At 43.1% G+C, this 288,358-nt stretch overlaps 6 protein-coding genes and 1 long non-coding RNA gene across 9 annotated transcripts; 3 read left to right on the forward strand and 4 right to left on the reverse strand.

Annotated features, from left to right (window-relative positions):
- Positions 1-48,422: 48,422 nt before the first annotated feature.
- Positions 48,423-212,519, forward strand: LOC132887192 (NACHT, LRR and PYD domains-containing protein 3-like). The gene is made up of 18 exons (XM_060922663.1): positions 48,423-48,783; positions 62,931-63,003; positions 74,085-74,201; positions 79,631-79,747; positions 80,552-80,606; positions 80,774-80,978; positions 81,600-83,370; positions 84,394-84,567; positions 109,364-109,537; positions 109,951-110,124; positions 110,235-110,411; positions 169,186-169,359; positions 170,028-170,201; positions 195,338-195,511; positions 196,305-196,478; positions 206,161-206,334; positions 208,423-208,599; positions 210,113-212,519. Exons 2-18 carry the CDS (start codon positions 62,957-62,959, stop codon positions 210,123-210,125), a joined length of 4,071 nt encoding a protein of 1,356 aa, XP_060778646.1. The 5' UTR covers positions 48,423-48,783; positions 62,931-62,956; the 3' UTR covers positions 210,126-212,519.
- On the reverse strand, positions 58,355-59,518 carry LOC132886180 (uncharacterized). Its single transcript, XR_009654674.1, has 3 exons — positions 59,482-59,518; positions 58,514-58,633; positions 58,355-58,410 (listed from the first exon to the last, which is right to left on the reverse strand). It is a non-coding gene; the product is annotated as an uncharacterized LOC132886180 (long non-coding RNA).
- LOC132885806 (axonemal dynein light intermediate polypeptide 1-like) lies at positions 126,498-127,280 on the forward strand. Its single transcript, XM_060920323.1, has one exon. It carries the CDS (start codon positions 126,498-126,500, stop codon positions 127,278-127,280), a length of 783 nt encoding a protein of 260 aa, XP_060776306.1.
- Positions 154,732-168,560, forward strand: LOC132887167 (NLR family CARD domain-containing protein 3-like). Of its 3 annotated transcripts, XR_009654779.1 has the most exons (8): positions 154,732-154,802; positions 155,035-155,113; positions 155,265-155,381; positions 155,538-155,592; positions 155,995-156,199; positions 156,403-158,173; positions 168,087-168,177; positions 168,354-168,409. XR_009654779.1 is itself a non-coding variant. In XM_060922634.1 (7 exons), the coding sequence occupies exons 2-7, from the start codon at positions 155,073-155,075 to the stop codon at positions 168,484-168,486; spliced, it is 2,322 nt and encodes a 773-aa protein (XP_060778617.1). In that variant the 5' UTR covers positions 154,732-154,802; positions 155,035-155,072; the 3' UTR covers positions 168,487-168,560. The 3 variants fall into 3 exon arrangements, 2 of the variants coding, with proteins under 2 accessions (XP_060778617.1, XP_060778618.1); XM_060922634.1 differs by lacking the exon at positions 168,087-168,177 and having other exon boundaries at positions 168,354-168,560; XM_060922635.1 differs by lacking the exon at positions 168,354-168,409 and having other exon boundaries at positions 168,087-168,345.
- A 16,638-nt stretch (positions 212,520-229,157) lies between the features above and the next one.
- On the reverse strand, positions 229,158-230,978 carry LOC132887183 (aquaporin-1-like). The gene is made up of 4 exons (XM_060922657.1): positions 230,613-230,978; positions 229,868-230,029; positions 229,689-229,769; positions 229,158-229,346 (listed from the first exon to the last, which is right to left on the reverse strand). The coding sequence occupies exons 1-4, from the start codon at positions 230,976-230,978 to the stop codon at positions 229,158-229,160; spliced, it is 798 nt and encodes a 265-aa protein (XP_060778640.1).
- Positions 230,979-245,918: 14,940 nt separating this feature from the next.
- LOC132887178 (aquaporin-1-like) lies at positions 245,919-247,722 on the reverse strand. The gene is made up of 4 exons (XM_060922652.1): positions 247,357-247,722; positions 246,622-246,783; positions 246,443-246,523; positions 245,919-246,107 (listed from the first exon to the last, which is right to left on the reverse strand). Exons 1-4 carry the CDS (start codon positions 247,720-247,722, stop codon positions 245,919-245,921), a joined length of 798 nt encoding a protein of 265 aa, XP_060778635.1.
- An 18,908-nt stretch (positions 247,723-266,630) lies between these two features.
- Positions 266,631-268,440, reverse strand: LOC132887180 (aquaporin-1-like). The gene is made up of 4 exons (XM_060922654.1): positions 268,075-268,440; positions 267,332-267,493; positions 267,155-267,235; positions 266,631-266,819 (listed from the first exon to the last, which is right to left on the reverse strand). The coding sequence occupies exons 1-4, from the start codon at positions 268,438-268,440 to the stop codon at positions 266,631-266,633; spliced, it is 798 nt and encodes a 265-aa protein (XP_060778637.1).
- Between the last annotated feature and the right edge of the window lie 19,918 nt (positions 268,441-288,358).

Consider the following 288,358-nt stretch of genomic DNA (forward strand, 5'->3'; position numbering starts at 1 on the left):
ACACAACTGAAGTAGTTCAAGCCTTTTATTGTTTTAATATTGATGATTTTGGCAAAAAAGTAAAGGAAAACCAAAAATCCCTATCTCAAAAAATTAGCATATTTCATCTGACCAATAAAAAAAGTGTTTTTAATACAAAAAAAGTCAACCTTCAAATAATTATGTTCAGTTATGCACTCAATACTTGGTCGGGAATCCTTTGGCAGAAATGACTGCTTCAATGCGACGTGGCATGGAGGCGATCAGCCTGTGGCACTGCTGAGGTGTTATGGAGGCCCAGGATGCTTCGATAGTGGCCTTAAGCTCATCCACAGTGTTGAGTCTGGTGTCTCTCAACTTCCTCTTCACAATACCCCACAGATTCTCTATGGGGTTGAGGTCAGGAGAGTTGGCAGGCCAATTGAGCACAGTAATACCATGGTCAGTAAACCATTTACCAGTGGTTTTGGCACTGTGAGCAGGTGCCAGGTCATGCTGAAAAATGAAATCTTCATCTCCATAAAGCTTTTCAGCAGAGGGAAGCATGAAGTGCTCCAAAATCTCCTGATAGCTAGCTGCATTGACCCTGCCTTTGATAAAACACAGTGGACTAACACCAGCAGATGACATGGCACCCCAAATCATCACAGACTCTGGAAACTTCACACTGGGCTTCAAACACCTTGGATTCTGTGGCTCTCCACTCTTCCTCCAGACTCTAGAACCGTGATTTCCAAAGTAAATGCAAAATGTACTTTCATCTGAAAAGAGGACTTTGGACCACTGAGCAACAGTCCATTTCTTTCTCTCCTTAGCCCAGATAAGACACTTCTGACATTGTCTCTGGCTCAGGAGTAGCTTGATATTAGGAATGCGAAAGTTGTATCCCCTTTCTTGAAGATGTCTGTTCGTGATGGGTCTTGATACACTGACACCAGCCTCAGTCCACTCCTTGTGAAGCTCTCCCAAGTTCTTGAATCAACTTTTCTTGACAATCCTCTCAAGACTGCGGCCATCCCTGTTGCTTGTGCTCCTTTTCCAGCCACCCTTTTCAGCAATGACCTTTTGTGGCTTACCCTCCTTCTGGAGGGCATCAGTGATCATCTTCTGGACAACAGTCAAGTCAGCAGTCGTCCCCATGATTGTGGTTGTGTGTACTGAACTAGACCGAGAGATACACTGTGTTCATACTGTTTTACTCAAACTCGAAATGAAATATTCTAATATTTTGAGATGTTTTTTTTTATGTTTTTGTACTGTATGCCATACTGATTAAAATTAAAATAGAAAAATGCTTGAAACATTTTAGTTTATGTGTAATGAGTCTATAATATATAACATTTTCACTTTCTTAAATAACTGATGGAAAATATTGAACTTTATCACAATATGCTAATTTTTTTAGAAGGACCTGTATGTATATATATATATATGATATTTATTAGTTTGGTCCTGCATTTCCTTTCCTTTGTAATACTGGGCCTTTTCTTCTCACTTTGTTACTGTAGTCAGTCTTCTGTGTTTCATGCGCACACTCGTGCACCATTTTTCTCTCAGGTTGCAAATTTGTATCCTAGAATGCATTGTGAACGGGGAAACCCCACCACGCCATGCATGATGTCGTATCTTGGTTTAGGTCATGGCAAGGCAAGAAAAAAATGGCAGATAGTTTAGGGCCATGGGGCTCTAAATTAATTAATTGTTCTTTTAGAAAAAAATAAAAAGTAATACAATCAGAAGTCTGTGATTCGGATTCAGTAGCTTTTGGTCCACTAAAAAAAATAATAATTGGGTGTCGGGGAAAATTATTTTTATGGCCTACATTTGAGAAATCTGAAAGGGAGTCTTCCTTTAAAGTATTACAGTTACAGGTGTTGTGAAAGTCTGAATCTCAAAAGTATCCAAAAATACACTTACATGAAAGAAGTTACCTTAAAGCACCTTTATTGCCTAAAACGGTGGTTCTCAAACTTTTTTCACCAAGTACCACCTCAGAAAATACTTGGCTCTCCAAGTACCACCATAATGACCAACATTAAAATACAGTAGCATAGTAGGCCTAAGTATTCATTAAAAACAAGGCGGAGGTTTTATTTAACAAGTATATTTATTTAAGCAGTTCCCCGATTGTGTGTGGCTTACCGGCTCTGGCGATCAGGAGGCTGGCACGATATGAAGCTTCCTGTGCTTTGGCTACGGGTGTACCATAGGACAGAATGGTGGACTTGGACTGCTTCAGTTCATCACGTTTTCGTAAAAAAAAATCCATTGGTTTGTCCTTTAGTACTGTGTTTGGTTGTAAGATGCCGTTTGAGATGCGATGGTTTCATGGACTCATTGCTCAGAACGTCCCCGCATACAACACACTGCGGCCTGGGCAGCTCCTCTGTCCCGCTCCAAATGAATCCCAGTTTTATGTATTTTTCGTCATACTTCCTCCTCACTGGTTTCTGCCGTTTGCTAGCAGTTCTGGGGCTGGTTTTGCCACTGTCGTTAGCATCTGCGCTCGGCTCACACACGTCCTCTTCAGTTCTCCCTCTCTCCTGATCCACGCTCCCATTCGCGGATTTAAGCCACAACAGTAATTTTGTCGTACTTGTCATAATTAGCAAAGCCACCTCCACCTTTTCTCATCACAGCCTAATCTACCAATGGCGGATAACCGTCTGTCAGCGGAATGGGTGGGAATGCGTACGTATGCTATGTATGGCTACCCAGAAGCACTTGCAAACTTTTTAAAATTATTAATTTAATTTGTATCTCCTTTCATTTTCTTGTCATCGGTTGATAAGATATTCATCCATTCGGATATTATGGATAGTATTTCACGTTTTATTTTATTTTTTTAAATTTATATTTAATTAAGTGATTCTTTGGCGTACTGTACCACTAGAATGGAGCCCGCGTACCACAGTTTGAGAATCACTGGCCTAAAACAATGCCAGTATTTGAGTGTTTCCCAAAAAGCACTAAAATTTCTCTTGAGACAAATCATTTTAAACAATTTCCAAGTACTAGGGACCTCCCTTGAATGGCCCAAAACAAAATGGCAGCTCCTATTAAAATCATTGTAAAAGGTTCTTTCTTTATGTGAACACAGTCTTCTGATTGGCTGCCCACAGGCTTCCCATTGGCTAAAGCACACACTTCAGTAAAGTTTGAAAATACCGAGCCACTCATAACTCCCACCAAATAACATCTCAAGCTTTTGGGAGATGTTATTTGGTGGGAAGTGTGTGTTTAGTGCCTTAAGTGCTTCTACAATGATTGCAATCATTGGTAAAGAAAACATAATTGTGGTGACACACACAAACCTCTGAATATTTGAACTTATAAATTGTTCCTAAGCTCAGCTCATGGCCTGGTGACAGAAAAAAACCCTTAAAGTAGAATTTCATTCAGGCTAAGTCATAATAAAATAAAATATCTCAGTGATCTTAGGAAAATATTTGTAGCAGGCTAATGCATGTTAGTGCCTCAGGCCTTTAAATTATTAATCTGAGAAAGGTCTAACTTTCTAAACTGGCAAAAAAAAAAAAATCCATTCCATCGTTTGATCTATTGATCCTGTAATACAGAGAGCCTGGATAAAAGATAACCGTAGCCACAGAAACAGGAATCTAAATACATTTTGAAGCTCTACAGCATACTTAACAAATGTCTAAAGGTATAAAATAATCCTTCACATCCTACCTCTCCTTTCTAAGATATGTGATCAATGATGTGATCTGATTGAGTCTACAGATCGATACAATGAGACCTGGAGCTGTTTTGATGCATTACGATAATGTGCTATTTGATATGGTGATTTGAGGTTGATGCTTTCACATCAGCTATAATACCATCAGCAGAAATCTCATTGAATTTGACTTATTATTTTCATTTTTTGTGTGTATCAGTGTGTTAGTGACCGCCATCTTATTCCAGTTGTGGTTAAACACAGCAGAATGTGGTGCTGATCTTTCGGCTCTGTGTTCAGGGAAAATGTTGGATCACAAAACTTGTAACACAAGCCCTGCCAGAGCCCTAATACTTTTATTACACCATGTCTCTCCTGCAATGGAGGCCATCTTACCTGTCCTCTGACCCGGATGATCACAGATGACGTATACCCACATATAAACACTCCCTGATACATTTGTACACTGCTGTAACATCTGGCTTTGCTTTGGACAGCCATCTTCTATTTTCCTCAAAGGAATTCTTCTTCAGTGATTTACAGGCTTCAGCTGAATTATATGAAATTGTAATGTAGTATGTTTGAATACTACAGATGTAGCAGATCATCCGGGCTCTGTTCAACTACTATTAAATACCTGCTAAGCGTCCGGACCCCCTCATACTACTTACTGTGAACTCAGGGGATGGAAGTTTGTGTATTTGGAAACAAAGTCTCTCTCTCTCTTTTTATTTATTTATTTATTTTTTAAGGAAGACATCATTTTAAGGTGCTCCTGGCAGGCATGGTGGTGTAGTGGTTAACACTGTCATCTCATAGCAAGAAGGTTCTTGGTTTGAACCCGACAGCTGACGGAGGCCTTTCTGTGTGGAGTTGAACACAAAGCTGTTAAAACATGTTCAGTCTGGGCATCATTCCCTCTGTAAATATTTTGTTTGTTGACCCCGAGCATGTTTGTATTTCTTATGTGTCCTGTTGTTTGTCTTATTTTTGTATTTACTCTTCTGATATGTTGCATTAAAAAAAAGATGAAAAAATACATGTTAAGTGACAAATAGCTGTATTGGTTAAAAACAATGAAGAGCACAAAAAAGTTTTATTGATTTTTTTTTTTTCCTTGAAAGTTGAAAGTGGGTCCATGGGTTTAATTCCATGGATTTAATAACGATGAGCTTCCAGCAGCTGATCATGTTATAGCAAGCTGCATTTGTTTAAAGTTAACACACACAACATGCCATCATCAGCTAATGTCTACATTCTGCAGCAAAGCCAGTGTGTGCATGCATGTCACAATCGATCCTGTTGTCTATAAATGAGACAGAAGGCAGTCCCACTGTCACAATTTCTCATCTGCGAACATGCCCAGTGCGACACTTTTACTTCATTTAATTCAAAGACTTCACTGAAAACAAAGAAAATTTGACCATGATTTTTTTCTACTGAGTCTTTGCTGAAGTATGACTGTCCCAAGCTTGTGAGGAAAAAATAAACACGAGACGAAATCACCGAAGGATCAGGCTTTGAAGGCAACTTGCACACAGCCTACCTCTGTTCCAGGTAGAAACTGTTCCTCTGTTGGGTAGAAACCTTCACCCAAACGCAGAAGCTTTTAGAATAGAATAGAATGCCTTTATTGTCAATATACACATGTACAATGAGATTAAAAGCAACTCCAATCACAGTGCAAACAGCATAAAATATGCAATAAAAAAGAGAAAAAAAAGGGTGCTATGTACAATGTTGTGTTCCACATTATGGAGTGGGGTATTGCATATTATAAGTATTGCACAGGGAGAGTCCGGGTATTGCACATTATAGTATTGCACAGGGAGAGTCCGGGTATGGGCGGCACGGTGGTGTAGTGGTTAGCGCTGTCGCCTCACAGCAAGAAGGTCCGGGTTCGAGCCCCGTGGCTGGCAAGGGCCTTTCTGTGCAGAGTTTGTATGTTCTCCCCGTGTCCGCGTGGGTTTCCTCCGGGTGCTCTGGTTTCCCCCAAAGACATGCAGGTTAGGTTAACTGGTGACTCTAAATTGACCGTAGGTGTGAATGTGAGTGTGAATGGTTGTCTGTGTCTATTAGGCTTGGCACGGTTGTGGGAAAAAAAACGAACCGTACGATACGCCTGTTGTGGTGCAATACGCGTATAAACCGCAGTACCCCTATTTAAGACGTTCGCCAAAAAAAAAAAGCCGAATGCCCGTATGAAACCACGTGGTTCTCTTTCGCGCGGGGTGATAGCGTTCCGGCGCCGCGCCGGATTTCCGGCGTACCGCGGCGCCGGGAAAAAAAAAAATCTAGTTCGCCCATTATCCTGTGTCATTCTGAGATGCGCAGATAGACAGTAAAGGGAATTGATTCTTTCGCGGCGAAAGAATTGAAGTGACAGCGGAGTGTGGATGGCAAGTGCAAAAATGGCAAGTGGGAGTGGAGAAGGCAGGTCGTCGTACATAGAGGATGCCCCCGCGGCATTCAAATCAGGTGTGTGGGAACATTTTGGTTTTCCCATTACATGCGATGACGCCGGCAAAAAATCAATTGACAAAAACGTCACAATATGCAAGCGTTGTAAAGTACGAATGCCGTACACTCGTGGGAATACTTCAAATATGTCTGCGCATCTAAAGAGACATCACATGAGTGTATCAGAGTAGGTGAGGAGAGAGCCTGCCAAAACGCAAACTCAGATCACTGCGGCATTCAAACAGACTCTGCCTTTGGACCCCACGAAGGCAAAATCCATAACGTATTCAAAGTATTTGTATAAATACTGTAGTAAATAAAAAAGCTGTTGAAATCATCCATGTCTTCCCTCTTGCTGTTTCAAAATATTACCTGGCTTTTCATCAGAGATTGTTCATAAAATGTGCTTATGTCAACTCAAACTCAGTTTGTGCATGATTATTTCATTGTAACTATAATTTTAACCTCTCTTAAATGCTGTATCCTAAACTATGTTTACTTAAGGTAAATAGTAGGCTATATTGCCCAAATACAGAGTACTTAAGATTTAAAAAAAAAAAAAAAACGCAATACGTACCGAACCACAGACCTCAAACTGCAATACGTACCTAACCGCGACTTTTGTGAACCGTGCCACCCCTAGTGTCTATATGTCAGCGCTGTGATGACCTGGCGACTTGTTCAGGGTGTACCCCACCTTTCGCCCGTAGTCAGCTGGGATAGGCTCCAGCTTGCCTGCGACCCTGTAGAACAGGATAAAGCGGCTAGAGATGATGAGATGAGTATTGCACAGGGAGAGTCCGGGTATTGCACATTATAAGTATTGCACAGTGAGAGTTAGACTATAAAGTCAGTGCATATTCGAGTTTAGGGTGGTTATGGCTTTTGGAAAGAAGCTGTTTTTGAACCTGTTTTTGTTTTGATGCACCTGTAGCGCCTCCCTGAGGGCAACAGGTCAAACAGATCAAAGCCAGGGTGGGAGCTGTCCTTGATAATGCTCCTAGCTCTGCTGAGGCAGCGTGAGGTGTAAATGTCCATCAGGGAGGGGAGAGGGCAGCCTATGATCTTCTGTGCTGCCTTTACTACTCTCTGGAGCCTCTCCCTGTCTGCAGCAGTGCAGCTGCCATGCCATACTGTGATACAGTACGTCAGCAGGCTCTCAATGGATGAGCGGTAGAAGGTCAGCAGCAGGTTGGAGTCTAGGTTGTACTTCCTGAGGACTCTCAGGAAGTGTAACTGCTGCTGAGCCTTCTTGATGACTGCCGTGATGTTCTCTGTCCAGGAGATTTTTATTTTTTATTATTTATTAAACCTTTATTTTACCAGGAAAGAAGACCCATTGAGATTAATAATCTCTTTTACAAGGGCGTCCTGGCCAAGAGGCAGCACAAGTTACAAAATTAAAATTACAATTTACAAAAGTCTAAAGAAAAAAGAAAAAATCATTTAAAACAGTTACAAATCAGAGACGCTGTCTCAAGTGCTCTCAGTCTGGAGTTAAAATCGCTCAATGGAATAAGTTCTTTTATTTTTAAGTCCTTTTGCAGCTTGTTCCAGGTGGTAGGGGCAGAGAAAACAAAAGCTCTTTTTCCCTGCTCTGTGCAGACGGATGGGACAGAGAGCAGCAAATGATCATTAGAGCGCAGGCCATAAGAGTCAAGGTTCCTCAATGTAATTAGGTTACTGATGTAGGGTGGCAGTAGTCCAAGTATTGCCTTGTATATAAAGGTATACCAGTGAGTCAGCCTCCTGGCAGACAATGATGGCCATCCGACTCGGGAATATAATTCGCAGTGATGGGTCAAAGCCCTACAATTAGTGATGAACCTCAGGGCAGCATGATACACAGAGTCAATCTTACTCAGGCATTGAGCTGAAGCATTCATGTACAACAAGTCTCCATAGTCTAAAATAGATAAACAAGTTGCAGCGACAAGGCGCTTCTTAACATCAAAAGAAAAACAAAATTTATTTCTAAATAAAAAACCCAGCTTCAGTTTAAGTTTCTTAACAAGAGTTTCAATGTGGGCTTTAAATGTCAGGGTGTCATCAAGCAGGATACCAAGATATTTATACGAGTGGACCACCTCTATTTCATTTCCCTCAAGAGTGAATACTGTGGGGATGTTTAACAGTCCCTTCCTTGGCTTTGAAAACAACATTTGTTTAGTCTTGTCCACGTTAAGTACTAATTTTAGCTGCAGAAATGCGTGCTGGATCACATCAAAAGCCTTCTGCAAGGATTCAACAGCATTAGTAGGGGATGACCCACAGCAGTAAATGATTGTGTCATCAGCATAGAAATGCATATTTGCATCAGACACATTTTGACCCACGTCATTTATATACATAATGAATAGGAGGGGACCTAATATAGAACCCTGTGGCACCCCCTTATGGACACCCACAAATTCTGAACACAAGTCATCATATTTGATACATTGGGTTCTATCACTTAAATAATTTGTGAACCAGGAAACTACATGATCTGAAAGACCAAAACTGGAGAGCCTTTTCTTTAGAACTATGTGGTCCACAGTGTCGAACGCCTTTGACAGGTCAATAAAAAGCGCAGCACAGTACTGTTTTTTATCAAGGGCAACAAATATGTCATTAATCACTTTTGTGGCAGCAGTGACAGTACTGTGCTTTTTCCTAAAACCTGATTGCAGCTTTGAAAGAAGGTCGTTTGAATATAAAAAATCTTTGAGTTGCTCACACACCAGAGATTCAAGGATTTTTGACAGGATACACAAATTAGATATTGGCCTGTAATTGGTTAATACGGCTGGATCACCTCCTTTTAAAAGAGGAATAACAAAGGCTGACTTCCAAACTGAAGGTAGTTCTTTGTTTTCAATTGATAAATTAAAAAGTGTTGTGATGGGCTGTGCAATAAAATCAGCAGCCATTTTCACAAAATAAGGCTCTATAAAATCTGGCCCGTGAGGTTTACTGTGGTTCAAAGTTTTAAGAGCCTTACGTACTTGTTGCATGGTAAAAGGTACAAATGTAAAAGGTTCTCCAAAGAATGCTTCAGAGCTTGTAGTACAATGATGTACTGTACAAGAGATGTCGGCAGAGATGAGAACGCCGAGAAACTGGAAGGTGTGGACCCTCTCCACACACTCACCTTTGATATAAAGAGGGGCTAGGTCAGTGCTGTGCTTCCTGAAGTCAACGATGATCTCTTTGGCTTTCTTGGTGTTCAGAGCAAGGTTATTCTCCGAACACCAGGCTGCCAACTTCAGGACCTCCTCTCTGTAGGCTGCCTCAACTCCCTTCGAGATGAGTCCGACCACAGTGGTGTCGTCAGCAAACTTGACGATGAGGTTGTTGTTGTGGGTTGAACTGCAGTCGTGGGTGTAGAGGCAGTACAGGAGGGGGCTCAGCACACAGCCCTGTGGAGAGCCGGTGCTCAACATGCAGGTGGAGGAGAAGTGGGGGCCAAGTCTCACAGTCTGGGGCTGGTTGGTGAGTGTGGCAGCAGGGGCGTGGTCAAGTGCCGGTCTGTGACAAGAGGGCGGAGTCAGGGAAGGTAAGTGGCAGAATCACTACACCTGACTGCAATTAACCTGTTTGTGTGTGTCTTCCCAGTGACCGCGCCCTATTTAGGGAGGGAGAGCAGAGAGCAGGGGAGCTCTTCCTGAACCAGACGCTGAGTGTGTGTGTGTCTGAAAAGTGCATACCTAATTGTTATGCTGAAAAGTGTGGCAATAAAACGTTCTGTCAAACCTGATCTCTGTCCTGCCGTCCTCTGTGCTCCACTCACGAACACTGAACCGTTACAGTGATGCCGAAACCCGGGACCTGGGGCACAGCAGCCTAACAGCCCCATGGAGTCCTCCCCGTTCGCTGAACTGGTCCACGCCCTCGCCGCGGCCCAGCAAAGCCAGCACCAGGCGCTACTCACCCTCCAAAAGGAGCAAGAACAGTGGTTCGAGGCCCTGGTGTTGGCCCAACAAGAAGATCGAGAGGTGTTCTGGCACCTCCTCGCGTCGGCGGGGTCCACCAGCGCTCCTACCGTGGGCCCGTCTCCCCTCACCGTCACCAAGATGGGCCCGCAGGACAACCCTGAGGCGTTCATCACGCTCTTCGAGCAAGTCGCCGAAGCCTCGGGGTGGCCGATGGAGCAGCGCGTGGCGCGCCTCCTCCCCCTGCTAACGGGAGAGGCACAGCTGGCCGCGCTACAGCTGACCGCCGGCTGGCCTACGCGGACCTCCGCCTGGCCGTCCTCCAGCGCGTGGGGTGCACCCCAGGACAGCAGCGCCAGCGCTTCCACGCGTTGCGCCTGGAGGAAGTTGGCCGGCCTTTCGCGTTTGGCCAGCAGCTCCGGGACGCCTGCTGGCAGTGGCTGAGGGCCGACAACCGCGACGCCGAGGGAATCATTGACCAGGTTGTGCTGGAACAGTTCATCGCTCGCTTGCCAGCAGGAACTGCGGAGTGGGTCCAGTGCCACCGCCCGGCGTCGCTGGATCAGGCAGTCGAGCTGGCAGAGGACCATTTGGCGGCTATCCCAGCAGCAGGACAGCAGATGGCATCTTCTCTCCTCTTCTCTCTCTCTCTCTCTCCCCCTCCTCCTGTGTCCCGTCCTCGCCCCATTCCCCCACCGCGGAGGCGGGGGCCGGCACCACCCCAGCCGGCCCGCCGTACCCGCGGTGCCCTCCCGTTTCTCCCTTCTGTGTCTGTCTCTCCCCCCCCTCAGGTGAGTGAGCCCCAGATCACCGGTGCAGAGGGAAAGCCCGGGCCGGTTTGCTGGCGCTGCGGGGACCCAGGCCACTTTCAACAGCAGTGCACGGCGATGGAGGTGGGTGCGGTGGTTCAGATCCCCGATGCGCCAGAGGCCGCCCTTGATCGGGCCGGAGCGTATCGCATACCGGTGAGTATCCAAGGGGATACATATCAGGCGTTGGTGGATTCTGGCTGTAATCAGACCTCAATTCACCAAAGCCTGGTGCAGAACAAGGCATTGGGGGGAGCACAGGGGGTGAAGGTGTTGTGTGTGCACGGGGATGTTCACAGCTACCCTTTGGTGTCAGTCCACATTTTTTTCCGAGGGGAAAAATTTATAGTGAAGGCGGCGGTTAATCCTCGCCTTACCCACTCTCTGATTTTGGGGACTGATTGGCCAGGATTTCGGGGTTTCTTGACGCGCTTAGTAGAGAGTGGGTCCTGCCATTTAGCAGGGGGAGGTCCTGGTGTCGCTTTGGCGGGAGCAGCTGTCATAGAGCCGTCTACGTCATCTCCGCGTCAGAGTGAAGAGCCCCAGGCTCCTCCTCACTCTCTCGAGGAATCCCTCTTGGATTTCCCGTTAGAACAATCGCAAGACGAGACTCTGCGACATGTGTTTGACCAAGTGAGAGTAATCGATGATCAAACGCCACCCTGTCCTTCCCCTATTTCTCTATTATGAGGGATAGATTATACTGAGTGATGCAGGACACTCAGACGAAAGAGCAAATCACGCAGCTTTTAATTCCAAAGAGCCGCCGGGAATTGGTATTCCAGGCGGCTCACTTTAATCCCATGGCTGGACACCTAGGGCAGGACAAGACACTAGCCCGAATAATGGCCCGATTCTATTGGCCGGGGATTCGCGGCGATGTTCGTAGGTGGTGTACGGCATGCCGCGAATGCCAGTTAGTAAATCCAGCGGCCATTCCAAAAGCACCTTTGCGCCCTCTTCCATTGATCGAGACCCCGTTTGAGAGAATTGGGATGGATCTCATCGGGCCATTAGATCGGTCAGCACGAGGGTACTGCTTTATATTAGTTCTGGTGGACTATGCAACGCGATACCCGGAAGCAGTGCCTCTGCGCAATATCTCAGCACGCAGTATTGCAGAGGCACTCTTCCGTGTCATCTCCCAAGTCGGAATCCCAAAAGAGGTTCTGACTGATCAAGGCACTACATTTATGTCATGGACACTGTGCGAACTGTATGGGTTATTGGGGATTAAGCCAATCCGCACCAGTGTGTATCACCCACAAATGGACGGTTTAGTGGAACGGTTCAATCGCACCCTCAAAAATATCATTAAAAAATTCGTAAGTGAGGACGCACGTAATTGGGATATGTGGCTCGAACCTTTGTTGTTCTCAGTGCGAGAGGTTCCCCAAACCTCCACGGGGTTCTCCCCATTCGAATTATTAAATGGGCGTAAGCCGCGCGGCATCCTAGACATGCTGCGGGAAAATTTGGAGGAGGGACCTTCACAAAGCAAGAACGAAATTCCATACGTTATGGACCTGCGCACAAAACTCCACACGCTCACCCACCTAACCCAGGAGAATTTGCGGCAGGCCCAGGAACGGCAAGCCCACCTGTACAACAAGGGTACATACCTTAGGGAGTTCACCCAGGGAGATAAAGTACTCGTACTGTTGCCCACTTCGAGCTCCAAATGGATCGCCAAGTGGCAAGGTCCCTTTGAGGTCACACGGCGAGTCGGGGACGTCGACTACGAGGTGAGGCGAACGGACAGGGGTGGGGCGCTACAAATTTACCACCTCAATCTCCTTAAACTCTGGAAGGAGGAGGTCCCCGTGGCGTTGGTGTCGGTGGTTCCGGAGAAGGCGGAGCTGGGGCCAGAGGTTCAAAAAGGGGCATTGACATCATGTACCCCTCCGGTCCCCTGTGGAGACCACCTCTCCCCGACCCAGCTCACGGAGGTCGCCCAGTTGCAGGCCGAGTTTTCGGATGTGTTCTCACCCCTGCCCGGTCGCACTAACCTCATAGAGCACCACATAGAGACGCCCCCGGGGGTAGTAGTGCGTAGCCGCCCTTACAGACTACCTGAACACAAAAGGTGGTTCGGGAAGAACTTGAGACCATGCTCGAAATGGGCATCGTCGAGGAGTCCCACAGTGACTGGAGCAGCCCGGTGGTCTTGGTACCCAAGGCCGACGGGTCGGTCCCGTTCTGTGTGGACTACAGAAAAGTCAACACGGTGTCTAAATTCAACGCGTACCCAATGCCTCGTATTGATGAGTTGCTCGATCGACTCGGCACTGCTCGCTTTTATTCGACGCTGGATTTGACGAAGGGATATTGGCAGATCCCCTTGACTCCACTATCCCAAGAAAAAATGGCCTTTTCCACACCGTTTGGTTTACACCAATTCGTCACCCTTCCGTTTGGGCTGTTTGGGGCGCCCGCTACATTTCAGCGGCTGATGGACAGAGTCCTCCGCCCTCATGCCACTTATGCGGCCGCTTATCTAGATGATATCATCATCTATAGTAATGACTGGCAGCGGCACCTCGAACATCTGAGGGCCGTCCTTAGGTCGCTGAGGCGAGCGGGGCTCACAGCCAACCCAAAGAAGTGTGCGATTGGGCGGGTGGAAGTACGGTATCTGGCCTTCCACTTGGGCAACGGGCAGGTGCGTCCCCAAATTAATAAGATGGCAGCAATTGCGGCCTGCCTGAGGCCCAAGACCTAAAAGGGGGTGAGACAGTTCCTGGGGCTGGCTGGCTATTACTGTAGGTTTATACCTAATTATTCGGACGTCACCAGCCCGCTGACTGATCTCACTAAAAAGGGGGCACCAGATCCGGTCCAGTGGACGGAGCAATGCCAGCGGGCTTTTTCAGAGGTAACGGCTGCACTGTGTCGGGGGCCACTTTTACACTCCCCTGACTTTTCTCTCCCCTTTGTGTTGCAGACCGATGCGTCGGACAGAGGGCTGGGGGCGGTTTTGTCCCAGGAGGTGGAGGGGGAGGACCGCCCCGTCCTGTACATCAGCAGGAAGCTGTCAGTGCCTGAGGGTCGCTACAGCACGATAGAGAGTGTCTGGCGATCAAGTGGGCAGTCCTCGCCCTCCGTTACTACCTGCTGGGGCGCCCTTTCACCCTCTGTTCGGACCACGCGCCCCTCCAGTGGCTCCACCGCATGAAAGATGCCAACGCGCGGATCACCCGTTGGTATCTGGCACTCCAACCCTTCAATTTTAAGGTGGTCCACAGGCCGGGGGCCCAGATGGTCATGGCGGACTTCCTCTCCCGTCAAATGGGGGGGGGGGGAGTCGGCTGCAGGCTGGACGGCCGCCCGGCCTGAGTCGGGCGGTGGGGGTATGTCGCAGCAGGGGCGTGGTCAAGTGCCGGTCTGTGACAGGAGGGCAGAGTCAGGGAAGGTAAGTGGCAGAATCACTACACCTGACTGCAATTAACCTGTTTGTGTGTGTCTTCCCAGTGACCGCGCCCTATTTAGGGAGGGAGAGCAGAGAGCAGGGGAGCTCTTCCTGAACCAGACGCTGAGTGTGTGTGTATCTGAAAAGTGCATACCTAATTGTTATGCTGAAAAGTGTGGCAATAAAACGTTCTGTCAAACCTGATCTCTGTCCTGCTGTCCTCTGTGCTCCACCCACGAACACTGAACCGTTACAGTGAGAAAGTCCTTTATCCGGGCACATGTGAGACGGGGGAGGCCGAGAGTGTCCAGTTTTCTGATGAGAATGTCTGTGTTTATTGTGTGAAAGGCTGAACTATAATCCACAAAGAGCATCCGGACATAGCTCTGGCACTGCTCCAGGTGGTTCAGCGCAGAGTGGAGTGCTACGGCAGTGGCGTCCTCTGTGGATCTGTTCGCATGATATGCAAACTGGTGGGGGTCGAAGTCTGGGGGGAGGTAGTCCTTGATGTGCTGAAGAACTAGTCTCTTGAAGCACTTCATGATTACCAGGGTGAGCGCCACAGGACGGTAATCATTCAGGCTGGTGATGGGAGACTTCTTTGGCACTGGGATTATTGTTGCTGATTTTAGGCAGGGTGGGATGACTGCCTGAGCCAGGGAGAGGTTGATGATCCTGGTGAAGGTGAGGGCAAGCTGATGGGTGCACGCTCTGAGCACCTTGCCAGGTACTCCATCTTGGCCGGTAGCTTTCTTGGGGTTCACTGCCAGGAGCATCCGTCTGACATTGTGCTCCTGTACAGTGAATGGAGTGGTGCAGGAACCGGGTGGGGGCAGGGCTGGAGCAGATGAGTGCTGCTGGGATGTTTCAAAGCGAGCAAAGAAGCAATTTAGCTCCTCTGCCAGCAGCACACTCAGGTCGCCTGTTGACGCATCACAGCCTCTAAAGTTTGTGATGTCTTGTATCCCCCACCACACCTCCCGTGTGTTGTTGCTGGACAGGTGGGACTCTATACTTATCCTATGGTCCTCCTTGGCTTTTTTAATTCCTCTTTTCAGGTCAGCTCGAGCAGCTCTGTACAGAGCTCTGTCACCTGACCTGAAGGCAGCGTCATGGGCCCTGAGGAGTGAGTGGACCTGGCTGGACATCCAGGGTTTCTGGTTTGGGAAAACCCGGATGTTTTTGTCCACTGTCACATTCCCGATGCAGAACTTGATATAGTCCAGTACCGTTCCTGTGAATATCTCCAGCTCCTGGTGTTCAAATAGGTCCCAGTCTGTCTGATTGACGCAGTCTTGTAGTTTGGAGAGTGCATTGTCAGGCCAGGTTGTAACATTCCTAATGGTGGGTCTGGCTCTGCGTCTGAGGGGGGTGTAGGCTGGGGAGAGCAGGAGGGAAAGATGGTCTGATTGGCCGAGGTGGGGGAGGGGTATGGCTCTGTACGCATGCCTGATGTTGGAGTAAACATGATCCAGAGTGTTCTCCCCTCTAGTAGAACACTTGACATGTTGATAGAACTTCGGCAGTACAGTCTTTAAGTTGGCCTTATTAAAATCTCCCGCAATTATGTGAACACCATCGGGGTGGGCTCACTGCTGTTTGTTTATGGTGTTCAGCAGGAGAGAAAGCGCTGTGTTTGCACTGGCGTTGGGTGGAATATACACAGCCGTTTTCATCTGATGCCATTAATCAGCAAGCAGAGAATGTTCTTAATGCCATTCTTAATCAACAACTACAGTCTTGGTTAACTTTACAGATCATATCCTTAGTAATATGGATGCTGGTAAAGTTACAGGTGCAATCTTCTTAGATCTGAAAAAGGTATTTGATACTGTTAACCATGAAGTACTTGTGAGAAAAGTAAAGGACTTGGGCATGTCTGGAAAAAGCTTGTCATGGTTTGACTCTTGTCTCAGTGGACAATCTCAATGAACTGTGTGTGGTAATAACATCTCACCTGAAGTTAAAGTGTGGCTAGTATTCTTGGCCCATTATTCTTCCTAATCTACATCAGTGGAATAGAGTTGACCCTCCAGTTTTCAAAGATGACAATGCTTGCCAATGACATGGCCTTTTACTGCTCTGAGATTTCACCTGTTGATTTACAATGCAAGCTTAAACAGGATCTTCAGTCTGTCTCTTGATGGTTACAGAATCATAAGCTTAGTTTGATTGTCAAAAAATCTAAATTCATGATCATCAGTAGCAGGACTAGGTTGAAAAACTTTCAAGATATGCAGCTACTGGTGGAACAAGATGAAGTTTAGAACGTTACAGAGTTCAAATATCTCTGTTTAGTCATTAACCAACATCTCACTTGGCACGATCATGTTGAAATGCTACACTCTAAGTTTACACAACGGCTTGGAATTTTAAAGCGGATAAAACATCTGTTGCCTTTGTTTGCAAGGAAACTGTGTCATAACATTAATAGTCACTTTATTTGACTATGCATCCATTGTCTGGGGTGATAAGGACAATAAAACTTTAATTAACTCACACCAAGTACTTCATAACAAAGTGGCCAAATTAATCCGCTCCAGTCCTCCGCTCTCTCCCTCCTTATATAGGGCGTGGTCACTGGGGAAGACACACAAACACAGGTTAATTGACATCAGGTGCAGTGATTCTGCCACTTACCTTCCCTGACTCCGCCCTCTGGTCACAGACCGATGCTTGACCACGCCCCCGCTGCCACATACCCCCACTGCCCGACTCAGGCCGGGCAGCCATCTGGCCTGCAGCCGACTCCCCCCCCCCCCCCCCCTTGGCGGGAGAGGAAGTCCGCCATGACCATCTGCACCCCCAGCCTGTGGATCACCTTGAGTTTAAAGGGCTGGAGTGCCAGATACCAACGGGTGATCCGCGCGTTGGCATCCTTCATGCGGTGGAGCCACTGGAGGGGCGCGTGGTCCGAATAGAGGGTGAAAGGGCGTCCCAGCACGTAGTAGCGGAGGGCGAGGACCGCCCAATTGATGGCTAGGCACTCCTTCTCTATTGTGCTGTAGCGCCCCTCATGCACTGACAGCTTCCTACTGATGTACAGCACGGGGTGATCCTCTCCCTCCACCTCCTGGGACAAAACAGCCCCCAGCCCTCTGTCCGACGCGTCCGTCTGCAACATAAAGGGGAGAGAAAAGTCAGGGGAGTGTAACAGTGGCCCCTCACACAGTGCAGCCTTCACCTCAGAGAAAGCCCGCTGGCATTGCTCTGTCCACTGGACCGGATCTGGTGCCCCCTTTTTAGTGAGATCAGTCAGCGGGCTGGTGACGTCCGAATAATTAGGTATAAGCCTATGATAGTAGCCAGCTAGCCCCAGAAACTGTCTCACCCCCTTTTTGGTCTTGGGCCTCGGGCAGGCCGCAATTGCTGCTGTCTTATTAATTTGGGGACGCACCTGCCCATTGCCCAAGTGGAAGCCCAGATACTGTACTTCCACCCACCCAATCGCACACTTCTTCGGGTTGGCCGTGAGACCCGCTCGCCTCAGCGACCCAAGGACGGCCCTCAGGTGTTGCAGATGCCGCGGCCAGTCATTACTATAGATTATTATGTCGTCTAAGTATGCGGCCGCGTAGGTGGCGTGGGGGCGGAGGACCCTGTCCATAAGCCGCTGAAATGTAGTGGGCTCCCCAAACAGCCCAAAAGGAAGTGTGACAAATTGGTCTAAGCCAAACGGCGTGGAAAAGGCCATTTTTTCTTGGGATAGTGGAGTCAAGGGGATCTGCTAATAACCCATTGTCAAATCCAGTGTCGAATAAAAGCGAGCCGTGCGTAGTCGATCCAGCAACTCGTCAATACGAGGCATTGGGTACGCATCGAATTTAGACACCACATTGACTTTTCTATAGTCCACAGAGAACTGGACCGACCCGTCGGCCTTGGGAACCAAGACCACCACGATGCTCCAGTCACTGTGGGACTCCTCGACGATGCCCATTTCGAACATGGCCTCGAGTTCTTCCCGAACCACCTTTTTCTTGTGTTCGGGTAGCCTGTAAGAGAGGCTGCGCACTACCACCCCTGGCGGCATCTCAATGTGGTGCTCTATGAGGCAGGTGCGGCCAGGCAGGGGCGAGAACACGTCCGAAAATTCGGTCTGCAACTGGGCAATCTCCGTGAGTTGGGTCGGGGAGAGGTGGTCTCCACAGGGGACTGGAGAGGTAAGCGATGTCAATGCTCCTCTTTGAACCTCTGGCCCCAGCTCCGCCTTCTCTGGAACCACTGACACCAACGCTATGGGGACCTCCTCATTCCAGAGTTTGAGCAGATTGAGGTGGTAAATCTGTAGCACCCCACCCCTATCCGTTCACCTCACCTCATAGTCAACATCCCCGACTCGCCGTGTGACCTCAAAGGGTCCTTGCCACTTGGCAATCAATTTGGAGCTTGACGTGGGCAACAGTACGAGTGCTTTATCTCCCGGTGTGAACTCCCTAAGGAGCGTACCCCTGTCGTACAGGTGGATTTGCTGTTCTTGGGCCTGCCGCAAATTCTCCTGGGTTAGGTGTGTGAGCGTGTGGAGTTGTGTGTGCAGGTCAATAACGTACTGGATTTCATTTTTGCTTGGTAAAGGTCCCTCCTCCCAATTTTCCCGCAGTACATCTAGGATGCCGCGTGGCTTGCGCCCATACAATAATTTGAACGGGGAGAACCCCGTGGAGGCTTGTGGGACCTCTCGCACTGCAAATAACAGGAGTTTGAGCCACTTATCCCAATTGCGTGCGTCCTCGCGTACAAACTTTTTAATTATGTTCTTGAGGGTGCGATTGAACCGTTCAACTAAACCATCCATTTGTGGGTGATAAACGCTGATGCACATCAGCTTAATTCCTAGTAACCCATACAGTTCGCGCAGTGTGTGTGACATAAACAAAGTGCCTTGATCAGTCAGAATCTCTTTGGGGATTCAGACTCGGGAGATGACGTGGAAGAGCACTTCCGCAAAACTGCGTGCTGAGATATTGCAAAGAGGCACTGCTTCTGGGTATCGGGTTGCATAGTTCACCAGAACTAAAATAAAGCAATACCCTCGTGTTGACCGATCTAATGGCCTGACGAGATCATCCCAATTCTTTCAAACGGGGTCTTGATTAATGGCAGAGGGCGCAAAGGCGCTTTTGGAATGGCCGCTGGATTTACTAACTGGCATTTGCGGCATGCCGTACACCACCTATGGACATCGCCGCGAATCCCTGGCCAATAGAACCAGGCCATTATTCGGACTAGTGTCTTATCCTGCCCCAAATGTCCAGCCATGGGATTAAAGTGAGCTGCCTGGAATACCAATTCCCGGCAGCTCTTTGGGAGCAAAAGCTGCATGATCTGCTCTTTAGTCTGAGTGTCCTGCGTCACTCGGTATAGTCTATCCTTCATAACAGAGAAATAGGGAAAGGACGGGGTGGCGTTTGGTTGGAGCGTTTGACCATCAATTACTCTCACTTACTCTCAATTACTCTCAAATGCATGCTGCAGAGTCTTGTCTCACAACTGTTCTAACAGGAAATCCGCAAGGGATTACCCGAGAGAGAGAGGAGGAGCATGCTGCTCCTCACTCTGACACGGAGATGACATAGACGGCTCTGTGACAGCTGCTCCCGCCAATGCCACACCGGGACCTCCCCCTGCTGAACTACGGCAGGACCCACTCTTCACTAAATTAGTCATTAATTCCCGAAATCCCGGCCAATCAGTCCCCAAAATTATCGAGTGGGTAAGCCGAGGATTAACCACCGCCTTTCCACTAAATTTCTCCCCTCGAAATAGAATGTGGACCTACACTAAAGGGTAGTTGTGAACATCCCCATGCACACACAACACCTTCACCAATTGTGTTCCCCTCAATGCCTTGTCTTGCACCAGGCTTTGGTGGATTGAGGTCTGATTACAGCCAGAGTCCACCAAAGCCTGATACGTATCCCCTTGGACACTCACCGGTATGCAATGCACTCCGGCCCAATCGAGGGTGGTTCCTGGTGCATCAGGGATTCGGACCACCGCACCCACCTCCATTGCTGAGCACTGATGCAGGAGGTGCCCCGGCTCCCCGCAGCGCCAGGAAACCGGCCTGGGCTTTCTCTCTGCACTGGCACTCTGGGGCTCACTCACCTGAGGGGGGGTAGAGACAGACACAGAAGTGGGGAAATGGGAGGGCACCATGGGTGCGGTGGGCCGGCTGGGGTGGAGCCGGCCCCCGCCTCCGCGGTGGGGGAACGGGGCAAGGATGAGACACAGAAGGGGAGGGGAGGAGAGAGGAGAAGAGGAGATCTGCGATCCTGCCGTGGGAACAGCCGCCAAATGATCCTCTGCCAACTCGATGGCCTGATCCAGCGACGGCGGGCGATGGCACTGAACCCACTCCGCGGTTCCTTTGGGAAATCGGACGATGAACTGCTCCAGTGCCACCAGATCGATGATTCCCTCTGTGTCGCGGTTGTCAACCCTCAGCCACCACCGGCAGGTGTCCCAGAGTTGCTGGCCAAACACGAATGGCCGGCCGACCTCCTCAAGGCGTAGAGCGCGGAAGCGCTGGCGTTGTTGTTTGGGGGTGCGCCCCACACGCTGGAGGATGGCCCAGCGCAGGTCTGCATAGACCAGCCGGCTGTCGGCAGGGAGCTGTAGTGCGGCCAGCTGCGCCTCGCCCATTAGCAGGAGGCGCACCGCGCGCTGTTTCACCGGCCAGCCCCAGGCCTCTGCTGCTTGTTCGTATAGCGCGAGGAAAGCCTCGGGGTCGTCATGTGGGCCCATCTGCGGTGGGCCCCACCGACGCGAGGAGGTGCCGGAACGCCTGACAATCTTCCTGTTGCACCAGCACCAGGGCCTCGAACCGTTGCTCTTGCTCCTTTTGGAGGGCGACCAGCGCCTGGTGCTGGCTCTGTTGGGCCATGGCGAGGGTGTGGATCAGGTCTGCGAAGGGGGAGGACTCCATGGGGCTGTTCTCCTCTGTGCTCCGGTCCCAGATTTCGGCACCACTGTGAAACTTAGAGCGGGTGGGTGGAGCACTGAAGTACGGCAGGCCAGAACTGAGTTTCCAAAAACTCTTTATTGTTACACTTTCAGTGTTATATATAAATTTTTCCCTTATTTTTCCAGCGCCCTACTGAATATCATATTGTATGACACAGTTTTTCTGAATAAAGATTTGTATTATTATTATTATTATTATTATTATAATCTGGTGGCACTGGAACAGTTCATCTCTCAACTTCTGGAAGGAACTGAGGGATGGGTCCATTGTCATCGCCCGGCGTCACTAGAAAGAGTCATCAAGTTGGCAGAGGACCATCTGGAGGCGGTTCCGATGGCAGGCAGACAAGGCGCCTCGCCACATGTTCTCTCTCTCCTTTTCCCCATTTCTCCCTCTCTCTCTCTCTTTTTCACCCTGTTCCCCCACCGTGGAGGCGGCGGCCGGCTCCTCCACAGCCGGCCCATCTCACCCATGGAGTCCTCCCATCTCCCTCTTCTGGGTCTTTGTCTTCTCCCCCTCTAGGCCGTAAGGTGAACCCCGAAAAGTCTTTCAGAAACAAGATTCCGCTCCGACGTCTCCGAACTACATAATATCCAATTCTTAAAAATGGACGTATTATGAAATGATGTCATCAAAAAGTTCTCACCTTGTAATGCTGTCAATTTTTCGCATGAAGGCTTGAAAAAGCGAACTAATGTCATCGGCGCGGAATGATATTTTGGCACCGCGGAATAAGATTTCGCTACAGAACAGGTTCCACGGTTGCTGACGTAGCCCCATTTCATCAACAAGAGACCAACATGGCAGCCACCACAGCCTCGTCTAGCAGCAGTGGAGGAGAGGAAAGTTTGGAAATAACGGCAAAAAGGATAAAACTTCTTGCACGTAAGCAGTGCTATATGCATATAGCTTCTGTGAAGCACGGAGTGACCCAGGAATTTACCTTCAAACGGTGGAATACATACCGGGACAGTATCCGACAGTGGCTGCAGTTGAGCGGTGAGAACAGGAGACTAGCCGAAAACTACAAACACTTTAGATTTAGAGTTTGACAAGATACCCGAGGATGCTGCCTTCCACCCTGCATGTTACCGCAGGTTTACGGACAAACTTGCTATTGAACGAGCAGGAAAGCGTATGGTGCGCGAGAAAGAAGGGGGAGATGAAACTCAAGACGCCGCAAAACCCCCCGAAGCTGGCCCCTCAACATCGGGCAGCACTAAGAATCTTAGATCCAGGTCAGCACTGCCTATGTCCAGCTCAGGTCCCGTCCTTCCTGCCCTGTGCATTATATGTAAAAAAAAAAAAAAAAAACTCAAATTCGTCTTAAAGGGAGGCAAACGACAGAGGGAAGCTCTTTCAAAAGCTGAGACCTTAACAGCAGGTAAGCAAACCCACCCACACACACTCACACAAAGGGTCACAATCACTGATCAACCCACCAACCCCCCTGCCCCCACACACACAAAGGGTCACAATCACTGATCAACCCACCAACCCCCCTGCCCCCCCCCCACACAAAGGGTCACAATCACTGATCAACCCACCAACCCCCCTGCCCCCACACACACAACGGGTCACAATCACTGATCAACCCACCAACCCCCCTGCCCCCACACACACAAAGGGTCACAATCACTGATCAACCCCCCTGCCCCCACACACACAAAGGGTCACAATCACTGATCAACCCCCCTGCCCCCACACACACAAAGGGTCACAATCACTGATCAACCCCCCTGCCCCCACACACACAAAGGGTCACAATCACTGATCAACCCCCCTGCCCCCACACACACAAAGGGTCACAATCACTGATCAACCCCCCTGCCCCCACACACACAAAGGGTCACAATCACTGATCAACCCCCCTGCCCCCACACACACAAAGGGTCACAATCACTGATCAACCCACCAACCCCCCTGCCCCCACACACACAAAGGGTCACAATCACTGATCAACCCACCAACCCCCCTGCCCCCACACACACAAAGGGTCACTATCACTGATGACTATCTACAGTGCTATCTCCCTCTGCAAGTGTGTTTGCATGCATGGATGTTATGTTTCAATGTTTGTATGCATGTAACATATGTGTGCCTTTATGTGAATATGCTATTGGCAAACTTAAATTCCTATGTGGTAATAAGCATGTCTTTCTGTCTGGCAAGGCAAGTTGCAGACTGCTGCTGAGACTAAAGATGACCACAGTATTCTGGTACACATTAAGGACAAAGACTGTGTGGCTCTGGAGGTGCAGTACCACAAGAGCTGCTACCAGCAGTACACCAGATTTCTGAATGAGCCTGCTAGACAAGAGAAGGACAAGTAAGCCATGTACTAACTTCTCATACATGACCATAGAATGCTACTTGCTACTGTTCAATGTGAAGACAATTAGTCACAGCACTGTGTGTGTATCTTCCCCCCCTTCTCTTTTTCTCTGTCACTGACACCTAGGTCATTGCCTGGATGCTGACCCCTGCCTTTTTGCACCGTGCCACAGGACTTTTATATATATATATATATATATATATATATATATATATATATATATATATATATTATATATAAAATAATATATATATATATATATATATATATATATATATATATATATATATATATATAATATATAAAATATTTTATATATATATAAAAAATAATATTTTATATATATATATATATAAAATATTATATATATATATATAAAATTATATTTTATATAAAATTTATTTTTTTGTGTATATATAAATTTGCATTTGTAATGTGTGTATATCACTGTTTTGTTGTTTACATTTTCTATTAAAGTTTGCAATTTGCCACATAGTTCTGTTGTGTGATGTATGATGACTCAGTCTTGCATCTTCTTTGTTGCCGCTGCTGCAGGTGCATAGTGCTGCCTAGTGCGTTTACCTACCTCTACTGTGCCGCTGCATAGGTAGTGAATACTTGAATCCCTGCCATTGTGCCTCTGAACTGAGCAATAGAACTGCAATACTATATATAGGTTGTATTATTATTGTGTATTATTATTCCTATGGACTCTTCTCCTTCCTGCACAATTTCTTAAATCTTGATCTGAAATCACACGCATTGCCTATATATTATATATGCCATTTTATGGCTAATCCATGGTGTGTATAGCCCACAATGACGAGTCAATACTCTATTCCATTACTGCCTGTGTAACATTGTAGGTCTGTTTTTCAAGCAAATTGTTTTATGGTTGATCAGTACTTTATAGTTAATAACCTAAGAGAATGAATACATGAATGGTCCTAGTCATAGACCATTACACCATATTTTGTCCTATAATAATGGTGATAAAATTTTTTATTCTAATAATATAAACACTTCAATATACCACATATATGCAATATTGTCTTAGTGATGTATTTAAAGCACTATTTAGGACTTAGAAGACATTTCACCCACTTTGGAGGGTGTTTTGGAGACTTTTTCTACTAATGTAACTGTAATTACGCAAGCTGTCAGCTGATCTGTGGTCAAAAATCGGCAACGCGATTGGTCCAGACCGGTCACATGATGTCCCGACACGTCATTTTTAGAGGAAAATAGTTCGCCACGCGATCGCTCGGTGCGAGGAATTGACAGGATTATAAGGTGAGAACTTTTTTCGCCACACTTTCTAGTACTCATTCTTAGTTTTAAAATAAATATTTCGTAGTTCGGAGACGTCGGAGCGAGATGAAACGAAAACGGGGTTCACCTTACGGCCTATAACGGGTTTATTTTTTTCCACTTGCCATTGTGTGTAGTGGTGGGGAAATTCTGCGCTGGCCCTTTAAGAGCGCAGGTAGTTATGGGAACGAGGCGCTGCCTCTTTCAGTTCGTTTTGGAAATAAAGCGCCAATGCCACAGGACGTTTGCAGCCCGTCCTCAGCAGTGTATTTGTGTCTCATTTCTTCATAATAAAAAGACTGGTGAACAACACAACGCAACGTCTGTTACATTAGCAACACTTTAATCTAGCAAACTGTATATGGCGCTCGCTCATTAAAAACTTCAATCCTAAAGCATGTATGGGTTGTATTGCTGCTTACCTCCTTCTCCAAAGGGGGGTTCAGTGGTTTGGTAGGGCGGAGGTCCCCCTGAGGCTGAATCTGTGCATATTTAGGGCACCCCATTAGTTATGAAACTGGTTATTAGCACTAGTTATTAGCACCAGCATAAAGTAATATTTCATCTTGTTTATCACACAAGTCAGTTCAGTTATTAAAATGGAAAAAATGTCACTGTACAAACTGTAAAAGTGTTCTCTTGATAGGCTAATCCAACCACGTTCATACTGTTCATTTACCATTCGCTAATATTTTGAACACACATGTGAGCGATAGCTACCTTTCTTTGGGAAAAACTGAGTGACCAGTTGCCTGCCTCTCCGGTCCCTCTCAGCTTTCAGCTGCCTTTCTTTACGTTTTTGACAGCCACTCTTCATATTTAGCGATCATAGACTGTACGCACTCCACTGCTGGCTGGCTGCTGCACCGCGACACAGCAGCAAGTAGCGTTGCACTGATCAGCACACAGATTTAACGCATCGCGCTTCTACCAGAACTGGACCATACCATTTCGCAAAAGGGGGAGGGTTAAATGACAATATGTTGAAGAACTCAAAAAATAGACAACCTTGTTCAATTAGCTCATTTTACCAGATGGAATATTGCATTGTTGTTATCTCAAAAGTCTTATTAAAATCATCAAAAGCATATTATCAGCCCCTTAAAGGGCCCCATGGCAGTGCTGGGCCCCTAGAATTGTTCTAACCTTTCCCCCCCTGGCGGCGCCCATGGCTGCCCAGTGTTTGTTTTCTCTTCCGTATCTGTGTTCGCGCATGTGTAGTGTGACAGGTTGAGGTAAATCGGCTCGTGACACTGCTTCGACAGTGCGATAGCCTCACGATGGGCGACCAGGATTTCAAACAGGTTTGATTTTCATCCGATCGATCGGGAGGAGGTCGTGAGGTGTTAATCGCTTGTCGTTACCCCATGTATACTACATGATCCGTGATGCACGATTGAGCCAAAACTCGGCCCGATCTCAAAAATAGTCGCACGAGCGAAAATCGTGTAAAAATCGGGCCAAAAATCGCACAGTGTATGCCCAGCTTTAGCCAGACTAGGTGGAGACACAAACACACCCACACAAAGAGAAAATCAGTCAGGTTAAGGCTGGGTTTACACTGCACAATTCCTGCTGTCTTTTAGGATTATGAATCGTCACACTGTGCAAGATGATCCAAATAAAATGTTGCCAGTATTCTATAACATATTGTGATAACATGTGTTCTTGATATCAGATTATCTTATCTCATTATCTCTAGCCGCTTTATCCTGTTCTACAGGGTCGCAGGCAAGCTGGAGCCAATCCCAGCTGACTACGGGCGAAAGGCGGGGTACACCCTGGACAAGTCGCCAGGTCATCACAGGGCTGACACATAGACACAGACAACCATTCACACCTACGGTCAATTTAGAGTCACCAGTTAACCTAACCTGCATGTCTTTGGACTGTGGGGGAAACCGGAGCACCCGGAGGAAACCCACGCAGACACGGGGAGAACATGCAAACTCCACACAGAAAGGCCCTCGCCGGCCACAGGGCTCGAACCCGGACCTTCTTGCTGTGAGGTGACAGCGCTAACCACTACACCACCGTGCCACCCGATATCAGATTATGTCATGGAAATAATTACACAGGTCTGCCATATTGGGTGCTCAGCTACACTGCACATTATAGCTCTTTACCTGGTAAACCTGAAATAGTTTCATGTATGTAAACAAGTAAGTAAACTTGATAAACAGAGCTTTTGTGTGATGATAGTTGAGCTCCACACCTGGAAGCTATTGACGGTTGACTTGGAAAGGCGGCTTAATATTTCACCTCATATCACCCAGATTTCACTGAGATCAGACATTAATCTGATCTTGGAGAACAACAAACTGATCATCCTGCTTGAGCTCACTGTGCCTTTTGAGGAGATGATGAGAGTAGGCACAGGAAAGGAAGAATACCAAAAATGGAGAGATGATCAAGGAAAGGGAGGAGATCCAGGTGCATGACAATCATAGTTGGCTGCAGTGGGTTCGCAGATCAGTCCCTTAGCATGGCCCATGGTACTCTGGGCATGAGTGTGCTCAACAGAAGGACAGCCATCCTTTCCAACTCAGAAGCAGCAGAGAAAACCTTGAAGTGGTTTAGGCTGAAGAGAAGACAGGAGTGGGGACAATAGTATGCCACATCAACACAAAACAGAACTTATTCACCCCAGTAGTGTCACTCAGACAACGGTGTAGTTGCCCCAGGATAGTAAATATAGTGTAGTAAAGTATATTTAACCATGGACCTGTATAGTAAATATAGTGTAGTAAAGTATATTTGAGCATGGCCCTGGATAGTAAATTTACTCTACTTTTCACTAGTGTAGTGTATTTGAGTTTGGGCCTGGAAGGTAAACTGATTGTACTATTACAGAGTGTAATTGAGAATTCGTAGAATATATCTGAGCATGACACATGGATAGTTAGCAATCTATCCAGCTGAAGTACCAGTGTAATTTAGCAAACCCTCTCAATCTGCTCTGTCACTGATTGCTCACCCCAACAAATATTCAGATGATCCCACTTCATCCAAAAGTTTCATGCTTCAATGCTTCTTGTATTTCTCCAGTCAAGAGCTAGTGACAGAGAGGATGAAGGTTACTTGGTTCATCCACTTGCTCACAGATAGGGCACTGACCTGGGCTACTGCCATTTGGACCCATGGAAGAGAGCAGACCACCTCTAATGAGCACTTCCTGGAGCTCTTTCAGAGAGTTTTTGACCATTCTCCAAAAGGCAAGGAAGTGGGTGAGCAAAAGAGGTCATAAAAGAACACACCTTATTTACTTAAGTAGAAGTGCAGATGCTTGTGTAAAAAAATACTCTGATAAAAGCAGAAGTACTAATTCAACTTCTTTACTCAAGTCAGAGTACAAAAATCTTGAAAATAAACTTTTGTGGCTCTGAAATGTACTCAAAAGTACAAGGTAGCCCTTTGAAATGGTTGTTTGTTTCTGTGTCAGCCCAGCGATAACCTGGCGACTTGTCCAGGGTGTACCCCACCTCTCGCCCATAGTCAGCTGGGATAGGCTCCAGCTTGCCTGCGACCCTGTAGAACAGGATAAGTGGCTACAGGTAATGAATGGATGGATGGTAGCCCTTTGAAGGACATTTCTACAAGCTGTTTGTATGCAACGCTAACTGAACCTCACATAATTATCCATCCATCCATTATCCGTAACGGCTTATCCTGTACAGTGTCGCAGGCAAGCTGTAACCTATCCCAGCTGAATATGGGAGAGAGGCAGGGTACACCCTGGAGAAGTTGCCAGATCATTGCAGGGCTGACGCATAGAGAGAAATAACCATTCATACTCACATTCACACCTATGGTCAATTTGGAGACACCAATTCTCCTAATCTGCATGTCTTTGGACTGTGGGGGAAACCGGAGCACCCAGAGGAAACCCACACAGACACGGGGAGAACATCCAAACTCCACACAGAAAGGCCCTTATCGGCCACTGGGCTTGAACCCAGGACCTTCTTACTGTGAGGTGATATGCTCACCATTACATCACCATTACACCATATTATATTATATTATATTATATTATATTATATTATATTATATTATATTATATTATATTATATTATATTATCTCTAGCCGCTTTTATTAGTAAGTAAGTAATATTTATTTATAAAGCACATTTAAAAAACACAGTTTTAAACTGACCAAAGTGCTGTACAGAGTTAATAAAACAAGAAGGAATAAATAATCACAGAAAAGGGATAACACACACAATTATAAACAAAACCACAAATATAAGTACACAGGAGTTTTGAGAAATAGAGCAGGAAAAGGGGGTTAAGACAAAGGAAAAGCCAGAGTATAAAGATAAGTTTTAAGTCGGGATTTGAAAATTAAAATGGAAGAGGCACTTTTAACATTAGAAGGTAATTGGTTCCATAGACATGGAGCGGCAACAGAGAAAGCCCTGTCACCTTTCGTTTTCATGCGTGTTCTGGGCACAATTAATAAGTCTTTATTTGCAGATCTAAGGGATCTGGATGTGGATTGTGTGTGGATGAGGCTACTAATATAGGATGGAGCCTGGCCATGTAAAGCCTTAAAAGGATAGTTTGGGATTTTTGACATGAATCTGTATGGCATCCCCATCAATAGTGTCGTGCAAACACACTGACTTACCCCTGACAGCATCCTGTGAGTCCAGTTCTTGTCCAGTTTTGGTCCAGACGAAAGTAGTCCGGCAAGTTTGTTGGGGTCACAAAAGTAAAACGTTTTTCGTCTCAAAACAGTATGTGTTCAAAAGAGTGATATATTTGCATCACAAAACCGTTGCCAAATAAAAAGTCAGACCTCGAAATTGCTTGGTACTATTTTCTCTCCCTTCTTATCACTGCGCGCTGCTGCCAGGTGACAGCCACGGCTGTTTCATTCATTGTTTACTAGTGATGGGAATTTCGGCTCTTTTGGCTCTTCTTACTATAAGGAGCCGGCTCTTTCGGCTCCCAAGATTTTATTTTTGATTTAAAGGAATACTCCACCCCCAGATGAAATTGAGTCAGTCCCTGCAGTCCCTAGAGTTGGATGAGTGAGCCAAAGCGTTTTGTAGCCAACCCAGCCATTGTCCTGATCTATAAACGCCCAGGTTAGCTTAGCTTAGCGTAGTCGCTGTAGTCCGGCGTGTCCAGCTAGCATTGTCGTTGCAAAAGTGAATTAAATAACTCAAGATTTTTTATAATTATTTCTCATGACTTGTACATTCACATCGAGTACACATATCAATGCAAATTAACACGAAGGGATTTACTAGACCAATTTATATCTGGAACTATTTTCAGCCACAGCACAGGCAAAGCACCGCTGCAGGCGCAAAGACACCACGCAGCGCCTGAAAACGGGTGCGCAGCGCCTGAAAACCCGTTTTCAGGCGCTGCGCGGTGTCTTTGCGCCTTCCTTTTCCTACCTATTCCTTTAATTGCTGCAATTAACTAGTTAATTCTGATTCTATTTCTCCTCTCAGTTATAATCTGTCCTGCTTTTGAAAAGATCCTCTCTGGGGGACAGATGCTGCCACTATACACATCCTCCATGCCATCACGTGTGTAAGCCATGGATAGAGTGCAGCCTTGGTCTCCCACCAGCTTAGTGGGTCTGCGTTTCGCTGTCACCTGGTGGCAGCGTGCAGTGATAAGAAGGGAGAGAAAATAGTGCCAAGCGATTTTGAGGTCTGACTTTTTATTTGGCAACGGTTTTGTGATGCAAATATATCACTCTTTTGAACACATACTGTTTTGAGACGAAAAACGTTTTACTTTCGTGACCCCAACAAACTTGCCGGACTACTTTCGTCTGGACCAAAACTGGACAAGAATTGGACTCACAGGATGCTGTCAGGGGTAAGTCAGTGTGTTTGCACGACACTATTGATGGGGATGCCATACAGATTCATGTCAAAAATCCCGAACTATCCCTTTAAAAACAAGCAGTAAAACCTTAAATTTTACCCTGAATTGAATGGGGAGCCAATGCAAGGAGGCAAGAGTTGGAGTAATATGCTCCCGCTTCCTAGTGCCTGTCAACAGTCTTGCAGCTGCATTTTGGACTAATTGAAGACGTGATAGAAAAGACTGAGGGAGGCCAAGGTATAAGGAATTGCAGTAGTCTAAGCGTGATGTGATGAAGGCATGAATGACTTTCTCCAAATCATGATAGGACAGAAAGGATTTCAGTTTGGCAATAATTCTTAACTGATAGTAACTTTTTGACAACAGAGCTGATTTGTTTATCAAGGCGGAGCTCAGAGTCAAGGATGACACCCAAGTTCCTGGCATGGGACTTGACATATGGGGAGAGATAATCTAAGCTAGTAGAGAAGTGGTTTAGAGATTTATGAGGGCCAAAAATGATAACTTCAGTTTTATCACTGTTTAGTTGAAGAAAATTATTTGACATCCAAGACTTAATGTCATGGAGGCAGTTAATGAGAGGTTGGATGGAAGCATTAGTTTTTAAGGCAAGATACAGCTGGGAGTCATCAGCATAAAGGTGGAAAGAGATGTTGTGCTTCCTAATGATGTTGCCTAGACATAGCATATACAGGCAGAACAAAATTGGCCCCAGTATGGACCCCTGAGGGACCCCATAGAAGACAGGGGCAGAGGAGGAAAAGAAATTTTCTAAAGAAACGGAAAAAGTCCTCTGGGTGATGTAAGAGATGAACCAGTCTAATGCTGTACCAGTAATGCCCACCCAATGTTCAAGGCGGGACAGTAGGATGTTGTGGTCGACTGTGTCAAAAGCTGCACTAAGGTCCAATAAAATCAGAATAGCATTTTCACCAGAGTCTAAAGTGAGTAAGAGATCATTTGTCACCTTTAACAGAGCAGTTTCAGTACTATGGAGAGGTCTGAAACCTGACTGAAAGGGTTCCAGTAACTCATTTGAACTTAGGAAAGGTAACAGCTGTGACAGAACAACTTTTTCTAGCGCTTTTGAGATAAAAGATAGCTTTGATATGGGACGGTAATTTTTTGGACACCTGGCATCAAGATTATGTTTCTTAAGCATGGGCTGGACAACTGCATGCTTAAAACATGCTGGGACAGTGCCGGTGGTTAGGCATGAATTAATGATAACTTGGATGCTAGGGCCAACTATATCAAAAGTATCTTTAATGATATGAGAGGGAACAACATCCTGGGGTGAGGATGTAGGTTTCATATGCATTACTATATCCTTTAGCTCTGAGTAGGAAACCTGTTGGAATTGGTTAAAAACAGCTGTGGCACCTGGCCGGTCCAGAAGAGTATGGAGTGGAGAGGAAGAGAACTGAGATCTGATCTTTTCAATTTTATCGTTGAAAAAGTTAAGAAAATTCTCGCAGATGTCTGTAGATGCTTCAACATCCATAGAAATTGGTGGGTTTATCACTGAGTTAATGGTACTAAAAAGGATTTTAGGTCTATGAGAATGTTTACTAATGTGATCAGAAAAATATTTGGCTCTTGCCTTTTTAGCTGCTGTTTGATAATTTTCTAAGGAATATTTAAAACTATCCAGAGAGACAGTAAGACGATCCTTTTTCCATCTCCGCTCCGCTTTCCGACAGGCCTGCCTGAGAGAGCGGGTGGAGTCATCCAGCCACTGTTGAGATTTTAGTTTGGGGCGTTTATATTTAAGGGGGGGGCTATAGAGTCTAGTATCGCCAAACAAGAGGAGTTGAAGAGGCATAGTAAATCATGAGAGCTTGAAAGAAGAGTGCCAGCAGTAGAAATGGCAGTTGAGACAGCATTACGTTGAAAACATTCAGAAAACACAATAGCAGTATGAGAATTCATATAACCAGAATAGTGGCCTGGGGATTTAGCGCTAAGCAGAGACTTTGAGAAAGTGACGTCAAACACAATAGGCATATGGTCAGAGAAGGTCGCATTTTCAATTTTTACATTGTGAACAGAAAATCCATATGATAAAACCAGATCAAGAGTATGTCCATGAATATGAGTGTCAGTGTTAATGTGTTGAAGTCCAAAAGAGTCCAATACATGGCAGAATTCACCAACCATGAGTTTACCCAGACAACAGATGTGGATATTAAAGTCACCCAGTATTAACAGATGGTCATATAATGTTATTGACTGAGACAGAAAGTCCAAGAACTCCGCTATAAAGTCTTTGTTAGGTTAAGGAGGTCTATAGATCAGTACGCAAACCAATGGTGCCGTAGCAGAATCTATTTTTATGCACTGCAGTTCGAAGGTGGAGTAACTTTCTACAGAGAGTCTAAGCACTTTAAAACGTTTTTTAAAAACTAAAGCCACGCCACCACCCCTGCCAGCAGGCCTCGGGGTGCTAATGAAGGAGCAGTTTGTAAGACAAAGTTCTCCAAAGGCAGATAACTCACCAGCGCCAGCTCCAATCCATGTCTCGGTTAAAAACAGAAAGTCCAAGTCACGATCAGTGAAGAGGTCATTTAAAATGAAAGTCTTGTTTGATACCAACCGGCAGTTTACCAGAGCCACTTTTGCCGAAAAATTAGCTGACTCTCGGCGACAACCAGTGTATTCCAGCTGACGAATGTTAAGGAGGTTCACTCCGCCGCTTCGGACACGCAGACTCAGCCGGGCAGAGAGCGTCTGGCTCCGGTGTGGAGCGATGGATATGTGAAAGGAGTAGCTCGGATCCTGCGATCGCCGGGCAAGGCATAGGTCACTCTGTCCTGTATGCTTGATGGATAGCAGACAGGACCATAGCACAAGGGCAACACTCGCCCTTTTCCTGACTCATACCCGGGCACCGCCACAGGTTCCCCTCTTCCTGTGCCATTTTCTCAGAGGAGTGATACAGCAGGGCAGCCGGTGGACGCAATCTGCGAGAGGGTGCGTAAACATTGGGTGGCAACTGAATGGAGCCAGACAGTCACTAAATTGGCTCTCTAGTGAATTTCGAATGTTCAGCAGTAATTGACGGTCATAAATCCAAGTAGATGCATCTGAGTAGCCCCAGAACAACAGCAGGAGGAACACAAACAGACAAGACACCGGGTGAACAGGTAGGAGCTGACGGCAAATCGACAAACACACTGGCGCCATCTAGCTCCAAGGAGAAAAAAGTCCACATATTATATCATTTCTATTCTATTATTGTAACAGTTACCTGATGAGGGAAGAGTACAGAAGCATGGCAGATGGGAATTTATGTTCACACATGCTCTTTATTTTCTTTATTTTCCACTTTTCAGCGTCTCACACTCTCACAGTCACACACATACACACACGTGTTCGGGTCGGGAGAGCTTCCTTCTCTCTGCTCTCTCCCTCCTGTTCTATCGTCTGTCACTGCAACACAAACACACAATAATTAGGCACAGGTGCATTGACTTTGCCACTCACCTTCCCTGGCCCCACCCTCCATTCACAAACCCATGCTAGGCCACGCCCCCACTGCCACATACCCCCACCACCCGCCTCAGACTGGGGAACCGTCTGGCCTGCAGTGGAACCCCCCCCCCCCCCGATGGGACAGGAAGTCCGCCATGACCATCTGAGCCTCCGGCCTGTGGAACTTAAATGGATGGAGGGCTAGATACCAATGGGTCAGCCACGCATTGGCATCTTTCATGTGGTGGAGCCACTGGAGGTGCACGTGGTCCGAACAGAGGGTGAAAGGGCACCCCAGCAGGTAGTATTGGAGGGTGAGGACCACCCACTTGATGGCCAAGCACTCTTTCTCCATGGTGCTGTACTTACTCTCATGCATTGAGAGCTTGCGGCTGATGTACAGCATGGGGTGTTACTCACCCTCCACCTCCTTGGACAAAATGGCCCCCAGCCCTCTGTCCAATGCATTTGTCTGCAAAATAAAGGGGAGAGAGAAGTCAGGGGAGTGTAAGAGTGGCCCCCCCACACAGTGCAGCCTTTACCCTGGTGAAAGCCCACTGGCATTGCTCCGTCCACTGGACCGGATCTGGTGATCCCTTTTTAGTGAGATCAGTCAGCGGGCTGGTGACATCTGAATAATTAGGTATGAACCTACAATAGTAGCCAGCCAGCCCCAGGAACTGTCTCACCCCCTTTTGGACTTAGGCCTCGGGCAGGCCGCAATTGCTGCTGTCTCGTCAATTTGGGGATGCACCTTCCCATGACCCAAGTGAAAACCCAGATACCGTACTTCCACCCACCCAATTGCACACTTTTTTGGGTTGGCTGTGAGATGTGCCCACCTCAGTAACTCTAGGACAGCCCTAAGGTGTTCTATGTGCCGTGGCCAGTCACTGCTGTATATAATTATATCGTCTAAATAGGCTGCCGCATAGGTGGCGTGGGGGTGGAGGATCTTGTCCATGAGCCGCTGGAACGTAGCAGGAGCCCCAAACAAAGCAAAACGAAGTGTGACAAACTGGTGTAATCCAAACAGTGGGGAAAAAGCCATTTTCTCTCAGGATACAGGAGTCAAGGGGATCTGCCAATATCCCTTTGTCAAATCCAGTGTTGAATAAAAGTGACCCACGACTAACCGATCGAGCAACTCATCAATGCGAGGCATTGGGTATGCATTGGATTTAGACACCGCGTTGACTTTTCAATAGTCCACACAGAACCGGACTGACTCATTGGCCTTGGGTACCAGGACCACCGGGTTGCTCCAGTCACTGTGTGACTCCTCAATTATGTTCATATTGAGCATGGCCTTGAGTTCGTCCTGAACCACCTTTTTTTTTTGTGTTTGGGTAAGTGGTACGGGCGGCTACGCACCACCACCCCTGGGGGCGTTTCAATGTGCTGTTCTTTGAGGTGGGTGTGGCCTGGAAGGGGCGAGAACATGTCAGAAAATTCCTCCTGCAACTTGGCTACCTCTGTGAGTTGGGCCAGTGAGAGGTGATCTCCACAAGGGACCGGAGCGGTTCGGGTTGTGGTTTTGGTTATTTTTACCTCCGGCCCTAGCTCCGCCTTCTCCAGAACTACTGACACCAACACCACAGAGACCCCCTCATTCCAATGCTTTAATAGGTTGAGGTGGTATATTTGTAGAGCCCCACCCCTATCCACTGGCCTCACCTCATAGTCAACGTCCCCGACTCGCCATGTTACCTCAAAGGGCCCTTGCCGCTTGGCGACTAATTTGGAACTCAACGTGGGCAATAATACAAGTACTTTGTCTCCCAGAGTGAACTCTCTAAAGCACGTGCCCCTGTTTTACAGCCAGGCTTGATGTTCTTCTGCCTGCCGCAAATTCTCCTGGGTTAAGTGAGTGAGTGTGTGGAGTTTTGCGCACAGATCGAAAATGTATTGAATTTCGTTCTTACTAGAAGGTCCCCCCTCCCAATTTTCCTGTAGCATGTCCAAGATGGCACATGGCGTTTGCTCATATAATAATTCAAACGGGGAAAATCCTGTGGAGGCTTGCAGGACCTCTCGTACTGCAAATAACAGGGGCTCGAGCCATTTATTCCAGTTGCGTGCAACTTCACTTACAAATTTCCGAATTAGACTTTTAAGTGTTTGATTGAACCTCTCTACCAAACCATCAGTTTGTGGGTAATAAATGCTGGTGCGGATGGATTTAATCCCCAATAACCCATACAGCTCCCACAGTGTGCGTGACATAAACGAAGTGCCTTGGTCTGTCAGGATTTCTTTTGGAATCCTGACCCAGGAGACAATACGGAAGAGCGCTTCTGCGATACTGAGTGCTGAGATATTGCAGAGACACACCACTTCCAGATATCGCGTTGCATAGTCCACCAGAACTAAAATAAAGCAATATCCTCATGCTGACCGACCTAATGGCCCAACGAGATCCATATCAATTCTTTCGAAGGGGATCTTGATGAGAGGGAGAGGGCGCAAAGGCGCTTTTGGAATGGCCACAGGATTTACTAATTGGCATTCATGGCACGACGCACACCACCAATGAACATCCCATGAATCCCTGGCCAATAGAACTGGGCCATTATCCGGGCTAGTGTTTTATCCTGCCCTAAGTGTCCGGCCATGGGATTAAAGTGAGCCGCATGGAAGACGAGTTCCCTGTGGCTCTTAGAGATTAACAACTGGGTTATTTGTTCACCAGTTTGAGTGTCCTGCATCACTCGATACAGTCTATCTTTAATAATTGCAAAGTATGGGAAGACAGGTGCCGCATTTGGCTGGAGAGTTTGACCACTGATTACTTTCACTTGGTCAAATGCATGCCGCAGAGTCTCCTCACTACTCGTCTCAGAGTACTCGTCGCCGCAGAGTCTCCTCACTACTCTAAAGGGAAATCCTCGAGGGAATCCCCAAGGGCAGGAGGAGGGGAGGGCTGCTCCTCACTACTCGTATCGTTCTAATGCAGTGATGACATGTGACAGCTTCTCCAGTCAATGCCAAACGGTGATTCCCCCCCCCCATGACATTTTATGCCAGGACCCACTCCCTACTAGGTATTCCAATAAAGTTCAAAACCCTGGCCTTTCTGTTCCCAAAATCAGTGAGTGGGTGAGACGAGCATTAACTGCCACCTTAACTCTATGCTTTTGGCCCCAAAATAGAATATGGACAGACACTAGAGGATAATTGTGAACATCCCCATGCACACACATCACCTTCACCACTTGTGCTCTCCCCAAGGCCTCACCTTGCACCAGGCTTTGGTTGATTTAGGTCTGATTACAACCAGAATTCACCAACGCGTGATATGTTTCCCCTTGAATGCTTACCAGTATGCAATACATTCTGGCCCGATTGGAGGCAGTCTCTGGTGCATCAGGGATGCGAATCACAGCTCCCACTTCTGTTGTGGAGCCCTGGCTCAGGAGATGCTCCGGCTCCATGCGGCGCCAGCACACCAGCCCAGGCTTTCCCTCTGCACCGGCATTATGGGCTTCACTCACCTGAGTAGGCCGTAAGGTGAACCCCGTTTTCGTTTCATCTCGCTCCGACGTCTCCGAACTACGAAATATTTATTTTAAAACTAAGAATGAGTACTAGAAAGTGTGGCGAAAAAAGTTCTCACCTTATAATCCTGTCAATTCCTCGCACCGAGCGATCGCGTGGCGAACTATTTTCCTCTAAAAATGACGTGTCGGGACATCATGTGACCGGTCTGGACCAATCGCGTTGCCGATTTTTGACCACAGATCAGCTGACAGCTTGCGTAATTACAGTTACATTAGTAGAAAAAGTCTCCAAAACACCCTCCAAAGTGGGTGAAATGTCTTCTAAGTCCTAAATAGTGCTTTAAATACATCACTAAGACAATATTGCATATATGTGGTATATTGAAGTGTTTATATTATTAGAATAAAAAATTTTATCACCATTATTATAGGACAAAATATGGTGTAATGGTCTATGACTAGGACCATTCATGTATTCATTCTCTTAGGTTATTAACTATAAAGTACTGATCAACCATAAAACAATTTGCTTGAAAAACAGACCTACAATGTTACACAGGCAGTAATGGAATAGAGTATTGACTCGTCATTGTGGGCTATACACACCATGGATTAGCCATAAAATGGCATATATAATATATAGGCAATGCGTGTGATTTCAGATCAAGATTTAAGAAATTGTGCAGGAAGGAGAAGAGTCCATAGGAATAATAATACACAATAATAATACAACCTATATATAGTATTGCAGTTCTATTGCTCAGTTCAGAGGCACAATGGCAGGGATTCAAGTATTCACTACCTATGCAGCGGCACAGTAGAGGTAGGTAAACGCACTAGGCAGCACTATGCACCTGCAGCAGCGGCAACAAAGAAGATGCAAGACTGAGTCATCATACATCACACAACAGAACTATGTGGCAAATTGCAAACTTTAATAGAAAATGTAAACAACAAAACAGTGATATACACACATTACAAATGCAAATTTATATATACACAAAAAAATAATTTTATATAAAATATAATTATATATATATATATATATATATATATAAAATATTTTTTATATATATATATATAAAAATATTATTTTTTATATATATATAAAATATATATATATATATATATATATATATATATATATATATATATATATATAAAAATCTCCTTCTCACCCCCGGCGGGGGGGGGGGGGGGGTGGTATCCATGTCATCCTCAAGCTCGGGTCCTCTACCAGAGGCCTGGGAGTTTGAGGGTTCTGCGCAGTATCTTCGATGTTCCTAGGACTGCGCTCTTCTAGACTGAGGCTTCAGATGTTGTTCCTGGGATTTGCTGGAGCCACTCTCCCAGTTTGGGGGTTACTGCCCCAAGTGCCCCCACTACCACGGGGACCACGCAACCCTTGACCTTCCACATCCGTTCCAGCTGCTCTTTCAACCCTTGATACTTCTCAAGTTTCTCATGTTCCTTCTTCCTGATGTTGGCGTCAGCTGGGATCGCCACATCTATCACCACCACCCTCTTCTGCTCTTTGTCCACCACCACTATGTCCGGTTGGTTAGCCAGGATCTGTTTGTCAGTCTGGAAGCTGAAGTCCCACAGAATCTTGGCCCTGTTGTTCTCAGCCACCTTCTGTGGTATGGCCCATTGGGACTTGGGTATTTCTATTCCATACTGGTTGCAGATGTTCCTGTATACTATCCCAGCCACTTGGTTGTGCCTCTCCATGTACGCTGATCCAGCTAGCATCTTACACCCTGCTACTATGTGCTGGACTGTTTCAGGGGCTTCTTTGCACAGTCTGCATCTTGGGTCTGATCTACTCTGGTAGATCCTGGCCTCTATGGCTCTTGTGCTTATGGCCTGTTCTTGTGCTGCCATGATTAGTGCCTCTGTGCTGTCTGTCAGTCCTGCATTATCCAGCCACTGGTAGGATTTCTTGATATCAGCCACTTCCTCTATCTGACGGTGGTACATGCCATGTAGGGGTTTGTCTCTCCAGGTTGTCTGTTCCTCCTCCTCCTCTGCACTCTCATCAGGGTTCTGCTGCCTGAGACATTCACTTAGCAGTTCATCCTTTGGGGCCATCTTTCTGATGTATTCTCGGATTTTTGATGTTTCATCCTGGACCGTGGTCTTGACGCTCACTAGCCCTCGGCCTCCCTCTTTCCGCTTAGTGTATAGTCTCAGGGTGCTGGACTTGGGGTGGAACCCTCCATGCATGGTGAGGAGCTTTCTAGTCTTGATATCTGTGGCTTCTATCTCCTCCTTTGGCCAGTTTATGATACCAGCGGGGTATCTGATGACTGGTAGTGCGTACATGTTGATGGCTCGGACCTTGTTTTTACCATTCAGCTGACTTTTCAGGACCTGCCTTACTCTCTGGAGGTATTTGGCTGTGGTTGACTTCCTTGTGGCCTCTTCATGGTTTCCATTAGCCTGTGGGATGCCAAGGTACTTGTAGCTGTCTTGGATATCACCTATGTTGCCCTCTGGTAGGTCAATCCCTTCAGTCCGGATCATCTTGCCTCTCTTTGAGACCATCCGGCCACACTTGTCCAATCCGAATGACATCCCTATGTCATCGCTGTAGATCCGGGTGGTGTGGATCAGTGAGTCTATTTCTCGCTCATTCCTGGCATACAGCTTGATGTCATCCATGTAGAGCAGGTGGCTGATTGTTGCCCCACTACGGAATCGGTACCCGTAGCCGCTCTTCGTGATGATCTGACTGAGGGGGTTCAGGCCTATGCAGAACAGCAGTGGTGATAGCGCATCTCCTTGGTATATGCCGCACTTGATGTTGACTTGGGCAATGGGTTTTGAGTTGGCCTCTAGGGTTGTCTTCCACATTTCCATTGAGTTCTGTATGAAGGTCCTTAGGTTCCTGTTGATCTTATACAGTTCCAGACATTCCAGTATCCATGTGTGTGGCATTGAGTCGTAGTCTTTCTTGTAGTCAATCCAGGCAGTGCACAGGTTGGTCTGTCTCTTCTTACAGTCTCGGGCGACTGTTCTATCAGCCAGTAGCTGGTGCTTGGCTCCTCTGGTGTTACTGCCAATTCCTTTCTGTGCCTCGCTCATGTATTGAGCCACATGCTTACTCATTTTTGCCGCAATGATGCCTGACAGGGCCTTCCATGTTGTGCAGAGACAGGTAATTGGCCGGTAGTTGGATGGGATGGGTCCCTTCTGGGGGTCCTTCATGATTAGGACTGTCCTGCCTTGGGTTAGCCATTCTGGGTGGGTTCCATCCCTCAGCAGCTGGTTCATCTGTGCTGCTAGGCATTCATGGAGTGCAGTTAGCTTCTTCAGCCAGTACGTATGGATCATATCGGGGCCTGGTGCTGTCCAGCTCTTCATCTTTGACACTTTCTTGGACGTCTGCCATTGAGATGGTTACTGGTTCTTGTTCTGGGAGGTTGCTGTGGTCAGCTCTTAGGTCCACTAACCATTGGGCATCGGTGTTGTGTGATGCCTTTCTTTCCCATATGTCTTTCCAGTATTTTTCCACCTCAGCTCTTGGTGGGTCTGACCGGTTGTTGTTCCCCTGCCATTGAGAGTACACCTTGGCTGGTTCAGTGGAGAACAGCTTGTTTATTCTCCTGGCCTCTCCTTCCTTGGTGTATCTCCTCAACCGGGTGGCCAGAGCTGTTAGTCGCTGTTTGGCAGTTTCGAGTGCCTCTGGTATGGAGAGTGAGTTGTACTTCCTGGGCGCCCCTTTATTCACCATGTTCCCTTTCTGTAGTTCAGCTAGCTGGCTAACTTCTCTCCTTGCTGCCTTTATCTTGGCCTCTAATCGTCTCTTCCATGGTGGATACTGTTTATGTCCCGAGCCCACCTTGTGTCCAAGCATCTCCATGATTACTGTTGCTGTACTGTGTATCAGCTTGTTGGTCTCAGTGATGGTTCTTGTGGAGATTGTCTTCAGAGCAGCATTCACATCTACTAGTAGATCTTCTGAAGGTACTTGGCAACTCAGCTTCGGTATTCGTCGGGGGCTCCAGGTTTCCAGTTGGGTCACGATCTTCCTTCTCAGGTCAGCAGCTCTTGTGTTGAGGCTGTTAGCTGTTGGGGCTTGGTACCCAATCTCTGGTTGTGGGGATGATGACATCTCCCCGCTGACCTGTCTTCCTGGCTCCCCCTTGCCGTAGCATCGTTGTTGTATTTCATTAATCTCTAGTTGTGATAGCAGATTTCGATTATGGATGTTGGAACACTGGGCTAATAGCTGTTTCTTTGTTAGCCTTGATTGTGGGTTTCGAAGTATCCAATGGTCCCACATTCTCTGCATGTATCCCCTCTCTCTGGGATTGCTTGTATAGTAGCATTCCAGCAAATCCGTATTTTCTGTCCTCGTCCATCGATGTCTTGTTCCAGTAGCCCATTTCCTCATCAGTTTGCCCTGGTTCCCTAGCAACTGACGCAGACCTTGTTGACCCGGGCGACGTCTGAGCCGGTATGACTCTATCAGTTATTTTTTCACTCATTCCTGAGGTAGGCTGATATATCATGAGGGGTTTTTGCCTAAGGACCCTTACTGGATGATGTTTTGCCCCGACCGGGATTCGAACCCCGATCTCCTGCGTCGTAGTCAGTGAGCATTACCACTGTACTATCCAGCTGATAGTATATATATATATAAATAAAAGTCCTGTGGCACGGTGCAAAAAGGCAGGGGTCAGCATCCAGGCAATGACCTAGGTGTCAGTGACAGAGAAAAAGAGAAGGGGGGGAAGATACACACACAGTGCTGTGACTAATTGTCTTCACATTGAACAGTAGCAAGTAGCATTCTATGGTCATGTATGAGAAGTTAGTACATGGCTTACTTGTCCTTCTCTTGTCTAGCAGGCTCATTCAGAAATCTGGTGTACTGCTGGTAGCAGCTCTTGTGGTACTGCACCTCCAGAGCCACACAGTCTTTGTCCTTAATGTGTACCAGAATACTGTGGTCATCTTTAGTCTCAGCAGCAGTCTGCAACTTGCCTTGCCAGACAGAAAGACATGCTTATTACCACATAGGAATTTAAGTTTGCCAATAGCATATTCACATAAAGGCACACATATGTTACATGCATACAAACATTGAAACATAACATCCATGCATGCAAACACACTTGCAGAGGGAGATAGCACTGTAGATAGTCATCAGTGATAGTGACCCTTTGTGTGTGGGGGGGCAGGGGGGTTGGTGGGTTGATCAGTGATTGTGACCCTTTGTGTGTGTGGGGGCAGGGGGGTTGGTGGGTTGATCAGTGATTGTGACCCTTTGTGTGTGTGGGGGCAGGGGGGTTGATCAGTGATTGTGACCCTTTGTGTGTGTGGGGGCAGGGGGGTTGATCAGTGATTGTGACCCTTTGTGTGTGTGGGGGCAGGGGGGTTGATCAGTGATTGTGACCCTTTGTGTGTGTGGGGGCAGGGGGGTTGATCAGTGATTGTGACCCTTTGTGTGTGTGGGGGCAGGGGGGTTGATCAGTGATTGTGACCCTTTGTGTGTGTGGGGGCAGGGGGGTTGATCAGTGATTGTGACCCTTTGTGTGTGTGGGGGCAGGGGGGTTGGTGGGTTGATCAGTGATTGTGACCCGTTGTGTGTGTGGGGGCAGGGGGGTTGGTGGGTTGATCAGTGATTGTGACCCTTTGTGTGGGGGGGGGCAGGGGGGTTGGTGGGTTGATCAGTGATTGTGACCCTTTGTGTGTGTGGGGGCAGGGGGGTTGGTGGGTTGATCAGTGATTGTGACCCTTTGTGTGAGTGTGTGTGGGTGGGTTTGCTTACCTGCTGTTAAGGTCTCAGCTTTTGAAAGAGCTTCCCTCTGTCGTTTGCCTCCCTTTAAGACGAATTTGAGTTGTTTTTTTTTTTTTTTTACATATAATGCACAGGGCAGGAAGGACGGGACCTGAGCTGGACATAGGCAGTGCTGACCTGGATCTAAGATTCTTAGTGCTGCCCGATGTTGAGGGGCCAGCTTCGGGGGGTTTTGCGGCGTCTTGAGTTTCATCTCCCCCTTCTTTCTCGCGCACCATACGCTTTCCTGCTCGTTCAATAGCAAGTTTGTCCGTAAACCTGCGGTAACATGCAGGGTGGAAGGCAGCATCCTCGGGTATCTTGTCAAACTCTAAATCTAAAGTGTTTGTAGTTTTCGGCTAGTCTCCTGTTCTCACCGCTCAACTGCAGCCACTGTCGGATACTGTCCCGGTATGTATTCCACCGTTTGAAGGTAAATTCCTGGGTCACTCCGTGCTTCACAGAAGCTATATGCATATAGCACTGCTTACGTGCAAGAAGTTTTATCCTTTTTGCCGTTATTTCCAAACTTTCCTCTCCTCCACTGCTGCTAGACGAGGCTGTGGTGGCTGCCATGTTGGTCTCTTGTTGATGAAATGGGGCTACGTCAGCAACCGTGGAACCTGTTCTGTAGCGAAATCTTATTCCGCGGTGCCAAAATATCATTCCGCGCCGATGACATTAGTTCGCTTTTTCAAGCCTTCATGCGAAAAATTGACAGCATTACAAGGTGAGAACTTTTTGATGACATCATTTCATAATACGTCCATTTTTAAGAATTGGATATTATGTAGTTCGGAGACGTCGGAGCGGAATCTTGTTTCTGAAAGACTTTTCGGGGTTCACCTTACGGCCTAGAGGGGGAGAAGACAAAGACCCAGAAGAGGGAGATGGGAGGACTCCATGGGTGAGATGGGCCGGCTGTGGAGGAGCCGGCCGCCGCCTCCACGGTGGGGGAACAGGGTGAAAAAGAGAGAGAGAGAGGGAGAAATGGGGAAAAGGAGAGAGAGAACATGTGGCGAGGCGCCTTGTCTGCCTGCCATCGGAACCGCCTCCAGATGGTCCTCTGCCAACTTGATGACTCTTTCTAGTGACGCCGGGCGATGACAATGGACCCATCCCTCAGTTCCTTCCAGAAGTTGAGAGATGAACTGTTCCAGTGCCACCAGATTATAATAATAATAATAATAATACAAATCTTTATTCAGAAAAACTGTGTCATACAATATGATATTCAGTAGGGCGCTGGAAAAATAAGGGAAAAATTTATATATAACACTGAAAGTGTAACAATAAAGAGTTTTTGGAAACTCAGTTCTGGCCTGCCGTACTTCAGTGCTCCACCCACCCGCTCTAAGTTTCACAGTGGTGCCGAAATCCGGGACCGGAGCACAGAGGAGAACAGCCCCATGGAGTCCTCCCCCTTCGCAGACCTGATCCACACCCTCGCCATGGCCCAACAGAGCCAGCACCAGGCGCTGGTCGCCCTCCAAAAGGAGCAAGAGCAACGGTTCGAGGCCCTGGTGCTGGTGCAACAGGAAGATTGTCAGGCGTTCCGGCACCTCCTCGCGTCGGTGGGGCCCACCGCAGATGGGCCCACATGACGACCCCGAGGCTTTCCTCGCGCTATACGAACAAGCAGCAGAGGCCTGGGGCTGGCCGGTGAAACAGCGCGCGGTGCGCCTCCTCCTCCTGCTAATGGGCGAGGCGCAGCTGGCCGCACTACAGCTCCCCGCCGACAGCCGGCTGGTCTATGCAGACCTGCGCTGGGCCATCCTCCAGCGTGTGGGGCGCACCCCCAAACAACAACGCCAGCGCTTCCGCGCTCTACGCCTTGAGGAGGTCGGCCGGCCATTCGTGTTTGGCCAGCAACTCTGGGACACCTGCCGGTGGTGGCTGAGGGTTGACAACCGCGACATAGAGGGAATCATCGATCTGGTGGCACTGGAGCAGTTCATCGTCCGATTTCCCAAAGGAACCGCGGAGTGGGTTCAGTGCCATCGCCCGCCGTCGCTGGATCAGGCCATCGAGTTGGCAGAGGATCATTTGGCGGCTGTTCCCATGGCAGGATCGCAGATCTCCTCTTCTCCTCTCTCCTCCCCTCTCCTTCTGTGTCTCATCCTTGCCCCGTTCCCCCACCGCGGAGGCGGGGGCCGGCTCCACCCCAGCCGGCCCACCGCACCCATGGTGCCCTCCCATTTCCCCACTTCTGTGTCTGTCTCTACCCCCCCTCAGGTGAGTGAGCCCCAGAGTGCCAGTGCAGAGAGAAAGCCCAGGCCGGTTTCCTGGCGCTGCGGGGAGCCGGGGCACCTCCTGCATCAGTGCTCAGCAATGGAGGTGGGTGCGGTGGTCCGAATCCCTGACGTGCCAGGAACCACCCTCGATTGGGCCGGAGTGCATTGCATACCGGTGAGTGTCCAAGGGGATACGTATCAGGCTTTGGTGGACTCTGGCTGTAATCAGACCTCAATCCACCAAAGCCTGGTGCAAGACAAGGCATTGAGGGGAACACAATTGGTGAAGGTGTTGTGTGTGCATGGGGATGTTCACAACTACCCTTTAGTGTCGGTCCACATTCTATTTCGAGGGGAGAAATTTAGTGGAAAGGCGGTGGTTAATCCTCGCCTTACCCACTCGATAATTTTGGGGACTGATTGGCCGGGATTTCGGGAATTAATGACTAATTTAGTGAAGAGTGGGTCCTGCCGTAGTTCAGCAGGGGGAGGTCCCGGTGTGGCATTGGCGGGAGCAGCTGTCACAGAGCCGTCTATGTCATCTCCGTGTCAGAGTGAGGAGCAGCATGCTCCTCCTCTCTCTCTCGGGTAATCCCTTGCGGATTTCCTGTTAGAACAGTCGTGAGACAAGACTCTGCAGCATGCATTTGAGAGTAAGTGAGAGTAATTGATGGTCAAACGCTCCAACCAAACGCCACCCCGTCCTTTCCCTATTTCTCTGTTATGAAGGATAGACTATACCGAGTGACGCAGGACACTCAGACTAAAGAGCAGATCATGCAGCTTTTGCTCCCAAAGAGCTGCCGGGAATTGGTATTCCAGGCAGCTCACTTTAATCCCATGGCTGGACATTTGGGGCAGGATAAGACACTAGTCCGAATAATGGCCTGGTTCTATTGGCCAGGGATTCGCGGCGATGTCCATAGGTGGTGTACGGCATGCCGCAAATGCCAGTTAGTAAATCCAGCGGCCATTCCAAAAGCGCCTTTGCGCCCTCTGCCATTAATCAAGACCCCGTTTGAAAGAATTGGGATGATCTCGTCAGGCCATTAGATCGGTCAACACGAGGGTATTGCTTTATTTTAGTTCTGGTGGACTATGCAACCCGATACCCAGAAGCAGTGCCTCTTTGCAATATCTCAGCACGCAGTTTTGCGGAAGTGCTCTTCCACGTCATCTCCCGAGTCTGAATCCCCAAAGAGATTCTGACTGATCAAGGCACTTTGTTTATGTCACACACACTGCGCGAACTGTATGGGTTACTAGGAATTAAGCTGATGTGCATCAGCGTTTATCACCCACAAATGGATGGTTTAGTTGAACGGTTCAATCGCACCCTCAAGAACATAATTAAAAAGTTTGTACGCGAGGACGCACGCAATTGGGATAAGTGGCTCAAACTCCTGTTATTTGCAGTGCGAGAGGTCCCACAAGCCTCCACGGGGTTCTCCCCGTTCAAATTATTGTATGGGCGCAAGCCATGCGGCATCCTAGATGTACTGCGGGAAAATTGGGAGGAGGGACCTTTACCAAGCAAAAATGAAATCCAGTACGTTATTGACCTGCACACACAACTCCACACGCTCACACACCTAACCCAGGAGAATTTGCGGCAGGCCCAAGAACAGCAAATCCACCTGTACGACAGGGGTACGCTCCTTAGGGAGTTCACACCGGGAGATAAAGTACTCGTACTGTTGCCCACGTCAAGCTCCAAATTGATTGCCAAGTGGCAAGGACCCTTTGAGGTCACACGGCGAGTCGGGGATGTTGACTATGAGGTGAGGTGAACGGATAGGGGTGGGGTGCTACAGATTTACCACCTCAATCTGCTCAAACTCTGGAATGAGGAGGTCCCCATAGCGTTGGTGTCAGTGGTTCCAGAGAAGGCGGAGCTGGGGCCAGAGGTTCAAAGAGGAGCATTGACATCGCTTACCTCTCCAGTCCCCTGTGGAGACCACCTCTCCCCGACCCAACTCACGGAGATTGCCCAGTTGCAGACCGAATTTTCGGACGTGTTCTCGCCCCTGCCTGGCCGCACCTGCCTCATAGAGCACCACATTGAGATGCCGTAAACGCTGACGGAGGTACGCGATGACGTATGCGATCGTTGAAGGGCTATCCCAATACGTAGGGATTGAATTTCAAGCCCTATCCCTTGTAGCTCAGTTTCAAGGGGAAGGGCCAAGGGGAAGGGGGAGGGGTAGAAATTAGAATTGGGATTGGGCCGTACAGTGTGAGCAGTCAGATCGCATCCGAGCATCGGATCGTATAGTGCAGGGGTGCCCAAATTGATCCATAAAGGGCCATGTGGCTGCAGGTTTTCATTCCAGCCATGCAGCAGCACACCTGATTTGGCTTATTCAATCAACTGACACACCCACCCTTTAATCAAGGGTGGGTGTGGCTGCAAGTATTTGACTGTGTGAAGACAGTTCAGTTGATTGAATGAGCCAAATCAGGTGTGCTGCTGCATGGCTGGAATGAAAACCTGCAGCCACATGGCCCTTTATGGATCAATTTGGGCACCCCTGGTATAGTGTGAGAGCAGGAATCGTAAGCTGCGTGCTGTTCACCCCTGCGATTCACTCGTACAGTGTGAACAGCAGCTGAATACCGCGATTGAAAAAATCGCACAGTGTATGCCCAGCCTTGCACTACACATGCGCGAACACAGATACGGAAGAGAAAACAAAACACTGAGCAGCACTTCCGGTCGCCTCTTCTTCTTCACGTTGCAGTTCCGGATACAAGAATCCGACGAGTCGTGTATGGAAGTACAGTGTGAGCAGTCAGATCGCATCCGAGCATCGGATCGTATGCTGCGTGCTGTTTACCCCTGCGATTCACTCGTACAGTGTGAGCAGCAGCTGAATACCGCGATTGAAAAAATCGCACAGTGTCTGCCCAGCTTAACGCAACTTCAAAGCTCTGCGAGCGTCACACTTAGGATGGGCGGGCCCAAGCTAGTCTCCACCCTCTGCTGTGTGTGCAAGTCAAGCTGGTTTAAGTGAAAGTGAAAATACATTTTGCAGTGAACGGACTGTAAAAGGCTTCAGGAGAAAAACGCAGTACGTATTTCAATCTAAAGCTATAATATGTGAATGTTGTGAATCTACACTAGATGAAGACGAGTTCAGGTGATTTTAACTTAAGTTGTAACTTAAACAGTTTGCTTGAAGTCGTGATATTACCAAGATGGCGGCGTCCACACACGCAGCGGCTCCTCTCTGTCCCGACAGAACGGTGTTTTCGTGTTTTGTGTGTGTGTTTTAACCCTTTGATGCAAAACATATGCACACCCTTCTAATGCACAACATGGGTCAAAAACGACCTGCATTCATTTTCCAGGTTATTTCATGCTGACTGAGTTTTTTTCTTTGCTCTATCTTTTGAAATCAATTTATTTTATGATTGAATATTCCAAGTATTCTTTAAATATCTTGTTTTTAATTACCACAAATCATTAATTTAATTTTTTCTTTCCTACTTTATGAACAAAAATACTTTTTATATTACTACACATGGGTCATCCAAGTGTGATTTAAAATTAAATGTCTTAATACTATAATAATAATTTGTTTCAAGTAATTACTTTAGCAGTGAATGGGGCCAGTTATTTATTTATTAACTATGTAGTTAGCTAAGCCAACTACAATAAAATTAGCTAACTAAAGTAGAATATGTCAACAGCTCGGTAGCTAATAGTAATTACTTGTAACTTTCTGACAAGTAATCTACTCACTCTCAAGGTAACCTAAACATAATAAATTTTTTTCTAAGGTAATGTTAGAACAATTGAAAAACATTACTTACATGAGATGGGCAAAGGGTGCTGCGCTGAGCTGTGAAATGTCTGACACAAGCACAATTCACAGTTCCCACCAAACGCTGGAGTAAATGCATGCGGGTCGGTTCTGACCCATGTGTGTAAACTTGATGTAGAATTACAAAAGCTGTGCTTGTTCATAACTTAAGAAAGGAAAAATAAAAATGATGATTTGTGCTAAACAAAAACAAGATATTTACTGCATATTTGGAAAAGTAAATGACAAAATGAATTTATTTCAAAAGTCTATCATAGAAACACTCAGCCATACATGAAATAACCTGGAACATGAATGCAGGTCGTTTTTGACCCATGTTGTGCATTAGAAGGGTAGTGATACAAAAAGGGTTTTTATTCAAAAAGTAAGAAAGGAAAAAATAAAATAAGGATGTATGATGATCAAAAACAAGTTAATTGAGGAATATCTTGAATACTGAATGATGGAATTAATTTATTGCAAAGATATAGAAGATAAAAACTCAACCGGGTCACTTTTGACCCATGTTTTGCATCAAAGGGTTAAAACAGTGTGTATCTGTTCGTCTTTGTCGCGTCCATTAGTCTCAAGGCGCACATACTCCCGTGAGTTTCTGCTCGCCATCCGCAGAACTACATTCACGGATATAAATCCAGCGGACTCGGAAGTGGTATGCGGCTACGGTTTGCTCCGGAAGCCTGCTCAAGCACCGACCCCCACTCCTGCATCCAGCCCGCAGTGGAAGCGCCACAGGCGGAACATGCGGAAGCAGAAGAGAGGCAAACGCGGAGGTTTCCGAGCTAGGCTAGCGGCTAGCCCTCCCATCACTCTGGACAACAGGTTGGATTATGTCCGCCTGCTCCGCTCATCTGTTAAGTCTGTGAGTGAGTGCTGTGTCCTTGTGTTTGTGGAAACATGGCTTAACGACAGCGTCCCGGACTGTGCCATTCAGCTAGCCCGGTGTTCTGATAAACGGTCCTACATCCGCGAAGCGTCCTACGGTAGGAGGGGATGTCAGACATGTCTGTCAAGCAGTCCTACATTGCAGGAAATCCTACAGTGTGATTCAACTTTAACTTTTAGTCATAGTTCGCGGTTTTTCCCTCTGCAAAGAACATGCTTCCAATCCAATTTTATTTATAAAGCACAGTTTAAATAAACACAAAGGTTTCCAAAGTGCTGTACAATAAATAAACAATAAAACTATACAATAAAATAACACCATAGAACATAAAATAAAAATAAATAATTAAATAGGCTGTCCACTCCAAATAAAATATCTGTGTACATAAAATCAACAACCTACACGGTGTTAAAAGCCAAAGAAAAGAGGTGCGTTTTAAGAAGAGTTTTAAAATTAGACAGTGAGGAGGCCTGTCTAATGTGCAGCGGCAATGCATTCCATAATTTTGGAGCTGCAACCGAAAAAGCCCGGTCCCCTCTGAGCTTCAGCCTAGTCTTGGGAACTCCCAGGAGCAGCTGATCAGCTGACCTGAGAGCTCGGCTGGGTGTATAGAGGATGTGCAGTCACGTGACCTGTCCGTGTGTACTCCGCCATATTGGACGGCATCAGGATAGTTTACCTTGCGCGAGCGTAATGGATCCAGGGAGTAATCCCCAAGAAAATTCGGAAAATACCCCATCTACATCGCGCGATTACTTGTCTAAGTTTGTTCAGCATCTTGAAGGTGACGTGAGGCAGCATTACGTGGAAAAGTGTTCCAGGTTGGGGATTGCAGATCCGTACAACTTGCCGCAATCCTTGTTCAGGGAAATTCGGAGCTGCGGTGCCGGCGATTTGCCCGATCTGGCCTACCACGACATTTACAATTTTCTCGTTAATCGTGAATCGTGTTACACTGGCAAAGCCCTCAAAGCTTACAAGAGCCTGGAATCTTATAAATATTTTGTTGCGGGATGGGTATCTCAACTACAACCCCGATTCCAAAAAAGTTGGGACAGAGTACAAATTGTAAATAAAAACGGAATGCAATAATTTACAAATCTCAAACTGATATTGTATTCACAATAGAGCATAGACAACATATCAAATGTCAAAAGTGAGACATTTTGAAATTTCATGCCAAATATTGGCTCATTTGAAATTTCATGACAGCAACACATCTCAAAAAAGTTGGGACAGGGGCAATAAGAGGCTGGAAAAGTTAAAGGTACAAAAAAGGAACAGCTGGAGGACCAAATTGCAACTCATTAGGTCAATTGGCAATAGGTCATTAACATGACTGGGTATAAAAAGAGCATCTTGGAGTGGCAGTGGCTCTCAGAAGTAAAGATGGGAAGAGGATCACCAATCCCCCTAATTCTGTGCCGACAAATAGTGGAGCAATATCAGAAAGGAGTTTGACAGTGTAAAATTGCAGAGTTTGAACATATCATCTACAGTGCATAATATCATCAAAAGATTCAGAGACTCTGGAAGAATCTCTGTGCGTAAGGGTCAAGGCCAGAAAACCATACTGGGTGCCCGTGATCTTCGGGCCCTTAGAGGACACTGCATCACATACAGGCATGCTTCTGTATTGGAAATCACAAAATGGGCTCAGGAATATTTCCAGAGAACATTATCTGTGAACACAATTCACCGTGCCCTCCGCCGTTGCCAGCTAAAACTCTATAGTTCAAAGAAGAAGCCGTATCTAAACATGATCCAGAAGCGCAGATGTCTTCTCTGGGCCAAGGCTCATTTAAAATGGACTGTGGCAAAGTGGAAAACTGTTCTGTGGTCAGACGAATCAAAATTTGAAGTTCTTTATGGAAATCAGGGACGCCGTGTCATTCGGACTAAAGAGGGGAAGGACGACGCAAGTTGTTATCAGCGCTCAGTTCAGAAGCCTGCATCTCTGATGGTATGGGGTTGCATTAGTGCGTGTGGCATGGGCAGCTTACACATCTGGAAAGACACCATCAATGCTGAAAGGTATATCCAGGTTCTAGAGCAACATATGCTCCCATCCAGACGACGTCTCTTTCAGGGAAGACCTTGCATTTTCCAACATGACAATGCCAAACCACATACTGCATCAATTACAGCATCATGGCTGCGTAGAAGAAGGGTCCGGGTACTGAACTGGCCAGCCTGCAGTCCAGATCTTTCACCCATAGAAAACATTTGGCGCATCATAAAACGGAAGATACGACAAAAAAGACCTAAGACAGTTGAGCAACTAGAATCCTACATTAGACAAGAATGGGTTAACATTCCTATCCCTAAACTTGAGCAACTTGTCTCCTCAGTCCCCAGATGTTTACAGACTGTTGTAAAGAGAAAAGGGGATGTCTCACAGTGGGAAACATGGCCTTGTCCCAACTTTTTTGAGATGTATTGTTGTCATGAAATTTAAAATCACCTAATTTTTCTCTTTAAATGATACATTTTCTCAGTTTAAACATTTGATATGTCATCTATGTTCTATTCGGAATAAAATATGGAATTTTGAAACTTCCACATCCTATTTTTCATGGACTGTAAGGCGTTTGCTTATTTAGTAATTTTAATACAGAATTTACTCTGATGAAATTATTCAGACACTCCAACGGCCCCCCTAAAAAAAAAATCGGGTCTGCGCGATTCAGCCGTGAAAAAGGCAGCATCCGCCTTTTGCATCCCTGTTTAAACTCATAGGTTAACCGACTTTAACCGGCTAATGAGGCTTGGTGGTCAGTCGAGATTTTTTTTTTTTAGTTTTCGCCATCCCTACTATGGATTGGCCTTTCAAAGGCATATATGAGCCAAAAAGATAAAACATTGTCATAGACTAGGCCAGGGTAGTAGGGCTAGGCATAGCCATTTTAAACGTTAGACTGTCTAGTTTCTAAGTATGCAGCTATCATTCAATCCGAAAATCAACTTAACAGATGTATTAGGAGTATTGAATTAGAAGATTATACCAAATGCTGAACAAGATATAACCATTCTCGAAAGATCTACTCCCACACACTTGATAATTAGAACGGGTTCGTCTAAGTTCTATGCGCGGCCTTGCCGTCCAAAATGGCTCATAATGAATATCACGTGACGTCACGTGCACGCTCTCTATAGGGGTATAGCAGCTCAGGGAGGTACGATGGAGCAAGACCATTTAAAGATTTAAAAACAAATAAAAAAAATTTTAAAATGAATTCTAAAATGGATGGGTAGCCAGTGGAGCAAAGCTAAAATCGGTAAAATGTGCTCAAATTTCCTTGTGCCAGTTAAAAGACGTGCGGCTGCATTTTGTACTAGGTGAAGATGTGCAATGGAGGACCCACTGCTTCTACATTCATACAATGTCCACCAACCCTATCAGAATTCATATGAATGTAGGACGTCCTGACAATTCAAATGACTCCGTCAGAATATGCTTTTACATTCATATGAATCTAGGACGCTCTGACTCTTCAATTGATCCTGTCAGAATATGTAGAATTAATAGGTTTTGTTTTTTTTTTTGTCACTATTCACAAGTACCATTTGCTCTATTAAAATGAGTGTAGGATGTTATTACAATTCAAATGACGCCGCAGGACGTTCTCACAACTCCTATGACCCCATCAGAATATGCTTCTACATTAATAAATGAATGTAGGATGTTCTGACAATTCAAAAGACCCCTTCAGAATATGCTTCTACATTAAAATAGCGTAGGACGTTCTTACAATTCAAATGACGCCGCAGGACTTTCTGACAACTCGTATGACCATGTCAGAATATGCTACAGTAAGTAGGACGTTCTGACTATTCAAATGACCATCGGAATATGTTTTTACAATATATGAATGTAGGGTGTTCTGACATATGCTTCTACATTAAAATAGGAGTGTAGGACGTTCTGACAGTTCAAACGACCTTGTCAGAATATTCTTTTACTTTAATATATGAATGCAGGACTTTCTGACAACTCAATGACCATCAGAATATGCCTTTACATTAACATATGAATGTAGGAAGTTTTGACAATTCAAATGACCCCCACCAGAATATACTACACTCACTGTAAAAAAGAATAAGTTAAGCTTACTTGAAAAAAAGGTGGAAACTCATTGCCTCAAATAAATGAAATAATATAACTTGTTCTCTTTCAAGTTATCTTTTACTTTACGTTTAAAAGTAAATATTCATATCATATAATAAATATGTAATAGTAAATATTCATATTCATATAATAAATAAATCTAGTAAATAAGTAAAAATATAATCACTGAAAATATTTGTTATCCTTACTTGGAACTTTAATGTTGAGGTTGCTTAAAACCAACTAGTAATGTTTACTTCATACCAGCTAGTAAAGGTTACTTGGAGCAAAGTTGTGTTTACTGGTGTTAAATGGGTTTCTCTTACTTTCAGCTGTGTAATGGGGACCTAATTCCTGATTGTAAGGTTTACTTGCAGAATCTACACCTTACTTGTAGTTTGTAAGTATCAGCAACTTGAACAATTAATCAATTAATGTCTCACTTACACAATGTAATGTAATTAAATGTTATTTTTATTGCAAGACATAAAATGGCATAACATATTGGAGCATCAATACAGTTTTCATTCAGTCAATAACTTTTTTTTTTTTTTTAAAGCTTGCTTTCATTTAACACATCCAACCCAGAGAAGCATAACATTCCACTTAGTGTCAGTCCACCATTTCTGGAATTAAACTCCTTTTCTCCACCTCCACTCGAGTTAAATAACTGATTCTTTTAAGTTCGTTTCTTAAGACACATATTTTTAAGTATGTTACCTCGCTTGTTGACAGTTTTGGCGAACACTTCCGCCTTCTTCAAAACAGTCACCAGATGTCGAGTGGTGACGTGCCTTATCAGCTGATGTTACTCTATGGAGGCGTGAACGTCCCGCCCAATTTGACAGGTAGTTCACGCCTCCTGCTGTCAGGTCGCTGGCCCAGGACTGCGCTCCAGGTGTGTGACAGCGCGTACGCTCCCTCATCCCGGTTCATCGTCCTCTGCGCCCGCTTACGTATCTCCACTGCCTCCAAAATCCAACGCTGATATCTATTCTCTTCAGCGTGAATGACTCTGGCCTCTTCCCAATTCATAATATGATTTTGTCGTTTGCAGTGGTCTGAAATGGCTGATTTTAAGTTTTCTTGGTTTGCTTTTTCTTTTTCGGATCTTGTGAGTCTTTTTGTTGTTTCTTTTTCACATTCTAATTGGTGTTCTTTCCTGCGAGTGTGGAAGCATCTGCCCGTTTCACCAATATAGACTTTATTACATGAACGGCAAGGGATTTCATAGATGACATTGCATTTATTGTCCAGTTGTATTTTATCTTTGGGGTGAACTAGCAGCTGTCGGAGGTTCTTGTATGGTTTGACCGGGGTGTTGATGTGGTATTTCCTCATGGATCGTTGGATGCGTTGTGTAACTCCTTTTATATATGGTAATGTGACAAAGCCCCGGTTTGTTTTTTGTGTTTTTTCTTGTTTGTTTGTTTCTTTCCTTTTTTTGTGTCTGTGATTTTCCTTTTCGAATTGCCCACGGTGGATATTGGCAGTTTTTTAATGCCTGTTGGATGTGTTGTTTCTCCTCCTGTCTGTCTTTCTCCTCCGTGATGTTCTGTGTTCGGTCGCATAGTGTTCTGATTACTGACATTTTGTGTGCGATGGGATGTTCAGATGTCCAGAGAAGATATTGGTCGGTATGTGTAGGTTTTCTGTATGTTGTAATTCTGATATTACCTTCTTCTGTGTGGTGTATTTTTAGGTCCAGAAATGCTATTGTTTTGTCCGTTTCCTCTTCGTGTGTGAATTTGATATTGCCTGTCTTGTCTATGGAGTTTAGATGATCCGTGAATTGTTGTGTGTGACCTGTTTTGGTTATTTCAAGAATGTCATCAACGTATCTTTTCCAGAAGATAGGTTTGCAGTCATCCGGTGCTGTTTCTATGGCTCGGGTTTCCAGATCCTCCATAAAAAAGTTGCATAGAGTGGCAGATAGCGGGTCCCCCATTGCAAATCCCTCTTTTTGTCTGTAGATTGTACCTCTGTATTGGAAATATGTGGACGTGGAAATGAAATGTAATAGTTTTGTTATGTCCTGTGCTGTAAGTTTTGTACGTTTTTTCAGGGTTCTGTCTGCTTTGTATCACATGACGTCATATCCCTCTTTACAAAAACACCGGTCACAAACACTCTTAACATAGTAGAAAACCGGTTAAAAGCAGACAGAACCCTGAAAAAACGTACAAAACGTACAGCACAGGACATAACAAAACTATTACATTTCATTTCCACGTCCACATATTTCCAATACAGAGGTACAATCTACAGACAAAAAGAGGGATTTGCAATGGGGGACCCGCTATCTGCCACTCTATGCAACTTTTTTATGGAGGATCTGGAAACCCGAGCCATAGAAACAGCACCGGATGACTGCAAACCTATCTTCTGGAAAAGATACGTTGATGACATTCTTGAAATAACCAAAACAGGTCACACACAACAATTCACGGATCATCTAAACTCCATAGACAAGACAGACAATATCAAATTCACACATGAAGAGGAAACGGACAAAACAATAGCATTTCTGGACCTAAAAATACACCACACAGAAGAAGGTAATATCAGAATTACAACATACAGAAAACCTACACATACCGACCAATATCTTCTCTGGACATCTGAACATCCCATCGCACACAAAATGTCAGTAATCAGAACACTATGCGACCGAACACAGAACATCACGGAGGAGAAAGACAGACAGGAGGAGGAACAACACATCCAACAGGCATTAAAAAACTGCCAATATCCACCGTGGGCAATTCGAAAAGGAAAATCACAGACACAAAAAAAGGAAAGAAACAAACAAACAAGAAAAAACACAGAAAAAACAAACCGGGGCTTTGTCACATTACCATATATAAAAGGAGTTACAGAACGCATCCAACGATCCATGAGGAAATACCACATCAACACCCCGGTCAAACCATACAAGAACCTCCGACAGCTGCTAGTTCACCCCAAAGATAAAATACAACTGGACAATAAATGCAATGTCATCTATGAAATCCCTTGCCGCTCATGCAGTAAAGTCTATATTGGTGAAACGGGCAGATGCTTCCACACTCGCAGGAAAGAACACCAATTAGAATGTGAAAAAGAAACAACAAAAAGACTCACAAGATCCGAAAAAGAAAAAGCAAACCAAGAAAACTTAAAATCAGCCATTTCAGACCACTGCAAACGACAAAATCATATTATGAATTGGGAAGAGGCCAGAGTCATTCACGCTGAAGAGAATAGATATCAGCGTTGGATTTTGGAGGCAGTGGAGATACGTAAGCGGGCGCAGAGGACGATGAACCGGGATGAGGGAGCGTACGCGCTGTCACACACCTGGAGCGCAGTCCTGGGCCAGCGACCTGACAGCAGGAGGCATGAACTACCTGTCAAATTGGGGGGGACGTTCACGCCTCCATAGAGTAACATCAGCTGATAAGGCACGTCACCACTCGACATCTGGTGACTGTTTTGAAGAAGGCGGAAGTGTTCGCCGAAACTGTCAACAAGCGAGGTAACATACTTAAAAATACATGTCTTAAGAAACGAACTTAAAAGAATAGTTATAATTTATCAGACATAATGAATTTTCACTACATATTAAATAACTGAGTTTTACCTTTCTCCTATTCATCCAGCCGTTCTCCTTGTCTGGCGACGCAACAGCACCCAGAAAACAAACTTCCACAACTAATTTTGTATATCATGTAGAACAGGATAAAGCGGCTACAGATGATGAGATGAGACTTCAAGATGGCCAACTATTTGTTTTGAACAGGTTTACGGATTTGCACCAAATCTTACAAAATTGATTACAAAAACTGGCCTCTTCTTTTCCACGAATTGCTTTCCTGGTGCTAAAAAAAGAGCTCTCCATCTACATTAAAATAATTATAATTAGAAGAATTACAATGAAATTAATCACTAATGCATTGTACTACATATATCAAATTTATTACAATTTTACGGAAACTACTGACCTCTCAAAGTGAATTTGGAGGCATACCTCCTAAGATTCTGCCGCTGCATTCGATCATAGTCTTTGGGGTATGACCCCAAAGACAGCAACCCATGTATTTCGTCGTACTTGGCCTCCATACCTACAAAGACAGTTGCGCATAAACTTTTGGTACAGTCAGAAAAAAAAAGAGGTGTGTTGAGTACTGCAGGGTGTAAATCCTTTTTCTTAATGCTCTTCAAAACAGATCCGAGATACTCTATCTAGATTGATGCATTAAAATGGATGCTGCTTGATTGCCAGTTTTGCAAAAGCCAATCAAGTAAATGACAACACATGACATGCTGTATGCTTACAATTAACCTTACAAACGAAATGTCATGGCATTATCCTTCACACGTTTGATTGCATTTGGCCATTATGATGTGATCTTATGAGCAGAAATTTGCTGTCTTTGCAGCCTAGTAGAATGTTCCAAACAGCAGACTCCTCTCATAAAGCGTTTTGTGTTCACGCTAGAGCATTCCGCGTGTTGTTCCAATGCATTATCTTGTTACCACGTGGAAGGCAACGCGTTTTGAGAAGTAGCCTACTTTGTCACGTTACCAACCTGGCGCGAGCTAGCTTTTCTTGCGGTCAATACAAAATTCTGTTGCTAGACGGAAAAATGCTAAGCGTTGTAGACCACGCGGAAATATGCAAATGCGTCGGAGACAAACGCGAAGATGGTTAAAATTGGCGTTGTATTTATTAACACACTCATGATGCCATGTTGCAGCCAACAGAACTTTTATTGACGCTAGCTATCAAACGATGGCTTGGCTGTACTTGCACTGCGTGACAGACACGTGTACAGTTTGTACATACAGTTTTATAATTCAAAACAAGCCAATGCGAAATAGTTGAGTCTGTCAACGACTCAAACAAGACTCACGCAACGGTTAGAAATCAGCATTGTGTTAGATTAAGTAGGAAAGATTGAACGCTCACCTTTAGCTTTGAGCACACCTTGCCTGCTGATCGGTAGGATGAATATGCCCAAACCCCAAGAAATGGTGTGTTGTGCGTGTGTGCAGTGGGGCTTTGAAGGACGAGTAGGGTGTAGAGCAACTACAACAGCTGATCAGATAGGTCAGAAGTTGAAGCGCTTTGGTGGAAGATCGTGAAGGGGAGATATTTCAGATGTATTGCAAGACTCAGGCAATGGTTAGAAATCAGCATTATGTTAGATTAAGTAGTAAAGATTGAATGCACGCCGTTAATCTGCACAGTTTATTCTGCACCATTTATAGCACAGCTGATGTAGGACAAAAATCTGTTCAAATGCCAAGAAATGACGTTTTGTGCTCTGCGCATGCACAGTGGGGCTTTGTAGGACGCATTGACGTGTAGGACAGTTTATCAGAACACCGGCTCCAATAACAACAGGAGTGAAGCACTGAATAAACTCTATCAGCATATCAGTGAGCAGCAGACAGCCCACCCAGATGCTTTCCTCATCCTGGCTGGGGATTTCAACCATGTAAACCCCAAAAGCGTGTTTCCAAAACTCTATGGACATATCAACTTTCCTACACGTGGAAACAATACTCTGGACAATGTTTACACCATGCATAAAGATGCCTACAAAGCCCTACTCCTCCCCCACCTTGGGGCCTCAGATCACTCCACTGTTATGCTAATGTCTTATGCTAATGCCAGCATACAGGCTGCTGGTTAAAGTCACCAAACCCAAACCAGCTACAAAACAGATACATGTGTGGCCAGAGGGGTCCTCAGAGGCACTCCAGGACTTTTTTTTTTCTTTTTCCCACCACTGACTGGAGCATGTCCAGACAGGCGGCCACCTACAACAACACCACAGATCTCCAGGAGTACACGGAGACCGTCACTGCCTACATGAAGTGCATGGACGATGTTATGGTCACCAGAACCATCTCCATTCGGGCCAATCAGAAGCCATGGCTGACAGGGGAAGTCTATAGGCTCCTGTGGGCTCGGAACGCTGCCTTCAGAGCTGAGGACGAGGTGGGCCTGAGGATAGCTAGGGCCAATCTGTCACGAGGCATCAGGGTGGCCAAGAGACAGTATTCCAGGCACATTGCTGAACATTTCAACGACAGCAGAGACACCAGGAACCTGTGGCGGGGGAGTTAGACCATCACAGACTACAAGCCCTCGCCACAGACCTGTGACAACTCCACGTCTCTGCTGAATCAGTTGAACGACTTCTTCGCTCGCTTTGAGGCAGACAACAGCACTATGGCACAGAAGACTCCACCACCTCCCGGCGACCAGGTGTTGACGCTGTCCCCAGACAGCGTGAGGAGAGCTCTCAGGACGACAAATGCACAAAAAGCCCCGGGTCCTGATAACATTCCTGGTCATGTCCTGAGAGACTGTGCCAAGGAGCTCACAGATGTCTTTACGGACATCAACATCTCGTTGAGCCAGGCTGTTGTCCCCACGTGCCTCAAAACCACCACCATCATCCCGGTCCCGAAGAAGCCATCTCCCTCCTGCTTCAATGACTACCGCCCTGTCGCACTCACTCCCATCCTCATGAAGTGTTTCGAGCGGCTAGTCATGCGGCATATCAAGTCTGCCCTCCCCCCCGCCCTGGATCCTTTCCAGTTTGCATATCAGTCCAACCGTTCAACTGATGACGCCATCTCCACTGCCCTCCACTCAGCCCTCACCGACCTGGAGACAAAAGACTCGTATGTCAGAATGCTGTTCATAGACTTTTTAGCTCAGCATTCAACACAATCATTCCTCAGCAGCTCATTCACAAACTGGACCAGCTGGGACTCAACACCTCCCTGTGCAACTGGCTGCTGGACTTCCTGACGGGGAGACCACAGACTGTACGGGTCGGCAGCAACTCCTCCAGCACCATCACACTGAACACGGGGGGCCCCCCCCAAGGATGTGTGCTAAGCCTCCTCCTCTTCACTCTGCTGACCCACGACTGCACACCAACATCCAGCTCAAATCTCTTCATTAAGTTTGCGGATGACACGACTGTGGTGGGTCTCATCAACAATGGCGATGAGACAATCTACAGGAGTGAGGTGAGCCACTTGGCCATGTGGTGCAAGGACAACAATCTCCGTCTGAACGTGGAGAAGACGAAGGAGATTGTTGTGGACTTCAGGAGAGAGCACACCCAGCATGTTCCACTATCTATTGACGCTGCTGCAGTGGAGAGGGTGAGCAGCACCAAGTTTCTGGGTGTGCACATCTCTGAAGACCTGTCCTGGAGCAACAACACTGCATCACTGGCCAAAAAAGCCCAACAGCGTCTGTACTTCCTCCGCAAACTGAGGAGAGCAAGAGCCCCGGCCCCCATCATGCACACATTCTACAGAGGCACCATCGAGAACATCCTGACCAGCTGCATCACTGTGTGGTACGGCGCCTGCACCATGTCCTGCTGCAAGTCTCTGCAGCGCATCGTGAGAGCAGCTGAGAGGATCATTGGTGTCTCTCTCCCTTCTCTAATGGATATTTATAACTCCTGCCTCACCCGCAAAGCCATCAGGATTGCAGGTGACCCCACCCATCCATCTCACAGCCTCTTCAGCCTGCTGCCGTCGGGGAGGAGACTGCGGAGTCTCCGGGCCAAAACCAGCAGGCTCAAGAACAGTTTCTTTCACCAGGCAGTCAGGAGGCTCAACTCCCTCTCTCTTCTGTCCCCCCTCTGCCCCCTGCCACAGATTCTGTTCACACACACACACCCCTGCCCCCCTTCAGCATCTGACATGTCATCCTCACAGTCCCCCCCCCCCCCCCCCAACACACACATACATACATCTCATCGTTCATTAACACACTGAACTCAGGGACCGCACATCTCCCTTTACCTCGCTCATTTGCACTATTCTGCACTACCTCATCTTAACAGCTGCTAGTTTGTTTATACTGCTTATTTCATGTTTACCTGCTATACCTCAAGTGCCCTTGACTGTTTGTTTATTTGAACCAGTTTATATACGTGTGTGTGTGTGTGTGTGTGTGTGTATGAGTGTCTAGTCTACATCTAGTTCATATCTAGAGTGTTTATACTGTTTATATTGTCTGAGTGTTTAGTCTGTGTGTAGTTCTTATCTTGTGTTTATACTGTTTATATTGGTTGAGTGTTTAGTCGATGTCCAGTTCCTATCTAGAGTGTTTATACTGTTTGTTTGTTTTTTTCAATTATTCTATTTTTATTTATTGCATTGCCTGTTTGCACTGTGGGTCAGAGAGGACTGATATTTCATCTGTGCTGTATGTCGAGCATGTATAGCATATTTGACAATAAAGTTGACTTGATTTCCCTGTGAGTGAACCGAGTGATGATAGCGTTAGATTTAACACACCCATGTTGGAGTGAATTAAATATGTCTCTCTCTCTCTCTCTCTCTCTCTCTCTCTCTCTCTCTCTCTCTCTCTAGGTTTATGGGTATAATCTGAAGGAGACATGACCTCCAAAATGAGTGTTTCTAAGAACAGAAAGAAAGGCAAGAGGTGAGTGAAGGGTGTGACTCGGTGAAACACAAATGTTCTCACATTCACCAACATGAAACCGATCAGACTCTGAACACTGATGTGTTTCTGTGAAAAATGATCAGTGAAGAGTTTATTTCAGCAGCTTTGGAAAAATATGTTCAAAACACAGCTGATGATTAGTGACATTAATCGACTGAGCAACACATCTAACCCCAAGTTGTCCCTGTAGCTGGATAAAGTATGAAGCTTCAGTAATCATATAAGTGTGAATAAGGTAAATCATCAAATTTTAACTACAGTTTAATTACAAGCATAAAAAATCATGCTTTTGTCAAAAATGTAATGAAGGATGAAACACCCATAAGATACAGATCATCAGTCTATAATTCAGGTTAAAATAATAGAAAACAAAAACTCCACACAAACACACAACACAAGAAGAAATACATCCGCAATTCCAAAAAAGTTGGGACACTGTGTAAAACATAAAAACAAAATGTGAAGATTTGCAAATCATAGAAACTCTATATTTCATTGAAAATAGTACAAAGATAACATATCAAATGGTGAAAAAAAAATATATATGAGTGATTCCACGCTTATGGGTACTGAAATGGGGACATGAACTTATTTTTAAAAATTCACCTAAAACCATTTCTTTTTTTACCATCAGGTCACAAAACATGTAATCTTTAATGAATGATATGTTAAAAGATAACTTTAATTTTCTGAGATGTAATAAAAACATATTTATATGCCAAAGTCAAGCCTATGAGTTCCAAAATGATGTCTGTTACATTACTTCTGTTACGATTGTCCATCTCGCGTCTGTTACAAATTAATTACAATCTAGCTATATACCATGTTAATCTTATTGAAAGAATGTGTATGTTTATTCTACTTCACATGTTTATTAATTATATTTGCTAAAACATCACCTTCCTATGTTTCAAAAAGTAATTCTACATTGTTAAAATTGAGAATATATATGTCCACAACACTTCTGTTACGTTCTGACTTTGGCATATAAATATGTTTTTATTGCATCTCAGAAAATTAAAGTTATCTTTTAACATATCATTCATATCATTCATCATAAAAAAGAAATGGTTTTAGGTGAATTTTTAAAAATAAGTTCATGTCCCCATTTCAGTACCCATAAGCGTGGAATCACACGTGTGTGTGTGTGTTTTTGGAAAAATGTATGCTAATTTTGAATTTGATGTTAGCAACACGTTTCAAAAAAGTTGGGGTGGGACAACAAAAGACTGAAAAATTTGTCATGCTAAAAAAAACTAATTTATTTAATTGGCAACAGGTCAGTAACATGATTGGGTATAAAAAGAGCATCCCAGAGAGGCGGAGTCTCTCAGAAGTAAAGATGGGGAGGGGTTTACCGCTCCATGAAAGATTGCATGGGCAAACAGTGCAACAATTTAAGAATAATGTTCCGCAATATAAAACTGCAAAGAATTTGGGGATCACATCGTCTATGGGCCATAATATCATTCAAAGATTCAGAGAATCTGGAGCAATCTCTTTATTGCAAGAGACGAGGCTAAAAACTGACATTGGATGCCTGTGTTATTCAGGGTCTCAGGAGACACTGCATTAAAAGCAGACATGTATCTGTAGTGGAAATCACTGTATGGGCTCCGGAACACTTCAGAAAACCATTGTCTGTGAAAACAGTTCGTTACTGCAGCCACAAACACAAGTTAAAACCAGATATAAACAATATCCAGAAACACCGCCACCTTCTCTGGGCTCAAGCTCTCAATGGACTGAGGCGAAGTGGAAAATTGTCCTGAGATCTGGCTAAGTGATTTAGATTTTGATGCAAAACTGGATATGTGGCTTGGCAGAGGTATGCACTCCACTGAAAGCTCTTCTAATTCAGACTTGCTGCAGAACAGTAATAACGATGCAGTGGTTGTGTGTGTTTGGTCTGATTCAGGGTAAGAGATCAGACTCACCTGAACCCAGCTGTGTGTCCATAAAAAGTGAACAGTTAATGAAGCATCCAATATTCTTTTGAGATAGAGACTGTGCTACTGATATGAGTACATGTGCAGTGTCTGTGGGGCAATGGGTCATTCATGATTTATTTACTCACCTACTTTCCAGAAAAGTTGGGGTATTTAAAAAAAATACATTCTTGCTTGAGACAAGACTTTGGCTGCTCAACAGTCTGTGGTTGCCATTGTCCAATTCTCCTCTTCATGATGCGCCATACATTCTCAATAGGAGACAGGTCTGGACTGGCAGCAGGCCAGTCAAGCACACACACTCTGTGACTTGTCAAATCAAGTCATTTTATCTGTATAGCACTTCTAATGATGGACATTTTTGCAAAGCAGCTTTACAGAAAAATAAAGACTTTAAACATATAAACTAATTTTATCCCTAATAAATTTAGTTATCCCTGATGAGCAAGCCTGAGGCAACATTGACAAGGAAAAACTCCCTCAGATGACTTGAGGAAGAAACCTTGAAAGGAACCAGACTCAAAAGGGAACCCATCCTCATTTGGGTGATAACAGAAACCACATTGTTGTAGCCCATGCAGAATAAGGCCTGGCATTTGTCCTGCTGAAATAAACATGGCCTTCTTGGGAAGAAACATTGCCTTGATGAATGTCTCTCGAAAATCCCAATATATGCCTCTACTAGTGCATCTCAAAAAATTAATATTGTGAAAAAGTTCAATATTTTCCATCAGTTATTTAAGAAAGTGAAAGGTATATATTATAGACTCATTACACAAACTAAAATGTTTCAAGCATTTTTCTATTTTAATTTTAATCAGTATGGCATACAGTACAAAAACATAAAAACCCATCTCAAAATATTAGAATATTTCATTTCGAGTTTGAGTAAAACAGTATGAACACAGTGTATCTCTCGGTCTAGTTCAGTACACACAACCACAATCATGGGAAAGACTGCTGACTTGACTGTTGTTCAGAAGACGATCACTGATGCCCTCCACAAGGAGGGTAAGCCACAAAAGGTCATTGCTGAAAAGGGTGGCTGGAAAAGGTGCACAAGCAACAGGGATGGCCGCAGTCTTGAGAGGATTGTCAAGAAAAGTTGATTCAAGAACTTGGGAGAGCTTCACAAGGAGTGGACTGAGGCTGGTGTCAGTGTATCAAGACCCATCACGAACAGACGTCTTCAAGAAAGGGGATACAACTTTCGCATTCCTAATATCAAGCTACTCCTGAGCCAGAGACAATGTCAGAAGTGTCTTATCTGGGCTAAGGAGAGAAAGAAATGGACTGTTGCAGTGGTCCAAAGTCCTCTTTTCAGATGAAAGTACATTTTGCATTTAATTTGGAAATCACGGTTCTAGAGTCTGGAGGAAGAGTGGAGAGGCACAGAATCCAAGGTGTTTGAAGCCCAGTGTGAAGTTTCCACAGTCTGTGATGATTTGGGGTGCCATGTCATCTGCTGGTGTTGGTCCACTGTATTTTATCAAATCCAAAGTCAACACAGCCATCTACCAGGAGATTTTAGAGCACTTCATGCTTCCATCTGCTGACGAGCTTTTTGGAGATGCTGATTTCTTTTTCCAGCATGACTTGGCACCTACCCACAGTGCCAAAACTACTACCAAATGGTTTGCTGACCATGATATTACTGTGTTTGAGTGGCCAGCCAACTTGCCTGACCTGAACCCCATAGAGAATCTATGGGGTATTGTCAAGAGGGAGATGAGAAACACCCGACCCAAAAATACAGATACGCTGAAGGCCACTATCAAAGCAACCTGGGCTTCAATAACACCTCAGCAGTGCCACAGACTGATCACCTCCATGCCACACCGCATTGATACAGTAATTCATGGTAAAGGAGCCCCAACCAAGTATTGAGTGTATAAATGAATATACTTTTCAGAAGTTGGACATTTCTGTATTGTAAATCCTTTTTTTGATTGATCTTGGGGAATATTCTAATAATTTGAGATACTGGATTTCTGATTTTCATGAGCTATAAGCCATAATCAATTAAAACAAAGGCTTTAAATATTTCACTTTACATGTAATGAATATAGAATATATGAAAGTTTACGTTTTTGAATTAAATTATGAAAAAAAAGGAACTTTTTCATGGTATTCTAATTTTTTGAGATGCACTAGTATATGTCAATGGAGCCTTCTCACACATGCAACTCACCCATGCCATTGGCACTGATGCACCTCATACCATTACAGATGCTGGCTTTTGTACCTTTGCACTGATAAACTGGATGATTGTGTTCACCTCTGGCACGGAAAAGTTGATGTCTGGTTTTCCTGAAAACAGTCTCAAATGTGGACTCCTTTGACCACAGCACAGGTTTCCACTGTATTTCAGTCCATCTGAGATGAGTTCAGACCCAGAGAAATCAGTGGCATTTCTGCATAGAATTGATGAATGGCTTTCTCTTTATGTAATACAGTTTCAGGTTGCATTTCTGGATGCAGAAGTGGTTATATTTGTCACATTAGCATCAGTGGCCTCCTTCCAGTTATCCAGATGAGCAAGACTATGTGATATTAAACATAAATTAACTAGGTAGAATTATTAATTAAGTCAAAATTCTTATTCTACTTCACCCCTGTGTCCAGCAAATGATTTTTAACACACTTAAACTGTATTTACTTAAATTTTATGTGAACACCTATACTTCCGCCTGCTGGCTAAATGAGTATGTGGCTACACCACTGATCTCTACATAAAATATCTGGAAAGCTCATTGGCCAGTCAAAGTAAAGCCATCTGACCGCCATATTAGCACGCACATCAGATCGGAATGATCATATCCCTGCCTCGGAAGCTACACAAAACTGGACGTTATTTATACACGCGTGTGTGTGTATGAATGGTTGATTTTTTTTTTTTGTGGGTTTGTTTGTGTTTTAATCATAATGTATAGTATTCAATACATTTTATCATCATGGATAAATTCATGGAGATTACTGCAGAGTTCATTATTATTATTAATTTGAGCAAATATGAAATGCATAGGGGTGGCACGGTGGTGTAGTGGTTAGCGCTGTCGCCTCACAGCAAGAAGGTCCTGGGTTCGAGCCCCGTGGCCGGCAAGGGCCTTTCTGTGCGGAGTTTGCATGTTCTCCCCGTGTCCGCGTGGGTTTCCTCCGGGTGCTCCGGTTTCCCCCCACAGTCCAAAGACATGCAGGTTAGGTTAACTGGTGACTCTAAATTGACCGTAGGTGTGAATGTGAGTGTGAATGGTTGTCTGTGTCTATGTGTCAGCCCTGTGATGACCTGGCGACTTGTCCAGGGTGTACCCCGCCTTTCGCCCGTAGTCAGCTGGGATAGGCTCCAGCTTGCCTGCGACCCTGTAGAACAGGATAAAGCGGCTACAGATAATGAGATGAGATAAAATACATAGACCATACATGCATAACAGGGAAGAAATCAAATTGTCCATTACAACATGACAGAACAATTCTGGTTTACAAAGAGATGGAGACAGCATGTGAGTCAGGGTCCACAAAAGTAAAGTCATTTCCTGTTGCCCGGAGATATTTGAACCCTCATATACTGTTACAGATCAGCTAGCTAAATAAAATAAATAAATAAATAAATACTATTGCACTGACGAAATGAAATGAAAATAATCATGCAAATAATGGATGGAACAGAGAGTGATATGTAGATATTACAAATTAACTATTTAGAAACAGATGGATACCAATCTGTAGCTATAGTTACAACTTATGTACAATCAATCAATCATCTAATAATAATAAAATTAATCAAGGGCTTAGTTAATTATAATTTCATGCATAATTATAACTAAGCAATAATTTGTTCTCATAAAATATCCATCCATCCCTTATCTGTAGCCGCTTATTCTGTGCAGGGTCGCAGGCAAGCTGGAGCCTATCCCAGCTGACTATGGGCGAGAGGCGGGGTACACCCTGGATAAGTCACCAGATCATTGCAGGGTTAACACATGGAGACAAACAACCATTCACACCTACGGTCAATTTAGAGTCACCAGTTAACCTACCCTGCATGTCTTTGGACTGTGGGGGAAACCAGAGCACCCAGAGGAAACCCACGCAGACACGGGGAGAACATGCAAACTCCACACAGAAAGGCCCTCGTTGGCCACTGGGCTCGAACCCAGAACCTTCTTACTGTGAGACGACAGTCCTAACCACCATGCCGCCCTAATAAAATATTTCCAATCAAATTAATACTTCCAAAACATTAAAAATTTTGACATAAATTCCCAGCAAGCCTAAATAACATCAGGAAATATCTATTTCTAATTATATCAAACAAAAATAAGATCAATATCACAATTCAAAAGCACAAAAAGCAATGTCTATTGAAGAAAATGAGATGTGAGATATTAGTCTGAGCACTGAGGAATAATCTACAAGTTATTGAACTCTATCAGGATCGATTCATGTGTGATGTGAATTATGTGACCAATAAATTCTGTTCAGACATGACTGTGAGAATGAAGTGAAAATGGCAAATCACATGAAAAAATAATCCTGTTTCAACCACTGTCCTAAATCAAAAGGAAGAAGTAGTACATGAAAGAGAAAGATAGATACACTGGATAAGAGAAAAACTGAAATAATCTTCCTAATAATAATTATAGTAGTAAAACAGCCATTAAAATAAATTAAAAATAAAGAAACAGAGACTGAACGGGAAAAGGGAAAGAAAACAATAATGAAGGGGAGCACTATAAAGATATGTAAGGAATGTGGACAAAGTTGATAAAATAAGAGGAGGTAATGAAAGGAAAAAGTAAAGCCAGGAAATCCTTTTCTTGGGGCAAATTTGATTGGATACAACACTTTAACATGGAAGCCAAGTGCATGTGATGTGCGTGGTAATATGGCGGCTAGATGGCTTCACTCATCTGCACAGTGTGTATTGGCAAATCAAGTCAGTCAAGTCTATTTTTATTGCGCTTTTAACAATAAACATTGTCGCAAAGCAGCTTTACAGAATTTTAATGACTTTAAACATGAGCTAATTTTATCCCTAATCTATCCCCAATGAGCAAGCCTGTGGCGACAGTGGCAAGGAAAAATCCCCTCAGACGACATGAGGAAGAAACCTCGAGAGGAACCAGACTCAAAAGGGAACCCATCCTCAGTTGGGTGATAACAGACAATGTGATTGTAACATTTATCAGTTTTAACATGAAGTCTATTTTGTTGAAGTTATAAACTGTTCATTGATGGAAACTTGAGTGAGAAACTGTTCATGACAACTGCAGCCCTAAAGTTAGCAAGTCAACTCTAGTCCTCAGCTATAAAAGCATGACTGTAAGAGTCCAGAGCTTCTTCCAAGTGTGACTTTCGACTGTCCGTATGGGGCCGTCCTCCACAGGAGCGATGTGATGAGACTCCAGCCAGACATAGGGCATCAGGATGGATCAGGCAGGTCCGAGGGGCAGAAGAGGTTAGCATCTCGATCTCAGGATTGACATGTAACTCAGAGGGACAAATGGGGGTGGAAGAGAAAGAGAGAGAAAACACAGGTTGTTAGGTATGCCCAATGTCACCAGATGAGTAAGAACAGTATAAATTTTGTCCTGAGCACAAGCAGGGACTCTGGCAAAACTAACTATGACAGCATAACTAAAAGAGGAGACTCTCCAGATAAGCTCTCCAGATATTTTACGTAGAGATCAGTGAGTGCGCCCCATCAACCCCTCTTTTATCAGCAGCCAATTGGAATTGTTTTAAAGGTTTTTTTTGTCTTTTTTCACATGATTAGACAGTGTTTTTATAGACCTTCATATTTGCAGTTGTCACTTTGCTTGTTAGACTGGAGTTTTCACAAGACAGCAAGTTCAAGTGGACGCATAAAGAAAGAAAATTATTATTTTTATATAGAAACATCCTTTTACACAGAGTACACTGGAAAAAAAAAAAAGAGAATTAAGGAGCTTGGACTGGACCAGCCCAGTTTAAACATTAAGAGGCAGGTGATCAGGGGCGGGCTTAGGTTTTGTTTATTATATTTAATGGCGGGCGGCACGGTGGTGTAGTGGTTAGCGCTGTTGCCTCACAGCAAGAAGGTCCGGGTTCGAGCCCTGTGGCCGGCGAGGGCCTTTCTGTGCGGAGTTTGCATGTTCTCCCCGTGTCCACGTGGGTTTACTCTGGGTGCTCCGGTTTCCCCCCACAGTCCAAAGACATGCAGGTTAGGTTAACTGGTGACTCTAAATTGACCGTAGGTGTGAATGTGAGTGTGAATGGTTGTCTGTGTCTATGTGTCAGCCCTGTGATGACCTGGCGACTTGTCCAGGGTGTACCCCGCCTTTCGCCCGTAGTCAGCTGGGATAGGCTCCAGCTTGCCTGCGACCCTGTAGAAGGATAAAGCGGCTAGAGATAATGAGATGAGATGAGATATTTAATGGCATGCATTCTTTCATTCTACCTTTTTTTGGGTTCTTTAAATAAAAGCTTTCCTCATAATGTGAATATCTCTCAACACAAACTAAATAAAATCTCAACTAAAACTAGCTCTTAATTCCTCAAAAATAAAAATCAACCTAACTGCTTATGCACTCCTAAAACTAGACTGACATGTAAAACAAACTGAAAGCCTCAATAATAAAAACGAATGAAAATGCAAAAACTACAACTTTTTAGCATCAGTTGCCACTGATTAGCATGACGGTTTCACAGGCAGTGCCAGTTGAGGGCTCGAAAGTCAAACAGTAGTTTCTGACCTTGCCTTTTACACACTGAGATGTCTCAGAATTCCCTGAATCTTTTCACAATATTATGTACTGTTGATTCTCAAATACCTCAAATCTTGCGTTGAGAAGTGTTCTTTTTGAATTAACAAACGATTCTCTCATGAATTTTGGCACAAAGGGGTGAGCCATGCCCCATTCTTGCTTGCAAAGACTGAGCCTTTGGTGCTGCTCCTTTTATACCCAGTCATGTCCCAATTAACCTGCTTATTGTGTAACCTTCCAAAATGGTGTTACTTGAATATCCTATAAACTTTTCAGTCTTATTTTGCCTCTGTTCCAACATTTTTGAGTGTGATGCAGGCTTCAAACTCTCACTTCATTGACACTCACCGGCCACTTTAGTAGGAACTTGTACTTGATTCTAAGATTCCTGTTCTTGGCTGCAGGAATGGAATCCAGTGTGTTCTTCTGCTGTTGCATGCTGAGAAGCTTTTCTGCTCACCACAGTTGTAAATAGTTACTATGAGTTATTATATCCTTCCTGGCAGCACAAACCAATCTGGCCATTTTCCTCTGACCTCTCTTATCAACAAGACCTTTCCACCCACAGAACTGTCGCTCACACAATGTTTTTTATTTTTCGCACCATTCTGTGTAAACTCTAGAGACTGTTGTGTGTGAAACCCCCAGAAGATCAGCAGTTTCTGAAATAATCAAGACAGTCCATCTGGCTCAAACCAACACCCATAACACAGTGAAAGTCACACTCTGAGATCACAATTTTTCCCATTCTGATGTTTGAAGTGAACATTAACTGAATCTCTTGAGTTGTATCTGCATGATTTGCTGCATTGTGCTGCGATCAAGGGATTGGCTGATTAGAGAACTCCATAAAACAGCAGGTGGATGTGTGTTTGTAATAAAGTGGCCAGTGAGTGTGTATTTCCAAAATGCAATTAAGTTAGTCAGTAAAACTATTGGAAATATTTTCTATGTACTTTTGCCAGTTAAATACAGGTTCACGTGAATTAATAAATCACAGATCTTTGTTTTTATTGCATTTTGGAAAATATCCCAACTTTTCTGTAAATTGGGTTAGTAATTTATTATAAATATTTTAATAATGTATTGAATTATTTTATTTTTTGTCCCTTCATAACTAGAAGATCAATTAATATATACATTGACAATGCGCTATTACAGATAAAATATTGAGCCAAAAAAAAAAAAGAGACGATGTAATGGTCACATGGTATTGCGACGGACCGTTTGAGTTGCAGAGAGGGAAGTTCTGTTAGTAATGCAACTGACAGAACTTTTACAGACATTAATAAATTGAGATATTTAAATTATTGAAATGAGAATCAATTTAAATAATATTATTTTTCATTTGTATTTAGACTTTTGAATTACATAAAAATAGTTGTTGACTTGGGGCGGCACGGTGGCGTAGTGGTTAGCGCTGTCGCCTCACAGCAAGAAGGTCCGGGTTCGAGCCCTGTGGCTGGTGAGGGCCTTTCTGTGTGGAATTTGCATGTTCTCCCCCTGTCCGCGTGGGTTTCCTCCGGGTGCTCCGGTTTCCCCCACAATCCAAAGACATGCAGGTTAGGTTAACTGGTGACTCTAAATTGACCGTAGGTGTGAATGTGAGTGTAAATGGTTGTCTGTGTCTATGTGTCAGCCCTGTGATGACCTGGCGACTTGTCCAGGGTGTACCCCGCCTTTCGCCCGTAGTCAGCTGGGATAGGCTCCAGCTTGCCTGCGACCCTGTAGAACAGGATAAAGCGGCTACAGATGATGAGATGAGATAGTTGTTGACTTTAACAGTTGTTATTCATTATTTGGAAAATAAGACTCCCTCAACTAAAAACGGACAAAGTAAAAACGGTCAGTTTAAGAACATCATGACAAATTTAAAAAAATAGTGAGAATAAATATAATTATCATCAATGGACATGGAACGAGTCCCAATTTATAGAATGACTCGTGTTTATACATGAAGTGATTGGACAGCCGCCAAACACTAACTCAATTTGAAGCAGTCACTGAGTCACAAAAGAACCCTGGAAATGTATTTGTACACAGTACAAGTATTTGTTGTTTGTATGAAGTTTGTGTGTGTGTGTGTGTGTGTGTGTGTGTGTGCGCGCGCGCGCATGTTTTAACCTGTTTTTAATGTCTGAGCCTTTTAAACATTTTTTGGTATAATATGGTCGGTTGAAATGCTCAGCCTTGCCTTTTATTTGTGTATATGGTTTAATTTGCTGCTTATTAGACTCAGATTGAATTTAAACTAAGAGGTTCTGTTTTCATTCAAAGCTGATATACAATCATCCATATACACTCCATATGATATCAGCATGTACACTTCCCTTAATTTGTGTCTGTAATAATATCTGTGTTGTAGAATGATGGCAGGAAAGAGATCAGACTCACCAGAACCCAGCTGTGTGTCCATGAAGAGTGACTGGTCAATGGGACTCCCAATATACTTCAGAGACAGAGACAGTCCTGCTGATCTGAGGTCAGTATAGTGAGGTGTTTTACAGCACTGTTCCACCTGATCAAACTCACTGGTGTCATTATGAAGCCCTTCATGAGCTTTATCAGGTGTTGAAGCAGTAAAACACTAAACTGTGCAGTGCTGTGACTCTCGGACTGGCAGTGAGGAAAACTGTGTGCAGCATGGTGGTGTAGTGGTTAGCACTGTCGCCTCACAGCAAGAAGGTTCTGGGTTCTAGCTCAGTGGTCAGCGGGGGCCTTTCTGTGTGGACTTTGTATGTTCTCCCCGTGTCAGTGTGGGTTTCCTCCGGGTGCTCCGGTTTTCCCAAGACATGCAGTTAGGTTGACGTGGGGCAGCCTTGGGCTGAAGTGCCCTTGAGCAAGGTACCGAACCCCTGACTGCTCCCCGGGTGCTGTAGTGTGGCTGCCCACTGCTCTGGGTGTGCGTGTGTGCGCGTGTGTTCACTGCTTCAGATGGGTTAAATGCAGAGGTTGAATCTCACTGTGCTTGAAGTGTGCATGTGACAAATAAAGGTTTCTTCTTCTTTCTTCTTCTTCTTCTTTTAAGAGTTCAGTTCAGCCTGCAGTCCCTGAGCTGGACGGTCTGTGGTGCTACACAAGAACATTTACACCTGGAACGTTAATGACTATATCACAACTGTATTCAAACATGTGTGTTTCTAAATGTGTTAGTGTCAGTGAGAATGAAGTGAAAATGCTAAATAACATGAGAAAATAATCCTATTTAAACAACTGTCCTAAATGGAAAGGAAGAAGAATTTTATGAAAGAGAAAGAGACACGGTATGAGAGAAAAACTGAAATAATCCTCCTCATAATAATTATAGTAGTAAAAGAGCCATTCAAAAAAAAAAAGATCAGAGACTGAACTGGAAAAGGAAAAAAAAAACATGATAATGAAGGGGAGTGCTATAACAATATGTAAGGAGTGTGGATAAAGTTGAGAAAATAAGGAGGTAATGGAAGGAAAAATATGGTCAGGAAATACTTTTCTTGGGGCAAATTTGATCAGATACAACGCTTTAACATGAAAGCCAAGTGCGCGTGGTAATATGGCAGCTACAGTGGTGCTTGAAAGTTTGTGAACCCATTAGAATTTTCTATATTTCTGCATAAATATGACCTAAAACATCATCAGATTTTCACACGAGTCCTAAAAGTAGATAAAGAGAACTCAGTTAAACAAATGAGACAAAAAATATTGTACTTGGTCATTTATTTATTGAAGAAAATGATCCAATATTGCATATCTGTGAGTGGCAAAAGTATGTGAACCTTTGCTTTCAGTATCTGGTGTGAGCCCCTTGTGCAGCAATAACTGCAACTAAACGTGTGCGGTAACTGTTGATCAGTCCTGCACACCGGCTTGGAGGAATTTTAGCCCATTCCTCCATACAGAACAGCTTCAACTCTGGGATGTTGGTGGGTTTCCTCACATGAACTGCTCGCTTCAGGTCCTTCCACAACATTTTGAATGGATTAAGGTCAGGACTTTGACTTGGCCATTCCAAAACATTAACTTTATTCTTCTTTAACCATTCTTTGGTAGAACGACTTGTGTGCTTAGGGTCGTTGTGTTGCTGCATGAACCACCTTCTTTTGAGATTCAGTTCATGGACAGATGTCCTGACATTTTCCTTGAGAATTCGCTGGTATAATTCAGAATTCATTGTTCCATCAACGATGGCAAGCCGTCCTGGCCCAGATGCAGCAAAACAGGCCCAAACCATGATACTACCACCACCATGTTTCACAGATGGGATAAGGTTCTTATGCTGGAATGCAGTGTTTTCCTTTCTCCAAACATAACACTTCTCATTTAAACCAAATATTCTATTTTGGTCTCATCCGTCCACAAAACATTTTTCCAATAGCCTTCTGGCTTGTTCACGTGATCTTTAGCAAACTGCAGACAAGCAGCAATATTCTTTTTGGGGAGCAGTGGCTTTCTCCTTGCAACCCTGCCATGCACACCATTGTTGTTCAGTGTTCTCCTGATGGTGGACTCATGAACATTAACATTAGCCAATGTGAGAGAGGCCTTCAGTTGCTTAGAAGTTACCCTGGGGTCCTTTGTGACCTCACCGACTATTACACGCCTTGCTCTTGGAGTGATCTTTGTTGGTCGACCACTCCTGGGGAGGGTAACAATGGCCTTGAGTTTCCTCCATTTGTACACAATCTGTCTGACTGTGGATTGGCGGAGTCCAAACTCTTTAGAGATGGTTTTGTAACCTTTTCCAGCCTGATGAGCATCAACAACGCTTTTTCTGAGGTCCTCAGAAATCTCCTTTGTTCGTGCCATGATACACTTCCACAAACATGTGTTGTGAAGATCAGACTTTGATAGATCCCTGTTCTTTAAATAAAACAGGGTGCCCACTCACACCTGATTGTCATCCCATTGATTGAAAACACCTGACTCTAATTTCACCTTCAAATTAACTGCTAATCCTAGAGGTTCACATACTTTTGCCACTCACAGATACGTAATATTGGATCATTTTCCTCAATAAATAAGTGGCCAAGTATAATATTTTTGTCTCATTTGTTTAACTGGGTTCTCTTTATCTACTTTTAGGACTTGTGTGAAAATCTGTTGATGTTTTAGGTCATATTTATTGCAGAAATATAGAAAATTCTAAAGGGTTCACAAACTTTCAAGCACCACTGTAGATGGCTTCACTCGTCTGCACAGCGTGTTTTGGCAAATGAGCTCTCTAGATATTTTACGTAGAGATCAGTGAGTGCGCCCTGGACACACCCTCTTTTATAAGCAGCCAATTTGAATTATTTTAAAGTTTTTTTGTTTGTTTGTTTGTTTTTTCCATGATTGGACAGGTTTTTTTAAGGACCTTCATATTTGCAGCTGTCACTCACTGTTACTCATTAGACTGGAGTTTTCACAAGATGGCAAGTTCAAGTGGACCCATGGAGAAAAAAAATCTGTTATTTTTCTACAGAAACATCCTTTTACACAGTGTAGACTGGAAGAAAAAAAAAAAGAGAATAAAGGAGCTTGGACTAGACCAGCCCAGTTTAAACATTAAGAGGCAGGTGATCGGGGGTGGGCTTTGGTTTTATTCATCATATTTAATGGCATGTATTCTTCCATTCTATCTTTTTTGGGTTCTTTAAATAAAAGCTTTCCTCATTATGTGAATATCTCTCAACACAAACTAAATAAAATCTCAACTAAAACTAGCTCTTAATTCCTCAAAAATAAAAATCAACCAAAAACTGCTTATGCACTCCTAAAGCTAGACTGAAGTGAAAAACCAAACTGAAAGACTCAATAATAAAAACTCATGAAAATTTCCAAATTACAACTTTTGAGCATCAGCTGACACTGATTAGCATGATGGTTTCACAGGCAGTGCCAGCTAAGGGTTCGAAAGTCAAACAGTGGTTTCTGACCTTGCCTTTTACACACTGAGGTGTCTCTGAATTCCCTGAATCTTTTCACAATATTGTGTCCTGTTGATTGTGAAAGACCTCAAATCTTGCGTTGAGAAGTGTTCTTTTTGAATTAGCAAACAGTTCTCTCATGAATTTTGGCACAAAGGGGTGAGCTACACCCCATTCTTGCTTGCAAAGACTGAGCCTTTGGTGCTGCTCCTTTTATACCCAGTCATGTTCCCAATTAACCTGCTTATTGTGTAACCTTCCAAAATGGTGTTACTTGAATATCCTATAAACCTTTCAGTCTTATTTTGCTTCTGTCCCAACATTTTTGAGTGTGATGCAGGCTTCAAACTCTCACTTCATTGACACTCACTGGCCACTTTAATAGGAACTTGTACTTGATTCTAAGATTCCTGTTCTTGGCTGCAGGAATGGAACCCTTCTGCTGTTACATGCTGAGATGCTTTTCTGCTCACCACAGTTGTAAATAGTTACTATGAGTTATTATATCCTTCCTGGCAGCTCAAACCAATCTGGCCATTTTCCTCTGACCTCTCTTATCAACAAGACGTTTCCTCCCACAGAACTGTCGCTCACACAATGTTTTTTATTTTTCGCACCATTCTGTGTAAACTCTAGAGACTGTTGGGTGTGAAACCCCCAGAAGATCAACAGTTTCTGAAATAATCAAACCAGTCCATCTGGCACAAACCAACACCCATGTCACAGTGAAAGTCACACTCTGAGATCACAGTTTTTCCCATTCTGATGTTTGAAGTGAACATTAACTGAATCTCTTGAGTTGTATCTGCATGATTTGCTGCATTGTGCTGCGATCAAGGGATTGGCTGATTAGAGAACTGCATAAAACAGCAGGTGGATGTGTGTTCATAATGAAGAGGCCAGTGAGTGTATATTTCCAAAATGCAATTAAGTTGGTCAGTAAAACTATTGAAAATATTTTCTATGTACTTCTGTCAGTTAAATACAGGTTCACGTGAATTAATAAATCACAGATTTTAGTTTTTATTGCATTTTGGAAAATATCCCAACTTTTCTGGAAATTGGGTTAGTAATTTATTATAAATATTTTAATAATGTATTGAATTATTTTATTTTTTGTCCCTTCATAACTAGATCAATTAATATACTCGTTGACAATGCGCTATTACAGATAAAATATTGAGCCCCCCCCCCCCCCCCCAAAAAAAAAGAGAGGACACTCTCCACAGTGTGCTCAGCATGTCTGCCACAGAGGGAAATGACATCATGTGATGGTCACATGGTATTGCGACAAACCATTTTTGAGTTGCAGGGGGGAAGTTCTGTTTGTAACGCAATGGACAGAACTTTTGCAGACATTAATAAATTAAGATATTTAAATTATTGAAATGAGAAAATCAATTTAAATAATATTATTTTTCATTTGTATTTAGACTTTTGAATTACATAAAAATAGTTGTTGACTTTAATAGTTGTTATTCGTTATTTTGAAAATAAGACTCCCTCAATTAAAAACAGACAAAGTAAAAATGGTTAGTTTAGGAACATCATGACAAATTTCAAAAAATAGTGAGAATAAATATAATTATCAGCAATGGACATGGAATGAGTCCCAATTTGTAGAATGACTCGTGTTTATACATGAAATGATTGGACAGCCGCCAAACACTAACTCAACTTGAAGCAGTTGTTGAGTCACAAAAGAACCCTGGGAATGTATTTGTACATAGTACAAGTATTTGTTGTTTGTGTGTGTGCGCGTGTGCGCGCGCGCATGTTTTAACCACCTTTTCATGTCTGAGCCTTCGAAACATTTTTTGGTATGATATGGTCGGTTGAAATGCTCAGCCTTGCCTTTTATTTGTGTATATGGTTTAATTTGCTGCTTATTAGACTCAGATTGAATTTAAACTAAGAGGTTCTGTTTTCATTCAAACCTGATTGTATATCATCCATATACACTCCATATGATATCAGCATTTACACTTCCCTTAATTTCTGGCTGTAATAATATGTGTTGTAGAATGACGGAGGGAAAGAGATCAGACTCACCAGAACCCAGCTGTGTGTCGATGAAGAGTGACCAGTCAATGGAAGCCCCACCTGCCTTCAGAGACAGAGACCGTCCTGCTGATCTGAGGTCAGTATAGTGAGGTGTTATACAACACTTTTCCACCTGATCAAACTGACTGGTCTCATTATGAAGCCCTTCATGAGCTTTATCAGGTGCTGAAGCAGTAAAACACTAAACTGTGCAGTGCTGCGGCTCTCGGGCTGGCAGTGAGGAAAACTGCTTTAAGAGTTCAGTTCAGCCTGCAGTCCCTGAGCTGGAGGGTCTGTGGTCTCATCTCATCTCATTATCTCTAGCCGCTTTATCCTTCTACAGGGTCGCAGGCAAGCTGGAGCCTATCCCAGCTGACTATGGGTGAAAGGCGGGGTACACCCTGGACAAGTCGCCAGGTCATCACAGGGCTGACACATAGACACAGACAACCATTCACACTCACATTCACACCTACGGTCAATTTAGAGTCACCAGTTAACCTAACCTGCATGTCTTTGGACTGTGGGGGAAACCGGAGCACCCGGAGGAAACCCACGCGGACAACATGCAAACTCCGCACAGAAAGGCCCTTGCCGGCCACGGGGCTCGAACCCAGACCTTCTTGCTGTGAGGCGACAGCGCTAACCACTACACCACCGTGCCGCCCAGGGTCTGTGGTGCTACGCAAAAACATTTACACCTGGAACATGATTGACTATATCACTATTGTATTCAAACATGTGTGTTTCTAAATGTGTGTGTGTCAGTGAGGAAATCCTGAAATCAATGTATTGTGTTAAGAGGAGAGTGTTAAATATCTGCCTCTGTATTTATTAGTGTGTGTTGTACAGCTATGATGCATATAGTCCACATTACATGATGCATTTTGTTTGTTCACAGACCACAAAAGAAGAAATCAAACACCAGCAGAAATCAGCTGGAATCCATATTCAAGGTGTGTGTACAGTTTTATCCACATACAACAGCATTATGGGTATTCAGACAGAATTTCAGTTGTAACCGTGGTAATAAAAAGAGACTTTTCTTCTTTTCATAAAATAAATTCTCTCTTACTGTGTAACATTATAATATTTAGACCTGTTCCTGTGTGTTTCTAACCAGGAGCTGGAACACAAAGTCATCAGTGTGATACAGAAGGAGCTGAAGAGGTTTAAGAAGCTCCTGAGTCCAGATTCCCCAGCATGCTCTGAGAGGGAGGTGGAGGATGAGGAGGATCAGAGCAGTGTCAGAGAGGGAGTGCTGAAGATCACACTGCACTTCCTGAAGAACATGAACCACACAGATCTCGCTCACACACTGCACAACAGTAAGAGCTCTGAGTCATGACTTTATTTTATCTACTTCAGTTTGGTTCATGGCGGCACGGTGGTGTAGTGGTTAGCGCTGTCGCCTCACAGCAAGAAGGTCCTGGGTTCGAGCCCTGGGGCCGGCGAGGGCCTTTCTGTGTGGAGTTTGCATGTTCTCCCCGTGTCCGCGTGGGTTTCCTCCGGGTGCTCCGGTTTCCCCCACAGTCCAAAGACATGCAGGTTAGGTTAACTGGTGACTCTAAATTGACCGTAGGTGTGAGTGTGAATGGTTGTCTGTGTCTATGTGTCAGCCCTGTGATGACCTGGCGACTTGTCCAGGGTGTACCCCGCCTTTCGCCCGTAGTCAGCTGGGATAGGCTCCAGCTTGCCTGCGACCCTGTAGAAGGATAAAGCAGCTAGAGATAATGAGATGAGATGAGTTTGGTTCATATTTAAATGCATCATAATAAATTTATCAAGCTGAATAAGTCAGTGATATCAGAACTCTGAAATTAGTTTTATTGTAATGTAGATCTTTTTGCTTCTGAATTTTATACATTAATCAGGAACATGCATCAGTTTTCAATTTATACTGTGCTCAGTGATTGTGAATTCAAAGATGTTATTATGTTGTTTATCAGAACTCGTCTCTGTGTATCAGCAAAATCTGAAATCCAAACTGAGAGAGAAGTTTAAAAGAATTAATGAAGGAATCTCACAGCCTGGAAGCTCAGCATTTCTGAATGAGATCTACACACAGCTCTACATCACAGAGGGTTGGAGTGGAGATGTCAATAATGAACATGAGGTGAGACAGATTGAGGCAGCATCCAGGAGACCAGCAACACAGGAGACACCCATCAAATGTAATGATCTCTTTAAAGACACGTCCATCAGAAGTGTGCTGACTAAAGGAGTTGCTGGAATTGGAAAAACAGTCTCTGTGCAGAAGTTCATTCTGGACTGGACTGAAGGAAAAGCAAATCAGGACATCACCTTCATATTCCCACTACCCTTTAGAGAGCTGAATCTGATGAAGCAGAAAAATCTCAGTCTGATGAATCTTCTTCATCACTTTTTCCCAGAAATGAAAGAATTACAATTAATAGACTGTGAGATCAACAAAGTGGTGTTGATTTTTGATGGTCTGGATGAGTGTCGACTTCCTCTAAATTTCCAGAACAATGAGAGATTGTGTGATGTGACAGAGTCGGCCTCAGTGGATGTGCTGCTGACAAACCTCATCAAGGGGAATCTGCTTCCCTCTGCTCTTCTCTGGATAACCTCTCGACCAGGAGCAGCCAATCAGATCCCTCCTGAGTGTGTAGACCAGGTAACAGAGGTACGAGGGTTCAGTGACCCTCAGAAAGAGGAGTACTTCAGGAAGAGGATCAGTGATCAGAGCCTGGCCAATAAAATCATCACACACATGAAGTTCTCAAGAAGCCTCTACATCATGTGCCACATCCCAGTCTTCTGCTGGATCTCAGCCACTGTTCTCAAGAGAATGTTGGGTGAAGCAGAGAGTGGAGAGATCCCCAAGACTCTGACTCAAATGTTCACACACTTCCTGATCTTTCAGATCAAACACAAGCACCAAAAGTACCATCAGAAATGTGAGCCTGATCCTCAGCAGACCAGAGCGAGTATCCTGGCACTGGGAAAACTGGCTTTCCAACAGCTGGAGAAAGGAAACCTGATCTTCTATGAGGAAGACCTGAGAGAGTGTGGCATTGATGTGAGAGAAGTGTCAGTGTACTCAGGAGTGTGTACCCAAATCTTCAGAGAGGAATTTGGGCTTCACCTGGGGAAGGTGTTCAGCTTTGTACATCTGAGTGTTCAGGAGTTTCTGGCTGCTTTATATGCATTTGTCTCTTTCCTCAGCAGAAATGTAACAGAACAACAAACCACTGATCTGTCTGATCTTTTCCCCAAGTTAAACATATATGATTTGCTCAGGAATGCAGTGGACAAGGCCTTACAGAGTGAGAATGGACACCTGGACCTGTTCCTCCGCTTCCTTCTGGGTCTCTCACTGGAGTCCAATCAGACTGTCTTACGAGACCTACTGCCCCAGACGGGAAGCCGCTCTCACAGCAAACAGGAAACAGTCGAGTACATCAAGAAGAAGATCAGGGAGAATCCATCTCCAGAGAAATCCATCAATCTGTTCCACTGTCTGAATGAACTGAATAATCATTCTCTAGTCCAGGAAGTACAACGTTACCTGAACAGAGGAGATTCTGATTGTCTCAGTGGAGTCAGACTCTCTCCTGCTCAGTGGTCAGCTCTGGTGTTTGTGTTACTGAACTCAGAACAGGAACTGGATGAGTTTAGTTTGAGTAAATACAACCCATCAGAAGAATGTCTTCTGAAGCTGCTACCAGTGGTCAAAGCCTCCAGAAAAGCTGAGTGAGTAATTTTATTTTTATTTATAAATATATTACTGCATGGTTTATTTTAATGTAACACTGAACTGTACTGTTGAGATTAATGCTTCTTAATAGTGACTTGAATCTTCTTTAAACAAAGCTCTGGGACATTTATAAAATATTGTTTCACTTTTTACAGTCACAGGTTATTAAACCCCGCCCTGTGATGACCTGGCAACTTGTCCAGGGTGTACCCCGCCTTTCGCTCATAGTCAGCTGGGATAGGCTCCAGCTTGTCTGCGACCCTGTAGAACAGGATAAAGCGGCTAGAGATAATGAGATGAGATGAGGTTATTAAACCAACCTTTTGACACACGTGAACACACCACCTGTACTCAGGTCCACTCCAAAGACCCAGAAATCAGAGGTGTGTGTGTGAGCAGAGAATGATACACACCAACTGTTTTACTGTCTGTTTGAAAAACAAAATATAACTTTGCATTCAGTTAAAATAATTAAATCATGTTTTTCCCAAAATATTGACCTACAGCAGTATAACAACCCCAATACGAAGTGTCCATCAAACCCCACCCTGACAAACTCCTGACCAATCACGGAACTCCCTCATGTACAAACAGTTTGGTGTGCTGGAAAATCAGTGCAGTGTGAAACGAACCAAACCAAATGACAATAATACAGTTTGTGTGTGTGTGAGAGAGAGAGAGAGAGAGAGAGAGAGAGTGTCAGTCAGTCTCCTGTGTGTGTTTATTCTGTCGAAACTTGAACACAGGTCAGAGTGGAGTGTTTGTCGGCTGCTCGCTCTCACACGTGTGTGTTCTGTCCATGAGCTAATGGTGTGATAATAAATTGTAGCTGAGAGATTGTGGAGTGCAGAAAGACGTCGCTGCTCCTGTAAATGTGCTGATGTGGCGTCCTGTCCTCTGATTTCTGTGTGTGAGAGAAACACACTCACATTTCTGTTCCATGCTAAAGTTTAGCTGGATTATGGCTGTGTTTGTGTGTTCGAGATCAGTGTTCTGATATTTCATCATTTCTCTTCCAGTCTGTGTGAGTGTAATCTGAGAGAGGAAAGCTGTAGAGTTCTGTCCTCAGTTCTCAGCTCAAACTCCTCCAGACTGAGAGAACTGAACCTGAGTGAAAATAAATTGCAGGATTCAGGAGTGAAGCTGCTCTCTGCTGGACTGGAGAATCCACACTGTACACTGGAGACACTGAGGTACACACACACACATACATACATATATATATATATATATATATATATATATATATATATATATATATACACACAAATCTACGGCTGCATGTTCCTGAGCTCCAGTGCGCATGGACGTGCAAGATGTAACCAGACAACTGTGACGTATCAAGTTTGACATCGGATGGTAATGATGTCAAGTGAAATTGTTGGTTCACTGCTGTCCAGACACCCAGCAGAGTCACACCATAATAAATGTAGTGGTGTTGTTTCTGGCACATGGCATACGGTGTTACAGAAAGTGATCAGTATGTATTGTAACTGCGATGTGTATCTCATTGTTGGTCTCATTGTCACAGGACAATGCAGCAATTTATTGATTGTAAAATACATGACACTACACAATTCAGTGGTTCATATACTATAATATTATTCTATTCAGGGTGATTTTGTGCCCTTGCAAATATTTTACTCATACACTCATCAGGAGCTCCACTTTTAGGCAGTGCCTAAATATCTATATTAAACTAAGAGCTATGTGTTTGGAATACAGAGCAACTGCCGTATCCACAGGGGATACATTCAAAGCTCTAACATGGAGAACCCAAAACTGCAGATATGAATGAACCATATACTACAAAGCTTGTTTTTCATCTACATACATACGTACAATAAAGCTTAATTTATACACTACACATAATAAGACAAGATGAGCAGTACCTAATAATAAAATAAAGCAATTATATCTATTCAGGAGGCAGAGCCCAAAAAAGGGCTTATTTTTCATTTTACCTGACCATTTTGGGTAGTTAGCATGAAACATAGCTTAAAATCTTTATCTTACCGTGCTGATCAAGAATATTGCTGTTTCCACCTCAAATTCAAGGTCTTCGGCCACTAGCAGCGAGTTTGTTCCAGGCTCTCGCTCCCGTGACATGGAAATGAGGCTAGACATTGGCATTTTGAAAAAAAAGAAATAAAAGCTAGGAAATAGACCACCAAACTGCAGGAAATTAGTTAGATTATTAGTTTTGAGCAATTGGCACTTTATTACCATTGCTGTTCATAATCTTTAAATGGGTCACATGATGTGGAACTATACTAAAATATGGTATGATCGACAATTCTTCCATTTCGATATAAAATGATCATGGTACTCTATCACTAAATAGGAGTCACTGATTTTTTAAATTGTATAAAAAGTAAGTTTTACCAAGGGTTGCACGAAAATGAGGACAGCATGTGAGTGAGATCCATACGAAAATAAGGGTAGCATGAAGGCGAGGCATAGATTTAGGCAGCCATTTTGTTTTAGTTCAAAGCAAAGCACTTACAGGTCAGGTAGAGAGGTGTTTATAGCATAAACAGGGTCTTTCAAACAAAGAAGACTCATGCAAAATTGAAAAAGGAGGCTAAAGTAAAGAATTTGCAGAAACAAAACCAAACTTCAAACCAACAAATTCAGTTTTTTTCATCCTGCCAAGAAAAGTCAAGGTAAGTCACTTTGGCTATAAAATGTTATCACAAGTAGTTAAATTATGGATAATTTAATGTCTCATCTCATCTCTTTCATTATCTCTAGCCACTTTATCCTGTTCTACAGGGTCGCAGGCAAGCTGGAGCCTATCCCAGCTGACTACGGGCGAAAGGCGGGGTACACCCTGGACAAGTCGCCAGGTCATCACAGGGCTGACACATAGACACAGACAACCATTCACACTCTCACCTACGGTCAATTTAGAGTCACCAGTTAACCTAACCTGCATGTCTTTGGACTGTGGGGGAAACCGGAGCACCTGGAGGAAACCCACATGGACATGGGGAGAACATGCAAACTCCACACAGAAAGGCCCTCGCCGGCCACGGGGCTCGAACCTGGACCTTCTTGCTGTGAGGCGACAGCGCTAACCACTACACCACCGTGCCGCCTGATAATTTAATGTCTATAAGTTATTTGTTTTCCTATTTAAATTCATAAATAACCATAAGATTCAAGTTAAAAAGGCATACAAAGAGAGCTGATTATAAATTTACAGTTGTTCCCTCAATGACCTTCAGTTGTTGTAGAGTCAAATAAATTAAATGGAGGCAACTGTCACGATTCCTGTCAATGAAGAAGCTAATGTAGTCCAGGATGACTGGAACAAATGTGTTATATGTCAAGAAAGGGCAGCATGGTGGTGTACTGATTAGCACTGTTGCCTCACAGCATCAAGGTTCTGGGTTCAAGCCCAGCAGCTGATGGGGGCCTTTCTGTGTGGGCTTCAAACTTTCTAGAACTATATCCTCTGCACTTTCTTGATTAATTCTTCCAATGCATTCATGGCCAGATGCAGAATTTAGATAATGATGAACCTTAACTGCAACCCTACACAGCCAACTTAACAATTCAGGCTCCATATCTACATCTTCTATTGCATCATTGTTTCGGTCATCATCACATGATTCATTTGCACTTTCAGCAATGAATTCAGTGCAACTTCCCCAAGACTTGCAGAGACTATAGAGATCTTGCAGTCACGTGACCGGAAAGTACACAGACGCCATCTTGTCGGGCAACAACACAGCTGAATACTGCTGCACTCGTGTACAGAATGGATCACTTTCAACCGACGGACTACACGGCTCATTTTTCTAATGCACAGATAATTAGATATATGTCTAAAATAAACGATCTACAGATTTGTGACCCTTATGGCTTACCGGACGGAGTTTTCATGACCGTGTCAGTGGATCTTGAACTGCCGGAGGTGGAATACCCAGACGTGTATAATTACCTAATCAACTTTCTTTCGCTGTTCAGTGGTGAAGCACTGCATGCTTATAAATCTCTGGAGAGTTATCTCTACAGAAATTCAGGATTTGTCAGCCCCCCTAAGATGTGGCATCTTGTAAAGAAGAAAAAAACTATCGTCATTGGCCGGGTAAGTCACTTAACTGATGCTAGATATATCAGTAGTATCTAGCATAGCTCTGACCAGCCGATTATGGTTGAATATTTTATATTATCAGTTAGATCAAGTATCAGTAGTCTATCACTGTTACTGTATATATGGTAAACCTGCTTAATGAAATAAAAACGTATTTGTCCAGTTTAATTTCCTTAGTTTTTACCTTAATTAGCAATACTGATAAATCATAATTCTTAGAATTAAAGATGTGTGGGCATATATATTTATTTATAAGTCCTTATAAGGATTGATCCTTATATTTATAAGGATTTACTACTAAGACAGTGGTAAATTCTTATAAGTTCTTTACTGTTTTTTTTCGTACCACACCGCTAAAGACCCAATCCACCCCCCCGCCCCAACCCTCTTTTCTCAGGCTCCCACTTCCCGGAATTTTTTTATTAGAGCAAGTCATAAACTTATGCTGCAAATAACCACATGGATATACTGAAATAAATACATGACGAACCTGAGATGAAATGGTCACTGCACAGGCGCCAGTGATCGCTCCTTCCAGTCGGTACCCATGCCTTGTTCTTGTTGTTTTGGATCAGCCCGGCCGATAGCAGCAATCCATTTTGCGTGCCTGTCAGGGTCCCGTGGCAGCCTATGAAACTTTCTTCCTGTTTTCTGACCTCTCCTGTTGTGGCATTTATATGCCATGCAAGTATCCGGCATTGTGGCATGGTAATTTTTGAATATTTCGGCAAAAAATAAATGAAAGTCAGCGTCGGAAAGGCGGCGGAAATATGGCGCTTGACCGCCAAGATGGCGTTTGTCTACAATCTGGAGCGGATGTGACGTCACATGCAAGTGCTCCATTAAATGGGGTTTAGTGGTGGGACAAATGTTACCCTTCCCCCAAGAAAACCCTGGATCTTTTCTTTAAACCTATTGCTCCAGTAAGCTCCTGATGAAGATGATAATTTTGCTCAAGTTTATGGGAATAATAAGTCCACACAGCTTTAACAGAGTAAATGTGGCCTTGAGAGAGCCCCCTTTCCAGCAATGCCATTACTTCCTTGAAGCATCTATCATAACCATCAAAGTCTTGATTATCTTGCGCGATGATCTGAATGCTTCTTTGAAAGCATGTATAGCACTTAAGATGATATCTACCTTCAGAAGCTATCAAGTCAGTAACTCCAGCCAGCCTGCAACTCATCTTCCTATCAAAAACTACCTGCCTTAGTATTTTTTCAGATGTTTTGAAGGTCAGAACTTGGTTTATGGCTACCTTTTTAGCATCTTTTTGGCAGAACATGCATTTTCTCCAGTCCATCCATTCCAGAGATGACCACCTTGAAGTCATGAAGTCAGGGGACTTTTCGTCTGATGTTCTATCAGATTCTCATGTTTGGAGATGCTGAATGTGCTCTTTGTTTGTAAAATCACTATAACACTGCCTATGCCACAACAAATCTTGACTTCCTTTTCCCTTCAAAATATTTACTATTCTTGAGCACCATTTATAAGTATTGTCTTGACCATTTTCTCTAATACATGAACCAGATCATTTTGAAAGAACAAACTTATTTTTGGAAACTTGCTTTAGAAGAAGAAGCCTTTATTTGTCACATGCACACTCAAGCACAGTGAATTCATCCTCTGCATTTAATCCATCTGAAGCAATAAACACACACATGTACACAGACAAGTGAACAGTGAGCACACACACATACCCAGAGCAGTGGGCAGCCATGCTACAGCACCTGGGGAGCAGTTGGGGTTTAGGTACCTTGCTCAAAGGCACTTCAGCCCAAGACCGCTCCCATGTTAACCTAATCACTTGTCTTTGAAATGTGGGGGAAATCGGAGCACCCAGAGGAAACCCACACAGACATGGGGAGAACATGCAAACTCCACACAGAAAGGCCTCTGTCAGCCACAGGGCTCAAACCCAGAACTTTCTTGCTGCGAGGTGGCAGTACTAACCACTACACCACCGTGCCGCCCAAAGGGCACAAATGAAAGTAATATCAATAAAGAGAGAGCAACAGCATTTCATATGGCAAAGAAGAACCTTGATGCCCTTCCACCAAAACAGGATACATTGAGACTCCAAATAAGGTGGGTCAACTACCAAACCATAATATGGAAGAATGCTCTACAACCTTGTCCTTCTCTCCCCAACCCAGAAGATAATGGATGGTACTATGATGAAGGGCTTCTAAAGCCACACTTGATGGCCCAGGAGCAAATATCAGCAGCGCGTTTGCAATTAGCGTTCTGTGGATGTTCTCGTGAAAGCTGTAGTTGCACAAACCGATGATGCACTTGTGTTCATTTATCCCTTCATTGCTCCAAGGCTTGTAAGTGTGGAGATGTATGTAGAAACACTTTAGTGGATGAAGATGAAGTTTGAATCATTGCATGCACTTGATCACAATCATGGTTGTCATGAACTGACTATTTCAACACTGATAAAGAAGTAGTCAAAGTATGGAAATAAGTGAATTGTAGAGGTCAGTGGCGGCTGGTAGTCTTTCAAACAGGGGAGGCTGGTTGGTTACGATATTTCCAGATTTTAAAAGAAAAAACACATCAATTTTGCCCATACTCTTGCCTCTGATCTGGCTGATTGTTGGCAGGGTCACAAACTGTGAAATAACAGGTTCTTTTGGCCCATTAGCCTACTGTCCAATATACATGATGGTGGTGTTAGGGGGGTATATTTTAACATTTTATATTTTAAAATTGTGGCATGTTGTTTAAAAATTGATCATTATTGAAAGCAGCTCTTTGTCAGGAACCTCAGCAGTAACAGCAGTGTGTTCTGGAATAGGCACAAGCACTGACCTTGGGGAGCCAAACATAGAGCTGGGTGCCACACATTTCATTCAATGACACTTTCCCTATATTTTACTTATTTTGACTGAGAAATGATTTATTGACAATTTTGATAACCCTTCACTTTTAATCTAGGTCTGTAGTGTGAAATGTTCTTGGCTGTGTTTTTGTTTAAAAATGTTTTCCAAATTGTAGCTGTGTTTAATTCATATCCAGAAAAATATATATTCCAATATAATATACTCAGCATAAACATTTTAAATAGATTCTATATTTTTGGTCCATCCATGACATATTACTAAAGTAGCCTATTTACTGTTGTTGATGTGGGTCACTTGCTGTTAGCCAATTCACTTTCTCATACCAGGAGAGCTGAAAGGAACGAGTATTATTCCCTACCTTTTTCACCAAGTCAATTTGAGGCGTTGGTCTACCCTGCTCTTTAATTTAAATTTTTTCCTCGAAAGGAAGACTGGCAAATGGCTTCGCCAAAATTAAATCAGCAATGCTTGGCCTCCGTGCGCAGCTTTCTTGCTAGCTGACTAGCCCCCTCAAGTTCAGTCACTCAAATAAACAAAATTTCTGGAACTAAGATAGCAAACTTGACAACACTATATTTACACTTTATTTACAATGAAAATATATACAAACCAAAAAAGCTGGCAGAAACCGTATGTAATGAATGAAATCGAAATGTAAGCTGATCTCTTACAATACACCACAGCACTTGCGAATCCGCATGGGACTGAACTGAGATTCACCGCTGCCTGTCTATATTTGAAACGAGCTGTCAATCAAAGAAAATATCCGTCCGCTTTCACCAATCACCAGTCTCCTCGCGGAAAGCTTTGCCATGTCCCTCCCACTGTGAGGCTGGGAGTCCGGTGGGCGGGTGTTTTCGCAGTATTTGTCCAATAACCGTCTTGCATTTTGAGATTGAAAAGCGCATAGCTCCCAAATGCCATTGAAGTCCACTGAGGCTGGGAGTCCGGTGGGTGGGCGGGCGTTTTCGCAGTATTTGTCCAATAATCGTCTTGCATTTTGATATAGAAAAGCGCATAGCTCCCAAATGCCATTGAAGTCCACTGAGGCTGGGCTGCATCACGTTGTCACGAGGGGGAAAAACTCACGCACACATTAGGCGAACTGGGGAAAGTTATAATGGAATGATTTCGCACTGTAGTTGGGTTGAGCACATATATTTCTATGATTCTGGATCTGAAATAGCAATGTTATAAGGTCGGCTATAACATAAGCCTAGCGCAATTCATCCTACACGATGTTCGTCATTTTTATAGGATGCTGAGCCTCCCTCGTTGTCTTAGAGCAATCGCCCGTGGTAGATGTCTATGATATAGTTATTCAGATATGCTTATTTTGGCAAATTATTATTGTATTGATAGCTAATGGCCAAACAGAAACATTACCCCAGATCTTCAAATTTGGCAGCTGTTGCTTCATTTTGGCATTTTTGATAGACCTTCATTTCCATGTTCCTTCAGGGAGGGGAAAAAAAAAAACTTTATATTTGTTCGAAAAAAAACTTCAAAACATGATGCAACTTTTCTTGATTTAAAGTCGAAAGACTTAATTTCATATTGAATGTGAAATTAGGTTGTCAACCTTAACAAAATGTCTTTCACATACAAAAGTCATTTAATCAAGGGAACTTAAGTTTCATCCACGAGACCTTGTCAACCCTCATGTGCATCTAAGGGTTAAAAAGGTCTAGTGGATGAAACTTAAGTTCCCTCCCTTAATTAAATGACTTTGTTTGTGAAAAACCAAAAACAGTTTGGAAAATTAACATTCTAGATGACAATAGCAAGATTAAAAATTCAAGATGTATTTATCTACTGAAATAGGCCTAAATCTTTTGGGCACCTTTCACAACTAACTCACGTGACAAGTGTACAAGGTCATGTGACCCATTTAAAGATTGTGAACATTAATGTCAATGAAGTGTCAATTGCTCAAAAGCAGTAATCTAACTAATTTCCTGCAGTTTGGTTGTCTATTTCCTAGATTTTTTTTGTTTTTGTTTGTTTTTTCAAAATCCCGACATCCAGATGCGTTTCCATGTTGCAGGAGCGAGAGCTTGTAATAAACTCCCCACTAGCAGCAGAAGACCTTAGATTTTGAGGTGGAAACAGCAATATTCTTAATCAACGCGGTAAGATGAAGATTTTAAGCTAGGTTTCATGCTTCTACCCAGAATGTTTAGTGAAAATCATTATTTTGGAATCTGCCTCCTAACTATAACAATATACTGGAATAAAAGTTAGGTGAAGTTAAGTGGGCCATCTCTCTCTCTCTCTCTCTCTCTCTCTCTCTCTCTCTCTGAGTGCATGCTTGGAGTGAGTGGGCAGAGCATGTTGAGTGAGAATGTGTTTGTCGCTTCCTGTTGACGATCTTTTCTACCTTTATAATACTATTTTGATTCATTCTGTTTATTTAACATTGTCTTTTATAAACACATTGCGTTTCTCTGAACAATAGAAGAAAGTTTCTGGGTGTCAGCAGCAGCATTTCACTGGGCAGCATGGTGACCCATGGTACTGGAATGTTTGACTCACTAATGTGGCACCACACAGTTAAAGTAGTGAGCGGTATGCGTATGGAGGACTACAGCCTGGCTGTGGGGGAACTGATGGTCCATGAGAGTGTTTTGGCAATGTCCAGAATGAACAGTGCAGTGGTTCTGTTTCTGAACACAATGGAAAGTGCTTCACTCCTTACAAAAATGTGATGCTATCAAAAGTCCCCCCTTTCATTAAAGATGATACTCTCTCGCAGGGCTGTCGACAGGGGGGGACAACAGGGTATTTTGTCCCGGGCCCAGGCATGAGGGGGGGCCCAGAACTGGTCCCTCATGAAGATGCCATTAATCATTCTGTTTCATTTCAAAATGTGTTGATTTGGGGGAGAAAAATGTGCTATATTTGCATTCAGTGAATGATTTCTGGTTCTTTTGCCTTTATTGTCTTCGAAAATAGATTCAAGAACCCACCTACCACCCCTAATGCAGAAATGGTTTGGTCTTTGATTAAGGCGCCAAATAACACGGTATTATTCCATCATAACGCTTCGACAATAAGCGTGCGAGCCCGTTTGCCAACATGCACAAGTCAGGAGCAAAGAAAAGAAAAGAGAAAAAGAGATGAAGAAGCCAAGAGCCTCAGGGGCTCACTGCATAGCACTGGCGGCTCGTTAATAGGGGCGATTTGGGCGACGCACTCCCAAACAGGGAGGGAGATTTTTCTTCTTTTTTTATCTACTCCTACTACCCACAGTAATGTCATTGTCCAATCAGGTTAAGGTCACACCTGGTGTAGCCACGCCCTTTTGGGGCGATTTCTATCAGGTTCAGATTTGCCCCAAAATCTCCCATTGACACTAATGGTACGTACGTTTTTTTCGAAAATGATGCTCCCAATGCATTTTCTATTAGGTTTTATGTGCTCGCACAAGCAGCGTGCTTACGTCATACGCCTGTTGCGCCGCGCAAGTGTTGCCAGATTGGTTTTTAGTGCATTTTGGCGGGTTTTGAACATAATTTTGGGCTGGAAAACGCAACTTGCGCGGGAAATGTGTGAACATTCTATGAAGATGGCGGCGAGTGTTGAGTGCAACAATACGATAGCGTCTCTGAAAGAAGTTCCCTTTAGTCGTCGTACCAATGAGGAGAAAACGGCAATCAAACAGCTAGGACCTCCTAGACCGAATTTAAACATCAAGCAAGTGTCTACGAAGGGGGAGAAGACCTACTCAAGAGGTTTTAACAAGAACTGGTACCACCGGAAAACTTGGCTAGCTGGCTGTGATGTAGTCAATGCTCGTTTTTGCTACCCTTGCATTCTCTTCCACCCTGGAAGTAGCACAGCAGACGGTACAGTGATATCTGATATTTGAATTTACTAGGCAAAAGTTGTTTTTGTGTGTGTTTTACCAATGGCAGTTTAACATTGCCATGCTTGGAATATTTCAGTAGCCTCAAGTTCTCTCTGACTTGGTGTAAATTAAGCATATTTTCAGTTTTTATATATTGTACAGTATATGTGTTCATTGGAGCCAGCAGCACCTTACCTTTTTTCCAACTTGTTAAGCCAAGTTGCACTGACTACAAAACCTTGTGTAACCTTGTGTGTGTATATAGCTAAATAACTAAAGCCTTTTGTGTTCATCGGCATGCTTGTAATACTTTAAATTTCCTCTTAGGCATGGCTTTCTGGAGGAATTCTTGGGGAAAAAAACTGCAGAATTTATTTAGAATTATTTGTTGTTAAAATGGTGCAATTCCATATAAAAAAAACCCACATAATTAAGCTGCACATGTTTGATGGTTATGCTTTTCTTCATCTTTTTCAAAACTTAAATAAACACTTATTTTGGATTTATATCCTGCCACTTTAATTGCATTCTTTAGAATTGAAGAAATTAGAATATGTTTATAATTAAGAATTTGTGTCTACTTATTATAGAATACTGGAATAATATGAGAAAATGAGTAATGTAATATTAATTGATTGTGATGCCAGATGTTTTGCTTTGAAGGCTTCACAATGAATCTTCCTTAGTTTTAGCCTGGCAAGCTAGACTAAATGTGAATATTTGCCACTCGTAGGCAAAAATATTTTTGGCCGCTAGGCGAGTGGGTCTAGTTTACTAGGCTACCTTAGTTTGCCACCTTTAACTTGTTCAGTGTTGCCACCTAGTGGAGAGAAGAGATATTGTCTATATTGATATCTGAATTTACCAGGCAAAAACAAGTTCGGCCAATTGATTTGCTACCTAGGTCAATTTACTTCAGTCCTGTGGACATTTACGGTCCGTGTAGACATAATGGGGGAAAATTGCCCCCCCTGAAAAAAAATTCAGGAGCCGCCACTGCAGGAGAGGCTCAATGGGCTGGCTATGCTCTCTATAGAGTGCGAACTTGCAAAGAAGCTGGACTTCAATGACCTTATTGACGACTTTGCCACAGCAAAAGTCCGGCGCATTGCATTTCGCACCTGAATAGTTGCAGACTAAGGAAATGTTCAAACTGTAAATATGTTGAAATGTTGAAATAAAATGGTTGACTGTTATAATGGGCTTGGAATACCCGTTATTTAAGGGTTGGAGTGAATGGAGACTGTGAAAAGAGGGGTTGGGTGTGGGTGGTTGCTGTGTGGCGATGTGCGTGCGCGCGTATGTGTGTGTGGGGGGGAGGGGGGCTCACTCAGATTATTTTGTCCCGGGCCCAGCCAAAGCTGTCAACGGCCCTGCTCTCTCGCTCTGGCACACTCATTTCCCCCATTTAAAAAGATCACAATTGGGAGTAAATCTGACTTACTCAGGCATGTAATGTCTTTGAAAAGGTTCACATACATGATCCTGAACAATAGCAACACTGAACTAGTGCACACATTAACTTTTAAGCTTGTTGGATTTGATTATATAATGTACGTAACGGCCAGTACAGTGAAGTGTTTCGGCTGTGAACAAACAGGGCACCTCGTGCGGGTGTCTCCCCATTATACAGGTGGAGGGACCAGTGTTTTGGCTCGGGGCAGCATTGGGCTGGAACAAACTGATCGGGCCGGAACAAACTGATTAGGCAGCTGGTGTGGTTGGGGTTGACTGTCCCTCGGATGGGGCTGGAGCAGCTAGCGGAGTAACCTGCATAACGGAGTAACCTGTGGTGCAGGAAATTTGAAGTGTGAAGCACCAAGACTGACTCAGGACCCAGTGATTGGGTGAATAAAACTGGTCCCCCTGAGTTCACTGTGCAAGCTGAGCTGAGTCCATATGAGAATAACACAGAACAAGAAAGTGATGATTCTGTAATGAACACACAGGACAGCACTACTGCTGACCTTGATTCACTTTTAGGAGGGAATACTGACTCTGTAATGATGGAAACAGACCAGAGCATTTTTAAAACACCTGCAAAGAGCAAAAATAAGGAAAAAGATGCAGTAATGAAACAAGGGGGGAAAAAAAGCAGAGAAAGAGCATGTGGAAAGTGAGGTTGTTTTTTTTTTTTTTCCTGACCCCAGTGTCTCTGTCACCACTGTGGGCAGTTGGGTTGGGAAAGACTATAAAATAGACGAAATTAAGCATTTTCTGAAAGTGACTAAAAACGTGAGAATGGTTAAAATCAGAGATTATTTTCCAGACCTGAAAAGACATTTTATGGTTTGAAACCATAAAATGACTACTTAGTGAAGGACATGTTGATGACAAAGAAGTATATCATTTCAAGAAAATTGTAACAAAACTTAATCTGCTGAATAGTGATGGTGGTGAAATGTCATAGTTCTCTCAGGTCCTTGGTGGCTGTATACTTTTTCTATTGTGTACTCTCTTCTGGTTTGTCATGGAGGACATTCACACTGCATCTCTGAATGTAAAACGGCCAAGAGACAGCAGGAAGACAGCACAGCTGTGTGAAGTGATGAGACAGAAAATAACACATTATTTATGCAAGAAACCCACAATGATAATAGAAATGCTGTTCACTGAACACAAGAATGGGCGGGCCTATCTTTTTAAGCCACAACACTTTTACTAGTGGAGGAGTTGCTATTTTATTTTCGAAGCACTTTACACAAATCTCTTACACTATGGAAGAGATCATAGATGGCAAACTGTTTAAAAGTTGGAGCCCACTTTGAGGAACATGTTTCTGTTTTTATTTGTGCATGTGCTCCAACTTCACCAGTGGAAAGATTGGGTTTTTAGACAAATTATGCAAAACTGTAGAAATGTGCAGTAATGAACAACATTTATTTGTGGGCAGAGATTTCAATTGCATATGAGAGAACACTGACCATAATCATGTGGAGCTGCACATGCCTTCTCACAAATGGCTCATTCACACAGTAGAAAATCATGAGTTAAGTGATGTTTGGAGAGCTTTTCATAAAGCTCAAAAACAGGACACAGGCTCTCACGCAACAATTTTATGTCTCTTACAAGGTTGGACACCCCTCCTAGAACTGCCACCTTATTATGGTGGAGGGGTTTGCATGCTTGAATGATCCTAGGAGCTATGTTGTCAGGGGCAATACACCCCTGTTAGGTCTCCCAAGGCAGACAGGTCCTAGGTGACAGGCCAGACCAAGAGCAGTTCACCAAAACCCTTATGGATAAAAGATCAAGGACCGTGACGCCGCCTGGTATGGCGCAGCCGGGACCCCACCCTGGAGCCAGGCCCGGGGTTGGGGCTCGTATGCGAGCACTTGGTGGCCGGGCCTTTGCCCACGGGGCCTGGCCGGGCTCAGCCCGAAGCAGTGACGTGGGCCCGACCTCCTGTGGGTTCACCACCCACAGAGGTAGCTGTAGGGGGCCAGTGCACTGTGGATTGGGCGGCAGTCGAAGGCAGGGGCCTCGATGACCTGATCCCCGAACACAGCGGCTAACTGTTGGGACATGGACTGTCACTTCACTGGGGGGGTAAGAGCCTGAGCTTGTGCGGGAGGTCGAGAGGTACCGGCCAGAGATAGTCGGGCTCACCTCCACACACAGCTTGGGCTCCAGAATCCAGCTCCTCGAGAGGGGCTGGACTCTCCACTTTTCTGGAGTTGCCCATGGTGAGTGGCGGCGGGCTGGTGTGGGCTTGCTTATAGCTCCCCAGCTCAGCCGCCATGTGTTGGAGTTTACCCCAGTGAATGAGAGGGTCGCCTCTCTGCACCTTTGGGTCAGGGAGAGGGCTCTTGCTGTTGTTTGTGCCTACGGGCTGAATAGCAGTATAGAGTATCCGGCCTTCTTGGAGTCCCTGGGAGAGGTACTGAGAGGTGCTCAGACCGGGGACTCCATTGTTCTACTGGGGGACTTCAACGCTCATGTGGGCAACGACAGTGATACCTGGAGGGGCATGATTGGGAGGAACGGCCTCCCCGATCTGAACCCGAGTGGTGTTTTGTTATTGGACTTCTGTGCTAGTCACGGTTTGTCCATAATGAACACCATCTTTGAGCATAGGGGTGTCCATAAGTGCACGTGGCACCAGGACACCTTAGGTCGGAGGTCAATGATCAACTTTGTTGTCATTTCATCTGATCTCCGGCCCTATGTCTTAGACACTCGGGTGAAGAGAGGGGCTGAGCTGTCAACTGATCACCACCTGGTGGTGAGTTGGATCTGCTGGCGGAGGAGGAAGCTGGACAGACCTGGCAGGCCCATACGTATGGTGAGGGTCTGCTGGGAACATCTGGCCGAGCACTCTGTCAGGGAGGTCTTTAACTCCCACCTCTGGGAGAGCTTCTCCCAGCTTCCGAGGGAGGTGGGGGACATTGAGTCTGAGTGGACCATGTTCTCTACCTCCATTGTAGACGCGACTGTTCGGAGCTGTGGCCGCAAGGTCTCCGGTGCTTGTCGTGGCGGCAATCCCCGAACCCGGTGGTGGACACCGGAAGTAAGGCATGCTGTCAAGCTGAAGAAGGAGTCCTATCGGGCCATGTTGGCCTCCGGGACTCCTGAGGCAGCTGACGGGTATCAGCAGGCCAGGCGTGCTGCAGCTCGGGCAGTTGCGGAGGCAAAAACTCGGAACTGGGAGGAGTTCGGTGAGGGCATGGAGGAGGACTATTGGTTGGCCTCGAAGAAATTCTGGCAAACCATCCGGTGCCTCAGGAGTGGGAAGCAGTACTCTGCCAACACCGTTTACAATGCGGGTGGGGAGCTGTTGACCTCGACTGGGGACATTGTCGGGCGGTGGAAGGAATACTTAAAGGATCTCCTCAATCCCACCGTCACATATTCCATTGAGGAATCGGAGGCTGATGACTGAGAGGTGGACTCGTCCATTACCCAAGCCGAAGTCACTGAGGTGGTTTGCAAGCTCCTCGTGGCAAGGCACCGGGGGTGGATGAGATCCGCCCTGAGTATCTCGAGTCTCTGGATGTTGTGGGGCTGTCTTGGCTGACACGCCTCTGCAACATCACGTGGCGGTCGGGGACAGTGCCTCTGGAGTGGCAGACTGGGGTGGTGGTCCCTCTTTTTAAGAAAGGGGACAGGAGAGTGTGCTCCAATTATAGGGGAATCGCACTTCTCAGCCTCCCAGGGAAGGTTTACTCCAGGGTAATGGAGAGGAGAATTCGGCCAATAGTCGAACCTCGGATCCAGGAGGAACAATGCAGTTTTCGTCCTGGTCGCGGAACACTGGACCAGCTCTATACCCTTCATAGGGTGCTTGAGGGTTCATGGGAGTTTGCCCAACCAGTCCACATGTGCTTTGTGGATCTGGAGAAGGCATTCGACCATGTCCCTTGTGGTATTCTGTGGGGGGTGCTTCAGGAGTATGGGGTTTGGGGCTCTTTGCTAAGGGCTGTCTGGTCCCTGTACGAACGGAGCAGGAGTCTGGTTCGCATTGCCGGCAGTAAGTCAGACCCATTCCCAGTGCATGTTAGACTCCGGCAGGGCTGCCCTTTGTCACCGGTTCTGTTCATAATTTTTATGGACAGAATTTCTAGGTGCAGCCAGGGGCCAGAAGGACTCCTGTTTGGGAACCACAGGATTTCATCTCTGCTTTTTGCGGATGATGATGTCCTGTTGGCTTCTTCAAACCAGGACCTTCAGCATGCACTGGGGCGGTTTGCAGTCGAGTGTGAAGCGGCTGGGATGAGAATCAGCACCTCCAAGTCCGAGGCCATGGTTCTCGACTGGGAAAGGGTGGCTTGCCCTCTCCAGGTTGGTGGAGAAGTCCTGCCTCAAGTGGAGGAGTTTAAGTATCTTGGGATCTTGTTCACGAGTGAGGGAAGGATGGAGCATGAGATCAACAGGTGGATCAGTGCAGCCTCTGCAGTGATGCGGTCGCTTTACCGGTCCGTCGTGGTGAAGAAGGAGCTGAGCCAAAAGGCAAAGCTCTCGATTTACCGGTCGATCTACGTTCCGACTCTCACCTATGGTCATGAGCTTTGGATAATGACCGAAAGAACAAGATCGCGGATACAAGTGGCTGAAATGAGTTTCCTTCGCAGGGTGGCTGGGCGCTCCCTTAGAGATAGGGTGAGAAGCACAGTCACTCGGGAGGAGCTTGGAGTAGAGCCGCTGCTCCTCCACATTGAGAGGAATCAGCTGAGGTGGCTCAGGCATCTCTTTTGGATGCCTCCTGGACGCCAGGCATGTCCCCCTGGGAGGTGGCCCCGGGGAAGACCCAGGACACGCTGGAGGGACTATGTCTCTCGGCTGGCCTGGGAACGCCTCTGTGTTCTTCCCGAGGAGCTGGCTGAGGTGTCTGGGTAAAGGGAAGTCTGGGCTTCCATGCTCAGACTACTGCCTCTGCGACCCGGCCCCGGATAAGCGGAAGACGACGAGATGAGACAAGGTTGGACAGGTTTTATGTTTTTAAGTATCATTTAAATATGATCAAAAGCTGCTTCATCATCCCTACTGGCCTTTCAGACCACAGTTTAGTCTCATGCATAGTAGGTTTGAGCTCTATTAAACCAAGGAGTGCTTACTGGCATTTTAATACAGATTTATTAAATGACCAACATTTTCAAGATTGTTTTACTTTTTTGAAAAATTTTAAAAAAGATATTTTATGTCTTTAAAACAGTGGAGAGACCTTGCTAAAATAAAAACCAACCAATTATCTTAATAATACACTATGAATGTTACAAGGGAATTGGCCCAGTCAATGGAAAAAAAAAAGAAAAAAAAAAGAAAACGAAATCGCAGAACTTCAGTCATTAACAGAATCAACAGGTGACCAAAACCATATTCAGATCCTCTCAGCTAAAAAGAAAAAAACTATCAGACCTCAGTTTTAAAGTGCAGGAGGCACTAAAGAGCATGGTTCCAGAAGGTGACCCTTAGCAAAAAGAAGTTTATTCAAGTGTACTATGAGTATACTTATTTTTTACTAAAACTGCAGAAGTATACTTGAAGTTGACTTTTTATAAACTATATTTTATATACTTAAGAATAGTATAGTGAAGTATACTTGGCTTATACTGAAAAGTATAAATAAAAGTTTAAGACTAAGTACATTAATACTAAGACTTATACTTTAATACTGAAACGTATACTTTAGTATACTTTTCACGTTTTTCTGCCACAAAGTACTAATACTTAGTATATCTTGCTCCAAGTGCATAATAAGGTCAAGTCATTGACTCATGCTTAACATTTAATTTATATATTAATATAATATAATGCTGGAGTTTAAAACTTTACAGTATATAGTATGTGTGCTCAATTGCATTATCTTTATGTACCTTAAAATCATACACAAAAACAGAAAAACTTTTGACTTGACTTTATTGATCAATTTCTCCAGTAAGGAAGGACTTGATTTCATAGGTCTTTATTTTTGAAATGTTTGAAAATATATCAAATTTGTTTTCAACATTCTGTCTTGTGATTTTGTAAATGCATCACACTCTTGTGTACATACAGTATGAGTAAACTTTAAGAATACATTAAGGAGTATATTTCCAGTATATAAATAGTAAGCTACAAGTAATATGCCAAGCAAACTTAAAGTATAACAAGTAAACTAGTGACATAACCAACGTTTATAACAGTATACTTAAAGTATACAATAATAAACTAAAAATAGGGACTTGAAGTATGTAACTAAGGGGTGTTGTAGCTCAGTCAACTAAAGCGCCATACCATAAATCTGGGGACCTGGGTTCGATTCCAACCCAAGGTAATTTCCTGATCCCTCTCCTGCTCATTTCCTGTCTCTACACTGTCCTATCCAATAAAGGTGAAAAAAGCCCCAAAAAAGAAGTATATCGATAAGTGTACTTGTGGTATACTTTAAGCATGCAAGAGGGATATACCAAGTACATTGATAGTATATAGATGAGTGTATTTGTTGTATACTTTAAAGTGTACTTTTGCAAACTTAAAATGAACTTTAAAGTATACTTTTATAAACTTGAAATGTTCCAATTTAGTCCGAAAAAGTATTAAATTTGTATACTTTCTAGTACACTAAAAGTACATGGTCTGTAGTATACTTGCTATACTTATACTCATACTGAAGCATACTTAATAAAATGAACTTTAAGTATACTACTTTTTGCTAAGGGGAACCAAATGGATGCGCACTAAGGTTGTGGTTTTTTTTGTTTGTTTGGTTTTTTTTAATATGGAGAAAAAAAAGGACAAACATTTTATCAACAACCTGCATTCTGAAACCAGAGACATTTTATCTGAGACAGTTAAATGTGCAAAAGACCAGTCAGTTTTTATGAAAAGCTTTACACCTGCAAATACAAAGAGGACCAGGTAACAGAGCAGCTCTTCTGTAGAGGACTACCTCAAATATCACAAGACTCAGAATCAACACCGTGGAGCAATAATCCTAGAAGAACTGCAAAAAGCTCTACTGAGTATGGATTGTGGCAAAGCACCTGGAATCAACGACTTCCAGCAGAATTCTATCAGTCTTTCTGGGGTGTCCTAGGAGAAGACTTACTGGAAGTCCTTAACAATTGTCCAACTTGAGGTTTGCTGCCATTAACCCATTTAATCCCAAATTTTTCCCTGCAAAATAAGTGCATGCATTTCATTCCTTAGACCTCACTAGTACATAACATTTTTTTAATGATTTTTTTTCCATTTTATGCTGGTTATGTTGGTGAAAATGTAGGTAATATACTCGGCAACAATTGTTGCCAGTGGGAAACAGCATAGTCGAAATCTAAATTTTTTCAGTTTGACCTATTTATACATATTAATAATCAGGATATAACTAACAAGTGGTACATTGCACTTCTCGCATGCATACACAGTGTGGTTGTTGCACCGTCTGCATCTTTGGTAGCATTTTCCCGTGTTGACAGGCCAGTGATGTTTTCCATCACCTCTTGTGAAATCTCGAGGTTTCACAATTACAGATCTTCTGCCTTGACCAAGAGGTTGTTTTCCATATCTCTTAAGGAGATCCATGGACAAAACCCGCTGAAAGGTCAGGAGGTCATAGTCACTGCCAACAACATCTCTGAAGAACAGCCAGCTGTTCACCACTGCACTATGAAGAGACCAAGCCAGGACTGGCCACCACCACTTTTTTGACCTTATTGCAGATCTGTATCTTGACACGTGAAGATCATGGAGATCCATGCTGCCCATGTTTTGGTTGTATGTCAGGAAACACAGAGGCTGTTGCACTTTGACAAAGGCTTTTTTCTCTTTGCTCCACCTGGATGCTTGACCTTCTGAATATTTTTCTACAGCATTGGTTGCCATGGTTACAACACTTATCCTTCCAACGCACCAGTAGCTTCTCCCCCTCTGTAAGGACCTCAGTGCTCCCACGAGGCATTTTTTTGAAATCCTTCACACCTGTGAAAGGGATGTCATGCAGATGGCACTGCCTCAGTGTGCCGAGGGACCCATACCCTTGTTTGGTCATTTTCATCAATGAGGCTAAAGGAGGTGAAAAGGTTATCATGCACAAATGTGCATCCTGGAGGAACTTCTGCTTGCTCAGCCAGACCAAGGACAACACTGGGGCCCTGTTCCAAGCCAGTTTCTGGCAAAAGTGTGTGGACTCCACAATAGGGCTCCAGGTGAAACATGTACCCTGTGGGTGAAGCAAGGCTCCACAACTTGTATCCAAACCAGATTGGTTTGCCCCTGATAAACTGCTTGCAGCCATGCTTGCCATAGTAGGGGATCATGCTTTCATCAACTGATAGATGTTTTGTGTATGGCATCATCTTGTAAGAGTCACTGAGTGCACTGAAGATGGGTTGCACTTTAAAGAAAGGGTCGTCTGTGGCTTTTGAGTTATCAACCAGATATATTGAGGTCATTATCTCAAAGTGGTTCCTTCTCATTGCATTTTAGATGGCTTCATTGTAGACATCAGGGTCATATGACCAATACATGTGCCTCCGTGGCACAGAACTGTAGCCAGATGTGAGCAGAATCCCATAGAAAGTCAGCAACTCATCCGTGTTCAGATCAAGTGCCTTCCCTTTGGTTTGCATTGAATATGCATTTGACATCTCAACAGTGAGCTCCCTCAGAGTAGGAGGATACATCAACAGGAACAAATCAGCAGGGTCAGTTTTGGTTTGTTTGATGCAATCTGCTGCAGTTGGGCCATAGGCCACAAAATCTGGTCTATTGGATGTGGCTGGTCGTCAAGATCTTTTAAAAACCCTGTCCCTATTTTGTTTATTTTGAAGGGATTTTTTCTGTTTTTTATTGCATTTCAGGGTTTCATTTTCATCTGAGCATCTCCTTTTACTGCGCTGTGGGGTATCAGTAACCTCTGGGCATCTTCTTTTTTGGCTTGGTGCTGTGGGAGACACACTAGAATCAAGGGATATTTTCTGTTTTGGGGTTTCATTTTCCTCAGGACATCTTTTTTTTTTTTTTTTTTGGTAGTGGAGTCTCATTTTCCTCAGGGAGTCCCCTTTTTTTGGCTGGACACTGTGGGAGACTCACCAAATAGTGGCAATGGGTTTTCTTCATCACCAAATACTGCAGGAATTAGAGGTGAGATGGTGGGGCCATTGGGGGGACAGAGAGGGTCTGGGTGTAGGTCTGGACTTGTCAAGATGAAATTTTCCTCATCCACCTGATAGGTCACTTCTGCTTCACCATTTAACAATCTAGCAGGCAAATGGCCTGTTTCGCCTTGGTACTCTCTATCTGAGCAGTCACTATCACAGTCACTTTCAATTGCATCTTTTTTAACTGTAGGAATGACTGCGATGTAGCATACATCACTTTGGGGTTCTTTAAGGTCTAAGAAATCCAAAACCTCTGACAGTTTTAAGCTGTGTAGAAAAATTCCCCCCCCCCCCCCCCCCCCAAAAAAAAAAAAAAGAATAAACACCTAAAACCTAGCCTAGCATAAAACTTAGTATAACACTATGGCTATGTTTTATGCTAGTGACAACAAATGTTGCCATGCTTATATTTACTCTTCTTATTATGATCAAAATATGCATGAAGGCACATAGTTCTCATTATATATCAGTAGTAGACCCTTTAAAGGACATGGGACATGAAACATAAAAGCACGCTATATCAGTTTCTTTCCATTAAAAATATGAATTAATTGCATCAACAAATACAAAATCATCTATTAAATTCAGCAAAATCATTATATTCGTGATGATTATATGGCATTTCTGCTCGAGCTCCGATATGCATATTTTACAACCGGAAGAACCGCTGTCACGTGATCATACGTCACAAAAACTTTCGGGCACAGCACAAGCGGGTAGATGAATGGAGAAGTGAATGACAAGAAAATTGTTTTTATAGTCTTTAACGTACATTGAACATCATGGTGTATTGTGCTGCTTATGGTTGCAATAATTCCAATGGGAAATGCCCTGGAGTAAGTTTTTTTGCATTCCCCAAGGACCCGAAGCTGAGGAAAGTGTGGGCTCACTACTGCCGTAGAAAAAACTTTGCACCTACTGTTTCCCACAAACTGTGTTCGGACCATTTCACTGAGGATTCTTTCAACATTAATACTCAGGTACTGAGCGATATTAATTGCCAAGCCAAATTTAAGAGGCCGTATAGCCGGGTTCATGGAGGCAGTGATAGCGCCATAATATACAGGGCCTAACATTCCTACAACTGTAGAGACAGTCAAGAAATCCTGTAACATTAATGGACATTTAAATAAATGTTAAGTTATGTTGGTAAGTTTGTTTAACTTTTCTTAATTTTCATCTCTTTCGCCAAATGGCGTAGTGTTGTTGGCTGTGTGATGGCGTTTCGCCATTTTGAATGTTTTCATCTCGGACTCTGGAAGCATTGTATCTCAAGCAATCTCGAAAAATATCAGCAAAAAAAAGCTAGCTTGCAACGGACTTTAGCTAGATCTATGATGAACTTTCAATGTATGATACAAAAATAATACTTCTTTCAACAGATCGTTAGCCTTTGAGCAGAATTGTTTTTAACTTACCAGGAAGTGTTATCGAGCCGACTGCTTTCAGTTTCATGGGGATTGAATGAACTCTCAGTCTCAGAATCATCTGACCCGTCAGAGTAAAGACAAGATCCATGTTCATGTGAATTTCCAGCTATCGGTTTGAATTGATAGGGTCTAACTTCACATCTCTGTGAAACATCGGGAATATCACTGTCGATGGTGTCCATTTCGGTAACCTGTTTACATTAGATTCCCAAGCGCTGGCTCCTTGGAAAGTTTTTGTGACGTCACAGGTCACATGACCACCTAGCTAATTAACGAATCATTTGTTTTATGTTGATGTATAAAAAAGTTGAATAATGTGATGATTTTCACATTTTTGACGCCCTGCAGTGATTTTAGATAGCATTTCTTATGTCCTTTATACATAATTATCTCATCTCATCTCATTATCTCTAGCCGCTTTATCCTTCTACAGGGTCGCAGGCAAGCTGGAGCCTATCCCAGCTGACTACGGGCGAAAGGCGGGGTACACCCTGGACAAGTCGCCAGGTCATCACAGGGCTGACACATAGACACAGACAACCATTCACACTCTCATTCACACCTACGGTCAATTTAGAGTCACCAGTTAACCTAACTTGCATGTCTTTGGACTGTGGGGGAAACCGGAGCACCCGGAGGAAACCCACGCGGACACGGGGAGAACATGCAAACTCCGCACAGAAAGGCCCTCGCCGGCCCTGGGGCTCGAACCCAGGACCTTCTTGCTGTGAGGCGACAGCGCTAACCACTACACCACCGTGCCACCATACATAATTATACCCAGAAAAAAAATCCATGTCCCATGTCCTTTAAAAGATGCATGTTGAAAATAATTTAGTTATATCTGTACATTAAGGTATTTTACTTACTTCCTCTTGTAAAAGTTTGAGCCAGACATCTCCTTCTGGAGGTGCAGGCAGGAAGTAAAGAGGCCTGGTCATGTGACCATTCACACTAGTTACATGATATTGATATAATTTATAGGAGACAACTTATTTTTTCATTTCAAAACTTATATTAGCTACCCAAAGTCAAACCAACACTTCAAGAGATTTCAGAAGTAAAAAAAAAAGTGTGGCAACTTTTGTTGCCAGCTCCAGGAAGACAGTCCTCACCCTGCTGCCAAAGATGGGAGATCTCACTGACACAAAAAAATGTGACGAGGCTGGGAAGCATTCTGGAAGAGGTAATTCACCCTGATCAAACCTACTGTACACCTGGGAGGTCTATACTTGACAACATTTCTTTGGTTCAAGACATTGACATCTCAAATGTGTTTGAGCTGAATATGGAAATAATACCTATAGATCAGGAGAAAGCTTTTGATTAAGTAGAACATGATTATCTGTAGAAAACTCTCAAAGTTTTTGATTTTAGCCCCAAATTAATTGACAAAATAAGAGTTTCATACTGTGATATTGAAAATTATATTATATTTGGAATTACATTCTCAGCAAAAATTAACTGGAGCAAAAGCAAATCCCTTTTATTTGGGTAATGGTCAGTTGATGTGCCAAAATTCAGGAGGACTCTTATGGAAAAAAGATTGTTTTTAATTTCTGGGTGTGTACCTGGGAAATAATGTCTCCCATCTCATTATCTGTAGCCGCTTTATCCTGTTCTACAGGGTCGCAGGCAAGCTGGAGCCTATCCCAGCTGACTACGGGCGAAAGGCGGGGTACACCCTGGACAAGTCGCCAGGTCATCACAGGGCTGACACATAGACAACCATTCACACGTACGGTCAATTTAGAGTCACCAGTTAACCTAACCTGCATGTCTTTGGACTGTGGGGGAAACCGGAGCACCCGGAGGAAACCCACGCGGACACGGGGAGAACATGCAAACTCCGCACAGAAAAGCCCTTGCCGGCCACGGGGCTCGAACCCGGACCTTCTTGCTGTGAGGCGACAGCACTAACCACTACACCACTGTGCCGCCCCAGGAAATAATGTAGTGGTGCAAAAGAACTGGGGCGGGACCATTGGAAAAATTAAAAGGTCATTTAGACAAATGTAAAGTGTCTTATGAGGGGCGCACACTAATAATCTAGTGGCATCCTCCTTTTGGCACAAAATAGCTTGTATTGACCCACCAGTGACAATTAAAAAAAAAGTCAATTTTATTGGACTTTTTTGCAACAAATTACACTGTGCGCCACATAGTGTGGTGTATTTACCTAATGTCAGGTACGCGAGGGAGGCAGATGTACAGTAAGTGCAGAAGAAATCAGTTTATTTACAGTGAACAAATATACACACAAAGGCAAACAATCAAAAACGGCAGGCTAGATCAAAAACATGACACAGGCAAAAGGGTTGGGCGAGGCGCAAAAAGGATATCAGAGGCAAATCGAGAACGGGAATGAGAAACAGGCACAAGGATCAGGAAACGGGAAATCAAGAACACGGGTAGAAAGGCTTGATGATGTGTACAGACATAACGTAATACTTTGTGATGTCTGTGAAGATTCTCAGTCATCCAGGTCATAGTAAACTGTGGGTGGTAAAAGAGAGCAACTGGACTTGCTTGAAGATTCTTGAAGACGTTTCACCTCTCATCAGAAAGGCTTCTTCAGTTCTGTCTGACTAACGGGGAGTATCAGGTATTTTATCCTTTCATGGATGAAAAGCAATCCTAAGGTGTCGTTGAGTCATCCTGTTGGTGTGGGTCACTGGGGGCTGGGTGTGAATGGCCTAGAGAGTTGTTGGGGTGATCAATGGATTGTTGGTTCTCTCTGTCCTCCTGTGAGTCACTGAAAACAGCTAGGTTTTGGTGTGCATTCAGTTGTCTAGGAAGTGTGCCAAGGAAGTGTGCCAAACCGAATGACAATAATACAGTTTGTGTGTGTGAGAGTGTGTCAGTCAGTCTCCTGTGTGTGTTTATTCTGTCAAAACTTGAACACATATTGGAGTGTAGTGTCTGTAGGCTGCTCGCTCTCACAGGTGTGTCCTGTTCATGAGCTAATGGTGTGATGATAAATTGTAGCTGAGAGATTGTGGAGTGCAGAAAGACGTCGCTGCTCCTGTAAATGTGCTGATGTGGCGTCCTGTCCTCTGATTTCTGTGTGTGAGAGAAACACACTCACATTTCTGTTCCATGCTAAAGTTTAGCTGGATTATGGCTGTGTTTGTGTGTTTAAGGTCAGTGTTCTGATATTTCATCATTTCTCTTCCAGTCTGTGGGGGTGTAATCTGACAGAGGAAAGCTGTAGAGTTCTGTCCTCAGTTCTCAGCTCAAACTCCTCCCGACTGAGAGAACTGGACCTGGGTGACAATAACCTGCAGGATTCAGGAGTGAAGCTGCTCTCTGCTGGACTGGAGAATCCACACTGTACACTGGAGATACTGAGGTACACACACATCATGTTCTTTCTTCTCCATCATTAACTAAACAGATTTATGTTGTTTAAACTGTCATGTATTATTTTATAAGAAACTGAAATGTGTCCATGAGAATCAAATTTACTTTCTAGATTAATTCCATATCATGAACAAATCTAAATTAAACTCGTGAATTTTAATTATAGCTGTTTAGATCTTGTGTCTCCACCTCTGTCCCTTTCCCTTTTTTGTTGTTAAGTATATCATCTTATATGAGCTGAGACACGTGGATCTGCCCAAGTACAAATACACAGTCTCTCTATTTTATATTTTTATTCTGACATGAGAACCTTGTGTTCAGGGACACACTTTATTTCACAACTGATGGAACACACCTCATGTACCCATCAGATATTCACAGATTTCATCATTTCTCTTCCAGTCTGTGTTGGTGTAATCTGAGAGAGGAAAGCTGTAGAGTTCTGTCCTCAGTTCTCAGCTCAAACTCCTCCAGTCTGAGAGAACTGAACCTGAGACACAATAACCTGCAGGATTCAGGAGTGAAGCTGCTCTCTGCTGGACTGGAGAATCCACACTGTACACTGGAGAAACTGAGGTACACACACACACACACACAGAGTAAGTGTACTGTATATAAAGATTGTGTGTGTTGTGTAGTAAAGCTGAGTGATTTATGCTGTAACTGTGAGATGTTTCTCTCTACAGGTTGTCTAAATGCAGTATTACAGGTGAAGGCTGTGCTGCTCTGGTTTCAGCTCTGAGGTCAAATCCCTCATCACACCTGAGAGAACTGAATCTGAACTACAATAAACCAGGAGAATCTGGAGTGAAGCTGCTCTCTGATCTACTGAAGGATCCGCAGTGTACACTGAAGACACTACAGTGAGTTACTGACTGTCTCCACACACACACACACACACACACGAGTCTCTCGGACCCCTTGTCCTAACCCTGCCTTCAGTTACCAAAGTAGGGCTAAAAATTTACTTCAGTGCTTCGTGGTCACTCGGGCCAGTTTCCCTGAATTCTTAGTGGCCCAGGCCAAAATAAAGTGGCCCTTAAATTTCCTCAAGTCGAACACAAAAAAGAAAAAAAAATTTTTTTTACTTGAATAACACCCCATGGTGTTTAACGTATGCCCCCAGAAATGGATTAATCAAAAACATTAATTCTGTGTAATTGTTGTTTAGATATTGTACATTATTCAAACATTACACTACATTGCTGTCATTTAGATGATCATTTTATTCAAAATGACTAACAGTAAGTGCATGTAGCCAAGAGAATCCAAGAGTGACTAGTGCTGAAGTATGAGTATAAACAAACAGCCTACAAATACTATCCAATATCTGGAATGATCAGGGTAGTTAAGAAGTTGAAGAAGCTTGGACAAATACATAGACAAGGAATTATTTAAGTATGATATTTTTATAGTTGGGGCGGCACGGTGGTGTAGTGGTTAGCGCTGTCACCTCACAGCAAGAAGGTCCAGGTTCGAGCCCCGTGGCCGGCGAGGGCTTTTCTGTGCGGAGTTTGCATGTTCTCCCCGTGTCTGCATGGGTTTCCTCCGGGTGCTCCGGTTTCCCCCAAAGACATGCAAGGTAGGTTAACTGGTGACTCTAAATTGACCATAGGTGTGAATGTGAGTGTGTCTATTGGCCCTTTTCCACTACCCTTTTTCAGCTCGCTTCAGCTCACTTCAGCCCGACACGGCTCGCGTTTCGACTACCTTAGAGCAGCACGACTCAGCTCGCTTCAGCCCTACTGAGCACCCAAAACTCGCACGGTTTTGGAGTAGGGCTGAAGTGAGCCAAACCGAGCTGAGTGGGGCTAGGGGCGTGAGGAGACACTCCCCTGTGCACTGATTGGTGAGGAGGAGTGTCCTCACATGCCCACACACGCCCCGCGAGCACGCTGGGATCTGTAAACCCGGAAGAAGATGAATTACGAATTACGAGAATTTCTGAAGCCTTATGCGCCTCGCCTCATCTATACGCTCTTGCCAGTATCTGTTGGCGTTGTCGGTGACGACAAGCCACAGCACCAAGACCAGCAACACTAACGACTCCATGTTTATTGTTTACTATCCGGGTCGTGAGACTACCGCTTAAAATATCACTGTTTGCGCCACCTAACGACATCACATGACGTCCACCCACTTTCGCTAACTCCACCCAATGTGTCCACCCACTTCCAGCCAGCACGGTTCAGCGCGGTTGTAGTCGAAATGCAACTCCAACAGCCCCACTCAGCTCGACTCAGCCCAACTCAGCACGGCACGGCTCAGCCCAACTCAGCCGCGTTGGTAGTGGAAAAGCGGCATAAGTGTCAGCCCTATGATGACCTGGTGACTTGTCCAGGGTGTACCCCGCTTTTCACCCGTAGTCAGCTGGGATAGGCTCCAGCTTGCCTGCGACCATGCAGAACAGGATAAAGCGGCTAGAGATAATGAGATGTTTATAGTTTCCAAAGTTTGACAGCATCTGCATTAAAATGGTTAGCCTATGCTTCTCTCCTAGCTTTTGCTCTTGAGCCTGTCCAAGAAACATTACGGTACAGTAGGCTGGTAGAGTTTTATTAGACTAGAGCTTGGTGCTTTGGGTTAATATGGTTATAGTTATGGTTTGGTATTTGGCAGATGCTTTTGTCCAAAGTGACTTACAATATCTAAACACTACATTATGAGTAAAACAATCCAATCACTCTACTCTGACTGAGCCTACCTCCCAGATGATAACTGCTTCATGACTTCAGGATTTCCCTTTTTATGCTCTGGCTTGGCTCAACCTCAGCTTTTAAGCAAACAAACTCGGCCTCTCTTTTACACATCATTTTACCAATTTTATTACTGTGTAGACAATTGTATGCCTCCGTGCTTTTGTAGTTCCTTTGCTCCTTGCCAAGTTTCATTTTTTAATGATTGCTGAAGCATGATTTTGAAAACAGGGCTCATTTTCTCAAAACAGTGAACACAATTCACAAAACCACAAACCCAAAGTGCAAAACTCCTCAAATGTCCTGCAAAATGAAGCACTGCATTCAGAACTACATCAACACTTATCAAAATCTGACTTTTACAGTACATCAGACAGCACACATTTCATTCATATTACCACATTTTTGTCCAACCAGCTCCACACTGCTGTTCTCAATCAAAAGCATTTTCATCTTTAGTGGGCTTGTCATCATAATTCTGTATGCAGAGAGAAACTGTTCAAGTCTCCAGAAATATGTACAGAAACACAAACACTGCTGAAGCAAAACCTTTTATTTTTCTCCATACAAAAAAAATAATATATAAATAAACTGCACAGCACATCGAACATTGCAATTGTAGGAACAAAAATATGCTCTGTCAAATACAGTGAACAGAAAACCAGAGGGGATAATATATAGGGGAAAAAAAACAGGAAAGAAGCATATTTAGATTCTTTTTCACCACCCAGTTGGGTCTGGCAAGTGTTTTGAGAAAATGAGCCGTTTTTAAAATCATGCTTCAGTAATCATAAAAAAAAAAGGATTGTAAATCTTTAGCATTGTGGTGTGTGTGTGTGTGTAAGGACTCTGATGATTGATGGTGTTTAACCTTATCATTCTGTCTTGTTCTCTGTCTTACAGCATTAAGATCTGAATCATTCACATTCAGATGTTGGAATTCCACAACAATAACCGTGACTGATCACATCCTTTATCCACTCAGCTCCACGCTACTTCACACCGATATTTCCTTATATATTTATTCTATTTATTCTGGCTGTTTAGCAGCTCCACATGGTTTCATTCAGTTTGTTAGAACACAACAGTGAAACAGGGCGGCACGGTGGTGTAGTGGTTAGCGCTGTCGCCTCACAGCAAGAAGGTCCAGGTTCGAGCCCCGTGGCCGGCGAGGGCCTTTCTGTGCGGAGTTTGCATGTTCTTCCCGTGTCCGCGTGGGTTTCCTCCGGGTGCTCTGGTTTCCCCCACAGTCCAAAGACATGCAGGTTAGGTTAAGTGGTGACTCTAAATTGACCGTAGGTGTGAGTGTGAATGGTTGTCTGTGTCTATGTGTCAGCCCTGTGATGACCTGGCGACTTGTCCAGGGTGTACCCCGCCTTTCGCCCGTAGTCAGCTGGGATAGGCTCCAGCTTGCCTGCGACCCTGTAGAACAGGATAAAGCGGCTACAGATAATGAGATGAGAGGTGAGATGAGACAACAGTGAAACATGTATTTCATTGGGTCACAGCTGTGATATTGATTCAGGTATTTTTGTCTTCAGTTTATATAATTTTAAAAACAGCAAATGACAACCTTCTTGTACATTTACTGCAAAGTCATTCCATACAATTCTGTATATATAATGATAAATTTATCTACAGTATGTGTAATACAAAATAAATGGTGACTAGGAACACACAAGAATGCTGTGTGTGTGTGTGTGTGTGTGTGTGAGAGAGAGGTTTTTTGAAAGCTGCACATTAGGGTAAAACTCTTTATTTCTGATGTTGTGCTGGAGACGCTGAGTGACACATTGCTTTATAATCATGTGTTAAAGAGAAAAATGGAAGAAAAAAGTGCTGAACTGTAGAAATGCAGTCGTCATGTGCCTGTTAGAGGGAGAGTGATATCCTGTAAACTCACTGTTGATGTGACAGATACAGCTGGAGACAAATCCATTTTCTGTCATTTTTTCCCAAAAGTTGGAGTGCCACCAAAATGACTGCTATAACATTTGTTTATATTTTTGATCGCCATAACATTCGCAATAACAAGTCACACTCATTGATACTTTAAATGTGTATTACCGTGTGTGAGAGGGAATAAGAACTCTTATTAAAACCCAATAGACATTTTCTCCTTTTTATTTTAGACATTTAAATATATGGTTTATTTATCAGTATTATAGAACACACCCTGAGCAGCTACATTTTAAAGTATTACAGATACAGGTGTCATGGAAGTCTGAATCTCAAAAGTATCCAAAAATACACTCACATGAAAGAAGTTACCTGAAAACACCTTTATTGCATAAAACAATGTCAGCATTTGAGTGTTTCCGGAAAAGCACTAAAATTCTCTTGAGACAACAGTCATTTTAAACAATGTCCAAGTACAAGGGACCTCCCTTGAATGGCCCCCAAACAAAATGACAGCTCCTATTAAAATCAATTGAAAGGACCTTTCTTTATGTGAACACAGACTTCTGATTGGCTGCCCAACACAGGCTTCCCATTGGCTAAAACACACAATTCCGCTAAGTTTGAAAATACAGACCCACTCGTAACTCCCACTAAATAACATCTCAAGCTTTTGGCTCCACAACAGAAGTGTGTTTAGTGCTTTAAGTGCTTCTACAATGATTACAATCAGTGGTAAATAAAACATAATTGTGGTGGCACACACAAACCTCTAAATATTTGAACTCATAAATTGTTCCGAAGCTCAGCTACAGTGGTGCTTGAAAGTTTGTGAGCCCTTTAGAATGTTCTATATTTCTGCATAAATATTACCTAAAATATCATCAGATTTTCACACAAGTCCTAAAAGTAGATAAAGAGATCCGAGTTAAACAAATGAGATAAAAAAAAATTATACTTGGTCATTTATTTATTGAGGAAAATGATCCAATATTACATATCTGTGAATGGCAAAAGTATGTGGACGTCTAGGATTAGCAGTTAATTTGAAGGTGAAATTAGAGTCAGGTGTTTTCAATCAATGGGATGACAATCAGGTGTGAGTGGGCACCCTGTTTTATTTAAAGAACAGGGATCTGTCAAAATCTGATCTTGACAACACATGTTTATGGAAGTGTATCATGGCATGAACACAATGAGGACCTCAGAAAAAACAGTTTTCTGAGGACCTCAGAAAAAGCATTGTTGATGCTCATCAGGCTGGAAAAGGTTACAAAACCATCTCTAAAGAATTTGGACTCCACCAATCCACAGTCAGACAGATTGTGTACAAATGCAGGAAATTCAAGACCATTGTTACCCTCCCCAGGAGTGGTCAACCAACAAAGATCACTCCAAGAGCAAGGTGTGTAATAGTCGGCGAGGTCACAAAGGACCCCAGGATAACTTCTGAGCAATTGAAGGCCTCTCTCACATTGGCTAATGTTAATGTTCATGAGTCCACCATCAGGAGAACACTGAACAACAATGGTGTGCACAGCAGGGTTACAAGGAGAAAGCCACTGCTCTCCAAAAAGAATATTGCTGATCGTCTGCAGTTTGCTAAAGATCACGTGGACAAGCCAGAAGGCTATTGGAAAAATGTTTTGTGGACGGATGAGACCAAAATAGAACTTTTTGGTTTAACTGAGAAGCGTTATGTTTGAAGAAAGGAAAACACTGCATTCCAGCATAAGAACCTTATCCCATCTGTGAAACATGGTGGTGGTAGTATCATGGTTTGGGCCTGTTTTGCTGCATCTGGGCCAGGACGGCTTGCCATCATTGATGGAACAATGAATTCTGAATTATACCAGCAAATTCTAAAGGAAAATGTCAGGACATTTGCCCCTGAACTGAATATCAAGAGAAGGTGGGTCATGCAGCAAGACAACGTCCCTAAGCACACAAGTCGTTCTACCAAAGAATGGTTAAAGAAGAATAAAGGTAATGTTTTGGAATGGCCAAGTCAAAGTCCTGACCTTAATCCAATCTAAATGTTGTGGAAGAACTAGAAGCGAGCAGTTCATGTGAGGAAACCCACCAACATTCCAGAGTTGAAGCTGTTCTGTATGGAGGAATGGGCTAAAATTCCTCCAAGCCGGTGTGCAGGACTGATCAACAGTTACCGATAATGTTTAGCTGCAGTTATTGCTGCACGAGGGGGTCACACCAGATACTGAAAGCAAATATTCACATACTTTTGCCACTCACAGATATGTAATATTGGATCATTTTCTTCAATATATAAATGACCAATATAATATTTTTTGTCTCATTTGTTTAACTGGGTTCTCTTTATCTACTTTTAGGACTTGTGTGAAAATCTGATGATATTTTAGGTCATATTTATGCAGAAATATAGAACATTCTAAAGGGCTCACAAACTTTCAAGCACCACTGTAATGGCCTGCTGACAGAAAAACCTCTAAGGAGAATATCATTCAGGCTAGGTAAAACAACATAATCTGTCAGTGATATTAGGAAAATATTTGTAGCAGGCTCATGCATGTTAGGCCCTGTCCACACGGCAACGGATTCAGGTGACTCCGATACAATTGCTTATCGTTTAGGCCTGGCGTCCACACGGCACCGGCGTTTTGGGTGCCCAAAACACAATCTTTTTGAGAACGGGTTCCAGAGTGGAAAGATCTGGCAACGTTGCCGTTGTGAAGTCGTCTGGATGAGTAGAACGGATTTGTTTACGATGACGTCACAACCACATGACTGTGAGTGCTTCACGCCGGGTAGAAGTGTAACGAACTCGATGCGAGTTGTCAACAAATCCTATAACTTGGTTCATGAGACGTGCTTACAAAATATTTTCACTGTGAATATTTATTGTGTAATGGTGCAAAGTGAGAGAGAGAGAGACTCTGCCCTTAGGGCAGAGTCAATCCCGCCAGCAAAAATAGGGAAAAAAAAAGGAGTGATCTCACCTCTTCAGATGTGGGTTTAAGTCCTACAATACATTCCTCAAAAAGGGCGTAGAAGAAATTAATCCATCAACGTGTATCATTCAATTTATTCCGGACCATTAAAGACGCCGCCTTCCGCATAGAATCATACGTCATCCTCGTCGCCATATTGGATAGGTCAAAGCGGAGAATAAAGATTCATGTGCTGCGTTTAACTGTACCAACAGGTTTACCATCCAAACGAGATCATATGGGATTACCTTTCACAGGTGAGAAACAACAAATTAATCCATCAATGAGTATCATTCAATTTATTCCGGACCATTAAAGACGCCGCCTTCCGCGTAGAATCATACGTCATCCTCGCCGCCATTTTGGAGAGGTCAAAGCGGAGAATAAAGATTAGCTGCGTTTAACTGTACCAACAGGTTTGCCGTCCAAACGAGATCACATGGGATTACCTTTCACAGGTGAGACTGGAAAAATACTTTTCATTGTATTTGGTCATTATAATGTAATTTTACAAACAGATTTTGGGCGGCACGGTGGTGTAGTGGTTAGTGCTGTCGCCTCACAGCAAGAAGGTCCTGGGTTCGAGCCCCGTGGCCGGCGAGGGCCTTTCTGTGCGGAGTTTGCATGTTCTCCCCGTGTCCGCGTGGGTTTCCTCCGGGTGCTCCGGTTTCCCCCACAGTCCAAAGACATGCAGGTTAGGTTAACTGGTGACTCTAAATTGACCATGAGTGTGAATGGTTGTCTGTGTCAGCCCTGTGATGACCTGGCGACTTGTCCAGGGTGTACCCCGCCTTTCGCCCGTAGTCAGCTGGGATAGGCTCTAGCTTGCCTGCGACCCTGTAGAACAGGATAAAGCGGCTAGAGATAATGAGATGAGACAAACAGATTTTCCTGACTTTGTGGCTAATATGAAGTCTCGCGCATAATAGTTTATGCACATGCGTCCTTACTTCTTCTATTGTTCTGGTGTCTCCGAAGGGACCGTCTTACAGCGCGCCTAGAGGTGTGGCATGTGTATTGCATCGTTTTCAGCAAGCGTTGCGTTGCCATATGGACCTGATATTTTACTGATTGTTGCCCATTTGGACGATATATTTTTAAATAACATCTCGTTGCCGTTGTCGTGTGGATGTAGCCTTAGTGTCTCAGGCCTCTAAATTATTAACCTGAGAAAGGTCTAACTTTCTAAACTGATGAACAAAAATCCATTCCATAGTTTGACCTATTGACCCTGTACTGTAACACAGAGAGCCTGGATTAAAGATAATTGTGGCCATAGAAACAGGAATCTAAACACATTTTGAACCTCTACAGCATGCTAAACAACTGTCTTGAGGTATGAAACAGTCATTTACATGCTACCTCTCCTTTCAAAGATATATGATCAATGATGTGACCTGATTGAGCCTACAGATCGATACGAGACCTGGAGCTGTTTTGATGCATTATGATGTTTTGCTATTTGATTTAGTGATTTGAGGTTGATGCTTTCAAATCAGCTCTTATACCATCAACAGAAATCTCATCTAATTCATCCGATTATTTTCTTTTTTTGTGCATCAGTGTGTTCGTGACAGCCGTCTAATTCCAGTTGTATGGTTAAACACAGCAAAATGTGGTACTGATCATTGGTCTCCATGTTCAGGGGAAACATTGGATCATAAATATTGTAACACAAGCCCTGCCACAATTCTAATACGTTTATTATTACACCATGTATCTCCTGCAGTGGAGGCCATCTTACCTGTCCTCTGATCCGGATGTTCACAGACAACTATAAACACTTCCTGATACATCTGTACACTGCTGTAACACATGGCTTCACTTCAGACAGCTATCTTCTATTTTCCTCAGAGGAATTCATCTTCTTCAGTCATTCAGATGCTCCAGCTAAATTATAGGATATTGGAGTGAAGCATAATGTGGTACGTTTGAATACTTCAGATGATCCAGGCTCCGTTCAACGACTATTAAACATTTACTGAGTGTCCAGACACCCTACACACTGTTTTTTGTGAAGTGTGTGTATTCAGAAGCAGTCAAGAGTCTTTTTTTTTTTTTAAGGAACATATACTTTTAAGGAGTTCCCAAACATGAATGCATTTTTGTTATTAATCTCACTTTATTTCTAGGCAAGTATCATTTACAAACCAGTAGATTTTCAGGACACAAACCCTCCTCTCCTGCGCTTGTTTGTTTTATCTGTAACCACTTATCCCATGCAGGGTCGCAGGGGGCAAGATGGAGCCTATCCCTGCTGGCCCGAGAGGCAGGGTACACCCTGGACAAGTCACCAGCTGACACACACATACACAAACAACCATTCACACTCATAGTCAATAACCTGCGTATCCTGAGGGAGGACACCCATGCAGACAACATGCAAACTCCACACATAAAGGCCCTTGTCGGCCACTGGGTTAGAACCCAGAACCTTCTTGCTGTGAGGCAACAGTGCTAACCCCTCTCCTGTGTTTGAAGAAGAAACCTTTATTTGTCACATGCACACTTCAAGCACAGTGAAATTCATCCTCTGCATTTCACCCATCTGAAGCAGTGAACACACACACACACACACACACACACACACACACAGCAGTGGGCAGCCACACCAGAGCACCCAGGGAGCAGTCAGGGGTTTGGTACCTTGCTCAAGGGCACCTCAGCCCAAGGCCGCCCCACGTCAACCTAACTGCATGTCTTTGGATTGTGGGGGAAAACAGAGCACCCGGAAGAAACCCACGCAGACATGGGGAGAACATGCAAATTCCACACAGAAAGGCCTTCACTGGCCGCTGGGTTCAGACCTGGAACCTTCTTGCTGTGAGGCGACCATGCTAACCACTACACCGCTGATATAAACTGATATTTTGTCAATATTTAATTAAACGATGAAAACTTGAAAACATCCCAAAGCTGTTAAAACACGTCCAGTCTGTGCATCATTCTCACTGTAAATATTTTGTTTGTTTATCCTGAGCATGTCTGTATTTCTTATCTGTCCTGTTGTTTGTTTTGTTTTTGTATTTACTCTTGATATGTTGCATTAAAAAAGATGAACAAATAGCTGTAATGGTGAGAACAATGAAGAGCACAATCATACTTGCCAACCCTCACGATTTCGGCAGGAGGCTCCTGATTTTAGCCTCCGTCTCCCGTCTCCCGATCGTATTTGTTAAAAACTGGATAATCTCCCGGTTTGGGGAAATCCCTACCGCCAAGTTAAAAATACTCCCGATTATGTCTAATCAGAATCGTATGAGAAACACTGCTGACGGCAACTGATTTTTAACCAATCAACGAACAGAACAACAGCCACTTCCGTAATGTAGGATTCACCCAGGCTGTCCGACATTTTTTACAAGCAGTCATTCATCATGGTCACGAAACCCAATATCAAACGGCAAAAATATGAATGCAAATACCAGGTTGCATGGGAGAATGAATTTCCATGGATAAGCAAATGTTTGACCAGTCAGTTACACATTTTAAGGTAAAGATACCTTAAATCAGAATATAATGGACATTTGAGTGTGAAATTAAACTAGTCTTCCATACCATTTCAGAAACAAACTGTACAACTTCTAAAGTGTTTAGTGAAATTTCGCAAGACAGATAATTTGTTTGGTGAGTGTATTTGAATAGTGTCTTAGTGCTATTTTGAATTTATGTTTGAAAGTTTTAAGTGAAAGTTTACTTTTGCCCGTAGTCAGCTGGGATAGGCTCCAGCTTGCCTGCGACCCTGTAGAACAGGATAAAGCGGCTAGAGATAATGAGATGAGATGAAGTGAAAGTTTAGAAATGAATTATCTGGAAAGTGATTGATTTTGATAGAGTTTTGAGGTTTTAAGTGAAAGATTACTAGTGAGTGTATTTTGGTCGGACTAAAATTTTGCATTAGAGTGAATTTCTTTGTGGAGTATATTTTGATAGTATGGTAGTATTTATAGTGCCATTTTTAAATTTTGTTTGAAAACTTTCAGTCAAAATTTGCAAATGAGTCAAGTCAAGTTTATTTGTATAGCGCTTTTAACAATAAACATTGTCGCAAAGCAGCTTTACGCAATTTGAACGACTTAAAACATGAGCTGATTTTATCCCTAATCTATCCCCAATGAGCAAGCCTGTGGTGACGGTGGCAAGGAAAAACTCCCTCAGACGACATGAGGAAGAAACCTCAAGAGGAACCAGACTCAAAAGGGAACCCATCCTCATTTGGGCAACAACAGACAGCCTGGCTATAATATTAACAGTTTTAACAAGAAGTCAGTTTTGTTGATGTTATAAACTCTTCATTGATGGAAACTTGAGTGCAAAACTGTTCATGACAACTGCAGTCCTAAAGTTAGCAAGTCAACTGTAGTCCTCAGCCATAAAAGCATTACTGTAAGAGTCCAAAGTGTCCTCCAAGTGTGACTTTCAACTGTCCTCATAGGTCCGTCCTCCACAGGAGCAATGTGATGAGACTCCAACCAGACACAGGGCACCAGGATAGATCAGGCAGGTCCAAGGAGCAGAAGAGGTCAGCATCTTGATCCCAGGACCAACATGTAACTCAGAGGGACAGATTTGGGGGGAGGGGGAGAGAGAGAGGAAATGAGCAAATTCCTTTGATGCATTCCGATAGGATTTTGATAGGATTTCTAGTGCTTTTTAAAAATTCTGTTGGAAAGTGTTTAGTGTGAGAGATGCATTTTAGTAGTACTAAGACAGTGCAGTATTTATTTAATTGAGTTGTTAATATTTTGGTTAAATCTTATTAAAATGTTATTTAATTTATATATATTATAGTTCTCTGTATTTTTACATGAGCTTACAGAAGGAAAGCATATTTGATACAATCCAATAATACTTTCATTCACTGTGACTATTTTAAGAAATTATAAACATTCTTCTAAAGCATCACTTGTGTTATTTTCTGTGGGTCTCTGTATGCATACAATATTCAGGCATGAGATTTTTCAGCTAAAAATCTGATTTAAGACTTCCCTTTCATTGTTATTATATTAAAATTCAAGACAAGAGTATTATTTCAGATTTTTCACTCTGAGCTCTCTCATGCCTGATGCATGAATCCCATAACCTTAAGTAATTGATAGAACAATATCAACAATTCAAAAACTCTTTAATTGTATACATTTCAAATGGTTTGCAATTAATTAAGATTCACTGTTTTTATCATTTCAACCGCGCATCAGACCTTCGTCCACAGAGGCGATTCTAGTCTGTTGTGGCCCCAAGCAAAAATTTCCAGGGGGCCCTTCTGACCAGTGTTCATCACCAATATGTTATAAATAATCTGACACCAACGAAAAATGTATGAAACCAAAGTTTTTAAATTCCAAATGTGAAAATACAATGGTAAAGAACAATAAAAACAATAAAAAAAAACAAATAAGCCCTCGGGCCCTGACTCTCGGGGGGCCCCTGGGCCAGGGGGCCCCAAGCAGTTGCCTGCCTTGCCTGTTCACAAGCTGCGCGTCTGCTCGTCCAATTGAAAATGTCGTTCACGCACTTTTCTCCCCCATGAGAATTTAGAAAAGTTGGCAAGTATGCACAATAAGTTTTATTTATTTCCTTTAAAGCTGAAAGTGGGTCCATGGCTTTATTGGGGAGCTGCATTGCCTCCAGCAGCTGGTCATCCAGCTGCGTTTGTTTAAAGATAACACATGCCATCATCAGCTCATGTCTACATTCTACAGCAAAGCCTGTGTGTACATACGCATATTTACAGGTCAAAAGGCGCAATGAGGGAAACGATTTTTAAAATACTATTCATCATGAGTCAAAGTCTCATTGTCCAGATTTATGCGCATGCGCAGAACATCTGGCTCGGAGACCATGGCGTCCCGTTAACTCCAAAAACTTTCTCCAGCTGTCTCACCGCCATACCTGTCAACCCTCCCGTTTTTCCCGGGAAATCCCTTATTTTGACTTATTTCCCGCTGTCTTCCCGTTTTTTTATTTTCCCGAAAATATCCCGTATTTTGACATTATATAAAAGTCCCGTATTTTCACAATATAAAAAAGTCGGTAGGTCCAGAATTTATGACGCGCCTCTGACAGGAGTTTACAACAGGAAGTCGGGCCATGAATTCACGTCCCCGCCCTCTCAGGCATCAGTGATTACATAACTACGTCCGGAGGCGAGGCTGAGCAAGTGATTAGGTCCAGTGTTGCCAGATTGGGCGGTTTCCCGCCCAAGTTGGGCGGTTTCAAGTGCATTTTGGCGGGTTTTGAACATATTTTGGGCTGGAAAATGTCGGCAGTATCTGGCAACACTGATTAGGTCTGAGGTGAAGATGGCGATGCTAATAGCTAAGAAAAACATTAGCCTCTCTTTCTTTGATGATTTCAACAAGTGCGTGGCTGGAATGTTCCCAGACTCTTCCATCGCAAAGAAATTTTCCATGGGGAAAACGAAAGCCTCCCAAATAATCAAGCTACACATGCTTACATTAAGTATGTCCTGGCTAAGACCTCATAAATAGCCTAGTGTAAACTAATTGGTGTATTAACTGTTTTATCCACTCATTGTCTATTTTATTTTCTATCTGAAACTTACCCATTTTAAATCACTCTTGGTTTAATTGGTTTAATATTGTTGGGGTTCACCCAGAAAGAGACCCCGATTCCTTCATGAGCCACCCTCGGATCCGGGACGATAATGATCAGGTCAAGAAAAACAGACAAAGAATCAGAGATTCACATGCCAGTTTATTCGCACAGTCACTTCGTCAAAGATGAAAGATTACAAACACCTTTTATAACAAATCATAATTTCTCCAAACGGCTATTGTGTCTGTCAGATGTGTGTGTGTCTGTATGTGACCTCAGAGAGGGGTGTGTGTGTGTGTGTGTCTATGGGAGGGTGTGAGTGAGTGACATCATTTTGATATCTGTGTCTATGTGCTAGGTCGGCAAATCACATCTTAATTCCATATGTATGTGTGTGTGAATGAAACCTTCAGTCATAAGCAAAATAATATTTCAGCAATTTCATTTACGTACGTCAAAGCGCGTGAGATGTTTTTACGACAATGTTTTAAACAAAGACTATGTTTGGTCTAACAAAGAAGTGTTCTTCTCCACTGGACGAAGGTCAGGCTACACAGGAACAGTTTAAAATCACTGCCATAGTATATGCAATAGTCCAAAATAATAAAGGATCTTAAAAAGCTCTAAAATATACTATAAGTAATATATACTATAATATATACTATAAAAATATAAGAGTCTTAACTCTTTGTTCAGCAATAAGGCTACCATTACATCCAACATTAAAGTGTGTGTGTGGGTCGATCTGATAAAACAGACCTTGGTGGGTCCTTCAGACACTTCTCTGTTCAAAATACACATTTCATAAACAAAATGTTCCCAAACAATGTCCAGCCGAGACAGAAGGTCATTTTTAACTGAACCTTAACGCTACGTTCACACTGCAAGGCTTAATGCTCAATTCCGATTTTTTTGTGAAATCCGATTTTTTTGTGAGGTCGTTCACATTAACAAATATATGCGACTTGTATGTGATCCTCAGTATGAACGAAAAGCGACCTAAAAGTGTTCCGCATGCGCACTGCAGGATACGACGACGTCACACGCAGTGAGCATGGCCAGTGTTTACGGAAGTAAAACCGCCCGGTTGCGGTATGACTCATCCAATCTAGCTTGAATAGCTGCATCCCCCCAAATGGAAATCAGCTCCCTAACCTCTGCGTCCTTCCATTGAGAAGATTCAGAACCTTCACAGCCCGAAGCGTCCCTCGCATTGATGTCATGCGCAGGGGCGCAGATACGTTTTTTGAACTGGGGGGACAAAAAACTGGGGGGGACAAAGCTGCCAGCAAACCAACCCCAACCCCGATATGCCTGTCAAACTTGTTGTTAGTAACCATAGCAACCAAGCTCGAGCTCGCAACCTGTGCGGTCTGCGCAGCTCAACCAACCGAATATCAGTCTTTGTTTTGTTTTATGTGAGTTGTTGCAACTATATGTATACACTGCTGTGCACCTCAATAAACCGAATGGTAATTAGTCTTTTGATTTTTCCGTGAGGTTTGCCTTATGCAAAGAAAGACAGCATAGACGTTTTTTCCTCCCTATAAGTGGGGGGGACCGAGCGAGGTGAATTTAAATATGACTCGTCCCACCCTCTATCTGCGCCCGTGATTATGCGCCATGTTGTTGTAACTTTTTTGAGAGACCCGCCGCCTACTTCAGCGCAGAATAGTGACGTTTGTGGCTTGTTGATGACGTGTAAGTCGGATGAATGCGACCTGGCGGTTCAGACTGAAGTCGCATATGAAAAGAGCGGATAGGGATCGGAATTAGCACCACATATCCAAACGGCCTGGGTCGGATTTGAAAAAATCGGATCTGTGTCGTTCATATTGTCAATAAAAGATCGGATACAGGTCACATATAGGCGAAAAGATCGGATTTGAGTCACTTCAGCCTGCAGTGTGAACGTAGCCTAAGTTAACTCTTAATTTTGTCACCATTTTAATAATAATACTTATAAGAATAATACTTATATAAACCTAACAAATATTTTATATTACTCTTTATTACTCTTTATTACTCTATCTATCTATCTATCTATCTATCTATCTATCTATCTATCTATCTATCTAGTGTTCCGAGGCCATGACTATGGTAAAACCATAATAAATTGCAATGGAATTGAATTTATTGACTGGTTATATAATGACCTTTCTTATTTTAACATAAGATACGTATTTTAGCCCTTAATTTAGGAAATAATTGGTACCACTGAAAGCAAATAAAAATAAATGTATAGTTTATTCACAAATGCACTCTATAAACCATAAGCATATTGAGTTTGGGTCTTGGCTATCACCAACATGCACCAGAGTACAGGAAATCACAAATACTAGATAGAAAATTGCCCCCCATTCAACTACACACCCACTTTTGGTGAAGGCTATGACTTTCCGAAATTTTCCCTTATTTTGAGTTAAAAATCTGGGAAATATCCCTTTTTTTCAAACCTCAAAGTAGACAGGTATCCTCACCGCGTTACTTTCTACACCGCTGTAATTTTCCACTGTGTGATGTGTTAAAAGGAAAGATAGAAATCAGAAGAAAAACATGAGAAGGCTGGCTCAATCAGAGCCGGGGATTCCCCTGACGGGCTGTCAGTACTCTGCGCATGCGCAGACAGAGAGAAAGGAAGCGCGCGCCAGACGGAGTGACGTCACAATCAAACCTATAATCGCGTTCCAGAATCAGAACGTGACGTCACGATCGAGCCTATAAACGAGACAGAAGGAGAGTCCCACTGTCATGATTTCTGATCTGTGAACTCGCCAAGTGCAACGCTGATATCGAAGACTTCTTTGAAAACAAATAAAATCTGACCATGATTTCTTCTACTGACTCTTTGCTGAAGTATGACTGCCCCGAGCTGGTGAGCAAAAAAAACGAGACGAAATCGTCAAAGGATCAGGCTTTGAAGGCGACTCCCACGCAGCCTGCCTCTGTTCCAGTTCCACCTTCAACCAAACACAGAAGCTCTTCATCTGATGCCATTAATCAGCAAACAGAGGATGTTCTTCATGTCATCCTTCCACCACGGAAATGGATGGAGAATGATGAGCTGTGGGTACAGCAGGTGTCCAGCAGGCCATGCACCCGGACAGATGTCATTCAGCTGCAAGAAGAACTGGATCTCAAACTGTATCAGAGACAGGCCAGAGATATGGGCATCTGCCCTGTCCGCAGAGAGCTCTACACACAGTGCTTTGATGAGCTACTCAGACAAGTTACCATCAGTTGTGCTGAGAGAGGATTGCTGCTTTCACGAGTAAGAGATGAGCTGCGCAGGACTATCTCTGCCTATCAGACCCTGTTTGAGACCAGTGTGGCCTTCGGCATGAGGAAAGCTCTGCAGGCTGACCAAGGGAAAATGGACACTGAGAAGAAGATTGCAGACTTGGAAAATGAGAAGAGCGAGCTGGAAAGACAGCTGAATGAGCAGAAGGCTATATTTGAGGCAATTGAGAGACAAGAAAATGAACGGCGACAAATAGAAGAGAAGAAGCATGCTGAGGAGACCGAGTTTCTCAAACGTACCAACTTGCAACTGAAAAACCAGTTGGATGCACTCATTACCCCAATGGAACGTGCACAGCTGGACAGATAGAGGCCACTTTGACTACAGCGTGAGAGTAACAGGAAAAGAAAGATGACCAAGCTGGACAATGATGTGATCTCAAAAACATCACCGAGCTCCAGGCTTCCCTGACACTCTTTCTGTGAGGAATGACAGGATATGGAACAGCTGGAGGACAGTTTGGATTCAGAAGGAGAGCACCAGATTGAGGAACATGGGAAGGCCAAGCAGGATGACTGAAAGAAGAACAGCAGCCAGTGCTTGGAGAAACCCCTGGAGAATGAGTGCTCAAGTGCCAGTGATGAAGTAAATTGAAAAATAATTTTAACCACAACTTAGGTAAAGGAGCAGGAGCAAAAATAAATGGGCTTCTTTCAAAATGATCATTAAAAATCTTAAGCATGAGGCCTTTTGTGTGTGTGTGTTTTGATTTACTTAATAATAATAATAATAATAATAATAATAATAATAATAATAAAGTTGACATTTTGTACTATTACAGTTTTAAGAGAAGACATGTTATAGAGAACATTTATCTAAAAATCATAAATTTAATTGACGTGACCCAAATAATTTCTACTTGTAGTGTCTTGTTTTTTATGATTCAATATGAATTCCTGATGATATTCTCACATCATCGCACAGTGAAATGTGACAGCAGTGTTTTATCTTTCTCAACTCACACTTTATCATTTGAATTATTTTCACGCAGTTTTGGTTGGCTGAGTGAACTGCAAATAACTGCCTACAAATAATGATCTGCTCATGCGCAGTTACTTCACACTTTTGTATTTTGTGTTCTGTGAGATGTAAATAAATCAATGATTGCATCTGATTTCTTTGTTATCGTTTGACTCATCACACGGACTTTATAATCAGTATTTAAAAAATGCATTTTGAATGATAAAACAATGATTGAACTCGGTTTTCACAAAATACTGTGATTTGTTAGTGTCTTGCAAGCCTCTGCCTTTGGCATCGGCAAGTAGGTAATTGCTTGCTCACCACAAACAAATCATATTTTGCAACCTCGTCCAAATATGTCTTATTTGCTCATGAAACATGAAATAATGAGGCATCCGTAGGAACACAAGGTCTCTGTGTGCACTTTTTTTTCCTGACAGAATGAGAGCTTGGATTCACACAGCAAACAACCACGAGCACACACACTGACACAGTGTCTCTGAAGCTGTGCCTCAAATTACACACTTCATGTAGTTTTAGGGCAGCACAGTGGTGTAGTGGTTTGCACTGTCGCCTCACAGCAAGAAGGTTTTGGGTTTGAGCCCAGCGGCCGATGAGGGCCTTTCTGTGTGGAGTTTGCATGTTCTCCCTGTGTCTGTGTGGGTTTCCTCCGGGTTCTCTGGTTTCCCCCACAGTCCAAAGACATGCAGGTTAGGTTAACTGGTGACTCTAAATTGACCGTAGGTGTGAATGTGAGTGTGAATGGTTGTCTGTGTCTATGTGTCAGCCCTGTGATGACCTGGCGACTTGTCCAGGGTGTACCCTGCCTTTCGCCCGTAGTCAGCTGGGATAGGCTCCAGCTTGCCTGCGACCCTGTAGAACAGGATAAAGCGGCTACAGATAATGAGATGAGATGAGACAGTGGTGTAGTGGTTTGCACTGTCGCCTCACAGCAAGAAGGTTTTGGGTTTGAGCCCAGCAGCCGATGAGGGCCTTTCTGTGTGGAGTTTGCATGTTCTCCCTGTGTCTGTGTGGGTTTCCTCCGGGTTCTCTGGTTTCCCCCACAGTCCAAAGACATGCAGATTCGGTTAATTGATGGCTGTAAATTGACCGTAGGTGTGAATGTGAGTGTGAATGGTTGTTTGTCTCTGTGTCAGCCCTGTGATAACCTGGCGACTTGTTCAGGGTGTACCCTGCCTCTCACCCATAGTCAGCTGGGATAGGCTCCAGCTTGCCTGCAACCCTGTAGAACAGGATAAGCGGCTACAGATAATGGATGGATGGATGTGGTTTTAGTGCAGCCGTGTGTGTGCAGCAGTGAGGGAAACTCACTGACAGGCTGTGTCCAAAATCACTCACTCATTCACTACTCCCTACTCACTATCTAGGGAATTCTATATAAAGGACTATATAGTGAGCTCATTGGTAAAATGAATAAACCCTTTCAGACACTACTCCTCTGCACCATTATTTACGTCATTACTGCTGCACAATTAAAATGTGCCAGATCAGTTGGCTGGTGGGTTTTCAAAATAATACATATATGCATGTATTTTTCTGGTAAATACAGTTGTAGTCAGAAGTTTATGTACAATGACATGAATGTCATCTTGGATATGAATGTCATGCCAATATTTGGGCTTTCAGTAATTTCTTTGAACTGTTCTTTTTCTGTGGCTGAATGTACAGCATACATCTTAAAAAAAAAAAAAACACGAGAATTTGGTGCACAAGTTTTAATTTTCTTTGGGTTTTCTGAAATCAACACAGGGTCAAAATTATACATACAGGGTCAAAAATATACATTCAGCATGTCTAATATTTGGGTAAAATGTATCTTCACAAGATTCACCTTGACCAAACATTTTTGTTTACCATGAACAAGCTTCTGGCAGAATTCTGGTTGGATATTTCACAACTCTTCATGGTAGAATTGGTCGAGTTCAATTATTTTTTTTTTCTTGTCATGGACTAGACTTATAAGCACAGTCATATATTTTCAGTAGGGTTGAAGTCAGGACTTGTTTTAAGCTTAATATTAGCCTGCTTTATCCTCCACAACCAGCTTTGATACGTGTTTGGGTTCATTGTCCTGTTGTAACTCCCAAGTCCCAAGTCATGTTCAAGTTTCTGATGGTTTATGCTGAAGAATTCTGAGGTAGTCCTCCTTCTTCATTATTCTATCCACTTTGTGCAATGAACCAGTTCCACTGGCAGTAAAACAGCCCCAGAGCATGATGATCCTACCACCATCACCAGCTGGTACAGTGACCCTCTGTACGGTACATGGTGGTCACTGTGGCCAAACAACTCAATCTTTGTCTCATCTGACGGTACAACTATCCTCCAGAAGACTTTTTCTTTGTCCGTATGGTCAGCTTCAAACTTTAGTTAAGAAAGGCAGGATGAATAATGTAAGTACCGATTAATAAAATGGTGGACATGACTGATGTCTCTGTGAAACTGGAACAAAAAAGGTAAGATTATACATTATGTAAATAAATGTCACAAAAATGGTATTGTGGGACGGAACACTTGTTACACATGGGACGGAACAGCATATAAAAACCCGGAAGGCAAATATAAGAAAATATGTGACGGTACTGTTCCGTGTGTGTGTGTGTGTGTGTGTGTGTTTTCACCTTGATGAGAGAGGATATCTGACACATCCTGGAACAAAAAAGGTAAGATTATACATTATGTAAATAAATGTCACAAAAATGGTATTCCGGGATAGAATACTTCTTATACATGGGACGGAACAGCATATACAAACCCGGAAGGCAAATATAAGAAAATATGTGACACCACATTAAAATACATGACGGTAATGTTCCGTCCTGTTCTTTTCCGTACCAGGTTATGGGAGATGCACACATTTCGGTTTTGATTCTTGCAACACATTTAAAAACATTGGGGATGGTAAAGCATTTACGACTTTATAATATTGCCATTCCTTCTCACAACACTTAAAAGTTGTTTATGGACTGAAGACACCAAATGATGAAGTGTTTCAGGTGTTATTTTTTTCCCCATTCTTCCTGCAAACAGGTCTTAAGATGTGCAACCGCATGGGGTCATTGTCATATTTTTCTTTTGTCCTTCCTCTTTTTACAATTGACAACTTTTACAAAATAAAAATAGATTGTGCCCTATAGTTAAAAGGATACAGTAGACTACAATTGTATTAGCTTTGAACACATAAATGTTCTCATCTATCCCATGATTTTTAAGTTTATCCACATTCAGCTGATGGTGAGGTAGCCCACACAGTTGTATACATCTCAAACACTTTTCCAGGTTTCTGGCTGGTTTTGGGAATCAAAAGAATTCTACATTATTTTTGAGTCTGTCTAGGTACCTGCAGTCTGTATTACATGTTCCATAATTATAGCTTTTCACCATTTTAACAAAGAATTTAGAAGTTGCTGATGGACATACTGACATACTGTGATGCTAGTTGTTAGTCAGACAAAATGGCAGATAGCAACAAAGCCTTTTAATTGGTCAGATTGCATGCCAATCAAACTCCTGGAGAAAGGTCAATTCCTGAAACCTGTAAGTTAAAAAACAGATTTGAATGTTGTGTTGGTCAACTGATACAGTATATACTCACAACTTAAGGCCTCTGCCTCTCCACCCCAAAATGGTGGGGTGCGATTCCCTGCTCTGGTGGTAGATGGCGTGCTGATGGCTCCTTGGGAGACCGGTCTGTTCAGCTTTTGTGTTTTGCAGAGAGCCCTTCATTGAATGTATGCAGTACCAAACCTTGTTTATTACAGGGGTCCCAACTGATGTCAGCTCCCTTGCAGGCAGTGGTCCACATTTAGGAGGCAGATGATTTTCATATAGCCTGGTGGAGAGATAGAAATGAAGGCATCATAGTTCTCATCTCATCTCATTATCTGTAGCCGCTTTATCCTGTTCTACAGGGTCGCAGGCAAGCTGGAGCCTATCCCAGCTGACTACGGGCGAAAGGCGGGGTACACCCTGGACAAGTCGCCAGGTCATCACAGGGCTGACACAAAGACACACAACCATTCACACTCACATTCACACCTATGGTCAATTTAGAGTCACCAGTTAACCTAACCTGCATGTCTTTGGACTGTGGGGGAAACCGGAGCACCTGGAGGAAACCCATGCAGACACGGGGAGAACATGCAAACTCCACACAGAAAGGCCCTCGCCGGCCATGGGGCTCGAACCCGGACCTTCTTGCTGTGAGGTGACAGCGCTAACCACTACACCACCATGCCGCCCCGGCATCGTAGTTTTGCACCCAAAATATTACAGAATATAGAGTCGTACAAGTAGAACTAGAATAAGCAGAATCACATTGGAAGTACCATTGTGAAAGTTCCATCATGTAATGGAATGACATTTGAGCTCAACAGCCAATCAAATTACATCCCTCCCTTCCATGATTATGAAGCAATGTGTTGATTTGTCCATATTTATTTATTTTTCGTGTGTGTGTGTGTGTGTGTGTCCCATTTGCAGAGCCAGGACTGTGTAATTACAACCCCAATTCCAAAAAAGTTGGGACAATTTGTAAAACGTAATTAAAAACAGAATGTGAAGATTTGAAAAACATGAAGAAGAACAACTTTATTGTATCACCCATACACTTAGGCACAGTGAAATTCCTCTCTGCATTTAACCCATCTGAAGTGGGTAGCCATGCTACAGCACCCAGGGAGCAGCTGGGGGTTAGATGCCTTGCTCAAGGGCACTTCATCCCAATACCACCCCATGTTAACCTAACTGCATGTCTTTGAACTGTGGGGGAAAACTGGAGCACCTGGAGGAAACCCACGCAGACATGGGGAGAACATGCAAACTCCATACAGGAAGGCTCCCGTCAGCCACTGGGCTTGAACACAGAACTTTCTTGCTGTAAAGTGACAGTGCTAACCACTACACCACCATGCCACCCATATACATTGAAAATAGTACAAAGACATTTCAAATGTGAAAAATGAGAAATTTTATTGCTTGTTCAAAAATATATGCTCATTTTGAATTTGATGTCAGCAACACATTTCAGAAAAGTTGCGACGGGCAACAAAAGAGTGAAAAAGTTGTGTAATGCAAAAAAAAAAAAATTGGTTAATTGGCAACAGGTCAGTAACATGACTGGGTATAAAAAGAGCATCCCAGACAGGCTGAGTCTCTCAGAAGTAAAGATGGGGAGGGGTTTACTGCTCTGTGAAAGACTGAATGGGCAAACAGTGGAACAATTTAAGAATAATGTTCCTCAATGTAAAATTGCAAAGAATTTGGGGATCACATCATCTATGGTACATATGTAACCCCTTTACCACCGGCTTGTGTATTAAGAAACTCACCTTATGTGCAAAGATGAAGCCTTAACCCTCATTCAATATCTTATGGTAAAAGAGACATTTCAAATAGTGACACAACTGTCTAGGGTAATGTATGATTCTCACTTTCACTAATATCTGTGTAGAGGCTATGGGGAATACACTTTGACCTGTAAATGCTTGGGTAGGGCAGAATGTAGTATTTCAATGATAAAACACAACTCAATAATACAAACACAGAATATCAATTTTAGGAACTGTATTAAAGATATGCACAAGAAAACACCGTCACCTTTCATTATGGAAAAGAGAAAAAAAATAGAAACAAGGGTAGTGATAGTTTTTTCCCTCAAACTGTCTAATTTTGAGTGCACTCTTAGTTTAGTTCATTGGCATGCTTTAGTTGGAGCTCATGATGGAAACCTTTTATGAAAGTACCTCCCGTGTCAGTGAAGTCAGCAGGACCAGACCATAGGTGACGAATTGCCAGAGGTGTCAAAAGTATTACTATTTATTACTCAAGTAGAAGTATAGATACTATGGTTTAGAAATACTTTTCATGAAGTAAAAGTATCAACTGAAGCTTTTTACTCAAGTAAAAGTAAAAAGTATACTGATTTCTAAACTACTTGTTAGGACTAGGACTGTTTTGGCCTCTAGAGGCCGCTGTTATTTCCTTTTCGTGTCATGTTTATTTTGGCCTCTAGAGGCCGCCACTGTTCCTGTGTTTTGTGTTTGTGTTAATTGCCTGTTTAGTCCTGATTATCTTCACCTGTGTCCTTAATTAGTTTGTGTATTTATACCCCTGAGTTCAGTCCTCTTGTCACGGAGTCTTTGTGCTGTTATGTTTATCTCCAGTTTCCTCTGTACCATGTTCTTTATTTTGCATTTTGCTTTTCTTTTGGACCTAGTAGTTACTGTGTTTTTTGGATCTTCTGAGCTTTGGTGTTTTTGCCTTTTCTTTTCTGTTTTTTGGCTTTTGTTTTGTACTTTTGGATTTTTAATTTTTTTCCCTTATATCTTCTGAGCGTTTTTGTATTTTTACTTTTTGGATATTTTTGTACATATTGTAAATAAACCTTTTTGATACTTTTTCTACTTCCGCCTCACGCCTCTGCATTTGAGTCATCCCCCTGGTGGCCTAGTGGGGGTTTGCTGGATTATCACACCAACGAACCAGGTTCGAATCCCAGCAAAACCCTAACACTTCTTTAAAGTGTAAAAGTAATGAAAGAGGAAAAAATGCTATTAAGGACAAAGGCGCAGCCTAGAAGTCCACATACAGTACATTCTCCTGACCCATTAAAATGTGTTTCATGGAGCACAAGTAATAATGACTTGTTGTCTGTAAGTGTTGTAATGGTGTAAAACTTCATACCTCAGAAGTAAGTTATCAATAAATTTTTATTGAAAATGTATATATTAAAAAAAAAACATTGTAATGTCCAAAATATTGTATAACGCAATATTTTTGCAGTATGCTGGCAATCAGTTTGTGTCCAAAGTTGCATTGCATTCACTGTCTAAACGGCAGTAATAATACAGTATTTGAATGCTATGAATGAATGAATACTACACTAACACTACTGTAAAATTGCAGTTTTTTTCTTTTTCATATGGGATGTGCAGTAGAGGCAGCAGGTTCCAGATAAAATGCAAGAAAAACACTTTCTCATCCCTACTAGTTACTGGCTCACCGAGAGAAGTCAACAGAATGTTTGTGTTCCAGCAATGCAAGGCTGAACACCGGCGAGGAGAGAAAGGGCGGCCGCTGGAATGCCGACACACTACAAGCTAATATAACGTTTACTAAGCTAAGACCTGTCACTTTACTCACTAACACCCACCAAGATACCATAACTGTGTTTTGTAAACTTACCCTGACTCAGAAAAGAGAATGCCGCATATGGTTCGTTGGGGGGGGATTCCACTCCTGACAAACGAACGAGAGCCCGCAATTTACTAACGGCGTCGAAGTCAGAGCTCTGATTGCTGTGTGCTTGGAGCGTCCTGAGCAGTGTTGCCAGATACTGCTGACATTTTCCAGCCCAAAATATGTTCAAAACCTGCCAAAATTCACTTTAAACCCCACAACTGGGCGGGAAACCACCCAATCTGGCAACACTGGCCCTGAGTGGCAGTTTATTAGGTGGACAAAGTAATATAAGTAATATAAAGTAATATAAAGATTGGCGCAATTAAATGCAAGTAACGAGACTATTATAAACGTAACGAAGTAAAAGTAAATGCTTGAAAATGTAACGAGTAGAGATAAAAAGTAGGTTGAAAAATTATTACTCCAGTAAAGTAGAAAGTACCAAAATTTCTACTTAAGTAAAGTAACAAAGTATTTGTACTTCGTTACTTGACACCTCTGCGAATCGCAACAACGAAGCATCCTCCTGTCTGTGCAGGCGATGTCCACCCTCAACGAAGACCGTGCCGCTAGCCTAGATCCTGCTAGCTAGCAATGACTGACCTGCTTCGTATCCACCAAACGCAAAACCCTTAACTGCAGCGAAGAGTCCAACTCATGCACTCTCAACTCGTTGTCCGACACACACACAGTCCACTGCTACCCGCTCAGCGCCATTCCCACGTTGTTCCCTCTTCTCTCTTCCTTTTCTATCCACCTGGAAGTGTGTCAACTCGAAGGTCATGAACTCACGCCTAACGTAACAAGAATTACTCCTCAACTTTCCTTAAAGGGACCCATTTCAAACACAAATTAATTATACATTTTAACATCCCATCTAGGGCGGCACGGTGGTGTAGTGGTTAGCGCTGTCGCCTCACAGCAAGAAGGTCCAGGTTTGAGCCCCGTGGCCGGCGAGGGCCTTTCTGTGCAGAGTTTGCATGTTCTCCCCGTGTCCGCGTGGGTTTCCTCCGGGTGCTCCGGTTCCCCCCACAGTTCAAAGACATGCAGGTTAGGTTAACTGGTGACTCTAAATTGACCGTAGGTGTGAATGTGAGTGTGAATGGTTGTCTGTGTCTATGTGTCAGCCCTGTAATGACCTGGCGACTTGTCCAGGGTGTACCCCGCCTTTCGCCCATAGTCAGCTGGGATAGGCTCCAGCTTGCCTGCGACCCTGTAGAACAGGACAAAGCAGCTAGAGATAATGAGATGAGAACATCCCATCTACACCAAATAATTATACACTTACATCACCACAATTCAGCATTCCATCCTCAATGAGAAAAAATGAAATAAATACTGCTATTTATCAAATTATTACACACAATATCATTAAAAGATTCAGAGAATCTGGAGAAATCTCTGCATGCAAGAGACAAGGCTGAAACCTGATATTGGATGCCTGTGATCTTCAGGCCCTCGGGCAACACTGCATTAAAAAGCAGACATGTGTCTGTAGTGGAAATCATTATGGGCTCAGGAACACTTCAGAAAACCATCATCTGTGAAAACAGTTTATTACCGCATCTACAAATGCAAGTTAAAACCATATATAAACAAGTGTTCCCAGGCAAAACAAACCTCGCCTGGTAGCTCTTATGATGAATATGATGGAAGCTATTGCAAAAAAACAATTTTGACCTTTTTGGTGACCTTGAGCTTGATTTTGACCTTGTGTGTGAACATACTTGGCCAATTAACATGGTTCTGATTCTGATTCTTTGCTGCTGTCAGCCAATCAGAACACTGTACTGCTTACTGCTCTCAGCCAATCAGAACACACCGTACTGCTCTCAGCCAATCAGAACACACCGTACTGTTTTCACACCGTACTGTGCAATTGTTACACTCTAACATTCTTACAGAACAATGACAGTGGCTACCGCCTCTATATGAGGCAGGAGCCACAAAAACCTTGACCTTGACCAGATGACCCCCAAAATGTTGGAGGTTCTATTTGAGACCAATGCCCATCTATTCTGAAAGTTTCATGAAGATTGGTCCAGCTGTTTTCCCACAACATCATTAACAAAAAAAAAAAACCCAAACAAAAAAAACTGAAAACAATACCTCGCCCCCTGGTGGACTCCGTCCTAGGCGAGGTAACAATATCCAGAAACACCACCACCTTCCCTGGGCCAGAACTCTTTTACTGAGGCAAAGTGGAAAACTCCCAAGGTCTGATGAATCAAAAGTAGAAATTCATTTTAGAAATCATGGTCACCACATTCTCCAGGCTAAAGAGGAGAGGGACCATCCAGCTTGTGATCAGTGCACAGTTCAAAAGCCAGCATCTGTGACAGTATGAGGGTGCATTAGTGCACATGACATGGTTGACTTGTACAGTAGTGCTTGAAAGTTTGTGAATCCTTTAGAATTTTCTCTATTTCTGCATAAATACCGTATGACCTAAAACATCATAAGATTTTCACACAAGTCCTAAAAATATATATAAAGAGAACCCAGTTGAACAAATGAGACAAAAATATTATACTTGGTCATTTATTTATTGAGGAAAATGATCCAATATTACATATCTGTGAGTGGCAAAAGTATGTGAACCTCTAGGATTAGCAGTTAATTTGAAGGTGAAATTAGAGTCAGGTGTTTTCAATCAATGGGATGACAATCAGGTGTGAGTGGGCACCCTGTTTTATTGAAAGGACAGGGATCTATCAAAGTCTGATCTTCACAACACATGTTTGTGGAAGTGTATCATGGCACAAACAAAGGAGATTTCTGAGGACCTCAGAAAAAGCGTTATTGATGCTCATCAGGCTGGAAAAGGCTACAAAACCATCTCTAAATAGTTTGGACTCCACCAATCCACAGTCAGACAGATTGTGTACAAATGGAGGAAATTCAAGACCATTGTTACCCTCCCCAGGAGTGGTTGACCAACAAAGATCACTCCAAGAGCAAGGCATGTAATAGTCGGCGAGGTCACAAAGGACCCCAGGGTAACTTGTAAGCAACTGAAGGCCTCTCTCACATTGGCTAATGGTAATGTTCATGAGGCCACCATCAGGAGAGCACTGAACAACAATGGTGTGCATGGCAGGGTTGCAAGGAGAAGGCCACTGCTCTCCAAAAAGAACATTGCTGCTTGTCTGCAGTTTGATAAAGATCATGTGGACAAGCCAGAAGGCTATTGGAAAAATGTTTTGTGGACGGATGAGACTAAAATAGAAATTTTGGTTTAAATGAGAAGCATTATGTTTGGAGAAAAGAAAACACTGCATTCCAGCATAAGAACCTTATCCCATCTATGAAACATGGTGGTAGTATCATGGTTTGGGCCTGTTTTGCTGCATCTGGGCCAGGACGGCTTGCCATCATTGATGGAACAACGAATTCTGAATTATACCAGCGAGTTCTAAAGGAAAATGTCAGGACATCTGTCCATGAACTGAATCTCAAGAGAAGGTGGGTCATGCAGCAAGACAATGACGCTAAGCACACACGTTGTTTGACCAAAGAATGGTTAAAGAAGAATAAAGTTAATGTTTTGGAATGGACAAGTCAAAGTCCTGACCTTAATCCAATCGAAATGTTGTGGAAGGACCTGAAGCGAGCAGTTCATATGAGGAAACCCACCAACATCCCAGAGTTGAAGTGGTTCTGTCTGGAGGAATGGGCTAAAATTTCTCCAAGCTGGTGTACAGGACTGATAAGCAATTACCGGAAACATTTAATTGCAGTTATTGCTGCACAGGGGGGTCATGCCTGATACTGAAAGCAAAGGTTCACATACTTTTGCCACTCACAGATATGGAACACTGTATCATTTTCATCAATAAATAAATGACCAAGTATTATATTTTTGCCTCATTTGTTTAACTGGGTTATCTTTATCTACTTTCAGGACTTGTGTGAAAATCTGATGATGTTTTTGGTCATATTTCTCATCTCATTATCTCTAGCCGCCAACATTATCTCCTGTTCTACAGGGTCACAGGTAAGCTGAAACCTATCCCAGCTGACTACAGGTGAAAGGCAGGGTACACCCTGGACAAGTCACCAGGTCATCACAGGGCTGACACATAGACCCACACAATCATTCACACTCACACCTATGGTCAATTTAGAGTCACCAGTTAACCTAACCTGCATGTCTTTGGACTGTGAGGGAAACCAGAGCACCCAGAGGAAACCCATGTGGGCAACATGCAAACTCTGCACAGAAAGGCCCTCGCCAGCCACAGGGCTCGAACCCGGACCTTCTTGCTGTGAGGCAACAGCGCTAACCACTACACCACTGTGCTGCCCCTAGGTCATATTTATGCAGAAATATAAAAAATTCTCAAGGGTTCACAAACTTTCAAGCACCACAGTATATTTGGGAAGGCATCATTAATGCTGAATGATATATACACATTTCAGAGCAATATGCTGCCATCCAGACAAAATCTTTTTCAGGGAAGGCCTTCCTTCTTTCAGCATGACAATGCCAAACCACTTTCAGCACATATTAAAACTGCATGGCTCCGTAGTAAAAGAGTCCAGGTGCTAAATTGGCCTGCCTGCAGTCCAGACCTGTATCCTGTTTAAAATATTTGGCACATTATGTAGCACAAAATACAACAAAGGAGATTCCAAACTGTTCTGAAATTGTAAATCAGGCAAGAATGGGGCAACATCTCTCTTTCAACACTACAGCAGTTGGTCTTCTTAGTTCCCAAATGTTTACAGAGTATTGTTAAAAGTAGAGGTGATGCAACACAGTGGTAAACATGCCCCTGTCTTCTTAGTTCCCAAATGTTTACAGAGCATTGTTAAAAGTAGAGGTGATGCAACACAGTGGTAAACATGCCCCTGTCCCAACTTTTTTGAAATGTATTGCTTCCATCAAATTCAAAATAAGCATATATTTTCAAAAAACTATAAAATTTCTCAGTTTCAACATTTGATATGTTGTCTGTGGCAGTGGGGGCATGGTTGAGGGCCAGTTTATGAATGGAGAGCGAAGCCAGGGAAAGTGAGTGGCAAAGTGGAAGCACCTGTTGTTGATTACTGTGCTGTGTTTGTGTGAAGTGATGGGGAGCAGATAAAAAGGGGAGAGGAGCAGAGAGACCCCCCCCCCCCAGCTGAAATCACACCTGTAGGTTGTGGCAGTTTTACCATTTAAGTCCACTGAAAAGTGTGTTTCTGTTTGAGTTGTGGTTTTGAAATAAAACTGAAAGTTAACCTGAACCTGTCTGCCTGTTCTTTCAGTGTCCACCACTGTCAGGGAAGCATTACATTGGTGCCAAAACCCAGGATGCTGAAAGGGAACTGTTGCCATGGAGTCCTCCCTGTTTAAAGGGCTAGTCCGTGGCCTCGCTACCACGCAACAAAACCAGCACCAGGCTCTGGTCGCGATGCAGATTGAGTAGGAGCAGTGCTTTGAGCCCCTGCTGCAGGCCCAGCAAGAGGACTGCTAGGCACTCCTGTGCCTCATCACTCCAGCAGGTGCACCAGCCCCAGAGTCCGTGGGATTCCCCGACATCAGCCTTACAAAAATGGGACAGCTGGCCCTTCACCTATAGCCAGCAGCTTCAGGACACCTGCCAGCAGTGGTTGAAAGCAGAAGACCATGACATTGAAGGAGTCCTTGATACAATGGCACTGGAGCAGTTCATCGCTCAGCTGCCGACAGGGACAGCAGAATGGGTCCGGTGCCACTGCCCAGCATTGCTGGATCAAGCCATTGAGCTGGCAGAGGACCATCTGGCAGCAGTTCCAGCGGCAGGCAGACATGCTGCTGCTTCTTCTCTCTCTCTCTCTCTCTCTCTCTCATATCCTGATCACCTCCCCCCTTGTGTCTCCCCTTCCTCCCACCCCTTCCTGTACCATGGAAGCGGGGACTGATCCTCCCACCGTCAGCTCCCCAAGTTCATGGTTCCCCTTCCCCCTCTTCCCCTTATGTTTCTGTGTCTTCCCTGCAGGTGAGTGCTCCTTGCCCCAGCAATGCAGAGGTGAGGCCTGGACCAGTGTGCTGGCACTGTGAGGAGTCTGGGCATTTCCAGGACCACTGCCAGGCGATGGAGGTGGGGGTAGTTGGGCCAGAAACCACCCTTGCTCAAGCTGGAATGTACCACATACTGTTGAGTATTCAAGGGGGTACACATCAGGCTTTGGTGGATTCTGGTTGTAATCAATCATCCATACATCAAAGCTGGATTCAATGTGGGGCACTGGGAAATGCATGATTGGTGAAGGTTAAGTGTATGCATGGTGATAAATATCTGCTAATGCCCATCACTATTCACTTTCGGGGAGAAAAACATAGTGTGGAGGCAATGGTTGGCCTGAGCCTCACTCACCCACTGATCCTGGGAACAGATTGGCAGGGGTTTAAAACTTTAATGAAACAGATAGTAGTGGGCGGGTCATGCAGTAGCATGTCCTGAGGGAATCCCACCACAACGTTAGCTGGGAAGGTGATCCTGGGCTATCCATGTCAGCATCATGTCATGATAACATGGAGAGTGAGGAGAGCTCTCTTCCCTCTCTGGAGAATTCCTTAGGAGATTTCCCATTGGAGCAGGTGTGTGAAAAGTCTCTGAGACATGCTTTTGACCAAGCGAAAGTAATTGATGATCAAATCCTCCAGCCTAACATTGCGCTCTCCTTCCCTTACTCTAGTATTATTAAGGATAGGCTCTATTGAATGATGCAAGACACTCAAACTAAAGAAAAGATGACACAGTTGTTGGTCCCGAAGAGCTGTAGGGAACTTTTATTCCATGTGGCTCATCATAATCCTATAGCTGGGCATTTGGGGTAAGATAAAATGATGAATCGTCTCATGGCCTGATTCTATTGGCCATGGATTTGCACTGATGTCTGCAGGTGGTGTGTGACTTGTCGCGAATGCCACCTGGTGAATCCAGCAACCACACCAAAAGCACCATTGTGCCCATTACCATTGATTGAGATCCCCTTCAAAAGAATTGGTATGGATCTTGTTGGGCCATTAGATCAATCTGCACATGGCTATTGCTTTGTGTTAGTCATAGTAGATTATGTAATGCGATATCCAGAAGCAGTGCCTCTCTGCAATATTTCAGCACATAGTGTTGCAGAGGCACTCTTCCACGTTATCTCCCAAGTCAGGATTCCGAAAGAAATCCTGATTTGGGATTGACTGATCAAGGCACTACTTTTATGTCATGCACACTGCACAAATTGTAGATATTACCCCCTACTCTATTCTCTTTACACACACGACTGCACTCCTGCCTACCCTGGAAACACCATCATTAAATTTGCCGACGACACCACTGTGGTTGGGCTGATCTCAGGAGGTGATGAGGTGAACTACAGGAATGAGGTCCTGAGGTTGACAGAGCGGTGCTCTACAAACAAACAAACAATCTGTTACTGAACAGCTCAAAAACTAAAGAAATAATTGTTGACTTCAGGAAGAACAGGGCTGACCTCCCCCCCCCACACACACACACACATCAACGGCGACTGTGTAGAGAGGATCAACACTTTCAGGTATATCGGCACCCTTATCTCTGCAGACCTCTCCTGGTCTGCAAACACCACAGCAGTCATCAAGAAGGCCCAGCAGTGACTACACTTCCTGAGGGTGCACAGGAAGAACAACCTGGAGAGTAAGCTGCTGGAGACCTTCTACAGATCCTGCATTGAGAGCCTGCTGATGTACTGCATCTCTGTGTGGTATGCCAGCTGCACTGAAGCAGACAGGAAGAGGCTGCAGAGAGTGGTTAAGACAGTGCAGAAAATCATCGCCCACCCTCTCCCCACCTTGGACGACATCTACAACTCTCGCTGCCTCACCAGAGCAAGAAATATTGTTAAGGACAGTTCTCACCCAAGCCATCAGTTGTTTGACCTGCTGTCCTCTGGGAGGCGCTACAGGTGCATCAGGTCCAGGACTAACAGACTCAAGAACAGTTTTATCCCTAGAGCCATAACCCTACTGAATGCTAACATGCACTAAACCCACTCCCTGTTGACTGTTCCATATTATTTATTGTCTATCATTAGTATCTACCTCAATAGTGCAATAATAATCAATGTAATATGCACCTTTTTTCCCCCTCTCTTTGTAGATGTCTGTTGTATGTGTTGGGTACTGTTCTATGTTGTGGTCTAGTGTTTTGTCTGTGAAGATTCTTAGTCATCCAGGTCATGGTAAACTGTGGGTGGTAAAAGAGAGCAACTGGACTTGCTTGAAGATTCTTGAAGATGTTTCACCTCTCATCCGAAAGGCTTCTTCAGTTCTGTCTGACTGGTAGAGAGCATCAGGTATTTATCCTCTCATGGATGAAAAGCTCATCTAAGGTGTCATTGAGTCATCCTGTTGGTGTGGGTCACTGGGGGCTGGTTGTGAACGGCCTCGAGAGTCATTAGGATGATCAATGGATTGCCCGTTAGGGTGATCAATGGAATGCTGATTCTCTCTGTCCTCCTGTGAGTCACTGAAAACAGCTGGGTTTTGGTGTGCATTCAGTTGTCTGGGAAATGTGTCAAGGACTGCGTTGTAGGTGGCTGATAAATTATGTCTTAGACCCCCACCTCTGTTCAGTGATGGCCATTCCAGGTTGACAAAAATGGCTTCTTTAACTCCTCACTCATACCAACGATCCTCTCTGGCTAAAATGCGTAAGTTGCAATCCTGAAATGAGTGTCCTTTGTTGTTAAGATGAAGGTAGACAGCAGAGTCCTGGCCTGAGGAACTGGCTCTCCTGTGTTGAGCCATGCGCCTGTGAAGTGGTTGTTTTGTCTCCCCAATATATAAGTCCATCCATACCTCACTGCACTGAATGGCATACACTACGTTGTCTTGTTTGTGTCTGGGTATTCTGTCCTTAGGGTGGACCAGTTTCTGCTTCAGAGTGTTACTGGGTCTGAAATGTACCGGAATGTTGTGTTTGTAGAAGATCCTCCTGAGTTTCTCAGATAGACCAGAAGTGTAGGGAATGACAGTGTTCTTGCATTTGTTCCTGTTATCCTCCTTGTCCGTTCTGTTCCTTTTTCTGCTCTTGAGGAAAGACCAGTTGGGATACCTGCAGTTCCGAAGTGCTCTCTTGATGTGATTCTGCTCCTTCTCTTTTCCCTCTATCGTTGTAGGGATATTCTGAGCCCTGTGTTGCAAGGCCCTAATGACCCCCAATTTGTGTTACAGTGGGTGGTGAGAGTCAAAGAGTAGGTACTGGTCTGTGTGTGTGGGTTTCCGGTAGACCTCGATGCTCAGGCTTCTGTCTTGTCTAATGTGTACATCACAATCCAAGAAGGCTAGATTATTCCCACTGACGTCCTCCCGAGTGAAGTTGATGTTAATATCCACTGCATTGATGTGCTTCCACCTCATGGGTTTTGATTTTAACCCAGGTGTCATCCACATATCTGAACCAGTGGCTGGGAGCAACTCCTGAAAAAGTGGTCAAAGCTTTATGTTCCACTTCCTCCATGTAAAGATTGGCCACAATAGGGGATACTGGTGAGCCCATGGCGCATCCATGCTTCTGTCTGTAGAAACTTTCATTAAACTGGAAATAAGTGGTAGTCGGGCAGAGGTCAAGCAGGGTGCAAATCTGGTCTGTGGTGAGGTTCGTTCTATCCAATAAGGTGCTGTCTTGAAGGAGTCGTTTTCTAACAGATTCAACTGCTTCTGTGGTGGGAATGCAGGTGAACAGAGAAGTGACATCGTAGGAAACCATGGTTTCATCTGAGTCTAGTTTGAGGTCTGCAACTTTAGTAACAAAATCTTGGGAATTTTTGACGTGATGTGGCATATTCCCAATGAGAGGAGCCAGGATGGTGGCTAGGAGTTTGGCAATGTTGTAAGTAACAGAGTTTATACCTGTACTGCTGCTGATAGGTCGGAGTGGAGCTCCTTCCTTGTGAATCTTGGGGAGCCCGTATATGAAAGGAACGGCTTCCCCAGGGTACAATCTGTAGTACAGAGATCGGGTGATGGCTTGGTCCTTTTCTAGTTGTTGCAGGCAGCTAACAACTTTCTTTTTGTAACAACTTGTGGGGTCCCGCCTCAAGGTTTCATAGGTGGTAGTGTTGCTGAGGAGACTGGTCATCCTGGAGTGGTAGTCCGCTGTGTTTAGCAACACTGTGCATCTCCCTTTGTCAGCAGGAAGGATGGTGATGTTCCGGTCTCTTTGAAGCAATGTAAGAGCCCTCCTTTCTTGGATGGTGAGGTTGGAGGGGGTGCTTTCGCACTGGACAGAGCAGCTGATATCTTCAGTCTAAGTTGTTCTGCTTCTGTGTTGGTCAGATTGTTGTTTCTGATGGCTGACTCTGTGGCTGTGATGAGGTCTACCACTGGTATCCGCTCTGGTGAAACTGCAAAGTTAAGTCCCTTGGATAGAACATCTTTCTCTGGTTGGGTGAGTACCCTGTCGGATAAGTTCTTCACCCATATCTCTTCTATGTCCGGTTGTGCAGCCTGGTCAGATTTCTTCCTCCAAGTCAGCAGTTCTATCTTGCTGGAGGAGGTGGTTTTAGACAGCAAAGTTTGAAATTTGCATATCTGTCGTTCCTTGCCTTTGGTATGTTGTGAAATCTGTGCCTTCTCAGCGAACTCGGAAACTTGTTCCAAAACTTCACTGGGAAGAAGTACTGTCAACTCTTCAAACATCAGTTCAGTCTTGTTCTGGAGAGCATCGATGGTGAAATGTACTTGTCTCACTCTCTCGTTGAGAAGCTGCTTCTGGGCTTTCTGGAGGATTATTTCAGCTCTGTGTCCTTTGACTGTTGAAAACAGGCGTAGGCTAGTGGGGATAATGTTGGATTGTCAGCATCTCAGGTGCCGACAATCATTTCAGGATTGCAACGTACGCATTTTAGCCAGAGAGGATCGTTGGTATGAGCGAGGAGTTAAAGAAGCCATTTTTGTCAACCTGGAATGGCCATCACTGAACAGAGGTGGGGGTCTAAGACATAATTTATCAGCCACCTACAACGCAGTCCTTGACACACGTCCCAGACAACTGAATGCACACCAAAACCCAGCTGTTTTCAGTGACTCACAGGAGGACAGAGAGAATCAGCATTCCATTGATCATCCTAACGACTTTCGAGGCCATTCACAACCAGCCCCCAGTGACCCACACCAACAAGATGACTCAATGACACCTTAGATGAGCTTTTCATCCATGAGAGGATAAATACCTGATGCTCCCTACCAGTCAGACAGAACTGAAGAAGCCTTTCGGATGAGAGGTGAAACGTTTTCAAGAATCTTCAAGCAAGTCCAGTTGCTCTCTTTTACCACCCACGGTCTAGTGTCCCCCCCCCCCATTTATATATCATCTTGCACCTTAAGGTTAGCTTTTAATTTCGTTGCATTTATACAATGACAATACATTATCAGAATCAGAATCAGAATTGCTTTATTAATCCCCAGAGGGAAATTCAAATTTACAACCAAGCTCCTGAATCAAAGAAGAAGTAAACATATCTAAAAATAGAAGATAAAATAGTCTTTAAAAAAAGAATAAATTAAAATAAAATAAATTTAAATAAGTTCAATAACGACGGTATGGTGGTGTAGATAGATAAACTTTAGATAGATAAACTTTATTGTCCCCACTGGGGCAATTGGATTTGCAGCACAATCGCAATGGACACCAAACATAAGACACAGACAAACATATCAGACAGTTTAAAAAATAAACAAACAAACAAACAAAAAAAAACTCTAGTGCATCAAACCATTAGATTTGACCAAGACAGCTGAATGGCTGGGTTACTTACTTTACATCATTTAGTACTTTTATTGCTTGTGGGATGAAGGAAAATTTGGACCTATTTTTGGTCAGAAGGGGGGGACAGAAATGACGTCCAGATGGCAGGAGTTTAAAGGAGGAGGCCAGTGGGTGAGTGTGCTGGGATATTATGTTGTCCGCCTTTTTAATCAGTCTGTCCCTATAAATGCTCTCCATACTTGGCAGAGCAATCCCAAGTAGCTTACTGGCCGTAGTGACTGTCTTCCTGACCACCTTCTTTTGCGCCTCAGTGGCATTGCCAAACCAACAAATAATACAGTAAGTTAAAACACTTTCAATAAAAGCAGTATAAAACATTTCAAGCATTCGGTTATTGACATTAAAAACAAGCAGTTTATTTAAAAAGTGCATTCTTTGTTGTGTCTTAGTATGCAGAAGATCAGTCCATGAATCCCATTTCAACTTGTTGTCAAGTATAACCCCAAGGTATTTATAATATGTGACAGCCTGAATTGTTTCTCCATTAATAACCGTGGCAGAGGATGATGATTGTGACCTTCTAAAATCAACAGACATTTCTTTAGTCTTATTTGTGTTTAAAATAAGGTTTGACTTACTGCACCAGTCTAAAAAGAAATCTAAAACTGGGCCATGATCTCCTTCCCCATCCTCTAGAAGGCTTACTAAAGCTGTATCGTCCGCGTACTTAATAAAGTGCCTGTTAGGTAAAATGCTAGTGCAGGAGTTGGTGTATAAAATAAAAAACAAGGGTGATAAGACACATCCCTGTGGAGAACCTATGGATGTAATCATGATATCAGAGAGGAAAGAACCTACTCTGACTCGCTGAGCTCTGCAGGTGAGAAAGTCCATAATCCAGTGAATGAGACCAGCATTAAGACTGAATTCATTAGCCAGTATCTCTGCAAGAGTCCTTGGGAGCATGGTATTAAAAGCAGAGGAAAAATCCACAAATAAAATCTTAGCATGAGTCTTTGGTTTCTCAAGGTGCATGTGCAAAAGGTGCATTAGTGTTAAAATGGCATCCTCCACTCCCCTAGAGGCTTGATAGGCAAACTGCAGGGGGTCCATGAGATTGTGGGTTTGACAAATAATGTACCGCTTCACCAGTCACTCCAAGCATTTCATGACCAAAAATGTAAGTGCTATTGGACGAAAGTCGTTGGGTTCTGACGGTCTCTGTGTTTTTGGAACAGGTACAATTGTAGATGTTTTCCACAGGTTAGGGACTTTACAGAGATTGAGAGAAGAGTTAACGATGTCTGTAAACACAGGGGCCAACTGTTCTGCACAGTACTTTAGGACGTTGCCACAGATGTTGTCAGGGCCAGGACTTTTCCATGGATTGCTGTGTCTGAAAAGATGAAGGACATCAAATTGCCTGATATTCCAGACAGATGCAGTGGGGAGAGGGGGCAGTGAGATGCTGCCTGAGTCATAACTGCCGCTCTCAAAACGGCAGAAAAAGCTGTTTTGCTGATTGGCGCTCTCTATGCCCTCACCTCCAAAAAGGTCCAAGCAGGTCCTCCGATCCAGAGAGGATTTCCCCCTGCCCTTGTGTGGGACGTCAGTCATGGTCTTAATTCCCTGCCATGCTTCCCGAGAGTTGCCTGACGCTAGGGTAGCCTCAATCTTTTGCCTGTAATTGTATTTATCTAACTGTATTTGTCTTTTAATTTGTCTCTGTATGTCCCTTCTGGCTATATCATCATGAGTCCAATATACTTGTTTCTTTTTCATTATAAGGTGCTTTAGTTTGTTAGACACCCAAGATTTATCATTGGAAACAACTTTTTTGTTTTTTGAAGGTATAATTGTGTCTGTGCAGAAGGTTATATAGTCAGAGATTACTTCTACCTGTTCATTTATATCATCACATTCAAAAACATCCCAGATTGTGCAATCAAAACATCCTTGCAGAGTCATTATGCGGTCATTGTCCCATACTTTCACTGATCGTTTCTGAGGCTTCTCCCTCTCCAATAGTCTCTGATAGACAGGGCGGAGGTAAACAACATTATGATCAGATGCCCCTAGTGGTGGAAGCAGGGATGTGCAGTAGGCATTTTTGACAGTTCCATAACACAGGTCTAAGAATGCATTTTTTCTAGAGGGACAGTCCACATATTGGTAATATGTGCGTAAACACTTTTTCAGCGGACAGTTATTAAAATCTCCCATTATAAATTTGGGGGCATCAGGGGAGAGTAAGTCAAGTTTCTGGGAGAAATTAAAAATAATATCCAAAGCCCTGTCAAAGTTTGCTTTAGGATGGATATATGCAACTGTGTAAAAGATCTGGGGGAACTCTCTTGGGAGATATGGGGGCCGTAGGGAGACACAGAACAGTTCAATGTCAGGAGTGCATAGGCTCTCTCTCACCACCACAGTTCTACACCACTCATCCCAGATGAGTAGACAGACCCCGCCCCCATGACTCTTCCCGGTGATTGAAGGGTCCCGGTCAGTCCTGAACACAGAGAATCCAAGGGGTCCCACCTCGCTGTTAGTGATGTTACTGTCCAGCCACGTCTCTGTGATGGTCAGGACGCAGGAGCTCCGGTACTCGTGTAGGTAGCGGATGTTCGCTGTCAGCTCGTCAGTTTTTGCTTTTAGGGACTGAGCGTTGATGAGCAATGTGATAGGCAGAGGAAGTTTGTTTCTCAGTCTTCTGAGCTTTTGCCGAATGTCCCCCTTTGATCCCCGTTTACGTTTCGTTCGGATAGTCCATTTCTTTGGGTTTGTTCTGAGGTAGTTCGGTATAGAGTTGACAACGGCAGCATAGTCCGTAGACATATAATCGCGCATCAGTAGTAGGAATTCCCTGCTGTATTGTATTTCACCCGCCACGCCAGTAACATGGTCATGGTAGTGGCTATGGTTTAGGCAAGCGTTTAAAAACACTACAAGCAGGCCAATCGCGCACCAGTAAGCAAAGTCCATTTTGCGTTTACTGCAAGCTGCGTGCAGGATTAATCACATCCATCCACAGAGAAAGACACACGTATAAATAAATCAACAAACACACAGTGCCAAAACACGAGAGGCAGCAGGGCAGCCACAGTGCAGCGCTGTCGCCTCACAGCAAGAAGGTCCAGGTTCGAGCCCCATGGCCGGCGAAGGCCTTTCTGTGCGGAGTTTGCATGTTCTCCCTGTGTCCGCGTGGGTTTCCTCCGGGTGCTCCAGTTTCCCCCACAGTCCAAAGACATGCAGGTTAGGTTAACTGACTCTAAATTGACCGTAGGTGTGAGTGTGAATGGTTGTCTGTGTCTACAGTATGTATCAGCCCTGTGATGATCTGGCAACTTGTCCAGGGTGTACCCCGCCTTTCGCCCGTAGTCAGCTGGGATAGGCTCCAGCTTGCCTGTGACCCTGTAGAACAGGATAAAGTGGCTAGAGATAATGAGATGAGATGAAGTTCAATAACTTAAGGAAAATGAAGTGATTTTATATACAATGATTCCTATATACATATATTGCACCTGAGTTAAGGATACATGGTAAGAAGTGTACCACAGTTTTACAGTGGCATTGTACAGCTTGACAGCAACAGGTAGGAATAATGTCCTGTGTCTCTCAGTTGTGCAGCGTGGAAGAATCAGCCGTTTACTGAATGTGCTCCTGTGGCTGATCAGCTCCTCATGTAGAAGGTGGGAAGGACAGTCTAAGATTGTTTTTATTTTGGACAGTGTCCTCTTCTCCAACACCACTGTCAGAGAGTCCAGTTCCACGCCTACAACATGGCCGGCCTTCCTGATGATCTTATTGAGCCTGTTAGTGTCCTTCACCTTCAAGCTGCTGCCCCAGCAGACAACAGCATACAGGATGGCGCTGGCCACCACAGACTCATAGAACATCCGCAGCATCATTCGGCAGATGTTGAAGGACCTCAGCCGTGTCAGAAAATAGAGATGGCTCTGGCCCTTTTTGTATGCAGTGTCCATGTTTTTGTACCAGTCCAGGTTATTGTCCAAGTACACCCCCAGGTACTTATATTCCTCCACCATACTGACCCCTTGGATGTTAACAGGGTTCACTGGAGCCCTGATTCTCTTCAGATCAACCACCAGTTCTTTTGTCTTCGTCACACTGAGCTATAGGTGGTTCTTCCTGCTCCATGTGATAAAGTTGTCCACCACCATCCTGTACTCGCTCTCATCACCACCGGTAATACAGGGAGATTTCAACAAGACAATGCAGAACCACATTCTGCACACATTACAAAGGCAGGGCTGCCTGTTCTCTCTGTCACTAATAGAGAATGTGTGGTGAATTTGGAAATTAAAATATAAAACCACAACCCCATAATGTTGCACACATTAATACCTGTTTCCCTGCAGAGTCATCAGAAAATTTCTGGAGGTGGCAGGTCTCCATGGAGTAGATGAAATCAGTGTTGATTCATATCTGATTCTGATATTATTGGGAATTAAACTGATTCATACTAGTGTTTATCCTCTGCAAATGGATGGGCTGGTTGAATTTTAACCAAACACTTAAAAGTATGATTCATAAGTTCATTCACAGGGATGCTAAAAACTGGGACTGGTGGCTACACCCTCCGTTGTTTCCAGTGTGCAAGGTCCCACAAGCCTCCACTGGGTTTTCCCATTTGAATTGCTGTATGGGTGCAAGCCCCATGGTATCTTAGACATCATTAGAGAAAAATGGGAGGAGGGGCCTTCTCAAAGCAAAAAATGAAATTCAATATGTTCTTGACCTGACAGTAAAACTCTACACACTGAGTAACATAACTCAGGAGCAGTTTCCATGATTTGCAAAATCTTCACATTCCGCTTATTTGTTTTATACAGTGTCCCAACTTTTTTGAAATTGGGGTTTTACTTATACTGAACTTTTACAGCTCAGTTGTTGCCACTGTCCTCTGTTTGTTTCTTCTTCTTTTTTAAGTCTTGCCCCTCCACTCTGAACTGCATGAGGGAAAGATCATGAAAATGGTGTGTATTTTCAAGTCAAGTCAAGTCAACTTTATTGTCAAATATGCTATACATTTTCTAGCCATGATTTGATTGTTCTGGGAGAGAACCAGTGAATCAGTACCTCACAAGGCACAGGGAGCTCCAGCAGGATGATCACTTTCTTGGTCTCCAAGATCAGATTAATAACTGGTCTCAGTGAAATCTGGGTGATGTGATGTGGAATATTCAGCTGCCTTTCCAGGTCAACTGTCAACAGCTTCCATGTGTGGAGCTAGATATTTACTGTATGTACTTCATTTACTGTTATGATAACATGAAGCTAGTTCATGTTTTCCATGTAAAGAGCTATAAATAACTGCTGTGTAGCTGGGTAGGCAGTATGGCAGACTTTAATAATTATCTTCATTATATACAGTGTCTTGCAAAAGTATTTATCCCCCTTGGTGTTTCCCCTGTTTTGTTGAATTACAAGCTGGAATTAAAATTGATTTTTGAGGGGCTAGCACCATTTGATTTACATGACATGCATACCACTTTAAAGGTGCAATTGTTGTTTTTTTCATGACACAAACAATAATTAAGATAAAAAAAAAAAAACGAAATCTGGAGTGTACATACCGTAGGTATTCACCCCCAAAGTCAACATGTAGAACCACCTTTTGCTGCAATTACAGCTGCAAGTCTCTTGGGGTATGTCTCTATTAGCTTAGCACATCTAGCCACTGGGATTTTTTGCCCATTCCTCAAGGCAAAACTGCTCCAACTCCTTCAAGTTAGATGGGTTGCATTGGTGTACAGCAATCTTCAAGTTATACTACAGATTCTCAGTTGCATTGAGGTCTGGGATTTGACTAAGTCATTCCAAGACATTTAAATGTTTCCCTTTAAACCACTCCAGTGTAGCTTTAGCAGTGTGTTTAGGGTCATTGTCCTGCTGGAATGTGAACCTTCGTCCCAGTCTCAAACCTCTGGCTGACTCATACAGATTTTTGTCCAGAATTGCCCTGTATTTAGTGCCATCCATCTTTCCTTCAATCCTGACAAGCTTTCCTGTCCCTGCAGATGAAAAACATCCCTGCAGCATGATACTGTCACCACCAAGCTTCACTGTAGGAATGGTGTTCTCAGGGTGCTGGGAAGTGTTGGGTTTGTGCCACACACGGAGTTTCCCATGATGGACAAAAAGTTCAATTTTAGTCTCATCTGATCAGAGAATCTTCTTCCATGTGTTTGGGGAGCCTGCCACATGCTGTTGGGCAAACTCCAATCATGTTTTCTTATTCTTGTCTTTAGGCAACAGCTTTTTTCTGTCCACTCTTCCATAAAGCCCCACCCTGTGGAGTGTACGGCTTAAAGTGGTCCCTATGGACAGATACTCCCATCTCCGCTGTGGATCTTTACAGCTCCTTCAGTGTTATCTTTGGTGTCTGTATTGCATTTCTGATTAATGCCCTCCTTGCCTGGTCTGTGAGTTTTGGTGGGCAGGGTCTTCTCTTGTCAGGTTTGTAGTAGTGCCATATTCTTTCCATTTTGCTATTTTGGATTTAATGGTGCTCTGTGGGATATTCAAAGTTTGGGGCAGTTTTTTTTTTTTTTAATAATCCAACCCTGATCGATACTTCTCTACAACTTTGTCTCTGACCTGTTTGGAGTGCCTCTCAGTTTTCATATTGCTTGCTTAGTAGTGCTGCAGAGTCAGAGTCCTTCCAGAACAGGTTGATTTATAGACATCATGTGACAGATCATGTGACACTTTGATTGCACACAGGTGAAGCTTAATCAACTAATTATGTGACCTATGAAGTTAATTGGTTGGATCAGCTCTTATTTAGGGGTTTAATATGAAAGGGGGTGAATACCTATACACATTCCAGATTTCTGTTTTTTCATCTTCATTATTGTTTGTGTCACAAAAAAATGCACCATTAAAGTGGTAGGCATGTTGTGTAAATCAAAATTTGCTAACCCTCCAAAAATGACTTTAATTCCAACTTGTAATGTGACAAAACAGGCCAAGAACCCATGTTATCACACAGTATGTTGTAGAACAGGGGTATCAAACCTGATCCATAAAGGGCCGTGTGGCTGCAGGTTTTCATTCCAGCCATGCAGCAGCACCCTGATTTGGCTTATTCAATCAACTGACACACCCACCCTTTAATCAAGGGTGGGTGTGGCTGCAAGTATTTGACTGTGTGAAGACAGTTCAGTTGATTGAATGAGCCAAGTCAGGTGTGCTGCTGCATGGCTGGAATGAAAACCTGCAGCCACACGGCCCTTTATGGATCAGGTTTGACACCCCTGTTGTAGAACATTGAAAACATTTTATTTGGATCATCAGAATCAGAAACACTTTTATTGCCAGGTGTGCAAACACACACGAGGAATTTGACTCCGGTACCACTCAGCTTTCATAGTACAACAGAGATATAAGCGTACACACAAAACAAACAAACAAAACACAGGAATGGTGCAATAGTAGGGAATAATAGGAAATACAGAGAGAGAGTCTAACTGCAGTGATCTTCAGGGGAAGATTGTTGCTTCAGCAATGACCTTGAGGCAGTGCTGGCTGGGAGAGCCAAAGATAAGATTGGAATTTGTTTAAGCTTGAAGCTTTCCATGAAAGCACGAAGAAGAATTAACACAACAATTACACAAAACATAGAAAGTACGAGAGAGCGAAGTCCAGAGGCAGCCGTCTGCGGCGCCATCTTGGATGGATCATCTCATACAGTGTGACAATTCATAATCCTAAAATACAGCAGGAATTGTGCGGTGTAAAACCAGCCTTAATCTGGCCATTTTTGTTCTCTTTTGTGTGTGTGTGTGTGTGTGTGTGCGCGTTCTTTCCTCCGCCTTCTACACTGGAAATCTGATTATTAAACCAGTCAAGCTGGTTTTTATGAAAGTGAAAATCCATTTTGCAATGAAAGGATTGAAAAAGGTTTCAGGAGAAAAACACAGTAAGTATCTAAATCTAAAGCTATAATATGTGAATGTTGTGAATCTACACTTGATGAAGAACAGTTCAGTTGATTTTTACTGATGTTGTAACTTACACAGTTTACTGTTGGTCTTGATTTCCCTGTGAGTGAACCATGTGATGATATGGAGTTAGATTTAACACACCCGTGTTGGAGTGAAATAAATACTGTTTCTCTCTCTCTCTCTCTCTCTCTCTCTCTCTCTCGCTAGTTTTACGGGTGTAATCAGAAGGAGACACAACATCCAAAATGAGTGTTTCTGGGGAACAGGACACAAAGAAAGATGAGAGGTGAGTGAAGGGCATGACTCAGTGAAACACATAAAGATTAAAGAATCATATTAGTGTTAGTAAGGGATATCAGCAGATTTTAACTCCAGCTTAATTATTCAGTATTGCTGCAGAACAGTAATAATGATGCAGTGGTTGTGTGTGTCTTTAGTCTGATTCAGGGTAAGAGATCAGACTCACGTGACCCCAGCTGTGTGTCCATGAAGAGTGAAGGGTCAATGATGAGTCCAATAGAATTTAGAGACAAAGATGGTGCTCCTGATCTGAGGTCAGTACAGTTTAATGAGTGCAGTGTTTTATCACTCACACTCTCATTTCATCAAACATCTCTCAAATAGCTGTGTATTCAATGGTTTGTGTTTGAGTTATGAATATGCTTTATACTCTATGTTAAACTTTTAACAAGTGTTTTGTTTGTTAATAGACCACAGAAAAAATCAAAACTCACTGAGAAGAGTCATTTGGAGGCCGTATTCAAGGTGTGTGTGTGTGTGTGTGTGTGTGTGTGTGTATTATTTTAAAAATGCCCCCATTTTTTGAGTCATCCTTACACCTATTTTACTCTCACTGCCATGTGACAATAAAATACTGAGCAACACTAAAAGAGAACACGGGTATATTATGTTCGCCTCATTGGTTTCTAACACACACAAATACTCACTGACTCACCTTCATGTTTTTGCTTGTTGATGCTCTCAGCTGAAACCAGTTTGTCTGGATGCCACTTTTGAACAGACCTGGAATACACCATTTTAAATCCCAAAGCTGTATTTGGTGCAAAACATTTTACTTCAAGTATCTGCTTTTAGAAGTTTTATGATTCATCAGACAAAAATGTAGTTTTATAGTGTTTTTTGTATTTTTTTTCTTTTTTACATCAGGACCTGGAGCACAAAGTCATCACTGTAATAAAGAAGGAACTGAAGAGGTTTAAGAGTTTCCTTAATCCCGATCACCCAGCATGCTCTGAGAGGGAGGTGGAGGATGAGGAGGATCAGAGCAGTGTCAGAGAGGAAGTGCTGAAGATCACACTGCACTTCCTGAAGAACATGAACCACACAGGTCTTGCTCACACCCTGAAGAACAGTAAGAGCTTGTGGGGTGATATCACTTTAACTTTAGAGGAAGGAAACTGCTCTAAATTTATTAAACACGTCTTGTCATAATATGTGATTTTACCAACATAATATAATAACAGAACAGACAGACATCCATGAGATACAGCTATGAAATAGCAACAGTCAACAGAGATGATCAGAGAATTTACATTTTATTCTTCTTTTTATCAGAACTCGTCTCTGTGTACCAGCGAAAACTCAAATCCAAACTGAATGAGAAATATAAAAGAATTAATGAAGGAATCTCACAGCATGGAAGCTCAGCAATTCTGAATGAGATCTACACAGACCTCTACATCACAGAGGGTTGGAGTGGAGATGTCAATAATGAACATGAGGTGAGACAGATTGAGACGGCGTCCAGGAGACCAGAAACACAGGAGACACCCATCAAATGTAATGATCTCTTTAAAGACACGTCCATCAGAAGTGTGCTGACTAAAGGAGTTGCTGGAATTGGAAAGACAGTCTCTGTGCAGAAATTCATTCTGGACTGGACTGAAGGAGAAGCGAATCAGGACGTCATCTTCATGTTTCCACTTCCCTTTAGAGAGCTGAATCTGATGAAGCAGAAAAATCTCAGTCTGATGAATCTTCTTCATCACTTTTTCCCAGAAATTAAAGAACAGCAATTAATAGACTGTTATATGAACAAAGTGGTGTTGATCTTTGATGGTCTGGATGAGTGTCGACTTCCTCTAAATTTCCAGAAAAATAAGAGATTGTGTGATGTGACAGAGTCAGCCTCAGTGGATGTGCTGCTGACAAACCTCATCAAGGGGAATCTGCTTCCCTCTGCTCTCCTCTGGATAACCTCTCGACCAGGAGCAGCCAATCAGATCCCTCCTGAGTGTGTAGACCAGGTAACAGAGGTACGAGGGTTCAGTGACCCTCAGAAAGAGGAGTACTTCAGGAAGAGGATCAGTGATCAGAGCCTGGCTAATAGAATCATCACACAAATGAAGTCTTCAAGAAGCCTTTACATCATGTGCCACATCCCAGTCTTCTGCTGGATCTCAGCCATTGTTCAAGAGAGAATTTTGGGTGAAGCAGAGAGTGGAGAGATCCCCAAGACTCTGACTCAAATGTTCACACACTTCCTGATCTTTCAGATAAAACACGAGGACCAAAAGTACCATCAGAAATGTGACCCTGACCCTCAACAGACCATAGAGAGTATCCTGGCACTGGCAAAACTGGCTTTCCAACAGCTGGAGAAGGGAAACCTGATCTTCTATGAGGAAGACCTGAGAGAGTGTGGCATTGATGTGAGAGAAGTGTCCGTGTACTCAGGAGTGTGTACCCAAATCTTCAGAGAGGAGTTTGGGCTTCACCTGGGGAAGGTGTTCAGCTTTGTACATCTGAGTGTTCAGGAGTTTCTGGCTGCTTTATATGCATTTGTCTCTTTCCTCAGCAGAAATGTAACAGAACAACAAACCACTGATCTGTCTGATCTTTTCACCAAGTCAGACATGTGTGATTTCCTCAGGAGTGCAGTGGACAAGGCCTTACAGAGTGAGAATGGACACCTGGACCTGTTCCTCCGCTTCCTTCTGGGTCTCTCACTGGAGTCCAATCAGACTCTCTTACAAGTCCTACTCCCCCAGACAGGAAGCTTCTCTCACAGCAAACAGGAAACAGTCGAGTACATCAAGGAGAAGATCAGGGAGAATCCCTCTCCAGAGAAATCCATCAATCTGTTCCACTGTCTGACTGAACTGAATGATCATTCTCTAGTGCAGGAAGTACAGCTGTATCTGAACAGAAGAGATTTGTTGTGTCTCAGGGGAGTCAGACTCTCTCCTGCTCAGTGGTCAGCTCTGGTGTTTGTGTTACTGAACTCAGAACAGGAACTGGATGTATTTAATTTGAGTAAATATAACCCATCAGAAGAATGTCTTCTGAAGCTGCTGCCAGTGGTCAAAGCTTCCAGAAAAGCTGAGTGAGTAATTTTATTTTTATTGATAAATGTATTACTACATGGTTTATTTTAATGTAAGGCTGAACTGCACTGTTTCGATTCATGCTTGTTGATGGTTACTCTAACCTTCTTTAAACAAATCTCTCATAGTTTTACAGCAAATCGTTTCACTTTTTACAGTAACAGATTATTAAACCAACCTTTTGACACACGTGAACATACCATCTGTCCTCAGGTCCACTCCAAACACCCAGAAATCAGAGGTGTGTGTGTGTGTTTAAGTGGAGAATGATGCACACCAACTGTTTTACTGTCTGTTTGAAACTCAGCACATAACTTTGTGTTCAGTTCAAATAATTACATCATATTTTTCACAAAATATTGACCTACAAAGTAAAACAACCCCAATAAAAAGTTTCCATAAAATCACACTGTGACAAACTCATGATCAATCAGAGAACTCCCTCATGTACAGTTTGGTGCGCTGGAAAATCCATGCAATGTGGAACTAACCAAACCAAATGACAGGAATACAGTGTGTGTGTGTGTGTGTGTGTGTGTGAGAGAGAGAGTGAGTGTGTAATGTGTTTTGTTTGTAAAAAACTTGCAGATTTATCAGAATGCTGTATTTGGAGGCCGCTTGCTCTCACACCATTATATAGTGGAAGCTTTAAAAAAAAATTGCGACGCCAGATGGCATTCAAACTGAACACTTTATTGGCCAACAGGCTGCAGTTTACAAAGAAAAAAAAAGTCAGGCAGACCTTTTTATCTGGAATTATGTGTGTCATACGCAAAACTAGGGTGGCACAGTGGTGTAGTGGTTTGCACTGTCGCCTCACAGCAAGAAGGTTTGGGGTTTGAGCCCAGTGGCCAACAGGGAGCCTTTCTGTGTGGAGTTTGCATGTTCTTTCTGTGTCTGTGTGGGTTTCCTCTGGGTGCTCTGGTTCCCCCACAGTCCAAAAACATTAGGCTAATTGGTGATTCTAAATTGACTGTAGGTGTGAATGTGAGTGTGAATAGTTGTTTGTCTCTATTATTGCCCCTTTTCCACCAAAGCAGTTCCAGGGCTGGTTTGGGGCCAGTGCTTAGTTTGGAACTGGGTTTTCTGTTTCCACTGACAAAGAACTGGCTCTGGGGCCAGAAAAAACGGTTCCAGGCTAGCACCAACTCTCTGCTGGGCCAGAAGAAGGAACCGCTTATGTCAGCGGGGGGCGGAGTTGATAAGACTAACAACAATAACAAGACCGCGAAAGATCGCCATTTTTAAGTGACGAGAAGCAGCAGCTGTACAAACGCGAAGTCATCCATTATTATTATTATTATTATTGTTGTTGTTGTTGCTGCTTCTTCCATGTTGTTTTTGCTTTGATATTCGCGCCAAGGTTTATGCAAACGTAGCGACGTAACTGACGTATACAGCGACGTAATGACGTGGCTTCCCTTAGCACCATGAGCTATGGAAAAGCAAACTGGTTCTCAGCTGGCTCGCAAGTTGAATGAGTTGTGAACCAGCACCAGCACTGGCCCCGAACCAGCCCTGGAACTGATTTGGTGGAAAAGGGGTATATGTCTCAGCCCTGTGATGATCTGGTGACTTGTCCAGGGTGTACCCCACCTCTTGCCCATAGTCAGCTGGGATAGGCTCCAGTTTGCCCCCGACCCTACACAGGATGCACGGTTATGGATAATGGATGGATGGATGGATGGATGGATACTCAGAATGAGCATAAAACCTGAACTGGTTGCCTCCTTCACTTCTTCAAAAGAATAGAACTGCCTGTCATCAGAGTCCATAGTAATTAACTGAATTAAAATCAGATTATATCTATCAATGTCCAGTAAATGATGTAAATAGCATGTTTTAACATTTCATTTTAAACAATTTAAAACTAACAACATGAATTGAATGTATTTACTTCTTGTACCTTCTTATTTAAACCAAACAATTCACAACATCCTGCCATCCAGTGAAGAGTTGTTCATCACTATTTAATCCATCACTTTAATTAATTTTCATGGGATATATTAACTGAACAGATCTCCTCAACAGACTGTCTGTAGGAGTATGAAAAGTACAGAAATGATTGAGTCAATCTTTCCCTGGAAACAGTTCTGATATCCTGCCCATTTTTCAAGTCTGCTGGGGTGTGTTGTCCTCTCTGATCAGGATGACATCTCCCACCTTCAGCACAGTGGGTGTAGGTATCTCACACTTGTGACCTGATTTCAAGTCCACCTCCATCGCCTGCCCATGTCCTCTCTATTCACGTTGGTTGGCTGAGATGGTGGTAACATAGTCTTTGGTTCTAGAGAAGTAAACCTTTTGCCAACCAGGAAATGAGAGGGTGTAAGTGGCTGGGGCTCTGATGCATTGTTATGTACATAAAAGAGAGGTCTGGAGTGCAACACAGCTTCTACCTCTGCAAGTATGGTCGTCAACTCCTCAAAGTTTAGTGAAGCCTTCCCCGAAACCCACTTTAGGCATGTTTTACAGGTCTCAAAAGTCTTTCCCAGAAGCTGCCTCACCAAGCGGCTGGCTCGGCAATAAACTTCCAGCCGATCCCCTTGTCAGTGTAAAACTCTTTAAGATCTGATCCTCTGATTGAACACCACTGTTCTTTTAGATCTTGGTCTTCTCTTTTGAATGTTTTGGCATTTTCAGAGTAAATAATCATATACAGTCCTCACTTTGCAATAAATCGCTTTAAGACTAAGTGAAAACTTTTGGTAGCCTGATCTGAGACTATTACATATCTCTAAATGCACTGTCCTGGTGACAGCACAAGTGAAAAATGTAATCTATGCTTTCTTAGGTTGACCACCAGCTCTGTTATCCAGAGACTCTGTCTCTGGGTAACAGAGCTGTAAATTGCTGGGCTGGTTTCACCTTCAGCCTTTTACAAATATCAATTCAATTCAATTCAAAACACTTTATTTGTCCCCTAGGGGCAATTTAAAAGGCACACAAAGAAGTACAGTTAAACACATGAATAAAAAACAAAACAAGATGAAACAAAAATTATGACAATGTGCAAGGTGGCAGTATGTGGATAAATAACTGTACAGTAGTACAATAGGTATAAATATGATTAAAAAAACAAAAAAAACCAGTACATACAAAAATACAGTATGGTACAAATTGCTTAGGAGGTAGAGGGATCAATAGCAGCAGAATCTATATTTAAAGTGGTATGTGTACAGAGGGGATAGTTAGTGCACCAGATAGGTTAAAGTGCATGTGGAGAAGGGGGAAGGGGCTGGTGGGGTGAGTAAAGAGACAAGGATGGCAGAGAGTTGAGGAGCTGAACAGCTCTGGGGACAAAGGCCGCTCTTCTCCTCTGTGTTCAGCAGCTCAGGCAACAGAACCGGCATCCTGAGGGGAGCCACTCAAATGCAGGGAACAGGACATGTGAAGGGTCCTGAAGAATTCTGCCTGCTGAGTTTACTGTCTGCTGCTCACAGAGAGTTGAGAGTGACCTATGAGGAAGTCCAGTAATTTTACAGCACACCTTGACTGTGCTCTGCAGGTGGTTTTTGTTCTGAAGGCTAAGGGAGTGGAACCAGCAGGTTATGGAAAATGTCATTATACCTGTACTCTCAATGAAGGAATAGTAGAGAATGTCCTTGTGAGAATAGTGAGAATGCCCTTGCTGACCCCAAAGGACTTAAGCTTCCTCAGGAGGTACTGTTGCTGCCGGCACTTCCTAAAGATCTCCTTTGTGTTGGAGGCAAATTTGAGTTTATTGTCAAGGATTGTGCCCAGGTACAGTACTTGTACTCCTCAATGATCTCCACCAGCTTTCCATAAATGGTGGTGACAACTGCAGCAGCACTCTGCTTGTTATTAAACATCACCACCATGTCTTTAGTCTTGCTGGAGTTCAGTTCCAGGCAGGAGTTGTCACACCACTCCACAAAGTCCTGCAGAGCTGAGCTGTGGTGCTGTGAAGGGGTGGAGAGCAGAGACAAGAGCACTGTGTCATCTGCAAATTTGACCAGGTGACAGTTTGGCTGAGTGGACCTGCAGTCGTCAGTGTACAGGATGAAGAGCAGAGGTGAGAGGACTCATCCCTGTGGGGAGCCGGTAGAGGTATGAAAGAGGTCTGAGAAGGTGTTATTGACGAGCACTGTCTGTGACCTATTGGTGAGAGAATCTATTATCCATAGGATTAGCTGGTCATTTAGTCCAAAATGAGCGGTGAGTTTCTCTGCGAGAATGTGAGGCTGCAGGGTGTTAAATGCAGAGAAGAAGTCAGCAAACAAAAGTCTGGCTGAAGTGTTTGGGAATTCCTGGTGTTTATGTATGGTGTCTGTGATGAAGATTTTTTGCATCATCAACACCTCTGCCTGCATGATATGCAAACTGTAGGGGGTCCATCTGGGTATCTGTCACCTTGATGATGTGATTTTTGACCACCCATTCCATTGCTTTCATCACAAGGGAGGTGAGAGCCATAGGCCTGAGGTCGTTCAGCACCTTGATGGTTCCTTTCTTGGGAACAGGAACAACTGTGGAGTGTTTCCACAGCTGGGGGACTGTGCTGCTGTCCATGGAGCTCTAGAACAGAAACTGAAACATGCCCCCCAGCTGCTCAGCACAGTGCTTCAGGACATGACCGCCAATGTTATCTGGGCCAGGTGCTGTTTTTTCTTTTGTCTTTCTGAGGGCTCTCACCACCCTCTCTATGTTGAAGATAAGTGCTGAGTCTCCAGGTTTAAGTGATGGCATAGTAGCCTCTAGCTGGGTAATGTTGTCTGTCTCAAATCCGGTGTAGTGGGAGTTGAGGTCATTAGGAAGTGATGCTGGGCTGCAGCCTGGAATCTGGACAGTCCAGTGTGTGGTGGAAATAGTATTCACAGCTGCCATGTTCTTGAGACCCTGCCAAGCTGAGTGAAGGTTCCCTCTTGTAAACTTTTCCTCCACTTTATTTTTGTATTTCAATTTGGCTGTTTTAATGGCCCACTTCACCTCTCTTTTAATCTCTCTTTTTTTTCTCAGACTCAGAGCCAATAAAAAAAATACTCTCTTCTTCCTGTTGAGTATTTCCTTGAGTTCTTTTGTTACCCAGGGTTTATTGTTGGGGAAGGTAGTAACTTTTTTGGAGGGAATGATATTGTCCGTGCAGAAGGAGATGTAAGATGAGACTGTGTCCACTTGCTCATTGATGTCACTGGATGAAACTATGAGGTTGTTCCAGTCAGTGAATTCAAAGCATCCCTGAAGCATAGCTATGCTTTCATTAGTCCACTTCTCCACAATTTTGATGACCTTTTCTGATCTCCTTATGACCAGTGTGTAGGCTGGTGCCAGCAGAATGGTGTGGTGATCAGCAGAGTCAAGGGGGGAGGGGGGACAACAGATCTATATGCATCAGGGACTGAGCCATAGCATTTGTCCAGTATCTTTCCCATGTGGGTGGCACATTGATATATCGATAAAAACCTTTTAGTGTTTTGTCCACTGAACAGTGATTAAAATCACCCAGAATGAATTTGGGACAGTCTGGGAAAATTTGTTCCAATCTATTTAAAGTGTTTTTAATGTGCTCTAAGACTGTGGCTGTTTGCTCTGGGTTGGATATAAACCAAAATGAAGAAAAGCTGAGGAAATTCCCTGGGGAGGTAGAAAGGGTGCAGGGTGCAGGGAGACAGCTGGAAGTTCTATGTCAGTATTGCACAGTTTCTCCCTGACTATGACAGTGAAACACTAGTGTGAGTTTACAAAGAGGCACACGCCACGGCCATGTTTATTTTTTTTTTTGTTTTCCCCTCTGAGCTTGCTGTCTTGATCAAGTCTCAGGGGGGAGCCAAATCCATCTATATGCAGAGTGTCATTGTCATCATTATCATTCAGCCATGTTTCAGTGAATGCGAGAATAGATGTTGTCCTGTATTCATATAAATGGTTAATGTTAGCTTGAAGTTTGTGTTTTATTGTGGAGGGAGCGCACATTGGCCAAAATGACTGACAGGAGCAGCCATTGTTTACATTTCTCCTGTTTTAGGCCCTGTCCACATGGCAACGGATTCAGGTGAATCCGATACAATTGTTTATCGTTTCGGCCTGGTGTCCACACGGCACCGGCGTTTTGGGTGCCCCAAAACGCAATCTTTTGAGAATGGGTTCCAGAGTGGAAAGATCTGGCAACGTTGCCATTGCAAAGTCGTCTGGATGAGTAGAACGGATTTGTTTACGATGACGTCACAACCACATGACTGTGAGTGCTTCACGCCGGGTAGAAGTGTAACGAACTCGATGCGAGTTGTCAACAAATCCTATAACTTGGTTCATGAAACGCGCTTACAAAATATTTTCACTGTGAATATTTATTGTGTAATGGTGCAAAGTGAGAGAGAGAGAGAGAGAGAGAGAGAGAGAATAGCTCTTAGGGCAGAGTCAATCCCGCCAGCAAAAATAGGGAAAAAAAGGAGCGATCTCACCTCTTCAGATGTTGGTTTAAGTCCTACAATACATTCCTCAAAAAGGGCGTAGAAGAACAAATTAATCCATCAACGTGTAGCATTCAATTTATTCCAGACCATTAAAGACGCCGCCTTCCACGTAGAATCATACGTCATCCTCGCCGCCATATTGGATGGGTCAAAGCGGAGAATAAAGATGCCTCATTCATGTGCTGCGTTTAACTGTACCAACAGGTTTACCGTCCAAACGAGATCACATGGGATTACCTTTCACAGGTGAGACTGGAAAAATACTTTTCATTGTATTTGGTCATTATAACGTAATTTTACGAACAGATTTTTCTGACTTTGTGGCTAATATGAAGTCTTGCGCATAATAGTTTATGCGCATGTGTCCTTACTTCTTCTATTATTCTGGTGTCTCCGAAGGGACCGTCTTACAGCGCCCCTAGAGGTGTGGCATGTGTATTGCATCGTTTTCAGCAAGCGTTGCGTTGCCATATGGACCTGATATTTTACTGATCGTTGCCCATGTGGACGCGATATTTTTTTAAATAACATCTCGTTGCCGTTGTCGTGTGGATGTAGCCTTAGTCTAGTAGCCTAGTCTAATTCTACCCTTTTTCTTTCCCCTTCTTGTTACCTTCTTATTGCTGTAAGATGAATCCTTGTGGTTGGAAGAGTTTGTTTGAAGAATATCCACTGAGAACATGTCTGTTGTGATAGCAGGGGCAGGTGAAGTCTAAGTTGCAGCAGAAAGTCTCTGGAGTATGTGAGTCGCCAGCCGATGGGAGTGTTATGTTCTATTGCAGAAATAAGCACCAAAACATGAAAAAAACTGCAAGAGCATTAGCGCCCACATAAGTCCATAGCTGTCCATGTTGTGTCCAATATTCCCAAAAGATGTGTTTTGATAAATCCAGAAATAAAACTCATGGCAGCAAGGGCAGAGGCGGAAGACGAGCACAAACAGAGCTCAACTTTAAAATAAATATGTTGACAGCAGCAAAGTCCCGGTATTGTGGCACGAGCACCAAACACAAGTCACATTAAAAAAAAACACACACACTTATGTCCTTTACTAAGAACTGAAAAGAGTACAAAGTTAAAAATCGTTAAAAAAAACTTCCCTGCAAGCCGACCGGTCAGCCACATGAGCAGTGACCCGGAAGCTCTCAAATCTCAAATACTACCATGTGATACCACCCACTTTGTCTGAGAGTATGTCTGATCCCAGAATGCATCACTCTTCCATGACAAGACTGAACTAATAACTCAGAAGATCAGTGATTGTAGGTAGCATCCATGGGTGTTGCTCCCTGAAACTAAAATCAGAGCCTGCCTCCTACACTAAAGGCTGTGTTCATCTAAAAACTGCTTCAGGTCTTTGATTTTTGAAACTCTCTTGTTGTTTTATTCAGATTTCAAATGACTGACTTCTTTTCTGAAACTATGCTCTTGGGTCATCTTCACTGAAAACACTTCTGCTGCAGTAGGCTCCTCAGAAGCTGCGACCCTGTAGAACAGGATAAAATGGCTAGAGATAATGAATGAGATGAGATGAAGACATCTTGGAATAAGTTGGTTACAGTCTAGAACTAGTTTGAATAATCTCAGAGTTGGTGTCTTGTATTCTTCTAATAGGAAATGCTAGATTGTTTCAACTATATTCAAGATATTCTAACTTAAGATATATTCTTCTACACTGCAAAAATGATAAGACACCAACTCTGAGATTACTAAAACTAGTTCTAGTCTGTAACCAACTTATTCCAAGATGTCAAGTAAAATTATCTGTCCATGCAGCAAGATATTTTCACAAGTATTAAGGAATTTTCTCCTCAAATTCAGTTTTCAGTTTTTTGCAGTGTTGGTAATGTTTGCATTAAAGCCTATCTGGTGGAGTCTGAATTTGATTAGCATATCCAACAGATTTGGCTTTGGCCCAGTCAGTAAACAGTCATTTAGTGAGGGGCAACCCTCCTCATGTGACGATGCATCGAACACTACTCTGTTTGTTACCTAATCTTCTCGAAGAACAGCATGATGTGGCATGTAATATTTTACAGTCTCAGGTTGCTGTGCTGCTGCTGAAGTGTTCTCTGGTACTGTACATCCTCACAAATGCTTTGCTGCAGGTAATCCTGGATGACATCAGTGTACCTCATGTACAGGGTTACGACCATGTTTAGTCTCCTCTTGACGCCTTCAAACCATTTATTTTTTGCAACTCTGAAGTTGTCTGGGAGAGCTGGTAACTCTCAAGTCAAGTCGCCATGGTTACTCAACTTGGTAACAGCCATCCTTGTGTGTTATAGCCTGTTCAAAGTTCTGAAGAGCCTCTGTTTCCTCTGGGCTCTGGGTTTTCTCACTGAAGATGCCCAGTGACTCCACTTCCCAAAAGGCATGTAGCTGTTTTAAGATCTGATAGTCCTTGCATACTTATACATACAAGTGGCATCCATTACAATGGATGTTGAGAGTGGCCCTTGCAAAATCCATCCAAAGATGATTTCAGTGGCCTCTAGTGATTGTTATCCTCTGCACCTTGCCAGACACTACTAGCCAATAATAGTCTGCTCCTATTAACACTGACAATTCTGGATCATCAGCACCTTCTTGTGGAAAACCAGCAAGCTGCAGACCCTTTCTCTTTAACTCTTCATGGATGGGTTAACCGGGGACCTTTATCCCTGCACTGCACATTTGAGGAGTTTCCACTGCTTCAATCTCAACTCTTTGCTGTGTGTTCCACACATTTTCCAGTAACACCTTCATAATTTTGCGCTGTGCTGTGATAGGAGTAGTGGATCCAAAGGTGTGTAGATGTAGCATCTCTTGCCTCACCACTGGTAGTCTAAATACTTTCACCACATTTTGATGAATGAAGTTTCTCTGGCTGCCTCCATCTAACAGACAGCGTGCATATATATATATATATATATATATATATATATATATATATATATATATATATATATATATATTTTTTTTTTTTCTGCTGGGCCCTCTGTCCATGCTTTCACTGTCTGGAGCACTACAGTGTTGTGGACCTTAGCTTTCAGTTTTTCTGTGCTGGACACAGAGAACACAACAGCCTCTGTACTGCCACTGTCAGCATCTGGTTTAACTTCACTTTGATCCCAAACTGACTGGTGATGTCTGTGACCACACAAGGTACATGAAACACTTATAACTCTGCAGAATTTTGAAATGTGTTCTGGGCCAAGGCACATTCTTCCTAGTTTTCTCAGTTTCTCTTTGTGAGCAACCACAGAATTGTCTGGACATTGTTCTGGTTTATGATCATCACTGCCACAATATACAGAGGTCTGAGGGACATTACTTGCTTTTTGCAATGAAGTTGCTAAGGGCATGTTCCATTTTTTTTTTTTTAGGTCTGTTTTCACAAAGGGGAGCTGGCTTACTAAATTATCTGTTAGTTGGCTGAAGGTCCCTTTTTGTATTACCTGGTCTGCTAAGCTGAAGTGCTCTCTCTCTGTTTCAGACCTCACTTTGCAGGAACTGGATGAGCTCAAGCACTTTCCACTCACCACTGGGGTCTGACTTGTGTGTGTAGGCCAGTGCTAAGTCTTCTGGTATGAACTGTAGTAGCGCTGGGCATAGCAGGCAGCTGTATGTGTCACTGTCAACCCCTAAGGATTCTACTGGCTTATTTCTCCACTGTATTTCTCTAAAACTAACATGGGCAGTTTAATAGTCTGGTTATTTAACGATTTGACTTAACTTGAATTGCTCACCCGCACCCTTACAGATTCCTGTGCAGTCTGAATGAAGCTGGTGGTGCAAACCTTCCATGTGAGAATGCGGTCCTGGCACTCCAGAATGTTTGCAATCTCCACCTCCAATTTGTCCATTGGCATTTCATCCTTAATGCCTTTGTCTAAGTCCATGAAATTTTCTTCTTTGGTCAACAACACTGGCAGAATTTCACAGAGTTTATCACATTTGGGCACATCTTTGTTCACCTCCTCTTCAATGAGTTAACAGCTTCATTGTCAAGGTATGAATTGTTCCCTGCATCTGTCTCATCCATTCAAAGCACTCAGCCATCTCTGCATCTAGCAAGCATCAGCTAGTGTTAGCTTCCAACTACAATGAAGTTCAAAGTCTTACAATCTTGATTTACCGGATTTCTGCACCAAAATATTGTATAGTGGAAGTTTCAAAAAATTGCGAAGCCAGATGATGTTCAAACTGAACACTTTAATGGCTAACATGCTGCAGTTTACAAAGAAGAAAAAAAGGCAGACAGACCTTTTCATCTTGGACTTAATATACCATACTTAAAACTAGCGCAAAACTAAACTTGTTACTTCCTTCACTTCTTCAAAATAAAATCACTTCCTGTCATCACAGTCTATAATATTTAACTGAATTAAAATCAGACTATCTCAGGTTGAGAGACTGTCGAGTGCAGAAAGACGATGCTGCTCCTGTAAATGTGCTGATGTGACATCCTGTCCTCTGATTTATGTTTATGAGAGAAACACACTCAAATTTCTGTTACATGGTAAAGCAAAGTTTTACTGCTGGGCTTGTGTGTTTGAGATCAGTGTTAAGATATTTCATCATTTCTCTTCCAGGCTGTGTGGGTGTAATCTGACAGAGGAAAGCTGTAGAGGTCTGTCCTCAGTTCTCAGCTCAAACTCCTCTAGTCTGAGAGAACTGAACCTGAGTATCAATAACCTGCAAGATATAGGAGTGGTGCTGCTCTCTGCTGGACTGGAGAATCCACACTGTAAACTGGAGATATTGAGGTATACACACACACACACACACACACCACACACACATACAAGCCCTGTGATGACCTGGCGACTTGTCCAGGGTGTACCCCGCCTTTCGCCCGTAGTCAGCTGGGATAGGCTCCAGCTTGCCTGCGACCCTGTAGAAGGATAAAGCGGCTAGAGATAATGAGATGAGAGATGAGATGAGATAATGAGATGAGATGAGACACACACACACACACACACACACACACACACACACACACACACACACACACAGACTTGTATCATGTTCTTTCTTCTACATAGTGAACTAAACTGATTTATCTTGCTTAAAATGTAATGTATTATACTGTAAGAAACTGAAATATGCCCATGAAAATCAGATTTACTTTCTGGATTAATTCCATATCATGAATAAATAAACATTAAACTTGTAAATTGTAATTATAGCTGCTTAGACCTTGTGTCTCCACCTCTATCCATCCCTTTCCCTTTCTTGTTGTTAAATATATCATCTTATATGAGCTGAGACACATGGATCTGTCCAAGTACAAATACAGTACACAGTCTCTTTATTTTATATTTTTATTCTGACATGAGAACCTAGTGTTCAGGGACACAGTTTATTCCACAACTGATGGAACAGACCTCATTTATCCATCAGATATTCACATATTTCATCATTTCTCTTCTAGTCTGTGGGAGTGTAATCTGACAGAGGAAAGCTGTAGAGTTCTGTCCTCAGTTCTCAGCTCAAACTCCTCCAGTCTGAGAGAACTGGATCTGAGTAAAAATAACTTGCAGGATTCAGGAGTGAAGCTGCTCTCTGCTGGGCTGGAGAATCCACACTGTACAGTAGAGATATTGAGGTACACACACACACACACACACACACACACAAAGAAAGAGAGAGAGAGCAAACATGCCCTTTTAGGACCTGTGTAAGGCCACTGCTGGAAAAAATTAAGCCCACTGTGGGCACTGTTACCGGCGTGAAATGCGGGACACGTGTAGGCCCCATTGTAACGCAGCATTTACAGACCAGACGCTCATGGATTAAGAACAAACTCAGGGTTTTAATGGATACAGTGAGAGAAGGCAATGTACAATAACCAGGCCAGGTCAATACCGGGAAATCCAACTGAGTATGAGGGCTAGACAAATCATGGTCATGAAACGGGCGAGAGTCCAAGAACCAGAAATCAGGAAAACACAGGCAGAATAAACACAAGGGCTAGGCAAATCGGAGTCGAGAAACAGGTGGAGATTGAGAAACTGGGAAGCGAGAGAAAAGAGCAAACAAACAGAAGGGCTAGGTGAAACGGGAAGAAACCAGAAAGCAAAAAGGGCCATACACGGAAATGCAATCAGATACAAACGCTCAGTAGGCTCACGAAAAATGTGGAAGCAATACTGTGCAAAGAACTAAACAAACAGAGGAGTATAAATACAGACATAACCAAAAAGGTACAGGTGATAACAATTAGAACTCGGGGGAGCCACTCCTAGGAAGTGGCTCTGGATTGGTGGATTGGGTGCACGTTGTAGTGCCAGGTGTGTGAGTGGGATTGTGGGAAGTGGAGTCCAGAGTGCTAGGTGAGCCCTGGGACCACTGCTATGCAGACTGCTGGGAGGGCTGGGCCCATGCCGCCTGGGACAGCCCCGAGGCCGAGGCGCGGGCTTCTCTGGATGACGCTGGTGGAACTCCTCCACCAACCCCGGATCTAGGATATCTCATGCGGGAACCCAGCTATGCTCCTCAGGCCCATAGCCCTCCCAGTCCACAAGGTACTGCAGAATCCCACCTCTCCTTCTGGAGTCCAGCAACTGGTGGACTGCATACACCAGGATACCTTCGATGTCCACCGGCGGTGGGGGTGTGACATCAGGTGTGGCCTTGTCCAACAGACCTGGGACAACAGGTTTCAAGAGGGATGAATGAAAAGAGTTAGAAACATGGTAATGTACAGGCAGATCCAATTTATATGTAACTTCATTAATTCTCTGGAGAATTTTGAACAGTCCTATGTATTTGGGTAATAACTTTCTACCTCCTTCAGGAAACCTGAAGTCCCGGGTTGACAGCCACACTCGGTCCCCTGGGAGGTATGTAGGAGTGTCCCCTCTATGGCGATCTGCCTTCCTCTTGTGTCGGCAGAGGGCGTTCTCGACCTGCTGGTGGGTCTGCTCCCAGACCTGCTCGCTCTGTTGCATCCAACTGTCCATGGCTGGGTTGTCAGAGGGTGTGGCTGACCAGGACATTAAGGGAGGTTGGTAGCCCAGCATGCATTGAAAGGGGGTAAGGCCAGTAGCAGAGCTATTTCAGCCCAGGGCAAATAGTTCGACCAATCGGCTGGGTACTCATGACAGTAAAGCCTCAAAAACTTTCCCAGTTCCTGGTTAACCCTCTCACATTGACCATTAGACTGGGGGTGGTAACCGGAAGTGAGGCTGACGTTAACTCCCAGTCTCTCAAAGAATGCTGACCAGACATGTGAGGTGAACTGGGGCGCTCGATTGGACAATGTGTCTTCTGGGATACCAAATAGACAAAACACATGATTTAAAAAGGGTCTCAGCTGTCTGAAAGGCAGTGGGCAGGCTAACGAAAGGAACAAATTTAACCCCACGTGAGAACCTCTCCACAATGGTCAGAATGACCGTTTAATTCTGTGAGGGGGGGGGGAAGGTCAGCGACAAAGTCTACTGCTACATGGGACCATGGGCAAGAAGGGACAGGCAAGGGCATGAGTTTACCGGCAGGAAGAGTTTTGGGTGTTTTACATTGGGAACAGGTGGTGCATGAAGAAACAAACTTATGGATATTGGATAACATGTTCTCCCACCAATATCTGCCAGCTAATAATTGGTACATACAGGTCTCACCTGGATGGCCAGACGACAGAGAGGAATGGGCCCACATAATTAACTTACCCCTGCATTGAGTGGGTACATATTTACTTCTGATGGGACAAGACTCCAGGACAGGAGTGACAGATAGTTCTCAGTCGATCTCTTCATCTACTTCCCATCTAATGGGGGCGACCACAACGGATGGGGGTAGTACATTGACTGCTTCTGAGGAGGCTTCGGGACTGGGATATATGCGGGACAGGGCATCGGCTTTTGTGTTAGGGGAACCAGGGTGATAAGAAATGGAAAAATTGAACCGGGAAAAGAAGAGGGACCACTGGGCCTGATGGGGGTTGAGACATTTAGCTGACCATAAATATTCTAGGTTCTTGTGATCGGTTAACACGAGGAAGGGATGGGTAGCTCCCTCTAGCCAATGGCGCCATTCTTCAAAGGCTAATTTCATAGCCAGCAGTTCTCGATCCCCGATACTGTAATTATGTTTGGCAGGGGTCAGTTTATGAGAGTAGAACATGATGGGATGTAGTTTACAGGGGTCACCTATGCGCTGGGACAGCACCGCTCCAGAGGCATCTATCTCAACCATGAAAGGCTGAGTGGGATCAGGATGCTTCAGGATAGGGGCAGTGGTGAAGGTGACTTTGAGGGCTTTGAACGCCTCCTGCACCCGGGGGTTCCACAAGAGTCGTTTGGTACTGCCCTTCAATAAGGTGGTAAGGGGAGCTGTAAAATTACTGAAGTTATGAATGAATCGATTGTTGAAATTAGCAAACCCAAGGAAGCATTGGAGCTCTTTTATGGACATAGGGATGGGCCAATTAGTTACAGCTCTCACTTTCTCATCATCCATAATGACACCTTCCGGACTGATGACATAGCCTAAGAAGGAGGTAGAGGGGAGGTGAAACTCACACTTCTCTCCTTTGACGAACAACTGATTCTCAAGCAGATGCGTGAGGATGGAACATGAATATGGGTGTAGAGGAGGCTGCCAATCCGTAGCCATAGTAACCATCTTCCCCCTTTCACTGTGCAGTTTGAACACACCAATCTCTGTACTCGACGCCATGTTCTATCTCCGCCCATTCTTCTGACTCCCTGTAATGGTATTGGATACAGAGACGATACCGGATACCAAATACAGTAATGTCACGACTGCTTTAAACCAGCGGCGGGACCGAAATTCCTTCTCTCTGGCGGTGGATTCCATGCATGAAAGAGAGAAGCCGATGCATTGGTACTATAGAAGGACAAAGAACAAAGAATGAGCTATTGATACCGGACCTTTGCAGAGTTGTAATAATAACTGAAGCAGTTAGTTACTGCAGCCCATGCAATGTTTCAAAGAGGAAAGGCGACCGGATCCCTTTTCCCTTTCTCAACGTCGATGAACTATAAACAAGATTCCTTCCAGATCATCAGACAACCGATGGGACACTGAGGATCTTCAGCTGACATGCTGTAAGGAACAAAACTGTCTTCTTCCTGGATCTGCGCTCCGCGCTATCTTCGGATAACAGAAGGTGTACTTTCGATCACTAACAAGAGCGATCTCGAGTAAGGCTGGCATCTGAGCAAAACTGTAGTCTTAATTGTGGCTAGTTAATGTGAAGAGTGTTGTTTATGTGAATTCATTTATGACTTAAATGTACGCATTTTGATTCACATGGTCAGTCTTAGACCACGTGTTGTTTGATTTATTTTGTTTACTATCTGTATTTAGTTAGATCATGCATGCTCTCTCTCTCTCTCGCTCTCTCTCTTTTTAACTCCCTCTGTCGTACTCCATTCCTCAACATTGGGATTTCAGGAGCAGCTAAGAGTTGAGTAGAATGTGGGTTTAAGGCCTAGCCGAGACTAGTTCAGACTACAGATTCCTTTGGTCTCCTCATTTTTTTTGTGCACCCTTTCTGTGCTGACCATCCCCCTTTTGGGTGCGGCTGGTACGGAATTTGCATTCCATTCGCATTCCATACACACATTCATACACCCGCACGCTCGCTCACTCACTCACTCACTCACTCACTCACTCACTCACTCACTCACTCACTCACTCACTCACTCACTCATACACACATCCACACCCACACACACAAACACATGGTTTCCCTGTCACATTTTAACATCTATTCGCCCCTACACTGTAACACTGGCTATAGCTTATTACTTCTGATCACCGTTAGTGCCTTAATTATCATATACACTACTGATTCTTATTTGTATACATTGTATCACCATTTGTATTGAATTATTCCTTGGCTGCTATTGTTGCTATATCTGATCAGTATTAGTTTGCTAATTCATGTCAGCTATTTCAATAAATGGTATCTTTGGAATAAACTGTGTCCTGTTTATTGTTACAATATTCACTGAGTGCCAACCTCTGCCAACCAAGTGTTCTAATTGCCTTCACCCATTTTGTTATGTGAATGTTATAGATCTAGAGTAAACATATTACATTAGATCTACAATACTCAATAAACTATAGCAACATCAAGTTATTCAAGTGATTTTAATAGCTTAGCTATAAACTATTAGACACTTGAATTAATGATTAATGAATTTATGAGACTGATCCCTTTTTACATGAGACTGATTTGATAAGCCTATTGCACCTACATATTTTGGTGCCCCGTGTGAGGATTGGTATTGTTGGCTTCAGTGATTTTTGCAGCAATAATGGATAAATGTAGTGTTGAGCCATTCCAGGCCTCTACTCAGTAATAGGCTAGTCAAGTGGAATTGCCAAGGCTATACCAGAGTATATTTTAGGCTAATTGCAGTGTAGTGATAGTGTTGTTTAACTAACAGTCTTGTGTGTCAATCATACTTTAAACACAGCTAGTAGGGAGTAAGTGACTGTACCACTAGTAGCCATTAGTAGAAACCCGTACAGTTGCCATATTGTAGTTAGTTGGCATATTGTGAGAGTGATAGTAAACAAGAACCACATGTTAGAAGCCTCACCTATGTGTTTCATTATTTTTGCTGTTTGAGCACAGCCTGTCTGTCGTCGCCTCATAGCCACGACATTATCTTGCATTAAAAAGGGGTAGGACGAGAAATAGTGCCTACGTCACTAGCTCGTCAGGTATATGTCATGCTCTGTCTCGGACTTCCACTCCGGAGATTACTTATCTCCCAGCTCAGCACTAATCTGGATCTGGGACGGTAATTCCATCTTGCCTGCATTCACTTCCTGGTTTTCTCTGCTGTCTATAATAACGCAGTTCTCAGACAGGGACTTCGCCAGTACGCCTCGTCAGTTTTTCTCGCCATTTCTGTGACCTTTATGCTTCTTGGTTTTTGCTCTCTAGCCTGCTTGTTCTTGTCACAGTTTTTGCACTAACGTTTTGTCTTTTTCATGTTTTTTGTGCTCGTGTTTTTTTGTCCTTGCCTGCCTCGTTTTTTGTCTCAATTTTTTTGTCTGGACTATTTTTCATGTCTTTTGGACTAGCATTTTTGTCCTTGCCCACCTCGTTTTTTGTCAAGTTTTTTGTCTCTTTTTTCCTGGACTATTTTTGCTATTTGTTTCTTCTATACTGTTTGTTTACCTTTTTGCCACACCCTTTCCCTGGATTAAATCACGTTATTTATTGGATTACTGTCTGTGTGTTCTGCTTCTGGATCCTAATCTCACCACACCCCCACCACCCCAACAGTATAGGTCCGTGCCCGAAACAGGCAGTCAGGATGAGCCGCCATAATAACCCACATATGTCAAGAGGTGAGGAGGATAGCCTTCCTCCTCTGGAACCATAGAGATGAAAGTGGAGCAAAGAAAAAAACCTGAACTTTTGAAAGTCAAACTAAGAGATTGGGGGGCAACGTCCCCCGAAAATATTTTAATAACATAACACACAAAACCCTGCATTCTAGTGCATTTTAGTACTTATTTTCACTAAAACAAGTTATAACTTTCAAGCCTTTTTTCTTTCATGTACATTAATGATTAACATGTCAAAAATATCAAATTTAATTCCCCTAGTTAATGAGTAATTTTCAGGAGTGCATTTAGAAAACGCAGTGATTTTTCTGGCTACACAGTTCATTACTTTGAAAAAAAAAAATCAGACAGTTGAATGTAAACTCAGCAAAATCCCAAAACAGTACTGTTAAAAAGTAAAGGTCTGTTAGAGTTTCTAAAGCTTTCAGGTTTCAATGTTGGGGACATTTGAGCCTCATTTATCAATCTTTTAGTAGAGTTGTGGGTTTGCATAAAGTGAACTAAAAATTTCCAATTCATATTTATGCAAGTTGAAGCCAATTGTTTACATTAGTTCGTATTGTCTGTAAATTTAAACACACCAATGAATACCAAATTTCTCATATAAATCAGGGGCATAGGGTGTGTGTGTGTGTGTGTGTGTGTGTCTCACACACTGACTGGCAGCCTGAGCACATTATGTAACAAAAAATAATTACCAGGGCGGCACGGTGGTGTAGTGGTTAGCACTGTCGCCTCACAGCAAGAAGGTCCGGGTTCGAGCCCTGTGGCCAACGAGGGCCTTTCTGTGCGGAGTTTGCATGTTCTCCCTGTGTCCGCGTGGGTTTCCTCCGGGTGCTCCGGTTTCCCCCACAGTCCAAAGACATGCAGGTTAGGTTAACTGGTGACTCTAAATTGACCGTAGGTGTGAATATGAGTGTGAATGGTTGTCTGTGTCTATGTGTCAGCCCTGTGATGACCTGGTGACTTGTCCAGGGTGTACCCCGCCTTTTGCCCGTAGTCAGCTGGGATAGGCTCCAGCTTGCTTTCGACCCTGTAGAACAGGATAAAGTGGCTAGAGATAATGAGATGAGATGAATGAAATAATTACCATTGCTAGTTTTAGGCAGCTTAGAAACCGGCTCTTCCATTACTGCTGTTTCCTCCATGTTTTCTTGATGTGTTCTAGAAACGGCACTAAAACTTAGCTTCGAAACCACAAAATGCAACTTTGATGGGAAGAAAAAAATAATAAATTGCTTACCTGTCTTCACATCAAAAGAAGGAGGAAAGTTTTGCTTGTTTTGACATGGCGAATTATTAACACAAAAGAAAATACTCATAATTCGCAACTAAAAAGACTGCAGCTACACTGGCAGCTTGAACATGCTTTCTAGTGCAATTATGTTGTGCTTGCGCAGAACGGTGTCAGTCCTGCGCGCCTTTGCACGTGCACCTGAAGGCGCGCCTTGGGCGCACACGCCTAACAAGCTCCGGCACGCGCGCCGTTAACAAAGAACACCTGTCTTTAATCAATTAACTATGTTTGGGCTATTTAAGGACTGCGCCCATGCAAGGACGGTGTGAAGTATTACGCCGCGTCTAGGAATGCGAAAAATCAGTAAAATAAATTTCTCCATTCGGAAAACTGGAGATTTTCAAGAGTTTTGTCAAATATCCGGATTTCCGGGTATTTCGTCATTAGTGGAAAAAATCCGGAGGAATTTTCATGAAAATCTAAAAATCCGGAATTCTGGGAAAATCCGGAACACTTTCATGACTAGGAACCTATTCCCCTCTCTGACCTCATCTCTGAGCTCCTCAAAATCTCTCCTTAGGAAAGCAAAGAACTTGGGCAATTAAACCAGGATGAGCGTCAGACAGAGATTGACAGCTTGATACAATATGTGCAGAATCCCCAACACGGTATCATCACCATCCAAGAGGTGGTAGGCAAGTTACTTCTGCTCCATCACCAATGTACCTGTTTGGAGCTGGAAACGCTCCAGGAGGAAAACAGGGAGCTGGAGACGCTCTGGGGGAGAACAAGGAGTTGAGCACTAGCCACGACCGGCTAGACGCAATAAATCAGGCCCTGCTCGATGAACTCAAGCTTACCAACGATTTGCTAGAGGAGTGTGCAAATAGACTCCAGCTAACTGAACGGTCTAGCAGGAAAGCTGCTAACAACCAGGCCCAGGAAGAAAGTCGCAAAACGTACACCAGGGCCCAAGTGGTGCTTCATGCACCATCCATGGAGGCAAAGGCAGAAACAGAGCCAAGAGCTGGGAGAGGGGGCCAAGTCTGACACAGACTCTGAAGATTTCCTGGTCGGTCGCCAAACGCCCCCCCCCCCCCCCCCTTCCAAAACAAAGTGCCAGGTTGCTGCCCCCTCCTGCAATCCTGGAGGAGTGGAGTCATGCCCACCTGCACTCGAGGGGCCCCCAAAGCTCCCGACCATTAAAAGGGAGAAGAAGAATAAAAAGTATTTGCCCTTCTGTTGTTCTCAAGGACTATGGAAGAACCCCAGTCTTGAGACCAAAAGGGAGGATGTGGGGGGGCTGCCAATCCGTAGCCATAGTAACCATTTTCCCCCTTTCACTGTATAGTTTGAACACACCAATCTCTGTACTCGACACCATGTTCTATCTCCACCCATTCTTCTGACTCCCTGTAACGGTATTGGATACAGAGACGATACCGGATACCAAATACAGTAATGTCACGACTGCTTTAAACCAGCGGTGGGACCGAAATTCCTTCTCTCTGGCAGTGGATTCCACGCGTGAAAGAGAGAAGCCGATGCATTGGTACTATAGAAGGACAAAGAACAAAGAACGAGCTATTGATACCAGACCTTTAGCCAAATTTCAATGTATTTGATCTTCGCAGAGTTGTAATAATAACTGAACTGGTTAGCTACTGCAGCTCATGCAGTATTTCAAAAAGGAAAGGCAACCAGATCCCTTTTCCCTTTCTCAACGTCAACGAACTATAAACAAGATTCCTTCCAGATCATCGGACAACCAATGGGACACTGAGGATCTTCAGTTGATGAGCTGTAAGGAACAAAACTGTCTTCTTCCTGGATCTGCGCTCCGGGCTATCTTCGGATAATAGAAGGTGCACTTTCAATCGCTAACGAGCGATCTTGAGTAAGGCTGGCATTTGAGCAAAATTGTAGTCTTAATTGTGGCTAGTTAATGTGAAGAGTGTTGTTTATTTGAATTCATTTATGATTTAAATGTACGTATTTTAATTCACATGAAGGTTGGTCTTAGACAGTGTGCTGGTTGTTTTACTTTGTTTACTATCTGTATTTAGTTAGATTGTGCATGCTCGCTCTCTCTTTTTAACTCCCTCCATTCTACTCCATTCCTCAACATTAGGATTTCAGAAGCAGCTAAGAGTTGAGTAGAATTTGGGTTTAAGGCCTAGCCAAGACTAGTTTAGGCCAAGTTTACATTAGACCGTATCTGTCTCGTTTTCTTCGTGGATGCACTGTCTGTTTACATTAAAACGCCTGGAAACGCCGGGAAACGGGAATCCGCCAGGGTCCACGTATTCAATTCAGATCGTGTCTGGTCCGGTGCTGTGTAAACATTGAGAATGCTGATCTGAGCTGAGCTCTAGCTGGCGTCGTCATTGGACAACGTCACTGTGACATCCACCTTCCTGATTCGCTGGTGTTGGTCATGTGACGCGACTGCTGAAAAACGGCACGGACTTCCGCCTTGTATCACCTTTCATTAAAGAGTATAAAAGTATGAAAATACTGCAAATACTAATGCAAATACTGCCCATTGTGTAGTTATGATTGTCTTTAAGCTTGCCATCCTTCCACTTGCAAGTGGTAAGTGACGCGCATGCCCGACATGCACTGAGATCACACACACAGTCCCAAATCACTGCTCTTGCACTCCACTCGCGCGCTCTGTGAGCTGCGCAGGGCCGGAGTGCGCACCCTCCAGAGGGCACTCGCTGTTCAGAGCGGAGTGATTTGGAGCGCAGGATGCCTGCGGAGCCGAGCGTATCCGTGTATTGGCATTGCTGTGTGCACGCGAATTGTGTATTGGTGTTGCTGTGTGCACACTAATCGTTTTAAAAATGTTAATCTGATGATCCGCTGATATGGTCTAATGTAAACCCCACCTTAAACTACAGATTCCTTTGTTCTCCTCATTTTTTTTGTGCGCCCTTTCTGTGCTGACCATCCCCTTTTGGGCGTGGCTGGTACGGAATTCGCATTCCATTCGCATTCCATACACATGCTCACACACCCAAGGCAAGTTTATTTATATAGCGCATTTCATACACAGTGGCAGTTCAATGTGCTTTACAGAGGTAAAAGCAAAACAGTAAACAATAGAAAATAAAATTACATCAAATAAAGGGGGAAGAACAGAGAAAAAAAATTAATAAGAATTAAACAATAGTAGAAATAAAATAATAAAATGAAGTAAAAGTTCAGTAAAAACAGCAGAATAAAATAGAATAAAAGTTAAGTAAAGTTTAAAACATGTAAAGATGATGATATTTATCAGTTAGCAGAAAGCATCTGAGAACAGCTTGGTCTTTAGTCTAGATTTGAAGCTGCCAACAGCATGAGCATTTTTGATGTCCTCTGGGAGTTGGTTCCATAGCTGTACTGCATAGTAGCTAAAAGCTGCTTCACCACACTTTGTTTTAACAACAGGTTTTACCAGTAAATTTTGCTGCTGCGATCTGGTAGATCTGATTGGGTTAGGCCGCTGCAACATATCAGAGAGGTAATTGGGCCCTGTACCATTTAGAGATTTGTACACCAGCAGCAATGCTTTAAAGTCAATTCTGTAGCTTACTGGAAGCCAGTGAAGGGACCTTAGAATTGGAGTAATGTGTTCTGTTCTTTTTGTTCGTGTGAGAACCCTAGCTGCTGCATTTTGAACCAGCTGAAGTCGTTTGATGGTCTTTTTTGGCAGGCCTGTGAAAAGGCCATTGCAGTAATCAACCCTACTAGAGATGAAGGCATGTACAAGTTTTTCCAGATCATTTTTTGACATAAGTCCTCTTAGTTTGGAAATGTTTTTTAGGTGATAAAATGCCAATTTAGTGATTTGCTTTCATGTGACTGTCAAAGTTTAGCTCGCTGTCAATGAAAACACCAAGATTTTTAACCATATCTTTTGTTTTAATCCCCTTTGTGTCAAGAATAGTGGTAATCCTGAGTCTTTCATCTTTTTTCCCAAATAGAATTACTTCTGTTTTATCTGTGTTCAGCTGAAGAAAATTTTGTGACATCCAGTTGTTGATTTGGTCGATACACTGGTAGAGACATTCAAGGGGGGGCATAATCATTAGGTGATAGAGCAAAATAAATTTGGGTGTCATCTGCATAGCAGTGATACAAAATTGAGTTGTTCTTGATAATTTGTCCAAGTGGGAGCATATAAAGGTTGAATAGTAATGGTCCAAGGATCGACCCCTGGGGGACACCACAGGTCAAGGACATTGATGTTGAGGTACAATTTCCCATGGTAACAAAGAAGCTTCTATCTTTTAAGTATGATTTTAACCAATTGATAACTTTACCAGTCAACCCAACCCAGTGTTCATGTCGATATAGCAGTATGTTGTGATCAACAGTATCAAAAGCTGCATTGAGGTCCAGTAACACCAGGACCGATGTTTTGCCTGCATCAGTATTAAGACGTATGTCATTTATAACTTTAATCAGCGCTGTTTCAGTGCTATGATTGGCATGAAATCCTGACTGAAAGTTATCAAAACAGCTGTTTGATATCAAGAAGGCAGTTAATTGATTGAAGACAATTTTTTTCAAGGATTTTCCCGATGAATGGTAGATTTGATATTGGCCTGTAGTTGTTCAATACTGAAGCATCCAGATTATTCTTTTTAAGTAGGGGCTTTACAATGGCTTTTATCAGGGACACAGGAACAATGCCAGTCTCTAGGGATGTATTTATGATCTGAAGCACATCTGTAATTATGAGGTGAAGTTGGTGGGCAGAATGTCCAATTCAGATGTTGAGGAACTGAGATTCTGTACAGTTTTTTTTCAAGAGTCTCATAATCAATCAAACAAAATTCTGACATTGTATTGAAATTGTCTGTCTGTCACTGGTGATTGCAGCTTTTCAGTTATTTGCAACTGAGATATATTATGAGCAATATTCTGCCATATTTTATCAATTTTGCCTTTGAAGAAGGATGCAAACTCATTGCATTTATTAACTGAGAGAAGTTCAGGTGCTAATTGTGGTGGGGGATTAGTTAGCTTCTCTACTGTTGAAAATAGCACACAGGCATTGTTCATATTCCTGTTGATGATGTTGGAGAAGAAAGACTGTCTTGCTTTACCAATTTCATAATTATATTTACAAAGCATCTCTTTATGGATTTGATAATGTATGTGAAGTTTAGATTTGCGCCATTTTCTTTCAGTCTTCCTACATTCTCTCTTTAGCAATTTAACAGCTGGGTATTGCTTCCATGGTGCTTTCTGCTTGTCATTGACTCTTTTGATTTTGAATGGAGCAATATCATCCATAATTTGGGTCATATTTAAATTAAAAATTTCCAGTAAGTCGTCTACAGAGTCTGACATTTTAGTTGATATCCGAGAGAGAGCTTGCTCAAAGAGAACACATGTGTTGTCATTTATGACTCTCCTACCCATAGTTGTTGAGCTGTTCTGAATGTGAGGGGACATAGAAACATCAGAGAAAACACAGAAATGATCAGATAAGGCCAGGTCAACAACAGTAGTAGAAACAGTAAGACCCTTTGTGATAACGAGGTCAAGGGTATAACCACGAGAGTGGGTCGGCCCCTGTACATGTTGTACTAGGTTGAAGTTGTCAATAAGTGCAAGTAGTTCTCTGGCATAAGTGTTTTCAGGATTATCTACATGCAAGTTAAAATCCCCAGATATAATAAGACAGTCAAACTCTAAGCAAATGACTGACAACAGTTCACCAAACTCTTCCAGAAAAACTTTGGCTGAATGTCTCGGAGGCCTGTAAATAGTTAATAACAATATGTTAGGAGAGCATGCACATAAGTGTTCAAAGGATGTAAAATCACCAAGTGAGGACTGTTTACATTGAAAAGAGGCTTTGAATATATTTGCGATCCCTCCACCTTTCCCATGTCAGGTAGCACTCATGAAATTAAAATTTGGGGGAGCTGCTTCAATAAGGGTGGTGGCACTCTTTGCTTGATCCAGCCATGTTTCAGTTAGAAGCAAAAAATCAAGATTGTGTTTACAAATAAGATCATTAATTAAAAATGGCTTGTTTGAAAGTGATCTAACGTTCAGAAGAGCTAGCTTTACAGAAAGTCTAGAAGTAATATCCGCTTGGGCACTCTGATGTTGTTTTGAATCAGGAAGGAGACTAGACTGGTATACCCCCTGGGTTAAATATGCTCTATGTTTTCTATTTCTTATCAACACAGGAATAGAGAATGGCATAGGCATACTGGGTCCCAGCTTGTTTTCAAAACTACACCCAATGCAGGGACCCACAGCACATCATACAAGACTCTCTGTATATTCCATGAGGTTGGGAGGGGGAAGGATTGGAGATGTCATGTATTTTTTAGATGGTGAAAAAGATTGGTAGCCAGCTGAAAGTCCTGGGTGAACACAATTCAGTCTGTTGGTTGATTTTCGATGAACTGGGTACACTGCTTGTTGCAAATGATTTGGGCTGGAAAAAGAGAGTGCAGCCATTGGCAGCAGTCTCTGCATACTTTTAGGGAAATCCATGCAGGGGGGAGACGGAGATGGTACAACAAAGTCAGAAGAGCGAGACTGAGATTGGGACTTTGGTGAGGTCTTTGTGAGTGTCTCCATGACTGTCTCTCTGGTGACTGTCTCCCTGACAGTCTCTGTGATACTTGCATGGGGTCGAGATGTGGATGATGCAGCCTTGGCATGATCGTCTTTGGTCAGGTCCTCAATCTGGATGGGTGATGCAGATATCTGTGGCTGCCCATTGTTAACAACATGCTCACATTCTCCATGTGATTGTTGATGTCCTTGGCAGTCTGCCCCAGATGGCTGTGTGTCCTTGTTGAAGCATCTCTGCTGTGCTTGCATGGGTAGTTGTTTTGACTTTGCAGAGGTATTGTTGATATCTGTAACTGGGTCAGTCTGTGAGCACTTATCAGCAGTTCTGCTCAATGTTGGCTGAGAAAAGAATGCACGCTGGAGAGAGAGGCTGTAGTGATCAGCTAAAACTTTGGTCCCAATCTGGCTGAGTTCAGTGCTATTTGGCTTGAAGAATTCTCTGCGATTCCAGAAAAGGTTAAAATTGTCTATGAAGTTCATACCAAATAAAAAACAAGTTTTTCCAAGCCAGGTGTCAAGACTGAAGAGTCTAGTAAATGCAAAGCTTCCCCTTGCAGGGAGTGGGCCACTGATAAAAGATTGTATTCTCGTCTTATAGAGATCAGAAAAAAGTTTTCTGAAATCATCTTGGACAAACAGCTGTTCTCTGAAAACATCATTTGCTCCCACATGCACAACAATACGTTCGATAGTTTTATGCTCGGACATGAGTTTCAAAATGCTGTCTTTGGTGTCAGAGATGGATGCATTTGGAAGGCAGCAAATAATCATCCCATGTCCTTTTAAATGTCTTACAGTGGAATCACCAAGAACAAGGGTTGTGGGATCAGGTGGTGTTACGAGCTGCTTTTTGCCTCTTCCCACAGCTCTTCGGTTGTGGTGCGATCTCTTTCTATGATGTGGTTGTCCGCCTGAAAATTCCGCTTCCACATCCCTGAGGCATTCAAATTTGTTCTGAAGCCTTATGGGCTGTGGATTTTCCATAGGATTGTAAATCCTATTGTAGTTTGTAGACCTGGCTCTATTTCTAATAGCATGGCTGTGGAGCATGGGTTGCATAGTATCAGAATGAACTGGTGTTGAGGTAATTACTCTTCTGTTTTTATTTTTGGGCCTGCTACCCATCGTGTGCCAGTTTTCTGTACTCACATTTTGCTGTTAGATCGATGTATTCATCCACTCGATCTGCAATGCCATCGGCCTGTCAGGGTGCAATCACTGCATTCTCAGCCACTGTTTCTGTACTCCTTTCGTGAGATATCGCTCTTAGTTCGTCCGTCTTTGGCAGGGCATCAATCTTTGATTCCAGGATAGAAATCCTCTGTTCTAGTTCTGTGCATTTTCTGCAGGATCTCCTGGATTTTTTGCCCCCTGGTATTTTGTTTTAAAAGCTAACTTGTCTTGTAAAGGTGAAAAATGAAACGAAGAAATAGTGGAAATTAAGTGGAAAAAGTAAAATAAAATAAAGATCAAGCAGGAGCAAAGCAAAGAAGCGTCCTACTCGCTTGAGTAGGTGGAGCAAAAAAACACACACACACTCACACACACCTACTCATACACACATCCACACCCACACACACAAACACATGGTTTCCCTGTCACATTTTAACATCTACTCGTCCCTACACTGTAACACTGGCTATAGCTTATTATTTCTGATCACCGTTAGTGCCTTAATTATCATATACACTACTGATTCTTATTTGTATACATTGTATCACCATTTGTATTGAATTATTCCTTGGCTGCTATTGTTGCTATATCTGATCAGTATTAGTTTGCTAATTCATGTCCGCTATTTCAGTAAATGGTATCTTTGGAATAAACTGTGTCCTGTTTATTGTTACAATATTCACTGAGTGCCAACCTCTGCCAACCAAGTATTCTAATTGCCTGCACCCATTTGGTTGTTATGCAAATGTTATAGATCTAGAGTAAACATATTACATTAGAGCTACAATACTCAATAAACTATAGCAACATCACCACCAAGATATTCCAGTGGTTTTAATAGCTCAGCTATAAACTATTAGACATGTGAATTAATGATTAATGAATTTATGAGACTGATCCCTTTTTACATGAGACTGATAAGCCTATTGCACCTACATGGATTTCAAGAGTCGGGGAGTAGATCAAAATATCGTCGATGTATGCAATAACATATTTGCCAAGGATGTCCCGGAGTACGTCATTTACGCATGCCTGAAAGATGGACGGGGCACTGCATAACCCAAAGGGCATTACCAAACACTCAGTGGCCCCTGGTGGTGAGAAATGCTGTTTTCTATTTGTCGCCCTCCCTTATTCAGACTAGGTTGTAAGTTCTTCTTAAATCAAGTTTTGTAAAGATTTGGGCTCCACGAAGTTGTTCTAGTGCTGCGGAAACTAAGGGCAATGGGTAGGAATATGGTCTCGTGACTTGGTTTAACCCACGATAGTCAATGCAAGACCTAAGTCCCCCATCTTTCTTGTTGACAAAAAAGAACCCTGCAACGGTGGGGAAAGTAGAAGGATGGATGAAACCCTGTTGTAAGCCCTCCTGAATATACTCCTCCATAGCTTTCTCCTCTGCCTAAGTGGGTATACCCTAGATTTAGGTGGGACTGCACCATCTAGTAACTCGATAGAACAGTCGTATTCTCTATGAGGGGGAAGCTTGGTAGCATTTTTTTAACAAAATACTTCTAGCAAATCACTATATTCGGGAGGTACGGAAACTATGGCATTGTCATTGAGGCTTTCTATAGTGGTAGACGATACCAGGGCTGTGGGAAGCATGAGACAATGATCATAACAGTAACTGGACCATGAGAGAATTTCCTTATCAGACCAGGATATGACAGGGTTATGTTTTTTGAGCCAAGACAAACCTAAAATAATAGCATACTCACAAGCGTTTAACACACAAAAAAAGAATCTGTTCAGAGTGCAAAGCACTGGCAGTTATCTTGATGGGTTTCGTGACCCAGGTAACAAGTCCTCCAACTGGGTCCCCATCAACAGCCATAAGTCTCAGTGGCAACTCCAGCGGCTCCACGGGAATCTGGAGTTGCTCCACCAGCTCGGCGTGGATGAAATCCCCCTCAGCTCCAGAATCAATTAATGCTAGAAACGCACAGACAGACTGAGGGCAGTAAACGGTCACAGGCAGGAGGAAGGACTTGGAGACTAACCCCTTAGTGGGTGCACTCACCACATTAGCGCATGGAGCAGGCTCCACACGCTTTCCCGGGGTTGATGCCAAAGTGCTGCATCAATGGAGTTGACAGTCACTCAGGAGGTGACCCGCCGCTCCGCAATAAAGAAACAGTCCTTGATGGAGACGTCATTGCCTCTCCTCTGCAGACAAAAGGAAGGAGTCACACTGCATGGACTCGGGGATTTCTGGCTCCTGAAAAGTCCGGGTCAGTGGTGGACATGGGCAATGAGGAGCCAGTGTAGCAGCTTGGGCCGTAGGGGATTTACACTGACCTCTCCTGTGCTTCAGTTGGTCCAGGTGAATGGCAAGAGAAATTAGCCTCTCAAGGGAAAGGCCATCGTCCTTGCATGCCATCTCTGCAAGTATGTCAGGGTTCAGACCATTGCGAAATGTTACTAATAATGCTGGCTCATTCCAACCACTCCCAGCCGCCAGAGTGCGGAATTCCAAGGTGTAGTCTGACACTGAGTGATTACCCTGACATAAACGGGTAAGCGATTCCCCTTGAGAGCGACCCTCATTGGTGTGATTGAAAACAGCATTAAATTCTTTAATGAAATTATTGTAAGTGTTGAACTGGACAATGGGCCAAACCGTGGTAGCCCAGTCTAAAGCCTTGCCCGTAAGGCAAGAAATAACAAAAGAGATGCGAGCCTTGTCTGAGCTCTGGGGGGAATTCGCAAAAAATATAGAACATTGTAACAAAACCCCCTTACACTGACTCAGTGAGCCATCAAATTTATCCGGCTTGCTGACAACAAATGAACAGGCACCTGCCGTGGGGGGAGCAGCCTGGTTAGTGACCCTGGGCGTGCTGGGGAGGCTGAGTCGTTGGAGTTGAGTTGTGATTTCTTTCATGCTTTCGGTGATCTGTACTAACTGTTTTTGCTGCTCACCCTGCTGCTGAGTAAGATTCTGGATGGACTGGGTCACAGAGTCGAAATGCTGGTGATGTTGTCCAAGCATCTGTCCTTGACTGCTAAGTGCCACCTGTAGCTCTGTGCAATATAACATACAATATAAAGTGCAATATAAAGTGCAATATCTCTCCTGCTGCAGAGGTTGCCACTCAGTGAATGTTGAAGCAATAAACAGGACACATATTATTCCAAATATACCATTTATTGAAATAGCTGACATGAATTAGCAAACTAATACTGATCAGATATAGCAACAATAGCAGCCAAGGAATAATTCAATATAAATGGTGATACAATGTATGAGTGTGTGTGTGTGAGTGAGTGTGTATGGAATGCAAATGGAATACGTGAGCTTTGTGCCAGACCGTGCCCAGAGGGGAATGGTCAACACAGGAGAGGGCACAAAGTAATCTGTAGCTTAAACTAATCCAGCTAGGCCTTAAACCCAACTTCTACTCCTGAAATCCCAATGTTGAGAAGTGTAGTACAATGGAGGGAGTTAGTAAAAGAGTGAGAGAGAGAGAGAGAGAGAGAGAGAGAGAGAACACATGCATGATCTAACTAAATACAGATAGTAAACAAAGTAAATCAAACAACACGCGGTCTAAGACCGACTTTCATGTGAATCTAAATGCGTACATTTAAACCATAAATGAATTCAAATGAACAACACTCTTCGCATTAACTAGCCACACTAAGGCCCAATCCCAATTCTAATTTCTACCCCTACCCCTCCCCCTTCCCCTCCGCCTTCCCCTTGGCCCTTCCCCTTGAAACTGAGCTACAAGGGATGGGGCTTGAAATTCAACCCTTACGTATTGGGATAGCCCTTCAACGATCGCATACGTCATCGCGTACCTCCGTCAGCGTTTACGTTAGCAAAACGCAACCAAATGCGTCATTGGCTGCGACCAGCCGCTACAGTCAGAGCCAGAAATCTCTGCTGGCAGGGTGTGATTTGTTAACTAACACCACTGAATGGGAGATCTTTGGCGCTTCGTGCACCACATCTGACAGAATGAGGTGTCAGAACACTCATGTAAACAATAAAAGCGAGAATAACAGAACAAAACGTACGCAGTAAAGCAACCGAAAACAATACTCACTCCCAAAGCTTTTTAGCAGCAGCTCGGATTTCAGAAATCGCTGCTCATTCTCAGCTCGAAAGCGAATCAAGCGGCGTGTTTCCTCTGGATAACAACTTAAAACACGTAAATAATGGAGAAAATACATTTATGACAATCTTTCGCCGCGGGAACCGCCATCTTTCTGAAATCCGCATGAAATCTCGCTGAAATCCGCATGGCATTGTGGGAAATCACTCAAACCCCTTCGTTCGGAGTCTGCTCCAGGAAAATCTCCGTTTGGAGGGGTACAGAAGCCCTCCCCCTTCCCCTACCCCTCCGCGTTAACTGGGATTGGGATACCCCTACCCCTTCACGTGAACGCGCAAAATGGAGGGGAAGGGCTAAGGGGTTGGTCCAAGGGGTGAAATGGGATTCGGCCTAAGACTAACAATTGCCCAGATGCCAGCCTTACTTGAGATCACTCTTGGCAGCGATTGAAAGTGCGCCTTCTGTTATCCAAAGATAGCGCAGAGCACAGGTCCAGAGAGAAACAGTTCTGTTCCTTTCACTTTTACAGCTCGTCAGTTGAAGATCTTCGGTGTTCCGCTGGTCGTCCAATGATCTGGAAGGAATCTTGTTTATAGTTTGTCAACACTGAAAAAGGGAAAAGGAATCCGGTCACCTTTTCTCTTTGAAATACTGTGTGGGCTGCAGTAACTAACCAGTTCAGTTATTATTACAACTATGTAAAGGTCAAATACATTGAACTTTGGCTAAAGGTCCGGTATCAATAGCTCATTCTTTGTTCTCTGTCCTTCTGTAGCACCGATGCACGATGTCTCTCTTTCACGCGTGGAAACCCACCACCAGAGAGAAAGAATTTCGATTCCACTGCGGGTTTAAAGCACAGTCATGATGTCACTGTATTTGGTATCCGGTATCATCTCTGTATCCAATACCATTACAGGGCGTCAGAAGAATGGGCAGAGATAGAACATGGTGTCGAGTACAGAGATTGGTGTGTTCATAAATGGTTACTATGGTTATGGGCATGGATGGATTGCCATACACCGCACTGGGATGGGGCCAGAGCATACTAAAGTGCTGAAATACTGAAAGTGTTTTGAAAATCAATGGAGAATTGAATACCCCTTTTAAGGTAAAATGGGGTGTTATGCAGGGCTGCTCTCTCTCTTGGGCATGCTCTAAGCTTTAGCAATAGAACCCCTGCTTCATAAGATTCGTTGTGAATTGCCTGGCTTGCACATACCAAATTATGAAAACTGTCCTCACGTGTCTCCCTTTGCTGATGATGTCATTTTGTTTATCTCCAAGCAGAATGATGTAAGAATGCTCAGAAAAATTGTTAGAGACTTTGAATGCATCTCTTCAGCCCAGGTGGACTGGAATAAAAGTGATGCACTACTGGTTGAAAAGTGGGAACATGCACAACCCAAGCTACCAGGAGGATTGTCATGGAAAACAGAGGAGATTAAATAATTAGGGGTGTTCTGAAGATCAAAGGACTACAGAAAACAAAACTGGGAAAGTGTAGTCGAGAAAGTGACTGGAAGACTGAATGGAAGTGGATTCTTCCAAAATGTCCTACAGAGGCAGAGTCCTCATTATTAACAACCTGGTCGCTTCAATTCTGTAACAGATTAGCATGCATGGAACCCCCTCCTGGCCTTTTGGTAAGATTCCAGTCAATTATGGTTGATTTCTTCTTGATCAAACTACACTGGACCCCTCAAAGTGTACTGTTCCTCCCCAAAGATAAGGGTGGTCAGGGACTGATTCACCTGGTCAGTAAAGCTGCTACTTACAGACTGTAGTTTATATAGTGACTCCTGTATGGTGTGGCTGATTTAGTGTGGAGAACTGTGTCCAGGACTATTCGTCAAGGTACTGGAGGTATTGGACTAGAGCTTGCTTCTTTCCTAGTTGACTGTCAAGGCCTGAAACTCTTAAGTTTACCAACATTTTATCAAGGCATTTTTAAGGTATGGGATCTTTTTCAAACATCACTGCAGGGGGCCTGGTGAATCTTTGTACTGGCTCCTTGAGAATGCACTTATTCTTGTAAATCATCTTGACTGTGCCTTATTTCCTGGTTTTTCATCAGTTTTAATTACCAAAGGGTGCACTCAACTGAAATACCTTTTTTAATCAAGCAGGACCAGGACTAAAAAACATGGAGGCAGTTGTCCAGTGTCTGGTACTCAGATCAGTCTGGTTCAGTCTCTACTGAGCAGACTTCAGGCCCAGCTGAAAGAGGTGGAGTGGGACATTGGGGAAACGAAACAACCGCTTCACAAGTGCATGGCTCAACACAGGAGAGCAGTTCCTCAGGCCAGGACTCTGCAGTCTATCTTCATCTCAATAACAAAGGACACTCATTTCAGGACTGCAATTGATGTAATCTAGCCAGAGAAGACCGGTGGTCTGAAAGAGGAGTAAAAGAAGTCATCTTCATCAACCTGGAACAACCATCACTGAACAGAGGAGGTGGTCTGAGACACCACTTATCAGCCACCTATAATGCAGTCCTTTGCTCACTTCCCAGAAAACTGAATACACGTCCACATCAAGACTCAGCTGACTTCAATGACTCACATGACGGCAGAGAGAGCCAACGACCCATAGATCACCCTAACGATGCTCTAGGCTGCTAACAGTGACTACGTTTACATGCACATCCAAATCGAGCTGCTGTCGGTAATCGAGCTGAAGGTCCCAGCAGGGTGCCAGAGAAATCCAATCGTACATGCACACAATGAAATTGGGCTATTGTGTGAGGTGCATTGTGCACCCGAGCCACAGGTGGCGCTACACGCCCCATCGTATTGGTACACTTCTGGTTGTCGTCATGAAGAAGAGCTATTCAAGAGTGTAAACAAAGTTATCAGTTCCGTGTTCTCCATTGCGCGTTTTTCTCCCGTCCATGAATTTTAATATATTCAACTCCTTAAGCTGAATGAGCATGAACTCTGTCTCCTCATTGCTCCAGAAGTGCACGTTTCTGCTTGCCTGTGGCAGTGGGGGCGTGGTCAAGCGCCGGTCTGTGACAGGAGGGCGGAGCCAGGGAAGGTGAGTGGCAGAATCACTACACCTGACGGTAATTAACCTGTGTTTGTGTGTCTTCCCAGTAACCGCGCCCTATTTAAGGAGGCAGAGGGAGAGCAGAGGGGAGAGCTCATCCCGGGACTAGAACACAGCGCGCGCGCGTGTGTGTGTGTGTTTCTCTCAAGAATAAAAGTAGGCTGTTAAACTGAAAAGTCTGACAATAAAAAGCCTATTAGTACCAGAAGCTTTGTCCTGCCGTCCTCTGTGCTCCACCCACACTTCAGAGAGCTCTACATCGCCATTTTCTCTTCTTCGTTTGCTCCTCCTGACCTCTTCTGCTGCTCGCTACTACTGTTGTCATGCCGACCGAGGCTGTTGTGTTTCCCGCTTGTGGTCTCACCACTCGTCACTTCCGGAAGGGGCAGTAAGTAGCTCGACTACTAGCTCGATAGGGTATACATGCACTAAGTAGCTCGGCAGAAATCGCATAATCTAGGTCGTGTAGCTCGATTCCGAGAAATCAAGTTCGGTTCAATTTCAGCCGAATTAAGGTGTATACATGGCATTTTGAACTTCGATTTCAGTCGAGCAATGGCAGAAATTCAATTCTCTCTATGTGCATGTAAACGCACTGACTGTTCACATCCGGCCTCCAGTGACCTTAACGCCTACAGGATAACTGAGTGTCAATGACCCATGTGACCTCAATGACTCTCCCTAGTTTTACTTTTGGGCCACTAGAGGATAAATACCTGAAACTACTAGTCAGACAGAACTGAAGAAGCCTTTCAGATAAGAGGTGAAATGTATTCAAGAATTTCAAGCAAGTCCAGTTGCCTTCTTTATCACCTACAGTTTGGCTTGGGGGTCTGTGAACAGAAAGGAAATGTATAAATGTTTGGTTAAGACTTTTAACAAGGTATTTTTGAGTAACTTTCCAGACAATATGTGGAGGGAAAAGCTGGAAATTGGGGAACATGTAAAGCCAGTCTGGAGAATTTTATACAAACCCCATGTGGGCGGCATGGTGGTGTAGTAGTTAGCACGGTCGCCTCACAGTAAGAAGGTTCCAGGTTTGAACCCAGTGGCCAGCAAGGGCCTTTCTGTGTGGGGTTTGCATGTTCTCCCCGTGTTTGCGTGGGTTTCCTCTGGGTGCTCCAGTTTACCCCACAACCCAAAGACATGCAGTTAGGTTGACGTGGGGCGGCCTTGGGCTGAGGTGCCCTTGAGCAAGGTACCTAACACCTGACTGCTCCCCGGGCACTCTGGTGTGGCTGCCCACTGCTCTGGGTGTGTGTCTGTTCACTGCTTCAGATGGGTTAAATGCATGAATTTCACTGTGCTTGAAGTGTGCATGTGACAAATAAAGGTTTCTTCTTCATAAGAAAAAATAATAATAATTAAAAAACTCCATTGCCCTCCAGTGGAAAGTGTTACATAGTTCTGTTGCAGTAAATGCTTTTGTGTCGGTTTTAAATCCAGAGGACTGTTGTCCATACTGTCAAAGCAGAGAAACTGTTTTTCATTATTTCATGAACTGCCATCAGTTTCCTGCCTTGCTTTCTTGATTGGGTCACTTATTGTTTCAGTTAAATGTGAAATTTACCATAACCAAATTAATTTTGGGGTTCCCTTACACACAAAAAGAGAAGTATATGTGTAAGTTGGAGAATTTCCTAATGGGCTCAGCAGAAATTACTATATGAACTGGAGAAATAAAGTAAAGGTCACCTGAGGACAGTAAGTAGTGCCCATGTTTAAAAGCATGGTCAAAAGCACAGTTCTTGTTGATTTCGGGTTCTATAAGATGACAAAATGCCCAGAGGTTGTTGTTCAGCAGTGGTGCTACATTATAAATCGATCCCCTCAGGGTACCAGTGGATCTCTGAACTTTATCTTCTGGTCCTTCTGCTCCTTCCCCCATCCCACTCTCTACTGTGTGTGTTTCATTTGTAGAAACTTGAACACAGATCAGAGTGTAGTGTTTGTAGGCTGCTTGCACATGTGTGTTTTGTACATGAGCTAATGGTGTAAGAATAAATTATAGCTGAGACATTGTGGAGTGCAGAAAAAACATCACTGCACCTGTAAATATGCTGATGTGGTGTCCTGTCCTCTGATTTCTGTATGTGAGGGAACCACACTCACATGTTTATTACATGGTAAAGTTTAGTTGTACAGGGTGTTTTAAAAACTTTTGTGTGTGTGTGATGTTATTTGAGATGTAAATATCCCAGAAACTATAGAGTCTAGGCAAATGAAACTGAACAGGCTTAATGTTGAGCAATATAAGATTTATGCCTCAAAATTTGAATGAGAAATTCAAAGGTATGTGAATTTCACAAATTGTCAATATGCGTGCCGCCTGAGACATGGCACTGAACGAGGTGCAACTTGTAGGGATTAATTCTCAAACATTTCCTCAGGACATGACAAACTGTCATTGGAGGAATCTGGGTCTCCAGGTTTGCTCTTCTTATGGACTTCTTGGGGCTTCGCAGGAGTTTTTTGTGAACCCACTCGACCATCTCTTCCAATGTTGATGGTCGTCCAGATCCTTTTGTCCTGCACAGACAGCCTTCCTCTTTGAACTTTTTGTGCCATATCCAAATTTGCATTGTAGTTGGTGCATTTTTAGAGAAGTCTCTCATAAATGCCCGCTGCACAGTCTTGTTTGACTGTGTTCGAGCATACTCTAACACACAAAATGCCTTTTCTTTTCCAGTGAATGGCATTTCTATACCTCATCTCATTATCTCTAGCCGCTTTATCCTGTTCTACAGGGTCACAGGCAAGCTGGAGCCTATCCCAGCTGACTACGGGCGAAAGGCAGGGCACACCCTGGACAAGTCGCCAGGTTATCACAGGGCTGACACATAGACACAGACAACCATTCACACTCCCATCTACGGTCAATTTAGAGTCACCAGTTAACCTAACCTGCATGTCTTTGGACTGTGGGGGAAACCGGAGCACCCAGAGGAAACCCACGCGGACACAGGGAGAACATGCAAACTCCACACAGAAAGGCCCTTGCCGGCCATGGGGCTCGAACCCAGGACCTTCTTACTTTGAGGCTACAGCGCTAACCATTACACCACCGTGCCGCCCTATTTCTATACCTAAAAAGATAAAAACAAAAAACATTAAACATAAAAGTTTGACCTGTTTCCACACATGCTGTTAAAATTTGAGGTCAATTGAACGAGAATTGGCAAAGTTATTAGATTGTGAAATCATTTTTTTAACACCCTGTATTATCGCTGTGTTTGTGTTTGGAATCAGTATTCTAATATTTCATCATTTCTCTTCCAGGCTGTGTGAGTGTAATCTGACAGAGGAAAGCTGTAGATTTCTGTCCTCAGTTCTCAACACAAACTCCTCCAGTCTGAGAGAACTGAACCTGAGTGACAATAACCTGCAAGATTCAGGAGTGAAGCTGCTCTCTGCTGGACTGGAGAATCTACACTGTGCACTGGAGATACTGAGGTACACACACACATGTATCATGCTCCTTCTTCTACATTGTGAACTAAACTGATTTATGTTGTTTAAAGTGCAATGTATTATTCTATAAGAAGCTGAAATGTGTTCATGAGAATCAGATTTACTTTCTAGATTAATTCCATATCATGAATAAACAAAGGGCGGCACGGTGGTGTAGTGGTTAGCGCTGTCGCCTCACAGCAAGAAGGTCCTGGGTTCGAGCCCCGGGGCCGGCAAGGGCCTTTCTGTGTGGAGTTTGCATGTTCTCCCTGTGTCCGCGTGGGTTTCCTCCGGGTGCTCCGGTTTCCCCCACAGTCCAAAGACATGCAGGTTAGGTTAACTGGTGACTCTAAATTGACCGTGAATGTGAGTGTGAATGGTTGTGTGTGTCTATATGTCGGCCCTGTGATGACCTGGCGACTTGTCCAGGGTGTACCCCGCCTTTCGCCCGTAGTCAGCTGGGATAGGCTCCAGCTTGCCTGCGACCCTGTAGAAGGATAAAGCGGCTAGAGATAATGAGATGAGATGAATAAACAAAAATTTAACTTGTGAATTGTCATTATAGCTGTTTCGATCTTGTGTCTCCACCTCTATCCATCCCTTTCCCTTTCTTGTTAGAAAGTACATCATGAGCTGAGACACATGGATCTGTCCAAGTACAAATACAGTCTCTTTATTTTATATTTTTATTCTGACATCAGAACCTTGGGCTCAGGGAGACACTTTATTTCACAACTGATGGAACACACTGCATTTATCCATCAGATATTCACAGATTTCATCATTTCTCTTTCAGTCTGTGGAAGTGTAATCTGACAGATGAAAGCTGTAGAGTTCTGTCCTCAGTTCTCAGCTCAAACTCCTCCAGTCTGAGAGAACTGATCCTGAGTGGAAATAACCTCCAGGATTCAGGAGCAAAGCTGCTCTCTGCTGGACTGAAGAATCCACGTTGTACACTGGAGATACTGAGGTACACACACACACACACACACACACACACACACACACACACATTAAACATGTCCCTTTAGGGCCCATGTGGGGCCACTGCTGGCAAAACATTGAGCCCACTGTGACCCATGTGTGGGCCTACCAGCCCAAAGTGTGGGCCTGCAGCATACCCACAGTATACCCACACTTTGGGCTGGGTGTGGTCTGTCATACTGGGGCCCCACAAATAACAAAATTAGTTTGGTCCTGTATCTTCAGTAAACCACAACATGACTATTAATGCATATGCAGAATAATTGCACTTGTTGAATGTTGCAGTAATAAACTAAGAGTCATGCATTTGGAATACAGAGCAACCGCCATATCCATGAGGGATATGTTCAATGATGTAACATGGAGACCCAGAATGGCAGATAGGAGTGAACCATATATAAAGCTTGTTTTTCATGTAGCCTACATACATCCCAACAAAAAAGTTGAATTTATAAACTATACACTATAAGACATTATCAGCAGTAACTAATAAAAAAAACAAAAGAGATACAACAACATACTGAAATATAAAAGTTAGGTGAATGTGGCCTCTCTCTCTCTCTCTGTGTGTACCTGTATGTGCGGTGGAGGTGTGAGTGTGGCGTGTAGAGTGTATAAGAGCAGTTGGCATCTTCCCAAAATTTTTTGCCATTTAATGCAACTTTTTTTCGTGTAGCATCCCAGATTAATTTAGCTTTTTGTGAGTGCGTGTGTGTGAGAGAGCAGCATGCTTGGGAGCATGGCAGCTCTGAGTGCATGGCTGTATGAGAGTTTGACTCACCAGCATTGTGTGTGGGGTGAGTGTAGAGGAGTGTTGTTTAGTGGTTGGAGAGTGGGTCAGTGGTGGGACATGAGAACATTGTCTCTTGCATGAACAGTACAATTGTGGTTTTCTTACATGACTTTAATAGAGTAAACAAACTAACACAGAGTGGCATAATAATTAACAATGAACTTAAAATGGTTTGCCCCTCAGTTCCCCACCTCTTCTGTTTATTATCTACATGTCAAGGCTAGTTGATGTTATAGAGAAACATCTCCTGGTAGTCCATTGCTTTGCAGATGATATTCAGATTTACCTAAGTTTTAAGCCAGATGGTGAGATAAATCAAGATGCTGCAATCAAGTCAAAATCAAATCAAATCAAGTTTATTTGTACAGCGCTTTTAACAATAAACATTGTCACAAAGCAGCTTTACAGAATTTGAATGACTTAAAACATGAGCTAATTTTATCCCTAATCTATCCCCAATGAGCAAGCCTGTGGCGACGGTGGCAAGGAAAAACTCCCTCAGACGACATGAGGAAGAAACCTCGAGAGGAACCAGGCTCAAAAGGGAACCCATCCTCATTTGGGCAACAACAGACAGCCTGACTATAATATTAACAGTTTTAACAGGTATAACCCTCAACTGTCCTCATGGGGCCGTCCTTCACAGGAGTGGGGCGATAAAACTCCGACCAGACACAGGGCACCAGGATGGATCAAGCAGGTCCGAGGGGCAGAAGAGGCCAGCATCTCAATCCCAGGATCAACATGTAACTCAGAGGGACAGATGGGGGGGGGAAGAGAGAGAGAAAGAAAACACGTTGTTAGGTATGCCCTAAAAATGACAAGTATTAAATCTGTGTGGTAGGCTCGCAGAGACGAGAGTCTTTACATCAGGCATAACACACAACGGCATGTTAATATGGTAAAATATATCATGACCTGCTCTGGCTGGATGCTTGATTGGGTGATGGGAGCACACTCCTCAGCAATGATGAGATGCAGATGGGACCCTTAGGGCTGGCCAAGACAATTCAGTTACATTTCACCGGGTCTGGGACATGCGACAGAAAGCCTGACGGCCGATTCCCTGCAGGCTACGATAGCCAGTCGAGGTCTCCACCGTCTCCACCAAAAGATTTCCTGTTGACTCCATGTAACTCAGACGGACAGATTTGGGGTGGGGGGGAGGGAAAGAAAACACAGGTGGTTAGGTATGCCCAATGTCACCTGAATAAGTAGGAACAGTATACATATTGCACCGAGTACAAGCAGGGACTCCGGCAACTAACTATGACAGCATAACTAAAAGGAGAGAGCCAGAAGGTAACACAGGCATGAGGGAGCCCCGGGACATAAAGCAGCCAGCCACTACACCGTCAACAAACTCGAGTGAGCAAGCGAGTGGGGACTGACAGCATCCATACATCCCAGTTTACCAAAACACTCTATGTCTGAGGACCCTCCAGATCTACTCCTTTACCTCATAAACACCATTAACAAAAGGCTTGACTAAACAGATATGTTTTCAGCCTAGACTTAAATGCTGAGACTGTGTCTGATTCCCGAACATTACTTGGAAGGCTGTTCCATAAAAGTGGGGCTTTGTAAGAAAAGGCTCTGCCCCCTGATGTAGCCTTCACTATACGAGGTACCAGCAGATAGCCTGCACCTTTTGATCTAAGTAGGCGTGGCGGGTCATAGAGGAGCAGAAGTTCACTCAGGTACTGTGGTGCGAGACCATTTAGTGCTTTAAAGGTCAATAGTAGTATTTTATAATCAATACGAAATTTGATTGGGAGCCAATGCAGTGTGGATAAGACAGGCGTGATGTGGTCATATTTTCTAGTTCTAGTAAGGACTCTTGCTGCTGCATTTTGAACTAACTGGAGCTTGTTTATGCACTTATTGGAACATCCAGACAGTAAGGCATTACAATAATCCAACCTGGAGGTAACGAAAGCATGGACTAGTTTTTCTGCATCATGCAATGACATTAAATTTCTTATCTTTGCAATATTTCTGAGATGAAAGAAAGCTATCCGGGTGATGTTATCAATGTGAGTTTCGAATGAAAGACTGGGGTCAATAATCACTCCGAGGTCTTTTACTGCTGCACGTGAAGAAACAGAAAGGCCATCCAGAGTCACTGTGTAATCAGAAAACTTACTTCTAGCTGTATGTGGTCCTAGCACAAGTACTTCAGTCTTGTCAGAGTTAAGCAGAAGGAAATTAATAAGCATCCAGTGTCTAATGTCCTTAACATATTCCTCAATTCTATTAAGCCGGTGTCTCTCATCAGGTTTTGCAGAGACATACAACTGTGTGTCATCAGCATAACAGTGGAAACTAATCTACAGATCACCTTGTGGAACACCAAACTTTACCTCGGTACATCTAGAAATATCACCATTTATATCAACATACTGATAACGATCAGTTAGATAAGACCTGAGCCAGGAGAGGGCCATTCCCTTAACTCCCACAACATTTTCTAGTCTATCCAGAAGAATGGAATGATCAATGATATCAAATGCTGCACTAAGGTCAAGCAACACAAGTAGCGAGACACAGCCCTGATCAGACGCCAACAGTAGGTCGTTTACTGCAATGAGGACAACGGGAGTATGTATTGCAGATATTCGTAGGTGGATGACTAGTGACAGGCTCTTATTAAATGATGACAAAACTGAAGTGTTACTGACTGGGTCTACGTACCATCTTAGTAAGATAGATCTGAATTGTAGTTTGTGTGTCGGTGATAATCATATTAGTCCTGTTACCAGTGCCTGGAATTTAGGTGTCTGTTTTGATGATAAAATGTCCACGTCAATGCATATTACAAAGGCATGTGGCAGTGTATTTTTGTTTATTTGCATAATATTAAGAGAATTAAGAAGTATTTGTCTTGGGAAAGTCTGTGTACACTTGTCCATGCTTTTATTACATCTCGTCTTGATTACTGTAATAGTTTAATGTGTGGACTTCCTAATGTACAGATCACTAAGTTACAGCATGTACAGAATGCTGCTGCAAGATTGATCATGGACATACCTGAGTTTTTTCACATAACTACGGCACTTTATGAACTTCACTGGCTGCCTGTTATGCATAGAATTTCTTTTAAGAGCCTTATTCTTACTTTTAAAGGTATTTATGAACTGGCTTCACCATACCTTAATGATCTAAGTATGAAGCAATAGAGCTCATACCGTTTCCGATCTAATAATAGCTTAATGTTAGAAGCTGCTTGTGAAATCATGTGTAAAACAGAGGGTGCTAGTTCCTTTACTTATGCCATACCAACTTTATGGAACAGCCTTCCTCTCTGTCTCCATTAAATTAAATCACTTTGTGTTTTTAAATGTAAGTTGAAGACACATTTGTTTACGGCTGCATTTTGATTTTTATTATGAATTGTATTATTTGGGGCGGCACGGTGGTGTAGTGGTTAGCGCTGTTGCCTCACAGCAAGAAGGTCTGGGTTCGAGCCCTGTGGCTGGCGAGGGCCTTTCTGTGCGGAGCTTGCATGTTCTCCCCATGTCCGCGTGGGTTTCCTCCGGGTGCTCCGGTTTCCCTCACAGTCCAAAGACATGCAGGTTAGGTTAACTGGTGACTCTAAATTGACCGTAGGTGTGAATGTGAGTGTGAATGGTTGTCTGTGTCTATGTATCAGCCCTGTGATGACCTGGCGACTTGTCCAGGGTGTACCCCGCCTTTCGCCCGTAGTCAGCTGGGACAGGCTCCAGCTTGCCTGCGACCCTGTAGAACAGGATAAAGCGGCTAGAGATAATGAGATGAGATTTTATTATTTGTGGTGGTCCTGCTTTATTTTATTTTAATTTATCTTCTGTTGTATGATGAATTACATTTTTAGCTATTGGATTTTTGGATTATTGGTTATATTGATAATTATGTATTTTTGACATTGTAAAGCGCTTTTGGTCACTGTATGTAAATGGCACTATTTAAGTTAATAAATTATTATTTATTATTACAAGGTAAAACTGAGCAGAAGGGTGGACACCCCATGGCAAAATTTACTAAGTCTTAATGATGATATCAAACGAGAATGGAGGACACTGTGCAAACCACCATTAACCAAAAATTTGCTGACCTGTATGGAGGAGTTTACATGGAATTGTCTCTGTAAATTCTTTTATCTCCATTTTAAACCCTGAGGTCACACAAGTGTGCCCATTTTGTTCACAGAGGGAAAACATTTTTCATGCTTTTATACTAACCCCATTTCCAGAAAAGTTTTCCCATATTTTCAAAAATGAAATAATAACAAAAATCTGTCATTTTTTAATTCACGTGAACCTTTATTTAACTGAGAAAAGTACAAAGAAAAGATTTTCAATACATTTACTGGCCAACTTAACTGTATTTTGGAAACAAAGTTAAAATTTGATACCTGCAACACACTAAAAAAAGTTGACACAGACACATTATTATATCATTGTGTTACATCACCTTTCCTTTAAAAAGGCACACTTCAATTGTATGGGGCCTGAGGGTACTAACTGTTGCAGTTTTGTAATTGAAATTTTTGTCCATTCTTGCTTGATACAAGTCTTACCCTGCTCAAAAGGTTGTGGTTGCGGTTGTCTGATTCTCCTCTTCATGATGCACCATACATTTTCAACAGGAGACAGATCTGGACTAACAGCAGGCCAGTCAAGCACATGCACTCTGTGCCTACAAAGCCACACTGTTGTATCCCGTGCAGAACGAGACCTGGCATTGTCCTGCTGAAATAAGCATGGTCTTCCCAGGAAGAGACATTATCTTGATGAATATGTCTCTCTAAAATCCCAATAGTCTTGCAAAAGTATTCATTGCCCTTTGTGTTTGGCCTGTTTTGTGGCATTACAAGATGGAATTAAAATGGATTTTTGGAGGCTTAGCACGATTTGATTTATACAACATGCCTACCACTTTAAAGGTGCAAACTGTTGTTTTATTGTGACACAAACATGAATTAAGATGAAAAACAGAAATCTGGAGTGTGCATAGGTATTCACCCCCTTTCGGATGAAACCCCTAAATAAGAACTGGTCCAAACAATTCACTTCATAAGTCACATAAATAGTTGATTAAGATCCATCTGTGTGCAAAATCAAAGTGTCACATGATCTGTCACATGTTGTCTGTATAAATCAACCTGTTCTGGAAGGACCCTTACTCTGGAACACTACTAAACACGCAATATGAAAACTGAGGAGCACTCCAAACAAGTCAGAGACAAAGTTGTGAAGAAGTATGGATCAGAGCTGGATTATAAAAAATATCCCAAACTTTGAATATTCCATGGAGCACCATTAATTCCATTATAGCAAAATGGAAAGAATATGGCACCATGACAAATCTGACAAGAGAAGGCCACTCACCAAAATTCACAGACCAGGCAAGGAGGACATTAATCAGAAATGCAATAAAGACACCAAAGATAACACTGAAGGAGCTGCAAAGATACACAGTGGAGATGGGAGTATCTGTCCATAGGGACCACTTTAAGCCATACACTCCACAGAGTGGGGCTTTATGGAAAAGTGGTCAGAAAAAAGCCATTGCCTAAAGAAAAGAATAAGAAAACATATTTGGAGTTTGCCCAACAGCATGTGGCAGACTCCCCAAACATATGAAAGAAGATTCTCAAACATATAAAAGAAGGTTTGAGACTGGGACAAAAGGTTCACATTCCAGCAGGACAATGACCCAAAACATACCACAAAAGCTACACTGGAGTGGTTTAAAGGGAAATATTTAAATGTCTTGGCATGGCCTAATCAAAGCCCAGACCTCAATCTAATTGAGAATCTGTGGTAGAACTTGAAGATTGCTGTACACCAACGCAACCCATCTAACTTGGAGATGGAGCAGTTTTGCCTTGAGGAATAGGCAAAAATCCCAGTGGCTAGATGTGCTTAGCTAATAGAGATATACCCCAAGAGACTTGCAGCTGTAATTGCTGTGAAAGGTGGCTCTCCAAAGTATTGACTTGGGGGGTGTATACTGATGCACACTCCAGATTTCGTTTTTTTTTTTTTTTATCTTAATTATTTCTAATCTGCTGGTGCTGAAGAAGGCAACTGGACTTGCTTGAAATCCTTAAAGGGTAGGATTTCTCTGATGGCAGAGATAGTCAATGACCCACAGATCACTGTACTGACTGTCTAGGCTGTTAACGCCATTCACTCTCAGGCTACATCCACACGACAACGGCAACGAGATGTTATTTAAAAAAATATCGCGTCCACATGGGCAACGATCAGTAAAATATCAGGTCCATATGGCAACACAACCCTTGCTGAAAACGGTGCAATACACATGCCACACCTCTAGGGGCGCTGTAAGACGGTCCCTTCGGAGACACCAGAACAACAGAAGTAAGGACGCATGCGCATAAACTATTATGCGCGAGACTTCATCTCATCTCATCTCATTATCTCTAGCCGCTTTATCCTTCTACAGGGTCGCAGGCAAGCTGGAGCCTATCCCAGCTGACTATGGGCGAAAGGCGGGGTACACCCTGGACAAGTCGCCAGATCATCACAGGGCTGACACATAGACACAGACAACCATTCACACTCGCATTCACACCTACGGTCAATTTAGAGTCACCAGTTAACCTAACCTGCATGTCTTTGGACTGTGGGGGAAACCGGAGCACCCGGAGGAAACCCACGCGGACACGGGGAGAACATGCAAACTCCGCACAGAAAGGCCCTCGCCGGCCCCGGGGCTCGAACCCAGGACCTTCTTGCTGTGAGGCGACAGCGCTAACCACTACACCACCGTGCCGCCCCGTGAGACTTCATATTAGCCACAAAGTCAGAAAAATCTGTTCGTAAAATTACATTATAATAACCAAATACAATGAAAAGTATTTTTCCAGTCTCACCTGAGAAAGGTAATCCCATGTGATCTCGTTTGGACGGTAAACCTGTTGGTACAGTTAAACGCAGCACATGAATGAGGCATCTTTATTCTCCGCTTTGACCCATCCAATATGGCGGCGAGGATGACGTATGATTCTACGTGGAAGGCAGCGTCTTTAATGGTCCGGAATAAATTGAATGCTACACGTTGATGGATTAATTTGTTCTTCTATACCCTTTTTGAGGAATGTATTGTAGGACTTAAACCAACATCTGAAGAGGTGAGATCGCTCCTTTTTTTCCCTATTTTTGCTGGCGGGATTGACTCTGCCCTAAGAGCTATTCTCTCTCTCTCTCTCTCTCTCTCTCTCTCTCTCTCACTTTGCACCATTACACAATAAATATTCACAGTGAAAATATTTTGTAAGCTCGTTTCATGAACCAAGTTATAGGATTTGTTGACAACTCGCTTTGAGTTCGTTACACTTCTACCCGGCGTGAAGCACTCAGTCATGTGGTTGTGACGTCATCGTAAACAAATCCGTTCTACTCATCCAGACGACTTCGCAATGGCAACGTTGCCAGATCTTTCCACTCTGGAACCCGTTCTCAAAAGATTGCGTTTTGGGGCACCCAAAACGCCGGTGCCGTGTGGACGCCAGGCCAAAACGATGAACAATTGTATCGGATTCACCTGAATCCGTTGCCGTGTGGACAGGGCCTCAGCCTCCTGTGACCCTAACAACCTACAGGATGGCTGAGAGGGTCAACGATCCATGTGACCTCAATGACTCTCCTTAGGGTTGCTTTTCCACTTGAGGATAAATACCTGAAACTCTCCACTGGTCAGACAGAACTGAAGAAGCCTTTTGGATGATATGTGAAATATCTTCAAAGATTTCAAGCAAGACCAATTGCCTTCCTTAGCACCTATGGATTACAATGACCTGGATGACTGAGAACCTACACAGACATATTATTGTGTCAAAATAAAAAATAAAAATATAATAAAAATGCACCTTTAAAGTGGTAGGCATGTTGTGCAAATCAAATGGTGTTAACCCCCCAAAAATCCATTTTAATTCCAGCTTGTAATGTGACATAACAGGACAAACACCAAGGGCGATAAATATTTTTGCAAGACACTGTCAATGGAGAAAAATAAAATCCCCAACAGCTAACACTAAGTCATCATGACCAGGCTAGACAGTACACAGCCTGGGTTAGTCAAGACTACTAAGACAGCTATGTGATTATAAAGTAGGCAGGGAAGCAGGGGAGATGTGCAGCCTGAAGAGGTGGGTTTTCAGTCTCCACTTGAAGGTGGTCAGGGAGTCAGCAGATCTGACCTCAATGGGAAGGTCATTCCACTAACAGGGAGCCAGGACAGGCAGCAGTCTTGAGTCACCTGGGTAGGAGCGGAAAGGAGGAGGGGACAGATGACCAATAGCAGCAGAGCATAGGGATCTGGTTGGTGTGTTGGGTCGGATCAGACTCTGGAGGTATGCTGGACCTGACCCACTGACTGCCCGGTGAAGCTTGCACCACCTTCTTAACCACCTTCTTAAATTTGACGTGAGCTGTGACAGGCAGCCAGTGAAGGGTGGCAAGCAGAGGGGTCGTGTGGGAGGAACGAGGGAGGTTGTAGACCAGGCAGGCTGCAGCATTCTGGATGAGCTGAACGGGTCTGGTGGCAGATGCTGGGAGGCCGGCAAGGAGAGAGTTTCAGTTGTCCAACCAGGAGAGGACCAGTGCTTGGACCAGGAGCTGAATAGAGTAGGTGGTGAAGAAGAGGCAGAGCTAATATGTATGAGCTCATGGTGTTGGAAAAATTGTTTTAATAAATAAGAAAGATGTTGTTGCTCCTGTAAATGTGTTGATGTAGCATGCTGTCCTCTGATTTCTGTGTGCGAGGAACACACATATTTCTGTTACATGCTAAAGTTTAGCTGTATTTTGGGTGTGTTTTTTGTGTTTGAGGTCAGTGTTCTGATATTTCATCATTTCTCTTCCAGTCTGTGGGACTGTAATCTGACAGAGGAAAGTTGTAGAGTTCTGTCATCAGTTCTCAGCTCAAACTCCTCCAGTCTGAGAGAACTGAACCTGAGTGGAAATAACCTGCAGAATTCAGGAGTAGCGCTGCTCTCTGCTGGACTGGAGAATCCACACTGTACACTGGAGAAACTGAGGTGTATACACACACACACAGTGTACTGTATGTAAAGATTGTGTGTGTTGTGTAGTAAAGCTTACTTACAGTGGCATGCAAAAGTTTGGGCACCCTTACTGAAAATGTCTGTTACTGTGAGTAGTTAAGTGAGCAGAAGATGAACTGATCACCAAAAGGCATAAAGGTAAAGACAATACATTTCTTTTCAGTGTTTTCTGAAAGATTTATGTATTATTTTTGTTTTGTACAATTGGAGAGGGGCGGCACAGTGGTGTAGTGGTTAGCGCTGTCACCTCACAGCAAGAAGGTCCAGGTTCGAGCCCTGTGGCAGGCGAGGGCCTTTCTGTGTGGAGTTTGCATGTTCTCCCCATGTCCACGTGGGTTTCCTGTGGGTGCTCTGGTTTCCCCCACAGTCCAAAGACATGCAGGTTAGGTTAACTGGTGACTCAAAATTGACTGTAGGTGTGAATGGTTGTCTGTGTCTATGTGATGACCTGGCTACTTGTCCAGGGTGTACCCTGCCTTTCGCCCATAGTCAGCTGGGATAGGCTCCAGCTTGCCTGTGACCCTGTAGAACAGGATAAAGCAGCTAGAGATAATGAGATGAGATGAGACAATTGGAGAGTGAAAAAAGAAAAGGAACACCATGCAAAAGTTTGGGCACCCCAATACATTTGAATTCTCAGGTAACTTTTACTAATGTTCCAGACCTCAATTAGCTTATTGAGCTGTAGCTTGTTCAAAGTCTTTGTTAGGAAAGGTCAGATGATGCAGATTTCAAAGCTGTATAAATTCTCTGACTCCTCATTTTTGTCCCTAAAATCAACAGCCATGGGCTCCTCTAAGCAACTCCCTTGCATTCTGAATAATGAAATAATTAATGCTCACAAAGCAGGAGAAGGCTACAAGAATGTAGCAAAGTGTTCTCAGGTAGCTGTTTCCTCAGATTGTAATGTTATTCAGAAATGACAGTTAACAGAAACAGTGGAGATCAAGGTGAGGTCTGGAAGATGAAGAAAACATTCTGAAAGAACTGCTCGTTGGATTGCTAGAAAGGCAAATAAAAACCCCTGTTTGACTGCAAAAGACCTTCAGAAAGATTTAGCAGACCCTGGAGTGGTGGTGCACTGTTCTACTATGCAGCGACACCTGAACAAATATGACCTTCATGAGAGAGTTATCAGAAGAAAACCTTTCCTGCATCCTAGCCACAAAATTCAGTGTCTCAAGTTTGCAAATGAACATCTAAATAAGCCAAATGCATTTTGGAAACAAGTCTTGTGGACTGATGAAATCAAAATAGAACTTTTTGGCCACAATGTGCAAAGGTACATTTGGAGAAAAAAGGGTGCCAAATTCCAGGAAAAGAACACCTCTCCAACTCTGAAGGTGGGTGTGGATCGATCATGCTTTGGGGTTGTGTTGCAGCCAGTGGCACAGGGCACATTTCATTGGTTGAGGGAAGCATGAATTCGAATAAATACCAGCAAATTCTGGAAGCAAACATCACACCACCTGTAAAAAAAAGTTGAAGTTAAAAAGGGGATGGGTCCTACAATAAGACAATGATTCAAAACACACTTCAAAATCTACAATAGAATACCTCAAGACGCACAAGCTGAAGGTTTTGCCATGACCCTCACAGTCTCCTGACCTAAACATCATTGAAAATATGTGGATAGATCTCAAAAGAGCAGTGCATGCAATACAGCCCAAGAAACTTGTAGAACTGGAAGCCTTTTGCAAGGAAGAATGTGTCAAAATCCCCCAGGTAAGAACTCAAAGACTATTAGCTGGCTACAAAAAGTGTTTACAAGCTGTGATACTTGCCAAAGGGGGTGTTACTAGGTAGTAACCATGCAGGGTGCCCAAACTTTTGCTTCGGGCCCTTTTCCTTTGTCATTTTGAAAATGTAAAAGATGAAAATAAAAAAATATATTTTTCCTTAAAATATAAAAGGGAATGAGTCATCTTTAACTTTATGCCTTTTGGAGATCATTTCATCTTCAACTTGCTTAACTGTTCACAGTAAAGCAATTTTGACCAGGGGTGCCTAAACTTTTGCATACCACTGTATGCTGTAACTGTGAGATGTTTTTCTCTGCAGGTTGTCAAACTGCAGTGTTACAGGTGAAGGTTTTGCTGCTCTGGTTTCAGCTCTGAGGTCAAACCCCTCATCACCCCTGAGAGAACTGGATCTGAACTCCAATAATCCAGGAGAGTCAGGAGTAAAGCTCCTCTCTGATCTCCTGGAGAATCCACACTGTACTCTGGACAAATTACAGTGAGTTACTGACTGTCTCTCTCTCTCTCTCTCTCTCATATATATATATATATATATATATATATATATATATACACACACACAATTCACAAAACCACACACCAAAAGTGCAGAACTCCTCATATATCCTACAAAATGAAGCACTGCATTCAAAACTAGAAATGTGTTCAGGGAACACAAGACCCCTCCTGACAGCATTTTTGTCGGCGGTCATGCAGCCATCATGAATGGTCAGTTACCTAGATTCTTCTATGATATTATTCTGGAATTTTATTCACATTTTCTGTCAAAAAGCTTATTATAGCATTCAAAGAAACAAAAAGCGGACCAGTCTGCTGACCGGTCATAGTGCTTTGTCATTTTCACAGTAGAAAGCATGGAAACAACAGAAGAGGCCAAAGACAGGAGTCCAGTCTATACTGTCGATTTATTGGAGAACATATGCCATTAGCCTTATAATTCCACATAGTGTCACTGAGATCCAGAGCATTACATGACCAGCAAGCACAATGTAAGAGGAATATCAAGTGTTTCATATTTCAAGTTTTTTCAAGGCATTTTTGGCATTTCGGCAGAAATAATCCCCAACGTTAAATGAGAACACAAATGGAATACATTCTCAGAGAAATCCAGCCCATTCAGCCACTGCCATGGCGGCTGGATAGATGCCCGGTTTGTGAAATAAAAGTCACTTTTCTCATAAGAAATGTTGACAGATTGTATTCAAATTGTAGCCAGGTTGAGAAAAGGGCATCTCCAATACATTTCCGCCCATTAATGTTCACCCCACACCTTGGTATTTCCTGGAGTTTGGGGACAAGAATGGTCATGAATCTGCGCAAGTGAATCTCTATATAAATGAGTGGAATATCTTTCCAATAATGGAGGATGTGCTGTGCATTTGTGTGGGGCTAGCATGGTCTAAAAGTTAGCAAGACAGCCATGGTCCCAAAAGGTCACTGGTTCGATTCCCTGGACCGGCAAAGCACCTAACCCCAACTGTTCCCCAGGTGCTGGGTATATGTGTGTGCTCACTGTATGTCGCTCTGGATAAGAGAGTGTCTGCTCAATGTTTGATTTGTTGTGGAGAAAAGGAAAATGTTTTGTTTCTGCACATATTTCTGTCTAATTGAACAGTTTCTCTCTGCATACAGAACTATGATGAAAAGCCCACCAAAGCCAAAATTGCTTTTGATTGAGGAAAAAGTGTATAGCTGGTTGGACAACAATGTGGTAATATGAATGAAGTGTGTGCCATTTGATTTAGTGCAAAAGTTTGATTTTGTTAAGTGTTTTAGTTTTGAATGCAATGTTTCATTTTGCAGCATAGACAAGGACTTTTGCACTTTGGGTCTGTGGTTTCGTGAACTGTGTTCAATGTTTTGAGAAAATGAGCCCTGTTTTCAAAATCACGTTTCAGCGATCATACAAGAAATTAAATATTTAGCTGTGTGTGTGAGGACACTGATTTACGGTGCTTAACATTGTCATTCTGTCCTGTTCTGTCTTACAGCATTGAGATCTGAATCATTCACATTCAGATGTTCCAGAACAATAACCGTGACTGAGCACATCCTTTATCTACTCAGCTCCACATTACTTCAGACTAATAATGCACTCATGGACCACTTTAATATGAACTTGTTCTTGATTCTATAATTCCTGTTCTTGGCTGCAAGAGTGGAACCCAAATGTGCCTTTCTGCTCACCATGTATGTAAAAAGAGTTGCTACAGTACAAGTTAGTACTTGGGTGGCACAAAGGTTAGCATTTTCACCTCACAGCAAGAAAGTTCTGGGTTCAAGCCCACTGGCCAATGAGGGCTTTTCTGTGTCGAGTTTGCATGTTCTACCCGTGTCTGCATGGGTTTCCTCTGGATGCACCGATTTCCCCCACAGTTCAAAGACATGCAGTAAAGTTAACGTGGGGTGGCCTTGGGCTGAAGTGCCCTTGGGCAAGGCACCTTACCCCCAACTGCTGTAGCATGGCTGCCCACTGCTCTGGGTATGCATGCGTGCACTGCTTCAGATGGGTTAAACACAGAAGACTAATTTAACTGTGATTGTGTGCACGCATGTGACAAAAGTGGTGCCTTCTATTTCCTTCCTGGCAGCTTGAACCAATCTGGGGAGGTTCCCAAAAGTCTCTTAATGCCAAGAGCATCTTAACTAGGAGAGTGTGTTCTGTGTGCTGCTCACTCTACCATTTAACAATGATCTTTGTGCTATGATGCTTTTGGGGAAACTCAAGTCTGGCCATTTTCCTCTGACCTCATCTACAAGGCATTTGTTTTCTGTGCACAAAATCATTTGCTCTGTTTTTTCACACTATTCCACATAAGCTCTAAACTTGTGTGAAAACCCCAGGGAGATCAGCAGGGTGTGAAATACTCAATCCAGTCCATCTGGCACCCAAAACCCATTCCAAAGGGAACGTCACAGCAATCACACTTCCCTCCCCATTTTTGATGTTTGACATTAACTGAAGCTCTTGAGTTGGATCTGCACAATTATGAATCATGCTGCTGTCAAGAGATTGGCTGATTAGATAAATGTATAACACAGCAGGTGAGTGTTCCTAATAAAGTGGCCAGTGAGTGCATTTTTGATCCATTTATCTCATATTTTTAGCAGCTCAGTTTGTTCAAACACTTAAAAAGGCTTCACTAGGTTTTCAACTTGTGATTAAAAACAGAAAATTCTACACTGACTAATTTCACAGCTTGCTAATTTTATTGAGTGTATAATACAAAACAGTAACTGAACACAACACTGAGGTTGAGAAGCACTGTATAAAAAAAAAAAAAAAGAGAGAAATTGCTTTAGACACTGCTTTGTAATTGCATATTGAGATCTGAACTGGAAAAAGGCAGTTGTCATGTGCATGTTAAAGGAAGGGTGATGTACTGCAAACGCACTGGAAGCGATTCAGCTGGAGACCTCCATTTTCCCCAAAAGATGCAGTGCCACCAAAATGACTCAATGTTATGGCAATCAAGCATTGTTTTACTGCAAGGGGGAACAAGGACTGTCAACACAATAGACCTTTTATTTTAGAGATTTAAATGCATGATTTGTGACACCATCCTACATACTTCTCTAACCACTTTTCCTTGATGCCAGTGGAAAAGGCCATGTAGTCAAAGAGACATGGATTTATAAAGACCGGGGGGATTTCTTGGAAGACATTTATTGAAGGATTTGATGCAATATTTTGACCTGGTGTTTAGAAAAAAAGAAAAAAGAAAGAAACATATATAACCCAAGATCAAAGTGTTACTTCACACTTACACAGCTAATACACACACTCTGAGGAAAAATCTTCTTCAAGGGTTCAAGGGTTCACTGGAAAAATAATACTGGAACCTTTTTCTGATGTACACACATACACACAATATTTCTTTGACACATTGTCTGCATTTGAAACTAGAAAAGCGCTCGGAGAGCGAAGACCTCCGCCAAGCAGCTCATCTCGCAATGATAAAGAATCCTTTAAAAAAATCCGGGATCCAGAAGGTGACCCGGATCACCGCCAAAATTTAATGGATTGTTACTTGTGCCCATTCACACCTCTGGAAAAAAAATTCAGAGCAATCCGTTCAAAACTTTTTCCGTAATGTTGCTATCAGACAAACCAACCAACCAACAAACAAACAAACCAACGCTACCGAAAACATAACCTCCTTGGCGGAGGTAATTAAGCTTACTGCCTTGTTGCCTCACAGCCATAATAAAAAGGCGTCTTGTCAGGCAAAACTTTCAGCTGGAGGCATCTTCTAAGGATGTCCAAATGACCTTTTAGGATAGCATTTATGGTAATGCTGTGTAACTAAACCAAAACTCTAGCTAGTTAGGTAACTGATGCCTTTACTCACAGTGGTGCTTGAAAGTTTGTGAACCCTATAGAATTTTCTATATTTTTGCATAAATATGACCTAAAACATCACCAGATTTTCACACAAGTCCTAAAAGTAGATAAAGAGAACCCAGTTAAGCGAATGAGATAAAAATATTATACTTGGTCATTTATGTATTGAGGAAAATGATCCAATATTACATATCTGTGAGTGGCAAAAGTATGTGAACCTTTGCTTTCAGTATCTGGTGTGACCCCCATGTGCAGCAATAACTGCAAAGAAACATTTCCGGTAACTGTTGATCAGTCCTGCACACCGGCATGGAGGAATTTTAGCACATTCCTCTGTACAGAACAGCTTCAACTCTGGGATGTTGGTGGGTTTCCTCACATGAACTGCTCGCTTCAGGTCCTTCCACAACATTTGGATTGGATTAAGGTCAGGACTTTGACTTGTCCATTCCAAAACATTATTCTTGTTTAACCATTCTTTGGTAGAACGACTTGTGTGCTTAGGGTCATTGTCTTGCTGCATGACACACCTTCTCTTGAGATTCAGTTCATGGACAGATGTCCTGACATTTTCCTTTAGAATTCGCTGGTATAATTCAGAATTAATTGTTCCATCAATGATGGCAAGCCATCCTGGCCCAGATGCAGCAAAACAGGCCCAAACCATGATAACTACCACCACCATGTTTCACAGATGGGATAAGATTCTATGCTGGAATACAGTGTTCTCCTTTCTCCAAACATAACGCTTCTCATTTAAACCAAAAAGTTCTATTTTGCTCTAATCCGTCCAAAAAAACATTTTTCCAATAGCCTTCTGGCTTGTCCACGTGATCTTTAGCAAACTGCAGATGAGCAGCAACGTTATTTTTGGAGAGCAGTGGCTTTCGACTTGCAACCCTGCCATGCACACCATTGTTGTTCAGTGTTCTCCTGATGGTGGACTCATGAACATTAGCCAATGTGAGAGAGGCCTTCAGTTGCTTAGAAGTTACCCTGGGGTCCTTTGTGACCTCGTTGACTATTACATGCCTTGCTCTTGGAGTGATCTTTGTTGGTTGACCACTCCTGGGGAGGGTAACAATGGTCTTGAATATCCTCCATTTGTACACAATCTGTCTGACTGTGGATTGGTGGAGTCCAAACTATTTAGAGATGGTTTTGTAGCCTTTTCCAGCCTGATGAGCATCAACAACGCTTTTTCTGAGGTCCTCAGAAATCTCCTTTGTTCGTTCCATGATACACTTCCACAAACATGTGTTGTGAAGATCAGACTTTGATAGATCCCTGCCCTTTCAATACAACCCCGATTCCAAAAAAGTTGGGACAAAGTACAAATTGTAAATAAAAACGGAATGCAATGATGTGGAAGTTTAAAAATTCCATATTTTATTCAGAATAGAACATAGATGACATATCAAATGTTTAAACTGAGATAATGTATCATTTAAAGAGAAAAATTAGGTGATTTTAAATTTCATGACAACAACACATCTCAAAAAAGTTGGGACAAGGCCATGTTTACCACTGTGAGACATCCCCTTTTCTCTTTACAACAGTCTGTAAACGTCTGGGGACTGAGGAGACAAGTTGCTCAAGTTTAGGGATAGGAATGTTAACCCATTCTTGTTTAATGTAGGATTCTAGTTGCTCAACTGTCTTAGGTCTTTTTTGTCGTATCTTCCGTTTTATGATGCGCCAAATGTTTTCTATGGGTGAAAGATCTGGACTGCAGGCTGGCCAGTTCAGTACCCGGACCCTTCTTCTACACAGCCATGATGCTGTAATTGATGCAGTATGTGGTTTGGCATTGTCATCTTGGAAAATGCAAGGTCTTCCCTGAAAGAGACATCGTCTGGATGGGAGCATATGTTGCTCTAGAACCTGGATATACCTTTCAGCATTGATGGTGTCTTTCCAGATGTGTAAGCTGCCCATGCCACACGCACTAATGCAACCCCATACCATCAGAGATGCAGGCGTCTGAACTGAGCGCTGATAACAACTTGGGTCGTCCTTCTCCTCTTTAGTCCGAATGACACGGCGTCCCTGATTTCCATAAAGAACTTCAAATTTTGATTCATCTGACCACAGAACAGTTTTCCACTTTGCCACAGTCCATTTTAAATGAGCCTTGGCCCAGAGAAGACGTCTGCGCTTCTGGATCATGTTTAGATACGGCTTCTTCTTTGAACTATAGAGTTTTAGCTGGCAACGGCGGATGGCACGGTGAATTGTGTTCACAGATAATGTTCTCTGGAAATATTCCTGAGCCCATTTTGTGATTTCCAATACAGAAGCATGCCTGTATGTGATGCAGTGCCGTCTAAGGGCCCAAAGATCACGGGCACCCAGTATGGTTTTCCGGCCTTGACCCTTCCGCACAGAGATTCTTCCAGATTCTCTGAATCTTTTGATGATATTATGCACTGTAGATGATGATATGTTCAAACTCTTTGCAATTTTACACTGTCGAACTCCTTTCTGATATTGCTCCATTATTTGTCGCCGCAGAATTAGGGGGATTGGTGATCCTCTTCCCATCTTTACTTCTGAGAGCCGCTGCCACTCCAAGATGCTCTTTTTATACCCAGTCATGTTAATGACCTATTGCCAGTTGACCTAATGAGTTGCAATTTGGTCCTCCAGCTGTTCCTTTTTTGTACCTTTAACTTTTCCAGCCTCTCACTTCCCCTGTCCCAACGTTTTTGAGATGTGTTGCTGTCATGAAATTTCAAATGAGCCAATATTTGGCATGAAATTTCAAAATGTCTCACTTTCGACATTTGATATGTTGTCTATGTTCTATTGTGAATACAATATCAGTTTTTGGGATTTGTAAATTATTGCATTCCATTTTTATTTACAATTTGTACTTTGTCCCAACTTTTTTGGAATCGGGGTTGTAAAACAGGGTGCCCACTCACACCTGATTGTCATCCCATTGATTGAAAACACCTGACTCTAATTTCACTTTCAAATTAACTGATAATCCTAGAGGTTCACATACTTTTGCCACTCACATATGTAATATTGGATCATTTTCCTCAATACATATATGCCCAAGTATAATATTTTTGTCTTATTTGTTTAACTGGGTTCTCTTTATCTACTTTTAGGACTTGTGTGAAAATCTGATGACGTTTTAGGTCATATTTATGCAAAAATATAGAAAATTCTAAAGGGTTCACAAACTTTCAAGCACCACTGTATGCTGCACCAACTTTATGGAACAGCATTCCTCCCTGTCTCTGTGAAATTAATTCACTTTGTGTTTTTAAATCTAAGTTGAAGACATTTGTTTATGGCTGCATTTTGATTGTTATTATTTCTGGTGGTACTACTTTATTTCAATGTATCTTTTATTGTATGATTAATTATATTTTTACCTATTGTATTTTTGGATTATTGGTTGTACTGATCTATATTTTTGACATTGTAAAGTGCTTTTGATCATTGTACGTAAATTGCGCTATATACGTTAATAAATTACTATTATTACAAGGTAAACCTGAGTGGAAGGGTGGACACCCCATGGCAAAATGTACTTAGTCTTAATGATAATATCAAACCAGAATGGAGGGCACTGTGCAAACCACCACTGACGAAAAAAGTTGCTGACCTCCTGTGGAGGAGTTTACATGATATTGTCTCTGTAAATTCTTTTATCTCCATTTTAAACCCTGAGGTCACACAAGAGTGTCTGTTTTGTTCACAGAGGGAAAACATTTTTCATGCTTTTATACTAACCCAATTTCCAGAAAAGTTGGGATATTTTCAAACATGCAGTAATAACAAAAATCTGTCATTTGTTAATTCACGTGAACCTTTATTTAACTGAGAAAAGCATACAAAGAAAAGATTTTCAATACATTTACTGGCCAACTTACCTGTATTTTGGAAATATAAACAAAGTTAAAATTTGATGCCTGCAACACACTAAAAAAAAAGTTGGCACAGACACAGATGTTGCATCACCTTTCCTTTTAAAACCACTTTTCAATCGTATGGGGCCTGAGGGTACTCATTGTTGCAGTTTTGTAATTGGAATTTTTGTCCATTTTTGCTTGATACAAGTCTTCAGCTGCTTAAAAGGTTGTGGTTGCGGTTGTCTGATTCTCCTCTTCATAATTCACCATGTATTTTCAATAGGAGACAGATCTGGACTGGCAGCAGGCCAGTCAAGCACATACACTCTGTGCCTACAAAGCCATACTGTTGTAGCCCATGCAGAATGAGACCTGGCATTGTCCTGCTGAAATACGCATGGTCTTCCCAGGAAGAGACATTGCCTTGAGGAATATGTCTCCCTAAAATCCCAATATACAGTGTCTTGCAAAAGTATTCATCGCCCTTTGTGTTTGGCCTGTTTTGTGGCATTACAAGATGGAATTAAAATGGATTTTTGGAGGGTTAGCACAATTTGATTTACACAATATGCCAGGCCTATTCAAATGGCGGCCCGCGGGCCACATGCGGCCCACACGCGACCTAGATGCGGCCCGGACGCGGCTGACGTGATGCGTCACTAATTCCGTATAGGCCAATACCACGAGTCTCCAAAACTTAGTACATGCATTTTCATTACCTGATAAAAATAAATAGATAATATTGTAATAATTATTTTGCACGTTTATTTCCCAGCTACTGTTAACTCAGTATGTTCAAATGGAAACAACAAATAGCCTATGCATACTCTATCAAGTGCGCGGAAAAGCGGAAGAGTGGTATGTGTGGAAGAGCGGAACTAGCGACACTAGCAACATATGAGTCCCTAGCAACATGCTGCATACAAAGACGTGCTGTATTTTAAGCTAGGCACTGTTTAAAAAAAGAAAGAAACAAACATGTCTCTCTCTACATGTAAGCGAAAAATTGAGGACGAGAATCGTCGATTCAACCCAGCATGGACTGAGAAATATTTGTTTATTTTGCCGACTGCCAACGCCAAACCAATGTGTTTGATATGCAACGAATGCATTTCTGTGCTAAAAGATTACAATATTCGGAGACACCACCTGGAAAAACACCCAACATTCCGCGTGAACTTCCCGGAGGGATCTGCAGAGAGGGCTGCTAAAGTACAGAGCCTGATCGTGTCTTACTCTCGGAGCACGACAACCATGGTAAGAGCTTGCACCTCTCAAGAAAGAGCTACATCAGCATCTCTGAGGGTAGCTTGGATTTTGGCTAAAAAGAAAATGCCATTCACCGTCTCCGAAACAGTGAAAGAATGTGCGTTGGCCATGGTGGAGGAGGTCATAAGTGACGAAAAAATAAAAACAAATGTGGTGTCAGCTCTCAAAAACGTCCCCTTGTCAGACACCTCTAACAGTCGTAGAGTAGAAATACTTGCTACCCAAGCATTTGACTCGCTGCTAAATGATCTGAAAAAAGCTGACGTGATGTCTGTAGCTGTAGACGAGTCAACAGATCAAAGTGATACAGCACAATTGTGCATATATGTGCGCTTTTATGATGGAAACAAAAATGCCACTTCTCACACTGAAGGCAGCAGTGGGCTAATGTTCTGTTCAGTAGCCTAATGAACAGTGAGAAATGTTGATAAATGTTGAATTTTTTGTTTGTTTTAAATAAAGGGCACAATAAAGAGTGTTGTTCAAGTGAATTTTGATTAGGCCTCTTCAATGTTGGATTGAAATATAATAGACATAATAGAATATAGGGCAGGCTAGACATTATTTATTTTGACATAATAATAATAATAATAATAATAAATAGATAGATAATCGGCTGTGCCACTTGTTAGTGACCTCGGAGAACTTGTGGCCCAGCTCAAGCTCTTGGATTCAAAATGTGGCCCAGAAGGAAAACTAATTGAATAGCCCTGCAATATGCCTACCACTTTAAAGATGAAAATTGTTGTTTTATTGTGACACAAACAATAATTAAGAAGAAAAACAGAAATCTGGAGTGTGCATAGGTATTCACCCCCTTTCATATGAAACCCCTAAATAAGAGCTGGTCCAGACAATTCACTTCATATGTCATATAATAAGTTGATTAAGATCCATCTGTGTGCAAACAAAGTGTCACATGATGTCTGTATAAATCAACCTGTTCTGGAAGGACCCTGACTCTGCAACACGACTAAGCAAGCAACATGAAAACTAAGGAGCACTCCAAATATATGAGAGACAAAATGTTGAAGTAGTATGGATCAGGGCTGGGTTATTAAAAAAAAAAAAAAAAAAAAATCCCAAACTTTGAATATTCCATGGAGCACATTAATCAGAATTGCAATAAAGACACCAAAGGTAACACTGAAGGAGCTGCAATGATCCAATGCGGAGATAGGAGTATCTGTCCATAGGACCACTTTAAGCCATGCACTCCACAGAGTGGGGCTTTATGGAAGAGTGGCCAGAAAAAAGTAATTGCTGGAGAAAACACATTTGGAGTTTGCCCAACAGCATATGGCAGACTCCCCAAACATATGATAGAAGATTCTCAAACATATAAAAGAAGGTTTGAGACTGGGACGAAGGTTCACTTTCCAGCAGGACAATGACCCGGAACGTACTGCTAAAGCTACACTGGAGTGGTTGAAAAGGAAATATTTAAATATCTTGGAATGGCCTAATCAAAGCCCAGACCTCAAGCTAATTGAGAATCTGTGGCAGAACCTGAAGATTGCTGGACACCAACGCAACCCATCTAACTTGAAGGAGTTGGAGCAGTTTTGCCTTGAGGAATGGGCAAAAATCCCAGTGGCTAGATGTGCTAAGCTAATAGAGACATACCCTAAGAGACTGGCAGCTGTAATTGCTGTGAAAGGTGGCTCTCCAAAGTATTGACTTGGGCGGGGGTGTTAAGTACCTATGCACACTGCAGATTTCTGTTGTTTTTTTTTAAATCTTAATTATTTCTAATCTGTGGGTGCTGAAGAAGGCAACTGGACTTGCTTGAAATCCTTAAAGGGTAGGATTTCTCTGATGGCAGAGAAAGCCAATGACCCACAGATCACCCTACTGACCCTCTAGGCTGTTTACGCCATTCACTCTCAGCCTCCTGTGACCCTAACAACCTACAGGATGGCTGAGAGGGTCAATGACCCATGTGACCCCAATGACTCTCCTTAGGGTTGCTTTTGGTCCACTAGAGGATAAGTATCTAAAACTCCCCACTAGTCAGACAGAACTGATAAAGCCTTTTGGATGAGATGTGAAATGTCTTCAAAGATTTCAAGCAAGATCAGCTTCCTTCCTTAGCACCTATGGATTACGATGACCTGGATGACTGAGAACCTTCACAGACATCTTAATTATTGCTTGTGTCACAATTAAAAAAATTAAAAAAGTTAAAAAAAATGCACTTTTAAAGCGGTAGGCATGTTGTGCAAATCAAATGGTGTTAACCACAGTGTCTTGATTTTTGCAAAACACTGTAAATGGATAAAAATAAAAACCCCAAAGACTAAGGTCATCATGACCAGGCTAGACAGTACACAGCCTGGGTTGGTCAAGACTGCTAAGACAGCTACGTGATTATAAAGTAGGCAGGGAAGCAGGGGAGACATGCAGCCTGAAGAGCTGGGTTTTCAGTCTGCACTTGAAGGTGGTCAGGGAGTCAGCAGTTCTGACCTCAATGGGAAGGTCATTCCACCAATGGGGAGCCGGGACAGGCAGCAGTCTTGAGCCGGCTGGCAGGAGCAGAAAGGAGGAGGGGCCAGATGACCAGTAGCAGCAGAGCATAGGGATCTGGTTGGTGTGTTGTGTCAGATCAGACTCTGGAGGTATGCTGGACCTGACCCATTGACTACCTGGGAAGCTTGCACCAACTTCTTAAATTTGACGTGAGCTGTGACAGGCAGCCAGTGAAGGGTAGCAAGCAGAGGGGTAGTGTGAGAAGAGCAAGGCAGGTTGGAGACCAGGCAGGCTGCAACATTCTGGATGAGCTGAACGGGTCTGGTGGCAGATGCTGGGAGGCCGGCGAGGAGAGAGTTTCAGTTGTCCAACCAGGAGAGGACCAGCGCTTGGACCAGGAGCTGAATAAAGTAGGTTGTGAGGAAGAGGCAGAGCTAATATGTATATAAGCTCATGGTGTTCTTAAAAAAAAAAGTCTTAATAAATAAGAAAGATGTTGCTGCTCCTGTAAATGTGCTGATGTAGCATGCTGTCCTCTGATTTGTGTGTGTGAGAGGAACACAAACATTTCTGTTACATGCTAAAGTTTAGCTGTATTTTGGCTATGTTTGAGATCAATGATCTGATATTTCATCATTTCTATTCCAGTCTGTGGGACTGTAATCTGACAGAGGAAAACTGTAGAGTTCTCTCCTCTGTTCTCAGCTCAAATTCCCCCAGTCTGAGAGAACTGAACCTGAGTGGAATTTACCTGCAGGATTCAGGAGTAGTGCTGCTCTCTGCTGGACTGGAGAATCCATGCTGTACACTGGAGAAACTGAGGTGTACATACACACACACACACACACAGACAGTGTACTGTATGTAAAGATTGTGTGTGTTGTGTAGTAAAGCTGAATGATTTATGCTGTAACTGTGAGATGTTTTTCTCTGTAGGTTGTCAAACTGCAGTGTTACAGGTGAAGGTTTTGCTGCTCTGGTTTCAGCTCTGAGGTCAAAACCCTCATCACCCCTGAGAGAACTGAATCTGAACTCCAATAAGGAGAGTCAGGAGTAAAGCTGCTCTCTGATCTACTGAAGGATCTACACTGCACACTGGAGAAATTACAGTGAGTTACTGACTGTTTCTATACACACCCATGCACACACTGAATCTCTTGAACCCCTCACCCGAATCTTGCTATCAGTTACCAAAAGGAAATATTTGGCCCGCCCTTGTTTGTTTGCATGAAATTATTTTCAGTTCTGAATTTTAAATGAAGACATTTGATATTTGACTTTACACAATTCACAAAACCACACACACAGTGCAGAACTCCTTATATATCCTGCAAAATGAAGCACTGCATTCAAAACTAGGAATGTGTTCAAGGAACACAAGGCCCCACCCGACAGCATTTTTGTAGGCGGTCATGCAGCCATCATGAATGCTCAGTTACCTGGATTTTTCTATGATATTTTTCTGGAAGGTTAATCACATTTTCTGTCAAAAAGCTTATTATGGCATTCGAAAAAAAAAAAGCAGATCAGTCTGCTGATCTGTCATAGGTTTCTGTCATTTTCACCGTAGAAAGCATGGAAGCAACAGAGGAGGCCAAAGATAGGAGCCCAATCTATACTGTCAATTTATTGGAAACATATGCCATTAGCCTTATAATTACACACAGCGTCAATGATATCAAGAGCATTACATTACAATGCAGAGCACGCACAATGTAAGTGGAATATCAATTGTTTCATATTTCAAGTTTTTTCAAGGCATTTTAGCAGAAATAACCCACAACATGTTAAAGGAGAACACGAATGGAATACATTCTCAGAAAAATCCAGCCCTTTCAGCTGCTGCCATGGCAGCTGGATCAATGCCCGGTTTATTAAATAAAAGTCACTTTTCTTGTATGAAATGTTGACAGATTGTATTCAAATTGTAGCCAGGTTGAGAAAAGGGCATCCCCAATACATTTCCGCCCATTAATGCTTGCTCCATGCCTTTGCATTTCCTGGAGTTTGGTAACACGAAGGGTCACGAATCCACGCAAGTGAATCTCTATATAAATGTGTGGTGACGAAGACCGGTTGACGGAATAAAAATCAGTGAACATTCAGTGCCAGCCTTCAAATTGATCTCTCAGGAAAGGGACAACAACAATAACTGTGCAGTGCACTGCACCGTGCACAGGACACTGGGAAATGAGTAACCGATCACTTTTCCTAAGAACACTGCTTGGGAATTTCCATCAAGTTTCCTCCTTGCGGAGACTTTTTAATCATGGTTCAAGCAAGACTCGTGACAGATTTATTTTTTCTAATCCAGTTTACAAACCCCATTAATTTTGGCACACTTATAATTTCGTTTGTGTGTGTCTATACAATCTGCACACAGGTACGAGAACACAAATGGAATACAGTCTCAGAGAAATTCAGCCCGTTCAGTGACTGCCATAGTGGCTGGATAGATACCCGGTTCATTAAATAAAAGTCACATTTCTTGCATAAAATGTTGACAGATTATATCCAACTGTAGCCAAGTCGAGAAACAGGCATTCACAATAAATTTCCGCCCGTTAATGTTCGCCCCACGCCTTAGTATTTCCTGGAGTTTGGTGAAAAGAATGATCACGAATCCATGCAAGTGAATCTCTACAGTGGTGCTTGAAAGTTTGTGAACCCTTTAGAATTTTCTATATATTTCTGCATAAATGTGACCAAAAACAACATCAGATTTTCACACAAGTGAATCTCTACAGTGGTGCTTGAAAGTTTAGTTTATGACAAAACCCTTTAGAATTTTATATATTTCTGCATAAATATGGCCTAAAACAACATCAGATTTTCACACAAGTCCTAAAAGTAGATCAAGAGAACCCAGTTAAACAAATGAGACAAAAATATTATATTTGGTCATTTATTTATTGAGGAAAATGATTCAATATTACAATACATATCTGAGAGTGGCAAAAGTATGTGAACCTCTAGGATTAGCAGTTAATTTGGAGGTGAAATTAGAGTCAGGAGTTTTCAATCAATGGGATGACAATCAGGTGTGAGTGGGCACCCTGTTTTATTTAAAGAACAGGGATCTATCAAAGTCTGATCTTCACAACACGTGTTTGTGGAAGTGTATCATGGCACAAACAGAGGAGATTTCTGAGGACCTCAGAAAAAGCGTTGTTGATGCTCATCAGGCTGGAAAAGTTTACAAAACCATCTCTAAAAAGTTTGGACTCCACCAATCCACAGTCAGACAGATTGTGTACAAATGGAGGAAATTCAAGACCATTGTTACCCTCCCCAGGAGTGGTCAACCGACAAAGATCACTCCAAGAGCAAGGCGTGTAATAGTCGGCGAGGTCACAAAGGACCCCAGGGTAACTTCTAAGCAACTGAAGGCCTCTGGAGAAAGCCACTGCTCTCCAAAAATAACATTGCTGGTCATCTGCAGTTTGCTAAAGATCGCGTGGACAAGCCAGAAGGCTGTTGGAAAAAAAAAAATTGACAGATGAGAGCAAAATAGAAATTTTTGGTTTAAATGAGAAGCGTTATGTTTGGAGAAAGGAAAACACTGCATTCCAGCACAAGAACCTTATCCCATCTGTGAAACATGGTGGTTGTAGTATCATTGTTTGGGCCTGTTTTGCTCCCTCTGGGCCAGGATGGCTTGCCATCATTGATGGAACAATGAATTCTGAATTATACCAGCGAATTCTAAAGGAAAATGTCAGGACATCTGTCCATGAACTGAATCTCAAGAGAAGGTGTGTCATGCAGCAAGGCAACAACCCTAAGCACACAAGTCATTCTACCAAAGAATGGTTACAGAAGAATAAAGTTAATGCTTTGGAATGGCCAAGTCAAAGTCCTGACCTTAATCCAATCGAAATGTTGTGGAAGGACCTGAAGCGAGCAGTTCATGTGAGGAAACCCACCAACATCCCAGAGTTGAAGCTATTCTGTACTGAGTAATGGGCTAAAATTCCTCCAAGCCGGTGTGCAGGACTGATCAACAGTTACCGGCAAAATGGCTAGCAGTCAGCGAAAAGCTGACAGAGAGTGCGGAGTTTTTAAACAACAGTGGACCACCAATTATTTTTTCGTTCAGTGTAAGGACCGTGCAGTTTGTCTTGTATGTAAAGAAAGTGTGTCGGTTTTCAAAGAATATAATCTGCGTCGTCACTACGAAACCCGCCACAAAGAGTATGTTAGTTTGCGAGGGCAAACAAGAGAAGACAGGATTCGGAGGATGAAATGCGGACTGGCTGCACAACAGAATGCATTCCTTCACCAAACCCAGATCAACCAGGCTGCTGTCCGAGCTAGCTATAAGGTAGCTCACCTACTAGCTACCCATGGAAAGCCGTTTACTGATGGGGACTTTGTTAAAGTATGCATGCTTGCTGTGGCCGAGGTGTGTCCCGACAAGAAGGATGCGCTCAACGCAGTGAGTCTCTCCGCACCTACTATGACCAGGCGAACCGAAGATTTGGGGGACAACGTGTATGACCAGCTGAATGAGAAGGCTTCAGAATTCGAGTTTTTTGCTTTGGCGATGGATGAGAGCAATGACGTGCAGGATACAGCACAACTGCTGTGATCTATTGCTCATATTATAATTTCACTTTTTTTAAATTTATTGATTTTATAGGCCTATTTATTTTACCTTTATTAAGTGCTGCACAATTATTAATATTATTCATAACAGGCCTACCTACAATTTATAATTTTCCACTCACCTTTGCCAGTGTCAATCACCTCAACTAGGGCAGATGTTTCTTACCTTGACAGCTTTGATGTTTTTATTAGAAAATAAATAAATGGAATATCTGTGGTATTTCAAATTAAATCAAAGTGGGAAGACTCGATTACTACTTTTGCAAACCACTAGTAAAAGATAAACAAATATGTGCCAGGAATCAAGTGTTGATATAGTAGTGTGGATATAGTAGTGGGGATGGCTGTGCCAGGCTAGTAATCTCTACTACACAATGAGGCCTGCTGGTGGTCATATTTGCCTGGGTCATACAATTCTGTGTTACATAGCTGACCCGACCCCGGCCCCCATCACAGTCAGGAACGACAATGTGGCCCCCAGAGAAAAAAGTTTGGTGACCCCTGGTCTAAAGGTTAGCGAGACAGCCATGGTCCCAAAAGGTCACTGGTTCAATTCCCTGGACCGACAAAGCGCCTTACCCCAACTGTTCCCCAGGTGTTGGGTATACGTGTGTGCTCACTGTATGTCGCTCTGGATGAGAGTGTCTGCTCAATGTTTGATTTGTTGTGGAGAAAAGGAAAATGTTTTGTTTCTGCACATATTTGTCTAATTGAACAGTTTCTCTCTGCATACAGAACTATGAAAAGCCCACCAAAGCCAAAATTGCTTTTGATTGAGGAAAAAGTGTATAGCTGGTTGGACAACAATGTGGTAATATGAAGTGTGTGCCATTTGATTTGGTGTAAAAGTTTGATTTTGTTAAGTGTTTATGTAGTTTTGAATGCTCTGTTTCACTTTGCAGGATAGATGAGGAGTTTTGCACTTTGGGTCTGTGGTTTTGTGAACTGTGTTCAATGTTTTGAGAAAATGAGCCCTGTTTTCAAAATTGCGTTTCAGCAATCATACAAGAAATTATAAATATTTAGCTGTCTGTGAGGACACTGATGATTTACAGCGCTTAACCTTGTCATTCTGTCCTGTTCTGTGTCTTACAGCATTGAGATCTGAATCATTCACATTCAGACATTCCAGAACAATAACCGTGACCAGACGCGCAGCTTGAAAACAGGCAAGGGAGGCAACTGCTTGGGGCCCCCTGAGGGCTTTTTTTTTTTTTTTATAATTGTTCTTTACCAGTGTATTTTCACATTTGGAATAAATAAAAAATAAATAAATAAAAAAAACCACTTTGGTTTCATACATTTGTTTCAGATGATTTATTATTCACATTCAGATATTCCAGAACAATAACCGTGACTGATCACATCCTTTATCTACTCAGCTCCACATTACTTCTGACTGTAATAATGCACTCACGGACCGCTTTAATATGAACTTGCTCTTGATTCTATAATTCCTGAGTGGAACCCAATGTGCCTTTCTACTCACCATGTCTGTAAAGAGTTGCTGCGAGTTAATACTTGGGTGGCACAGTGGTGAGCACCTTCACCTCACAGCAAGAAAGTTCTGGGTTCTGGCCCATGGGGGCTTTTCTGTGTCAAGTTCGAATGTTCTACCTGCGTCTGCGTGGGTTTCGTCTGGATGCACCGATTTCCCCCACAGTTCAAAGACATGCGGTAAGGTTAATGTGGGGTGGCCTTGGGCTGAAGTACCCTTGGGCAAGGCACCTTACCCCCAACTGCTCCCCAGGTGCTGTAGCATGGCTGCCCACTGCTCTGGGTATGCATGCGTGCACTGCTTCAGACCAGTTAAACGCAGAAGACTAATTTAACTATGCTCGTGTGCACGCATGTGACAAAAGTGGCACCTTCTATTTCCTTCCTGGCAGCTTGAACCAATCTAGGGCGTTTCCCCAAAGTCTCATCTCTAGCCGCTTTATCCTTCTACAGGGTCGCAGGCAAGCTGGAGCCTATCCCAGCTGACTATGGGCGAAAGGTGGGGTACACCCTGGACAAGTCGCCAGGTCATCACAGGGCTGACACAGACACCCATTCACACCTATGGTCAATTTAGAGTCACCAGTTAACCTAACCTGCATGTCTTTGGACTGTGGGGGAAACCGGAGCACCCGGAGGAAACCCACGCGGACACGGGGAGAACATGCAAACTCCGCACAGAAAGGCCCTCGCCGGCCCCGGGGCTCGAACCCAGGACCTTCTTGCTGTGAGGCGACAGCGCTAACCACTACACCACCGTGCCGCCCTTCCCCAAATTCTCTTAACTAGAGAGTGTTCATTGTGCTGCTCACTCTACCATTTAACAAAGATCTTTGTGCTATGATGTTTTGGGGGAAAATCTAGCCTGGCCATTTTCCTCTGACTACAAAGGCATTTGCTCCGTTTTTTCACACTATTCCATGTAAACTCTAGAAACTTGTGTGAAAACCCCAGGGAGATCAGCAGTTTGTGAAATACTCAAACCAGTCCATCTGGTACCAAAAACCCATTCCAAAGGGAACATCACAGCAATCACACTCCCCTCCCCATTTTTGATGCTTGACATTAACTGAAGCCCTTGAGTTGGGTCTGCACAATTACGAATCATGTTGCTGTCAAGAGATTGGCTGATTAGATAAGTGTATAAAACAGCAGGTGGGTGTTCCTAATAAAGTGGCCAGTGAGTGCATTTTTGGTCTCTTTAACCCTCCCCCCCCCCCCCCATTTATCAGCTCATTGTTGAAGTTTCTTAGAACACTAAAGGGTTCACTAGGTTTTCAACTTGTGATTAAAAACTGAACCTTCTACATTCACTACCTCCACAGCTTATTAATTTTATTTAGTATAATACAAAACGGTGACTGAACACAGGTTGAGAGAAGCAGTGTAAAAAGAAATTGCTGTAGACACTGCATATTGAGATCCCAACTGGAAAAAGGCAGTTGTCATGTGCATGTTAAAGGAAGGGTGATGTACTGTAAACGATTCAGCTGGAGACCTCCATTTTCCCCAAAAGATGCAGTGCCACCAAAAGGACTACCATAACATTCACAATCAAGCATTGTTTTACTGCAAGGGGGAACAAGGACTGCCAACACAAGAGACCTTTTTAGACATTTAAATGCATGACTCGTTCACACTGCAGGCTGAAGTGACTCAAAGCCGATCTTTTCGCCCATATGTGACCTGTATCCGATCTTTTGACAATATGAACGACACAGATCCGATTTTTTCAAATCCGACCCAGGCCGTTTGGATGTGGTCCTAATTCCGATTCCTATCCGCCCTTTTCATATGCGACTTCAGTCTGAACCGCCAGGTTGCATTCATCCGACTTACACATCAACAAGCCACAAATGTCACTATTCTACGCTGAAGTAGGCGGCGGGTCTCTCAAAAAAAAGTTACATGGCGCATAATCACGGGCGCAGATAGAGGGTGGGACTCGTCCCACCCAGATTTAAATTCACCTCGCTCGGTCCCCCCACTTATAGGGAGGAAAAAACATCTATGCTGTCTTTCTTTGCATAAGGCAAACCTCACGGAAAAGTCAAAAGACTAATTACCATTCGGTTTATTGAGGTGCACAGCAGTGTATACATAGTTGCAACAATTCACATAAAACAAAACAAAGACTGATATTCGGTTGGTTGAGCTGTGCAGACTGCACAGGTTGTGAGCTCGAGCTTGGTTGCTATGGTAACCCACAAGTTTGACAAGCATATCGGGGTTGGTTTGCTGGCAGCTTTGTCCCCCCCAGTTTTTTGTCCCCCCCCCCAGTTCAAAAAACGTATCTGCGCCCCTGGCATGACATCAATGCGAGGGACGCTTCGGGCTGTGAAGGTTCTGAATCTTCAGTGGAAGGACGCAGAGGTTAGGGAGCTGATTTCCATTTGGGGGGGGGATACAGCTATTCAAGCTAGATTGGATGGGTCAGACCGCAACCGGGCCGTTTTACTTCCGTAAACACTGGCCATGCTCACTGCATGTGACGTCGTCGTATCCTGCAATGCACATGCGGAACACTTAGGTTGCTTTTCGTTCATACTGAGGATCACATACAAATCGCATATATATTTGTTAATGTGAACGACCTCACAAAAAAAAAATCGGAACTGAGCATTAAGCCTTGCAGTGTGAACGTAGCGTTAGAGTAGTCCAACAGCTCTGATCATGACCATTTAGATACTGCAAGTCACTTCAGTCAGATAAGCTGCATCCCCAACTACTTCCTCTAACCAGCCAAGTAATAGCCTTTGCTCATAAGGCTCAATGTGCACCGCTTGGTTACCAACCACCCACAGAAACAGGGCCCAATAATTTAGCAAAGCTTAAAAAAAAAAAAAAAAAGCAAAGTTAAATTGCCACTTTTCTCAAGAGAGACAAAGATTAGACATGCATCTTCAAAAAGACTTAGAAAACACATTTAATGTACACATGCATTTGTAAAGTTACACCACACATGGAATTGAAACACCATCATGATTTGTCCCACTGAGCGGCAGGAGCGCCATCCTCAAGGAGGGGTTCACTCTCTGCACCTGACACTTCAGTCCCATGGCACAAAACCTTGAGCCAGCCAACAAAGTCTGAACCTTTAGGAAACAGGACGAAGTCATAGAGGAGTGCAGCTACAACACCACCACATAGTGGCCCTGCCCAGAACACCTAGAAAGAACAAGGAAAGGGAGCACACCAAGCGTTGGGTTCTGTACATGTTCTCATTCAGCCTTAATCTTAGTCAGGATAAGGGGAGAGAGGCATCTGAAGCCTTTTCCTCTGACCAATCAATCCAGGTGTTGATTTTCTATAAGACAGCAGCTGACAGTCAAGCTGCAAGTAAATTATGTTAATGCACTTATTCCATTGCCATTTGTATAGCAACAGCTCATTTCTAGGAACTTATGGCAGATGCACCACATTCCATATTTAAAAAGGAAGTTCCATTAAGCAAGTGTTAAATCTTTCCAAGTTCACATGATCAAGTTCTGTAGTAACAAGGCCACTCACCCAGTGGTGTTCAAACTCCACAGAGACTAGAGCTGGGCCAAAAGATCGAGCAGGGTTGATGCCACATCCAGTGTAACTAATCTGTTTAGACAAATTGGATTAGGTCAGTGAGGTGTCTGGCTATTCCTCAAATGGAAGGCTTCCAAAAATTAGCATTTTGAGCTAAAACAAAGACCTACTCCTACAAGGTGAGCCAGAACCACAGAGAGCCCACAGGCAAATGGAGCTGAACCAGCTATGTTGTCCCTCCTTTTATCCACTGTTGCTAGGACACATAGCACCAGTTGGAGTGTGAGGAGAAACTCAATTCCAAAGCCTTGTCCTGGACTGACACCATTCAGCTGCAGAATGAACAGTTAGTTTTAACCACTAGGATTTTGCTAGTCACAAGAATATCTTGCCCAACACTCTGGGCTGGATGTTTAAACACTAGTGGCCAATTACCCCTCACACCATTCACAAGGAATGATCCAGCATTTTGAGAGAGGCAAAAACCTTAATCAGGCCATTTCAGTGGCCTGCTGTTGCACTTAGAACAAGACTACCACAGAGGCTAAAGGAATAATATTGGCAGGGGGGCTTAGCGAGCATGAAGCCAGATGTGACAGCAAGAGTATGGTTGAACAGTGGATGGAAGAGGAGTCAGTTGAACAAAGTAACCCTCAACCAAACCCCTGCTGCCATAACAGGTTTATAAAGCTTGGTTTAGTTTGTTCAATAATCCAGGTGATTGAAAAATTAGGGCAGTTAGAAGGAGCACTTAAAGCCACACCCACCCTGTTCAAGGTCAAACCACTTTTTTTTGGGGGGGGGGGGGGGGGGAAGCAGCACAGGCAAATTACTATTTGATTCAATGGAACTACTGTACAGTGTCTTGAAGTTACAGCTAGTGACACTAGTCAGATTAAGTATAGAGTTACTCACCTTGTTCAGCCCAAACGAATTTACTACTGATGGTCTCACTCCCAGAACAATGCCACTAGCAATCACAGCCCCAGTCACCTGAGCCAGAATGTACCACAATGCCCTGCACATGCTAATCTGGCAGCTAACCAACATAGCAAGCGTGACAGCTGGATTCAGGTGGGCTCCACTGATAGGGCCTAAACTTTGAACCAAGACAGCAATGGCTAGCCCAAAGGCTAATGCTACCTTTACTTCCTGATCTGGATAGCTGCTGTTCCCATTCCCAATTGCTGCAGAAATACCACAAAAGACAAACACAGTTGTCCCTATCAACTCTGCAAGGGCAGCACGCCAAAAACCCAAACCCTGTAGTTCTTGCTTCATTGTGCCCTAATCCAACCAGCTAAGCTGTTGCATGAGCAGCAGCTTCTGTTATTTCAACTATTTCTTGTGGTATGTCACTCATTCTTCATTGGTCTTTCAATATGATTGGCTAAACAATTTGTTAGTCTTTCAATTAGCTCTCTCAATTAATCAGGCTTTCCTGCAAATCCATTTCGCTCAGAATAACTAAGCAGCTCCTTGTGACTTTTTTTGTGCCCAAAATAAACAAATAATTAGCATGACATGGATAAATCCATACAAATATAAATCACAAATGCTGTATTTAATAATTTATTTAAACATTTATTTGAAGATTTCTTGAAAGACAGGGTGGCACGGTGGTGTAGTGGTTAGCGCTGTCGCCTCACAGCAAGAAGGTCCGGGTTCAAGCCCTGCGGCCGGCGAGGGCCTTTCTGTGCAGAGTTTGCATGTTCTCCCCGTGTCCACGTGGGTTTCCTCCGGGTGCTCCGGTTTCCTCCACAGTCCAAAGACATGCAGGTTAGGTTAACTGGTGACTCTAAATTGACCGTAGGTGTGAATGTGAGTGTGAATGGTTGTCTGTGTCTATGTGTCAGCCCTGTGATGACCTGGCGACTTGTCCAGGGTGTACCCCGCCATTCGCCCGTAGTCAGCTGGGATAGGTTCCAGCTTGCCTGCGACCCTGTAGAACAGGATAAAGCGACTAGAGATAATGAGATGAAATGAGATTTGTACTTCACACTTACACAGCTAATACACACACTCTGAGGAAAAATAAATCTTCTTCAAGGGTTCACTGGAAAAATAATACTGGAACCTTTTTCTGACCCGTGCACACACGCTTAATATTTCTTTGACACATTGTCTGCATTTGAAATTAAGGTTACTGTCTTGTTGCCTCACAGCCACAATAAAAAGGCATCTTGTCAGGCAGGACTTTCAGCTGGAGGCATCTTCTAAGGATTTCCAAATGACCATTTAGGATAGCATTTATGGTAATGCTGTATAACTAAACCAAAGATCTAGCTAGTTAGGTAACTGATGCCTCACAAATCATATCAAGCTAATTTATTTGCTTCCATTCAAAAAATTTAAATAAATGTGGGGTTACAATGTTTATTTCATATTAACTTTTTTTTCTAAGCAAAAACAAAGCCAAAAAAATTATATTTGTATACAAAATCATGTTTCAATGAAGTTTGGTCCACCATCTTTTTTTTTTTTCCTTTTGCTTTTGGGAGCTAATGCACAGATTTATGGGAAATAGGCAGCATCGAGGTTAAATCAATGATGTTTCAACTGGGGGCAATTAGAAGGCATCTTAGAAGACCAGAAAAGAGAATTTGATCAGCTTCAAGTGTGTTTTTGCCTCCAGTTCATCCAGAGACTCCTCACTGCACCCATGAATGTAGTATGGAAAACAGCAGCCTGTGGAGTGCTATGCATGGTGGGAGGACTGGGGCTGAACAGAACTCTGTTTTAATGGACACAAGAACACTGGACACTGCTGGTTTACACTTTTTCATCATTGACTTTTTAAAATATGGATTTTTATTTTTTAAATCAGTGTAGAATGTTACACTGGCTGCTGGAAGAGCCCGTGGTTCATGGTGGGCATTTGGACATTTCTGGTGTAACCACTCCCACATTGTCCAGGGTTCTGGATTCCTCAGGGATAGTAACACTCCAGTAGCTGGTAAACATCACGGGGACAAACCTATCATGGGTAGAAGACCTGGCAGCATGCACGGGACTGTGATCTCTGCTTATTGTCAATCAGTTATTACATCGCTGGAGGTCCACCCTAACATCTGAGGAGGGAGCTCAGCTGAAGGACTATGAAGCCAATGAGACTGGTCCTGCAGAGAAGGAAATTTTTCCCCAGCTGAGCATAGCTCCAGACCTAGACAGGTGTGGTGGCCACCTCTTGGATTGCAGAGGCAAGGGGAAATGAACTTTGGGACTATGAGCAAAATCTTTGAGCAAAACCCCAGGCTCAGGTAGTGGACTTCTTCTGGGATGGTCTACACTGGATTCCTGCCCAATGAGGCAGCGGGGCAGGGGCTGGTCCAGTTAGCAAGCAGAACTGTAGTCTTTTGCCTGTTAAATCTTCTTAACAAGGTGGTTCAATGCATATTGGTCAAACAGAATTCATCAGATTTCCATTCGGGGAATACTCTCTAGATATTTAAGCCTTGCATGTGGGGTGCTTCAGGATTCCTGTTTGGGACCCCTTCTGTTTATTGTCTACATGTCAAGGCTATTTGATGTTATAGAGAAACATCTCCTGGTAGTCCATTGCTCTGCAGATGATATTCAGATTTACCTAAGTTTTAAGCCAGATGGTGAGATAAATCAAGATGCTGAAATGAGGGCAATGGGAGTATGTATTGCAGATATTCGTAGGTGGATGACTAGTGACAGGCTCTTATTAAATGATGACAAAACTGAAGTGTTCCTGATTGGGTCTACGTACCATCTTAGTAAGATAGATCTGAATTGTAGTTTGTGTGTCGGTGAAAATCATATTAGTCCTGTTACCAGTGCCTGGAATTTAGGTGTCTGTTTTGATGATAAAATGTCTGTGTCAATGCATATTACAAAGGCATGTGGCAGTGCATTTATTTTTTATTTGTATGATATTAAGAGAATTAAGAAGTATTTGTCTTGGGAAAGTCTGTGAACACTTGTCCATGCTTTTATTACATCTCGTCTTGATTACTGTAATAGTTTAATGTGTGGACTTTGGAATGTACAGATCACTAAGTTACAGCATGTACAGAATGCTGCTGCTGCAAGATTGATCATGGACATACCCGAGTATTCTCACATAACTACGGCATTTTATGAACTTCACTGGCTGCCTGTTATGCATAGAATTTCTTTTAAGATTCTTGTTGTTACTCTTAAAGCTATTCATGGACTGGCTCCGTCATACGTTAATGACCTAATTAGTATTAAGCAAAAGAGCTCATACTGTTTACGACCTAATAACAGTTCAATGTTAGAAGGTCCTCAGGAAATCATGCATAAAACACAGAGTGCTAGTTCCTTTACTCACAGTGGTTCTTGAAAGTTCGTGAACCCTTTCGGATTTTTTATATTTCTTCATTAATATGACCTAAAATATCATCAGATTTTCACACAAGTCCTAAAAGTAGATAAAGAGAACCCAGTTAAGCGAATGAGACAAAAATATTATACATGGTCATTGATGTATTGAGGAAAATGATCCAATATTACATATCTGTAAGTGGCAAAAGTATGTGAACCTTTGCATTCAGTATCTGGTGTGACCCCCATGTGCAGCAATAACTGCAACTAAACATTTCCGGTGACTGTTGATCAGTCCTGCACACCGGCATGGAGGAATTTTAGCACATGCCTCCGTACAGAACAGCTTCAACTCTGGGATGTTGGTGGGTTTCCTCACATGAACTGCTCGCTTCAGGTCCTTCCACAACATTTCGGTTGGATTAAGGTCAGGACTTTGACTTGGCCATTCCAAAACATTAACTTAATTCGTCTTTAACCATTCTTTGGTAGAACGACTTGTGTGCTTAGGGTCGTGGTCTTGCTGCATGACCCACCTTCTCTTGAGATTCAGTTCATTGGCATATGTCCTGACATTTTCCTTTAGAATTCGCTGGTATAATACAGAATTCATTGTTCCATCAATGCTGCCAAGCCATCCTGGCCCAGATGCAGCAAAACAGGCCCAAACCATGACAACTACCACCACCATGTTTCCCAGATGGGATAAGGTCCTTATGCTGGAATGCAGTGTTTTCCTTTCTCCAAACATAATGCTTCTCATTTAAACCAAAAAGTTCTATTTTGCTCTCATCCGTCCACAAAACATTTTTCCAACAGCCTTCTGGCTTGTCCACATGATCTTTAGCAAACTGCAGACGAGCAGCAATATTATTTTTGGAGAGCAGTGGCTTTCTCCTTGCAACCCTGCCATGCACACCATTGTTGTTCAGTGTTCTCCTGATGGTGGACTCATGAACATTAGCCAATGTGAGAGAGGCCTTCAGTTGCTTAGAAGTTACCCTGGGGTCCTTTGTGACCTTGCTGACTATTACATGCCTTCCTCTTGGAGTGATCTTTGTTGGTCGACCACTCCTGGGGAGGGTAACAATGGTCTTGAATTTCCTCCATTTGTACACAATCTGTCTGACTGTGGATTATTGGAGTCCAAACTATTTAGAGATGGTTTTGTAGCCTTTTCCAGCCTGTTGAGCATCAACAATGCTTTTTCTGAGGTCCTCAGAAATCTCCTTTGTTCGTGCCATGATACACTTCCACAAACGTGATGTGAAGATCAGACTTTGATAGATCTCTGTCCTTTCAATAAAACAGGGTGCCCACTCACACCTGATTGTCATCCCATTGATTAAAAACACCTGACTCTATTTTCACTTTCAAATTAACTGCTAAACCTAGATGTTCACATACTTTTGCCACTCACAGATATGTAATATTGGATCATTTTCCTCAATACATATGACCAAGTATAATATTTTTTATTTCATTTGTTTAACTGCGTTCTCTTTATCTACTTTTAGGACTTGTGTGAAAATCTGATGACGTTTGAGGTCATATTTATGCAAAAATATAGAAAATTCTAAAGGGTTCACAAACTTTAGCACCACTGTATGCTGCACCAACTTTATGGAACAGCATTCCTCCCCGTCTCTGTGAAATTAAATCACTGTGTTTTTAAATGCAAGTTGAAGACATTTGTTTACGGCTGCATTTTGATTTTTATTATGAATTTTATTATTTCTGGTGGTACTATATTTTATTTCAATGTATCTTTTATTGTATGATTAATTATATTTTAGCTATTGTATTTTTGGATTATTGGTTTTACTGATCTATATTTTTGACATTGTAAAGTGCTTTTAATCATTGGACATAAATTGCGCTATACAAGTTAATAAATTATGATTATTACAAGGTAAACCTGAGTGGAAGGGTGGACACCCCATGGCAAAATGTACTTAGTCTTAATGATATTATCAAACCAGAATGGAGGGCACTGTGCAAACCACCACTGACCAAAAAAGTTGCTGACCTCCTGTGGAGGAGTTTACATGATATTGTCTCTGTAAATTATTTTATCTCCATTTTAAACCCTGAGGTCACACAAGAGTATCTGTTTTGTTCACAGAGAGAAAACATTTGCTTTTATACTAACCCAATTTCCAGAAAAGTTGGGATATTTTCAAACATGCAATAATAACAAAAATCTGTCATTTGTTAATTCACGTGAACCTTTATTTAACTGAGAAAAGCATACAAAGAAAAGATTTTCAATACATTTACTGGCCAACTTACCTGTATTTTGGAATTATAAACAAAGTTAAAATTTGATGCCTGCAACACACTAAAAAAAAAAAGTTGGCACAGACACAGGTGTTACAATCTTCAGCTGCTCAAAAGGTTGTGGTCGCGGTTGTCTGATTCTCCTCTTCATAATTCACCATATATTTTCAATAGGAGACAGATCCGGACTGGCAGCAGGCCAGTCAAGCACATACACTCTGTGCCTACAAAGCCATACTGTTGTAGCCCATGCAGAATGAGACCTGGCATTGTCCTGCTGAAATACGCATGGTCTTCCCAGGAAGAGACATTGCCTTGAGGAATATGTCTCTCTAAAATCCCAATATACAGTGTCTTGCAAAAGTATTCACCGCCCTTTGTGTTTGGCCTGTTTTGTGGCATTACAAGATGGAATTAAAATGGATTTTTGGAGGGTTAGCACGATTTGATTTACACAATATGCCTACCACTTTAAAGATGAAAATTGTTGTTTTATTGTGACACAAACGATAATTAAGAAGAAAAACAGAAATCTGGAGTGTGCATAGGTATTCACCCCCTTTCATATGAAACGCCTAAATAAGAGCTGGTCCAGACAATTCACTTCATATGTCATATGTTTGAGACTGGGATGAAGGTTCACATTCCAGCAGGACAATGACCCGGAACGTACTGCTAAAGCTACACTGGAATGTTGTGAGAACGAATAGAAATATTACAAAGTGGTAAATGCTTTAACATCCCAACATTTTTTTAAATGTATTGCAAGAATCAAAATTGAATTACGTGTAGCTTAAAGTAGTGTAGTGTAAACTGTAGTTTAAAAGGAGATATTTAAATGTCTTGAAATGGCCTAATCAAAGCCCAGACCTCAATCTAATTGAGAATCTGTGGCAGAACCTGAAGTTTGCTGGACACCAACGCAAACCATCTAACTTGAAGGAGTTGGAGCAGTTTTGCCTTGAGGAATGGGCAAAAATCCCAGTGACTAGATGTGCTAAGCTAATAGATACATACCCCAAGAGATTTGCAGCTGTAATTGCTGTGAAAGGTGGCTCTCCAAAGTATTGACTTGGGCGGGGGTGTTAAGTACCTATGCACACTGAAGATTTCTGTTTTTTTTTTTAAATCTTAATTATTTCTAATCTGTGGGTGCTGAAGAAGGCAACTGGACTTGCTTGAAATCCTTAAAGGGTAGGGTTTCTCTGATGGCAGAGAAAGCCAATGACCCACAGATAACCCTACTGACCCTCTAGGCTGTTAACGCCGTTCACTCTCAGCCTTCTGTGACCCTAACAACCTACAGGATGGCTGAGAGGGTCAATGACCCATGTGACCTCAACGACTCTTCTTAGGGTTGCTTTTGGTCCACTAGAGGATAAGTACCTAAAACTCCCCACTAGTCAGACAGAACTGATAAAGCCTTTTGGATGAGAGGTGAAATGTCTTCAAAGATTTCAAGCAAGATCAGCTGCCTTCCTTAGCACCTATGGACTACGATGACCTGGATGACTGAGAACCTTCACAGACAACTTAATTATTGCTTGTGTCACAATTAATTTTTTTTTTTAAAAAGTAAAAAAAAAAAAAAAAAATGGACTTTTAAAGTGGTAGGCATGTTGTGCACATCAAATGGTGTTAACCCCAGTGTCTCCAAGCAGGAGAGGACCAGCGCTTGGACCAGGAGCTGAATAAAGTAGGTTGTGAGGAAGAGGCAGAGCTAATATGTATATAAGCTCATGGTGTTCTTAAAAAAAAAAAAAGGTCTTAATAAATAAGAAAGATGTTGCTGCTCCTGTAAATGTGATGTAGCATGCTGTCCTCTGATTTGTGTGTGTGAGAGGAACACAAACATTTCTGTTACATGCTAAAGTTTAGCTGTATTTTGGCTATGTTTGAGATCAATGATCTGATATTTCATCATTTCTATTCCAGTCTGTGGGACTGTAATCTGACAGAGGAAAACTGTAGAGTTCTCTCCTCAGTTCTCAGCTCAAATTCCCCCAGTCTGAGAGAACTGAACCTGAGTGGAATTTACCTGCAGGATTCAGGAGTGAAGCTGCTCTCTGCTGCACTGGAGAATCCATGCTGTACACTGGAGAAACTGAGGTACACACACACACAGACAGTGTACTGTATGTAAAGATTGTGTGTGTTGTGTAGTAAAGCTGAATGATTTATGCTGTAACTGTGAGATGTTTTTCTCTGTAGGTTGTCAAACTGCAGTGTTACAGGTGAAGGTTTTGCTGCTCTGGTTTCAGCTCTGAGGTCAAAACCCTCATCACCCCTGAGAGAACTGAATCTGAACTCCAATAATCCAGGACAGTCAGGAATAAAGCTGCTCTCTGATCTACTGAAGGATCTACACTGCACACTGGAGAAATTACAGTGAGTTACTGACTGTTTCTATACACACCCATGCGCGCACAATCTCTTGAACCCCTCACCCGAATCTTGCTTTCAGTTACCAAAAGGAAATATTTGGTCCGCCCTTGTTTATTTGCATGAAATTATTTTCAGTTCTGAATTTTAAATGAAGACATTTGAAATTTGACTTTACACAGTTCACAAAACCACACACAAAGTGCAGAACTCCTTATATATCCTGCAAAATGAAGCACTGCATTCAAAACTAGGAAAGTGTTTAAGGAACACAAGGCCCCTCCCGACAGCATTTTTGTATGCGGTCATGCAGCCATCATGAATGGTCAGTTACCTAGATTTTTCCATGATATTTTTCTGGAAGGTTAATCACATTGTCTGTCAAAAAGCTTATTATGGCATTAAAAAAAAAAAAAGCAGATCAGTCTGCTGACCTGTCACAGGGACTTCAAAGTTTGGGAGAATAGCAGGGTACAAATAATTTACAGCAGGGTGCAAAATGGTAAAATGTCTGCCAGCGGCAGACATAATGCATGCAAAGCGTGCAGGGATGGATGGATGGATGGATAGATAGATAGATGCAAGTACGAATTTTTCATGGGGCGGGATGGTTTGGAACAGGCCATCTAAAATTGGGATAACATTTACCCGGGACGGGTATTTGAGGCGGGTCGTCTAGCTTAAGCTTGATTAGCGTTGTTATGCACGCCAGTGTTTCCCACAGAAATTTTGGAGACTATGGGGGCAAGCCATGGGGGAGGCGCGGGGGTTGTTTAAAATTGAGTGATGTGTTAAATATTAAGTTATTACTGAAAAACTATTGATTAAAAATCAGACACTGAGAAATGGTCCTATAAACAACTTTACCAATATAAAAGATTACCAGGACTATAAAAATGCAGAAAAATAGGCTTTACTTATCCAAATGCACCTGTTCGTTCAAGAGTTAAAGTGCAGAGAACCTCACAGCACAACATGAAGTTACCTTAAAATAATATAAATGCCTCAGCTTTCATGTAAGAAAAAAAAAACTATTAATACTAGTACTGTGTGCAGTCAGTCTCTCCTGAAGACTAAATTAAACAATAATTATAAACTAATAAAATAAATGGCTCAGGCTTCATAGAAGAAAAAAAAACAATTTGAACAGAATCTCACAGATGATGCTGAAGCTGCCTAAACAATGGAAAATAAAATACCATTTTGGCAAAAATGTTGGCATCCATTAATTTCTTGTATTAAGTAAAAAAATATGTTGCCAGATACTGCTGACGTTTTACAGCCCAAAATATGTTCAAAACCCGCCAAAATGCACTTAAAACCACCCAAATTGGGCGGGAAAACGCAATCTGGCAACACAGGGGCAGTAATGGCTGCACTCATGTCGAAGATGTAAACAATCTGGCAACACAGGCGGCAGTAATGGCTGCACTCATGTTGAGGATGTAAACACAGTTGACGCGGCAACGGACATACATGACATAGTGGATGTAATTTACGTTCACAACTTTTTTTGCTGTCAGAAATATTTAATATTAAATTTTGTGACTCGACTGACAATAGCCGGCGGCATAACAAGCCATAGCCGGCGATTTGCCGCCGGTGACCAGCTACTTTTGAGACCGCTGCTGTCATAGGTTTTTGTCATTTTCACCGTAGAAAGCATGGAAGCAGCAGAGGAGGCCAAAGATAGGAGACCAATCTATACTGTCAATTTATTGGAGAACATATGCCATTAGCCTTATAATTACACATAGTGTCAATGATATTGAGAGCATTACATTACAATGCAGAGCACGCACAATGTAAGTGGAATATCAATTGTTTCATATTTCAAGTTTTTTCAAGGCATTTTTGGCATTTCAACAGAAATAATCCACAACATGTTAAACAGAACACGAATGGAATACATTCTCAGAGAAATTCAGCCCTTTCAGCTGCTACCATGGCAGCTGGATCAATGCCCGGTTTATTAAATAAGTCACTTTTCTTGTATGAAATGTTGACAGATTGTCTCCAAATTGCACCCAGGTTGAGAAAAGGGCATCCCCAATACATTTCCGCCCATTAATGCTTGCTCCATGCCTTTGCATTTCCTGGAGTTTGGTGACACGAAGGGTCACGAATCCACACAAGTGAATCTCTATATAAATGTGTGGTGACGAAGACTGGTTGACGGAATAAAAGTCAGTGAACATTCAGTCCCAGCCTTCAAATTTATCTCTCAGGAAAGGGACAACAACAACAATAACTGTGCAGTGCACTGCACCGTGCAAAGGACACTGGGAAATGAGTAACCGATCACTTTTCCTAAGAACACTGCTCGGGAATTTCCATCATCAAGTTTCCTCCTTGCGGAGACTTTTTAATCATGGTTCAAGCGACACTCGTGACGGATTTATTTTTTCTAATACAGTTTACAAACCCCATTAATTTTGGCACCCTTATAATTTCGTTTGTGTGTGTCTATACAATCTGCACACAGGTACGAGAACACAAATGGAATACAGTCTCAGAGAAATTCAGCCCGTTCAGTGACTGCCATGGCGGATGGATAGATACCCGGTTCATTAAATAAAAGTCACTTTTCTCGCATAAAATGTTGACAGATTATATCCAAATATAGCCAAGTCGAGAAACAGGCATTGACACACATGCTCGTCCCACGCCTTCGTATTTCCTGGAGTTTGGTGACAAGAATGATCACGAATCCGTGCAAGTGAATCTTTACAGTGGTGCTTGAAAGTTTGTGAACCCTTTAGAATTGTCTATATTTCTGCATAAATATGGCCTAAAACAACATCAGATTTTCACACAAGTCCTAAACGTAGATAAAGAGAACCCAGTTAAACAAATGAGACAAAAATATTATACTTGGTCATTTATTTATTGAGGAAAATGATTCAATATTACAATACATATCTGTGAGTGGCAAAAGTATGTGAACCTCTAGGACTAGCAGTTAATTTGAAGGTGAAATTAGAGTCAGTTGTTTTCAATCAATGCGATGACAATCAGGTGTGAGTGGGCACCCTGTTTTATTGAAAGAACAGGGATCTATCAAAGTCTGATCTTCACAACACGTGTTTGGGGAAGTGTATCATGGCATGAACAGAGGAGATTTCTGAGGACCTCAGAAAAAGCGTTGTTGATGCTCATCAGGCTGGAAAAGTTTACAAAACCATCTCTAAAGAGTTTGGACTCCACCAATCCACAGTCAGACAGATTGTGTACAAATGGAGGAAATTCAAGACCACTGTTACCCTCCCCAGGAGTGGTCGACCGACAAAGATCATTCCAAGAGCAAGGCATGTAATAGTCAGCGAGGTCACAAAGGACTCCAGGGTAACTTCTAAGCAACTGAAGGCCTGTCTCACACTGGCTAATGTTCATGAGTCCACCATCAGGAGAACACTGAACAACAATGGTGTGCATGGCAGGGTTGCAAGGAGAAAGCCACTGCTCTCCAAAAAGAACATTGCTGCTCATCTGAAGTTTGCTAAAGATCGCGTGGACAAGCCAGAAGGCTGTTGGAAAAAAAAATTTGGACAGATGAGGGCAAAATAGAACTTTTTGGTTCAAATGAGAAGCGTTATGTTTGGAGAAAGGAAAACACTGCATTCCAGCATAAGGACCTTATCCCATCTGGGAAACATGGTGGTAGTAGTTATCATGGTTTGGGCCTGTTTTGCTGCATCTTGGCCAGGATGGCTTGCCAGCATTGATGGAACAATGAATTCTGAATTATATCAGCGAATTCTAAAGGAAAATGTCAGGACATCTGTCCATAAACTGAATCTCAAGAGAAGGTGGGTCATGCAGCAAGACAACGACCCTAAGCACACAAGTCGTTCTACCAAAGAATGGTTCAAGAAGAATAATGTTTTGGAATGGCCAAGTCAAAGTCCCGACGTTAACCCAATCGAAATGTTGTGGAAGGACCTGAAGCGAGCAGTTCACGTGAGGAAACCCACCAACATCCCAGAGTTGAAGCTGTTCTGGATGGAGAAATGGGTTAAAATTCCTCCAAGCCGGTGTGCAGGACTGATCAACAGTTACCGGAAATGTTTCATTGCAGTTATTGCTGTACAAGAGGGTCACACCAGATACTGAAAGCAAAGGTTCACATACTTTTGCCACTCACAGATATGCAATATTGGATCATTTTCCTCAATGAATAAATGACCAAGTTTAATATTTTTGTCTCATTCACTTAACTGGGTTCTCTTTATCTACTTTTAGGACTTGTGTGAAAATCATATGTTTTAGATCATATTTATGCAAAAATATAGAAGATTCTAAAGGGTTCACAAACTTTCAAGCACCACCGTATATGAGTGCAATATCTTTCCAATAATGGAGGATGTGCTGTGCATTTGTGTGGGGCAGCCACGGTCTAAAGGTTAGCGAGACAGCCATGGTCCCAAAAGGTCACTGGTTCGATTCCCTGGACCGACAAAGCACCTAACCCCAACTGTTCCCCAGGTGCTGGGTATGTATGTGTGCGCTCACTGTATGTCGCTCTGGATAAGTGTGTCTGCTCAATGTTTGATTTGTGAAGAAAAGGAAAATGTTTTGTTTCTGCACATATTTGTCTAATTGAACAGTTTCTCTCTACATCAGAACTATGATGAAAAGCCCACCAAAGCCAAAATTGCTTTTGATTGAGAAACGTGTGCCGCTGGTTGGACAACAATGTGGTAATATGAAGTGTGTGCCATTTGATTTGGTGTAAAAGTTTGATTTTGTTAAGTGTTTGTAGTTTTGAATGCAATGTTTCATTTTGCAGGACAGACGAGAAGTTTTGCACTTTGGGTCTGTGGTTTTGTGAACTGTGTTCAATGTTTTGAGAAAATGAGCCCTATTTTGAAAATCACGTCTCAGCAATCATACAGGAAATTATAAATATTTAGATGTGTGTGAGGACACTGATGATTTACAGTGCTTAACCTTGTCATTCTGTCCTGTTCTGTCTTACAGCATTGAGATCTGACTCATTCACATTCAGATGTTCCAGAACAATAACTGACCAGACACGCAGCTTGAAAACAGGCAAGGCAGGCAACTGCTTGGGGCCCCCTGGCCCAGGGGCCCCCGAAAGTCAGAGCCCAAGGGCTTTTGTTTTTGTTCTTTACCAGTGTATTCTCACATTTGGAATTTAAAAAACACTGGTTTCACACATTTTGTTGGTTTCAGATATTCCAGAACAATAACTGTCACATCCTTTATCTACTCAGCTCCACATTACTTCAGACTGTAATAATGCACTCATGGACCACTTTAATATGAACTTGCTCTTGATTCTATAATTCCTGTTCTTGGCTGCAGGAATGGAACCCAATGTGCATTTCTGCTCACCATGCCTGTAAAGAGTTGCTATGAGTTACTACTTGGGTGTCACAGTGGTGCGCACCTTCCCCTCACAGCAAGAAAGTTCTGGGTTCAAGCCCATTGGTCAACGGGGGCTTTTCTGTGTCAAGTTCGCATGTTCTACCCGTGTCCGCATGGGTTTCGTCTGGATGCACCAATTTCCCCCACAGTTCAAAGACACGCAGTAAGGTTAACGTGGGGTGGCCTTGGGCTGAAGTGCCCTTGGGCAAGGCACCTTAGCCCCAACTGCACCCCAGGTGCTGTAGCATGGCTGCCCACTGCTCTGGGTATGCATGCGCGCACTGCTTCAGATGGGTTGAAAACAGAAGACTAATTTAACTATGCTTGTGTGCACACGTGACAAAGGTGGCACCTTCCATTTCCTTCCTGGCAGCTTGACCAATCTGGGGGGGGGGGTTCCCAAAAGTCTCTTCACTAGGAGAGTGTTCATTGTGCTGCTCACTCTACCATTTAACAAAGATCTTTGTGCTATGTTTTTGGGGGAAACTCCAGTCTGGCCATTTTCCTCTGACCTTTTATCTACAAGGCATTTGTTTCTGCACATACATGCATTTGCTTTGTTTTTTCACACTATTCCATGTAAACCCTAGAAACTTGTGTGAAAACCCCAGGGAGATCAGCAATTTGTGAAGTACTCAAACCAGTCCATCTGGCACCAAAAACCCATTCCAAAGGGAACATCACAGCAATCACACTCCCCTCCCCATTTTTCATGTTTGACGTTAACTGAAGCTCTTGAGTTGGATCTGCACAATTATGAATCATGTTGCCATCAAGAGATTGGCTGATTAGATGTATAAAACAGCAGGTAGGTGTTCCTAATAAAGTGCCCAGTGAGTGCATTTTTCATCTCTTTACCCCACATTTCACAGGTCATTGTTGAAGTTTGTTAGAACACTTCTAAAGGTTTCACTAGGTTTTCAACTTGTGATTAAAAACTGAACCTTCTACATTTACTGTAACTTCACAGCTTGCCAATTTTATTTAGTGTATAATACAAGATGGTGACTGAACACACTGGTTGAGAAAAGCAGTGTAAAAAGAAATTGCTGTAGACACTGCTTTATAACTGCATATTGAGATCCCAACTGGAAAAAGGCAGTTATGTGCATGTTAAAGGAAGGGTGATTTACTGTAAATGCACTGGAAGTGATTCAGCTGGAGACCTCCATTTTCCCAAAAGATGCAGTGCCACCAAAAGGACTACCATAACATTCACAATCAGGCATTGTTTTACTGCAAGGGGGAACAAGGACTGCCAACACAAGAGACCTTTTATTTTAGACATTTAAATGCCTGATTTGTGACACCATCCTACATCCTTCTCTAACCACTTCTTTGATGCCAGTGGAAAAGGCCATGTAGTCAAAGAGGCATGGATTTATAAAGACCAAGGGAGACCATAGTCTAGTGAGTATGAGAACTGGCACAGCTCTTAAATATTGTGACAGTAAGGAACCTTCCCTCCTTGCCAAAAGGAGTCAATTAACCCTATGCTAAAGGAAACTGAAGCACCCTTCCTTAGCATTTATAGTAGTCCAACAGCTCTGATCATGACCATTTAGATACTGCCAGTCATTTCACTCAGATAAGCTGCATCCCCAACTACTTCCTCTAACCAGCCAAGTAACAGCCTTTGCTTATTAGACTCAATGTGCCCTGCTTTGTTACCAACCACCCACAGAAACAGGGCCCAACAATTTAGCAAAGTTTAAAAAAAGCCAAGCAAAGTTAAATTGCCACTCTTCAAGAGACAAAGATTAGACATGCATCTTCAAAGAGATTTAGAAAATATGCGTCTTTAATGTATACATGCATTTGTAAAGTTACATCACACATGGAATTGAAACGCCATCATGATTTGTCCCACTGAGCTGCAGGAGCACCACCCTCAAGGAGGGGTTCACTCTCTGCACCTGAGGCTTCAGTCCCATGGCACAAAACCTTGAGCCAGCCAACAAAGTCTGAACCTTTAGGAAACAGGATGAAGTCATAGAGGAGTGCAGCTACAACACCACCACATAGTGGCCCTGCCCAGAACACCTAGAGAGAACAAGGAAAGGGAGCACACCAAGCGTTGGGTTCTGTACATGTTCTCATTCAGCCTTAATCTTAGTCAGGATAAGGGAGAGAGGCATCTGAAGCCTTTTCTTCTGATCAATCAAGGTGTTTGTTTTCTATAAAACAGCAGCTGACAGTCAAGCTGCAAGTCAATTATGTTAATGCACTTATTCCATTGTTATTTGTATAGCAACAGCTCATTTATAGGAACTTGGCAGATGCACCACATTCCATATTTAAAAAGGAAGTTCCATTAAGCAAGTGTTAAATCTTCCCAAGTTCACATGATCAAGTTCTGTAGTAACAAGGCCACTCACCCAGTGGTGTTCAAACTCCACAGAGACTAGAGCTGGGCCAAAAGATCGAGCAGGGTTGATGCCACATCCAGTGTAACTAATCTGTTTAGGCAAATTGGATTAGGTCAGTGAGGTGTCTGGCTATTCCTCAAATGGAAGGCTTCCAAAAATTAGCATTTTGAGCTAAAACAAAGACCTACTCCTACAAGGTGAGCCAGAACCACAGAGAGCCCACAGGCAAATGGAGCTGAACCAGCTATGTTGTCCCTCCTTTTATCCACTGTTGCTAGGACACATAGCACCAGTTGGAGTGTGAGGAGAAACTCAATTCCAAAGCCTTGTCCTGGACTGACACCATTCAGCTGCAGAATGAACAGTTGGTTTTAACCACTGGGATTTTGCTAGTCACAAGAATATCTTGCCCAACACTCTGGGCTGGATGTTTAAACACTAGTGGCCAGTTACCCCTCATACCATTCACAAGGAATGATCCAGCATTTTGAGAGAGGCAAAAACCTTAATCAGGCCATTTTGGGGTCTGCTGTTGCACTTAGAACAAGACTACCACAGAGGCTAAAGGAATAATATTGGCAAGGGGGCTTAGCTAGCATGAAGCCAGATGTGACAGCAAGAGTATGGTTGAACAGTGGATGGAAGAAGAGTCAGCTGACCAACGTAACCCTCAACCAAACCCCTGCTGCCAAAACAGGTTTATAAAGCTTGGTTTAGTTTGTTCAATAATCCAGGTGATTGAAAAATTGGGGCAGTTAGAAGGAGCACTTAAAGCCACACCCACCCTGTTCAAGGTCAAACCACTTTTTTTTTGGGGGGGGGGGGAAGCAGCACAGACAAATTACTATTTGATTCAATGGAACTATTGTAGTGTCTTGAAGTTACAGCTAGTGACACTAGTCAGATTAAGTAGAGTTACTCACCTTGTTCAGCCCAAGTGAACCTACTACTGATGGTCTCACTCCCAGAACAATGCCACTAGCAATCACAGCCCCAATCACCTGAGCCAGAATGTACCACAATGCCCTGCACATGCTAATCTGGCAGCTAACCAACATAGCAAGTGTGACAGCTGGATTCAGGTGGGCTCCACTGATATGGCCCAAACTTTGAACTAAGACAGCGATAGCTAGCCCAAATGCTAATGCTACCTTTACTTCCTGATCAGGATAGCTGCTGTTCCCATTCCCAATTGCTGCAGAAATGCCACAAAAGACAAACACAGTTGTCCCTATCAGCTCTGCAAGGGCAGCACGCCAAAAACCCAAACCCTGTAGTTCTTTCTTCATTGTGCTCTAATCCAACCAGCTAAGCTGTTGCATGAGTAGCAGCTTCTGTTATTTCAACTATTTCCTGTGGTACGTCACTCATTCTTCATTGGTCTCTCAATATGATTGGCTAAACAATTTGTTAGTCTTTCAATTAGCTCTCTCAATTAATCAGGCTTTCCTCTAAATCCATTTTGCTCAGAACCACGAAGCAGCTTCTTGTGACTTTTTTTTGTGCCCAAAATAAACAAATAATTAGCATGACATGGATATTTGGATGGAGGTATGGATAAATCCATACAAATATAAATCACAAATGTTGTATTTAATCATTTATTTAAACATTTATTTGAAGATTTCTTGAAAGACATTTTTACTGAAGGATTTGATGCAATATTTTGACCTGTTGTTTAGAAAAAAGAAACGTATATAACCCAAGATCAAAGTGGTTCTTTGTTATCAAGAAGGGTTCCAAGCAGAAGCTGGGGAATAATAATTGTCAAATTAACCCTTAAAAAGAAAACAATTATTAAGAATTAAGCATTTGTACTTCACACTTACACAGCTAATACACACACTCATCTCATTATCTCTAGCCGCTTTATCGTGTTCTACAGGGTCGCAGGCAAGCTGGAGCCTATCCCAGCTGACTACGGGCGAAAGGCGGGGTACGCCCTGGACAAGTCGCCAGGTCATCACAGGGCTGACACATAGACACAGACAACCATTCACACTCACATTCACACCTACGGTCAATTTAGAGTCACCAGTTAACCTAACCTGCATGTCTTTGGACTGTGGGGGAAACAGGAGCACCCGGAGGAAACCCACGCGGACACAGGGAGAACATACAAACTCCGCACAGAAAGCCCCTCGCCGGCCACGGGGCTCGAACCTGGACCTTCTTGCTGTGAGACAACAGCGCTAACCACTACACCACCGTGCCGCCCTAATACACACACTGTGAGGAAAAATAAATCTTCTTCAAGGGTTCACTGGAAAAATAATACTGGAACCTTTTTCTGATGTGTGCAGACACACGCTTAATATTTCTTTGACACATTGTCTGTATTTGAAATTAAGGTTACTGCCTTGTTGCCTCACAGCCACAATAAAAAAACATCTTTTCAGGCAGGACTTTCAGCTGGAGGCATCTTCTAAGGATGTCCAAATGACCTTGTAGGATAGCATTTATGGTAATGCTGTGTAACTAAACCAAAGATCTAGCTAGTTAGGTAACTGATGCCTCACAAATCATATCAAGCTAATTTATTTGCTTCCATTCAAAAAATGTAAATAAATGTGGGGTTACAATGTTTATTTCACATTAACTTTTTTTTTCTAAGCAGAAAACAAAGCCAAAAAAATTATATTTGTATACAAAATCACATTTCTATGAAGTTTGGTCCACGATCTTTTTTTTTTTTTCCTGTTGCTTTTGGGAGCTAATGCACAGATTTATGGGAAATAGGCAGCATCGAGCAATGAAGTTTCAACTGGGGGCAATTACAAGGCATCTTAGAAGACCAGAAAAGAGAATTTGATCAGCTTCAAGTGTGTTTTTGCCTCCAGTTCATCCAGAGACTCCTCACTGCACCCATGAAGCTAGTATGGAAAGCAGCAGCCTATGGAGTGCTATGCATGGTGGGAGGACTGGGGCTGAACAGAACTCTGTTTTAATGGACACAAGAACACTGGACACTGCTGGATTATACTTTTTCATCATTGACTTTTTAAAATATGGATTTTTATTTTTTAAATCAGTGTAGAATGTTACACTGGCTGCTGGAAGAGCCCGTAGTTCATGGTGGGCATTTGGACATTTTTGGTGTGAGCACTCCCACACTGTCCAGGGTTATGGATTCCTCAGGGATAGTAACACTCCAGTAGCTGGTAAACATCATGGGGACAAACCTATCATGGGTAGAGGACCTGGCAGCATGCACGGGACTGTGATCTCTGCTTATTGTCAATCAGTTATTACATTGCTGGAGGTCCACCCTAACATCTGAGGAGCGTGCTCAGCTGAAGGACTATGAAGCCAGTGAGACCGGTCTTGCAGAGAAGGAAATTTTTCCCCAGCTGAGCATAGCTCCAGACCTAGACAGGTGTGGTGGCCACCTCTTGGATTGCAGAGGCAAGGGGAAATGAACTTTGGGACTATGAGCAAAATCTTTGAGCAAAACCCCAGGCTCAGGTAGTGGACTTCTTCTGGCATGGTCTACACTGGATTCCTGCCCAATGAGGCAGCGGGGCAGGGGCTGGTCCAGTTAGCAAGCAGAACTGTAGTCTTTTGCCTGTTAAATCTTCTTAACAAGGTGGTTCAGTGCATATTCGTCAAACAGAATTCAGCGGATTTCCATTCAGGGAATCCTCTCTAGATATTTTAGCCTTGCATGTGGGGTGCTTCAGGGTTTCTGTTTGGGACTCCTTCTGTTTATTGTCTACATGTCAAGGCTATTTGATGTTATAGAGAAACATCTCCTGGTAGTCCATTGCTCTGCAGATGATATTCAGATTTACCTAAGTTTTAAGCCAGATGGTGAGATAAATCAAGATGCTGCAATGAGGGCAATGGAAGTATGTATTGCAGATATTCGTAGGTGGATGACTTGTGACAGGCTCTTATTAAATGATGACAAAACTGAAGTGTTACTGACTGGGTCTACGTACCATCTTAGTAAGATAGATCTGAATTGTAGTTTGTGTGTTGGTGATAATCATATTAGTCCTGTTACCAGTGCCTGGAATTTAGGTGTCTGTTTTGTTGATAAAATGTCTATGTCAGTGCATATTACAAAGGCATGTGGCAGTGCATTTATTTTTTATTTGCATAATATTATGAGAATTAAGAAGTATTTGTCTTGGGAAAGTCTGTGTACACTTGTCCATGCTTTTATTATATCTTGTCTTGATTACTGTAATAGTTTAATGTGTGGACTTCCTAATGTACAGATCACTAAGTTACAGCATGTACAGAATGCTGCTGCTTCAAGATTGATCATGGACATACCCGAGTATTCTCATATAACTATGGCACTTTATGAACTTCACTGGGTGCCTGTTATGCATAGAATTTCTTTTGAGATTCTTGTTGTTACTCTTAAAGCTATTCATGGACTGGCTCCATCATACGTTAATGATCTAATTAGTATTAAGCAAAAGAGCTCATACTGTTTACGATCTAATAATAGTTCAATGTTAGAAGGTCCTCGGGAAATCATGCGTAAAACACAGGGTGCTAGTTCCTTTATTCACAGTGGTGCTTGAAAGTTTGTCAACCCTTTAGAATTCGTAATATTTCTGCATTATTATGACCTAAAACATCAGATTTTCACACAAGTCCTAAAAGTAGATAAAGAGAACCCAGTTAAACAAATGAGACAAAAATATTATACTTGGTCATTTATGTATTGAGGAAAATGATCCAATATTACATACCTGTAAGTGGCAAAAGTATGTGAACTTTTGCTTTCAGTATCTGGTGTGACCACCTTGTGCAGCAATAACTGCAACTAAACATTTCCAGTCACTGTTGATCAGTCCTGCACACCGGCATGGAGGAATTTTAGCCCATTACTCCGTACAGAACAGCTTCAACTCTGGGATGTTGGTGGGTTTCCTCACATGAACTGCTTGCTTCAGGTCCTTCCACAACATTTCAATTGGATTAAGATCAGGACTTTGACTTGTCCATTCCAAAACATTAACTTTATTCTTCTTTAACCATTCTTTGGTAGAACGACTTGTGTGCTTAGGGTCGTTGTCTTGCTGCATGACCCACCTTCTCTTGAGATTCAGTTCATGGACAGATGTCCTGACATTTTTCTTTAGAATTCGCTGGTATAATTCAGAATTCATTGTTCCATCAATACTGGCAAGCCATCCTGGCCAAGATGCAGCAAAACAGGCCCAAACCATGATAAGTACCACCTCCATGTTTCACAGATGGGATAAGGTTCTTATGCTGGAATGCAGCGTTTTCCTTTCTCCAAACATAACGCTTCTCATTTAAACCAAAAATTAAACCAAAAAGTTCTATTCTGCTCTCATCCGTCCACAAAATTTTTTCCAACAGCTTTCTGACTTGTCCACGTGATCTTTAGCAAACTGCAGATGAGCAGCAATATTATTTTTTGAGAGCAGTGGCTTTCTCCTTGCAACCCTGCCATGCACACCATTGTTGTTCAGTGTTCTCCTGATGGTGGACTTATGAACATTAACATTAGCCAATGTGAGAGAGGCCTTCAGTTGCTTAGAAGTTACCTTGGGGTCCTTTGTGACCTCACCGACTATTACATGCCTTGCTCTTGGAGTGAGCTTTGTTGGTCGACCACTCCTGGGGAGGGTAACAATGGTCTTGAATTTCCTCCATTTGTACACAATCTGACTGTGGATTGTTGGAGTCTAAACTATTTAGAGATGGTTTTGTAGCCTTTTCCAGCCTGATGAGCATCAACAATGCTTTTTCTGAGGTCCTCAGAAATCTCCTTTGTTCTTGCCATGATACAGTTCCACAAACATGTGTTGTGAAAATCAGACTTTGATAGATCCCTGCCCTTTCAATAAAACAGGGTTCCCACTCACACCTGATTGTCATCCCATTGATTGAAAACACCTGACTCTAGTTTCACTTTCAAATTAACTGCTAAACCTAGGGGTTCACATACTTTTGCCACTCACAGATATGTAATATTGGATAATTTTCCTCAATACATATATGACCAAGTATAATATTTTTGTCTCATTTGTTTAACTGGGTTCTCTTTATCTACTTTTAGGACTTGTGTGAAAATCTGATGACGTTTTAGGTCATATTTATGCAAAAATATAGAAAATTCTAAAGGGTTCACAAACTTTCAAGCACCACTGTATGCTGCACCAACTTTATGGAACAGCATTCCTCCCCGTCTCTGTGAAATTAAATCACTTTTTGTTTTTAAATATAAGTTGAAGACATTTGTTTATGGCTGCATTTTAATTTTTATGAATTTTATTATTTCTGGTGGTACTACTTTATTTTATTTCAATGTATCTTTTATTATATGATTAATTATATTTTAGCTATTGTATTTTTGGATTATTGGTTGTACTGATCTATATTTTTGACATTGTAAAGTGCTGTTGATCATTGTACGTAAATTGCGCTATGCAAGTTAAGAAATTACGATTTTTACAAGGTTAACCTGAGTAAAAGGGTGGACACCCCATGGCAAAATGTACTTAGTCTTAATGATATTATCAAACCAGAATGGAGGGCACTGTGCAAACCACCACTGACCAAAAAAGTTGCTGACCTCCTGTGGAGGAGTGTACATGATATTTTCTCTGTAAATTCTTTTATCTCCATTTTAAACCCTGAGGTCACACAAGAGTGTCTGTTTTGTTCACAGAAGGAAAACATTTTTCATGCTTTTATACTAACCCAATTTCCAGAAAAGTTGGGATATTTTCAAACATGCAATAATAACAAAAATCTGTCATTTGTTAATTCACGTGAACCTTTATTTAACTGAGAAAAGCATACAAAGAAAAGATTTTCAATACATTTTCTGGCCAACTTACCTGTATTTTGGAAATATAAACAAAGTTAAAATTTGATGCCTGCAACACACTAAAAAAAAAAAGTTGACAGCCACAGGTGTTACATCCCCTTTCCTTTTAAAAACACTTTTCAATCATATGGGGCCTGAGGGTACTCATTGTTGCAGTTTTGTAATTGGAATTTTTGTCCATTTTTGCTTGATGCAAGTCTTCAGCTGCTCAAAAGGTTGTGGTTGCAGTTGTCTGATTCTCCTTTTCATGACTCACCATATATTTTCAATAGGAGACAGAGCTGGTCCAGACAATTCACTTCATATGTCATAATTCGTTGATTAAGATCCATCTGTGTGCAAACAAAGTGTCACATGATGTCTGTATAACTCAACCTGTTCTGGAAGGACCCTGACTCTGCAACACCACTAAGCAAGCAACATGAAAACGAAGGAGCACTCCAAATATATGAGAGACAAAATGATGAAGTAGTATGGATCAGGGCTGGGTTAAAAAAAAAAAAAATCCAAAACTTTGAATATTCCATGGAGCACATTAATCAGAATTGCAATAAAGACACCAAAGGTAACACTGAAGGAGCTGCAATGATCCAGTGCAGAGATAGGAGTATCTGTCCATAGGACCACTTTAAGCCATGCACTCCACCGAGTGGGGCTTTATGAAAGAGTGGCCAGAAAAAAGTAACTGCTGAAGAAAACACATTTGGAGTTTGCCCAACAGCATGTGGCAGACTCCCCAAACATATGAAAGAAGATTCTCAAACATATAAAAGAAGGTTTGAGACTGGGACGAAGGTTCACGTTCCAGCAGGACAATGACCCGGAACGTACTGCTAAAGCTACACTGGAGTGGTTTAAAGGGAAATATTTAAATGTCTTGGAATTGCCTAATCAAAGCCCAGACCTCAATCTAATTGAGAATCTGTGGCAGAACCTGAAGATTGCTGTACACCAACGCAACCCATCTAACTTGAAGGAGTTGGAGCAGTTTTGCCTTGAGGAATGGGCAAAAATCCCAGTGGCTAGATGTGCTAAGCTAATAGAGACATACCCCAAGAGACTTGCAGCTGTAATTGCTGTGAAAGGTGGCTCTCCAAAGTATTGACTTGGGCGGGAGGGTTGAGTACCTATGCACACTCCAGATTTCTGGGGTTTTTTTTAATCTTAATTATTTCTAATCTGCGGGTGCTGAAGAAGGCAACTGGACTTGCTTGAAATCCTTAAAGGATAGGATTTCTCTGATGGCAGAGAAAGCCAATGACCCACAGATCACCCTACTGACCCTCTAGGTTGTTAACGCCATTCACTCTCAGCCTCCTGTGACCCTAACAATCTACAGGATGGCTGAGAGGGTCAATGACCCATGTGACCTCAATGACTCTCCTTAGGGTTGCTTTTGGTCCACTAGAGGATAAGTACCTAAAACTCCTCACTAGTCAGACAGAACTGATAAAGCCTTTTGGATGAGAGGTGAAATGTCTTCAAAGATTTCAAGCAAGATCAGCTGCCTTCCTTAGTACCTATGGATTACGATGACCTGGATGACTGAGAACCTTCACAGACATCTTAATTATTGCTTGTGTCACAATTAAAAAAAAATAAAAATAGTAAAAAAAAATTGCACTTTTAAAGTGGTAGGCATGTTGTGCAAATCAAATGCTGTTAACCCCGGTGTCTTGATTTTTGCAAAACACTGTAAATGGAGAAAAATAAAAACCCCAAAGACTAAGTCATCATGACCAGGCTAGACAGTACACAGCCTGGGTTGGTCAAGACTGCTAAGACAGCTACGTGATTATAAAGTAGGCAGGGAAGCAGGGGAGACATGCAGCCTGAAGAGCTGGGTCTTCAGTCTGCACTTGAAGGTGGTCAGGGAGTCAGCAGTTCTGACCTCAATGGGAAGGTCATTCCACCAGTGGGGAGCCGGGACAGGCAGCAGTCTTGAGTCGGCTGGGCAGGATCAGAAAGGAGGAGGCGGCCAGATAACCAGTAGCAGCAGAGCATAGGGATCTGGTTGGTGTGTTGTGTCAGATCAGACTCTGGAGGTATGCTGGACCTGACCCGTTGACTGCCTGGGAAGCTTGCACCAACTTCTTAAATTTGACGTGAGCTGTGACAGGCAGCCAGTGAAGAGTAGCAAGGAGAGGGGTAGTGTGAGAAGAGCAAGGCAGGTTGGAGACCAGGCAGGCTGCAGCATTCTGGATGAGATGAACGGGTCTGGTGGCAGATGCTGGGAGGCCGGCGAGGAGAGAGTTTCAGTTGCCCAAGCAGGAGAGAACCAGCGCTTGGACCAGGAGCTGAATAAAGTAGGTAGTGAGGAAGAGGCAGAGCTAATATGTATATAAGCTCATGGTGTTCTAAAAAAAAAAAGTCTTAATAAATAAAGATGTTGCTGCTCCTGTAAATGTGCTGATGTAGCATGCTGTCCTCTGATTTGTGTGTGAGAGGAACACACACATTTCTATTGCATACTAAAGTTTAGCTGTATTTTGGCTATGTTTGAGATCAATGATCTGATATTTCATCATTTCTATTCCAGTCTGTGGGACTGTAATCTGACAGAGGAAAACTGTAGAGTTCTCTCCTCAGTTCTCAGCTCAAATACCCCCAGTCTGATACCCCTTTTCCACCAAATCAGTTCCAGGGCTGGTTCGGAGCCAGTGCTTGTGCTGGTTCACAACTCGTTCAACTTGCGAGCCAGCTGAGAACCAGTTTGCTTTTCCATAGCTCGCGGGGCTAAGCGGAGCCACGTCATTACGTCGCTGCATACGTCATTACGTCGCTGTATACGTCAGTTACGTCGCTGTATACGGAAGTTACGGCGCTACGTTTGCATAAACCTTGGCGTGAATATCAAAGCAAAAACAACACGGAAGAAGCAGTAGCGGCAACAACAATAATAAATTACTTCGCGTTTGTACAGCTGCTGCTTCTCATCGCTTAAAAATGGTGATCTTTCGCGGTCTTGTTATTGTTGTTGGTCTTAACAACTCCGCCCTCCCGCTGACGTAAGTGGTTCTTTCCTCTGGCCCAGCAGAGAGTTGGTGCTAGCCTGGAACCGGTTTTTCTGGCCCCAGAGCCAGTTCTTTGTCAGTGGAAACAGAAAACCCGGTTCCAAACTAAGCACTGGCCCCGATCCAGCCCTGGAACTGCTTTGGTGGAAAAGGGGCATGTGAGAACTGAACCTGAGTGGAATTTACCTGCAGGATTCAGGAGTAGCGCTGCTTTCTGCTGGACTGGAGAATCCACACTGTACACTGGAGAAACTGAGGTGTACACACACACACAGTGTACTTGTCACACCCCTGGAAGGGAATGGCCACATTAATGTTATTTTATGCAAATTAATGGGACAATTTCATTAATGTATGTGTTTCAGTTTCAGTTTAAAAGTGAAAAACCAGTTAAAAGGGGTAATTTTAGTTTAAAAGCAGTGGGGCGGAACATTTGTTGTTGCTTCAGGTGTTCGGGGGGGACGGTAAGGGAGCCCCACCTCCCGCCTCTCCCTCAGACACATTCTGGAGGAAAATGGAGACGCATCCTGTCTTCCTTATTCTGCTTTCCACCTGCTTTTACACGTCAGTCAACGGTGTGTTAACTTTAAAAAATTGTTTTTATTTTACTGCTTTTTATCACTGCTAACATAAACAAGAGAGGTTCAGATGGTTTGCCGAAGTTATTGCCGGAGAAACGTAACAGTAAAGGGAGAAATTTCCCACATGGCCGCCATTACGGGTTGAGCTCATCTTGGCTTAGCACTTGCTAACGTGGGCCTGTACACTTTACACACGTACAAACAGCGGGTTATTATTTGTATCTTTCCTTTAATGTATTTTTTGTTAAGGTGTGAATAATTTATGTTATAATTAAAAGTGACTGAGTTGATTAGCTGATGTAGCACAAGCATGCAATTTTGTGTAGCTGAGAGACGTACTTAAAGGAACAGTCCACCGTACTTCCATAATGAAATATGCTCTTAACTGAATTGAGACGAGCTGCTCCGTACCTGTCCGAGCTTTGCGCGACCTCCCAGTCAGTCAGACGCGCTGTCACTCCTGTTAACGATGTAGCTAGGCTCAGTATGGCCAATGGTATTTTTTGGGGCTGTAGTTACAGTGCTCAGCGTAAATGAGTACACCCCCTTTGAAAAGTAACATTTTAAACCATATCTCAATGAACACAAACAATTTCCAAAATGTTGACAAGACAAAGTTTAATATAACATCTTGTTAACTTATAACGTGAAAGTAAGGTTAATAATATAAACTAAGATTACACATTTTTCAGTTTTACTCAAATTAGGGTGGTGCAAAAATGAGTACACCCCACAACAAAAACTACTACATCTAGTACTTTGTATGGCCTCCATGATTTTTAATGACAGCACCAAGTCTTCTAGGCATGGAATGAACAAGTTGGCGACATTTTGCAACATCAATCTTTTTCCATTCTTCAACAATGACCTCTTTTAGTGACTGGATGCTGGATGGAGAGTGATGCTCAACTTGTCTCTTCAGGATTCCCCAAAGAAAATAATTTCTTTACACCACAAAGGTGAAGGCTACAAGAAGATCAGCAAAGCTTTACTTATCAGTCAGAATACTGTAGCAAAAGTGGTACAAACATTTAAGAAAGCTGGAACTGCAACCATCTCACAGAGACGTCCAGGTCGTCCACGGAAGTTAACACCTCGACAGGAGCGTCTTCTGATGAGAAGGGTTGAAGAAAATCGGCATGCACGTTCACTGCAGTTATCTAAAGAAGTAGAAAGCCAAACTGGGGTGACTATTTCCCGTGACACAATACGGCGTACACCGCAGAGGAATGGCATGCATGGATGCCGTCCACAAAAGAAGCCTCTCCTAAAGCCCAGGCACAAAAAAGCCCGCCTAGAGTTTGCCAGGGCCCATACTGACAAAGATGAAGACTACTGGTACTCTATACTCTAGAGTGATGAGACCAAGATAAATGTTTTTGGAACTGATGGCTTCAAAACTGTATGGCGTCGCAAAGGTGAGGAATACAAAGAAAAATGCATGGTGCCTACAGTGAAACACGGTGGTGGCAGTGTCCTTACGTGGGGCTGCATGAGTGCTGCTGGTGTCGGGGAGCTGCATTTCATTGATGGCATCATGAATTCACAGACGTATTGCTCTATACTGAAAGAGAAGATGCTACCATCACTCCGTGCCCTTGGTCGTCATGCACTTTTCCAACATGACTAAACACACATCTAAGGCCACTGTTGGATTTCTGAAGAAGAACAGGGTGAAAGTGATTCAGTGGCCAAGTATGTCTCCTGATCTGAACCCAATCGAACACCTATGGGGAATTCTGAAGAGACAAGTTGAGCATCACTCTCCATCCAGCATCCAGTCACTAAAAGAGGTCATTGTTGAAGAATGGAAAAAGATTGATGTTGCAAAATGTCGCCAACTTGTTCATTCCATGCCTAGAAGACTTGGTGCTGTCATTAAAAATCATGGAGGCCATACAAAGTACTAGATGTAGTAGTTTTTGTTGTGGGGTGTACTCATTTTTGCACCACCCTAATTTGAGTAAAACTGAAAAATGTGTAATCTAAGTTTATATTATTAACCTTACTTTCATGTTATAAGTTAAACAGATGTTATATTAAACTTTGTCTTTTCAACATTTTGGAAATTGTTTGTGTTCATTGAGATATTGTTTAAAATGTTACTTTTCAAAGGGGCTGTACTCATTTACGCTGAGCACTGTAGATGCGACCAAACTCTTCCGCGTTTTTCCTGTTTACATAGGTTTATATGACCAGTGATATGAAACAAGTTCAGTTACACAAATTGAAACGTAGCGATTTTCTATGCTATGGAAAGTCTGCACTATAATGACAGGCGTACTAACACCTTCAACGCTTCGGCAGCGCATTGATACGGAGCTCAGATATCAATGCGCTGCCGAAGCGTGCAGAAGGTGTTAGTACGCCTGTCATTATAGTGCGGACTTTCCATAGCATAGAAAATCGCTACGTTTCAATTTGTGTAACTGAACTTGTTTCATATCACTGGTCATATAAACCTATGTAAACAGGAAAAATGCGGAAGAGTTTGGTCGCATCTAACTACAGCCCCAAAAAATACCATTGGCCATACTGAGCCTAGCTACATTGCTAACAGGAGTGACAGCGTGTCTGACTGACTGGGAGGTCGCGCAAAGCTCGGACAGGTACGGAGCAGCTTGTCTCAATTCAGATAAGAGCATATTTCATTATGGAAGTATGGTGGACTGTTCCTTTAAAGGGCCCACGCGTCCAACATGCTGGATTTTCATAATGCACTGTGAATAGCGATTTCTAGCAGTAAATTACTGAAAAAAAGACAAACATGTAATGTATTTACTTATTTTGGTTATTGAATATGACTGTAAAGAGAAATGTGAAGATTAGAGAAACTGAAGGAGTTTATAGAGAACAGATGTGGAATATTTAAATGTACATGATGTGAACAAAGAATTGGCTGAATTGAATGGCAAAGATTGATGTTTGATTAGAAAAGCTTTTGTTTTATGGAAAATAAATCAGACTCCGACACATTCTGGAGGAAAATGGAGACGCATCCTGTCTTCCTTATTCTGCTTTCCACCTGCTTTTACAGGTAATTTATTTGTAACCGTGGTCCCTGTTCATGGGACCCGTAACATACTGTATGTAAAGATTGTGCGTGTTGTGTACTAAAGCTGAATAATTTATGCTGTAACTGTGAGATGTTTTTCTCTGTAGGTTGTCAAACTGCAGTGTTACAGGTGAAGGTTTTGCTGCTCTGGTTTCAGCTCTGAGGTCAAAACCCTCATCACCCCTGAGAGAACTGAATCTGAACTCCAATAATCCAGGACAGTCAGGAATAAAGCTGCTCTCTGATCTACTGAAGGATCTACACTGCACACTGGAGAAATTACAGTGAGTTACTGACTGTTTCTATACACACCCATGCGCACAGTGAATCTCTTGAACCCCTCACCCTAACCTTGCTTTCAGTTACCAAAAGGAAATATTTGGCCCGCCCTTGTTTGTTTGTTTGCATGAAATTATTTTCAGTTCGGAAATTTCAATGAAGACATTTGATATTTGACTTTACACATTTCACAAAACCACACACAAAGTGCAGAACTCCTTATATATCCTACAAAATGAAGCACTGCATTCAAAACTAGGAATGTGTTTAAGTAACACAAGGCCCCTCCCGACAGCATTTTTGTACGCGGTCATGCAGCCATCATGAATGGTCAGTTACCTAGATTTTTCCATGATATTTTTCTGGAAAGTTAATCACATTGTCTGTCAAAAAGCTTATTATGGCATTCGAAAAAAAAGCAGATCAGTCTGCTGATCTGTCATAGGTTTTTGTCATTTTCACCGTAGAAAGCATGGAAGGAACAGAGGAGGCCAAAGATAGGAGACCAATCTATACTGTCAATTTATTGGAGAACATATGCCATTAGCCTTATAATTACACACAGTGTCAATGATATTGAGAGCATTACATTACAATGCAGAGCATGCACAATGAATATCAAGTGTTTCATATTTCAAGTTTTTTCAAGGCATTTTTGGCATTTCAGAAGAAATAACCCACAACATGTTAAACGAGAACACGAATGGAATACATTCTCAGAGAAATCCAGCCCTTTCAGCTGCTGCCATGGCAGTTGGATCGATGCCCGGTTTATGAAATAAAAGTCACTTTTCTAGTATGAAATGTTGACAGATTGTATCGAAATTGTAGCCAGGTTGAGAAAAGGGCATCCACAATACATTTCCGCCCATAAATGCTTGCTCCATGCCTTTGCATTTCCTGGAGTTTGGTGACACGAAGGGTCATGAATCCACACAAGTGAATCTCTATATAAATGTGTGGTGACGAAGACTGGTTGATGGAATAAAAGTCAGTGAACATTCAGTCCCAGCCTTCAAATTTCTCTCTCAGGAAAGGGACAACAACAACTATAACTGTGCAGTGCACTGCACCGTGCAAAGGGCACTGGGAAATGAGTAACCGATCACTTTTCCTAAGAACACTGCTCGGGAATTTCCATCATCAAGTTTCCTCCTTGCGGAGACTTTTTATCATGGTTCAAGCGAGACTCGTGACAGATTTATTTTTTCTAATACAGTTTACAAACCCCATTAATTTTGGCACCCTTATAATTTCGTTTGTGTGTGTCTATACAATCTGCACACAGGTACGAGAACACAAATGGAATACAGTCTCAGAGAAATTCAACCCATTCAGTGACTGTCATGGCGGCTGGATAGATACCCGGTTCATTAAATAAAAGTCACTTTTCTCGCATAAAATGTTGACAGATTATATCGAAATATAGCCAAGTCGAGAAACAGGCATTCACAATAAATTTCTGCCCGTTAATGCTCGTCCCACGCCTTCGTATTTCCTGGAGTTTGGTGACAAGAATGATCATGAATCCGTGCAAGTGAATCTCTACAGTGGTGCTTGAAAGTTTAGTTTATGACAAAACCCTTTAGAATTTTATATATTTCTGCATAAATATGGCCTAAAACAACATCAGATTTTCACACAAGTCCTAAAAGTAGATCAAGAGAACCCAGTTAAACAAATGAGACAAAAATATTATATTTAGTCATTTATTTATTGAGGAAAATGATTCAATATTACAATACATATCTGTGAGTGGCAAAAGTATGTGAATCTCTAGGATTAGCAGTTAATTTGGAGGTGAAATTAGAGTCAGGAGTTTTCAATCAATGGGATGACAATCAGGTGTGAGTGGGCACCCTGTTTTATTTAAAGAACAGGGATCTATCAAAGTCTGATCTTCACAACAGGTGTTTGTGGAAGTGTATCATGGCACAAACAGAGGAGATTTCTGAGGACCTCAGAAAAAGCGTTGTTGATGCTCATCAGGCTGGAAAAGGTTACAAAACCATCTCTAAAGAGTTTGGACTCCACCAATCCACAGTCAGACAGATTGTGTACAAATGGAGGAAATTCAAGACCACTGTTACCCTCCCCAGGAATGGTCGACCGACAAAGATCATTCCAAGAGCAAGGCGTGTAATAGTCAGCGAGGTCACAAAGGACCCCAGGGTAACTTCTAAGCAACTGAAGGCCTCCCTCACATTAGCCAATGTTAAATGTTCATGAGTCCACCATCAGGAGAACACTGAACAACAATGGTGTGCATGGCAGGGTTGCAAGGAGAAAGCCACTGCTCTCCAAAAATAACATTGATGCTCATCTGCAGTTTTGGTTTAAATGAGAAGCGTTATTTTTGGAGAAAGGAAAACACTGCATTCCAGCATAAGAACCTTATCCCATCTGTGAAACATGGTGGTGTTAGTTATCATGGTTTGGGCCTGTTTTGCTGCATCTTGGCCAGGATGGCTTGCCATCATTGATGGAACAATGAATTCTGAATTATACCAGCGAATTTTAAAGGAAAATGTCAGGACATCTGTCCATGAACTGAATCTCAAGAGAAGGTGGGTCATGCAGCAAGACAACGACCCTAAGCACACAAGTCATTCTAACAAAGAGTGGTTAAAGAAGAATAAAGTTAATGTTTTGGAATGGCCAAGTCAAAGTCCTGACGTTAATCCAATCGAAATGTAGTGGAAGGATCTGAAGCGAGCGGTTCATGTGAGGAAACCCACCAAGATCCCAGAGTTGAAGTTGTTCTGTATGGAGAAATGGGTTAAAATTCCTCCAAGCCAGTGTGCAGGACTGAACAACAGTTACCGGAAATATTTCATTGCAGTTATTGCTGTACAAGAGGGTCACACCAGATACTGAAAGCAAAGGTTCATATACTTTTGCCACTCACAGATATGCAATATTGGATCATTTTCCTCAATAAATAAATGACCAAGTATAATATTTTTGTCTCATTCGGTTAACTGGGTTCTCTTTATCTACTTTTAGGACTTGTGTGAAAATCTGATGTTTTAGGTTATCTCATCTCATCATCTCTAGCCGCTTTATCCTGATCTACAGGGTCGCAGGCAAGCTGGAGCCTATCCCAGCTGACTATGGGCGAAAGGCGGGGTACACCCTGGACAAGTCGCCAGGTCATCACAGGGCTGACACATAGACACAGACAACCATTCACACTCACATTCACACCTACGGTCAATTTAGAGTCACCAGTTAACCTAACCTGCATGTCTTTGGACTGTGGGGGAAACCGGAGCACCCGGAGGAAACCCACGCGGACACAGGGAGAACATGCAAACTCCACACAGAAAGGCCCTCGCCGGCCACGGGGCTGGAACCCGGACCTTCTTGCTGTGAGGCGACAGCACTAACCACTACACCACCGTGCCGCCCGTTTTAGGTCATATTTATGCAAAAATATAGAAAATTCTAAAGGGTTCACAAACTTTCAAGCACCACCGTATATAAATGAGTGGAATATTTTTCCAATAATGGAGGATGTGCTGTGCATTTGTGTGGGGCAGCCACGGTCTAAAGGTTAGCGATACAGCCATGGTCCCAAAAGGTCACTGGTTCGATTCCCTGGACAGGCAAAGCACCTAACCCCAACTGTTCCCCAGGTGCTGGGTATATGTGTGTGCTCACTGTATGTCGCTCTGGCTAAGAGTGTCTGCTCACTGTTTGATTTGTTGTGGAGAAAAGGAAAATGTTTTGTTTCTTCACACATTTTTGTCTAATTGAACAGTTTCTCTCTGCATACAGAACTATGATGAAAAGCCCACCAAAGACAAAATTGCTTTTGATTGAGGAAAAAGTGCATAGCTGGTTGGACAACAATGTGGTAATATGAAGTGTGTGCCATTTGATTTGGTGCAAAAGTTTGATTTTGTTAAGTGTTTATGTAGTTTTGAATGTAATGTTTCATTTTGCAGGACAGACAAGGAGTTTTGCGCTTTGGGTTTGTGGTTTTGTGAACTGTGTTCAATGTTTTGAGAAAATGAGCCCTGTTTTCAAAATCGCATTTCAGCAATCATACAAAAAAATAATTATAAATATTTAGCTGTGTGTGTGAGGACACTTTATGATTTACGGTGCTTAACCTTGTCATTCTGTCCTGTTCTGTGTCTTACAGCATTGAGATCTGAATCATTCACATTCAGATGTTCCAGAATAATAACCGTGACCAGACGCGCAGCTTGAAAACAGGCAAGGCAGGCAACTGCTTGGGGCCCCCTGGCCCCCGAAAGTCAGGGCCCGAGGGCTTATTTTTGTTCTTTACCAGTGTATTTTCACATTTGGAATTTAAAAAACTTTGGTTTCATACATTTTTCGTTGGTTTCAGATATTCCAGAACAATAACCATGACTGATCACATCCTTTATCTACTCAGCTCCACATTACTTCAGACTGTAATGATGCACTCACTGACCACTTTAATATGAACTTGCTCTTGATTCTATAATTCCTGTTCTTGGCTGCAGGAGTGGAACCCAATGTACGTTTCTGCTCACCATGACTGTAAAGAGTTGCTGTGAGTTACTACTTGGGTGGCACAGTGGTGAGCACCTTCACCTCACAGCAAGAAAGTTCTGGGTTCAAGCCCACTGGCCAACGGGGGCTTTTCTGTGTCAATTTCGCATGTTCTACCCGTGTCCGCGTGGGTTTCGTCTGGATGCACCAATTTCCCCCACAGTTCAAAGACATGCGGCAAGGTTAACGCGGGGTGGCCTTGGGCTGAAGTGCCGTTGGGCAAGGCACCTTACCCCCAACTGCTCCCCAGGTGCTGTAGCATGGCTGCCTATTGCTCTGGGTATGCATGCGTGCACTGTTTCAGATGGGTTGAATGCAGAAGACTAATTTAACTATGCTCGTGTGCACGCATGTGACAAAGGTGGCACCTTCTATTTCCTTCCTGGCAGCTTGAACCAATCTGAGGGGTTTCCCAAAAGTCTCTTAACGCCAAGGGCATCGTAATTAGGAGTCTTCATTGTGCTGCTTACTCTACCATTTAACAAAGATCTTTGTGCTATGTTTTTTGGGGGAAACTCAGTCTGGCCATTTTCCTCTGATCTCTTCTCTAAAAGGCATTTGTTTCTGCACACGAATGCATATGCTTTTTTCACACTATTCCATGTAAACCCTAGAAACTTGTGTGAAAACCCCAGGGAGATCAGCAGTCTGTGAAATACTCAAACCAGTCCATCTGGCACCAAAAATCCATTCCAAAGGGAACATCACAGCAACCCCACTCCCCTCCCCATTTTTGATGTTTGACGTTAACTGAAGCTCTTGAGTTGGATCTGCACAATTATGAATCATGGTGCTGTTAAGAGATTGGCTGATTAGATGTATAAAACAGCAGGTAGGTGTTCCTAATAAAGTGCCCAGTGAGTGCATTTTTCATCTCTTTACCCCACATTTCACAGGTCATTGTTGAAGTTTGTTAGAACACTTCTAAAGGTTTCACTAGGTTTTCAACTTGTGATTAAAAACTGAACCTTCTACATTTACTGTAACTTCACAGCTTGCCAGTTTTATTTAGTGTATAATACAAGATGGTGACTGAACACACTGGTTGAGAAAAACAGTGTAAAAAGAAATTGCTGTAGACACTGCTTTATAACTGCATATTGAGATCCGAACTGGAAAAAGGCAGTTGTCACATGCATGTTAAAGGAAGGGTGATTTACTGTAAACACACTGGAAGCGATTCAGCTGGAGACCTCCATTTTCCCAAAAGATGCAGTGCCACCAAAAGGACTACCATAACATTCACAATCAAGCATTGTTTTACTGCAAGGGGGAACAAGGACTGCCAACACAAGAGACCTTTTATTTTAGACATTTAAATGCCTGATTTGTGACACCATCCTACATCCTTCTCTAACCACTTCTTTGATGCCAGTGGAAAAGGCCATGTAGTCAAAGAGGCATGGATTTATAAAGACCAAGGGAGACCATAGTCTAGTGAGTATGAGAACTGGCACAGCTCTTAAATATTGTGACAGTAAGGAACCTTCCCTCCTTGCCAAAAGGAGTCAATTAACCCTATGCTAAAGGAAACTGAAGCACCCTTCCTTAGCATTTATAGTAGTCCAACAGCTCTGACCATGACCACTATTTAGATACTGCCAGTCATTTCACTCAGATAAGGTGCATCCCCAACTACTTCCTCTAACCAGCCAAGTAATAGCCTTTGCTTATTTGGCTCAATGTGCACTGCTTTGTTACCAACCACCCACAGAAACAGGGCCCAACAATTTACCAAAGTTTAAAAAAAAAAAAAAAAAAAAAGCAAAGTTAAAGTGCCACTTCTCTCAAGAGAGACAAAGATTAGACATGCATCTTCAAAAAGATTTAGAAAACATACATCTTTATTGTACACATGCATTTGTAAAGTTACATCACACATGGAATTGAAACGCCATCATGATTTGTCCCACCGAGCAGCAGGAGCACCATCCTCAAGGAGAGGTTCACTCTCTGCACCTGAGGCTTCAGTCCCATGGCACAAAACCTTGAGCCAGCCAACAAAGTCTGAACCTTTAGGAAACAGGATGAAGTCATAGAGGAGTGCAGCTACAACACCACCACATAGTGGCCCTGCCCAGAACACCTAGAAAGAACAAGAAAAGGGAGCACACCAAGCGTTGGGTTCTGTACATGTTCTCATTCAGCCTTAATCTTCGTCAGGATAAGGGAGAGAGGCATCTGAAGCCTTTTCCTCTAACCAATCAACCCAGGGGTTGATTTTCTATAAAACAGCACCTGACAGTCAAGCTGCAAGTCAATTATGTTAATGCACTTATTCCATTGTTATTTGTATAGCAACAGCTCATTTATAGGAACTTGGCAGACGCACCACATTCCATATTTGAAAAGTTCCATTAAGCAAGTGTTAAATATTTCCAAGTTCACATGGTCAAGTTCTGTAGTAACAAGGCCACTCACCCAGTGGTGTTCAAACTCCACAGAGACTAGAGCTGGGCCAAAAGATCGAGCAGGGTTGATGCCACATCCAGTGTAACTAATCTGTTTAGACAAATTGGATTAGGTCAGTGAGGTGTCCGGCTATTCCTCAAATGGAAGGCTTCCAAAAATTAGCCTTGAGCTAAAACAAAGACCTACTCCTACAAGGTGAGCCAGAACCACAGAGAGCCCGCATGCAAATGGAGCTGAACCAGCCATGTTGTCCCTCCTTTTATCCACTGTTGCTAGGACACATAGCACCAGTTGGAGTGTGAGGAGAAACTCAATTCCAAAGCCTTGTCCTGGACTGACACCATTCAGCTGCAGAATGAACAGTTAGTTTTAATCACTGGAATTTTGCTAGTCACAAGAATATCTTGCCCAACACTCTGGGCTGGATGTTTAAACACTAGTGGCCAGTTACCCCTCACACCATTCACAAGGAATGACCCAGCATTTTGAGAGAGGCAAAAACCTTGATCAGGCCATTTCAGTGGTCTGCTGTTGCACTTAGAACAAGACTACCACAGAGGCTAAAGGAATAATATTGGCAGGGGGGCTTAGCTAGCATGAAGCCAGATGTGACAGCAAGAGTATGGTTGAACAGTGGATGGGAGAGGAGCCAGTTGAACAAAGTAACCCTCAACCAAACCCCTGCTGCCATAACAGGTTTATAAAGCTTGGTTTAGTTTGTTCAATAATCCAGGTGATTGAAAAATTGGGGCAGTTAGAAGGAGCACTTAAAGCCACACCCACCCTGTTCAAGGTCAAACCATTTTTTTTTTGGGGGGGGGGGGGGGGAGCAGCATAGGCAAATTACTATTTGATTCAATGGAACTACTGTACAGTGTCTTGAAGTTACAGCTAGTGACACTAATCAGATTAGGTATAGAGTTACTCACCTTGTTCAGCCCAAGTGAATCTACTACTGATGGTCTCACTCCCAGAACAATGCCACTAGCAATCACAGCCCCAATCACCTGAGCCAGAATGTACCACAATGCCGTGCACATGCTAATCTGGCAGCTAACCAACATAGCAAGTGTGACAGCTGGATTCAGGTGGGCTCCACTGATATGGCCCAAACTTTGAACTAAGACAGCAATAGCTAGCCCAAATGCTAATGCTACCTTTACTTCCTGATCAGGATAGCTGCTGTTCCCATTCCCAATTGCTGCAGAAATGCCACAAAAGACAAACACAGTTGTCCCTATCAACTCTGCAAGGGCAGCACGCCAAAAACCCAAACCCTGTAGTTCTTTCTTCATTGTGCTCTAATCCAACCAGCTAAGCTGTTGCATGAGTAGCAGCTTCTGTTATTTCAACTATTTCCTGTGGTACGTCACTCATTCTTCATTGGTCTCTCAATATGATTGGCTAAACAATTTGTTAGTCTTTCAATTAGCTCTCTCAATTAATCAGGCTTTCCTCTAAATCCATTTCGCTCAGAACCACGAAGCAGCTTGTGACTTTTTTTGTGCCCAAAATAAACAAATAATTAGCATGACATGGATATTTGGATGGAGGTATGGATAAATCCATACAAATATAAATCACAAATGCTGTATTTAATAATTTATTTAAACATTTATTTGAAGATTTCTTGGAAGACATTTTTACTGAAGGATTTGATGCAATATTTTGACCTATTGTTTAGAAAAAAGAAACGTATATAACCCAAGTTCAAAGTGTTTCTTTGTTATCAGGAAGGGTTTCAAGCAGAAGCTGGGGAATAATAATTGTCAAATTAACCCTTAAAAAGAAAACAATTATTAAGAATTAAGCATTTGTACTTCACACTTACACAGCTAATACACACACTCATCTCATTATCTCTAGTCGCTTTATCCTGTTCTACAGGGTCGCAGGCAAGCTGGAGCCTATCCCAGCTGACTACGGGCGAAAGGCAGGGTACGCCCTGGACAAGTCGCCAGGTCATCACAGGGCTTACACATAGACACAGACAACCATTCACACTCACATTCACACCTACGGTCAATTTAGAGTCACCAGTTAACCTAACCTGCATGTCTTTGGACTGTGGGGGAAACTGGAGCACCCGGAGGAAACACACGCGGACACGGGGAGAACATACAAACTCCGCACAGAAAGGCCCTCGCCGGCCACGGGGCTCGAACCCGGACCTTCTTGCTGTGAGACAACAGCGCTAACCACTACACCACTTTGCCGCCCTAATACACACGCTGTGAGGAAAAATAAATCTTCTTCAAGGGTTCACTGGAAAAATAATACTGGAACCTTTTTCTGACGCATGCACACACACGCTTAATATTTCTTTGACACATTGCCTGCATTTGAAATTAAGGTTACTGCCTTGTTGCCTCACAGCCACAATAAAAAGGCGTCTTGTCAGGCAGGACTTTCAGCTGGAGGCATCTTCTAAGGATGTTCAAATGACCATTTAGGATAGCATTTATGGTAATGCTGTGTAACTAAACAAAAGATCTAGCTAGTTAGGTAACTGATGCCTCACAAATCATATCAAGCTAATTTATTTGCTTCCATTCAAAAAATGTAAATAAATGTGGGGTTACAATGTTTATTTCACATTAACTTTTTTTTTCTAAGCAGAAAACAAAGCCAAAAAAATTATATTTGTATACAAAATCACATTTCTATGAAGTTTGGTCCACCATTTTTTTTCCTGTTGCTTTTGGGAGCTAATGTACAGATTTATGGGAAATAGGCAGCATCGAGGTTAAATCAATGATGTTTCAACTGGGGGCAATTAGAAGGCATCTTAGAAGACCAGAAAAGAGAATTTGATCAGCTTCAAGTGTGTTTTTGCCTCCAGTTCATCCAGAGACTCCTCACTGGACCCATGAAGCTAGTATGGAAAGCAGCAGCCTATGGAGTGCTATGCATGGTGGGAGGACTGGGGCTGAACAGAACTCTGTTTTAATGGACACAAGAACACTGGACACTGCTGGATTACACTTTTTCATCATTGACTTTTTAAAATATGGATTTTTATCTTTTTAAATCAGTGTAGAATGTTACACTGGCTGCTGGAAGAGCCCGTAGTTCATGGTGGGCATTTGGACATTTCTGGTGTGAGCACTCCCACACTGTCCAGGGTTCTGGATTCCTCAGGGATAGTAACACTCCAGTAGCTGGTAAACATCACGGGGACAAACCTATCATGGGTAGAGGACCTGGCAGCATGCACGGGACTGTGATCTCTGCTTATTGTCAATCAGTTATTACATCGCTGGAGGTCCACCCCAACATCTGAGGAGCATGCTCAGCTGAAGGACTATGAAGCCATTGAGATCGGTCTTGCAGAGAAGGAAATTTTTCCCCAGCTGAGCATAGCTCCAGACCTAGACAGGTGTGGTGACCACCTCTTGGATTGCAGAGGCAAGGGGAAATGAACTTTGGGACTATGAGCAAAATCTTTGAGCAAAACCCCAGGCTCAGGTAGTGGACTTCTTCTGGGATGGTCTACACTGGATTCCTGCCCAATGAGGCAGTGGGGCAGGGGCTGGTCCACTTAGCAAGCAGAACTGTAGTCTTTTGCCTGTTAAATCTTCTTAATAAGGTGGTTCAGTGCATATTGGTCAAACAGAATTCAGCGGATTTCCATTCAGGGAATACTCATCTCATCATCTGTAGCCGCTTTATCCTGTTCTACAGGGTCGCAGGCAAGCTGGAGCCTACCCCAGCTGACTACGGGCGAAAGGCTGGGTACACCCTGGACAAGTCGCCAGGTCATCACAGGGCTGACACATAGACACAGACAACCATTCACACTCACATTCACACCTACGGTCAATTTAGAGTCACCAGTTAACCTAACCTGCATGTCTTTGGACTGCGGGGGAAACCGGAGCACCCGGAGGAAACCCACGCGGACACAGGGAGAACATGCAAACTCCGCACAGAAAGGCCCTCGCCGGCCACGGGGCTCGAACCCAGAACCTTCTTGCTGTGAGGCAACAGCGCTAACCACTACACCACTGTGCTGCCATTCAGGGAATACTCTCTAGATATTTTAGCCTTGCATGTGGGGTGCTTCAGGGTTCCTGTTTGGGACCTCTTCTGTTTATTGTCTATTTGATGTTTCTCTATAACATCTCCTGGTAGTCCATTGCTTTGCAGATGATATTCAGATTTACCTAAGTTTTAAGTCAGATGGTGAGATAAATCAAGATGCTGCAATGAGGGCAATGGGAGTATGTATTGCAGATATTCATAGGTGGATGACTAGTGACAGGCTCTTATTAAATGATGACAAAACTTAAGTGTTACAGATTGGGTCTACGTACCATCTTCGTAAGATAGATCTGAATTGTATTTTGTGTGTCGGTGATAATCATATTAGTCCTGTTACCAGTGCCTGGAATTTAGGTGTCTGTTTTGATGATAAAATGTCTGTCAATGCATATTACAAAGGCATGTGGCAGTGCATTTATTTTTTATTTGCATGATATTAAGATAATTAAGAAGTATTTGTCTTGGGAAAGTCTGTGTACACTTGTCCATGCTTTTATTACATCTTGTCTTGATTACTGTAATAGTTTAATGTGTGGACTTCCTAATGTACAGATCACTAAGTTACAGCATGTACAGAATGCTGCTGCTGCAAGATTCATCATGGACATACCCGAGTATTCTCACATAACTCCGGCACTTTATGAACTTCACTGGGTGCCTGTTATGCATAGAATTACTTTTAAGATTCTTGTTGTTACTCTTAAAGCTATTCATGGACTGGCTCCATCATACATTCATGACCTAATTAGTATAAAGCAAAAGAGCTCATACTGTTTACGATCTAATAATAGTTCAATGTTAGAAGATCCTCGGGAAATCATGCGTAAAACACAGGGTGGTAGTTCCTTTACTCACAGTGGTGCTTGAAAGTTTGTTAACCCTTTAGAATTTTATATTTCTACATAAATATGACCTAAAACATCAGATTTTCACACAAGTCCTAAAAGTAGATAAAGAGAACCCAGTTAAAGAAATGAGACAAAAATATTATACTTGGTCATGTATGTATTGAGGAAAATGATCCAATATTACATACCTGTAAGTGGCAAAAGTATGTGAACCTTTGCTTTCAGTATCTGGTGTGACCACCTTGTGCAGCAATAACTGCAACTAAACATTTCCAGTCACTGTTGATCAGTCCTGCACACCGGCATGGAGGAATTTTAGCACATGCCTCCGTACAGAACAGCTTCAACTCTGAGATGTTGGTGGGTTTCCTCACATGAACTGCTCGCTTCAGGTCCTTCCACAACATTTTGGTTGGATTAAGGTCAGGACTTTGACTTGGCCATTCCAAAACATTAACTTTATTCTTCTTTAACCATTCTTTGGTAGAACGACTTGTGTGCTTCCGGTCGTTGTCTTGCTGCATGACCCACCTTCTCCTGAGATTCAGTTCATGGACAGATGTCCTGACATTTTCCTTTAGAATTTGCTGGTATAATTCAGAATTCATTGTTCCATCAATGCTGGCAAGCCATCCTGGCCAAGCTGCAGCAAAACAGGCCCAAACCATGATACTACCACCACCATGTTTCACAGATGGGATAAGGTTCTTATGCTGGAATGCAGTGTTTTCCTTTCTCCAAACATAACGCTTCTCATTTAAACCAAAAAGTTCTATTCTGCTCTCATCCGTCCACAAAACTTTTTCCAACAGCCTTCTGGCTTGTCCAAGTGATCTTTAGCAAACTGCAGATGAGCAGCAATGTTATTTTTGGAGAGCAGTGGCTTTCTCCTTGCAACCCTGCCATGCACACCATTGTTGTCCAGTGTTCTCCTGATGGTGGACTCATGAACATTAACATTAGACAATGTGAGAGAGGCCTTCAGTTGCTTAGAAGTTACCTTGGGGTTCTTTGTGACCTCGCCGACTATTACATGCCTTGCTCTTGGAGTGATCTTTGTTGGTAGACCACTCCTGGGGAGGGTAACAATGGTCTTGAATTTCCTCCATTTGTACACAATCTGTCTGACTGTGGATTGTTGGAGTCTAAACTATTTAGAGATGGTTTTGTAGCCTTTTCCTGCCTGATGAGCATCAACAACGCTTTTTCTGAGGTCCTCAGAAATCTCCTTTGTTCGTGCTATGATAGACTTCCAAAAACATGTGTTGTGAAGATCAGACTTTGATAGATCCCTGTCCTTTCAATAAAACAGGGTGCCCACTCATACCTGATTGCCATCCCATTGATTGAAGACACCTGACTCTATTTTCACTTTCAAATGAACTGCTAAACCTAGGGGTTCACATACTTTTGCCACTCACAGATATGTAATATTGGATCATTTTCCTCAATACATATATGACCAAGTATAATATTTTTTGTCTCATTTCTTTAACCGGGTTCTCTTTATCTACTTTTAGGACTTTTAGGTAAATATGACGTTTGAGGTCATATTTATGCAAAAATATAGAAAATTCTAAAGGGTTTCAAGCACCACTGTATGCTGCACCAACTTTATGGAACAGCATTCCTCCCTGTCTCTGTGAAATTAAATCACTTTGTGTTTTTAAATGTAAGTTGAAGACATTTGTTTACGGCTGCATTTTTATTTTTATTATGAATTTTTTATTTCTGGTGGTACTACTTTATTTTATTTCAATGTATCTTTTATTGTATGATTAATTATATTTTAGCTATTGTATTTTTGGATTATTGGTTGTACTGATCTATATTTTTGACATTGTAAAGTGCTTTTGATCATTGTACGTAAATTGCGCTATGTAAGTTAAGAAATTACGATTATTACAAGGTAAACCTGAGTGAAAGGGTGGACACCCCATGGCAAAATGTACTTAGTCTTAATGATAATATCAAACCAGAATGGAGGGCACTTTGCAAACCACCACTGACCAAAAAAGTTGCTGACCTCCTGTGGAGGAGTTTACATGATATTGTCTCTGTAAATCCTTTGATGTCCATTTTAAACCCTGAGGTCACACAAGAGTGTCTGTTTTGTTCACAGAGGGAAAACATTTTTCATGCTTTTATACTAACCCAATTTCCAGAAAAGATAGGATATTTCCACATGCATTACAAACATGCAATAATAACAAAAATCTGTCATTTGTTAATTCACGTGAACCTTTATTTATCTGAGAGAAGCATGCAAAGAAAAGATTTTCAATACATTTACTGGCCAACTTACCTGTATTTTGGAAATATAAACAAAGTTAAAATTTGATGCCTGCAACACACTAAAAAAAAATGGTGACACAGACACAGGTGTTATATCACCTTTCTTTTTAAAACCACTTTTCAATCGTATGGGGCCTGAGGGTACTAATTGTTGCAGTTTTGTAATTTGTCCATTTTTGCTTGATACAAGTCTTCAGCTGCTCAAAAGGTTGTGGTTGTCTGACTCTCCTCTTCATGATTCACCATATATTTTCAATAGAAGACAGATCTGGACTGGCAGCAGGCCAGTCAAGCACATACACTCTGTGCCTACAAAGCCATACTGTTGTAGCCCATGCAGAATGAGACCTGGCATTGTCCTGCTGAAATACGCATGGTCTTCCCAGGAAGAGACATTGCCTTGATGAATATCTCATCTCATCTCATTATCTCTAGCCGCTTTATCCTTCTACAGGGTCGCAGGCAAGCTGGAGCCTATCCCAGCTGACTATGGGCGAAAGGCGGGGTACACCCTGGACAAGTCGCCAGGTCATCACAGGGCTGAAACATAGACACAGACAACCATTCACACTCACACCTACGGTCAATTTAGAGTCACCAGTTAACCTAACCTGCATGTCTTTGGACTGTGGGGGAAACCGGAGCACCCGGAGGAAACCCACGCGGACACGGGGAGAACATGCAAACTCCACACAGAAAGGCCCTCGCCGGCCCCGGGGCTCGAACCCAGGACCTTCTTGCTGTGAGGCGACAGCGCTAACCACTACACCACCGTGCTGCCCGCCTTGATGAATATGTCTCTCTAAAATCCCAATATACAGTGTCTTGCAAAAGTATTCATCGCCCTTTGTGTTTGGCCTGTTTTGTGGCATTACAAGATGGAATTAAAATGGATTTTTGGAGGGTTAGCATGATTTGATTTACACAACATGCCTACCACTTTAAAGATGAAAATTGTTCTTTTATTGTGACACAAACAATAATTAAGAAGAAAAACAAAGCTGGAGTGTGCATAGGTATTCACCCCCTTTCATATGAAACCCCTAAATAAGAGCTGGTCCAGACAATTCACTTCATATGTCATATAATTAGTTGATTAAAATCCATCTGTGTGCAAACAAAGTGTCACATGATGTCTGTATAACTCAACCTGTTCTGGAAGGACCCTGACTCTGCAACACCACTAAGCAAGCAACATGAAAACTAAGGAGCACTCCAAATATATGAGAGACAAAATGATGAAGTAGTATGGATCATGGATGGGTTATTAAAAAAAAAAAAACAAGCTTTGAATATTCCATGGAGCACATTAATCAGAATGGCAATAAAGACACCAAAGGTAACACTGAAGGAGCTGCAATGATCCAATGCGGAGATAGGAGTATCTGTCCATAGGACCACTTTAAGCCATGCACTTCACAGAGTGGGGCTTTATGAAAGAGTGGCCAGAATAAAGTAATTGCTGAAGAAAACACATTTGGAGTTTGCCCAACAGCATGTGGCAGACTCCCCAAACATATGAAAGAAGATTCTCAAACATATAAAAGAAGGTTTGAGACTGGGACGAAGGTTCACGTTCCAGCAGGACAATGACCCGGAACGTACTGCTAAAGCTACACTGGAGTGGTTTAAAGGGAAATATTTAAATGTCTTGGAATGGCCTAATCAAAGCCCAGACCTCAATCTAATTGAGAATCTGTGGCAGAACCTGAAGATTGCTGTACGCCAACGCAACCCATCTAACTTGAAGGAGTTGGAGCAGTTTTGCCTTGAGGAATGGGCAAAAATCCCATTGGCTAGATGTGCTAAGCTAATAGAGACATACCCCAAGAGACTTGCAGCTGTAATTGCTGTGAAAGGTGGCTCTCCACAGTATTGACTTGGGGGGGTTGAGTACCTATGCACACTCCAGATTTCTGGGGGTTTTTTTTTATCTTAATTATTTCTAATCTGCGGGTGCTGAAGAAGGCAACTGGACTTGCTTGAAATCCTTAAAGGGTAGGATTTCTCTGATGGCAGAGAAAGCCAATGGCCCACAGATCACCCTACTGACCCTCTAGGCTGTTCACGCCATTCACTCTCAGCCTCCTGTGACCCTAACAACCTACAGGATGGCTGAGAGGGTCAATGACCCATGTGACCCCAATGACTCTCCTTAGGGTTGCTTTTGGTCCACTACAGGATAAGTACCTAAAACTCCCCACTAGTCAGACAGAACTGATGAAGCCTTTTGGATGAGAGATGAAATGTCTTCAAAGATTTCAAGCAAGATCTGCTGCCTTCCTTAGCACCTATGGATTACGATGACCTGGACGACTGAGAACCTTCACAGACCTCTTAATTATTGCTTGTGTCACAATTTTAAAAAAAAATTCACTTTTAAAAGTGGTAGGCATGTTGTGCAAATCAAATGGTGTTAACCCCAGTGTCTTGATTTTTGCAAAACACTGTAAATGGAGAAAAATAAAAACCCCAAAGACTAAGTCATCATGACCAGGCTAGACAGTACACTGCCTGGGTTGGTCAAGACTGCTACGACAGCTACGTGATTATAAACTAGGCAGGGAAGCAGGGGAGACATGCAGCCTGAAGAGGTGGGTCTTCAGTCTGCACTTGAAGGTGGTCAGGGAGTCAGCAGTTCTGACCTCAATGGGAAGGTCATTCCACCAATGGGGAGCTGGGACAGGCAGCAGTCTTGAGTCGGCTGGGCAGGAGCAGAAAGGAGGAGGGGCCAGATGACCAGTAGCAGCAGAGCATAGGGATCTGGTTGGTATGTTGTGTCAGATCAGACTCTGGAGGTATGCTGGACCTGACCCGTTGACTGCCTGGAAAGCTTGCACCACCTTCTTAAATTTGACATGAGCTGTGACAGGCAGCCAGTGAAGGGTAGCAAGCAGAGGGGTAGTGTGAGAGGAACAAGGCAGGTTGGAGACCAGGCAGGCTGCAACATTCTGGATGAGCTGAACGGGTCTGGTGGCAGATGCTGGGAGGCCGGCGAAGAGAGAGTTTAAGTTGTCCAAGCAGGAGAGGATCAGCACTTGGACCAGGAGCTGAATAAAGTAGGTTGTGAGGAAGAGGCAGAGCTAATATGTATATAAGCTCATGGTGTTATAAAAAAAAGTCTTAATAAATAAGATGTTGCTGCTCCTGTAAATGTGCTGATGTAGCATGCTGTCCTCTGATTTGTGTGTGTGAGAGGAACACACATTTCTGTTACATGCTAAATTTTAGCTGTATTTTGGCTATGTTTGAGATCAATGATCTGATATTTCATCATTTCTATTCCAGTCTGTGGGACTGTAATCTGACAGAGGAAAACTGTAGAGTTCTCTCCTCAGTTCTCAGCTCAAATTCCCCCACTCTGAGAGAACTGAACCTGAGTGGAATTTACCTGCAGGATTCAGGAGTAGCGCTGCTCTCTGCTGGACTGGAGAATCCACACTGTACACTGGAGAAACTGAGGTGTACACACACACACAGACAGTGTACTGTATGTAAAGATTGTGCGTGTTGTGTAGTAAAGCTGAATGATTTATGCTGTAACTGTGAGATGTTTTTCTCTGTAGGTTGTCAAACTGCAGTGTTACAGGTGAAGGTTTTGCTGCTCTGGTTTCAGCTCTGAGGTCAAAACCCTCATCACCCCTGAGAGAACTGAATCTGAACTCCAATAATCCAGGAGAGTCAGGAGTAAAGCTGCTCTCTGATCTACTGAAGGATCTACACTGCACACTGGAGAAATTACAGTGAGTTACTGACTGTTTCTATACACACCCATGCACACACTGAATCTCTTGAACCCCTCACCCCAACCTTGTTTTCAGTTAGCAAAAGGAAATATTTGGACTGCCCTTGTTTGTTTGTATGAAATTATTTTCAGTTCTGAATTTTAAATGAAGACAGTAGTGTTGGACAAGTTACTCAAGAACTGTAATGCATTACTTATTACTTTTTGCTGTCATTTTTAAGTAATGCGTTACATTACAATATTACTGCATTTAAAAAGTAAGGCATTACACTACTTTTACATTACTTTATTTATTCTCGCCAAAATGACTGGAATGGATTTTGGTAATCTACAGAGCAAATCTAGCTCATGAGTCATGACTCTTTCACCTCCCATCCAGGAAGCCTGCAGACTAAGAACCAGCATGTTCAGGAATAGCTTCTTATCTGCCCACAATACCAAGGATAAATCGTCCTTTCCCTTCTTGCCATACCTTACCATGCACACCAGCACCAGTTCAGTGCCGTCCTCTTCAATTCTGTAGCAATCTGCATTTTCACAACTGCACATTAGAGCCCTGCACTCCCGTGGGACTCGCGGGACCCGCCGTAAAGCAGTGCGGCGCGGGACAAATTTTGAAAGCTCATTGCGCGCGCGGGCGGGAGTGGTGATAAGCTGCAGTCCCACTAACTAAAAACGTGCTTGAAATAAAATTAATAAATTATTAATTTATGTCTATCATATATAATTTGTGCTGGATATTTTATTTGGCATTAATAAAAACATTTTAAGATGCCTAAATTTGCAGAGAAAGTCAGATTGAGTGAGAAATGGCATCTTAAACTTGCCATTGATCACCCTAAGGGGAAATTCTTTGATCACTCTAATGACTCGCAGGTCATACCCAGCTAGCAAGAGAACCATGAGTGAGTTGATTTACTTGTTGCGTTAGTCTACAACTTTAATCAGAGAGACAGGTTACACAGTGACGATAGGCTTGACTCAATGCTGTCCCAGAAATCCTTCCTGTAATATGCAAATTTGGCCGTCCAATCAGAGGCGGCCAAATTTGCATATTGCAGGAAGGATTTCTGGGATAGCATTGAGTCAAGCCTACCGTCACTGTGTAACATGTCTCTCTGATTAAAGTTGTAGACTAACGCAAGCAGTAAATCAATTCACTTTTTACTAGCTCTGCTTTGCAATAAAAAAAAAAAAACTGGTACCAAGCAAGCCCATTCACTTTATGCTGATCAGAGGATTACAATGGTTTCTCATGTGATAAAAATGTGCGATTTGCGATTAAATATTTTAATCGTTTGACAGCACTAATTATTATTATTAGAGATACTACATGCTGAATTCAGAAACAAGGTAAACAATAACAAACGTGAGCTGTAGATCTCATCTCATTATCTCTAGTGACTAGTCGCTTTATCCTTCTACAGGGTCGCAGGCAAGCTGGAGCCTATCCCAGCTGACTATGGGCGAAAGGCGGGGTACACCCTGGACAAGTCGCCAGGTCATCACAGGGCTAACACATAGACACAGACAACCATTCACACTCACATTCACACCTACGGTCAATTTAGAGTCACCAGTTAACCTAACCTGCATGTCTTTGGAATGTGGGGGAAACCGGAGCACCCGGAGGAAACCCACGCGGACACGGGGAGAACATGCAAACTCCGCACAGAAAGGCCCTCACCGGCCCCGGGGCTCGAACCCAGGACCTTCTTGCTGTGAGGCGACAGCGCTAACCACTACACCACTGTGCCGCCCCTGAGCTGTAGATATTTATGCTCAAATCCACTCAAAGTAGGGGGCGGGGCACCATCACGCTGTGTCAAGACAAGAACTTTCCTGAGAAATAACGCGAACGTCTGCATCATGCGGGATTTGCGGGCAGGAGCGGGACAAAATATGGCAGGCGCGGGCGGGAGCGGGACTGAAAATCATAATTCTTTGCGGGCGTGGGTGGGACTGCACAATGCAGGCGCGGACGGGAGCGGGACTGAAAAATCCGACCCGCGCAGACCTCTACTGCACATCTGGTGTTATATACACGTCTGTGAATGCAGCCCTTCTCTATAGGACATCTATTAAGATAGTTCCAGCTGTATTACCCTCTGTTAATCATAATTTATACCCATTTTTTCATTGTCCTACCTGTACATTATGCACCCATAACTTGTAAATAATCTGCACATAACTATTGCCCTACATATCAATGGCCATACTACATGTGCATGAGCACACACACAATAACACACAATGACAGAAATATATAATTTCTTTTCACTCTCACACATGTGCGTGCGCGCGCACACACACAGTTTGCTATGTGGCTGTTTGTCAATGTACTTGTGTGTGTGTGTGTGTGTGTGTGTGTGTGTGTGTGTGCAGGGCCGGTTCTGCCCTAATCTGGACCCGGGTGCAACATCGCGCAACCCCCCCCAAAAAAAAAACAAGAAACCACACACCCCACACCAGGGATGTGATTTGGGGCTGGTGAAATTATCTGAAAATTTTAGCCGGGGGTCTGGGGGCCACAGGCCCCCAGCTGGTCCAGGGCAGCGCCCTGGTGGGGGGGTGAAGCCCCCCGAAGCTCCTGGGTTCTGGGGTTTTCTGACTTAAAAATTGTACTAAAATGGCAAGTAAACACACAAGAAAAAAAAACATGTCATGATTAACAAATTCAAGCCAATTTAATGGTCAACATGCAACTCTGAGCCCCTATAGTAAATTCAATGATTCTTAACTGACAAAAAGCCAAAACATGAAACCTAAAAATGTCATTCTAAATTAAATCATTTGCATTAGAATAAATAGAAAATTGTATAAGGAAAAACAAAATTTATACTTTCAGTTACTGTAGAAGTTGAACATACCTAAATGTGCCTTTTCAAACAAACATGATGCAACATAAGAATTCATCCACAAGTCTTCAGGAACTCTCAAAGAAGAAAGATGCTAGCATCCGTGTCCAGTTCCAGCAGATCAGTCACTTTTTTCTGCAGTTTCTACTCTCGCAATGTCAACTTCATATACATAACTCTATAGTGTTCACTCGCCAAAGGATAATCATAACTCCACAGTGTTCACTCACTCAAGGATATTCAGAACCCCAGTGTTCACTCACTTAAAGGTGGGGTATGAGATTTTGGAATAACGGTTCCTGCAAGCCATATTTTGAAAAGAAACACGCCCGCCCTCGCCATGCTCCCACCCCCCGCGTCTCCACCCCTCCTCCCCCTTATAAAGCCTGAGAAAATCAGGCTTATAATGGGTGTCTATTGCGTTACACACCAGTGGCGCAGAGCGTAGAGAGCTTGGAAAAATAGCTCAAACTCTCTCATTTAAACTGTGTTTTCAGCCCCAATTTTCACTCCACACACAATTTTCTCAAAAGTAGTAGCCACACTTGTCCTGATTCACACAATGTGTCTACCTACACGACAGGACTTGCAGTTTTTGAATGAGAAGCCTGAAAGTGAGGAGAGCAGAAAACTTGGCAGAAAAGTCACTCATTTTTAACTCGCTCTAGTGACCTCATTTTTTACACTACAGACAAAAAAGTATACATCAGTTTGTTCAGATCCTTGTGGCACTCACTGTGAAAGAATTTTGTGAATATCTCCTTCCGTTTTCGTGTAAATCCCCGTTGTTTGGAGTCAGCGCACTGAGAGAATCCTGCGCTCTGTCTGACACTGCTCTCTCTCACACACACACACAGAAAGGCCAGGCTGCTCGGGCTTCAGTCTGATTGACGTGTCAGTATCCAATCATTTTGAGGTGGTACCTCGATAGGATTGGATGGCGTTTTCCCTTTATTTTACACTGCAGACTGGATTAAAATATTTCGGTTTTGGGTCAAACCTTCTATTGTACTGCTTGCAACATGGGTGTGAGGAGCTTTTCAAGCAATATGGTAAAAAATACTCCTGAAAAAAAATCTCATACTCCACCTTTAAGGATATTCAAAACTACTGTGTTCACTCACTTAGGTTTCGTTTCTATCCCGGGCTCCAGCCCAACTTTGGACGCTCGTAGCTCGGGCAGGGGAGGTCCCAGCATCCCCAAACTTGACAGCCAGAGTCCTCTGCCCTCCCCCCCAAAGAACCAGTGTGGGCAGGGCGCGCTAGCCCCGCGCCTCGGGACGTAATTCGCCCCGAGGCGAGCCACGGCGCTCCGCTTAGGTTTCGTTTCTATCCCGGGCTCCAGCCCAACTTTGCACGCTCGTAGTTTGGGCAGGGGAGGTCCCAGCATCCCCAAACTTGACAGCCAGAGACCTCTGCCCTCTCCCCAAAGAACGAAATCGCTGAACAAATGTCTCACAGTCTTATGTCCAACGTCTGTAGCAACCTCTTTCTCCAACCATTCCCAGCAGAACTTGTTTTTCACTATTCTGTCGATTTCTTTAACTCGATTTGCATCTTTACGCTCGATCACGGAGGCTGCCATTTTTCAACTCTTTGTTTGAAGCAAGCTTACGTACAGCTATCTAACAAGCGCATTCATTGGTTGTTACAGAGTGATGGGCCAATCACGTACCTCGTTTCATTTCAATGACGGAATTACTGAAAGTCGGAACGAATAGGATACGAATGCGGATTTTTGAGCGAAAAATCGGAAAAATTCTCAAATTTTGAGGTGAAAAAAAGCGGAATTCCGCGAATTCGTGGAAAAAAAAAAAAGCACATCCCTGCCCACACACACCAGTCTAAATCAGGACAACCATCACATAACTAAACATTTTACATCAACTATTTTAACTAAATGAATATATAATGAATAAGCCTGCAGCCACCGCGGGCTGCCTTAAAAAGTAACCATTTGTCCTACCTTAAAACTGTATGCGTCGTGTCTTGACTAAACCAAGAAGTATATACTCGTTTTGCATTTTCTGCCTCCTTTTTTTTGTATTTTCGACCCTGCGTTTATTTTCTTTCCTTTTCTGAAAACCCGATTTGTGTCCAGAGATTTTGTTCTGCTACCAACGAACTAACTCGTCAGGTCTCGTCTCTCAAGCCCGCGATGATTCCCGTGGGAAGGGCAACAATTGATACATTTTTACAAACAACCAATAAACAGCCAATAGGGAGGTTGCAACATTCAGGCTCTCCTTTGCTCAGAGACACTCAGTAATGCACTTATTCAGGAACAGAGAGAACTCTATTTTTTATTATTTTTTGGGGCCCCTCTCCACACCAGTCCCAGGTGCAAATGCTACCCCTCCAGAACCGGCCCTGTGTGTGTGAGACAGAGAAAAGATGAGAGTTTGCTATGTGGCTGTTTTTGTGTATGAACTCTCACTTTTTCTCTGTCACACACACCCCTCCCTAGATGCATATATGCATCTGTGTCGGTCTCCGTGTCCGTGACTAGTTAAGGCCTCTGCATGCTCTTGCGACATGGCTTTCGCAGATAGCTTTTCGCAGACAGTTGTAATTTATCGTTGAGCGGGGAGTAATAGGCGTGCGCGATGTTATTCACCGCCACAACGCAAGGGGGCACGAAGTCACGAAATCGCTAGGAGTAGTTGGTGGGCGTGGTTAGTGGAGTGTTTATCCTCTGGTTACTTATAATGACTAGAACTGGAGTCGTATAGATGTATGTACTTCCTCACTTCACCGCTCTTCGTGCTGCTCCATCTTCGCTCGTGTTTTTAAAAATGGCGGTCGTGAAAACAAACCAAACCGGGAAAGTAGGGAAGCGGAAGTGCGTGTACAGCGGATGTAGAGTGGACCAATCAGAGCCCTCTTGTCTGCGATGCTGTCTGCGAGGCTTCTGCGGTGGTCACAATTTTTGGGAGGTGCGCGCAGAGCGTCTGCAAAGGTGGGGGGGCTACGCAGACACTGTCTGCGACGCTATCTGCGAGGACTGGGTTGTCAGCATAAATTGGCCTTTAGAAGTGAAAAAGTTCTGCGCGGACTTTTATCAGTAGCTGATCTCGCGGTGATCCGCGAACTTTGTATGAAGAAAACACACAAAACCCACAAAACAATCCAGGTTAAAAATGCATTGTAACGTGAGTTACTGGCACTGTAACGAGTAAATATTACCGGTTTTCTCTCCTGTAATGCCTTACATTACTGCGTTACGCCAAAAAGTAATGCATTACAGTAATTACTTTTGTAATGCATTACTCCCAACGGAAGACATTTGATATTTGACTTTACACAATTCACAAAACCACACACAGTGCAGAACTCCTTATATATCCTGCAAAATGAAGCACTGCATTCAAAACTAGGAAAGTGTTTAAGGAACACAAGGCCCCTCCCGACAGCATTTTTGTAGGCGGTCATGCAGCCATCATGAATGGTCAGTTACCTAGATTTTTCTATGATATTTTTCTGGAAGGTTAATCACATTTTCTGTCAAAAAGCTTATTATGGCATTCGGAAAAAAAAGCAGATCAGTCTGCTGACCTGTCATAGGTTTTTGTCATTTTCACCGTAGAAAGCATGGAAGCAACAGAGGAGGCCAAAGATATGTAACAGTGCCGAGAAGGGGCACACTACTTTAAGCAATTGTATGAATGACAGAGACACGAGTTCCGTGTCAAAACATATACAATCTTATTTTTTTCAATCAACACAATAATCTTAAAATTCCAACAATAAAATCTCTCACACACAAACACACACCAGACAATGGCCTATGGGTGGTGCTGCCCCCTGATGGAGGTGTTCAACAACAAACCCAATTGTGCCAAGGTAAAACAACATTAACAAAAGCACTACAAACCAAAATAAAACACAGCAAACAAAATTCACAGCAAACCAGAGAAAATCAAAGCAAACAAATAAAAACAGCAAACCAAAAGAGAAAACACAAACAAATCACGGGACCAGTGATGCAGCGTAGCGAGCAAGCTCAGCATCATACACCCTGCACCTCAACATGCAAAGCAGCCATACGGGCAGCGGAATAAGCAGCTAATTGCCGGGTGGCAGTCACCGTGAGCAAACAGGAAGAACAAGAGGAGGAGAGGACAAAACGGCAACTCTGACCTCTCACAGTTAGAGATCACACGGGCCCTAGTGGGAATAAAAATACATTTACTTGACTGCGGCAACTGGCTATCACAACTAGAAGAAATAAAAAGCAAGAGCTTACCGAGTAGCTGGCGCACACCACCAAAAAGGAAGCACACACCGCCGAGGGAGAGACTTCGTTTACCGAACCGTCTCATGATGTATGCTGCAAGCCAAGAATAATGTCAACGGGTGATTCTTTAACTATGGGCACTATTGGCCTTGTGAACTTGAAGGGGAAAAAAGTGTGAAAATATAAATTGTCACACTGGGATAGGTACACAACTAGTCTAGTTTGATGGTTCATAAGAGAACACACTGATATTCTAAGACAAGTTGGTGATTAACAGATTTCCCGACTCCCCTTGCACAAATGTAATTTCCATCACATGTAAATATTTGTCATTTATTTTAAAATAGTATGATACACATCATTTCTTTTCACTGGAAGACCAATTTCATATATACTTTTAGCAGTTTATGCCTATATTGTAATTCCCATGAATTTATGGATTAGGAAAATTAATTGTGATGAGGACCAAACACGAATCTTATGTCCACCACAACCTGAGATATAACATCGGAATGGTTAGATACACTTCAAGGAGTAACTACTTGTGTTTTTACTTGAAGTGGAACATTACCTCATAAATTATGCAGATGTTTTTAATGAGTGATTAGAGTTTTGTAACTATTTGTTTAAAAAGAAATGGGGTGGTGGAAATTACTAGACGTAGTGGAAATTACTGGTTGTTGTGGAAATTACAATAAATGGACCCCACAGAAAAACAAAACTTTTATTTTAAAACTTTATGAAGCACCCAATTCCATTCAACAAATTCATTTAGTATGTTTGAACCTTTCCTTTTAAAAAGACAACTTCATATACATTTTGGACAGTCCCTGTACATGCACTCCTTTGTGTAGGATGAACAGCAGAGAGAGATGGCCAAATCCTCAATTTTTCTGGTGGTAATGACTTTGTGCTGGGCCAGCTTGTCTGCCATGAACTGCAGATTGGCATGTGTCTTACATAAGCACGAATCTCTGTCCTTAACAGTGGGCTTTTTAATCCAGAAAGGACGTTTTTTGCAGAACTCACTAAGAAATGTTGTCAGGGTACTCCTTCTTAAATTTGTTATGCAGGATCTCCATGGATTCATCGAGGAATCTCTTCCGTTTTTTTTTTTTCTCTGTGTCACTGTCTCCTTTTTACCTGTTGTGGGCCTGCTGTTCTCATCTCTTTCTAAGAACTTCCTGATTTTCTCTGTTGTATCCGTGCTGACGCTGTTTTTTTGCTTTTTCCTTGTGTATGTAAATGCTGCTGATCTGTTTTCATTATTCCTCTTTCTCTTGGCCGAGAAGCCAAATTCTCTTTTTGCCATTGCAAGCAAGCGGTACTTTTTCAGTATCTTCCCAACCAGGATCTTTGAAATGATCTGTTTATCTTTCTCAGAAGACAGATTTTGATATCTCTCCCTTAACTCTGCAAGGACTGCATTGTGGAAAACTAAAGTCTTTCTCAGAGTGTGTGGTGCTGATGCCAACTGCTTTTTAGACTTGGATTTTGGAGAGTCAACCTGCTTTACTTTTTTCAACAATCTTGCATACCTTTTGCGGTACTTTTCTACCTTCTGCAGAGTCTTTTCAAGCTTGGCATTGCTTTCATATAATGCTGCATACACTTTTGAACGGTTTCTTAGGACCTTTTTTCTTCCTCTTTGTTTTTGCGTCACAGGTTGGCCAGAGGGTAATGGTAAGGGTGGTGTGGGAAGTGGAGGGACAGATTCTGGAGAGTTTGGTAGGGTTGTGGTTGCAAGGCAGGCCTGTACCCCAAGAGCATTCTTAATCTTCTCCCGATATTTTTTCATATAGTTTCTTCTTTGTCTCCTTTTTTTGCGTTGTTCTCTTTTTGTTAATTCTCCAATCGGTTTTACCACACCCCTCTCTTTTTTTTCTCTGGTATCTCTCCCGGTCTCTTTTCAGTCGCTCTTCATATTTCACAGGGCCTTCTTTTATCCTGTCCCTGTAGGCTTGCGACCTTTCTTTTGTGGACTTCCGTGGCATCTTGAAAACAGATAAATTTATTTCAGTAAATATAGAATTCATAGTCAAGGTACATACATTAACCCATTAAGACACGGCCCCTGTTATAAGTTTGTTGTTATCGGAATGACAACGACCAAGTCGTAATATATGACTAAAGACTCTTTAATGTCATAGTATTGTAGTACTATAGTAACAGGTTTTCAGCAAATAGTAAAACGTTCCACTGGTGGAACGGCGCGTATTATGGGGTTAATATTGAATAATTTAATAAATAAATTGCAGTTTGAGTTGTGCGACTGTACTGTGTGTGTGTGTTAGAGTGTGTGAGTGAGGGTACACTGCCATGGTGGTTGGCCTGGACATGGGCTCTCTGTGAAAGGGAGATGGAGTGTGTGGGACAACATGGACTATACTGGATGCGATGGGCACCATGAACTTTGTGTGTGTCAGTGAGAAGTGAGCTATGAGTGGGGTAATGTGAAGGGGCATGAGGTAGTTGGGGTCTATGCGTGTCTGTGGTGTGAGAGAGCATTCAGTGATGTGGATGTGGGAGAGCATGGACAGGATGTGATGGGGGAGAGTAGACTGAGTGTGTGAAGTGTGTGCATAGGCTGAATGTGTGGGGAGAGCATGAGATGAGTGTGTGAGAGAGCAAAGGCAGTGTATGGGGATCTAAGAATTTCGCCTGCATGCATAAATGTAATTTCCACCACACCATTATAATTTCCACCCAAGAATGCAATGTGGTGGAAATTACAGTGGTGGAAATTACAATCCTACAGTTTTTTGAGGAAAAATCTATGCTAACATCTTATATTAGCTAAGAAGTGGTATCTAGCATTTTGTGCACGCAAAATACATCTATGTGCGTTAAAAAAAAAAAAAATTACAAACTCAGTTGACGTTACAGCATGTTTGGAAATTACATACAATAAAAATATTTTCATTTCAAGCTATATTTACCTTAGCTTTTCTTCAAAAGTTGATGGATGAAGTCAAAATTCCCTCCATATCAGACATGTTCTCTGGTGTCACTGTTCATCTCCACAGAAACTACCCAAACAATCTTTCATACAAACCTTTTAAAGGGACATTACAGTGTTGTGGTGGAAATTGCAGCAATAGTGTGGGACAACTACATTTGGTTAAAAAAAAAAAACAGTTGAATGACCACGAATACCCCAATTATGTTTTGATTATTTTACTGATA

This window comes from Neoarius graeffei, chromosome 5 (assembly GCF_027579695.1).
Source record: "Neoarius graeffei isolate fNeoGra1 chromosome 5, fNeoGra1.pri, whole genome shotgun sequence".
NCBI lineage: Eukaryota > Metazoa > Chordata > Actinopteri > Siluriformes > Ariidae > Neoarius > Neoarius graeffei.

What these genes read in the sequence shown, in the direction of transcription:
- LOC132887167 (XM_060922634.1), top strand. Translation starts at nt 155,073, where the DNA reads ATGAGTGTTTCTGGGGAACAGGACACAAAGAAAGATGAGAG. An exon ending in GATGGTGCTCCTGATCTGAG is followed by an intron (nt 155,382 to 155,537) that starts GTCAGTACAGTT and finishes GTTTGTTAATAG; the next exon opens with ACCACAGAAAAAATCAAAAC. An exon ending in TGCTCACACCCTGAAGAACA is followed by an intron (nt 156,200 to 156,402) that starts GTAAGAGCTTGT and finishes TCTTTTTATCAG; the next exon opens with AACTCGTCTCTGTGTACCAG.
- LOC132887183 (XM_060922657.1), bottom strand. Translation starts at nt 230,978, where the DNA reads ATGAAGCAAGAACTACAGGGTTTGGGTTTTTGGCGTGCTGCCCTTGCA. An exon ending in ATTCGTTTGGGCTGAACAAG is followed by an intron (nt 230,030 to 230,612) that starts GTGAGTAACTCT and finishes TTCATTCTGCAG; the next exon opens with CTGAATGGTGTCAGTCCAGG. An exon ending in TTCTGGCTCACCTTGTAGGA is followed by an intron (nt 229,770 to 229,867) that starts GTAGGTCTTTGT and finishes TTGTCTAAACAG; the next exon opens with ATTAGTTACACTGGATGTGG.
- LOC132885806 (XM_060920323.1), top strand. Translation starts at nt 126,498, where the DNA reads ATGATTTCTTCTACTGACTCTTTGCTGAAGTATGACTGCCCCGAGCTG.
- LOC132887180 (XM_060922654.1), bottom strand. Translation starts at nt 268,440, where the DNA reads ATGAAGAAAGAACTACAGGGTTTGGGTTTTTGGCGTGCTGCCCTTGCA. An exon ending in ATTCACTTGGGCTGAACAAG is followed by an intron (nt 267,494 to 268,074) that starts GTGAGTAACTCT and finishes TTCATTCTGCAG; the next exon opens with CTGAATGGTGTCAGTCCAGG. An exon ending in TTCTGGCTCACCTTGTAGGA is followed by an intron (nt 267,236 to 267,331) that starts GTAGGTCTTTGT and finishes TTGTCTAAACAG; the next exon opens with ATTAGTTACACTGGATGTGG.
- LOC132887192 (XM_060922663.1), top strand. Translation starts at nt 62,957, where the DNA reads ATGACCTCCAAAATGAGTGTTTCTAAGAACAGAAAGAAAGGCAAGAG. An exon ending in AGCTGGAATCCATATTCAAG is followed by an intron (nt 80,607 to 80,773) that starts GTGTGTGTACAG and finishes GTTTCTAACCAG; the next exon opens with GAGCTGGAACACAAAGTCAT. An exon ending in TGTACACTGGAGATACTGAG is followed by an intron (nt 109,538 to 109,950) that starts GTACACACACAT and finishes TTTCTCTTCCAG; the next exon opens with TCTGTGTTGGTGTAATCTGA.
- LOC132887178 (XM_060922652.1), bottom strand. Translation starts at nt 247,722, where the DNA reads ATGAAGAAAGAACTACAGGGTTTGGGTTTTTGGCGTGCTGCCCTTGCA. An exon ending in GTTCACTTGGGCTGAACAAG is followed by an intron (nt 246,784 to 247,356) that starts GTGAGTAACTCT and finishes TTCATTCTGCAG; the next exon opens with CTGAATGGTGTCAGTCCAGG. An exon ending in TGGAGTTTGAACACCACTGG is followed by an intron (nt 246,108 to 246,442) that starts GTGAGTGGCCTT and finishes TGTTCTCTCTAG; the next exon opens with GTGTTCTGGGCAGGGCCACT.